Source organism: Trachinotus anak, unplaced genomic scaffold, assembly GCF_046630095.1.
Source record: "Trachinotus anak isolate AG129_WGS33_773 ecotype Australia unplaced genomic scaffold, CSIRO_AGI_Tana_v1 ptg000020l, whole genome shotgun sequence".
NCBI classification, from domain to species: Eukaryota; Metazoa; Chordata; class Actinopteri; order Carangiformes; family Carangidae; genus Trachinotus; species Trachinotus anak.
Window position 1 is genome coordinate 2870562 of NW_027273871.1, and position 248145 is coordinate 3118706.

General features: G+C 40.0%; 6 protein-coding genes across 12 annotated transcripts; 2 read left to right on the plus strand and 4 right to left on the minus strand.

Annotated features, from left to right (window-relative positions):
* The first annotated feature begins 42092 nt into the window (after positions 1-42092).
* gria4b (glutamate receptor, ionotropic, AMPA 4b) lies at positions 42093-154945 on the plus strand. 5 transcript variants are annotated; one of them, XR_011694587.1, is made up of 16 exons: positions 42093-42522; positions 46872-47030; positions 93166-93405; positions 103342-103526; positions 107221-107274; positions 108435-108593; positions 113145-113312; positions 114705-114809; positions 116804-116914; positions 125562-125768; positions 129776-130149; positions 141716-141914; positions 142895-143142; positions 146056-146170; positions 146861-146975; positions 149313-149450. XR_011694587.1 is itself a non-coding variant. In XM_071506017.1 (16 exons), the coding sequence occupies exons 1-16, from the start codon at positions 42432-42434 to the stop codon at positions 153059-153061; spliced, it is 2718 nt and encodes a 905-aa protein (XP_071362118.1). In that variant the 5' UTR covers positions 42093-42431; the 3' UTR covers positions 153062-154945. The 5 variants fall into 5 exon arrangements, 3 of the variants coding, with proteins under 3 accessions (XP_071362118.1, XP_071362120.1, XP_071362121.1); XM_071506017.1 differs by lacking the exon at positions 146861-146975 and adding an exon at positions 152897-154945; XM_071506019.1 differs by lacking the exon at positions 146056-146170 and adding an exon at positions 152897-154945.
* A 2818-nt stretch (positions 154946-157763) lies between these two features.
* LOC139637363 (14-3-3 protein epsilon) lies at positions 157764-172538 on the minus strand. 2 transcript variants are annotated; one of them, XM_071506026.1, is made up of 7 exons: positions 172305-172538; positions 167945-168144; positions 165470-165576; positions 163593-163799; positions 162521-162657; positions 162013-162067; positions 157764-158912 (listed from the first exon to the last, which is right to left on the minus strand). In XM_071506026.1, exons 1-6 carry the CDS (start codon positions 172366-172368, stop codon positions 162060-162062), a joined length of 723 nt encoding a protein of 240 aa, XP_071362127.1. In that variant the 5' UTR covers positions 172369-172538; the 3' UTR covers positions 157764-158912; positions 162013-162059. The 2 variants fall into 2 exon arrangements, with proteins under 2 accessions (XP_071362127.1, XP_071362126.1); XM_071506025.1 differs by lacking the exon at positions 162013-162067 and having other exon boundaries at positions 172305-172536.
* Positions 172539-173330: 792 nt separating this feature from the next.
* LOC139637361 (adapter molecule crk-like) lies at positions 173331-184009 on the minus strand. The gene is made up of 3 exons (XM_071506023.1): positions 183492-184009; positions 180795-181396; positions 173331-178194 (listed from the first exon to the last, which is right to left on the minus strand). The coding sequence occupies exons 1-3, from the start codon at positions 183709-183711 to the stop codon at positions 178060-178062; spliced, it is 957 nt and encodes a 318-aa protein (XP_071362124.1). The 5' UTR covers positions 183712-184009; the 3' UTR covers positions 173331-178059.
* A 1494-nt stretch (positions 184010-185503) lies between these two features.
* LOC139637360 (smoothelin-like protein 2) lies at positions 185504-197606 on the minus strand. 2 transcript variants are annotated; one of them, XM_071506021.1, is made up of 13 exons: positions 196487-197606; positions 191933-191993; positions 191709-191858; positions 190757-190909; positions 190313-190486; positions 189081-189296; positions 188771-188920; positions 188544-188606; positions 188369-188426; positions 188157-188282; positions 187938-188052; positions 187177-187328; positions 185504-186180 (listed from the first exon to the last, which is right to left on the minus strand). In XM_071506021.1, the coding sequence occupies exons 1-13, from the start codon at positions 196982-196984 to the stop codon at positions 186054-186056; spliced, it is 2043 nt and encodes a 680-aa protein (XP_071362122.1). In that variant the 5' UTR covers positions 196985-197606; the 3' UTR covers positions 185504-186053. The 2 variants fall into 2 exon arrangements, with proteins under 2 accessions (XP_071362122.1, XP_071362123.1); XM_071506022.1 differs by lacking the exon at positions 190313-190486 and having other exon boundaries at positions 196487-197571.
* Positions 197607-198436: 830 nt separating this feature from the next.
* Positions 198437-230652, minus strand: tlcd3a (TLC domain containing 3A). Its single transcript, XM_071506024.1, has 5 exons — positions 230304-230652; positions 222977-223063; positions 217912-218131; positions 210132-210227; positions 198437-207140 (listed from the first exon to the last, which is right to left on the minus strand). Exons 1-5 carry the CDS (start codon positions 230423-230425, stop codon positions 206835-206837), a joined length of 831 nt encoding a protein of 276 aa, XP_071362125.1. The 5' UTR covers positions 230426-230652; the 3' UTR covers positions 198437-206834.
* Positions 230653-239321: 8669 nt separating this feature from the next.
* LOC139637605 (mucin-1-like) lies at positions 239322-243564 on the plus strand. Its single transcript, XM_071506441.1, has 4 exons — positions 239322-239453; positions 239879-240005; positions 241367-241873; positions 242920-243564. Exons 2-4 carry the CDS (start codon positions 239960-239962, stop codon positions 242961-242963), a joined length of 597 nt encoding a protein of 198 aa, XP_071362542.1. The 5' UTR covers positions 239322-239453; positions 239879-239959; the 3' UTR covers positions 242964-243564.
* Positions 243565-248145: the final 4581 nt, after the last annotated feature.

The window sequence follows — 248145 nt, forward strand, 5'->3', positions numbered from 1 at the left end:
TCCTTGAGTCACATCATCTGATGCATCATCACAACCAACATGCTGTGCACCACTTATGGCCCTTTAAAGTTTAAAATGGATCTTTTATGACAACGCCCCTGTCAAGCCAAATCAGCGAAATGTTTCTGAACAACAGTGCAGCGGATCATCCAGAGATTAATCAACATTTTATCAGTGGAGTCTGCTTGATTTTTGCCTGACTTTCATTTACTGAGGCCAAAATATCTGTAAAGCTTTTGCCAAAGAGCCAGATGATCTTCATAAATAGAGCTGATGGGTGATAATGTTCACTCTTTTATGTGCTGTGGAGATTGCTAGCAGACAATAAAACATGAAATTACACCATATCTAAGTGCTATAGTCGGAAATGCTGCCTTTTTATATCTCACCATCTGCCTCCAAATACATTCAACATGAGCTATAATTTTCATGTTAGCTGCACTCTATATTATTAAGATGAGTGTATTTTGATTCAAATTAAGTTTGAAGGCTCAAAGTATTTCTGCCCGGGTCGAACACATCTCGTCTGATAGCCGAATGCTTAATATTTAATATAACACAGCCTGGTGATCTGTGAACACAAACTGTAATATATATGAGCAAACACACACAGCAAGGATTCAGCGGCGCTGCTCTGTGAAGCAGAGGACGTTTGGCTGGATAAGGAGCTGTGGACTACTTGACACCAAGACTCCATATCTGTCTTTCTGCTTCCTTTCCCTTCAGATTGGATTGGGGTGGGTGAAGATGACTGGAGAGTGTGTGCATGGATGAGATGAAGTGTTCATGTTAGAGTGTGTGGCAGTGGAGCAATGAGAAACCATTTATGCTTGAGCCTGTGTCAGTGTCTCTGTATTAGTGGCCAGTATTCTATTTATTTATTTATTTTGTAGCTGTAGAATCACAGCACTTGTCCTGCAAATAGCTGCACAGCCACACAGATGATTGAGATCCAGCCTCATTTTGGATTTTGCTGCATGATTTTTAAATTACATTAAGTCACAGTTTCCATAAATACAGTCTTCAGTTGACAGATTTGACAGATCTATGGCCAAATCTGTCAACTGAAGACTGTATTTATGGAAACTGACTTAATGTAATTTAAAAATCATGCAGCAAAATCCAAAATGAGGCTGGATCTCAGACAATTCATGAATAGACATATGGTACATTTCAATTCTTAACCTGTCAAGTTTCCATGTTTATGCAGCAGCCATATTTGATTGACCAGTACATCATTATCAGCATCTATTTGTTAGCACTATGGCCCTTTTTCTGCTGTCCCAAACCAAATAACAGCGAGTCTACATCAATGTTATGTTGCTGCCTACGCATCTATTAAACTAATGTAGACATTTCATATTATCATGCAGACATCAAAAGCACAAAGTTTACGATGTGTTTAGGAACCTTGTCTAGTCTAGAGACGTGTTCATTTGATTGTAGAGTTGTGCCTTTGCTTTATTTATTTTATTTTTAACTTAAAAATGTGGGGAATGGGCTTGGGAGTAAGGTACGGTAACAAAAAGTTGTGATAGCTCCTGTTTCCGTGGGACAAAGGGAAGTTTGTCCTGAAGCTTGCTGCTACACCTTAAAGAAGGCTGCTTCATTCAACTGTAAGTGTGACTACAGACAGAGTCGCAGGGTCCAGTCTGAGAAAGACACCTTCATGGTCTGTGAGTCCTGTGTAATCCTCTGTGTTGTTTGCTACCATATTATTTTCATATTTTCTGGTGTGCAGTGAATCTTGGGATAGGTAAGACATACATTGGTTGGAGGCTTTGTTGCCCAGGAAAAGAAAGCTTTGAAATGGGACAGTCTAGTCAAGCCCCTGTGATGCAATTGTCCTCAAATGCAGCCTCTGAATTGGGACACAGCTATTATACAACTGCTTTCATAGGCTGAGTGGAAGCGTTTGTGTGTAACAGTGGTGGAGTTTCCCTTTAATGTGGCTGTTGAACTGAACTGACTTTTTAAGTTATAATAGGTGTTAATGGACAGTGGTGTCTCCAAGTGTGATTTATGACTGATTTATTGACCAGTGCACATTTTGAATTATAAAAATAGACTTTATAGCCAACAAGTCATGGTGAATCAGCTTTTCTCATTCCCTTGCAAGCACTGCTCTGCCCACTCTGGCGCCCAGACAGTGATAATGGAGAGGACTGTCCAAACTGCCCAGAGTGGCCTCTCCACAGAACAGACTGATGTCTTTGTGCAGGGTGAGTGGACTCACAAAATGAGACTATGTGGCACTTTGTTAATAAATGACACCTGAATATGCTGCCAAAGACAGATACATTCACATAGAATTCACATTAGTGATAATTAAAAACATTACCAACTGTTATTTTGGAGGACAGTGATTCATGCGGTAACCACATGTGCAGTTAATTTGCTTTGATGGTAATTGTTGTTTTTACTAAAATGATTAAATCAACTGCATATGATAAATTGACTCCCCATAATAATCCCATTAATATGACTGAAGTGTTTAGTCATTGTCAAGCTAGAGGTTTTTGTTTAAAACATAGAAAGAGGAAGAAAAAGAAAACATTTGTTTCCTGTCCAGTCATTAACAAACTGAGGCAAAGCAACAACAGCTGTGATTTGTACACCACATCCATCCATTCACAGCAGCTATGAGCCATTTTCTGTGGAAATTAACCTGCACTGCTACAGGCATTATTTGTCAAGTCAGTTTTTTATATAACCAAAAATCCCAAATTTGCTTCAAAGGGCAACCGAGGAGAGATCCCCCCTCCAGGACACACAGGCAGTAGATGGTGTATGAACACAGTGGAGAAAACAACGATAATATTACAATCTTAAAAAAACAGAATGAGAATATTAAGGTAAATTTAGTTCAAACATATGAAGATTCAGGCAACTTCCTGTCTGCCACAAAGACCTGGAGAGAAGACAGACTATTCATACACACTAGAGAATACAGCACTGAGAGCCAGGGAAGAGACAGACTGACAGACACTGACACACACACACACACACACACACACTGTATTTCCACCTGGTGTTAACATGCTGTCTGTATCTGGATGCATTATCATACCTGCCACTGAGGACAGTAGGTCATGTCCTCTGTGATATTTCAGGGAAATTGGGGGGTTTTAATGATGGGAGAAGTTAACATCCTTCAATTACACACATATTCCACATGTTGAACTATTTTTTTTAAGCTGTTTCTGATATTCTTAATAATAAATGAGCTAAAGTTTTCCCAGTCAAGCTAAAGTTTGACTGGGAAAAAGAAAAAAACTTAATAGAATAGAAAAATAATGTATCATTATTGACCAGAACTACATATCTGTTAGTATAGAGAAGGCTTTGAAACAACATTTAGACAATAATCTAGGAAGATACACTGAATAAATAAAATTTTGTGTCAACTTGTGATCTCTTCCTCTCACATTGCATTTGTCTATGAATTGTGAAGATTTTCACCACTTCTCGCATAGTTTCATATAAATAATCTCTGGAGATCTGAATTATAAAGGGTCAGGAAAGATTGTTGTGTTGCAGTTACATGGTAATTTAGTCTAAAAAGATCTTCACTCTTGGTTAAGGTGAAGGAATCATATACTATGATTTTTCTACTTGGATTTATATTCATTGTATGTGTTTATTTTCCTATTCGAGTCATTAATAAAAGAGATGTGTCATGATTCCTTAATATTGTGTTTCCTAATTGCATTCAGGCTTTTTGTATGAGCATATCTTCTACATTAATTCAGCTGCTAACTAGGCTAATTTAGCATAATAATAAATCAGCATAATCAGATACATATATTTATACTCTTTGTCCATAACATGATTGATTGTGGCATTGTTTACATCTCTTTATACCGTCGTAAATCAAATATGCCGTCTGTGTGAGGAAAGCCGAAGCCACGGCTCGGCCTGTCTGTCTGGTTTTAACTGGTGGATCTAATTGTGTAAACACACACACAGACTAATGCATATTACCCTTGCTTTCACAACATGCACAAAGTCAAATTGCTAAAAGGCGGGTGCTGTTTGGAGGACACCCAAACAGCTCGAGCAGCTCGCAGACACACAGCCATACAGAAACAAATACGATATTTCAGCCAGTTTGACATAGTGGGTAGAGAGGAGGAAGGATTGGACCGTATGCCACACTTTATAGGCTCTGTTCAGTAGCTGTTGTCATGGAGGATCAAAGCATTCGCCATTGCGCTCCCTTCCAGTGAGATTTCAGTGCTGTGCAACTCTCGGCTCAGCTAAGAGATTAGGCCAGCCTTGAATTTAAAGGGGTGGGGGTGAATTTTAGCCTACAGGGGGTGGCATGTTTCTATTTATGGCATGAGCTGCATAAACTCAAGCTTGGTGTCTTGCAGGCATTCACTGGAGTCTTGGCCCTGTTTTTGAAAGAAATACTGCAGTAACAATTATGCATGGGCGAAACATTAGCTCTTTGCATGTATTTTACCTCCCCAGCATGTGTTTGTTTCATATATTCAGCATTATGACAGAAAAAGAAATTATTTTCCAGGAATAATGACACGGACAGTTACATACTAAGCGCTTTTTTTTTCTTGTCAGATTCCCAAAACTATTTTTAGATCTATGGGAGCGTATCTGAAAAGCATAGTATGTGAAGACATCTCTTCTCCGTGCGTATCCATGCCTAACCCTTTATAATTAATGGGAACCATGCTGTGTTTGTGTCTTTGACTGTCATCTTGTGTGAAACGCAGGTGTCACTGAGATCATCCGGGCCCGAGGCCTGGTGTCACATCCACCAATCATACCAGGGCTAAGTGCAGATCGACCAATTACACACCAGCTGTGCACACAGGGGGATGGGGGGGCAGTAAAAGAGGTTGTAGATGACAGAGAAACATAGAGAGGCAGAAATCTGAACAGAGCAGTTTTGACAGGAATGGCATGTTGCCCATTTTCTATTAATAGTGAAATATGTGAAGTTGAGTGAATGACTGATGCTCGGTCTCCCTTTTAGCCAGTTCTCAACTGGTTCTGGCTTTCCACTTGTCTGGCTCCGACACTGCGATAGCAAAGAAAAAAGACAAATATTCACTCTCTGCTCCCAAACTTTATTAATGTCAACGAGCCACTGAAGCAGGATTTAAATTACATGAAGAAGCTTCAAGTGAAACTTCCATTCTTTTAACACTCTTAATAATATTCATGCATACTTGTATGAAACCTCATCAAAATTTATGTCTTACTTGAATGAGTTCAGGTTAAGGGCTTCCCACAGACCACCAGTGTAGTACTGTTCTTTTATATACATCCTAATGGGGGGGCCATGTTGCATTTATATAGTTTGGAGTCGGTGAAGTTCTTCCAGAGGGCTCAATACAAATTTGTTTTGGAGATATTTCCAGATCTTCAAGGCTGGACTACCAACTGGGCAGAGAGGGCAACTTGCCAGATGCCCCAGACCCTCACATTTTTAATATCATACTTGTTATTTACATTTAATATTTTTCATATCAGATCCACAGTTTAAGCGTTGTTCTCTGAGCTGACGCAGAGAGAAGACCTGGTAAAGCGTTGGACCTAGAAGCAGATGTGTGTGTGGGGGGCTCTAAATAGGCAGTTAAACATGCAATCTAAATGTATGTGTCCATGGGGATTTCAAATAAGTGACCGTATCATACTGAGCTAAATGGAAGAATTTCTTCGATACATGATTTATTTACCAATTTAATCAACCTATTAGTCTAACAGCCAGCAAGTCAGATGAGGCAAAAAGAAAAATAGTTACAGCACATAGAGCACTCCACCCTAAAACCACACTTTGTTATTTCTATGTTTCTATTTGAGTACAGACAAAAAAAAAAAAAAAAAAAAAAAAAAAAGATACAAGGTGTTAATTAGTTTAAGAGGTATTGTTAGCCAGGCTAGAAGTGTAGCTCAAAGCATGGCAGTGTTGGTTTGTCACTTGGTTTGTCACCACTTTGTGTGCTGAAATATCTCAGCAGCTTTTGGATGGTTTGCCACAGAATTTCCAACAGACATTCATGAGCCCCACAGGAGGAGCCCCACTGACTTTGATGATCCCCTGATTTGACCTCTAACGTGTCTTGTCCTGGTCTCTCTTAGATGGATTAACATTATGGATGAATTATTCTAACTTTGGTGAACTCTTCCAGCACCATCTGGTCACAGTTTCTTTTTGTACAATTTATGATATGATAATATAATTGACATTCCCATCATCCTCGGCTGAACTGTGTTTTGTACTACTAAAGGAGTTATATGTAAATTCTGCTATTGCTACATAGCCAACGTTAACATTAACAGCTGTTTACTTACTAGTCACAAACAAAAGCAAAACAAAACCTATTTATATCAGTTCTTTTTTTGTACTGAAGTTAGCATGCTAACCAGCTAGCCCTGGCCCAGTTGGCCCATCTTGTTACTTTCTGATACCGAGTCACTGTAGCGCCCAGTCTGCCCTGGAGACGTAGCTCGTGGAGCGTGTTATAACCTCTTGTCTTGTAGCTAAACGCAATGATGGCTGAAACTCTCGGCAAGACTGGTAAGTAACAGCTGTTAATGCTAAGGGTGACGACAATGTAGCGACTGCAGCACTGAGAAATCTCTTCTTTAAACTAAGATGGTAAACATAGTTACCATTGCTAAACACCAGGATTGTTAACATGTTGTCACCATGGTGCTAAGTATCTCTGTGCCTAATCACAGCCTCACAGTGCAGCTAGCCCTAACCCTAACCCTAACCTTGGACTGTAAGTGTTTTTCTATTGCTGTGTTTTGCTATTTCTGCTGCAGTATGTCCCACTTTTTAAAAATATGTTCTCGGGTTATAATAATTTAACTTTATTACTGAACTTGAGAAGCATTTTCCTCCATTCCTGCATTTCTGTAGTGATTTCTTCAAGTCCTTTTTAAAAATTCATGCAGTTGCCTACCCTCCACCCAATAAATATACACTTAATAAAATGTTAATTAATATTTAATTGGCTCATTGTGCATTATTAAAATCATAATGAGTCAGTTAGGCATTTCTCATCGATAAGACTAATTAACGGTGTTGATTTAGACTTGGAGATATCTCTTTATTTGTTCACTTGACCTGGGTTTGATCTTTCCTAAAGAGCAGCAGTAGATTCAGTAACAGACAGACGGATGAATAATAAACAAGCTGAAAGAGAAACAAACAGAATAAGAGAGACAGACAGACAAGAGAAGAGCGACAGTGTTGGAGTCATTTAAAATAACAAAACAAAGCATTTATAAGGTCCAATTCATTCCATGCCAGTCTTGAATATTTTTAGATTTATACCCATACTTATCCCTTCTGTGATGCAACACTAAATAAACATAATTACGCTGACTATAAAGCAATTAATTAGGCTAATTAATTTCAAATCCGTCCGTGGTGTAAGGGTTAATCAGCTGGCATGAATAAGACAGCCCACGCAGTCCTGTCTGTCTACAGATGAGAAACAGGCACATTGCAGTGGATTTGTCTGTCTTCTCTTCTCTACCTGCTTTCCCTCAGAGAGACACCCTCCCCGATGAGGTGTTTGCTGCTCCGTTGCTCCAAACCAACATCAACAACATCTGCTTCATCGAAACACATTTGAATTTAGGTAGTAATAATTAGGGGTGTGTGACATACCTGTGGTGTTGAAAGTGATGTTTAAGAGAATCTATAAATTATTATTAATTACTGTGTAAAACTCTGTAAAAAATCACAGATTTTAAAAATTAAGAAGGATACAGAAGACTACAATAATTAAGATGAATTTAAAAGTTGTTTATTTTTTTTCTAAATGAGACAGGCCTAATAGACCTTCCACTTTCTTGTAATAAATCCAGCAAAACAGTTAATATTTGTGTTTATGTTACAGCTGCAATATTTAATATTATGGATGATGATGAGACCAAGAAACAGATAAAAACAGTGAATGTTGAATTTCATTTCATCAAATGGGCAGAAACATGATTTTAAATAAATGCATCTGTTGCTTTGTGTCGGCTGGATGTGTACATAGGCATTTGTTTGCTAAAGATTCACCAAAGCAGCTTTATGAGGTCACTGTATGTCAGTACTGTGTTTACAGGTTGTTCTACTTGTGGCCAAAAAATCAATAAATTCTGGTTCAACAACCCTGTCCTCCAAATTTTCATTAGTTTTAAACAGTGCTGTTGAATTTAGTAGCTTTAAATGAGCGAAAGTTTTTTCCATCAGTCTAAACAAATTATTAGTATTCCATTTCTGACATATACATATTTTAAAAACTATGAATTAATTTTACTTCTTCAACTAAATTGGATTTGGGTAGTTTTCAACTCATGGTCCATGTGTTCTGAATATAATGTTTTATCAGTCTATTGTCCTCATTTCATATCTTTCTGCTAAAACAAACCTTCAGTCACGGTGATGAAAAGTGATGAAAAGTAAACCCAGACTGAAGTACGGCACTTGGTCTCTTCATTTTCTCTGAATTGAGGGCTACTGCGAACAAGAGGCTTCTACATAAGAAGTCAGAGAGAGGTGTCTTTAATCTGTGATGTCAGATTGATAAACTGTAGAGTACGGCTCCACTAAAAGTCAAGGTAGGTCGGACAAACATCGATTCTGAGGGACATCTTGAATCTCCAGCTATTGTATCACTAACGGAGTGAGTGGAGGAGGTTTCTGTCTGCTGGAGTGGATAGTGTGCTGGCAAAAGACCTACCCTTCAATGTCACTGCAATAATTTTAAAAATAAGAGCGGGTCAGTCAAGAGTCTGGCCCTGAGCCAGAGAACAGTGCTGGAAATGAGAAAATGATGCACAGCCTTTTGGCCCGTTGCCACATTTCAGTAGTCGCAGGTTTTGCTTTGTTTCACACTCTTGTATAATCTCTATAGTTGAATTATCAGTCCTCCAAAAAGCATGGACATGCAGAGCCAATCAGGATGGCCTGTCCAGGCAGTGCTTAGTGCTGGGACCAGCTGGAGTAAGTGTTTCAGTAAAACTGGGTGTTTTTCTTCTCAAATCCTGTCACACCAGTGCGGCTTTCTCCTAAAGACTGGTCCAATGACTAAAGGGTGAAGTGTCACAACAGATTCAGATTGAAATTAGCCGGTGCAGGGGGCTGCGTTGGTGGGGACGTGTTGCTGAAAGTACCAGTGAGAAGATGAAATAAAGTCCAGTTTGAGTAACAGATTAATGCATTTTTAAGGCTTATGAGATGTCAAAACACTGCACAGCACTTTTTGACACTCACAGATGATGATACTTCAGTAGTACAACTTGTGTTGACTCCACATGAAAGGAAGTGAGTGCTGGATTTTTAGAGGTGAGCGCCAAAACTAGATGCTGATGTGATTATGACTGGCCCTGGCTCCTTTTGACTATTAGTGCTGATCTGCATGTGTCAGCTATGCTGACATCATATGATGATAAGGATATTTGTGGAGCAGGTTACTGAATATAGATGACCTGTTGTACAGATAGTGGTCTGCGGTCAGTCAGCTGGAGCAAAAACCCAGTGGACCTTGGTGGCTTTTCTGTTGCACAGCTTGATGTTGCAGCATGTTGTGTCCCAGGGTGGCACAGTGGTTAGCACTGTCACCTCGCAGCAAGAGGGTTCTGTGTTTGAACCTGCTGGGTGACTGAAGCCCTTCTGTGTGCAGTTTGCATGTTCTCTCTGTGCCTGCACTGGTTTCCTCAGGGTTCCTCCCACAGTCTACAGACATGCAGGTCAGGTTGTCTGGCAACTCTAAATCACCTGTGAATGTGAGCATGAATGTCTGTGTGTCTCTGTGTGTCAGCCCTGTGATAGACTGGAGATCTCTCCACTGTGCTCCACACCTCTTGCCCTGTGTCTGCTGGGATTGGCACCAGCCGCCTGTAGCCCTCAAAGGGTAAGCAGTATAGTTAATGGATGGATATTGTGTCGCAGCAGCAGGTGTCAGGATTCATCTGAGAAGCCTGTGTGAAATAAGATTTTTACAAGTAGCAACAACCATCTATGGCTCCTGATGACTGAGGAGAGATGATTTGTTATTAAGTGGCCTCCCACAAGGTTGTACTATTTTTTTTTGTGCAGTTTTTCTCACTGTCATCTACTTAGAGAGCTTGGGAACCATCATTAATGTTAGCCTGTTAAACCCAGTGAGACACTAGTGTGATACTGTATAAGTCTATACAAATAGACTTGAGCTCTCACCTCTCATCCTGTTCTATTTTTAATTCTTAAATAGATGGAGCACTTGTACAGTGTGTAGCACTAAACATGCTTTTTGCCGTTAGTTTACATTTTGATTACATTGTTCAAGTGGCAGTCTCGAACAATTCAGTCTTGCTACACGCTGCCTGTGTTGCATATGCACTGTCTACCTCGCTGAATTGCTGCAGCTCACACACCATTGTGTGTGTCTTCACCACCAGTGTGTCTTGCTTAACCTTGGATAATGGTCATCAATAATCGAACGATTTCTTTTCACCATAAACCTCATTAACCTTATTTATGCTCCTTCAGAGCAAGACACACACACACACACACATACTTGTACTTCTATCTTTGTGAGGACACTCATTGACATAATGCTTACCCTAACCTTAACCATCACAACTGAGTGCCTAACCTTAACCCTGACCCTAACCTTAACCTAAACCTAATTCTAACCATAACTCTAAAACCAAGTCTTAACCCTCAAAATGTGATTTGAAGGTGTCTCAAAAAGTGAGGACCGGCCAAAATGTCCTCACTTTCCCAAAATGTCCTCACTTTGTTAGTAAAATACTTTATTTGGTCCTTACTATGTAGCAAGTACAAGTACACACACACACACACACACACACACACACACACACACACACTTGCCCTTCACCTGTTAAATTATTGACATCATGCAATTATTGACTACATTTGGTTTCTGCTTTTTTTCTCTGTGGTACATGTGGCCTCCACTGCCTCCACATGCAGTTGCAAAAATGGTTAAATATAATAATAATATAATATTTATCTATTTTTTGTGACATACTCTCAATTAAGCCCAGGCATTGACTCTTTCGTGAAGGGGATCAGTAATATGTAATGTCGCTGGTATGATGTCACGACTATCACGACATCTTCTCTCAGTCTATTTTTGCTAGGAACTGTGTTTGCTGTGTCACACATGAAAAATAGGTGAGGCGTCTGTTAACATGGGCACTGAAATGACCAATAATAATAATCATAACCAATTCGTTTTGCAACCACCATGCACACATAACGCAGTGCTAACCTCATTGACAAACAAACTGCATTTCCTGTGAACTACTTCATAATAAAAGTCAATTCATGCTTCACCAGTTAAATGCTTTAAATGTGAAGCTGCAGCAGTAGGAACTGTTCAGTTTGCATCAGCAGCAACTTAATTCAACAATTTTTTTATGGGAATATCTCCTCAGACAGCCAGTTCATAATACTGCAAAATATATAAATGTTGCAATACTTTCATCAGTAGGCCATAGGCTCAGTCACCATTGTGTCTCCTCATTCAGCGATAGATCGTGACTTTAAGACACACTTATTTAAATGAAAATCTCTGAAATTGTCACTTTTAACTTTAGTCCCAAAAGATCAAATAATAAAATAACATCTTATTATCCTGTCAGCACAAGATAACATGTTGATATAAGACACATATAATCTTTCGGAGCTCTGGGGCTCTCTATGCACTTATTGTGAGTTGTTTGGACAAAAGCATCTTCACAAGGGTTGATGAACCAGGCAAATACACTGCAAATTTTCAAGGTGCAGATACATAAAGATGACTGGTGGAGAATGTAGTGCCTCGGTAGGAGGCACAGGCTGTGATCATAGTTACAGTATTTACTATTGTTGTTTTTAACCATTACTGTTTGCAGTTTAATTATAGAGCTGTCTCAACTGTGGACAAGACAATGGTAGTGTGAAACGTGAGACCTGCGATTAGAAAAGCTTCTTATAAAGACCATTTAATTAGAATTACATTGCAGGGAAATAGTCTGGGCTTCAGTTTATTTCCTGTCAGCTACTGATATTTGTGCTGTAGAAAGTGCTGCAGGAAATAAATAATCCATTTAAAATGTTCACTTCAAATGTATGAAATGGTCTGTTTGGCATTGCAGGGCCTACCAGAGACACAACCACAACCATGGACATTTCTCCTGCACATTTTTTTCACTTGTACTCTGAAAAGTGCCATTAGTCAATATTATCCAAACAGCCAAACACAAATAGTCAAAACTGCATTTGAATAATTAAATAAAGCGACATTATTTTTCCTCTGCATTAGGAATCCAATGCCTGTCTGCTGTTGTTTGGTGCTCAGCAGTGTGCAGCTCAGCTCCGCATAATAGGACTAACAAGTCTAATAAACCTAAACTGGAAATGTAATGCGAAACAATTCATCATGCAATGCAGCCAGCCTGTCACACAATGTAATCTATTGACCACAGCAGTGTCGTACTTGATTCTTTTAGGAAACACATTGAATAATGATACCTCCTTCTGTGTTAGTGTGGAACTGGCAGATATGCTTCATACTATTCTCTTGTGAAATAGATATATTCAAAGATGCACTGTCACGTATAGTAAGCTCATAGAACAGCCTGCTTATGCTGGCAAATATATTTATGGTGTCAGATTTATGGTATAACGGCCATCTTTCAAAAGGACAGCTTCACCATGATTGGACTTTTTGTTCATTTGCATCACTTTAGATGCAGAAGGTGGAAAAAAAAGTCACATCATCATCTGCTACAGGAGTCCTACAATAAATTACAAAGATTATAATATCTTTGTAAAAATATTATTTCAACACCGGCTTTCAGCCTTATTTGTTAACTGAATTGCATTATATTGTAAGGTGCTCCTGTTATTTTGTAGAGCAACAAAGTAGATTTTCAATATAGACAACCAGGATGACACCATTGTAGACTGTACACATTAATGAAGAATATGGCAACTTCCATGTGCCACCCTCAGATAGGACCTGAGTCACAGGACTTCGTCCTCACCTTGAAGACCTGGAAGGAGGACAGAGCACACAAACATACAAGAGGCAAAACTAAGTCCATCATTTACTTGTGTGGAAGAAGGAAATAAAACACACAGAGGGTGAGGAAAACAAGGAAGAGGCAGAAAATCCTAAAGGATGAAGAGCCAGTTCCAAAACATCTGGACTGAGGTACCAACAGCCTCAGGAAGAGAGGTTCCAGGACAGCTGATGGTCCAGCACAAAGCATCTAAGTGAAAAGAGATGACAAGGGGGAGAAAAAGGGAGAGAGAGAGAGAGAGAGAGACAGAGAGAGAGGCACGCAGCTTGGAGGCTTATGTGCTTGAGGAAATAAACAAGCAGAGGGTTAGAGAGATGCCGTGGTTTTCATAAAGTTTACAATAATCTTATCTGCAGGACAACATGGACCCTACTGTACATACTAGGTTTAATGGACTCACTGAGACTGAGAATGACCCACCGGCAGGAGAATGGTGACAGATACCAGGCCTTAAATAATCAATGAATAGGCCAATAACTGGAGGTTAAGGCATAAAGATGAGTTTTAAATTTGGATGTAAATGCCTCAGTGGAGTCAGACAGTCTGATGTCAGAGGGGAGGTTGGGAGCACGATAGGAAAAGACCCTGCTGCCTGCTGACTTCTTTAGGCTGGACAGCAACAGCCGGGCCGGCCCTACAAACATGAACATCCGTGACTGAGTGACTGAGTTACAACATTGGTTGTCCAGCTGAGTTTTGGAGTTTCCTCATTGGTTGTTGCCCTTTCAACATGAATAGAGTAGAAGACAAGAATTGCCAGTATTGCCCCACAAGCATGAGGTTGGGCGTTCCCTCCGCAGACTCACCTCTTTATGCCTCTCATTCATCAACTTGGAAGTGGCTGCTCATTAACATGGGCTGCATTTCAGTCCGACTTGCTCTGTTGTCTTACACCAGAAACAGAAAACCGTGTACATGGAAAAAAAGCTTATTTTGGCTGGAATAAAATAATGTATATATGAGCACAGAGAGTTAGGAGTGAAGGAAACAGATAGAAATCATAGCAAAAGCTACAAAAATAAGTAGCCCTACACCTCTTATAACCATTGGTGCTCTGTCCTCAGCTCACATCACGGCTTTTTCCGCTTTGTCTTCCCTTCAGGTTCTTCATGTTCTCCTGAAGCACAATCGAGCCTCTGGTGATGTAGCTGCGTGATAGAGCTGAGGAATTAGAAATGAGCCTAAAGAAAAAGAGAGTGGGGCAGGTGGAGGGGAGAGAGAAAGAGAGAGAGAGGGAGACGCCTCTGATGAAAACCCAGTGACAGCAGCTTTAATCACAAGAGCGCAGGCATTTGTTCTGTCAGCAGGAAAGACAGCGTCACAGGGGAAGTGTGTATTCAATATGAAGCTGATATGAGTGTTCCTGCCTCTGTGGAGAAAAGTGTGAATAGTATTAAGGTTAGAAACTCTGCAATGAATGGCAGAAGAGACACATACACACACACATGCAGTACCTGGACATACCTGAGGATTCGCCTCATCAGCGTTTCAGTGGATGAGCCCACACAGGTGGACCTCCTGTCTCTCCACTTCCCTCCCCATCCTCCCCCTGCTGCTTCTAGTGAGTTTGGCACAATTGGTAGCAATCATTCACACCTGGTGGAAGGTACTGATGGATGCAGGTCTACCTCATGGGCTCCCCGGCGCTCTGACACACAGAAAAAAAGCAGGGGGAAAGAAATAAGTGTGGAGCCTTGTCTTGTGTGGTCGTATATCTCTGTTATACATCACTGCGGCTGGCTTTGATTCAGCTGTGAAGATTAAGATAAGTGTTAGGTTAGAGCCATACATCTGTTTGATGATGTGTGGCACACACTGGCTTTAAATAATAATTGGGTAAGAGTAAGTGATACAAGAATAGACTGAGGTCCTGTTAGCATTTAAAGGACCAGGAGTGTAGGATTTTGGGAGATGTACAGTATTGGCAGAAATGGAATATAATAATCATAAGTATGTTTTTATTATTGTATAATCACCTGAAACTAAGACATGTTATGATTTTGTTAGCTTAGAACAAGCCCTTCAAAACTACATAGAGAGCTGGTCATTTGCCAAGGAGCCCGCCATTAGGGCTGAACAATGAATCAAAATATTATCAAAATCTCAAGGGCTGCAATTTGGTTTTTTTTCCTTTTTTTTCTTTGCTAAAGGTAAAATATGTCACAACATATCATAAATGAAGCACTGTGGTGCCACAGAGATGCCACGACCTACGCCTGTAAATCATATTCGCCAGACCTAAAGGAATGTACTTGTTTGGTACAACACCCAAGAGAAAATGATGTCATCATCATTTTTATATATATTTTTTTCAGTGAAACATTAATGCAAAAATGACCATTTCAACTGAAATTGTATCACAATTGCGATATCTGCCAAAATCATTGCAACATGACTTCTTAGTTTTTGTTTTGTTTTGTTTTTTTTTTTTTTTTTTTGCATATTGTTTAGACCTAACTGCCATGTTTCTACGGTAGAAAATAATTGGGGGGAAAAAGCTAAACATTTTTGCCTGTGTCAAACTGTTCCTACTTATGTCCCCTGATGTGTTGGACCACTGACATTGGCAGTACACTGATGTACTTTTTTTTGTACTCCCTTTTTAGAATAATGTAATTCATAACGAATTAATTTTTTATGTACCTTTCATATTTAATTAATGGATTTTGCAAAAACTGCTGACTGAAGGGTAGAAGAGTAATGACGCCAATGCTAATATCAATCAAATTGAAATCAATGTTTACATGTAAACAGTGTTGATCTCCAGCCACAATGAAAAAACAGAAACTCTTGTTCTTCTGTTTTATTCATCACTTTCATCAGCTCGTAAGGATACCGCTTTATATTCTCTTTGATCTAAGTGGGTAAAGCTCTGTGCAGATGCACTTAGACTGTCAGTCAAAGCACTGTTTTATAGTCATTTGACATCATAAACAGAAAGACATGTCACAGACTGAACGAGTTGGAGTAAACTTGGCCTTCAAGTTGGACTCTGAAAGATGACAACCATATGTCAGTGTTTTTGAAAAGCTTCCAGTGGAAGGAAAATAAATAAATATCCACTGATAGTGTGAGACCAGTGCCAGGGTGGGTATTTGGCTGACATTATTTTTTTTTTTTTCACATTTTTGGTTTAGATCAGTGACATTTGGTGGAATTGTGACAAGTATATGTGGTGTGGATAGTTTACAGGTGAAAAATAAACTAATGGCAAAACCGTCTAGAATTACCTTAAGCATATTGTATCTTTACCACCTTGTCTTCCATTTCCATCTTAATAATATCAATAATAACAATAATAATAATCATAGTAGAAAATATTGCAGAGTGGATCACACTGCCCATGTCATATAATGTTCAAATGACACCAATCACACACACCTGTCGCGTCATGTAGGAAGAAGCGGCGATTGTAAGCTACAATAGTTGGGAGGGTCTTGTGTCGGAAGTGAATGTGAGTAAAATTGCTGTTTCGCAGGAGAATTTGCACAAGCTGAAGCTGAGAAATAGGACAGTCGTGTTCACTGACAAGCTGACATGCATCAACGCTCCACCTCTATATGGACTTACATAGTAACCAGTGGGTACAGCTGTTTTGATTTGCCTCCTGTGCTGCTTGTATGAGTTCCCCTTAATTGTTTTAGAAATGAGAGTTAGACTTCACAGCATGTTAGCAGCTCTGTGAGGCTTTTTCAGCCAGCATGTTTGATCCATGCCGTACCTGGCACTAGATGAAATGTATCTCCAAGTTGTCCGTACAAAATTTTATTTAATCCACACTTAATCCAAAATCACAAATGTCAACCTTGCAATTGCACACCTATAAAGCCTGCACTAAGTTTGGCGCAAATCCATCTGAAATATTATACTGAAGAGGTGAAAATCTTGACCTGTGGCACCCATGAATATTTATACCAGATCTGATGGCGATCCACACAATAATGCTGAGTGAATACTGCAGACGTGACGAAATAATGAATTGGAGCGACCCGCTGACAGAACGATGTTTCTGTCTGTACACCCCCGCTGCTTGCATGGTTGAAAAATGCTCACATTTAATGATGAGCATCAGCAGCAAATTGGTTAGATTGCTTGTTTGTGTTGCAGTGTTAAATGTATAACTCCATGACACTGGGAAAGGTGGTAGCATACAAACCAAGGTTAACCAATTTACAGAAGTCGCTTAGATTTTATAGGTCAGATTCTCTACAGTACATAATGACTCATGCTCTGTGAGTCACACACAGGGAAACAGCTGATAATGGTGGCTTTCATTCTTTCCAGCCCACCTCTGCCAGTCGCAGCATATGGCAGAGGAGCTTACAGAGGAGTGCAAAAGGCTGGAGTTCATAGCTATGGATTATTCTCACTAATGGTTAAGACCTTCTGCAGTGGCAGCAGCCAAGCGCATTGCAGGGACTCCACATTTTATATTCATGAGAGGAGCGAAAGATGGGGAAAAAAAGAATGAGGGAAAGAATGACAGTGGGGAAAAAAAAGAATTAGAGAGAAGACAGAGCAGGAAGGACCCACCACCCCCCATTCATGCTTCAAAGAGCCTCCAGTTGCCATAGAAAGTGAGGCTATCAGCAGTGGGTGGGGTTGGGTGGGGGGGTGCGCATCAATGTACCAGCAGATCAGTGAACAGCCGTTGGATCTTGTGTATGTTTAAGAAGTGGGAGGATGTGTCTGAGGTGGAGCTTGGGGCTTTTGGTGAGAGGGGATTTGCAGGGTTTCCAATTCTACCAATCAATACGACCCTAAACAAAAGCTGCATTCATGTTTTAGAAATGATGACTAAATTCAAAAGCAACTGTTCATGCCTTCAAGCTCACTTGAATTTGAATGTTGCTGTGGACTTCGATTGCTCCAGGTTATTTACATCTACACCACACATGGAGGCGAGTTGGATGATTCATTCCAGTAATAAAAGTAATTCCAGCCTCAAAATTTAGTGTCAACATGAACATGGTTAGACATCAAGTTAGTGCAGTGGGGGGGGGGGGGGGTAGCAAAAGCATAGTAATGTCAAAGCATCCACATTGCAGCACGAGAACCTGATGCCAGTTCCTATTTAACTATTGTAGCTTAGCTTTCATGAAAGTTTTAGCCTGGACAGCTGCAGACAAAGACTAAGTATAAATATAAATGATGTGTACACACAAAAACCATGCATACACCATTTCCCGCACATGAATTGGTATTTACGAACACAGAATGTGCAGTGTGACTGTGCACACCTCACACATTCCTTTGACCGTATGTACACATGGTTTTTAGAGCGAGACAAGTGAAATGAAATTGCAAAATAAAGAGGAGACACAGGATTTAACGACTTCATGAAGCTCTTCATTATTGTTTTACACAGCAAAAACAGAGATAATTGTGTTTGTGTGCTCAATGTTTCCTTTAGCATTGTTTAATATTATGTCTTCATTATTTAGTGTAAAGCATTCTGTAAACTGTTTCCATACTATTTTAAATATCTGCTAATCACAGTTTAGGACGCCTGTCTGGTGCCCAATTAAGACGTCATATGACAACAAATGAAGTTAAGAGTAAAACAGGACTTTACAGTTGGAGTTATTGTACTAAAGTTTACTGATGAGCTCCAGTTTGTAATCCGACTGACAATTGGTGAAATTGCGTTTGTTTTTTGTCATTCTTTTCTGTGCTGTGCCTGATAACTTGTGGCATAGACAGTGTTTGTGTTTGCAAACTGATGGATTAAGGGATTGTCTTCATCCATTTATGGCTAATTGTGTGAGTGGGAACGAGGCTTGTGCACGAGCGCCCAATTTCTCAAAGAGTGAGATTTATAAAATGGAATCCTTTCAGGATTTGTGCGTACACATATTTTTAGTCATGAATCTACAGAGAGTTTTATGCGTCTGGCTCCTGGTGTCACAACAACATTAAAGGTCAGTAATTAGGCTACGTCAGACCGGGCAAAACTGAAGGGAGAGTGACCCTTCACCAGTTTGCACCTGTCACATTTTGTTGTCATGGTGCCTTTGAATAACTTTAAACTGAATTAATTTGTACCTTCAATTTCCCATAATCCTCTGTGATCGAAATCACAGAGGATCTCATCTGGTGTTTCAGAACGTAACTCAGAAGACCTTGCATCTCTGAGATAACAAGTTTAATAACAAGTACTGCAGAAGTAAAGTTGAAAATAGGAAATTAAATGTCTAGAGTGAGGGGGTACATCAAGGAGGAAAAGTCATATCTATCAGATTGAATGCAACATGAGTGTTGTGTATCCTTCCTGCCACCTCTCCACTCTTCTTTTCATGTCTCTCATAATGTTAAAACTCAGGCTCTTATTCATTTCAGTGTGGCCACAACAGAGGGCTGTGGCAAAAAAACAGTGTTGGATCAAAAAGTAGTTGAACCTCACTCAGCTTTTGTCACAACAGGATGTAAAAGTGTGGGAAGATGCTGCATTGGCCGATTAAATGCATGTAAGTGGTACTGGTTGTGGGTTAAGTTGCAACTCGCGATGCTCGTGTGAGTGTACAACAGATGATAAAATGATTGTGATAACTCAGATCTGTAAAATCCTTAGTCATAGTTTTATAGACTGCTGTGCAGTGTATGACTCATGGTTATATCCCAGATAGCAAGACGCATCTGGCCTTTACTTGGACCACCTGCTTGGGTTTCTTCTGGCCCAGTATACAGCCAGTTCCCAGCCCAAGTCTGGCCCATGGAGAATGCTTTTTCTACATCTGGACCAATTCTGGTGCACACAAAGAAAATTTTCTGGTTGTCAGCCAACACCAGAGGATGACAGCCAGAATCTACCCAGATGTGGGCCAGACTCGGCCCATAGACCCAATTATATACTGGGCCAGAGGATTCATTTTGCTATCTGGAAGATTAGAGTCTATTGTTTCATCAGTATCCAAAGCAATAAGTCCTCGTCAACTCAGCCCTTTCTGTGTTTATTTCTGCCTTTTCTTTCTGAATACCTGGTAAAAAGTTAGATAACTGCCTGTCCTGGAAGACCAACCTCAGATTTTGGGGTTGACGTTGCCCTGGAGCCTTTAGTAGACGAGCATGTGCAGGTCGGTGCAGATAAAGGCTGCAGCGCTGTGCAAAACAAATGAATTTCACTGCAGCAAATGTCATGTGTGTGAGAGGAGGCCAACCTGGTTGAGAGCTAACTATAAGTCTGTTTGTGTGTGTGTGTGTGTGTGTGTGTGTGTGTATTATGGGAGGGTTGGCGGCAAGAAAAGAATATTTATCATAAAACACCAGGACTGTTCCCTACTTACAACACAGAGTAATCCAGCCTGGAGCAGCCACCAAGATTACAAATAACACACAGCAACACACAGACATTCACATACTGCTTCACCCATTCTCTCTCTCTCACTCACACACACACACACACACACACACACACACATGCATACAATTGCACAAATACATGTGTACACCATCCTGGGGGTATGAAAGGGTAGTGTTGTTGCAATGGGCTCCACTTGGCCTGCACAGTAAAAGATGGCTGGTGGCTGTGGGAAACTGTCAGCCTGACGCTAAAGGAAAATACAAATGTAGCTAATATAGCTGCACTGTTCCTGCTGCAGCGTAACTGTAAAATATGTTCTCTTCCGTGCACTAATTGATTTCTGCTCTTGCTGTGTGGCCTGCAGGGGTAAACAGGGTTTAGTCTTTTGAGTTCATTGTGCCAGTGGGTACATTAGAATGGCTCAGATCAATAACAGAATTAATATCTACGAGCATTTTTTTTTTTTTTTTTTTATTAGAGGTACTGTATTACTCATCTTCCTCCTGCAGGAGCCTCTGAACTCAGCCCATCCTCACTGACAGCGGCCAGAGTTTTTATAGAAGTCATGAGGGATTATACCGTAGGAGGTGCATGTCAAATTGTTATTGCAGAGGAAAAGAACCACATGCTGCAAGACTGTTTGTCTCCACTGGCTCCATTAAAATCATTGAATGTTCTCAGCGGGCGTTCTCCTGTATCAACCAGGGACACTCCTGAAAGATTAAAAACAGAGTGCTTATTCATCTTTTCTGAGAGCCTAATGTTATTTAGGTTTGATGGAAGATGGTCCCTTTGCAATGAAATGCTTGACAAGCAGAATTCACCTGTACAGCTGATGTGTTAAAGCTCAAATACAGGACCTTTAAGGAATCTCAAATTAAATGAACATGGTGTCGACAAGCTCTGTGCTCAATTACTGTCTGGCAACTAAGCTAGTCAGATTTCCTCCCATAGCAGCCATATGAGTCACTTGATCTGTCTGTGTATGTCCATCATGATCTTAATTCAAGACCTATACAGTATCTTTTTCCAGACCTTACAGCGACTGAGCCAACCTCAAAGGGCTCATGAAGACTCAGAGATACAGTCGAAAGCTCCAGAATAGGCTAGTAAACTGATCTTGAGTTAGGGCTGTTGTTCCCAAGGTCAAGAGTGAACTTTTACGCTCAAGATTAGTCAATTAATTTATCAGTTGATGGACAGAAAAAAAAAAAAGAAAAGAAAAACTATTTTGGAAACTATTGTTAAACGGTTCATTTTTAACCAATGATGCCAATGATTCACCAGTTCCAGCTTTGCAAACGTCTGGATCTGATGCTTTTCTGGGTCATATACTGACATATACAACCCAGTCATGGACTGTTGGTCATAATAAAGAAAAAAAAGTCTCATTATTGCATGAAGGTGATTCCCTCTGTAACACCATGAGAGTCGTGCTTCTTGGGGTTGTATTATCCTTGTAAAGTTTCCCTTATGGGCAGCTTTATTCATTTGCCTTTATTGCCAATTATTCAATATGCATTATGGGAATTCCCAAATGGAATAAACAAAGCACCCATACGCAAAAAATGCTTTTCCAGCTGTCTTGTTGAAACAAAATTTGTTGGTTCAGTTCAGTTGTGGGACCGTGAGCAACTGGAAAAAGGTCGTTGTTGTAAAAGACTAAAGCATAAAACTGCATTCACACCTTACGGGAGTGTACAATTTATATATGTACATATATATTTTAAGTTCTGCATGTATTGTATTTTTATTTTGCAACCATCACAGGCTTAGAGTCCCAAATCTTAATGTTGTTAAACAAAGGACTGGGGAGTTTTTTCCATGGATGCACAAATAACATGAAGGCCTTGAAGGCTTCTTCAAGTGGTCACAAAGTAATTTTTGTGATGAAAACCTTCCGGCTGGGTTTATTTGAGGTTTGTCCTCGCTGACCCCAGTGCACAGGATAATTCAGGATAGCTGTGATTCAACAGGAGCATCTAGGAACACAGGGTTGTTTTTACAACACAAAAGCATAAATGAAGTGTAATTCGAATGATATTTACTGAAGGTTGGTCAGTATTTCCAGGTTCTCTCTCTTCAGCAGTAGCTGTGAAGCAGCTTCATGTTGTTCCTGAAATAATCTACTATACTATATCTGCTGTTGTAGCCGCCTGTGGCGACTTTTTGTCCATTATAAATGACGAATCCGGTCATTTAGCCAAATGCTCTGAAACATGTACCTTCGAATAACTCAGCTCTCTTGTGGTCCAGTGGCGGAACTACTGACGGTGCAGCAGGGGCCCATCGCACTTACGCTTTTGAGTCTTTTATATTTTTATTGCCCTTATTGAAATTTTCCAAAACTGCATTTTTTATGTAAAATAAATATTATTTCTACTCACCGCTGTAATCTGGTTACTTTCTTCTCAAAGGTTATGAAGTAAAGCATGCTGGGTAATCCGGATTTGTCCAATGAGCTTGCTCCCTGTCATTTCTAATAACTTGCATGACTGGATGTCTTTTTCACAGAAGACAAACATTTGCACCCGGGCCAATCACAATTATGCTATGCTACCGTTGTGGTTGTAGTATCATAGCAGGCACCAACAAAGAAATCAGACAACGTTATTATAGTGAGAAAAAGTCTTTACAAGGAGGAGGTTGTGGTGAATGAATCAATCAAGAGAGCGTCAGACTTTAATATGGGAGACTGCTTTTTGTTTCCTGTATCCATCTGCGTCAACATGACAATGAAGCTCCATAACCTCAACTAAGTACTTATTTAACCCAAACCCTGATCTATGACTGACCCTGACTAAGTCGGTTTTATAACCAAACATTTTCACATCATTACATGGATGTTTATTTATTTTTATTCTTTTATTTTAAGGGTTTTTGAACTCTCAGACAAATGACATTGTTCGGCTGATGAAGGCGTCAGGTCAGTAAACACTCCTTGGTGTTGTTCTGGAGTTAGTGTCTCAACAGCCTATTTTGTTGTTTGGTTTGGAGAACTTGATTTGGAAATCTGCGATGGACTAGATGGAGGAGGAGACACTGACTGGGGGTGACCGTCTGCTGCTGAGGTAGAAATCGCTGTTCCCCTGTGAGCCATCCTGTGAGTCAGACCTTGCCTCAGTGAGCTTTCTCAGGGGTAGCTGCAGGGCCTCATATCCCCTCTGTCTTTTCTTGTTGCTTTCATTTTCTTCACCCCCCCCTCCTCCCTCTGTCTTGCCTGCTCTGGCGCTGGGCCTGCTTATTGTCTGGGACTAGCACAGTCAAATCACCCTCTACCCTTAACTCTTGCCTTATTTTCCCCCCACTTACCGCCTGGCTGTGGAAATCAATAACATGCTGTCTCAAGACCTCAGCCATTTAATGTGACATTTGATCCAGTCGTGGGTTATTTATGTGGAGGAGATACAAATGAATTCTTTCTTGCCCCCCCTCCGCCTCCCTCTGTTCTGCTCTTCGCCCCCCCCCCCCCCCCCTTTGCTCTGGAGGTAAAGCCGTCTCCAGTGGAAGTGTGCTTATGTAAGCCTCCTTGATACACCATGTAGTAATGCCCACAGGACCCCATTTGAAGCGATTGGTGATGCTACCAAGTCATTGCCTGAGCCGTGGTCTAGATCTCCATTCCAGGTTGCATGACTAATATATTGCATGACTAGTCACATGCATCCTGCTCCGTATACAAAGTAAGGCAATTGGCAATTTAAATGGGGCCTCACACAGTTATGGTGTCCCTGTTAGTTAAGATTAAGTCACCACCATTTTGTAATGTGCTTGACTCAGCTGGGGTTACGATGATGCCAGATTGTGCATGCTCTGGTTTGTGATGCTTATTATTTCATACAGGACAGGGGGAATTATATTAGACAAAACTTTAACCTTTGCTTCTTTATCCTCCACATGACCTATAACAACACAATAATGATATGAGAGGAGCGAGATCTCTGGGTCACAAATTATGCGTCTTCACCGAACACTGGAAAATGTCTTATTGCATAAACTGGGTTATAAGAAATATATGCGCATCTGATATGACGTTTTCTCCTGTTTTTGTCGGAGGAAAACATTCAGGTTAAGGGAAGGTTAATGCAGCTAAAGGCATTTGGTTAAGATCAAGAGAAAAAGACTCAAATTTATCAAAGATCTCAGGCTAGAACATCAGTCACACAAAAGTTGGTGCTATATTTAGGCCAAGGACACAAGCATTCTTTTTAAGATGTGAAATGACTTTCAGCCAATATATAATAGAGGGCTCCAGAGGTGTTGCCAAGAGATGGCATTTAAAAGAGAAACAGCGTGTGGCAGGAGAGATGTCTTGGGAACACTTGATGACAATAAATTTTATTAAAAGTGAATCATTTTTGTGACGGTGTGCAGAGCAGGACACTCTGCTGTTCTTGCAGAGTCCGAGCTCCCCGCAACATCACACTTTAGAGCAACTGGGGAAAAAAGCAGCTTTGCAGCAGCGATCATTCTGTCACATTAATCAAATATATCTTTGATCTCTCAAACAAAGCCTCTGAATGTCTCAAGCTTCTCAATGAGAGCTGACGAAGCTTTTATTTGAACGCAATGAATGTTACCTGTTTAATGGTGGTAAAGGATCATCTGTAAAAGCAACGGCCAATGACTCCTTTTCCCACAACTGCTGCTGCTTCAGCTTCGGGTTTTGTGTTTTTTTATTTAATTTTAGCAGGGCTATAATATTTGACAGATGTGCTCATATTGTTCAGCATATTCCCCACAAATAACTTTTACCACTACCTGTACAGGGCACATACTCAAAGCTAACAAGAGGTGTAGTTGAAAGAGGAATAGGACAGTATGTTTCACAGAGATGCCACAGCTGGTTTTCAACAGCCTTGCTGCATGTGAAATATTGCACATAAAACATGCTAATGAGGCGTTGTTCCAGATAGTTTGAGATAATGTGAGTTGAAGCCTACTTTGATACAGCTGAATCAAATTCCTGCTGTTATAAATTGTATACATTCAATGAAGCCACTGCAGTGACAGGAGGTAGAGCAGGTCCTGCACTAATAGGGAGGTCAGTGGGTCGAGTCCCAGCTCCTTCAGTATTTTGAAGTGTCCTTGGGCAAAATACTGAACTCCAAACTCCGATCTGTTATTTGTGGGCATATGGTAGAAAAGTGCTGTGTGAATGGGTGAATGTGGTTTTGTAAAGTGCTTTGCGTGGTTAATAAGACAAAAGCACATATTGGTCTTAAGTGCAGTCCATTTACTTGCTAGTGTTTACTTAAAGTCTATATACAAATTGGAAAATTCATAAACATCATAATAAGATTTCAGCAATCTCATCATGTTTTTGCATATGTAACCTGTACTATTTTGATCAGTTATAGTTATTAACTCGATTAATGTGACAGAATGATCTCTGTTGCAAAGCTGCATTTTTTTCCGCACTTCGCACCAGTCAAAACAAACTGTTATTATGATTTATACTTCGGTGCAAAGAGCGATGTCACACTCTCTCTTAGGAGTTGTCCTTCTCCTCACTGAACTTAAGTGTAGGAATCTTTGTAAGTGACATAAATCTACTCAGACTTTATACTATTTTGAGTCTCAGGTTAACTTTCAGTGTGATTCATGGGAGGGATTCTGAGATCTTTGATAAATATGGGCTGTCATGTCTGCTTCCTAATGAATGACAATGATAAACTTCTTAAACTTAGAATGAGGTAAAAAACATCCAAATATGAAAAAAAAGAAAAAAGGAGCGAAATTTAGAAAACCTGTCTAATAAGAATATACACTCTGAAGCCAGCTCACAGCACCTTAGATGTTTTGTTGTTTTACAATTTTGAATCACACTGGAATAATTAAACAGAAACACCTCTTTAAAGTCAGTAGAAAAACTAATCTCAATACATAAACAACAAATATATGTGGAACAAAACGCTCCAGGCTGACAGCAGGGATAAAAACATGTTCGGTGGTGCTGGGTTTGTGTCAGCCTAATGAGTCAGTGCCAGAAAAGAATGACTTTATAGTCAGCAAAAACTATTGTTTTTTATTTCTCCCAAGACCCAATCCTAAGTAAATTTGGTCAAAGCAATTGAAAATACCTCAAAGTAGTGGAATAGATACATTTTTAATGAAGGTTTCTCCAGTGGAAATTGAATTTCATGCAGGGAGTAATCACTACTGCTGTTGCACATGTTCAGCAACAAAAGATGGTTTGTGTAGCACTTAATGTATTTCAGATTTCATGTAAGACTAACAGTGTTTACCTCTCCCTAACTGTGTCTGACTGATGAGGATTAACGTGCTGGAAGTAATTTTTTTTAATCAGCCTTTCATTTGTTCCCTCTGCTATCTGCTGTCACCTGAAACTCTAAAAGCTTTTTCTGCTGTTTGCAGCAGAGAAGCTCCCGCCCCCTAATTTTCCTATAAAGTTTCCTTGAACTTTATCATGATGGCACAAAGTGTAAAATCCTGTGAAGCGGCCACCTTTAAGTGCAGTGTTTTCCAAAGGTTGGCAGTATATTTGTGGCAAGGGTTTCTGTTGATGTTGTGTAGTTGTATGTAGTTGCTACATGCAGTACTTTCCCAAGCTGACATCTGATTATTTTTAGCCACACTAGCTTTAGAGAAAGCATTAACAGGAGGTCCCACAAGCTCTGGATAAATTGCCATGAAATTTGTTGCAGATGTCCTCACACCCCCCAGAGGATGAATCCTAATGACTTTGGTGATTCCCTGACTTCTCCTCTACTCCCAGTTGAGTGAAATGTCTTGACCACTGTGGATGGATTTGCATGTCATTTGGGACAAACATTCATGTTTCCCCACTCAGGATAACTTCGGCCCTGGTTAGTGCCATCACCAGGTCATAATTTCAAGATGTCCAGTACTTTGGTTTATGATGAAATACCTGCAAAAACTAATGTCATCAGCCCCAGCTGTACTTTTCGTTGAGCACTAATTAGCAACTCATAGTTAACTGATTTAGCTTTGCACGCTAATTCACGCTCATGACGGACACATTTCAAAAGGGATCAACAATGATATAGCACAAGTAGAGATATGATCTTTTTTTATTCCACGTGTCTCTTTTGCTAAAACCTGGCTACGTTTCCCACAATGCAGCTCAGTTGATAAAAGTTTGCAAATTGGCAGCATCAAACAGAGACAAGGATTGGGTTAAAGAAGTCTGTTAACCCCACACCCCCAAATTTTAAAGTAGTACAAACGTAGTCTTCAGACCCAACTGACACTGACTAAAGTGACCTCATTTTAGTGATTTATCAGACTTTGCACAGCTTCCTCTCGAACTACAAAGTGCCTTATACAAAATTTAATATATATGCCCTTGTAAACAGACTGTGAAACTGGTGCCGTGCCCCTTTAAGTACTGCCCCACAAAGCTGCTAATCCGGCTGTAGACTCTCAGTCTTATCATTAAAAGATTTTGATGTGTTTTCTTTTCTTCTGACTAATGAATCAGACATTACATTGTGATGGATATTGAATGATTTTGAGTTTCAGAGGTTTGCCATTGTCATCCGGGTTTCTCCTGGCAGCAGGAAGCAGACACAGGTGTCGAATTTTGTTTTCTAAATCTTTATGATGGCACCAGTCTGACAGACTCTTATATCAGTCTTATCTTTTACAACTCACATACACAGGCAGACATTTGAGAGAGAGAGTAAATAATAAACACAAAAATGCAAAACAATTTGTTTTGTAATCCTATTTGTGATTGTCCGTCAAATAAACTATATAAATGAGAAATGCTGCTACATGTCGCACAGGCCCAGGAGTGTATCATTCAATTACTAAACCATAATACGTGCCACCTTCTGATGAATCGATATCATAAACTCAGCAGAACATCTAACTCTGTGTAGATAGTAGAGAACAGGACTGCTCTTGTAATCTTCACATAATGGATAATACTATTTGCTAAGAAATATGACACCTCGTACAACACAGAACAAAATGAAAAATATATATTTTCCATGAGCTTCTCACACTCACTTAATTTGTACCTTTGTTATCAAGTACGTTAGTTCAAGTGGTTTTTACACTGATATGGATACCCTGTAAAGCCAAAGCTAAAAATTACCTGAAGTTATATTTGATGAAAATTCAAGGCGACATGACTTCAGTCAAACTTTTACAAACAGGAAAAAAAAATCCTTACAGTGTCGACTTGGACATTACTAGCAAATAACCATTTTGACAAGAAAGTGATGAACAATTATTTACAAAAGCATTATCAAGAAAAAAAATCCAAAATATCCCTGTAGAAGGATCCTGTTACACAACTTGCACCGTGTTTGACTCAGACAGAACAAACCCAGAACGACCTAAGAGGGAAAAAGTCATTTGGGTTTTGTTAGAGAAGTAAGTGTCTTTGTTCTTGCAGGTTTTGCTCCTCCACTTCAAAGCTGACCTGGGGAGATTAACTGAATCTAATTTTGTAAAGGTCAAGCAGTGGTTGCTAACACTTTTAAGGCCTTTATCTTGTAATTTAAACGTCCTATAAAGTATATTTATGTAAAATATGTTTTTTAGGAACTGCAGTACAATACCCAATTGTAGTGACTGTAGCATTATTATCCTTATTTATCCCATTATTTCAAGGTAACACATGAGGGTCATAACAGTATTATTGGTAATCCATTTTTCTTCGTAGACTTGCTCCTGCTTTAAAATCTTTGGGTTAGTTTCATAGGTGGCTGTAGAGTGTAGCTAGGTGGGTGTTATCCTCACCAAGATGTTTGAGATACAAAATCCTTTGGCTGCAGTTTCTCATATTATCCAGTTGGTTCAGTCCATTCGCAGCTCCATTTGTCACAGAAACCTTAGTTTAGTTAGTTCAAGTTATTCACGTTGCATAAGATGCATTTACCTCAACTAAAAACCGGTGACTTAGTTGTACCAGCAGCGTGATATAAATGGATTGTTTCATGATCAAATGACCTTGTCAAGAGCAACCAGAGATTAGTGAAAATGAGGAATGGAGGCAGGCATGAGGAGCAGGGGGAGACCAGACACTGCTGACAGTCGTACTGTAGCTCCTCCAGTTCACTCCTGGCAGTGCTGTTAGCGACGGTCGCCAGCTGGCAGCCAGAGGAGCGACCACAATAAAATTCCACAGCTAGGACAAGAGCTTCATTCACAGCCGGTATGAGCAGTACACCTGGCTGCATTGTTCTGTGACCAAAGCTGCAGCTTCGGCATTTCCTGCAGTGCATGTGTGTGTTCCCATTCTTTTCTTTAGTTCCTCTGGTATTCTGCCTGTAATTATTTCAGTGTTCTGAATTTTCCAAAGCTGGCTGTCTCTACCTTCTGCCTGCGCTTAGGTCTTATCCTATAAATACAGGTGCTATATATCTGTAAAATACAATGACTGATCCATTTTTTATGCTTCTGTTATTTCTGCTCAGCACATTCAATGACCTCTGTGTATGATAATGTGCTCTTCAGATAAATGTGTCTTGTCATTTGCCTTGCCTCTCAACATAACATTATCTAGCTGTGAAAAATTCTTTTTTGTTTTTAAATTAAATTCAAGAACAGCTGCATTATTGTTAGTGTGTGGCACTGCTGAATCATAAGAAGTGTTTGTAGTAGTCTTATGATACTTGAATTAATTTAAATACCAACTGCAGCCTTGTTCATTCATGTATTTATTACAAATTCCACTAACATTCAATTACAACCAGCAAGAGGAAGAAAAAATCTGTTTATGGTTTTATATTTGAACATTAAAACAGAGTTTGAATCTCTTTTCAAAACCAGGATTTTAATATAATTAAAAACATCATCTTTGATGTCAGATCCATTCAAAAGATCTTATCATTGTAATGTCTTATATTAGGCTCTCATCATACTGACACAACAGTTTTAAATAAATAGCTGATACACTGTGTAACTCCTCTACAAGTGACAAACATTTGATTTAACAGGGGTCAATAAAAGACAGCCTCCATTTCCTCCTAGATGAAAGGAAAATTAAGCGTCTAATCACGTTTACTCTATAAGAAGTTAAAGTTAATGTTTTGATTATATCCACTTGTCCTGCTGCCTCCTCTTACAGCAGAATAACACTGTGATATTGAACATGCTTAAACTGAGAGCTGTAATACAGATATAAAGTGTCTGAAGTTCCACAGAGACTGGCAGGCGGTTTTGTTGAAAGGATACTTCACAGTGGAGAAGAGAGCTGGTGGAAAAGTGATTTTTTTTTTCTTACTCATCTCATTTTTTTGCCTTTCCTTTCTTTGTCACTCTTCAATCCTGGAGTTTGTCAAAAGCATTTGTATATTTTTCAATCCAACTGTGTCCAGAGCTGGAAATTGAATTCTCCAGTCCTCTGAAAGGAGGTGGATCAATTCTGTTGAGCTGCAAACTTTTTTTTTTTTTTTTAAATACACATATACCTAAGTGTGCACATACACACACACACACACACACATTGAAAGTGACACTGTGTGTATGGGATTCCCTAACAGCGGTTGAACAACACTCTCCCTCACCCCTGATGTGAGCAGGAAAAACCAACTGCAGGCTTCCCATCTGTTCAACTCCAGTGTTATGGCAGAGATCCATCACACACACACACACACACACACACACACACACACACACACACACACACACACACACACACACACACACACACACAGACCTCATTCATAAAGTCGGTCAGACTTAGACCCTCATCCACTAGGAGCAGGAGCAGAGTGTGAGGAACAGTAGCAGCAGTGTCAGCAAAGCTAGTTTTAATAAACTTTGCCTTTCAGATCCATTGACCAGTCATTCTGCTGTGCAGACATACACGATTTTGTATGTGTAACATACAAAAGCAGCAAATTTAGACACTTAACATTTTGCTTCGTCAGTGACAGATATAGCGCTGCATGGCTGTACTTTTAACTTTTATAAACATTGTACATGCCATGGACACTGTTCTTTTCTTGGTTCCACTGTGTGAACTCTTCAGGCCTGTCTAAAGTGGCTGAATTTCAAACAGTCAAATAAAATTGCAAAGGGAAAACATAGTGTTTACAGTGTTTCTGAGAGACTGTTTCATGTGGTTTCAGATGAGTGACAGGAGTGTAATGTAACACTGCACAGATACAGGAACACAGTTTCTCCTCTGAAAATCAATTCCACTCACAACGTTCAACGCTACCACAAGGTTTATATCCATCCAGTGTATAGAGTAAAGCCTATATACTGACAGGCGTTTAAACTGACAGGTGTTTTGATTACCTTGTCCATCCCATTCATATCTACGAGGGCAGGCTAAATAACAGAAACACCTCCCTGTTTCTCATGAAGGAGGATTTCTCGTAGAGCTGTTGGATTAGACTGCATTAGTGTCAGCTAGGTGTTCCTAATAAATTGACAACCATAGTTACCACATACAAACACACACGACAAGAGAAGAGAAACAAAACAAACAAACAACAAAAAAAGACATTCAAACAGTTAAAATCAATCTGGGAAACAACTCCAGACACATGGATGGGTAATGTGTTTGACAAAACACAAGGCAATAAAAACTCCTTAAAGTCCTAACACAGACAACATCCAGCAGTGATGAATAATCATAGGGCCTGTTAATGGTCTTCTATGTTGTTAAAAAGCTTAACCACAGCCAGCACAAAGGATCCTCTCTGTTTTCTGATGAACACTAAAACAACTATTTAGTCCACTGAAGAGCATAAAATGGTCCTCAATTCTGTTCTTGTTTTGTTTTGTGAAATCACCTGTAAGGAGTCTGGAGGTGAGCCAATGATAGAGCTAAGAAAGGACACAAGCTTTGATGCTCTGGATAAAAAAAAAAAAAAAGACTTGGTGAAAGAACAATTTAGACTGAGCCTTTTTTAGGACAATGTTGCCATTATTAGTTTGTTATCTTAGCATACACTCGAATATCTGTAAGAATGGACAATCTTCACTTCTTCACCATCAATAAAAACAGGAGTAACTTTCTCCCTTTTCTTCCTAAAATCAATTACTTTTAAATGATAATTAAGGGAGACGCCCACCTCTCTGTGAGCATCATCATTGCCCAGCAAAGGTGACATACGTTTGGTTTCTCCACAATAAAGGTACTTTGGATGATCATCATCTGGTCCAGTTGATTCTATTAGTTTTTTAACTTAAATGTGCAACTTCAGTACAAATAGAGGAGCTTGAGTTCTGCATGGAAAGGACTGAACTCATTTTGTGATGCACTCAACTGTGCACTTTTGGGGGCCAGCACCACACCTACCATACCCACTACCCAGTTCACACCCAGTTCACACCCAGTTCACCCCCCCCCCCCCCCCCCCATTCTATTTTTACCATTTATTTGTCCTTGTCTGATCGCTCTTTTTAGTTCTTCTGTGCAGCTTTAATTAGTGTTTTATCCCTATGGTGAAAGCTGCTTTCTTTTTGTTAATAGCATTCTTTACTTCTTAGGCAACCTAAGACTTATTATTAGAGAAAACCTTAATAGTACTCATGTACTATGCCAAGTATAATATATAAGTAATGGTATAATTTTGAGCTCTTTGTACTTTACGTGAGTATTTCCATTTTCTGCAACTGTATACTTATCAATTAGAGGTAAATATTCTATTTACTCACTTCATTACTCACTTCATACTTTTAGTTACTAGTTACTTTGCAGAATCAGATTAATAATGCAATATATTAGGAGAAAATAAATTATGATGATGAAGATTTAAGATAAGACGTTATTGATCTCTTGGGGGAAATTCACAAGCGCCACAGCAACTCATGAGTAATTAGTATTAGCCCAGCTTTATCAGCTGCAACATTAAAGTGATCTGTACATGAATGCATCAGTTACCATAATTCAATAATATAAGATAGGCCATATCATTCTGAAGCTATAGCAGCACTTTAGGTAGCCTTAATATTCACAAGGAGTTTACAGTTTGTAACACACTATAATGTAGCTGGAAGCAGGTGGCGTTTATTAACGTACAGTGTTATTCACATGATAAAGTCGTGATTAACCCTGTGAAATGACGCAAAGGAGCAAAATCAGCCGCAGCGACGGAGAAGACGCTGCTGGTGCGTTCGCGGCCGCAGGATGGCAGAGCTCTGTCCTTAGCCCACATGTTGACGTTCACACGGTTCACACCTGGGCCAAGCCTGGAAGTTAGTGACCGACACAAAGAAATGCACAGTAATGCAATAAAATCAAGGATGGTGTCATGGTTAAGATGAAGATTTCCTGAACTAATCACTGATTTACTGCACCGCTCAGCTATGTGACCCTGATTAAACGCACCTGCGGTATCAGCAGGTGCAGGCTGGGTCTAGCTGAAAGCTAAACGCTAAAATGCTCCGGTGGATCCTGAAGCTGTGACTGTTCTCCCTGTTGGGACTGCAGCTCTTTCAGCTCAGTGTGTGAAGACTTTGAGGAGAGACTCCGTGGACTTGGATTTATTTTACACTGAGGCGGGTTATGGAAGACGAGACTCCCAGAAGGACGTTCAGACAGGTGAGTACAACAACAGATCTCTGACTGTTGTAACGCACTGTACAGAGAACATCAGCAGGTTATCTGCGCTTCACTGTGTAAAAACTTGCTTTTTAAAATATATTTGTTAAACATCTCTGCTGTCTGCCTCAGCGCTGCTTTATTCTGCTATTTTATTCTATATTGCTACATAAAGTCTATGGACTCTGGTGTCGTACTTTTAAGTTATTCTTTGTGTGTAATTGTCTGAGTTTTGTGCTGGTTAATTGTGTTAAGGCCATGGAGAAGAGGCTGTTTGTCAGTGCTTATCAGTCCTAGATGGGGAATTTATTGCTGGTTTGGACGTCAGGGCTCTAACAGACTTACTTTTCTAACTTACTATTTAGTTTTATCTGAGTATTTCCTTACAAAAGTAATTTCACTGCACAAGTGTTTTGTTTTAAGTTGTGTTTTGTTAGCTATAAGACCTGAGATCAAAAGCCCATATTTAGTCATTTGCATCCTTTTTGTTTTTTGTCAAGTTTTAGTTGACTGGACATTTTTTCTCATCTTATTAAAAAAAAATACATACATGTTTTTAGTTTAGTTTTATACTTTTTTTTTTTTTTTCATCAGAAAATTAGCTGACTGAATGAAAATGTTGTGTCTGGTTCAGTCCAGACAAATACTGAGCATTTCAGTAAAACCTGAGCAGACTGCCCTCAAATAAGATTTCATCTGACTGATTTAAGGCTAAAAGAAAATTAAAATGAAAAATAAGCCACAAGATGACAGGTTGAGGTATGATTAAGATTCCAGCTACACAGAGGGAGTCTGATGTTAATATATCCAGACCTGACAGAGGCTAAAACAATGAAATCTGGAAAGATGCAACAACAGCAAATCCAATGCAGTCCAGCTCACTATGTCATTGCTATGATAGAAAACCCTATGTAATCAAAACCCTTCAACCCTGCAATACTATCCACAATTGTGATGTTCAGATTGTCAGTATTGTACCAGACTCTTACAATTGTACAGTATATGTTTACATTAAATAAAGATTTAAAAAAAATAATATTTGTAGTCTCTTCCCATACAACACAAGCTAAATATTAGACTGGTCAACAGACTTTAAACAAGCCCATAACAAACCTTCTACATAATATGCTGTGCATTTTAATAACCAGTAATTCTCACGAATAGACATTTAGCTGAATGGACCCATTTAAGATTGACAAGACCTAACAATCTAATGTGTATGGGAATTATGTTGTGTGTGTTTAAAACAAACTTGTCTTAAGCAGAAGCTTAGCAAACATAGCTGGCTGGGCTGCAAACAATCTAGCAATGTCCAGTTGTTTTGAATGCTTGATATGTAATAACCCTCCAGAAGAACATATAAGCATTTCCTAATCTGGTGCGCCTAAAAATAAATGTGTTGTTTTGATGGATAAAGTTCTGTTTTGTTTAGACACAAACAACTTTGGTTGTGGTTAGAGAAAGATTCTGATTTGGGTTAAAATAGCTTCTTGGTTAAGGTTAGAGAACGAGCGTGGTTGTTGTTAAAGGAAAGTAATGCTGAGGGTTGGTAGGAAATGGGAGGTGAACAACTGTCTCCAGTGTCTGATGTTTTGTTGTGCCATCCATCCATCCATCCATCCATCCATCCATCCATCCATCTGTCCGTCCATCCATCCATCCATCCATCTGTCCGTCCATCCATCCATCCATCCATCCAGACCACCTCCCCCAGCTGACTTTGTCTCTTTCACAATGTCACACGACTTCGTCTTTTGTTTCTAATCATAATTCATTAATTATATGAATTAAAATTTTTCCTACATAATTCATATAAAAACAATATGAATTATGTAGAAAATCATAATTCCTACAGCCATGTTGTTGTAGTCCCCATCAAAAACTAGCTTAGACCTTCAAGCGGCTTTTGGTTTGTGTGGACTTGCACTGGTTAAAGTAAAAAAATTGCAACTTAGGAAAAACACTAAAACCTCACATGCTGTACCAGAACTTCTGCAAACTCGACATGTGCTGGTCGTTAGTAGGTCTCACACTGCTTTCTGTGAGACTTTACACCTTTGTTTAACATCTCTTGATGTGTGACACTGAGAGCAAATGTCTCACCATTAAAACAATGAGGTATGAGACCAACCTATCATTGTTGAAAGGAAGAAAAAAACAGCCAGTGAGACTGATGCAAATGCCTGACATACATCACGCTGATGTCTCATCTATATGATGTTGTCTTGTGCTAGAAAAACTGGCTCACAATAAATTGGATAATGGAGCTGGAGCAGTGTGATATATAATGCTGGAGAGAGATTGCACTGATGTATATTTAAAAGCACAGAGTTGTGGTTGTGATTGCAGAGGGTTTATCATAGTGTTGTCTTTAACGGGTGTGAGGTATGCTCTCTTATGTTCTCTCTGCAGTGTTATACTGTTACTTTGAGTCATATTAACATCCACCATTTATAATATAACAAAGTGTTTTACATATATTGATGTTTTCATGTGCATCAGTCATCTTGGTATAGCGAGAAAATCATTATGTAGAAACTTGAACCTTACTGGGGATGGGTAATCATTTCACATATCATGATGTCGGCTTATATTTTTGTTAAATGTATTATATTTAATCAGTGCAGGCCTTCAAAAAGCTGCCCTGACAGCTGCATTACGACTCGACACAATCATGAGTCTGGCAAACCAACAGAAGCAGACAGGATGTTCAGTTTAACTCAAGCAAGTTTCAAGTCTAAAAGGAAATTGTTTCAAGGGCTCAGTCTTTAGAAGGTTCTGTTTTATCAACATGAATATAACTTGTTCTTGATCACTACGTCCTGGGTTTTGCAACCTGCGTGATGGTTGCAGTACCTTTGTTCTTTCAAGCATAGACAGCCCTTACAATTGGATAAAATACACAACATGAACTTGACTATCTAATTTGCACTTGAAAGATCTCTTGTTGCGGAGGGAGCACAAGAAAAACTTTAGAAAACATTTAATGAAATGTATTATTGCCTAGAGGTGTTTTCCATTCATTATCCACCTTCACAGTGATGGAGAACTGGTCAGTTAGGATGTTTGAAGACTCCAGGGTGGTCATTATATTTATTTTTGTATTTTGTTATTTCTCTGCATAAGAGAGACTGAGTGCCTCTATGCCTCTTGCATTGCATGTCACAGCGTGCCACCAAGTTGAATGTACTCGAATTGGAAATTTCAAAATTTCAAGTAGTAGAAGGCAGTGGAACAGATGGAGGACTTACGGAAACATCATTTCCATTTGTTTTGATTCAGAGAAGGCAAATGCATCAGGGAAGCAGTAGCAGTAAGTAATAACAAGAGGCAACAGAGTTTATAGGAAATGTGTTCTCAAATCTCAAGAAACTATGAACACTGAAAACACCACTGCAGTGAGCTGGAGGCTCCCTCCACTCTGCCTCTGTGTACTTGTCCGTGTTATTCAGTGAGGTTTTCCACCTGTGGTACTCACAAAGGCTACTGTTTGTTTCCATTTGTTTTGAGTTTTGTGTTGGCTTTCTGAAAAAAATAGTAAAAATGTATGTATTCACTTAACAAATAAACCCTCTCATGCAGGAATAAACAATGCAACAAACATTTGTCCAGCCTGAAGAAAATTTGCAGCACATGTTCCAAGTTGGGTTAAAACAGTCAAACTAATAAGTGGATAAATAAGATTCAGGATGAAAAAAAACAACATCGGCAAGTGTGGTTCCATTGTCCACGTAAAGAAACCTATACCACAACCTCATCAAGAATGTGTTTGTGTCTATATATAAAATGTTTACATTATAATTGATATATGTATATATGTTAAAATATACTGCAGTTACAGTATGTGCTTTAAATGACCGACCATGACTCCAACTTGGTGCTCGCCCCACAAACATGAAAGTAATATCTCATCTCTTCCTTGGACAGAACACAAAGAAAAGAGTATTTCTCACAATGTTGAACTTCCTTTAAATATATTTATGTGTTTCTGAATTTAGCAAATCAAAATGTCCTGCAGAATTCAGTCAATTGCTGTTCGAGAGTAATTCAGTCAAAAGCAGTCAGCACCATGGACAGCTCCACACATGAACACAGTTGATCGGCGCTCCACAAAACTCTTTCATCTCTTTGGATTTAGGGCTGAAATAAAAAGAAATCAGTTTCAGTTGTTTCGATATAGTAACATAATTACGTTTCCTAAATTTAACAGGAATAGTTACGCAGTCCCAGAGATTTACAGTAGTTTTCCATATTTAATACATTTCCAGAAATATGTCCACATTAATTGAGAAATCCCTGTTATATTGGGTTTTGTGTTCAGGTTGGCTCATGACAATAAACACTAAGATTATGAAAAGTGTGCAGACATTTAAAATCCACTGTAGATGAACTGACGTCTGAGACTTTCTGCTACGTTTTATTTTACCACCTCGAACTGAGATACAAACAGTATTGCCCCTATTGCTCATCATCCTTAAGTGATACTAAAGCAAATATTTTCAAAGAGATTTACATATGATGCAAATTTCAAGAACTACAATTAGGATACACGTGATCTGCCAGTCCATGGAGGACTATTGCTTTTTGCAGATCTGGTGCACAGTGAGAGACTATTTTCTGCTTCAAAGCAGCAAAACTTGAGGAAAAGCATAACTCAACTCAAAGCACCGGGTGGTGATGCTATTAGCAGAAATTATATGGACTATATCCTGCATTGATAATGACTTCATGAGAAAGTATTGATGGACCAATAAGTGTATTCACTAGAAACAAATCAGTTTTCATATCAGCATTTTCTCAAGTGGTTTAAGTAAAATGAATCTTTTAATGAATCTATTGATCTCAGTGAGGAAATCAGATCTTTGCAGCCCCAGATACAATAGAATACAGTGTGGAAGGTCACTCTTGACGAAGGGAATTAGGGCTGTTAACTAATTATTATTTTACTATTAATTAATCATATATATATATATATATATATATATATATATATATATATATATATATAATATAGTTTAAAAAACCAAGAAATATTCAGTTTTCAGTATCGTGTATGTAAATGTGTCAGTAAATACTGACATTTGAGAAGTTTTGCTTCATCAGTAAATGGCTCAGGTGACATAAGTATGGTGGGTGGGTGCGTGGGTTTATCGGTCATATTTTTTTACAGAAACACCATCTTGGGGAATTGGATAAATGGGAGCATTGTCCAGAATTGCAACCTGTAAAAATAGCTTCTTGGTAAAGGTTAGTGAACGATCATGTTTGTTGTTAAAGGGCAGAAATGCTGACAGTTGGTAGGAAATGGGAAGTGAACAATTGTCTCCAGTGTCCGGTGTCATGTTGTCCCATCTGTCCGTCCTTCCATCCGTCCAGCCTGACCTCTTCCCTACTTCCTACTTCCTCCTGCCATGTTGTGGCAGTGCCCATCAAAAACTAGCTTACACCTTAGAGGGCAGCTTTTGTTTGTGTGTAGTTACACTGGTTCAAGACAAAAAATTTGAAGTTAGGAAAAAAACTAAGATCTCATAACAGTTTTGCTTTCTGTGGCAAGGTTTCTTCTAATTGGATTCAGGACTGGGTGTTTGAACTTCCATTAATATTATTCAGGACAGCAAAGAACAATGCACTTGTCTTGTCACAGACTGAATTAAGCTGTTTTTATTTCTTTTAATGGATGAATTTTTGTGGATCTTCTCCTTTGAAGTTATGTTTTTCAGATTTTTAACACGCTGTAATGCTGCAGCTTTGGTGAACCCAGCCTTCTTCACATTGACAAACCAAAATCAACTTCCTGTACTGCTTCCAGCAGTGTCTCACATATAATTACTAATTTTCAAGTGGGTCTACCTGAGGCTACTACAAACTTCAAAATCAGCAGAACTTGAGCTGTCTGCAGCTCCACTATCTACTGCTGTTCTTATTTAACTGCGTCACCCCAAGGAGACTAGCCTACACTTCCTTAATGTCTCATAACACTGGTTTTCATGTCACCTTAGAGGATGCAGACAAAACTTCTAAATGACTTTTATTTTACTTAAATATCTTTAGACAAACTGAAGCAGTCCTACTGAAAAAAAATGATCCATCGTTTCATCAAAGTAATAAAGCTTCAGTTCACCAAACTATTAGCTGAAAGGGAGCATGGGTGCTGGTGGAGCTTTCTGAGTTTCAACAGGGTCATTAGGCACATCTCCCTTTTTAATGATTAGCAGCATGTTAGAACAGTTCAGAACAAGGTAGATCACTGCAGAGGTATTAACTTATTGGACCGTACTTACTTGGATTGTCAAAACATCCATAAAGTTTTTACTGCCTCCCTCCGTGTCTTCCCTGACCCTCCCTGTGTGCTTATCATTTGTGTGGCTGGTCTCAGCAGATAAATCCAAAGCTGAATTTCCTCCCCGGTCCATACTTGGAGCCAGTGCTGGTCTGGCTTTATTGAGATGGAGAGGAGAGCTCTATGGGCTGCTTGAGTCAAAGCTGATTTTTCTTCTCCTTGATGTGTGAGTAACTTGATGGCTACATAATTTTACATGTCAGTTTTCATTAGTGACTGGCTACAAAAGACATGATAACGCTAGCTAACTTGCTGTTACTGATATTAAGAATGAGTTTGGCAAATGTTGCTATTGCTAGCTGGCTAATGGTTGGGTTGGATTGTATTTTTTTATTTTTTATTTTTTTGGCTCTTGTATACTCAGGGTAACTTTATTCAGTTGTGCTCTTATTTTGAAATAAAAGCAAATTGATGAGCATTCAAATGGCTGGTAGGGTGCTAATCATGTAATTGTACTCAGTGGTTAGCATCGCAGTATGGCTGCACTTTTACTGAAACTGCCAGTTTGTTTATTTAGAGCAGGGCAACCTCATTAAACATGCTGATAAGGAAACCATCTAAAGTGAAATAATTGATCTTATATAGTTTACCTGTTATTTATAAAACAGGCAAAATGAACAGATTGTTTCAATTAACTAGTATGATTGAATATTTCATTTCTCATATCATTTTAGTTTTTAAATAGTTAAAAGTGTTTAGTTCTTCATACAATTTTCAATTACCTCATCAAAGTAATGTAACTGATTACTTTTCATTACCATTAATTTAGTCTGTTGGTGCCCTGTAGAAATTTCACAACCTAATGATCCCTCCAAGTTCATATGTTATGAAAACACAGTGCTGCTCAGTGCTGTTCCTGCGCGGCCAAAAGATGCAGAGCAACAGAATGAATGTTATTTTCTACATATTAGCATTTTACTTAAAACAATGTGACCTTTTTGTAATCGCCAGCATTTTGATTAGTATCTTCACAGTTGGTACAAGCAGGAGAAATTACCACAGATGGTTTCAGTCTACCTTTCAAGATTTGGGATTTGGGTTGGAAATCACTGTGGAGTTTTCTTCTTCGTCAGCATCTAGTGGCCATTAGAGAAACTGCAGGTTAAGACACAATAGCCCTCAGGGCAAATCCTTGTGGCTGACTTGCTAATGATACATTAATGTCTCATGTATCTTACTAGAACACTTTGACACTGAGAACTATTGCTGCTGCAGGGAACATTTGTCAAACCTTTTTATGCCAACAAAAATGATGCTGCTGTCCAATGTTGAGACAACTGTGCCTCGAAAGCCTTTCACAAACCTTTTTGTGCATCTCCCTCCTAAGTTTAACAATTTATCACATGTGAAGCTATCAATCAGGGCTGTGCTCTTTATTACTTACTGGGTTATTGGTTCGGTGGCATGTAACCCAGAGACAAGAGGCACCCTGCCATTATAGTGAAAACTGAGAATGAATAACCCTGTGTGGAGCCATTTAGTCCTGCAAAAGAAAGCGATGTCTGGCGAAATAAAAGCAGCAGAGTTTATAAAAGACCAACACCATAGAAAGGTTTTACCTAGTTCATTATTTCCTATTAATTGGGGCAGTTTGTGCATTTCAAAAGGCACCTTACAGCACATTAAAGGCGGTATAAAGAACCAGCTACACATGAGGAGAACATGAGATCAGGGGTTAAGACGTTTATCTTCTGCAAGGGGAGCTATCTGTAATAACTGGGGGGAAATTTCCTGTCAGCCATCAAGTCGTGGCATCGGTATATATATACATTTTTTTTTCATATGAGCGGTTGTGGAAGTTTTGGTGTTAAACGAGCTGCGGGGACTTCTCCGCGGCTCGGTGCTGAGCGGACCGACTGACGCCCCTCCTGCCTGCCCCGCTCGGGTAAAAGGCGCATGTGTGTTATTGCTGTGATGTGAGTTGAGCCGCATCCAGACGCACTGGCCGCCGCTGGCTCCCCCCCACCCCCCACCCCCTCTCCTCCTCATCTTGGTGGTGTGTGGTGTTGTGCGCAAAATCTCCAGCGCCGGACGGACGGACGCAGTTTGACGGCACAAACGAGCGGCACTGCGGGGGGATATCCAAGAAAAAGCCATCAGAAGCAGACATGGATATTTAACGGGCATTTATACGGTTTTTTATTTTTTACCTCTTTGTTTTTTCACCCTGTGATGTTGCTTTTGCCCCGGGGGTGTTAATTAAACCTGCTCGATGTCTCTCATCAGTTTATAACCGAAACAAAATGAGGATTTCTTCCCGCGACTGGTTTCTGTTGATGTTCTCGGGCTTTTGGGGACTGACGATGGGAGCTTTCCCGAGCAGCGTTCAGATCGGTGAGTGTGAGCCTACATGTTAATTCTGAGCAGAAAATGAATCATGTGGATGAATCTGTGGACGGTCCTGTCTGCTGCCTCTGTCCTGCCACCCCAACACCTCAGCACTACTCAAAGTGGAAATTGTTGATTCCCTCCGCGGTCTTTTTTTTTTTTTTTTGTTGTTTTATTTTGCTTCTCGTCTAAAATAATTACACACAGACAGGATTCTTTCCTCTGTTGATGCTGTTCATGTTTAACACACACACACACACACACACACACACACGCACCTAATGCGCTTTGTATCTGCAGGCTAGAGTGTGTATCCCAGTGCACTCCGCCACTGCAGCAGATCAGAGCAGCAAAGTGTGTGTATTCCCTATGCAGGCTGCCTGTGCATTGACTGCCGTTAACACTCTGGCAGACCCGGGTCCTGGCGCTGCAATAAAGCTCTTCCACGGTCCCACAGGCCTTTACAACATCACTGTTTCCTCTTCTCCAGCTGCACACCTTTTTTTCTCTCTTTTAAACATCTCCATGTTTGCATTTAACAAACTTAAAAATGTTTGTCATGGGAGGAGATAAAGGTGATGGATTTCTGGTTCATTTCACTGCTGTAGCAGGCAGATTGACCCGCATGATTTAATGGCAGGGAATGAAAAGAGGGGCAAGCAGTGACCTCCAGTTGTTGATCATCACAACCCTCCCAAAGAAATCAATTATCAGAAAAGCAGTCATTCACGCCTTTTCCTGTAAAAACCACCTCACAAATGAATCGTGTTTTTGTCTTGACAGCCTGGAGAATGTGTTAAAACTGTTTTTCTGGGATTAGATATTTTGCTCAGACTGACTTTTTTTTGTGGGTTTACCCTCTACTGCATCCCTGCTTGTAGCGGACTTGACGCACATCAGAATCAGTCAGGCTGATGAAAAATGACAAGCTGTTCAAATGATTCTCCTTGTCCTTTTATATCAACGTGATACTCGAATTCCCGGCACCCCTCCAGGGAGGTCAGAGGCCAGGGTCTGTTACAGAACAGCACCCCTGGAAGTGAGGACGCTTGAGCTGTGTGGGGGGTTTAAAGCTGCATCTGTGGAACTGCTGTGACATCATTGACAGACATTCAAGTGATATTTTGCTGCTGAATTAGGCAAAAAAAAAAAAAAAAAACTGGTGTGGAAGCGTTTTTGCTCATGATTCCTCATGATTAGAACCACTTCTCGTTATCGTAACAGAATTACTGCCAATGAGAACAAACACTGTTGATGTACTTCTTGTGTTGTCTTATTTCCTATCTCAGCCTTGTAAACCACCTTGAGTGTAAAAATCCACAGTCAATGTGTCCTGACACACAAGATTTCATTTAATAGTTTCGAGCAGCTTCAACAGCTTTTCTACAATCAGCTGTTATCTGTTCCGGATAATTGTCACTGAAAAATCAACACTTATTATCGCTGGGAAATGATGTGTTCACATGCATGCATCACAGAAACGAGTGCACCGACACAGTCATTGCAAACATGCTCTGCAATCTGCAACAAATTAATTCGGACACTAGAGATACATGAGAAGACTGATTCTGAGAATTATATTTGCTTGCACTGATTTCTTTTGGTGGGGCTGCAGCCTATGTCAACATACATTACATGCAGGGTGTTGGAGGCGGGCGTCTTAGACAGGAAGTCAATCCACAAAATAAAAAGGAGAAAAAATATGTACAAAAATAATTAAAAGGGCAGAAAGTCTAGATTCGATATGTTTGCAAAGCACATACCTTTAAATCCACCTTCAAAGTGAATCAGGTTTTTGAAAGTTGATATTCCAAGCCACATTAAAAGGTTTTTCAGAGTTCTGTAAGGATTTACACGTTCTGTCTGAAGGATCCTGGAGCTCTTGTCACTTCTGAAGAAGATCCTAACGTTATCTGAGCTGCCTGCCTCAGTGTGTGTGGATGTAACGCTCTTAAGACCGTGACTCTGCAGAGGTTATTCACTGAGGTTAAACTGGCGTTGCCATATTCTCAGACATACCGGGAAGAGTTTTGTTTTTGACAAACCATATGGTGTTATTGTCTTTCTTGCATTAGGGAAAGTCATAGCTGAATAAACGCAGCTAAGATTTTATCCTTGTGATCGGCAGTGAAGATAAGTTTTCAAATCTGAAATATGTGAAGGGTATTCCTTCTGACTGGGAGCCAAGATGTACAAACTGTTCACACCTTTATTTGTAAATCACACTTCCTGTGAGCATTTGGTAGCAAGTGTGAGTCAATGGGGCATGAAACCATCACACTAGAAATGATATGTAAATCAAAACAGCTCCAATGCTTTATCTTTACCAGAGCCATGGATGGGATTTATAAAGGCATAAAATATTCTGAAGTTTACCTTTTTTAAAGAGGTCGGCCATGAAAAGAACACACTGGCATTTTGCTTTAAATGACATTTACACAGTCTCATCCCAAGAATTATGGCCTTAAGTTAGATTTTGAAATGTGAAACAAACTGAGTCTAACTTAAAACACCACTGACATTTGAACAACCATGAACAGCTTAGTCAAGATCTTTGTAAATGAGCAAGGCCGTAATGAAAAAGAAAGGGGGTGGGGGGGAAGAAACCAAGAGCAAAGTCATATATGATATGTTTGATAGTGGAGCTACTGTCGATTCAGCAGGGAATCTGATGAATATTATATCACTTTTTTCTGCTCGCATTAATATGAAACAAAGGTGATTCACATGTTAAACAGGCTGTGCCACAAAGCCTAGAGGTGCTTAAAGAGCCATGACTTGCTATATTGCAGCATTAAGGTTGAATTGTCAGCAATAGGATATTGGCAAAGTGATTTACCACACCAATATTGGCTTTTCATTACGTTTCATATATTGTCCAGTCAGTTGTGTCTACTATGATGGAGATTCCTCTGTGACCAAACCCTCTGAAATGGTCTGTGAAGCGCTAATGAGCTTTAGGTGGACACATAAGAAAAACGGCATTAATTGTTTGTTCAAAGGCTGAATACAACCTTTGTTTACCTGTCAACGACCTTGGTTTCTTTTAACGATGACCACAGTCCTTCACAAACCTTAACCAGGTAGTTTTTAAGCATGTAGGGATTGCAGTGTCACTTGGTTCAGACTGAAATTCCTCAGCAGCTACTGGATGATTTGCAGTGAAATGTGGTGCACACATTCATGGTACCCAGAGGATGCCTCCTACTGACTGTGATCAGCTGACCTTTCCTCTAGCACCATCTCTAGGTTGACATTTTTAATTCAGAGTGAAATGTCTCCACATCTGTTGGATGGACTGCTATGACATTTCCTCCAGATGTCGATGCCCCCCTCAGGTTTAACTGCAATGACTTTAGCAATCTCACCTCTTTTCATTTAGAGCCATTGTCAGGTCAGAATTTCAAAGTAATGACATTCCCACCAGCCTCAGCTGTTTAGTGCTAATTATCAAAGATTAGCAATGTTAACACGGTGAGTGGAGAAGTTAAGAATGATAAACATTTACATTAGCAGGGTTAGCATTGTCATTATGAGCATGTTAGCATTCTGACGTAAGCATTTAGCTCAAAACACCACTATGCCTCTTCGAACTACTAGTGTGGGCTTAGACTCTTTGTCTTGTTTTACCTCAAATCACAATCTTTCATGCCTAAATCTATCCATACCTACACCAGAGCAGTAGCAGATCAAGAACCAGTCACATAAATAATTATTTTAATTAGTGTGGAAACGTATTCATATATCTGTCATAACATATTATAAATTTAAGCTTGACTTTTTTTGGTTTTGCTTTGACAGTGTTGTCACATAATCACAGAACTTTGGTCATGTGATAAGAAGTGATGACACAGTAAAGGGTACGGAAAAAGCAATGACATATTTTCCTTCTTGATTCAGTTCTACTCCTCCAATCAGGGCCCTTGAGGAGGCTCCAGGTGGCCCTCAGCAGGGGAGTAGCTGCTGAATCTGGCTGTGATTTGGAGTCTGAAATCCTCCCCTACAGATCATGTATAAGAATCACATTTGTGATGAGTTTCATTCTCATGACTATTTTCTTCAAGTAACTGAACAAGCATTTTACCCACCTGGCAAAAGAAAACAGGGACTCTAATGCACATGTGTTTGACAACCCCTCAATCTCAGAATCTTATCTGTGTTTAGACTTTTGGACATTTGCAGATGGTGGAGACTGCCACTTGTTTCATGTCTCTGTGCAAGTCAGGAGTAACTGAACTGTGTGTGCTGAGGTTAAACGTGGTTGAGAGAGAGTGGATTCTTCTCTGGTGCCTTTTTCCACTCTATATGCTCCTCATCAGACTTGTGTTTGTGCCCCCCCCCCTTCCTCTGTTCAGGCGGTCTGTTCATCAGAAACACTGATCAGGAGTACACGGCCTTTCGTTTGGCAATCTTCCTGCACAACACCAGCCCGAACGCCTCGGAAGCCCCGTTCAACCTGGTGCCTCACGTGGACAACATCGAGACGGCCAACAGCTTTGCCGTCACCAATGCCTGTAAGTCGCTGTCTTAATTTTGTGTTCATGTGCTTGATTTTGTTTTTTTTTATTACAGTAAACCAGGAAAATTGGGTTTCCTCTACAACAAAGTGTAGGATGTGATTTAAACAAACAACCATGTGTTACAACTGGGGTCGTAATTTAAACATCCAATCAGCAAATAATACAACTATACTTACCAAGTGAAAGATATAGTTCATCATTTTATTTGTAGCAGGAAGCTGTAGATGGGATGAAGTTACAACATGTAACTTCCTTTAAAACCACATTTACATTTCTGTTTGTTCATGGATAAAACAATAAGATGTAGGTAGGTGTATTTTTCAACTTTGGAGAGAGCCACTGTAGCTGTTTCTACTTGCTTCCAGCCTTTTAAGCTAAGCTAGGCTAACCTTATCCTGACTTCATCTTTGTACATAACACAGGTATAGGACTGAGATCAATCCTCTCATTTCATTCTCAGAAAGAAAGCAAATAAGCTTTTCCCCCCAACACCAACATATTTTGCTTATTACCCTTATCACATGTGGTTTCATATGTGGTTGTCAGATGTTTAACATGTGAAATCACAACCTCACATGTGAACTGAAACACTATACATGTGAAATGTTTCAGTTCACATGTTAAATATTGAATTTCACATGTGCTTTTTTTTCTGTGATCTGGGATGTGTCAACAATATTAAAATAAGGGCAAGAAAGACAAGTCGTCACACAGGTTGTAAACAAGCACCCAGGTGAGTCAAACCTATTTGGAAGAGAAAACATAGGCAAAAATTATTGTTGTAAACATCCATAATGGTTTACAAACCAACTTCCTGGTTCAGCTTTGACTCACTGTATTTACCACTGTTGTATGTACACACTGTTCCTGTGCAATGGGGGAACACTTCTGCTGTAGTCATCAGCGGTTTAGATAATCTGATTAAACTGTTGGCTTGTTTGATGCTTGTGTATCTTGCCATGTTGGGTTTGGATGTTGTTGTGTCCTCAGATCTCAGCAATTACATTTGTGAGTCCAGTGCTATTATAACTAATAGAAATAATGCCTCAAAGTTGTAACAGGAATTATCCTTTAAAGCTGCATGTTCTCTGGCTATAATATGATAAATAACAACATCAGCAGTCAGGATTAGTGCCAGTAGACATAGTAATGGTGTAAATGCTAATAAGGTTCAATTATAGTGATATAATGGGTGTCATCCAAAAATGACACATAGATGACACACATTTTGGTTGTGTTCTCATTCTGCCACTAAAACAGGTTAGTGTGTGTGTGTCTGTGTGTGAACGCACAGTACATGTATATGTGTGTGTGACGTGTCAGTACAGCTGTGTCAGTGAGTTTCTGCTGGTTCACATTTGATCTGAGCAAAGCTGCACACGCTGAGGGCGACAGCAGCTGCACACACACACACACACACATACAAACAACAATCATGCACATTGCTATGGTAAGATCTCCTAATAGTAGTAGGCAGTGATTTTTAGTGATGGTCCCTGGGGAAATGTCCTCTTTCTTTCCTTCTTTCTTGCTGTCTGATTCTGTGTGTGTGTGTGTGTGTGTGTGTGTGTGTGTGTGTGTGTGTGTGTGTGTGTGTGTGTGTGTGTGTGTGTGTGTGTGTGCGCAGCGTGTGGGGGTTCCCGCAAAGACCATAAAACACAGCAGCCTGATGTCTTGTACTATCTATGGTGTGATCTGGTGTTAGAAAAATCAATGGCTAAATTAAGCAGAGAACGAAGTGCTGTTATGTTTGCTTGGTAATCGTGTGTGTGTGTGTGTGTGTGTGAGAGAGATGACCAGAGAAAGATTGTCAGAGATATTTTCTCATTCTGTGATCCCATTTGGAGAGTTGGCATTTTGAAGAGTCTTCTCTTGCATTTCAATTTCTCCAATATTCCCCTTTTAAATTTACTGTTGACCCTCAAATTACACCAGTGGTTACCAAAGTAACACTTTGGCAAATAAGCACCATTAAAAGACATTAACAGTTTCTATTTGCAGTGTACCCATGGATGTACAGACAACTATCAATGGATTAATGTGATAATGAATAAAACTTAAAAACATGATGATTCTTAGGAAAGTTCTGTTCTTAGAGTTATAAGGAATGTGTTTTTTTTATGATTTCTAAGTAGATTTATAGATGTTATACACAGTGGTTTATTTATACATAATAATATCAAAGTATAGCATAATGGACACAGAATCTAAAAATATGTATATCTAGTTGGTTTCGTCAGTTATGGCTCCAAGAAGGATTATGAATTTTTACCCATTCAACTCCCACTGACAGTTTGAAAACCTCTGATTTGCAATGACAGCACTGCATATGCTTATCATCCGTCTGATTGTTCTAGCACATAATTCAAGATGTATTACAGTTATTTGACATCTTGTGCAATTTTCTACCCCCACAAAAAAAGTCTAGTTTTCTTCTTCAATATTACACAGTATATTCATTTCTGTAGTGGCATCATTGAAACCATGCTGATGTAAGCATTCAGCTCAAATGCTTTTCTAACTAAAACCACTGTATCTAAGGTTTAGTGACCTCTAAGATTAAATTACAGTAGATGAAACTGTATTGATCTCTGCGGGGGAAATGAGCAGCAGATAGAAAAATAGAAAAGTAGGTTATGAGCACAAGAATGGAATAAGAGATGTGCAATTAAAACTAATATTATATAAATGCATGCATAAATATACAGCGGATAGTTGCAACATATTTAAAGTGGATTGCAGGATAGAGCATGAATATTAATATGGTCTTAGTTTAGTACGTTTGATTATTTAGGAAAGACCTTTGCAGTACATGAGGATAATGATCCAGATCGAAACTACTTCGAGGTGCGTGAGTATTTTTTATGAGCTACCTATAAAATGCCAATAATTTTCACATAAGTAACAACTCTGTTATAATAAGGGCTGTAAAATCTGATGTATCTTTGTTTTAATGATCCCTCCATATTTACTTGTTTTACTTGCAAGGTTGCACCATCCTTTAAACAGGCGTTTTGTGTCAGCCGGTCAATACAGACGCTGAGATGAGGCAGTGAGACAGGAAACCACAGTTAGAAGAGCTCTCAGTGACCAGTGCAATAGAATGAGGGCTATCCAGTGGTCGTGGCACGGGTGGGTGTAAACTGTGTATTTCCAGGAACAGAAGAAACTATGGGATTTTTCACCTCTAGTCTAATGGCTGCACGGTCACAGGAAGTGAGTCTGCAGCCCATTGATTGGCCAAGCCAAATCAGAGCAGAATTACATGAGCCAATCAATGGCTCTGATAGCTCAGGGCCAGCGGGAAATCTGAGATCGAAACGCATTGCTTGTTTTCACCTCCCGTTTTACATTTCTGTCTTTTTTTTTTTTTTTTTTTTTTTCCTCTTTTCCTTCTCAGCCCCTGTTTGGTTACATTATCAAAGGCCCTGAGATAATGGTTATAAATAGGCAGTATTACTATGTGACGTTTAAGGGCATGGTGTACATTTGGGAAGGGGAGATGAGAGACGGAGCTAATTTGTGAGGAGCGATTAGGCCATTCAACGTGTGTGCGCGCCGCTGTCAGGGAGGCTGACGGGGATAATTGGTGGGAAGACGAGGACAAATGTTGTTCTATGTTCCCACTGTCATTGATAATCATTCTATGGACCCTCTGATAAATTCAGCTGTGCATGTTTGATTAACAGTGCAGCCGTTAATTATTCACAGTGGGGTTACTGGTGTTACTGGGATCTAAATCTTCCAATAGAAACTTATCTTGCTGGTCATCTCACAACTTTCAAAGGTCCTTCAGTTAGAAGTCGACGCAGCAATATCATGTATCATTCTCAAGTTAATTGTGACACCTCGGTGTAATTACCATTAACAAATGAGACAACGGTCAAGACATTTGTTAGTCCCTGTTTCTCAGCGGTGGTGCTCAGTGTTTCCTGCAGGCTGAGAATTTATTTGTGGTGCTCAGCTCTTCAGGGGAAATTGGGCTTCTGCCAATAAATGGACTTTTGAGGATTATTTGTCTCTCACAAAAGAAATGGTCCAAGATTTATAAACGCATTAACACGTTTCATTATAAGACAATAACAGGATCCTTGAATATTATATTTTACTCAATATTTTGCTCAGTTTTTCCAAAAAAGTCAATTTTGTTAAAGGAGTTAAATCACTATGTGTAGAATTACCATGTGATCTACCACAGTTCCCTTTTTTTGATACTAGCATAGGGGTCGTCAATGTCATATTTTAAACTGTAGACATAGGATATGGCTGGTGATATTCTATATTTTTGTTATTAAGAACAAATCACATGAAAAGACCAAAAATGAACTGGCTCTGCCTGTGTATCCAAAGGCTGATGTGTTTAATTCCACAGAGCTCCATGGCTACTACTGAAAACACATCAATGTTCCCTCATTACTGTGAGCCTGGGCACTGTAGTAATTTACTTTGTAGCAATCTCACATGCTCTGACCTGCTGCAGGAAATACTCACCAGAGCACCGCGAGTATCAATCCACAGCTGAAAATAGTCCCCAACAAATACAGTTCAGTCCAGTTGAGTATGTAGTTAAAAACTACCAGTGCCCCTCTGTTTCAGGAGGTTACTGAGCCTTTTTCAAATCTAAAACTAAATATTTGCAAGCTGTTTATTCTTTAGTTTTATTTTCTGTAGGAACCGATGGAGTTGGGCTAAGTTGGTTTCAGTCCCATTGTAATAACACTTCTTCCTTTTACAAGTGTAAGTACTAATATGCACTTTTCATGACTCCATTTGTTTATTGACAAATTTTACTTATTTGCATGTAGTTAATTTTAGTTTTTTTAAAACTCTATTAGTGTATTAATTGTGTACTTGTGAGGGGTCAATTTGTTCCTTTATTTAATGTATGAGTTTTTGTTTGTTTTTGTTTTTTTCAGAGTGAGACCTGCCTGCACACTGGTTGCAGATTTCAGTCTCTTTGTGCTGGTATTAGGCAAGAAAATCCCTGTCTCTCACATGTGAGGAAGGCCTGAAAGTAAAGTGCCAAAGCAACAGACTGCCTGGTTCATTATGAAACACTGAGCCAGCTTGACAATGATTTCATGGATCTCTGCCTTGCTGTCAAGGTGCCATTGCCGGTGATGTGCTGAAGTTCAGGACGGTCAGAGTGACTGTGTTGGAGTGTGCAAGTCCTTGAGCTTGAACGGCTTCTAAAACATTTGTCCCCTGGATGTGAGGATTTGTCCTTCGGGGATTCAGAGTGAAAGTCAGTCAGAACATCCAGGTGATTGTGCACAAGCACGGAGTGATCAACAGTGTTTGAGGAACTTTAACATTGGTACTCGTGCAGTACTTCAGAATTTGGTATATCCTGTGTATTTCAGTACGATCCAGCTGATACACTGAGAATATTTTACCTTTAACCAGACTTTGCAGGATAATTCTCTAATCTCAGATTCTCCACGCTGAAGTGGAACCAAAGTGAAGAGAATACGTGACGGGAATAATTGAGAGGAGAAGTCGTCTTTCTTGACGACAGGTTTAGACTCCGCCCACTGGATTTAACTGAGAGGGACAGTTCATATTGTCATGACTTATGAGCTGAACCACATTCAGTGACCTGCAGGCTAACCTCATTGTTCAGCACCCTTCTTAAAATGCACACAAAGACCTACAATAGATACATACATGTTTGTCTCATATCCCCAAATTATACCTTTAAAGTTTTAACTGTGATGTTCTGACTGACTTAATGTACAGCAGTTACATTATTGACTTTCATTTACATTAGTTTTTGATATTGTGAAGAAAAAAAAATTGTGTTTTGAAATTTTGAAAAACTATTTTTTCCAGTTCTTTTTCCAGTTTTCTGAACTTTCAACCACATCTCTCAGTCTTTACCCAGTGAACAGAGCTGAGGCTCAGGTGTAGATGACACCTGACCCACAGCTCCTCAAGTATGGTCCTTGGGGTCAGATGTGTATGAGATGTCACCTTGATCTTTCTCTAGTCATCAGTGAAAAAGATGAGTTTGTGGAATTAAAGGAAAAACTACAGTTTATTACAAATTGGTTTAATTTTCATTGGTCTGTTCATTGGTTCTCTGAGTAATAACAACATGCACTTCAGGCATGCGTGTCGAATTTTCATAAAAAGCCTTTATTACTTACATGGCTTGTTCGTGACTGGTTTTGTCCTGTGCAGAGCACTGCACTATCTCTCTGACAGTAATAACTTCTGATTTACCAAAGAAATTGCTGAGATGTTGGGATTTGAAGAGATTTCTAAAAATGGGTCCAGTGGGGCAACAAACACGAGTGGTAATCACACAGGATGTGAACAAACCTCCTGGTAGCCACCGTCTGATGTCGACATCCATCACAGCTGAGACACTGACGTCTCGGTTCATCTTATCTGCTGTGGTTTTCTGAGCAGTGGGGGACAGTTAACATTTACGGTCATTCTTTTGTGTTTTTGCCTATTGGACCTGTTTTAAGTGATGTGACATTCAGAGAGCTTAGTAATTGTACTGTGGAAAATGTGAATGCTAAGAAACTTCTACAATGCTGAGATCATTCGAACCAATGACCTGCAGTGGACACGTGGATGATTTCAGTGTCGTTTGTTTTCAAATTCCTTGATGAGACAAAATCAGACAGTATATTCCTCCTATAAGTTGAAAAGACAATGTGGAGACGGTTGGATGGAAGAGTTGAGTGAACTGAGAAGGAAACATGATTTTTTTTTTTCTCTTTTTTTTTTTTTTTTGATGTAGCAAACGGCAGAATGATTAAAGGGTTGGAAATAGGATATTGAATAAATTCACCTCTGAGCGATGGACAAAGGGTTTCAGAGAGCTGTGTGTAATCGAGGTTCACAGTCTGAAGGAAAGTGAGTATTAGATCTCCTTCCCTTCATTACAAACTCCAAATTAAATAAAGATTTAGACGGACCCTAACCACTATCATGTAGAAAATAAAATGAAAACTAATCAATATGGCTCTGAGCAGCTGCAGACCTCTCAGCAGCGGTGTGTGTGTGTGTGTGTGTGTGTGTGTGTGTGTGTGTGTTACCTTTTCATCTGCAGTTCATTCATCCAGCTGATCTTCAGTGTCTGTTTCGTGGTAGCCCCTTAACCACGCAGCCAAACAAAGGTTGAAAAAGGAGTGTGGGGGTGGAATGGGTTAATTTGACCTCCTACATGCTGCCCCTGCCTTCGCCCTCATTGAAACAGTGACATCTTAATCTGCATTGAGTCATTTATATTCAGCATGGCACTCTGACTCACTCCAGATCCAGATAGCGAGCAGCCCGTGCTCCTATATGCACTCATGCTGCATAGGAGACTCTGCATTTCCTCTGCTGCTCACACATGAACATATGCCTCCCTTGTCTGTCCTTGAGTATGAAAAAGCTCTCTCATTTGAGCTTTAGGCGTGCCCGCATGTTTGTGTCTGTGGGCATGCACGCAAAATAATCCAGCTGTGCTGCATGTTAGCCCTGTTTAAGTCTATTATCTTTTCCTCCATGGGCTCCTTTCAGAGGGGCTGTAGAGCTGCCCTTTAAATGGCTGCCTGTGCCCCTCATTTGTCTGAGGATTCTTCTGAAGCGGGGGAGAAAATATACAAGCCTTTTGGCGATGCATACTCGTACGTGTGCGTAATGGCTGGTGTTAGGAGAAAAAGGATGGAAATGGAGAGAAAGAGGGGGAGGGGGCTGCTAATGAGAGATTAATGTGGCGAAGCAGGGAGGAAGATGGAGGATGGAGGGGTGAGGAGATGTGGGGGGTAAAAGGACAAGGAGGTGATGGTGGGGAAAAAAAGGGATTTTTACAAGAAAGGATTTATTAGCCTAGTAAAAGGTAATGTCTGAGCCATTTTCACTTCTTTGCAAGGTAAAATATGACTTCTCCTCATTCTGCTTTATTAGCATTTATAACCTGTTCCTGGAACGTGTGATAGTGCAATGTTAGTCATAGGTAGCTAAATTTAATCAAGACATTGTGATGAAAAGTGACCTCTGCATCACAGTTCATGTGGTGGGCAAAACCAAAGAACATCCAACGAAAGAGTCGACTTTGCAGTCAGAGACTCGGCGCAGTCCTCTGCCCTTCACATCACAGCCGACCAGGGTGGCTTGACCAGTAGAAGCAATGAAATACACCATTTATTCATGGAGTCAATTACCAGACCTTTTCCTTTATTGCATGAAAAAAACTGTTAATATCACAAGGTGGAAATGTAGATAGATTTATTTTCTTTGATGTATAAAACAAAATGTGCGAAAAGTATCCACGCTTAGAAGTATTTATCATGTGTATGACTCATTCAGCATTCCTGATAACATAATTGAACAAGCTGAAGTGCACCAAGACAGCTCGAGTTGTCTTTTTTTTTTTTTTCTTGACACTGCACATACCCCACGAGTCCTTAATTGAAAAGGAAGCTTTTATCTTTCACTCACAGCACAGAAGTGATGCGTCAAGTGTACAACTAACTGCAGAGAATCTTAAATGTAGTTTATCTGTTGATTCCGTCTGTGTTCCTCATTCCACTTTGTCTCCTCACCTCCCTGCACCTCCCTCTCCCCCTGATCTGGGCACTGGTTATGTAAGTGGCCCCCTGAGGTGTGTTTATGCATATGCATGTGTGTGTCAGTGGAGGTCGCACAGGTTGAGGAAGACCTCTGAGGAGAGAACTTGCACTGAGCAACAGTGTTAAAACACAAAGTGACCCTTTTATTCATGCAGCTGATGCTCATCTGTAGGGCAGCAGCTTGAGTTACATATTTAAGGAAAGAAACAGCAGAGAGAAAAAGACAGAAATATCAATTACCAAATTGCACGTCAAACACTCCCCTTCTATATTTAGTACAAGACACCTGAATTGTTCTATTGTTTGCACATTGAAAGACAGCTGAAGTGTGTCAGCAGGCCCTGCACATTCTGCAGCCTCTGTCATTTGTGGGGAATTATTGGACATTTAGAAGCCATCAGGGGTGTGAAGCAGCCTCACCACCTTCTTACTCAATTAGAAATCTATTTTTGGATACGAGCATGTTCTGATGGATTTTCTCCAAACTAGGACAGGAAGTCATGCCAGTTACTTTGTGTGAATCATTTAGAGATTTTCTTTTCAAATTTCAGCTTCTTTGAGCTCCCATTTGATTTTTAATGCATCACTGCAGAGGGAAATAAAGGCACAGAAAACAGCACTGGGTAAATATTTATGATAAGTAAACAAGTCCCTAATTTCTCATAAAGTAAACTTTTTTTGTCATTTTGGGACAGATTGTCCAGTGGGTAATATGGATTTATTTGCTTTATGATTATATATAAAAAATGAATTTGAATTGTGGAACCAGATTTTGTATGTAGAGCTCTGGAGAAGAGATAAGTTATTTTGAGCTTTTATCTATTTTATTTTGTGACAAAACCTGTTTCAGTACTGTAGCTTCATATTCGTTGTCTTATGAGTCCCTGTTGGTTGGACAATCTCGTCGTCACAACCTTGCCTTAACCTGATTTAAAACAGTTTGTCCATGTCCATGAAGAGTGAGGAGACGGCTGTGTCTTTTTGTGCAGATAATTCTTACACAACCCCTGCTAAGAATTTATTGATGCCTACTGATTGCCTGGACACTCACATAAAACTAGTCAATCAAAAGCAGGGTATGGTGAAGTACACTGGTCAGAAAGTCCCACTTTCTGCCTCTATATAATGTCACTATAACTAAGAGTTGGACGACCCAATATCCTGAGGATATTGTTATTCCTAAACTCATGGGCAAGACCAAAAGGGTTGCTTATGCTCAAAATAAACTGCACCACCCACCTGTGGTGCAGTAGTTTGCTCTGTCACCTCACAGCAAGAAGGTTCTGGGTTCAAACCTTCCATCAATTCGTCCTTTCTCCCTGCGCCTGTGTGGGTTTCCTCTGGGTGGGTTTCCTCTCCCATGTTTTTCTGTCTAAAAAAAATCGCCTGTAGGTGCAATGGTTATTTGTCTCTATATGTCAGCCCTGTGATGCACCAGCAACTTGTCCAGTACCCCGTCCTCACCCAATGTCAGCTGGAATTGGCTCCAGCCTCGCGCAACCCTATAAGGATAAGCGGTATGGTTAATTCATGAATTAACGTTGGTCGACCTTGTCTGAAATCAAATGCCCATAGCTGTTGTTCAGGGCCACGCTCAAAGGTGGAGGGAAAAGCCAGTCGGCATAGAGATGCACACTGTTTAAATCTGAGGATAACATGCTGTATAGACATAGACATATAGTGTTGCACTTAGTTGTTCACATGAAAAAAAGACAAATAGTTGGCTCATTTCTCAACTCACTGATCTATCACAGCCTGAAATGGGAGTGAATGTCAGAGAGGGTGCTGTTTAATTCAGAAAGGTGTGGGGGGAAGGAAGTTTCAGATGCTATTGGACCATTTCACAAGCAGTTCTGATGAAACATGCTGACATCTTAGGTTTGTTGTGAGACTGGACCTCCCATTATCATGAAATATGTACCTTGTGTGTGTGAGCATGTGTGTACTGATGGTGGTGCCAGAGGAGAGGTTTTCACAGAGGTAATGGTTCATCCTCTGGGGAGGAGGAATGCGCCGAATAAAGTTAATCGCAACCTTAAAGCTTCTGTGTCCAAGTGAAACATTTGACCTGATTGTGGTGTTACAGGAAAGGCCAAAGGTCAAGGTAATAATAAGGATTCATCCTTTGAGTGTGACTTTGAATTTAAATATAAACCCAGCTGTTATGCACTAATGCATCGGTCTAAAGGGAGGTGTGACCTAAAGATGGTGCAAGAAGGAAGGTCAAGAGGTCACTGAAAATAAACATTTGAACCAAAGTCCAATGGATTCTGGTGAACAGATCAAACAGAAAATACTTGATATAATGCATATGATGCAGTTTGATTTATTACATATTTTTTATACAGTCGATCAACATTGCACTACAGGAATTCACCTGAACACACCCTGGTCAGATTCCCTGAGCTTCCCACTGTTCTGATGCCCACTTTAAGACATCATTAAAAGTACAGGATATTGGCAGGATAGGACGGCTCAAAAGCTTCTGTGCAAAAACTACAGCAGCTCATGTCGACCTTCAAACAACCGAATGAGTCATCTGCTAATATCAACATTGTTCATGCAACATTAACGCTAATGACAGCCTAACGGATTGAAGTGAACTGCTTTGCGAGACAGAGATGCTCAGAATATTTTAAGAGACTGACAGAGACGGAGTGGGAGGGAAATAACAGTAGGTCTGCTCTCAGATCACAGTGGATGAGTCGTGTGAAATCACAGATGGGTTTTAACAGGAACACACTCTGGCCAGGGGAGTTGTTCTCACATGCTGGAGGATGCTGTTACAGCTCGCACACATACTCATACGTACTGCATGCATGAGCTACTATCACATTTTTTAAATGACAGGAAGTAGCTGCAACACTGCCATCCTCAGATTTCAAGCTGCCAGAGATTCCTTTGGTATGGAGATCAGGTGACGAGCCTCGTGTTTAGCTGTGAAAACCTTCATGTTGAAAGGACTGAGAGGAGGCTGAAATCAATAAAGATGCATGTAAGCAGTCTCGTAATTATGTTATTGAATGGACATTTTGCCCTCACCTCTGCATTTTTATTTGTATCTTATTCTGAATAGTTTATTCTATTACAAATGACAAATTGAATTCATGAGATATAAACCAAACATTCCTCATTTGTGGGGTTTTGCTGCGACAGCTTGACCTGGTCTGGTATGAGCAGTAGATTACAAACTTTAATTACAAAAGTGAAACAAAACACAAAATCATCATCATAATCAACATCATAGAACCTCACAAGGAGACATGTTGTTTCCTGCCGGTGGTTCCAGTCCACTGGCTTTAGTCAGATCATCTTATGATGATGTCTTTAAAGCTGCACTAATCAATATATTTTATTTGAAACCAATCAATACAGAAATTTTGAGGTTGATACGCGAATGAGATATTCTGAGAGTTAAAAAAAAAAAAATAAAGAGCAGATATGTCTGGCTTGGTGGATATTTTGGTTGCAATTCTTCAAAAAACCAATAAAAGATATTCTTATCAAACATATATGTTCATGTGAAAGAAAGAATATTGGCTGATATATCTGCCTGGTCGATTGATCTGTCTGTCTTTGGTTTGGTTTGGTATTGGATGACATGACATTGTGAACAGACATTCGGGGTCCCCAGAGGATCAGTTGAAATCACGTCACTCCCATCAGCCTCAGCTGTAGTTTCCATTTACAAATTGGTTAATGTCAGCATGATAACATGCTAAACCAGGATGATAAACATTCTATGTGCTAAATATGTTAGCATTGTCATTGTGGCTATATTAACATCTGTTTTCAGCTAAACAAGTTAAAGTTGGCGACAACTTGGTGAACATAGTGAAGTCAGATATTTCCTTATGAGTTGATAGCGACCAAAAGCAGAGTGGATATTGGACTTGAGGCCAGTTCATGGTTTTGCCTGCCTGCGGACTGTCGCGCCTGTGTGGACCTTAACTTGGGTAGATAACAAAATTTACGCCACACAGACCCACGCAGACCCTTGCAGGACCATGGAGGCAAAAGGCATGAATGGGCTTTATGTTATTTTACTCCAAATAAATGCTAATGCTGCTCAGTGTCTCCAGGATGTGCAAATAGACAACTGCTTGCTAATATATTTTCTCTAAAACTTGTAAATATGCTGGAAGATGATGTGTTTTCATCTTGTCCAAAAAGTAATAATGGAATAATGCAGCCTAACAGCAACATGCTGGTTTACAGTGGCAGTTTCCATTTATCACACGAAAAAGAGCTCATTCGGGTTATTTTTCTCAGTTTTTACCTAAATTACTACAACATGTGTCAAAAACAGATGTTATTATTAAGTGTGATTTTAGAATTAGCTTTTCCTATTTGTTTCATCTGCACTGCATGCACTTGATGTCTCTAAAAAGTTAATCATAACAAATATGTTATGGAAATGAGTAGTAAAGCTGTGATGACTCAGCACAGTTTCATGCAGTATTTTTCACTCAGTGTTAATGAGGTAATTCGCCATCATCAGCGCAATGTCAGTAACGTGCTGTGAACACTGAAGACAAATGAGTTACATGTCTGTTGCTTTAATGAGTAGGTGTGTCCAAACAATTAGCAGGTCTGCTGTAATGGTCATTATATTTCCAGTGTGAGTTGAGGTGCTTTGATGGAGAAACCCTTGGAGGACTTTGTTCATTAGCTACTGTGTTCATTAGTTTGAGGTCAAATGGTCAAACTCCCACTGAACGGCCCCGGGAGGGAATGGATCCTGACCTGACGTTCCCCTGGCACACAGCTATGACCTCCTCACCTTTAACCCCGCCTCCTCAAAAATAAAAATGGAGGGGAGCCAGATGGTGTCTCTTCATCATTTTTATAGCTATAACTGCATAGATTGGGTTAACAGTTGACCCATAATCACTCAGCCGAGTCTCAGCAGGATTGGAAATGTTGAAAACAAAACCAGGATCCTAATCAGATTGTGACATTTTGATGATACATGTGTAAAATCTAACTTGGATCAATGTATAAAGTTAAAATCAGGGAAGAAAAGAGTCTTGCTGGATGCTCCTGGTGTTCGTCCTACTTTTGTTTCCCATGTTGGAAATGTCTTTTCTTAGCTTTGATAAACAGCTGCAGTAAGTGATCTGGGTTCCTCCATCATTTTCAGTGGTAAATTATTCCACAGATAACACATAACTTCTGTTAGCCAGCATTTGTAAATGCTGAAACACTCATCCAGAATATCTCTAATTAAAAATATAACACAGCTATTAAACAATGAGTGTGATTTTGCAGCATTTATGTATGTCCTTGTTTTCTTTGTGTTTGCAGTGCTTTTCTTGGTGAATGCACTCTTGTTTTTTATTTATTTTCTTTTTTTTCTAAATGTAGCACATATATTGTCAAATGGTGAAGGTCTTTTTTTGCAATAAGCTTCCATTGTTTTCAATATACAAAAAAGTAACTTTATTTAATCAGGTAGTCTCAGTGAGATAGAGATTTCTTTTTATCATCAGACAACCACACAACCATCATGAAAGAGCAACAGATGTAAAGCCAGACATAAAAGCCTCATAAAAGACATTAGATAGTAAAATTTTAAATCTCCAAAGGGAATGAGGAATCATGCTTTTACCACTGTTAATTACCAAAGAAAAGAAGGCAGCTTTAAATTTTCATCCCTTTTTAAAATTTTTTTTTTTTATAAATGTATTTGTAGTTGGTTTTAACCTTTGTTGTGTAACCTTTGGGGCTTTTTTTTTAGTTTTCTTGAAACAAGTGTTTTGTCCATTTTTAATTAAAAGTTGTGACAATTTTTAAAGCATATTTTAAATTAAGTATTTTTCACACCCACCTTCTCTAGATGCAGTCTTCTTCTTCCTATCTTTAGTTGGCACAAGTTCCTGCCACCAACTGTTGATCAGTGTAATTAGTGTGAAATTGGTGGCACTGATGTGTATTGCGTCGTCCACATGCTCAAAAGGTTTGTTTTGTGCGTGTGCATCCTTGTATGAAACAAACAAAACAGGGACCTGCTCATGAAAAACATTTCTCCATGGTCTTACTTGTGGTCAAAAATTAATACCTGCAGGACTGCATCCGTGGTGTAACACGTCTCACCAGCCATGTTATATCAATCAGCATTGATTCTGTGAAACAGCTGGACAACTACGTGTCTATAGGCAGACATACAATCAGCGATGAAATACAGGACCCACCTCAGCAATTACCACACTCTCTCACACACACACACACACACACACACACACACACACACACACACACACACACACACACACTGACCTTTCACCCTGTGCCACTACTGCTTCGTATAATGATGAAACTATTATTAGAGCAGATCATTACTAGTTACCAGTTCTTTGCAAGGCATTCACCCTCTGTGTGTGTGTGTGTGTGTGTGTGTGTGTGTGTGTGTGTGCACGCTCTAGCTGCTTGTTGGGTGGCCTCACCATTTCAACTCTCTCCAGCAGGCTACCAGAGAAGAGGCCGTGATTGCAACATGATTGGCCAATTATTGCACTTTTATCACACCAGATACACCCACTCATTGGTCGGCAGTCGCAGGGAGGGAGTGGATGAGCTGATTCAGAGAAGTTGGGCATTTCTGCTGCTGTATTTGGTAGCTTAATGGGGTTGATAACTGCGATTGAGCTCGGGATGCTCACTGTTTGGTCGCTGAAGAAAAAGGAAACAAAACAGGCAGCTGCTTCGGCTAAGACAGGAAGCTGCTGCTGCTGTGGCAATGTTCAAATCGTAAATACACAATGAACTTGTCAGTGTGTAACCGTCTCCTTCTTTGCACAAACCAAATTATTGGGGATTGTGAAGAAAAAATACTGATCAAACTACTTGTTTACTTCATCAGCTTCCAACAGTCAAAATTATGCAACAGACTTGGACACAATTGTTTGAGGTTAATAACTCCATAGTTACCATAGTTACCACTGGTGTGTCAACCTTGTCTCCTAAGAATTAGATTATCATATCAGCAAAATGTTCACTGCTAATGAATCTCATTTGCTGTCCAACAGTACATGCTCCTGGTAACTAAAGCATGGTTAAAGTTTTGTTAGTTATGTTTAGGTGCCTGGAAGCAGGAAAAGCTCTAATCCACTGTGTGTGAAACAGTCAGGGATGTGTCCCATGGAAAAACTATAGTGGCTGTTGTACTGTCCTTTATCGACGGTGGGGGATTTAACCCAGTGTATAAAACATCCCCACCGTCTCGTCCCAGACACACTTAAAGTGAGATTTCCATGTCTTTTTTGATAATAAAGCAGGTCTAGGTTCTTTTTTAATACGGAGAAAGTATCAAATCCTCAGTCCACAGAGAAATGCACACAGCCTGTATTCAGAAACTGAGCCTAAAAACGAGCTGTCAGGACTTTTGTAACTTTGTGATATCACAACAAAGCAGTCACCACCCACAACCATGCTCAAAGCCCAGCCCACCTGGACCCACCATCTAACCTTGCAGGATTTAGTTTATCTGAGTGTTTAACTGAGATGTAAAACTACAATGAGGTGGTTTTTGGTACTTAAAACCACAAATATATCTTCTTATGGATATCAACACTTCAAATTAAACACTAGAAAAGTGTAAAACATGGGACTTTTAAAAACAAAGATTTATAAAAGCATTAGTGTAGAAACAGGGCAAGACAGGGCAAAGGAATGATTGTTAGATATTGAAAAAAGTAAATACTATCTTGAATCACGAGACAGAACCTGTTGATTTTGTTCAGTATTTAGCCCAAACCACAACTGTTCCTGAACCTTACCCAGATTTCATAGTAGCAATAAACCGTATATTTTGGAGGAGGCGATGATGATGTGCTTGAAAATCGTTAGATGCTTGTCATAAGGAAACAGTTAAATCGTCTGCCGCATGTGCTTTAGCTGAGACTGTCCACTGTATTTTACATTTTTAGCTGTTTGTTTGCAACAGTTACTTTTTATTTTTGAGCTTGGAGGAGGAAGTGTTCCTTGTGGAGGGCTATATATAGCTACATGCAAACTACGCTTCATCCCCAATTAGAAATGGCTCACCCTCCACTGTGTGTGCAAAACAGAGCGGTAGTTTTGAGACAGACCCTGGGATATTGTCAAGGTCAGAAGATCTACGCTCCAGAGATGTAAACTGATCACACAAATGAATGTTTCTTGCTTTTAAAGAATGAATAACATCTGAATAAAGCATGATTATATTCTGTTAGCGGTAGCGCTAGCATTAGCTGTGGTAGAAGCAGGAGCGGCATTAGTCGTAGCTGCAAGCAATCTGCTCTAAATAAAGCTTTTTTTTCCAGCTGTAATGTTGCTTTTGGTTCTTCTAAGCATAAAGATAAAATAAGAAGAGCATGCAGGACTGATTAGATTTTTTAGCAAGGCTCTGTTTTGCATTCCTCTGTCTCTGTACACATGGATGCACATTCACACAGCTGATGTAAGGGCTCATTTTCTGAGACAGCTTGTAGTGGATTTGGAGAGTGAGCGGGGAAGCGGCTTGTTTATGTGATGCCCTTGACATTTCTCAGCTCCTCACTTCAGCTCAGTCAGAGAATCAAAACTCGCATTATTGAACGGAGGTCCTGCAGCCCACCCACCCCCCTCCCCCCTTTGCCCTGCCGCACCCTGGCTGTGATAATGAATTGTCCTTGAATCCTGACTGGGGATCTTAAACCCCCCTCCTCTCCACTCAGAGAAATTCGCTGACTTGCCTGATCCTGTGGGAACAGACTCCATGATGATGTACATTAATGGCCCAGAGAGAAAAGACATTTCCATATGACACCGCATGACTGGGCCCAATGTGATGTTTGATTGTGAAAGAGAAACAAAAGAAAGAGATGGAGGTGAAAATGAAGAGGGGGTTAGGGGATAAGGGAAAGGATGGAGGGAGAGAGAGCAAGACAGGAGAAGGAGTGGGAGAAGGGAATAGCATGGCAATGATTTGACATATTATTGGCTGAAAATGCAGATGACTGCAGAGAAAAGAAAAGACGGAAAGAAAGAGGATCCTTTAAAAGCAGAGTAAAGGCGTTCCGGGTTTTCATGACTTGGTAGGACAAGTTAAAAACAACCAGGTCCCTACTTTACTATGATATTACTGGGATAAGTTGTTTTGAGAATTCAGACTTGGTTGTCATCTGTCAGGAAGAACAAGGTGAGAAACACTTTTGTTATGCAACACTGACATTTAAAATTTTCAAGAAGGTAGTGTGAAAAGATGCCACTGCAGTGCAGACAGCTGGGTTTGGATTTAACAGTAAATCATCTCTCTGTGCTGGGTCTACCACTTCCATCAGTGCAGGTATTAAATATGAAAAACACTACACTGCTTTTGCTGTGTGCTAGCGGAAGGATTGTGTACTAATATAACTTGAAGGGAATGGATGGCAGAAACCATTTCTCACTGACAGTGTATCTGTTTGAAAGCCAGCCAAGCTTAAAACAGACCAGTTTGAGACATCAGCCCAAAAACCTTTTCAAATCAGCAGAGGATGGTGCACAGTGGGGTGACGACAACAAGGCCATTGTGTGTTTTATAATGTTATGAGGTTTCAGTGGAAAGACCTCATAGAAAGATATAAAGTTATTATCCTGAGTGTTTTAGCATCACCTGTGATTAATGAGATGAAACCGTATAAAAGCTTTTTATATCACAATTACAGTGACTAAAATGATCACAGTTATCAGTTTTATCATGGTATTGTTAAAATGTGCTGAAAATGTTTAAAATGTAGGCTAATAGTACACAAACTGAAATAATTTCCCAAAGATTCATAATCACAATAAGATAATTAGCAGCACATCTTTACACATCTCAAAACTCAATTTTAAAAACCATGTTCATCAGGAACTGGAACAACAACATATTGATCAGAATGATTTGTGCATCTTTATACACCAAAGCCAAACAAACCATTGGCTCAGAGGGTTCATGGAACCATCTTATTTTAACTTAGGAAGCAACTCTGTCTCCCGGAAATTACTTTTGTATACACTATCACTAAATTGTTTTCCCAATTTAGTTCTGATGACAAACATAATGGCTGGCTGGATTAACTTTTTATTAACTGCAGTTGAGTTGCCAGGAGGTGGTCAGGGTGGAAGGTGGGCATACAAAATGCATGACCATGGTTTAGTTTAGGCAACAAAAGCACTTGGGTTAAGGTTAGGGAAAGATCATGGTTTTGGTTAAATGTAAATAAACATGTTGTTTCTGACATCACTGTGAACCTTTTCTCTATTAAACCTGAACAAGTGTTGTGAGCTCTGCAACATAACCATAAAAAAAGTTTAATAATGCTGCAGTTACTGGGAGTGGATGTTGTACTGCAAGATTGGATATTTTTGTAGAAAAAAATAAGCAAGATTTCCTCAGAATGATGATAGGAAACATAATGTGGCTGTGCAGTTCTGCAGTAATTCTTTCTGTGGTTTCTCTCACCCTCTTGCTCCCTCTCTATGTACGTCATCATTTTATGTCTCTCCCTGAGCTCCTTTGCCCCATTTTTCTATCTTTTGGACAAACACACATTCACACGCGCACACACACAGATACACACACTCACCCATCATTCACACCACTCCATGCATCCAGGCCTCCTCCCAGTGTTATTTCCTGTCTCCGTGGGGAGCTGAGGGTGGGTTAATGAGGCAGACAGGCCAGATGATGCTCCTCCTGGTGAAGAACATCCAAAGTTCCTTAAACCTGCATTATACAAGAGCCGTGTCTAACGTGAGATAAAAGCAGTTTGAAGCTGTGTATATGAATGTTTGTGTCTTTTTCAGCTTAAAATACTTGTTTTTGTATTTCTCTGTGTCTCTTCTACAATCTCACTATTTACATCTACATACACTTTGAAATTTGGTTAGCCTGGAAGCTATTGTCACATTGTTGTGCATCATCACTACACTTACATAGGCTTTTAAAACAAAGTGGTAAGCATTGAGTTAAACTGAAAGCAAACACAGATAGTCCCCTGGAAATCCCTGTAGCTTTTGTAGCATACTTGATAGCAGTTGTAAAGCAATTAGCCACAACTGCAGTATCTCTTTATCTCATAGAGTCAGTCAGTGAATGTGTGCCTTCCCTGGTCTGCAATTAGAAAAACCTGCAGACAAGATCTTCTCCTCTTTAACTTTGCTTCAAGTCGAGCATGTGCACAAGCTGGTTTGGATGTGAGCCACTGTGCATGAATGTGGCATCTAATACATGTTCATGTCAGAATTACGAGATTCTGTCTTGTAAAAAGTCAAAGCTTGTTAATGTGCAGTATTTCTAACCTTCATTCACTTAACCAACTCTGTCATACAACTATCCTGGCTTGACGAAGTTGTTAACATGGGAATTATTTATTTATGGTTACTTTATTGAGATAAAAAACATGTATTTTACAATAGAGAGGATAGCAGCCATACAAACAACATATTGAAAACATATTGGAATATAGCATAAAAGCTCAATTACCACATATACAACATGACAGCCATTTGAACTCAATGGCTTCTTAAGGAAAACAACAACAATTCTCATTCACCACATTCTTAATGATGACTTTAAAATGTGAATAGATATGAATAGAATAGAAAATGCAGTTTTTCCCAGATCAGTGAAAACAATAAAAAGCAACCACCCAGAGGAACATAGCTGATAGCTGCCCAAGCTGAGGCAAAAGTGGGTAAATTGTTAAGTTTAGGGTTATATACACAGCACCTGTGCATATAAAAATACACAGGTGCTGTTGTCTGCAAGTAGTTAATAAAGAGTGAATCTGTCCCTTATTGTCCGGTCATATGAGGTGAATGCAGCATATGTTCACCAACATACAACAGCACCAGGAATTTACAGAGCAATACTCTTTTTATTTTTTGGTCAGACTCAAGAACAAGTGTTTGAGTTATTTTCTCTTAAGTACAGTTTTTCCAAAAGCTGAAGGAAGCTCTCCTCTAGATGTGATTAGTAAAATGTTACATGATCAATAGTCACAATGAACAATGATATAAGAAAAAGACCCAGTTTTCCCTTTAACCAAGTTATCCTCCATTTATGTTCTCACTTTAACATGCTGATGTTTAGCTGGTGTAATGTTTACCATGTTCACTGCCTTAATTTAGTGTGTTAGCACTAAACCAATGCTAATGTAGCTAAAAACAGTATTGGTCTTCCTTAAGTTCCCCCTGGAATACTGTGTGTGCCAGAGTGTGTTTCTGTGTAATATGTCTAACCAGTCTTTGAGGGTAAATGCAGCAAACCCCAAAGATGTGCATCCTCGCTGGATGGTTTAGACAGACGTTGGTGTGTGTTCGGGCGACTGACTGAAAGATAATAGGCACAAAAACACAGCAGAGCAGGAGGAGGTGGAGAGAGAGTGAGTGTGAGTAGGAAGTGTATTCAGGGGATAGAGGAGGTGGGGGGAGAGATTTTCTGATGCAGTTTGACACTAGCCTAATATAAAATGTAAACACATACACCTGCACACACACAGGGCTTCTCATTGATGTGGATCGGTAGCAAAGGGGGAATAGAGTTGTGTTGATACTGCACAAAACTACAGAGCTCGATGCTGGACCAGATCCAGTCAGGTGTTCTACTCCCTTGCAGTGTCTGTTTATTCCAAGACCTTAAGAAAAATGTCGAAACTTTAATGATCTCTGCAGGGAGATCGATTGTTACAGCTGCAAAGTAAAAACAGGACAGAGTGTTGGAATTAAAGTTTGAAAAGTCAGAGACAATGGAAGCAAATGTTTTATTGCAAAATGTGTTTACATTTACAAGTGGATACTGTTTTACTATTAGTTTTCAGTTGTACAGAAAGCTCAGTTTTGGATATATGCATTATTAATGAGGGACCTCCCAAGCCAATCCATTGGATCAGGTTCAGAACCGATCAAGGCACTTTAATTTGATCCGTGTCGGTAAGATCCTGATCCATTCTCAATCCTTTGTTTGTTGTCCATGCCCCGGGTACACCAGCTGTCAGAACGGCAAGAGAGTGAACAGCAGAGCTCAACAAACAAACAAACAAACAAACAGCAGCCAGCAGTTTTAATTAATGATACCCACACTGACAGCAAGCTCACCCACTGACACTTACAACAGACTGGATTTCAGTGGCAGTTTTTGAGGGTGCGTCACACCTTTGACGGGCTGCTGTTAGTTGGAAACTGCACCTGAACTTCAATAAAATGTTCATGCTGGAGACGCAGAAACACTGTTCTGCCAAAACACTTCCCCTCTCCACAGATAATCCGAAACACAACAGGACACTGTACGATGTAGACAACAACCAAAGGAAAGCTTCCTGTAATCTTTGCAGTAAGAAATATGAATTAGACCGTGTGTTGTGTTGTTCTCACCGGCCAAGTCACCATCTGTTTCATCCTCAGTCAGTGGTAAACCTCCGGGATGTTTTCCATCCTCTGTCCTACTGTGTCCTCTCATTTTGGATTCATTCTTCAAACACACTTGACAGACAAAAGAAAAAAAACTTTGAGAGATCATCTCTTCTGTGTTCATTGTTATCCCTGTACTGTAGCTCTGCTGTGACAGGAAGTTGAGAGGTTTTCTACAAAACACACAAAGCTTTGATCTGGATTTGAGGATCCTGATTGGAAGTTTCAAAATGAAGCTAATAATGTTAAGTAAGAGGTCTAGAGGGGAGCATGAAGTCAGAACAGTCTTAAGGTAACATTTTGACTTGAATCTTAATCAAACAACACAAAGGGACCAAAGAAATTAATATTTTAAATCACTCTAAATGGCTTTTAATTGTCAGGGTGACTTTTATTTTGAAATGATCCCCTAATTCATTCAGTTGCATTGTCATAAATGTTAATTTTCATAACACAAAAACCGAAAGCGGGCATATTAAACAAGTGATGAAGCTGTTAGTTAAACAGGATCTTTTTAGGCATAATTAATGGTTTACTCACTAGAGCTTATGGAAAATTTTACCCCTTGTTCTCAGTTGAATTAAAAACCTGTGTGTGGAGCAGAAATTACAGGCAGCTAAATCATAGTGACAAAATAATACAATGTAGCAACCCAGCAGTGCGGCATATTTGTTTGTGTCACATATTAAATACTGTAGGTTCCCTGTTGTGACATGGCAAAGCCTCATGGGAAATGAAAGTAAAATAAAAGTCTGGATAGAGCAGCAGTGGAAATGTAAATGTAGTGTTTTACATACCTGATGTTTGTGGCATGGTAAGAAATTGGCAATACATTAATTTGATACTCCGTGAGGTTGCACTTAGGCACAGTGATGCTTTGAGCTAAGTGCTAATTTGCATTAAACGCAAAGTACAGCTGACTGAAGGGAAAGTCATTAGTTTTACAAGTATTTTGTCACAGACTAAATTAACCCTAACCCTCCATTTGGTGATCAAGAGGACATTCTCCTCATCCTCTGGGGACCATGAATGTCAGTAGAAAATTCATTGCAATAAATCCACTGTTTGTTGGAATATTTTAGTCTGGACCAACGTGGTGAATCAACCAACACAGATTCCTGTCCTCAGAGCTGTGCTGCCAGCATGGCTACAAATGATAAATACACACATAGATATGAATCTCAGTTCACTCAGTTTTCCAGTGCTTCCAGATGAAAAATCCTGAATCCTTTCATTTTTGTTTATTTTCTGACATGAATTGACCTTTACATCTTAATGAATATCAGCTTAAACACAAGCTACTGGCAGACATTGGTCTTCATTCAACCTGGTCTGAGCTCTGCAGTGAAAACATACAAGCTCTGCAGAACATCAGTTTCAATGCAGTGTGAGCTGCTTCTGTTCATCTGTGAGGCAAAAGGAGCAAGGGAGTAGTGGGGGGAGTGAGAGGATAAATCCTGAGCCCAAATGGTGTTGATAACGCTTGTTACCGGCTGTAATGAGGTCAGAGTCGCCACTGTCTGGCTCAGATGGAGATTTATACAGAAATGAAGAGGTCCAGCTGTCTTCCACTGCACATACCAATAAAGACAGATCTACTAGAGTTGCTTGGAGCATGAAGGGTGACGGGCATGATGGAGAATGTAGGCGGTCTGATACAGAAGTGAGACAAACATGCAGAGGTATTGATATTGCACAGTGAGTTAAATGAGGTACAGTGACCCATTGTTTTTGCAGATTGGCCGTCCAGCAGCTAACTGTGCTTTCACATTGTGAGCAATTTAAATACTGTGTCACTCTTTTCTCGACCATCAGTGGCTGGTGGGAGAAGCAAATCACATACTTTTCCTAGGAGGATAAAATGTTGAATATCAAGATGGTCATGGGATAGCTGAAGCCAAAAGGGTTCCTCCTCTGGAGACCATTAAGGTTCTCAACAGTCTATTATAGTTTTTAGTATTTTTTTTATAATAAATAATAAATAATAACAAACTTTAATTTTGTAGTGCTTTTCTAAACCCATGTTACAAAGTGCCGGTAACACGCAGGTCATATAAGGCAACAATTAAAAACAAGCAATCAGAAATACAATGAAAATTAAATGGTCTTAGCATCAGTGCAAATAGACCAAAGGCAGTGTCAGCTGCAAGAGGGTGACCAGTGAAAATCAATAAAACCAAAAAATAAAAGTAGTCAATAAAATTAAATAAAATCGGGAAAGGCTCTACAAGAAATATGTGCAGCTAGAAATGTTGGTGTAGGAGCAGTGTGAGGTTTCTTTGATGCTGACGTCACAAAGAGCCAATTTACAGATTACACAGGCTTTAGCAGTTCAGGAAATCCAGCTATGTCTGTATTTACATCCACTTTCTATGCTTTTTATTCACTTGTCTCAGTGCCTCTGTGTATAGAGCAAAGCCTTTTGTTAAAGTTGAAACATTTTCAAGTCTTTGCCTGACCACCTTGAGCAGCTAACGGTATATTTTACTTTTGGACTCTAAGTGGATCATGACTGTTGGTCATGACAGTCTTGACTGTGCTGGAGGGTCATTAGCTCCCCTTTGGTTACTGCACTTTAGCTCAGGGTCACCAAGCTGCAGGTGGGCATCGGGCAATTTTGTGGAACTGGATTATTTTTGTGAGAGTGAAGTGCCAAATTCTTTCCCAAATGAAATACCACCGCAGCGCCCCAATCATCTGACGTATGAATCTCTCCGTCTGGGCCAGCAGGGAGGCCTCTTGGAAGTGGAAAGCAATTAAACACACAGGCTGAACCAATTCACTGCACTGAGCTTTACTGAAGTGTAACAGCAGCAGAAGGAGGAGAGAGACCAAAGGCCCAGAGTTTCCCACCACCATGTCATCTCTTCTCCACAGTGAGAAAGAGACTACATTTAGTAGCAGAACAAATACAGAGCGAAGAAAGGGATGGGCTGCTGGGAACAGACGCTTTCACAGTAACCTGGGAGGAGAGAAAGCTGCAGAAGAAGGGAGACAGAGGATAGAAAACACTGGGGATAACAGATGGAGTTTGCAGGTATATACAGTATCTGCTTTGGAACTGAGCCAAGTTTTCCCCGTGAGGATAGAAGGTGACATTTTACCAGATATCTCATCCATGGGTACAAAGTAAAGTCTTCTGTGAGACTGGCCAACTGCGAGTTATTGGTACAGCTCCCAACTTTATCTCAGTGCAATGTGGTGGACCCGACAAGATCCTTGACACTGCCCTGTCTCTGCACTAACAATGCATATAGCTGAAAATGCCTCTGCAGCAGAACGTGTTTTCTCCAACCTTGAAAACATCCAGTTAAAACCCACTCAGCAGTGCTGCTGTCTACTGCCAGGTTAACCTGCAGCACCTCATGGCACAGTGTACATGGATGTCGTTACTTTCTGTGTTCATTTCGTCAAATGGCTAAATTGGTCAACATCCTGCATTAGTGGGTGTAAACTATCCATCATGATGTTCATACATTTTCAATTAAACCACAATAAACAAACTGATGTTACTTTCTGTGTCCGCGTTGCCACAAGGATCTTTGCCAATTTTGTGATCTCTGCTGTTCATAAACCTCAGTGTGACCGCCAGTGCTCAACCCAAAATTTATGGCTGGGGCTGTCCTGACTGTCCTCACATGTGACGACACATCCACCCATTGATTACCCAGTGCAGGATAGACCAAACTGTGCCTGTCTGCTGTCCACATCCGCATTTTGGAGTATCTCAGGCCCTGATATCATTTCCTATACGGGTGTATTACTCTCTGTGCGACCATGGTAAATGTAGTGACGATACTTTTCATCACAAATTGAGTGGGTGATAAAATCCCTGGACCAGTGAAACTCTCCTTTATTTGTTCACCTACAAATATGTTTAAAGTCTGTGGGCTCCAAATTCTTCTAAAACTTTTTAAAAATAAAAGCAGCTGTGGAACATGTATAGTAGCAAAGCATTGTGAAATGTCTTTTCTTGGTATCCTAACCTTGAAAATAATAGCATATTGAATTCCTAGCTTAGACATATAGTGACCATGCTGTAAATAAAGGAAGAACATAAGAAATAGACTTGGGAAATAATAAATTCTTTTAAAGTAGGATTTGTGGTTCAGTCAGTAATAAGTATTTTCAACACTTAACACTAAAAAGAAAAAAAATATAAATATGTAAGACTTTCTGAACACAGGCCAGCTTCTCGTTTTCAAGGTGAGAGCCGATGCTTTGATTGTGCAGCGATTTGGACTGAGGAAACAATTCATGTTGTGTCGTGAGGCGTGTAAATGCAACACGGGGTCTGGGTTATTCATGGTCTGAGTTTTAATAATGCATGGTGTTTAACTTTACATTCGCTGCATATTTCACAACAATAACTGTGGAAGTGAGATGGAGCTGTATGTGTGTGAGTGTGAGAGAGAGAGAGAACACTTGCAGCTTGACAGTTGTCTGTTTAAACCCCAGGAAGTGCTGGTGGGAAAGAAAAGTCTTCTCTCTTTCAACAATTACTCTTAAAGACCTGGTAACAGTGTTGTGTCTTTTATGTGTGTGCGTGTGTGTGAGTGAGAGAGAGAGAGAGAGAGAGAGAGAGAGAGAGAGAGAGAGAGAGAGAGATTGGGTGTCCACGCTCCTCTGAGCATCCAGATGGTGTTTGCCAGTGATGCAGCTTTAAGCTTCAACCTTCAATCCTTCATCACACAACATCACATACTGTAAACCCTCCTCCACACACACACACACACACACACACACACTCCCCGCTGGGTCTTTTCGGTGCTCCCTGTTGGTGCAGCCCAACACAGAAGCGTCGTGTTCAGGCATGACTCTCTCCTCATTAACCCTCCCATCTGGTTGCAAGTTGTGGCCGTGTTTTAAATGGAAGCATGCTCTCCCTGCACCGTCACTCAATCACCACTTTCTCCCTCTCCTTCTCATTCACACCGGTTCTCGCTCAGCCTCTTCCTCTCCCTGGTTCTCTTTTAACCTCTCAGGTTTGTACATGTCAGAGGGTCAGACTGAAGATTAAAGCTGATTGTTGACATTTCATTCAGTATCAGAGATGGTCCAGTCACTGACTTTCATTTCTTACATGACGCAGTCGCCTTAAATGAGTAATAATTAGTGGTTTTGGACCAAACAGTTGTGGGGACTCCCTGAGAGGAAGTGCCCACACATACCCTTGAGGGCTTTTTGTGTTTGCATTCACATCGCCTATAGGAACAGTAGCAGGCAGCTGGTATATTAACGTCACAGAAGATGGAGGACGCCGTGGGCGGAGCAGTGTGTTTGCTGTTGGTCATGGGTTTGGTGATGAATGAGTTGGAAACGAGACATGCAAGCAGTTATGAGCTGTTGTTTACACAGTTAATGTTTTACTCTGGTTTTCAAAAATGGCGGTTGCTACGATTGTTCTCAGGTCTCGCAGTGTAGATGTAATAAAACACATTTGGGGGAGGAGGGGTGTCTTAAAATGCCTTTTTGCCATGCTAGTATCAGAGTCCGCTGCTTTGATGTGGACTGAAATATCTCAACATGTCCGCCTCATAACTCATCTAGCACGATCAACAAATCATAATTTTAATTTGTCCAGTACTTTGTTTATGACCTGCAAAACTAATGACTACCCCACCCACCTCAGCTGGTCTACTAGGTGCTGTTTGTTTGCATGTTATTATTCGGAGCCCAGGAAGAAAAGCTGCTGTGGTAAAGTAAATGATGAGGAACCAATTAAAGATGTAAACACACAAACTTTAGTTTGTTACTAATTTGCATTCTATCAGAGTTGGATGTTAGCCTGTAAACACAGTAAACTAAGGTACTGAACATGTAACATTACCTGCTAAACATGTTATTAATGTCATTGTGTTTTTATGGAAAGTGAAGCACCTTCCTCAGCTTTCTGTGTATCTTTAGCTCACAGCTCCATTTGTTTGTTTGTTTTGTGTTTTCTGTATTTTTCCTCCATCTTTCTCATCATGTCTGTATTTAAGCTCTGTGTCCTCCATGCACACACTCAGCATTTATTAATGTGGCCGTGTATGTGTGTGAGAACTGTGCTGGTAAGCCTGAAGGTCATTGTTGGTTTCTGTCGTCTTTTTCATCCACCCTCTGACCTTCTGTGTTCACCACCCAGGGGTGAAAGCGTTTCATTACTGAATTAATTACTTTTTGTGCACTTTCACTTTTTTATTTATTTTTTTATTTTTTTAATGACTTTCTGTTTTATGCTCTGTGTTTGTTGTGGTGTTTCAGCTGTTGTATGTGGAATGTGGATTTGTACTACAAACAGGCTTTCTACTTTTTAGATATTTTTTCTTTTTTTGTTGTTTTCTTTTTTGATTTTTATCAGAAGTCTTAGGTTGGGGGGGAATGTTTCCCCTCAGAGGAAATGAGTAAAATTCAAACTCTCAATTGCAGTTTTCACAGTCTCTTTGATATATGCTGATATAAAAAATAGGGAATGGGAAAAGATAGGATTGCATTATGTAGTACAAGCATACACTTAACACTCAGCTAGCTGCTGGCTGCTATTGTTGTCATTGAGATGATGACCTTGTTACTGGAGTGTGTTTTCTTTTACGTCCTATTTTTTATTAGCTGTAATGTAAATCCACAAGCACCCTCCACTGATTTCTATACTTCAATAAAATATACAGAATTTACATAAAGCAGTTGCAGAATTTTCTCCTTTTTTTCTGGTTTTGATAAAAGGCGGCAGGGAGATTGGTGCTCCTCCCAGCATTCCTTGGCAATCCAAATGACGCTTACTTTAAGTTGTAAATAACTGCCCTCCTCCTCCTCCCTCTCCCATGCCTTTGCTGGGTAATTCTGCAAATATATTGTGTGCTTTTTGATATTTTTCTGCTTGTCTGAGCTGCTTTCAGCGCCTTCTAAAAATAGGACAAATATCTCTACAGTGGTTAGTGCAAGGTAGCGGCAGGACAGAACATGTCAGCTGCGTGACAGCAGTGCTGGGACAGGGCCACGTTCCTACCAATGTAGATGAAACGTGTCTATATATCACGTATGTATCATGTTGATTTGCATCTCGAAGGCACTGGTCTATAGTATCTTGATAATTACACTGTTACACACCTGCGCAATGTAATATGAACTAATACAACAGCCCTGAAGCAAATCTTTGTGAAGATTTGAATGTTCTGTTTTTGACATTGTGTCAATCAGGTGTAAATTTATTTCTATACCATTTTTTAAGGCTGTACTTAGTGATGGTTTTGTCCTAAGTGTTGTCTCTAATATTTGGAGCTCTTCACAGTTGCAGGGCTTTTAGGTCAATAATAAGTGGGATGTTTTTAAAGTTGCATTAATTGATTTAAATCTCTTTGGCCACTTGGTGCAGTGGAACAAGTTAAAAACATCTGACATACTATCACTGTATAAACTGAACAGATTAGCAAACAATGGTCCATTTTCACACCCACTTACAGAGCAATGTTATGATTTATTGGGAGTCATGTTTCTGACCACATAAAGATTACAAGTCTAATATTCACTGTTTTTTCTCCACCAACTCCTGAGAAAAAGTATCTAGCTACTGAGCTACAAAACACTCCGATACACTCACCAGCTAGTTACTAACTTCGTCTGTCCACCTTTTGGTGCTGGGCAGGATGTGTACACTGGGTTTCTGAAAAGCTCTTTGGCTTTAAACAGCAGTCTCCAGCACAGGTTCAGAGCGACACATCTCACATTATATATGGTCATTTGATCCATCGTTAATATATGAGGATATTGATCGGTGTAGGTTTAAAGTTTTGGCCACCACCATCAATCCTAAAAAGCAGAATACAGATGGGAACAAGGTTGATTCAGAAAGTGTTGGACAGAGCCAATAACATAGTGATAATTTAACTATTCTTAGAGCTTTGCCAGCAGTGTGGCTAAAAGTATAAAAAAAGAGCATAATATTAGAAAAAAAGGCCTCATGCCTGGGTGACCATGACTGTGCTCTGCCAACTCCATTGTAGTCGACGCACTAGATTATGATATTTCAATGTGCAAAGATGAAATTAGATAAAAGTCATTAACTGTCCAAAACAGAAAGTGCTCATTCCCTGGGGAGCATGGATGTGCTCAGCAGAATTCACAGACGTCCTGAACATTCGTTTTCCAGATACCTTTTTCATTAAGAAATGTGTTGATCAAGGGGAAATTTTGAACTGATGGAGACAAGGTTAATGTGTTATCCTCTGAGCACTGACCACGAATATCTACACCTCATTTCATGGCGGTCTGTAGCAGTCCTTGAGATATCTGTTTCTTCTCCAAAGTGTTGGACGGACAGAGAGATAAAAAGATTGAATGTTGGAAGGACGTCACCTCTGCCCTGCCGCGAGCAAGATAAAAATGAATTCATCAACACAATCCTGCTCTTTCTTGTTGCCGTCTGAAATGAAGGCTCGTCTAATTCTTTAAAAAAAAAAAACGAGCGACCTGGATTAACACGACTAATACCGTCATGAATGGAAGTAGGAAGTGTGATGTAATTGAAATACAGAGAGTGAGGAGGAAGGTTGAATCATGTAGGGAGATGGGGTATAAAGCTGCAGTCTTGGGGGGAGGTAATGCCTGCGTCTCGATTCTGGTCTGTTATGGCTACTGAGATATCACTCTCTGTACTGCCCTCTCTCTATGTCCTGTCCTCTTTTTGCCCTGAACCTTTTCATCCTCGTGTCCCTCCTTCTCCTGACTCATAGCTTTAATTTACAAACACACACACTGCACGCTATGAATATTCATCTGTTTGTTTGCCTGAATCCTATTCTCTCACTGTTTACTCCATTGCTCTTAAGACAGAGCTTGAGGAAGTCCTGATATATATGTGTGTGTAAGTGTGTGTGTGTCTGTGTGTGTCTGTGTGTCTGTGTGCATGTTCACAGTGAGTTCCATGCATCTCTGAGGATGAGCGGATCTGACAGCATCAGCCGAAAAAGAACTGTTGTCCTCAGACCAAGAATCTCCCAGCTCTGCTAGTGTGTATATGCGCGCACGCGTGTTGGTGTGTGTGTTTGTCTCCCTCCATGTCTGTGTGTGTGAGTGTGGGCGGATACGCTGTCTCAAAAATCAGTGAGGCAAAGTGTTTCCTTAACCAGTGTGCTTCCTCTTTCTGAACGCCCTTCCCCATGATGTCTTAGTGTGTGCGCGCACATGTGTGTCCGCTCATGGGTGCACTTCTATGACCTAAAACAGATCCTATTTATGATAATATTCCTCTGTGGGTAGCCATTCAGGGCCCTACGGTGCAGCTCCAAGCTGGGCCCTGGGACTGACAGCAGACCAGCAGCCACCTGACTGATTGGGGCAGGGGGAGGCCTCGTGGTGCAGCTCTTCCCCCAGGCTCAGGCTGTGCTTTCTGACCATCCAGTGAGTCATAAACCATTAGCTAACATGTTAGCAGAGCCCCATCCTCCACCACTGGATCCCATGACAACACATAAGACCCTATAATATCTTATACTTTACATTATATGTATATGGCACTCACCACTTCCCATACACGCAACCTTAAAGTTAAAACTATTGTGTTGTTTTCTTTATTAAAATGCCCACGTTATAAAAGAGTATTTATATTCAATTAGTATGAAAAAAATTATAGTTGCAGCAGCATTACATGCAAATGGACTCATAGTCCCTGCTGCACCCTGCATGCTCATACATTAACACTCTCACGCACACATACAGTATACACACATGGCACCTGGTGCCAACTGTTGTGTCTGGCTGTGCCCATGCTTTGTCCTTGTTTATGACAGCTGCTCTGCACTTCACTCAGCTACTTTTCCTCATTGTTCCCTTTGTCAATACGTCTCATGACATTTCTGCATCTTCAGGTGTTGATGTGTAACATAGCTGATGCTGCATTCAAGGGTTACGGCGGAGCATCGGCAGCGTAGTGGAAGTAAATGTGCTTGGGACATTTTGAGCATGAGTGGATACATGATTCAGCAAATACACATCCAGTTTTAGAAATGTTTTCTTATTGTTTGATGGTCTGACATGGCTGAATTAGAATTCAGCATTTTATGTGCAAGGTCAAGGGGAAGAAGAATTATAACAAGACTACAAATCTACAGCTGAGCTACTGGCTCTGCGGTACTTACATTTCTGTAACACTAACATGCTCATGTTCAGCAAGTCATGTTTATCACCATCTGCTTACATTTGCTAATTAGCACCAAACACAAACAGAAGATTTGGAAAAATTGAACCTTTGACCTAATGATGGCGCTCGCTGAGAAGATGGGGAATCACCTAAGGTCCTTAAAGGGGACATGGATGCTGATACCACATTTCATGGCAATCTGTTATGCCTTTCAGTCTGACCCACAAATGTCAACTTGCTGTTGGCGGCAGATGAAAAGTCAGGGTATCAAATCAAAAGGATTCATCACCTGGGAGCTGTTAATGTCCAAACGAATTCTGTGCTAATCTATCCAGTAGATGTTGAGATATTTCACTGCATAGTTGGACATTTTGACCTGCTGGTGGCAGTAGATGAAAAGTCCTTTGGAGATCCCAAAAGTTTTTGTCAAATTTCATGGCAGTCAGTTGAATATTTGTCAAATGGTCAGCTGTGGGCTACAGTCTGAGACAACATTCACTGGATTACTCTGAAACTGAAGAAAACAAGTGCTAAAAACTATAATTATTCTGATTTCTGAAACAAATTTATGAAAGTTTAGTCATGATGGACATAGAGACAATGATATTTTTAAAATCAGCGTGACTCACATCCCAAGAATATGTGCAACACATCTGTGTGTGCTGAGTTATGACTCAGAGATGGACTACAAACGCAACATCTCATGCCTCTCCTTCTGTGACCCCCTTCGTCTCGGGGGGTGTGCCTCCCAGTTTTGAAAACCTCTGGACCGTAGATGTCCCATAATGAACTTTCTGTAACTGCTGACATTTCAAAGAATGAAGATGCGATTTAATACCAACGGCATGAATCACGCCATGAATGAAATTAACCATTTTCTCTCATTTTTTGAAGCCATTTTACATGAAAACACACAGTAAAACAACATGATTTTCACCATTTATAACAGAGGAGTTTCTATTTGCTTATATTGTTCAACATAGAACAATATGGAACAATGAAATTTTGAGAAATGTATCATTTCATTCTGAAAGTATTGATTTTTTTAATGTATTTGTGGACGAACCTGACCACTATATCAGCCAAGTCACTTGTGGAGCAGAGAAATGTCAGCTGCTGTAAATCAGCCTGTACAGATATGAAGCGGCAGCGGTGGTGATCGTCAGGGGAGCTATACTGCAGCTTATTGGTTTTCTCGCTGATATGCTCACATGAGTGTGTGTTTGGGTGCAGTGGGAGAGCGTGGCTTCCAGCTTCATGTGAGGCCTGGGCCCATTAAGGCTGATAAGGCCTTATAGAAAAAGCCCCCATATTTCAAATCATAATAACATTGGGTTCACGTTTATAGAGAAGAAATAAAAGCTGGGTGGGACATCTTCAGGTGAGGAAGAAGGCTGTAAATAAATAAGAAACACCTTCCTTTATATACACTATTTCCTCCTGTTTTATTCTATTCCCGGGGCTCCATACTGTTGGAGGTTATGAGAAAGGGAACGACAAACTAATGAAATATATAAATCAAGACTAAACAGTCAGACCTGCTGGAGTAGAGTGGTAGAAAAAAAAGAAAAAAGTGGACTCCACTGCTCAGAACAGTAAACAATGACCTTTAATGATGGATGAATCTACCAGTATCATTCATGGGCAGAGTAGCTACTGTTAAATTGACGAATATCCAAATATGAATAATTTTTTCTCACTTAGCTCGACTTAACTGTGGGAAAGATGACCAAAATTACAAAAAGAAGTCATAATAAACCAGAATTATTAAAGTTTAAGTTATAATCCTTAAAATTGTGTCTGTTGTGATACTAATACTTGATATAGTTTTTATTGCTAGTGGTGGAGTCTGCCATCAAATTGCCTAATGCACATTGCTAATGCAAACCCAACATTTTCTACTACTGCTAGTTCACATTAAAATCATTCAACTGGCAAAATACTGGATGACCTTTATTGTGAAGCAGCACAGGAATCCCAGTGTACTAACCAAGGTCATTGCTGACAGAAAAAGAGAGGGGGGACACACCCTGTGCACATACACTGAAAATATCAATGCCATACTGTGGACGATGTAATGTGAAATAAGTCCACATCTCTGCGTTAAAGATTTGATGCTTTAGCTAAAAGTAGTTGACATTCATAGTTTTATATGAATTTCCCTTTAGGTGAAAGAACCCAGGTGAAGATATTAATTTGTGTGTGAGTGTGTCTGAGAGACACCAGCTAACCAGTTTTTCACACTTTTTCAATATTTGGCTGCCATCTGTCTATCAAACTCTCTTCCTCTGAAAAAAACAGGCTGCATAGTTAATTTCATTAAATTGAAATTTCCCACACTCTCCAACACTCAGCACCTCCGCAGCGTTACCAGTGTCGGTCTTCTGTCCAGAAAATAAAAAGTTGTGGTGGTTATGATAACACAGCGGTCAGACGGGTTATTAACAAACCCTCAGGTTAGTCAAACTTCTTTGGCAGAGAAAACAAAGGGAACAGTAGAATTATTACCTAAACTGTCTCTTACACTTCATTAAGTAGGCAGTTGTGGAGCAGGCAATAGAAAAAGTGGTACAGATATTGTTATTGATTTCCTTTCACATTTAAGTGAACATGAAATATATAGAGTTCATATTCTGCCAGAACACTGCCAGGGTTGGCACAAGCCAAAAACAGAAGAGGCCAGAGCACCAGACCATTTTACATTCCTCTGCACACTTGGTCATCCTCTATTTTTCTTTTTTTTTTTGCCTGGAATGTTTGTCTGTGTGTTGTATCCCCATTTCTGCAAGACATTGTGTTTGTTGTAATCATCCCTGTTGTGATTTGATGACCAATCACAATCGACAGCAACATCTGACAATAGCTTGGATATAGTTTTGGCGCCTGAGCAGAGCCTAAATTTAGTCGTTGGAACTCATCCCCAGAGCGAGCTGGGGAAATCTGGCTGTATGTTATGTTTCAGTGCACTTCCTGCTGTTAAAGAAGCCTCTATGATATCAAAGATCTGATTCGCAGAAGGTGTTACGACATGTCACAGTAGGAGAAGCACGGGTTTAAATAATAAAATTAATGACGGCTGAACAACATTTTGCTGCTTTGGTTTCAGAGTCCTGGTATTTCTCCTGCTGGCTCACTGTCACACTGTCACAGCTCACTGCAACACCTGAATCAAACAGAGCCATTGAATCAACAGAGCCTAATGTCATTAGTAACACCGGTGCTGGTTCTCCTATGACTAATCAATGTCTTCTCTGAAACAGCTTTATGGCCACAAATGATGTTATGCGGTGTCATTTAGTGCCGATGCTCAGCTGCCCAATTTCATCTCGCACCTCGCAAGGAATGCATTTTACTCTGCAGCCTCTCTTTCACCAGCAGTTTTTCCTCCACGAGAGCAAGAAAAATCTCAGCGGGAAGTCTGAGCGGTTTGATTGGCTGTTATCTCCCAATAACTTTCCCTCACTCTCTCCCTCTGCCTCTCTCCCGTCCCCACCCACCTCCCCCGGTTAGCTCATGTTTTATGGATGCTAAGTGGTAAAGGATTTACGAGGAGTTTAGTTCACTCATCCCTTGGTGCTTGCACTTTAAATATTCACAGTTTGCAGCGTTTTGTGCCTCTTGGCAATACCTCTGAGGATCTCTGCTACATTATTAGCTGTTATGTTTGTTGCTTTTTGATGATTTTTGATTTGGAAATCTAATGCGTGTTTTACCCCTCTTTCATAAAAGTATAGCTAGTATATAGGGGGCTATGGGCCAGGTGGCTGCTGTATGGCTGACTTACAGTCACAGCTGTATTTTACCCATCTGTCATGTGCTTTTTCCCACAGGGGCAACAGCTTAGGTAGCAGGACTCCACTGGCTGCAGCGTGCACTTACTGTGATTGTGTAGCTCCAGTTCAGTTTATGATTGTGTGATTTTATGTGTGTCACCAATATTTAGTAACATTCTGCCAATACCTTGGGCCAGTAGCCTCTGATATGATGGCTATGATGCAGTTTGTTTGATTACATTTATTTACTGCAGGGTTGTAATGAGCCTTCCTGAATAGATTCCACACATAAATATATTTTGCTGTTTATTTTCTTGCTCTAACTTTCCTTAAGGTTTTTTATCTGAATGTAAAAGGTTTGTCCTTCTTGGTAGGCCCAAGAAAATAAAAGTTGTTTTTCAGTGTATAATGACAAGATTTAAAAGATAAAATTCTGGTGGATGTGACACCCTGGGTTTAACCAGCCTTCTCTTTGTACATGCACACAAGGCTACCTCTTCTTCTCTTAGTATTCAACCTCGGGCCACCTGATTTTATGACAGGGTGGAGGGAAATGGATGAGGAGGAAGAGGAGGAGGAGGAGGAGGAGTGTGTAAATGATGTGCAGAGCAGAGCTTCATCTCCCCTCCTGCCCTGCACCACCACTCTTTAACCCACGGCATGGTGGGAGACAAAGTCAAGCAGACAGAATACAGCACTGCACAGTGCATGTGTGTGTTCATGTGTACGTGCATGTGTGTGTTCGTGAGACTTGGTCTGTCAGTGGCATTCATGCATTATGTGGAAATGTGCTGCAATGATGTCCAGTGGGGGTCTCTCTCTCTCTCTCTCTCTCTCTCTCTCTCTCTCTCGTCTCTCTCGTTGTGTGTGTGTGTGTGTGTGTGTGTGTGTGTGTGTGTGTGTCATGCCAAAGGAAAAGTCGTAAGCACAAATGCATATATGCATGCAACATGCACTTGAATGCACCCAAGCACATGGCACAGATGCCTTATTCAATCTGACACACACACAGGAAATAAGGCAGCAGTGTGCTGTAAGGTGCCAGGTTTAACTGAATAACAGCAGGAGGCAGGGAGATGTGATAAGTATGTCTCATACACAGTGCTGTTTTTTTAGTGTTTCCACTTTTATGTACTGTACATGTCTGTGTTTTTGCTGTCTGTCACCTGGTGGTGCAACAGAGTGCTGCTTTAGTCCATAGCACAGTTACAGCACAGTTACTGTTCTTGTTTTGTCTCCACAAAGGAGGTTATGCTCTCTGTTCCATTAAGTCCGGGAAGGAAGATGTTTGCTGGAAAGTTATGCAATGGACCATGGAATAAGAATAGATCTAGTTACACATCCAGGAAATGTTTGAAGGAAACTGTGAAATACACGTCTGTATTTAAATGAAGATAAAGATGCAGATTAGAAACATTTTACATTAATAAAACAACAAATTCAGCAGATTGTGCAGCTTTGATTTTAGTGCATTCTTGTAGGGTTTCACACCAGCGATGGCCCATAGGCTGTAGGAAATCATGGTGGGGTCATGTCACATTAGCCACAGCAAGCAGGTGCACGGATGGAAAAATGCTGACATGTATGCTCATAATGAAAATGTTACACGCTGATGTTCAACAGGTAACGTCCACCATAGTCATCATCTTTTGTTGCTCTACTTTATGAACAGAGCATTATAAACTTGTGTCATATACTATGTGGATTAAGCAGAGACTTTTATTTTGAAGGGTAGACCTGCACATTAACATTTCAGGTGTCACATTTCCTCATGCTTTGTAAAATCTTGCTACTACAGTCTCTTCTTGGGGTTAATGTGTCTTTATACTAAATGGAACAGACAGGGAATATTCTGTGTAAAAGTATGGAAGCCTTTATTTTATAGTGTATATATGTTGCACATGTTTTCTGGGATTTCTCCCATTTATGCAAGAGAGACCCTATGAAACAGAGACAGTCCCAATAGAATTTGCTTATTAGCACTGAAAACAAAGCTTAGGCTGATAGGGTTTTAGTTGCTGATGCAGGTATTTTGTCATAAATATTTTTTTTTGTTTTATTTAATTATGGATTCTGACTCATCCTCTTGAAATAATGAATGTATTAAATTTTGTGGCAACCCATCCAGTAGTTGATATGCTATTTCAGTCTGGAACAGGGGTGGACTAACAAACGATCTAACTGTATCATCCCTTGATGTAGGAAAGTACTTTTTCAGATGAACTCTTGCCACTGTTTTAATAAATCATCATGTATAGTTCATCTTTTGTCCGGTGGATTTTCAAACTCTGAATTGCTCACGATGTCTTCATGTCATTGAGTCATTTGCCAGATCTGTCCACTGAGTGTTAACACTGGACCACCACCTATTTGAAGGTAATAAAGATACAAGTTGGTTACTTTAACTGCCATAATTCACCTCTTGTTATGAGGCAGTTTTACTGTTGTGGGTCAATTGCAGTGATGTTGATTCTCCACTTTGACCTGTCTGTCGTCCAGCTGACACAGTGAGTACCCATTCAACCAAGTAATTAAACCTTTAAATAAACGGCTGCTGAGCTCAATGAAACCACTGTATTGTGTCTGACAGTAGCTGTGTCAGTGGAGGTGTTGAACAGAGAGAGGGAATTGAGCGATTGCTCGCTGCTGTGATCCTGTTCAAAATGGCTGCCTGCCCGGCTTGAGCTCTGTGTACGGTCTGCAAAATAGTAATGCTTTCTTTTCATCCGGACTGCTCAGACAAGAGACCCGTATTGATTTGTACTTCACTGAAACTATTACAGACACAAAGGGGGCTTCATTCCTGTCCTCTCCATGCTTTTTCATGAAAGACCTCCACTCATGTTGCTTGCCTCTTTTGTGAGTCGATGAAGATGTCTCACTACAATCACACGCACTTAAAGAGCTGGTGATGATAGAAAATACCGTCATAAATGGCTTGTCGCAGTAATTCCAGTTACCACTTCATACTTGAAAGGTTTTCAACACATTTGCTGTTGCTGGAAAATGTCCTTTTGACACTTTGAAACACTGCTATTTCAAGAGTTTAAACAGTCGGCGTCAACGTTATTTCGGTTCATTTATGGAAGTGGAAAAACCTCACAAACTACATCATAGTTACCCAAAGTAGGAAACTTCCCAGTTGATGGCTCATATTAGCGCAATGTGCTATCAAAGTTTCTCCCACTGTTTGGGAAAATCAATGTAAAGACAAAATGTGAATTTTCTTTTTACCATTCCTAAAACCATTTATTACATATATAGACAATTGTTAGCACATTTCTACCTTTATGTTGCCATAAATCTGATATGTATAAATATGGTTCTTTATATATGTAGCTGTTCTTTGTAGCAACTTTAACCATAGCATTAGCATAGCAAATATTTATAGACAATACTTCAATGGCAAGAGATATATCAATAGGCATCCATATCATTCATACTCACAATAAGACAACACAACCCCTATGACGCACAACAACCAACACCAACTCAAAACCTATCCAATCCACTCAATAGCTCTATTTAATAATTTCATTTCTGTCCCTTTCCTTTCTTCAGGAAAACAAAACAAGAAAATTCTTATAAACAAGGAACTCATAGTGCTATTACTATTGCTTCTGTAAACAAATACAAAATTAACTTTTTTTAAAAACATATTGTACCTTTTTGTGTTAAGAAATTTGGTTGTGTGTGTGTGAGTGTGTGTGTGTAAGCCGTATACTTAGGACTGTTTATCAGTCTCTGTTCCACCTGTTCCCTGAATGTAAGAGATTTAAACAGGTTGTATTACAGACAAGTGACTTGAGATGCAAAGAGTTTGCCATAACTCAAAATCAGTGGACTGGCTCCCCCGGCAGTGAGCACTGGATGCTTCTGCTCTAAAACAAGTGGTAAATAATGGAGGTTTGTTCTGTGCAGCTGAGATCGATATATTGACGAGGCAAAGGTCGGGGGCAGTCATCATCAAACTACCCTGTGCTGTGGGTGGGGCCTGACACCTGGGGGACCGAGGGAAAAGTGTGTCACTGGCACTAGACCGTGTCCAACCGTCCACTGATTTACACAGAGCACTGATGACAAGGCAGTTTAGCTGCCCCAAAGTCCTGCTGGTCAATGGGAGCAGATTAGGAAAGCTTATCTTACCTTAGCGTAGCTTAGCATAGCTCAGATCAGCTCGGAGGGCTGAGTTTCCCATGATTCAGAGAGAAGATGCACTTCAGCCAAATTCACTCACATGAGGTTTATTTTTGCTTGAAGTGATGTGAGTTGATTTCAGACAAGTGTTATGTAAAATGACAGGAGAGCTTCTGTTGCATTGCTCTGTTAGTGTGTCACACGCAGAATGTCTGGCCCATTGATCAGAATGAGCTGCAGTGAGTGTGTGTGCGCTCTGACCTGTTTGTGCAGTGGAGTGTGAGGCCAGCGGATGCTGTTTCAGGGTCACTGCTGGTGTGGGACTAAATGGACCAGTCCAGGAGGCCAGCCTGTCACTAGTGGCCGCCCACTCACTGTCAGTACTACTGCTGTCACATCACGACTAGGTCATACAGAGCAAACTCTGTTTGATAAAGCTTGACTCTGATGGATTGCTACCATTGGTCTGTGCTGTCTCTTTGCACTGGAGCAATCCTGCTCTGGATTTTCTGTGAAGCTGTGCGTCTTGAAACACATGTGGGAGACGTCACATCTCAGACTGAGGACAAGACAATTTGACATTTTTGTAAAAATGTTTCCTTATTTTTTCTTTTTTACGGCACAAAATGAGATGTCTTGTTTTCCTGCACAGTCCCAGAAGCTACAAACATCAGCATTAGATAGCCGAATGATATGACTAGTTAATGAATTATAAACTGAGTTAAATATTTAAAAGAGCTGAGTATTTTTTACCATTAGATCCAGTCGGTTTCACATATTTAATTATGTATTTCACGTTTTCCTGTGCAGTCTTTTCTGCTTTTCTCAACTTTCCAAGTTCTTGTTATGTGTATGATAATATTAAGAGACAGAATAAAACTGCTGAATTCAGTATGAAGAACAACATGACATTGTATAACCTCACTTACTCGAGTGCTCTTACTTTAATCCCCTGTATTTTGGAGAAACTCTCCTTCAGTCTAGTGAAGAGTTTACTTTCGTTGTACTACCTCTGTCAATAAAATGAATTGACACAGACAGTCGTTTGAAGTCTGCGTCTAATGGGGACGCTCTGAAAGTCATAAAGTCTGTATTTGCCTCTCATTGGTTTTAATGAATGCTGGAAGTTTGTTTGTTAACTTGGACATAGAACAGTCACTTGAAACACTCCGTGTCATTGATATCGTGACTGACTGAACATGCAAAATTCATGTGTTAACACTGCATTTTTTGTCCACTTACAACACTGACATATCACATCATACTGTAAAGAAAATGTGCTAGCAAACAACATTTGATACATCCAGCACACACAAAGCAAAGTTCTTCCTCATTTGGAGTCGTGTTTCTGGCCAAATGACAATCGTCAGACAAATATTTACGACCCTTATAGCTCATTTTTGATCTCGACTGACTCCTGAGGGAAACATCTGGCTCCTTAGCAGAAAAACCTTCCCATGCTACTAACTTCGTCCACTGTCAGGTGTGTAGGAACAAGGTTGATGACAGAGGGGAGATTGCACCAAAATAATAAAGTTTGTGAGCCTTAAAGTCAAAACAATGAGTTGAAAGACACTAAAAGGGGGATATTGAATAGTGTAGCTTTAAACACAATTCAAACATGGCATCCTGTTCACTCCACAGGCAGCTGCTCATACAGGACATATGCCCTTACATTTTTTTATTTTCTTATTTTCCTGGTCAACAATATATAAATGACACCAACACAATATGTCTTTATATGTGATAAATTATATTGCACTTCAAGGCTCAAAGTGAGATAATTAAAGAATTATTTTTCATGGGTGACAGGAAATTTTCCTCATGGATATACAGGCCTTTCTTTTGTAAAAGATTTGTATTTTGAAATGTCTTTCTGGGCCAGAGGTGATCATGTGATCCAGATTCGACTTGTCTATGCCTGAATGGCAGCGCAGCGGTGTTTGTATCAGCCTGTCAAGTAATATCTTATGTTCACCTGGCCTCTGCTGTAAAGTGACGTTTTGTGTCTTCACTCGGGGATGTTCGAGTTGTGTGCTAGATTAAATAAGAAGAAACTATGCAGCCTGACAGAGATGTGCGTCCTGCATGCAGACAATAAATTCTTTCTACTTTTGTGTACAGTGACGGTCTGAATGAAAATCCAGAAGGGATCCTTATGTTTGTCATCAGGAAAACTCACTGGTGAGCATGCCTGAAGGAAGCTCTTAGTTCTTTATGGTTTAGATGGATTCCTCCTTCATTGCTGAGGCAATCTGTTTGAATGAAATTGATTACACTCATCATTTGCCATTTGGCATGAACTGTACCTCACTGCTGTGCTGTCCACTGTGCCAGAGACTCTCTGGGCAGAATGGTCTCACTGGCAGCTCCTGAGTGTGTGGACGTGACCTTGAAGCAACCCTATGTTATGATCAGAGTTGGACTGAACTTGTATAGTAATTAAAATGTATGGAGGTGCCACATCTAAAAGGCTGCCTCAGGATTTACCTTATGCTGATGTTTTTGTGGCTAGAAGGTTTTTCTTTTAATTATTCCACACTTCTTACAACCAAGACACTTTTAAGTCTATATTTATGCACTGTGTTGTTGTGGACAAAGACCACGTTTCCTGTGAATTCAGTTGTAAGGAAACATTAACAGCTTTCACAGAGTCTCTATTACTCTTCCCAGGAAGAAGTCCAGACTGAGAGGATGAAAGAGGAGAGAATAATATGCACTAACATTACAAAAAGGGCTCAATAAATTCTCAGCAAATGAATAAATAACCATAATACGTTCATTCTGAAAAAATATTACAACAAAAATATCCATGCATGAACCCATACTTGCAATCTAAAACAAACAGCATTCACAGTGTCTCTTGCATTTATGCTCTGTGGCTGTTTAACACCATGAACAGTCACTAAAATCACCATGCATGGAAATATATTTACTACCATAAAAATTATATATTGCAACACTTCAGAAAGTGTGAAGACGAATAGAAAAAATAACCAGAAATAACCAAAAAGTCTCTGCAGAATCCACATAGGATCTTACAGGAATTTGTAGAATAGCAAAAAGTCCATCTGAGTTTGTTCTGACTTGTGTTGTTGCAATTTACTCCTCCTGGTTATTTCTGTCATATTTGTCCTCTGTCGTACAACATGTTTGTAAATGTGACCACGAGTGTGCTAGAGATGAATGGCGGCAATATTATGATAATCAGTCTCATTGCTGTTGGTTTATTGGTCCTATTTACCTGACTGACTCTGGGCGAGAGTGGCAGCAGATGGATGTTTACCAGGCACATGTGTCCACGAAGCCACTCCACATTTAACTGGATGTGATATGTCATTATGTGAGATGGTAGCATTTAAAGACATGGTAGCAAGTGTTGAAATAAATTATTATTTGTAGTAGTGGTATATAGGCAGATGAGCCTGAACCGTGGTGAAAACAGGCAGTAATTAGAGACGAACACAGCAGGGGGAGACAAAGTTTGAACAAAACTGTCAGGTTTTGATATCAGACCAGCAGGTTTCCTCACATGCATATTGATGTTTTATTACTCAAACTAGTGTTTGTGCATAATAGCTATGTAGCATCTGCAGAGCGGGTGTGGGTTGACACAAGGATTCAGGGAAATGTGTGTGCCTGTGTGTGCTTGTGTGTCTATTGATGTCATCCCATCCCTTGAGGCGACATCAGTGGGCTGTGTGGATTTTCCAACCTCTGGACTCCTTTCTTGGTTGAGTGGACACTCTCTCTACCACGAATCTACTCCTCCCAAGAGCCTTCATGCCTCAGTATGGACACACACACACACACACACACATACATACTTGTACTTCTATCTTTGTGAGGACACTCATTGACATAATGCATTCCCTAGCCCCTTACCCTAACCTTAACCATCACAACTGAGTGCCTAACCCTAACCCTGACCCTGACCTTAACCTAAACCTAATTCTAACCATAACTCTAAAACCAAGTCTTAACCCTCAAAATGTGATTTGAAGGTGTCTCAAAAAGTGAGGACCGGCCAAAATGTCCTCACTTTCCCAAAATGTCCTCACTTTGTTAGTAAAATACTTTTTTTTGGTCCTTACTATGTAGCAAGTACAAGTACACACACACAGTAGATGTTGATCACTGTGTGGTCTTCAGGGAGCAGGTGCGGCCATATGTGCAAAACAACAGCATTTATTTGGGATTTTAATGCAGCATTTTTCTGGTCAAGTACAATTCTCCAGCTCTGTGTACATGGAACATTTGTAGTGACGTCTCCTCTCCCTCACTTTAGTCATGATACAAGGTAAAGCAAACTTCAGCTGTGATATCACAACAAACCCCGCTACAGTACAGTCTTGACTTTCCATCTCTTTCCTGATGCTGCAGGTTACCAGCACCTCCATGTACTTTAATTGTGTGTACAACAGAAGAGGCATGACTTTCTTTCTCTCTGACTGTAGTCTTGTTTGTCTCACTGAGGGAGGAAGCTGCAGGCAGATCAGAAAAGACGCAGACTCTCTCTCTTTCTCTCTCTCTCCCTGTGTCTACAGTAGAGTACTGCACTCTGCATGGAAACAATGGGTTTGTTAGCAAAGCAGCAGCCTTGTTTACTTCCCCGCCCCCATTTTCCTCTAACAACGGGAACATCTTGAGCTTTTCCTTCAGTTTGCCACTCACTCTGATTCTCCCCGTACCCGGAAACTGGCAGAGGTTGCTCATTATCTTCCCTCTCTGTTGTTGTTGTTTCTTTTGTGTGTGTGTGTGTGTGTGTGTGTGTGTGTGTGTGTGTGTGTGTGTGTGTGTGTGTGTGTGTAAAAAGTGGGCAATTATAGTACGGCTCTTGTAGACAGCCAAACCTTTCTATAATGAGGAGATCTCCTTAAGCAGGACACACTGTATGTGTGCACAACACGGCCTGTGTAGACTTTATGCAAATTAAAAGTTTCCATTTAATTCAAAGTATGACCAATAAAACACAATAAATGCAGGTTCAGTTTGCGCTGTTTTGATGTCATGAAGCGGCACGGCACAATGTGTTTTGTTGATGGGGAATACGTCCCCTGGAATGCATCTCCACAACAGAAAGGGGAATGATTCAACGTGCTGCTCAGAAATGTTGGTGCTGTTCCTGCTGCTGTTTAAATGGGGAAAGCGAGCAGCTTTTGAGATGAAAGCGTCAGAGGAAACGGATGCGTTTGGGTTTGATCTCTGTTTACGGCATTCAGCGGTTCTCTTGAAAGGATTTAAAGTGGTAATCAGTGGGATAATGGTTTGTTACGTTGTCTCCAGTCTTGGTGCGAAGCGCTCAATGCTGTGGTGATTTCTGCACTGCATTTCCCAGCAAGACATTGTCATTCAAAACAGCAAGTGGTTTTTTTTTTTTTTTTGTTTTAGTTTTTTTCTCATCATCCGTTCAGGTGCATAACTCAAATGTCATGGCTGTCATTGCTCATATTAACTACCCAGTTCTTCTTCTATTCATCTGAAGCGAAACATCACTTCCTGTGTGCTGGGAATAGTTTCCTGGCAGTGAGCCGAGATTTGTATCATTTAAAAAATGTGTTTCTCAGGAGATGAGCCCTCATTGTGTGTGTTGTTGTTTTGCTTCTACACAATAAAATTATCATGGGAGAAATGTGCTTAATAAAAGATAAGTATACTCATTCACAACCTGACAATGGCCTTGTTGTATCAATATGTGAATACTTGAGTTCAGAATAATAGCTCGTAAAGAACTTATTTTTCAAATAGAAGAGAGAAAAAAAGCAGTAATAACTCTGCAGTTCCTATCAGCTCTACTGAGCGTTTTACTCTCCTTTGGCTCTTTGTTTTGGTTTCCAGCCAATAAACTTAAACAAACTTAATCTGCTCTCATCAACCTCATTTCCAGCTGCAGCAGGCAGCTGTTTTCAGCAGAAAAGCTTTAATAAGCCAACCCTACAATGTTGAGGACCAAACAGCAGTTAGTCACTAGCTTGTGAACATATTGGAGCACTTAATAAACTGGAGGAAAATATAGAAGGAGCAAAACCATTGACTGGTTGGAGTGGAGTAAATTCATTAAATAAATGACTGTAGAGAAATAAAAGGAATTAATTGAATTAACTGTTTTTTATTGTTGTTGTTTTCTGTTGCAGTTTGCTCCCAGTACTCCCGCGGTGTCTTTGCCATCTTTGGCCTGTATGACAAGCGCTCGGTCCACACGTTGACATCCTTCTGCAGTGCCCTGCACATCTCCCTCATCACTCCCAGCTTCCCCACCGAGGGCGAGAGCCAGTTCACCCTGCAGCTCCGGCCATCCATCCGAGGCGCACTCCTGTCCCTCCTCGACCACTACGACTGGAACAAGTTTGTCTTCCTGTACGACACCGACAGGGGTGAGTGATGAGGACAAGCTTTTTGTCTGTGTTTTGGGCACATCTTAAACTGTCTAAAAGTTGAAGATGTGCCAGAATGCGAGTGTACTGCGCTTCAACGTGTGTCGCATCTAAATAACAACCTTTAAAAGTACTGTTCATCGTTGTAAGTGAACACATGTTTTCTTTTTATTTATTCTGACACATACAATACAGGAGTTTTCTGATGCCCCAGTAAACAGGATCTCCTTTTCAAAATTAAAGTTTTCGGATCTCATACTGCAATTTTTAAAGTTTGGTTAGATTTAGGCCCAGTCAGCTTAGTAAAGGTTAACAAACATTGTGGTTTGTTACAATAATAGGTTTGGTTAAGGTTAGGAAATAAGCATTGTCTTGGTTAAAAGAAACCAATTTTTTCCAAAGCAGAAGGACTGCGATCTCTAAAGTCAGACATTTTGTTGACCCATCCATCCACCCAACCTCTCCATCACTCAGCTTCCTTGCCCTGAGGATAAGAGTCATAATTACTATGGCCATTAGAGGGCTTGTCACTTGTTGGTAAACTTATGAAATGAGTGATGCACTTGATTTTCGTGGGGCGACTGCCTCTTTTGTTGTGTAATATGCACAAAAATGAGATGTCTCTGGGTTGTTTTACATGGCAAAGATATTCAAGTGTGATAATTTGCAGAATTTTGTGCTGTGTTTTTGTAATAAATGTAATTTTAAGGAATTCATGATGTCCCAAGTTTCAAAATAAGACTCCTCCCTAAAGAGGCATAAATACATATCTCAGATCTGTATCAGGAAGGTATTTAGTATATCCAAGTTCTCAGTCATATTTGGTACAATTTTGCCCCCTGTGTGAGGTGTGAAGGGCTATGCTTGTAAAATAATGGTTTTCTATACACAACATGTCATGGCCAGCAAGTAATCAGTCTTGGAGTGTAACTGCTGTTACAAGTGTGGTGGATATTGTTGGATCTCTCAATCAGTCTCTCTTTCCCTGGCTCGACCTGAGGAAGAGCACCATTTACAGTATTTGTCTCACCTTTTATATTTCTCACTCTTGAGTTTTCTGTATGTTTTTCTCTGTTTTTTTCTTCCCTTTTTTTTTTCTTTCGCCCACCCAAGCTTTGCCTCTTGAAGGTTTGTTCTTTTCCACCCCCAACCCTCCTCATGTCACATTTCCATTACAAGACAGAATGGATATGGGCTACTGCTTGGATCACATCTCCACATCTCACTTTCATACATTTTCCAGAAGGTGGTCATGGGTTTCATTCTTTCTCTCTGCTGCCGTGGGGACTGCAGTGAATGTTTGAGCAGATTGGATGTATAGGGGCTGCAGAGTGAGGGCTGTATCAGTATGGCGTCCATTCAGAACAACTCATTCCCTGCCTCCTTCTCTCTTATCTCAGGTCGTACATGCTTGACTGGATAAAAAGCCTCCTCCCCTCTCAGCAAAACCAGCTTGTATCTGATAAATTGTTCCCCCAAAAAAGCACAACAAAGGTTTCTGCCTGTAAGACTAAGCTGCCATGCAGATGGGCTGACAATGCGCAACCTCACCGCCTCAATCTGGCATCAAAACTGATTCTAGATCAGCATTAGGAATACAGATGATCTTATGCTGTGTGATATTTCAACACTTTAGTCTCTTGCCTTCTGATTTGAAACAGACTGAAACACTGAACACTTTAGATCAGTGGTTCCCAACCTGTGGTCTGGGGCCAACCGGTGGGCCATGAATGTATTGCAAGTGGGCCGATAAATCATTTGCAAAACGGTACAACTTTGGTGAAAAGATGTAATTATAAAAGAAAAACAAACTTAAATATAGTTTTTTTATGATTATACTTTTTTTTGTATTAATACCATGGACTGTATATAAAAATGGATGTAGATCCGGGTCTGGAAAGTGAAGCCAGTGCTGAAGAGCCTTAAACCTGCATTCTATCTAATGACCATCAGGGGGCGACTCCACTGGTTGTTAAAGAAGTCCAATTATATTTGAGTCTAAGGGAAAATAGCCCTATATGTCACTTGATTTATTACCTCAGTAAACATTTTACTAATAAGTTTAGAGTCTCAATCTCTAGTTTCAAGTCTTCTTTAATACAACACGATGTTCATTTTTTAAATTATAATCCCTAGAGGAAAATAAACACCAAAGCAGGGTATGCATGAGGGCATGGCTACTGTGTGATTGACAGACTGTGCCACACACGGCGACCTGACAATCAGGATAGAGTACAGAGCAGGTCAAGTCCACCCCTCACTCCTCCTCAGCGCCATCTTCTTGTCCAAATATTGTTTCCTCTGGTTTCAAAAACCAAGATGGCAACGGCCAAATCACAAACTTGAGGCTTCAAAACAGCCATTCATAAACCAATGGATGATGTCATGGTGAATTGCCACTTGATTAAGACTTAACAATGTAATAAGCCAATGATAGGAATTTTTATGTTGTCGCCGCCAGACCACATTTTATACTTGTTTGCTATCACTCTGATTGTGCGCTAAAGGATGACATATATGACAAGACAGTTGTCTGGCCATAAGGATCTAGCTCTTGTCAAACTGGCTCAGGTCTTTACACCTTCCCATTCCTTCAGCATCCTGCATCATGTTAACTACAAGGACCAACTGTTCATTTACTGTCTAATATATCCCAGTCCTTGACATGTGCCATAGTTACAAGATAATCAGTGTTAATCCCCTCATTTGTTAGTGGTCATAATCTTTCAAAATACAAGTCAACAACATCTTAAAAACAGGAGCAAGAGAATTCAAACATACAAAAACGGAGGCAGTGGTGTTTTGGGATGTGACACATACAAGCCTGTCAGAGTAGATACATTTGTAGAAATAAAAGCATATCAGCTGTTCCATGAGACAGATGACTGATGGATGTCTAAAACTCTGCAGAGATGCTTTGAAAACGATGTCAGTGTATGTTGCCCTTTAGTCTTCACTGTGTTCCTGTCTGAGAGCTTGTGCTGTTGAAGTCCTGGAAAAGAAGAGGGTGAAAAGAAAAATTCAATCTGTAATGATCTGTTCGAAATCAAAGTTTTCAGCATATAAGCACAGCAGGCTTTAGTTTGTCGCCTGGAACAGTGGGTAACAGGTTATTGTTTTTCCCTTTGTCAAAACAAAATAAGAGAAAACAAGTGAGCATTGCTGAAAAAGTAATCACAACACCATCTGTGCATTTCGTTTCTGACATCCAAGATTTATCTGCACCTTCACAACCTCACCTTCATGAATAAAGGTCAAGGGCTTTAATACATAACTTGTTTACTGTTATGTTAACTCATTCATGCGAGGCGGTATAAGATTTTACTAGAGTTTAACTGGCAAAATCTATGTGCACTGAGGCAAAAAGCAGACCAGACAGATAAATAGCAATGGGTAGTGTAGGAGCACTCCTCAAAGTTGTAAATTATAACACTTAATTGTTGTTACCTCTATATGTCCTTTCCCTCAGTGCAGCCATGCAGGTCCCTCCTTCTAATATCATTCAACTCTGCAGTTATATAAATAAGGACATAAACAATCAATATTTCTATGCAAAGTGAACGGGGCAGTGTCGTATCATGGTTTGCAGAGAATACACGTTACTGTTACTCATAGAGATGGATAGGGATCCCATTAATATTTGATGCTGAAAAAGATACGGTGTCATACAAATGTTATCCAGATGAGCCCTAAATGACAAAGTTTATACCTGATATTGATGTGAAGTTGTCATTCTGGAGTCCACGGTGTGAAATACTGCTGAACTGTGCTCCAGACTGCAGCATCTCGCTGGATTTGATTTTTGTCTGAGCAACAGCCCCAGTGAGAGCTCTGTCCATGGTGCTGAAACCAGGCAGCAGCTCATCTTAACTGACTGATCGCTGATGTTCTGGGCTCCGTGGAAGCTGCTGTCATACTAACAGTGGGAAGCACCGGCTGTCAACTGTATGACACACTGAATACAACTTAGCAGCTATCAAAAACATGATCTGCAAGCCAACGGTGCTGTTACCACAGATTGTTGAATGAAATTGAATGATAACATGGAGTACTCAGAGTTGCATGAATAAAAGAGTAATTTTGTTTGTTTTCTTCACTTTAAAGTTTAGCATTTAAAGTAATTTTCAAAGGGAATACATTTTTTGCATTATTCATATTGTAATGCATATTTACAGTAATTTATTGTTTTTGGATATCAGTTATCTGGTCAGTTTTTTTCTCATCCTCCCTCTCCACATTTTTTTTCTTCAAGTCTTATTCATGTCGCGTATAATTTCCTTTCGTGTCCTTTACTCATTCACTTCTCCTACCAGCTTCAGCTGATCAGTTGAAATCTGTTTTGCTGCCTGGTATAGCATGAAAGCAAATCTCTGCACAAGCAAAACCCAGATAAACCTAAAAAATCAAGAGGCCCTCTTCCTGCAACGAGCTAGAAAGGCAGAGTAAAAATGACGAATCACTATTACTTTATGAACTGAGGCACCGCCCTCAGACCTATTCTTTTTTTTTTTGGCTTTGTCGCTGAGTTTTTTACTACACACTATCCAGTAATAGGTAAGCATGGAGGGTTGTGAGTAGGAGTGTTCTCAGTCAGAGGAGATGGACTTGCATATTTAAAAGCCTCAAATATTGTCATGAGGTGTTCTGTCTTTGTGTGTGTGTGCGTGCACGACAGCAGTGCTTTTCAGAAGGCTTTTGGGTGCAGGCTGCAGCACTTTAGCCTGAGGATTTTTTTCACACACAGGACCAGGCATTCATCCAGTATTGACTATAATGTAGAATCAGCCCACGCATGGCTGAGCTCAGTCAATGAGCGCCAGTCTGATTCCCTGCATCAAAGCACCAGAGATACAAGGGCCTGGATACTGTAGCTGTGTGTGTGCGTGCGTGCATCTGCGTGGTTGTCGTGAGTGCTTTTCCCATTAGCTTTCCTAGATTTCTCATAAATACACACACAGTCACACAGAGGAAAAAGAAATAAAAGGTAATAGATTAAAATACAAAAAGAATCCAGGAAATGCTTTAAAAGAGAGAGTCAAAGGAGAGGAGGAACAAGGAAAGAAGGGTAGAATACAAAAAATGAGTTACATAATGAATCCAGGAAATGTTTTTAAGAGGAGATGAGGACACAAGAGGAGAGGAGAGAAAATGGAGGGGCAGAAACAAGGAGGGGAGAGGGGATATAAGGAACGGAGAGGGGTGGAAAAGAAAGAAGGGCAAGGACGGTATGAGGAAAAAATAAAGGAGGAAATGGTGTAGAGGAGAGGAAACAAGAGGAGAAGAGAGGAAATGAGAGGAGCAGAGTCTAAGGAGAAGGAAAGGAAAAGAAGGGAGAGGAAAAAGTGGGAGAAGAGGAAAAGAGGAGAGAAAATAAGGAAGAAGAAATGGAAAAGAGAGGAAAGGAAACAAGTGGAGAGCAGGAAAGGACAGGAAGGGAGAGGAAAGGAGAGGAGGAAATGAGAGGAAAGGAATGAGATGAGATGAAGGGAAGAGAAAACAAGATCAGTAAATGAGGAAAAGAAAAGAAGAAATACGAGAAGAGATGAGAAAAGGAGTGAAGGGATAAGAGGAAGAGTCAAGGAGAAATGAGAGGAGAAAACAAGAGGAGAGGAGATTAAATGAGAGGAGAGGAAAGGAAAGGAGGAGGAGAAATGAGAACATGAAAAATGAGGAGAGGAGTCAAAGAGGAAGTGAAAATAAGAGCAGAGAGCAGGAAACAGGATGATCTCTCTCCAGCAGACGGACTGGTAGCAGCAGTTGGTACAGGCTGTGATGAATGGCTCTTTTTAAAAGCATAAGTCTCTCTGTGTGCTCTCTGGAGAGGAAGAGGTGAAAGGAAAGGAGCGGTGGAGGCTCAGCAGTCAGACTCTGACAATGTGTATCGCAGTGGAGGGTAAAGACGGGACAACAGGGAGGGACAGATAAAGAGGAGGCAGGAGCTGCACACATGAGCCCAGATGTGCACTCACTTTCCTCTCCACATGCTGCAGCTGCTTCCATCTAGTGTCCGGCTCTGCTCCAATCAGCACAACATGCGTTAGCGTCAGTCTGCACACTGGCCTGTAGCTGTGTCTTTGATGCTGATGCTTATTGCGGCTGGCTGCTGCTCCGCATACGGCCCCGAGGCTACACATTTATCAGCTGGTAATCAGCTGGCCCTTTGCACGCTTTGCTTGCCTCGGCAGCCGCCGCTGCAGCTTCCTGTCCATACACTGTGTAGACCAGGCAGCACAATAGGACATGATGGAGTATCAACATCATCATTGTTACTCACTGTACATGCAACTTAATGCAGCTGCTGATTTACATCTGGCAGGACGGTGTGAATTTTGGCTCCTGATTTTGGTATAGTTTAAGTTTTAGTCTCTGGATAGACATTAGTTGTATTTCACTTTGAAATATAATATATGTGATAAAATAAAAAGGTTTTTTTTTGATGGATAACATTAAGAACGCAGAGGCTAAAGTATATTTACCAATCCACATTTTTTGAATGTAATAACTGTCAGATGTGTTGAAGTGCGACTCTGTGCCAGTTAGCTAAACATGGTTCCTTATCTGTGATCCAACATCAACACCCAGAAATTCATGCCAGGCTTTTTGAATTTTGTGATAAGATCACAAACAGTGAGTAAGGCTCCTAGTCTCCATTTCACATGTGTGACATGATGCGGAGGAGTCTGTCTTCACTGACTGAAGGATCTACTGTGTGTGTTTTAGTCATATTTTAGTGGTTTGATTAGTTTTAGGTTAAGTCAGGGGATGACTGACAGTCTGACACAGTAACTTGTGTTAGACAGTGAGATTTTGCCAAACTCCCACCACAGGATAGGCTTCAATGAGTAATAGTTTAATTAGACTCTTATTTATAATTATGTTTGGGTTTAATCTGCAATACAAGAACAATGCTGCTCCTTTATTTAATAATTTTTTTAGCATTATAAAATGTATGTAACCATCACACATACAAGTTTCAACAAATCAGATGGAAATATTAATTGTCAGCTGAAGGTAGTAATCAGGAATTTTAGCATCAGCATTAACATACACTACGTAGCCACAGTTAATAACAACTGTCAGTGACAATCATTGTTGCTGCCAACAAAATCCACAGTTGTCAGCTACAAATTCGAAGCCTGCTTTTTTTGAGTTAAATAGTTTCAGAAATGACAATGACAATTTCAAGTGACAATCTTTCACTGCCATTATTATAAACAGATTATTGTCTATGCAAGAATGAGAAGTTTGACAGGCTAAACAATAGTAACTACAGGGGAGGGGCTACGTGACGTGATGTTATATTGTTAATGCAATTTCTGACTTTTTGCAACAAATGAATTAATTGCATCATTGAGACTCCTCATAATAAAGTATTACTCTACTACTCTGGGATAAGAATGTATGATATACTGTATATATAGAGTTCAAATCAAAACCAAAAGGATGGCAGGACACCACTGTAATGACATAATGTATGGTTAAACACCATAGCACATTAACAGTGAGCTGAAACAGCTGCTCATTTGTAGTTGAAGCAGCTTCAGTCAATACAGTCAATACGTGCAAAGTAGCTGCAGCTACCACAGGGAGTCGTTTTTACCCTGTCTGCAGATCCCCACCCTGCACACAGACCGTCCTTTTCATTATGTTGTATTTGTCAGGGACCATCTGCAAAAGCTTAAAGCTTATTCTCAAGCAATAAGAGGAGACACTTTGAATCAGATTTAGGCACCAGCTACTATCAGTGTGCAGTCCCTGGGCAGGAAACGCAAACACTGCAAAGTAAATGTTAAGATAAGGAAATAAAGCATGCTCACACCTGGAGAACTGAAGACACTGAGTGTCTGGAAAGGAGGCCGAGTCGTTTTTCTGTTTGGTGAAAGCAGGGTAGTCTCAGTTTTTAGTTGTGGTTCTGATATCAGTTAATAATAATGAATTATGAAGTTGAAAAAGCTTTTGGGAACGACTGTAGTGGTCTGGACCATATGGGAAGGTCTGGCTTCTTCCTGTAGGAGTAACTGAAGGCTTCCTGAGGTGATACAGTACAGGCTTGTGTGCTGAGTGTGTGTGTGGTTTTTTTTTTTCCACTTGTGCGTCGCCTCAACTAGCAGTCCCTCCTGGCACCGACATCCCTCTAATGGGGTGCAAGGGGCTGGGGAGGGGATCGTTGAGGTGGAGAGGGAGCCGGGTTGCCAGAGCACAGGTTAATCCACTAATTGGGAGCAAAGGGAGACGGGTTGCCAGATTGTGATGGCCACCAGGAGGGGCCGTTTAAGGGGGACATCTGTTCCTGCTGGAGAACAGCCGCCCTCACAGCTCCCTAGTTTCCTCTCTGACACTCATCTTCTTTATACACAAACCTGACAGAGGGGGCCATCCCCCTCCCCCCTGTAGAGTCGAGTGGCACATCCAACTCATGGAGATGAGCCTGTTTTTCCCCAACTGGACCAAAAGCCAGGATGCGGTTGGAAAAGAATAAAAGCTTTAGAGGAGTTTGTTGAGTGCAGTTCCTTTACAATGGCAGAGAGTTTGTCTTGCCAGGCGTGTTGTGTCAACTGACGCCAGTTTGCTATTTAAACCAGCAATTATGAGCAGTGTGTTTTGCCCGATGTGCCATGTTTCAGCCAGGACAATATGAGCCTCAGTATAACCAGCAAACATATTCAGGAGCTGTTACACTGACAATGAAACACATACTATTATTATTACTGTTATTATGACAATAGAAAATGGTTGGATCATTTGAAGCTGGATTAAAAAACACAGTGATAACCCTGGTATACATGCAACAGTTTTCTCTTTCATTCATCTGAGTGTAGTAGTTTATTTCATTATGAAAATGTTTTAGAATTAAATGATAAAGGTGATAAAGGTGAGTTATTGGCCACTGGAGCAATGATATGGTGAGTAAGTTTCACTTGTGTCTTGTTTCCAGAGTATGGTAAGAAGACTCATATATACATACACAAACATGCAGGAGAGGCAAGCTATACATTACTGCCACTGGTTTCACTCAGTTCCACTGATGTACAGTTGGTGGTGTTAATGCACAAAGGAAAATAGCAATGTGACAGCAAAGGGTGGGGAAGAAAATGCAAGTTCCAAAATATTTTCAAATGAATTGTTTTCTGATGAAGAAAATGCATTATTCACATTATTAAGCCTCGAAGAGACACACGATAAATACTGACATATTCTCTTTGTAAGAAAGCTCCAGGGTACTGTAAAAAAAATCTGAAACTAAACAGAGATGTGCAAGAAGAAATACTTTTTATTCCTTACTTGTTTGTTGGCATTAGGTTAAACTCCACCAAACTTTATTGGTATCTGTCATCTTGTTTTTTGTGATAATTGCAAACAAACAAATAGGACTAAACAAACACTAATACCAGACAAAAATGTTCTTAATTGTTAATTGTCTTCAGTGACAACTTTTTTATTATCTTCAATGCCAACAATGTCATTCTTTCTTTCTTCAATATTTGAAGATAATGGCCACTTTATGGTGAAGGAAAGATTTTGTTTATGGAAAATAAACTATAGTCAAGGTTTAGTTGTGATTGAGCAACTAAAACACTTATTTAAGGTAAAAGAAAAGTCACAGTTATGGATGTGAAAGTCATCTATCCATTGCTCCAACCTCCATAACCTTACTTGCTGCCTCACTCTACTTCCTGCATTGACATTGACTGTAAATTGTTTGTTGTGGAACTGACCAATACCAGTAATTACCTCTGTTGTTAATACAGGTAATTATTGGTCAATTTTTCTTCAATTTTCAGTTCCATCCACCGCATTCATTTAGAAAATTGCCATGTCATCTGTTTGTTTATGTTGACAAAGTGGAGAGTGCCAAAGACAAAACTAAGTATGCACAGATAATGGTCAGTCCTTCAGTCCTTGACGTGTCCTCTCCTGTGTGTCTGCCTGTAACAGGATACGCCATCCTGCAGGCCATCATGGAGAAGGCGGGACAGAACAACTGGCAGGTCAGCGCCATCTGCGTCGAGAACTTCAACGACGCCAACTACCGACGACTGTTGGAGGATCTGGACCGGAGACAGGAGAAGAAGTTTGTGATCGACCTCGAGGCCGAAAGACTGCAGAACATGCTGGAACAGGTGATGCTACCATGACATCTGCATTTAATTGTTCTTTTCTTCAAAAGAAAACCTGATTATTAAGATCTGATGCGGAAGAGTGTTGAAGCCTGCTGTTCATTCAAACATCTACTAGCTGCTGAGGCACATTAGCTGCTGCTCTTGTAATGCTGTGCTGCTTCCCAAAGCTATCGGACCAACAAACATGCAAGTCTTAATATTGACGTTGGATGCTGCTGATGAAACATTGAAGATTTCAGCTTTAACAGTGTGTGAACATAGCATCAACATAGAAGCGCCAAAGTGGCACCGTAATGACTGTTGCCTTCTACACAACCAGTGACAGCTGAGTGGACTTCACACGGTCGTTTCAGGCAGAAACATCCTCATAAAGTAGATTTGTGTTGGCTGATCTGGGTTTTGGCTTCATTGGTTTGTTAGCTCGCCAACGAAGCAGGCCCATAAAAATCCTGCTAATATGTGTCAGCTATTCAACATATGGAGTGCTGATGGTAATGGTGTTTAATGGTCGATTGCATACGACTGAGACAATTTAGCAATGAAGTGAAAACTGTAAATTTCCACTACAGCTGGCTGGCAAAAGGCAAATCACCTGAGATATTAAAGGAATACTATGGATTATTATAACTTGCGTCTTATTTTGAAGGGTCTTGCCATTGGTTCTATTAGTGCTTATTTTGACAGGTCTTGCCATTGGTTCTATCAGTGCTAATATCACTGTGGTCATCAAAGTAATTACTGAGTTGTTAAAAATTGTCCAGTTGAGCAACAAGTGAGCAGTGAAATGATCATACATGTTGTTTTTAGTTAGAAAACTGTTTACCTGTTAAATACAAGTGGGGTCTTATTTTTGTGGTTTTGTCCATTCTTCCTGTTGGTTATGATGAGACCTACATTACCGAATTTATTCCTGTTCTCTGAGATGCAGGATCCCAGAAACTAAACTTCTGCAAAAAACACAAGTTAGTTCTTCACACACTCACTCAATGTTTGTTTCACTCTGGGTTTTTTTGAATGTTTGTGCTAATTAGAAAGTTTTGAACTTGAAAACAGTCTGTTCTGATCTCCGGTGGTGTTATTTGGCATAAACACACTCAGAATATGTTGTGCGTCTTCCTCCTCCTCCTCATCCTGCTCCTCTTCATCCCTCCATCTTTCCCTGGAGCTACTGGTGTCTCTGTAATTGTTCAATTATTCAGGAAATCTCCACTCTGACATCTGTCAGAGTTCTAACAATTTGCGTTGCAGATGTGTGTGTGTGTGTGTGTGTGTGTGTGTGTTCAAATCTCTTTGCCCCACAGAGCAGCAGACATCCCACTCCATCCTCGCTTGATGCAAGTACACAGCAGAACATCTCTCAAGTAGATGTGATGGACTCTGTCAGATTTAAAGCTTGTGGGATGACACACTGTTTTGTGCAGCATTGGTCAGAAATACTGCCAAAGACGTAAACATCTATTTTATCCAGTATTCATTCCAACTGTCTCCCTGTTCGTATTTATACGGTGCCAAATTACTCAGATCCAGGACAAATTATTCTGATCCAGGACAAAGATTTGAATTCATTACTGAGTTTCATTAGCTGCTTATCAACAGCACCATCAGAACATATCAAGGCTCATAAGCAACCAGATGTTACTTTGGATGTCAGAGCATGAAATCACTGAATGCAAACCTGTTTCATTTACAGATGGAAATGTAATTAGCTGACAGCTAATTTGCAAGTTGTGCAAACTGTGTCATAGCTGCAAATTAACAAAGGAATAAAAGGCTTAAAGTCCAGGAGAGCTTAAAGTGAACTGAATTTCACCAAAAGTGTCTGTTAAGCTTGCATTACATATATGTGTCAGCAATTCATCATAGTAATAAGTCAATTTTACTTTCAAGGACCAATGTGTAAGATTTAGTGGCATCTAGTGGTGAGGTTGCAGATTGCAACCAACTGAATCCCTCTACCCTCCCTCTTTAGGAGAACCTGCATTGGCCTTCAGGTAATGTAAAAACACAAAAGACCCTCTCTAGAGCCAGCGTGTGGTTTGTCCACTCTGGGCTGCTGTAGGAACATTGCAGTGCAACATGGGTGGCTCCATGGAGGAGGACCTGCTCCCTGTGTCGATATGAAGGGCTCATTCTACGCCAACTAAAACACAAAGAGTCTTAGTTTCAGGCAATTCCACACTAGTGAAAATATAATATAATGAATATTATATTCAATTTCTGCCAATAGATCCCCCTGAATCCTACACACTGGTCTTTTAAAGCCACAGTGGCAGGCTGAATTGAATGTCATCACATTATCGAAAGGCTGCAGCAGCACAGGGTTAAATATGCATGTCTTATTCTGCCTTACAGAGCACCGTAATTAATGTATCACTTAAAAAAACAAAATGAGTTCATTAATCCATGAAGCACTGTGAAAGAGCCAGTTTGAAGTTGCTGAGGAGATTCTTCTCATATCGGATCAGTCTATTAAAAGGGGTTCTCCCCTCGCAGTGCAGGGGAAAAGAGATGAAGAAGAAGAAAAAAAAAACAAACGGAAAAATTCTGGCACAACCACAATAATGATCAGACCAACACTCTCTCCTTTAATTTTTAATTTTCATCCACGCCAGCTGCATGGAATTAAACGAGCCTCATTCAACGCTTGTGCACTGCTGGATATTATAAAAACAGGCAGCAGAGTCTCTATCTGATAATATTTATTTGGTGATTGTCAGTGAGAAGCAGGGTGCAGGTGTCCCTCGCACCTGCTCTGGGAATTTTATTAAGGCTTCAACAAAAGATTTAAAATCCTCACTCACTTTTCCTGTTTGTGATTAAATCTTTCAGCTGTCCTCTGCGTCTTTTTCCGTAAAGGTCCTGTCATGTCTGAATAAAACAGAATGTTTACACACCTACGGTACGTTTGATTTACAAAAAGACATGATACAACAGACAGATGAAGACAGCGATGTTACTTATTCATTCCATGACTGAAAAGCGCTCATGTAAGTGAATTTTGTGGATTTTAAAACCTAAACCCAGCAGCAGAATTAAAAATAAACCATCCGTACTCCCCCACAGACTCTGAATAAGTTTGATTGGAGCAGCAGTTCCTATGACAACTGTTGGGTAAACCAACTCTTTAATATAAGCTAATTAATTTGCAGCCTCTCATTGGTGGATGCTGATATGTAAAGCTCCACAATGTGATTCAGATTGATGTAACAATGTATTTTCATGTTTTAAGCAGCTGTGAGTGTTCACTGACAGAAAAGTTTCCCAATCTGATGCTCAGGTCTTCACTTCAGTGATGCTGTTGGGGAAATGATATCAATCAAAGCTTTTCTTTTTAGGATTGATTATTATTAACTGGATGTCCAGTGGGATTTCCCAGCAGATGTCAGCTTTCAAAATCAGTTTATGTCACCGTGATGCAGCTCTGTGGTCGTACTTGCGTGTGTGTGTTGTGTAGGAGTGTCGAGAAGCATTGTCATGTCTGTGAAAGCGTGAAGTGTTTACCTCCTCCCTGAGACACTGACATGACTGCCTGTTCATTTGTTTAGACGTCCGATCTTCTACGGATTGAACCCGACGGTCCTGCTGTGTTGGGACGCACGCACTCGCCTGCCACATGCATCATTTAAAGTAATTAACGTGTGCTATGCTGTAATCCAGTCAGATTAACGTTGAGCTGTGCTCCGCCTCCTCGCAGATCGTCAGCGTCGGGAAACACGTCAAAGGCTACCATTACATCATGGCCAACCTGGTGAGGGGAAAATCACACTTCCTCATATTGTTTGTCTGCTTCTTTCTGTCTTCTCATCTCTCTTGCCTTCACAGACCTTTGTTCAAACAATGTGTTTTTGATCTGTAGACCGTGTCCCAGTGTCTTTGAAGGTCTGGCTGTGGGAGCAGACTACACTTACTACAAGTATTTACTTAGTGGGCCTCCCAGCCAACAGTGGCATCCCTGTGTGGAGGCTAGGAAAGGATGTAATAACTAGAAATCTATAAGCTACAGAATACAGAGTACGGGATACTAAAGTTAGAATTTAAACAGCACTGCAACATTTCATCTTTAAAGCCATCTGTCTGAAATAATAGGGTGTGAATTTCCCTCCATGAAGGTAATTTCAAGTCATGCAATTTCAAAAACCTGATATTTTCCTTCTGCTTCACAACTTCAGATATAAAATTTGAGCGTGTAAGTTTCCAGTAGCTGATCAAAAACATCTCTCTGTTAGATGAAAGACTGACAGAACTTACATATTAAAGTGCTTTGTTTATTGTTACTTCAGTTTCTCTGAGCATTAAAATGAAAATGTAAAGACCTACAAGCATGATTTTGTGACATCACAACTAGTTTTGGAAACCAGTCATGGTCCAATGTGTAATTGTTGATTGTGTGTGATATGAGAAATTGAAATCTCCAGCACATACACAAAGAATGGAAATGGGAGACATCAGCCTGTGAATTTTAACCATTAAACTTTTTTTGTGGAAAAATCTAATTGTTATTTCAAGCAGAGTATTTTTAGATGTGCTAAAACAGGAATTCAGCAGTGGCCGAATTTCCTAGTTTTAAATTATAGTGAACTTGATATCTTTGGGATTCATCAGTTGGACAAATCAAGCAGTTTGAGTGCTACTTTGGGCTCTATTAAATTGTGATGGACATGCTTCCCATGTTTTGTTATGTTTCATAAATTAATTAATTAAATGAGAAAATAAATGGAAGATCAGGATCTGCACATATTTTGCATTAATTATCAATGTCATCTATTTTCAGGAACCTGATCAGGAAAATGTTTATTACACAATCAGGAGCTTGCACTCATTAAAAGATGACTTCGTTATACATTCTATAACTTCTATCCATCTCTGGACTCAGACCATGACCACCCTCTCCTCTTGTTGTCCCTGAAGGGTTTTAAGGACATCAACCTGGAGCGCTTCATGCATGGTGGAGCCAACGTGACGGGCTTCCAGCTGGTCGACTTCAGCAACCCTATGGTCATCAAACTGATGCAGCGCTGGAACAAGCTGGATCAGAGGGAGTATCCTGGCTCGGACGCCCCACCCAAGGTATGTCCTACTGTGATCTGGTACTTGAGCTGTGTGCAAGGATCCTTCTGAAAACTCATAGGTGGTGGATTCAGAGGAGCTGGCAAGCTGTCACAAAATAAAATCATATATATATATATATATATATATATATATATATATATATATATATATATATATATATATATATATATAAGCCAAAAAAAAAAAAAAGATTTTACAAAGGATTAGTCCCTTCTCATATCAAAAAAAGTTGGTGTTCAGAAACCTACTGTGAAGTCTGAGGTGTGAGATTTCAAGCAAGTTTCAAATGTTTGCAGTTTGATTTTCAGACTGTGGTGAAATGAACTGAATCCAACAGCTACCTGTGGCTGTGTCACCAAACAACTATGGCTCATTAGATCCCCTGGTAAAGTAAATTAGTAGCTGGATGCTCCAACATTTCCTCCAGTTTTCTCCAAGGACAAAACTGAAATTTTTTTGGTGCAAAGGAAGAGAAGTCAGTGCTCAATGAAAAGTAAGAATCAAGCTAGAAACCTTATCCTCGATTCAGATCTGAATTTCAGCCATCACATTGAGTCAATAACAAAATCAGCCTCCTATTGCAAGGCTCAAAGACTTGATGTCAAAACTGCATCTAGAGAAACTCATACATGGATTTATATCTCTCAGGTTGGACTACCTCAATGGGCTGTTTACAGGTCTGTCTGAGACGGCAGTCAGACAGCTTCAGCCAAACCGAAATGCTGCTGCCAGGGTTGTAACAAGAACCATAAAAAATCTCAGCACATAAGTCAAGTTCTCAGATCACTTCATTGGTCAACAGCCTCTAAAAGAATTAACTTTAAAATCCTACAACTGGTCCATAAATCACTGCACGGCTTAGGTCCAAATTACTCATCTGATTTGCTCAACCAGTATGAAGACCGCTCAGGTCGGCTGGTGCAGGATTACTGGTTGTTCCTATGGCCTTTGGCCGCTATGCTGCTTATTATTGTTATTATCTATAATTTTTTCATCTGTGGGCTTTGATTGTTTTAATTTCCACTTGCTTGCTTTTGCTTGCACTCTGTAAAGCACTTATAAAATGTGTTTTACAAATAAATTTGCCATATGTTTGAGTATTTGTGAGTGCAAGCAGTAAATTTCATGCTATTTATAAGTAGAAGGCTAAAACATGCAAAACCGTGCTCCTTTAATCATACCTTTGGGGTGACTGAGAAAATATAAGTAGGTACAGAGCAGATAAAGTAAAGAGTGTATGAATATATTGCAGCGTGTTTGCAAGGTGTGCAAAACAACACTGAGACAGAAAAACAGAGAAATATACTTGACGCAACAACTAATAAATGGCAGCTATGAAAGAAGGTGTTCATGAGCATATACGTATAAGGAGCAGCAATCTGCTCCACTTTGTCCACCACTGTCGTACACAGCGATGTGACAGACTGACCCACTTTACATTCTTTTCAGCCACGCAGATTGCAAATGGCACTGGGGCAAGAAGGCATCACGCCATGGCGGTCAGCAAACCACCTCCCCTCCAGCAAATCTGTGTCCAACAAAGATTTCTATTTTAAAATCCAGATGCGGTGGAGTGGAAACGGTGTGTCAAGGAGACAGAGAGTGTGTGTGTGTGTGTGTGTGTGTGTGTGTGTGTGTGTGGGGTATGTGTGTCTGATGGTTCAGGGTGGTTCAAATCAAAAGTTTACACCACTGCGATATCACATGATATTGTGTGTGTGTGTGTGTGTGTGTGTGTGTGTGTGTGTGTGTGTGTGAGTGTGCACGTTTGATAAATTGCTCTCTCACCTGGAAATCCACTCACACTAAATTACTCTGCTCCCCACTAAGTTTGTCCACAGCCTGATGTATTAACATGGCCACTGAGTTAGGTCTTCTTCTGGCATGTTTACTCACTTTGCAAAGACAAATGTGATGCAGCGTGTTTACACGGTCCAAGAATCAGCAGGAAGTGACCTCATAAGAGATTCCTCAGAGTCCTGGAGATATTAGACTTGACATCTGCTATTATCATGTAATCTGTATCTGGATACGTTATGTGGATAATAACATCTGATCTGGTCTTTGCATTTACACTTGATATTAATAAGTGCTCTTATTATCTTCTTTATGCCTGTATCATGATTGGCTGTCAATATGCAAACTGGGAAGGTGGAGCTGATAGACTTTTCAAAAAATATTCCCAAATTGTTAGGGGCACTTTCAAAGGACAATTTGACGTACAAAGTGAGAGTCACATAGCAGTAACCTCGCCAACTAGGCTAATTTTTCTTATGATATATGAAGGCAATAAATCCTGGGGAAAAGCTCACTAGTACAAGTGCTAGCTCAGCTTCCCCCCACAGTCACATGTCCCTGATCTTGCACTTTGTAGTGGCGCCTCAAGAGTCTTTCAAAACCACGTTGCACTTATTTTTCCTTTGCTATGGAAAGTGTCATCTTGTACCTTTTTAATGAGAGGCTTGAGATAGCAAGAAGAGCCCAAGGAAGGTAACCTTTAACCGTTTTCAAACATCTGCATTTGATACCAAATACAGATCATGATCATGATTAGAAGATTCATTAAAAGTAAAATCCTGTGTTTTTTTGCTCCATCATGACAGTTGGCTCAGATAAACACTGACTTAACAACATTGATCAGTTCAGAGAGCAAGAGCCCCCTTTAAACTTTATGAAAACTTTCAGTCCTACAAAAATTCACCTCAAACATTTGTCTTTGAGTCTAATCTAAACCAGAACTGTACTGCAGTCAGAAAAGTGAAATTACTGCAGCCTCGGTGCCAGGGCTGCCTTCATGCTAACACTGCAAAAGCAGAAGCAGCAGTTGTAGCCACGCCCTGGTTGAAAGCAGCTTCAAGACTGATGAAACTCTGCCTTGCAGGCTACTACACTTGAATATCAACCACATTGTGGAGGCACAGAGTGGGAGGAAGCTAGGGGGCGTGGCATTGTGGTAAGCTACCAGGACTGATTTCATCAGTTGGGGGGCAGACACGTTTTAGCCCATGCAGGTCAAAGTACCTTTAAGTCATTAGCAGATGTACCGGGATCAGTGGTTACATCTATCAGCCAACAGTCTGCTCAACCTCAGTTTTAACCTCTAAAATCAGCATGTGGAGTTTGGCTCCTGATCTCTGATCATTGCCCACATCTTTGGTCTGGTGTTGTGCTCATCAACATGTTGTTTTTCCTGGTTTGGGGAAACAATCAACCAATCAGAGCTGAGTAAGCAGGATTAAGAGAGGTAATGTCACCTTGCTGCTTTGTTAGCTAACTAGATATTTAGCTGAATTTATGGAAAGTAGCGACAGAAAAATGGCAATGAGTGTGAATGAGACTGAAGCAGCAGTGCAGGTTGTTGTAAGTCGACTTGCAGAACAAATAACAAGTCTTAAAATTGGGATATTTCTGCTACATGCTGATTCAAGAAACAAACGGGTTTCATGTCTGACTCATGTCATATGAGCATCACTCTGCTCTGAGGCTCGTGGAAAGAATGACTCCACCACCGGCCCATGTTTGTGTCCCCGGCAGCTTTGAGCTGATCGCAGTGAAGATGGTCCTGATTGTTAGTTAGTTTATCACGCACCTCCATTGTTTGTGTGTACGTGTGTGTTACTTCAGGCAGCTTGTCAAAGAGTAACCGGGGGATAGAGTGCAGCAGTCTCCGTAGAGAGCCATAATGTCACAGAGAGTAGTGGGCTAATGAATAGGATTCACCCCCGGCCGGAGGCAAAGTTAATGAACTCCTGCTAGCTGGGATAATTAATGCCAGACTGCTACCCGGCTGGACAAAACACTCGCCTTTTTCCTTTCTTTTTCCCCGCCCGCTCTCCATCTTGCTGCCTCTTCGTCATTCACTCAATTAGTTTTCCGCAGTGCCAGAGGTGAGTTTTAGGGAAATATATGGCTCATGAGGGAGAGAAGGATTTTTGTAGATGCAAATAATCAGAGGCAACACGGAGTCTTCAGGTCAAAGACAGATTAGGGGAAATTGGGAGGCTTACACTGTGGGGAATATGCGCTTCTCCTCTCGCCCGATCCTCCTTTCCATTCCCAGAAAATAATGAGCAGAGTGAAACTGCTGCGTCTCTGCAACAGCTAGACCATTACAGCGTTACAGCTTGGCCCTGCAGAAACTCAGCGTGCTCTCAGAGGCAGCCTTGCGCAGATTGTTTTTAAAGAGATCTGACCAGCAAATATTACAGAACATTCCTCCTGTCCAGCTAAATCAGCATTTAATTGGCCTCATACCTTTTTTTTTTTCTTCATGTTCCCCCAGTGCTGTATATATCCAAAACAGACAGAACAGCAGGGCGGGCTCCAGGTTGCAAAGACTGTAATTTACAAATCACATGCTCCATCCCTACTGGGCTTTGATTTCCTTTTTATAAATGTAATAGGCCTGAGTTGAACCATAACTCCTCCTGTGGTGTTTTTATGTGATGCTAAGTTGTTTTTTTTAGCTGAGGAACCATGTAAATAACCCAGCTGTGCTCACAGATAGTAACATCTGCATCCCTGATACACCCACTCTTCGTCCCCCAGTACACCTCAGCGTTGACATATGACGGGGTGATGGTGATGGCCGAGGCCTTCAGGAACCTGCGCAGGCAGAAGGTGGACATTTCCAGACGGGGGAACGCCGGCGACTGTCTCGCCAACCCCGCCGCCCCATGGAACCAGGGCATCGACATGGAACGCACTCTGAAACAGGTCAGTGAGAGGAGGAGGAGGAGGAGGAAGAGCAGAGGGGAGGGGAGGGGGGGGAGGTTTACAAAGAGATGCAGGGTGTTTGGGAACTGGCTTCAGACTGCTGAAGGATAAGACATCCAACGCTGATGTAATCTCAACCTCTCCTTTTAGAGACAAACACTGGAGATTTCACAGCTTCCTTTCTTTTTCTTCTCTTGCAAAAGAGAGAACTCCAGAAGAAAAACATGGTGTGCATTTTCTTGAAATAGTTGCAGCACATAGTTCCAACATAAAACCACAAATTATCCATTTTAGGTTTCTGTTTGAGAACAGACAACAGTAAATGAAATATAACCTGGTCGTTTTATTTTTTGAACGTTGGCCTGAGCTGGACGAGCTGTTTCTCCCACTCCCAGTATTTGTGCTAAAATATGTCTTCTTAATGCAGACATGAGACTGCCAATTATCTCCTCTCAAGCTAGATTTATAGTTGACACAAGGGGTTAATAAGAATCCCAACCCAGTTATAGTTCAGCATTAGATTGAGAGCGACGCCACAGCTTCAGATATTTGTATCAAACACAATCAGGCCGTATCGTGCTTTAATTTAAATCCCCTCATCCTCTGTATCCTCCCCGATGGAGTGACAGTTGTTTCATTACTGAATACAGGGTTGTTCTGTGCAGCTGCTGCATTTACTTCCTCTCATTCAGTAATAGAGGGCAGGGGTCGCAGTGAAGCAAAAGGTTTGATTTGTTATCTTCTTCTTTTCAATAACACACACCCAACAGTCTTTTTTTTTTTTCAACTTGCTTCATGTTGTATTCACTCTGATCTTACACGATCTCCACGGGCATCAGAAAACACAAGCAGGCACAGGCCCCGTTATGGCACCTCTGCAGCCTCTGTAGCCCCGACGTGTAGTTAGATTAATGAAGAGGTGTGTGTCAGCCATGGTGGAGATGCAGAAACTGTTGACGTAGCTTCTAAGTACGGCACAACCTCTTAACTCAGTAGTTTTAATGAAGCTGCACTCTGTGGAGAAGAGAGTATTTCCCAAAATGTTCAACTTTTTTGTAATTCCCTCAAAACGGTTGTTTCAAGTGTTAAATGAGCTTCTCGCTCCTCAGTGTTACACCACAGTGATCTCCATCTACTGCTTGTGGTTTTGATCAGGAGGGAGGAAACTGTTAAGTGTCATCTGCTTATTTGCTCATTTCCTTAACTTCATAGATGATATTGATCACATAAATTGTCACGGTGATGGTGACATTCTTTATCGTCGTATTGATCTGCTTTTTTCTTTCCTGTGATGAGCTGTTGACCTTCGTGCACTCTGTATAACACATGCAGACTATTTGCCTGTTTTCGTCAACAGTTTCATTTCATCTCCGCGTTCTCCTCTGTGTGCAGGTCCGGCTGCAGGGATTAACAGGTAATGTCCAGTTTGACCACTATGGCCGCAGGGTCAACTACACTATGGACGTGTTTGAACTGAAGAATAATGGACCCAGACGGGTAAAACATCACACCACACTGCTTTCATTTGTTTTGTCATGCATGAATATTTGTCAGGAACACTGTGTGTTTTAGCTCCCACAATACATTCTGTGTATAGTTTGAGACATGTGCAGACTGCTGTCATGTGAAGTGTCTTGGGGCTGTGACTGTAGAGTTTCTAGTGTGGCATTTTCTATTATCATAAGGAGGCTTCCATCTCTGCTGCTGATATGACAGGATGGATGTCTGAAGATGAAATTCAGGGAAAATGGGGGGGAAGAAAGGGCGAGAGAGAGAGAGAGAGAGAGAGAGAGAGACTTGTGAGAGTGATCGCAAGAGGGTGAAATGAAATGGAGAACAATCAAGGTAGAGGAGGAGGAGGAGGTGGGGGTGAAGAAGCAGAGAAGAGTTCCCATCAATCAAAAGCTGCTTTGGCCCGTCCTCCTGCTTGCAGTGCAGGTCCTCTCAGGACACGGTGCGTGTGTGTGCATGTGTGTGTGCATGTGTGCGTGTGTGTTTGGGTCACAGCCTCTCTCCGACATTTTACATGTTCCTCAATCATCCCAATGCCACAGCACACGGAAGATATCAGCCAATCAGAACTCCCCCTGTTCCCTTCTGGCTCGCCACCAGCAGCTGCCAACCAGCAGCCAGCCAGCTGGCTTGCTCAGCGTCTCCACTCTTGCTGACTTATAGCTGCTTATGGTTGCTGTCAAAGCTCATGTCTGTAATCAGATCAATACATCAGTTTGACACAGTATTAGTTTTGCAGATATGTATCAGCTTTTTAAGTCATGTATCAGGCGGCCGGTGGTGGGCACCTCCTCTTCTCAACGTCCTTTTGTTAGAAGATTTTCATGTTGTGACCACAACAGATCACGTCTGTCAGTTCCAGTCAGTCAGCGTGACCCTGAAGGACTCGTGGAAGACATCAGTGATGTCAGCTCAGCGTGAAACAGCTTTAGACAAAAAGAAGCAGCACAGCATCGATCTTGCATGAGACCTGGCGATAAAACATATCTCTTACTGTCTTTGAACACACCACGATGTGATGATGCTGGTATTTATAGAACTGATACAATTTTATTGACTAAATTGATAAAAACAGTCAATTTGTGTTAACATTCTTGTAAATAGTTGATAAAATGATCTGCGATCTACCTGCTAGCTTTAGCTTTAGCCAGAGCTTTCAACTGCATTTCACAGGCTTCATCCTTGGATAGCGCTTGTGCACCTTTTACGAAGCCATCGTCATGACAACAGAGCGCATTCCATCTGCTGGCAAAGACCATAAGACGTGGTTTAAACTTCAGAAAACAAGCTATTGAAATCTATTGACCTTGAGTTGGATTTATTTTTTAGATTAGATTAGATTCTGTTTAAAAACGTTTTGAGATTTTGAGAGTAAAGGTCTGATGTTTTTAGAATAATGTTGTGTAATGTTATGACAATAAAGCTGCAATTTAGAGGGGGAAAAAGTCAAAATATTAGGAGAAATATATATATAAGAATTGATCAAGCCTAATCCTAAACCTTTTCAGATCTACCAAACTAACTAGTTTTCTACTCTGGGGTATCTGATTATTTTCTTTTGCCACAGTATTAATGACATATTTTCTCATTACATATTATTTGTTCTCCTTATATAATGACTTGCAACTTTATTCTTCTCAAAATTAGGACTTTTTTCTCAAAACATTATGGCTTCTTTCATTCAAGTTCATTCTTGACCTTGGGAGTCTCATGTTTTCTGGTGCTTTCATCAGTGTATGGAGCTCGCTCACCTGTCAACAGGTGACCAAAGTGATGAGCAGAGTTATTACATGACAGATATTATCCCCTTTGGTCACATGATTAAACCACTTCTCTTTCATGATATGTGTCAAAACCCAGAGATACTCAGAGTCTTTCGTCCTTACTGACTCTCTGTTGTGCTTACACAGTATATTAGCTCACACACATGAACACAAGCCCACTGTGGTATAGATACACATATTTTCTTTTCCCTGCAGATTGGTTACTGGAACGACGCAGACAAACTGGTGCTGATCCAGGACTCTCCACTGCTTCCAAATGACACTTCTGGCATGGAGAACCGCACAGTTGTAGTTACGACCATCATGGTAAGAGACCGGCATGCGCTTGCCAACACACACACACACACACACACACACACACACACTCTGAGGCATGCACTCATATTCTTTACAATTTGTAATGCCAGGAGACGTTATTATGTGGGGCTGCTGCAGACGACACTGAACATAATAGCTGAGGGATATGCAGAGTCAGGAGCCTGAGCTTCAGTGGCTACACATCTCACATCCTGCCGCTAACATCAAACCCTGCATTCAAATCTCCGACCCCGGCCAGCCCCGACAGGAAAGTGTGGGGGGGTCAGCTGCACCACCTTTTCCTTGTTAAGTGCTTCAGCTTTTTCTGAGGCTCTTTACAAGTATTTCAACATTATTAGCAATTATTTGAACCTTGTGTTCTTGGGTAACTTCTTTTGTTCGATGCTGTATTTTAACATTGATGCAGGCGTACTTTTTTTATTAATGAAGGTGGAATGATGAAAATGCATATTTCAGTGAAATGCCCAGAATTTAACACTTTTACTCCCCTTGAAGGCCCTAATGTCGTGTGCTATGACTGACTAAAATGCAGGGATCACAAGCTTTGTTACAAAAGTACATTTTCAGTGAAGGAACCCTGAAGGAAATGGGAATTATTTTTATGACTCCAATAGAAACATCAATAAAACATCATGCAACTCCAGGTCTAAATACCGTCACTTAGATTTTCTTTTATTGCACCAATAAACATCTCAAAAAGCAGCCAGACAGCTCCACCACCAGCTGCCGTCACTGAGGCTTGATGAAAGAGTTCATAACAGCTACAAAGCCAATCAGAGCATTTTTTTTACACATGATAGAAATGAATGGCCTTTGCATGGCATGTGAATCTCTGGCTGTAACAGTGACTCTGACATGGCTGACGTGAGTAAAAGCAGCCAGATGTTGAGCGTACATGTAGCAAGCTGAGTGGAGGAGGAGGGAAGGAGGTGGGAATGGAGAGTCACAGCTCAGCACAATCCTCCCTCTTTTCAGCCCCTGATGAGGAACCCCATTTTAAGAAACTGAGCCCCCCAGTTGGACGCAAGCAGGATATGAAAGCCCTTAATGGCAGAGTGATGGACACAACAGCCCGAGCCAAAATGAAGCCCTAAAGACACTGGGCGACAGGAGAGACACGGCAACTATGTTAATGGACGCCCCGTTCAGAAATGTGAACAAGAAACGGAGCTGCTCAGAGCCATAATGGAGCCCCCTCGAGAGGAAAATGAAATGCAAATCGAGGTCTTTTTCTTTTTTTCCCCCCTTTTTTTTTTTTAAGGACGGTGCTTTGTGGACGGACACCCATTGAGGCTCAAATGGGTCCCCAACTCCTAACAGCACAGAGTCTGTTTACAAGCAGAAACAAGCTCCCACTACACCTGTTTGTGTGTTTGCTGGATTCATGCATTGTCATGCCCCCGTGTGTTTGTGTGGCCGATCACAGCTTGAATTCCATCCTGAATCTGAAGTTGTAATTTTTGCAAAGCTCCATGGACCCTCGAGCTAAAAAAAAAAAAAGTGAGGCGTTACCAGTATACATTATGTCTGACTGAATTACTGTTTGCTCTAAATCTGTCACTTTCTCCGAGTACCTGCTCTACCCTGCAGTACATTGCACACCCAGAGGGCTTCCTGTGAGCCTTAAAACTGCTTAAAAAGACTAATGCGCCCATAATCATCCCAGTTCATATCCATCATGCTTTTATGCAGCATGATATTATAGTTACATTGTGACGGCTGCCTTTCACTCGCGCTTTTAATGTTTGCTCGCTGTGTTCGTGAGAGTAATGTTTGTTTAGCATGAACTTAATGAAGTGTCACAGTGTTATATTACAGCCAGGCTGCCTCTGTGTCTTAGGAGCTTGTAAGGAGCACTTCAGCATGCTGGGAAATTTCCTCGTCAGTCATCAAACATAGGCTACTTGCCTCCTGGTTTCAGTGTTTAATAAAGCTAGGCTAATTATATCTCAGACCTGTGTTAGCTCTGTGTGCACAGCAGTGAAATCTATCACTTTTGTCACCTGACTGTAGTTTTAAAGGCAGATCTGCTGCGTAACGTTGTCAAAGCTCACCATGCGGCTTCTCTTAACTTGAACTTTAAAGAAGCTTTTGAGGCGAAAAAGAAAAAGTGGAAATGATATTGTTATTGATTTTCTTTCATGTTTATGTGAACATTAGATATAAGTTTAAGTGCAGACAGACAAGCCAGCAGGACCAGGACAATCTGTGTGGTTGCCCTAAAGAGCCTCAAACCACCTCAGTTTTTTTTCTAGGGGGTGCCTCACTGTCTGCATTGCCAGATTTTTTTTCCCTTGAATCCTGTTTTCCCTCAACTGTTTAGCTGTTTGATGCTTTCCCAGTTCTACCAGATGCCAGACATTTGTTTTGTTTTTTTTTAATTATTCTAGAGATCTGCACAGGGCCTACAACCGAGACCAGAACCAGGCCAGTACACATGACTTTCAGACCCGACCTAACTGAACCCAGCTGGTACTGGATTTCATAGGCTATTTTATTTTGGTTATTTTGGTTATTTCTTCCATGCCTGCTTTGGAAAGGCTTTCTCACAAATAAAAAATAACTAACGTGACAATAGTAATAGACTAACACAAGATATGAACTGGTGGCCCATCAACACAGAACATATATCAGCCTTTCCATTTATCAGCTGAGCTTTTTTCCAATATGGACCAGATGTTATACATAAAATGTCTTTCCCATCTGAACTTGACAACAGTCCAAACAGTTTTAATCCTGAGCAGAGCTACAGGCACCATCTGGAAGAGGAGGAGGTGGAGGATTGGCAGAGACAGAAAGAAACATTTGAAAATAATCCAACCTTAGCACGAGCCTAGCACAGCACACAACCCGATGTAAGGACCAATCACAGCAGCAATACCAGCAACACCTGAAACTTACTGGAACTTGCATTTAGCAGATATTTAGTTTCAGGATCTCATCTCTAAAGTGGGCTGAGAGAAGTGGAAACAAAAGCAGAACCTGTGACAACAGATGCACATTTTGTTTTAAGTCATGTTTCAGTAGGCTACACGTTTACTTCTAAAAAAGTGTAAGTTTTCCTTCAATGTAAGAAAGACTCATTCTGCTGTGCCAAGCTGGACTGGGCTCATCACTGCCTCCTGCTGTGGCCTGTGGCTTAGTGCTTGCCAGGAGCTTCTGCAGCTTGTTAGCTCTCTGTAATTGTTGCACGTCTAGCAGACGCTGCTGGCTTTTATTTTCAACATTGTGGTCAGTTAGATGATGATGTTTCTAAATGGGGCTAAAGGTAACTGACTGTTTCAGAGCCCTACATTTGGTGGCAAATTCGTTTACTAAGGCCATTTACATTCACATTAATAATCAATCTACACCAATGGCATGATCTTCTTTTATCTGTTGGGTTTTATTTTGTTTGTAGGTGTTTCAGGCTGCTCACAAATAACTGATCTCTATGATGTCTCTGGCTATAGCTGCCTGGAAGTTGAGTTCCCATAGCCAAGGACAAAGTTTGACTGTCATCATTTTGGCAGGACAAGGCTGAAAGCTTTGACGAATGTGCTTTGGCTTTAACTCCTCCATTGCACTTTAAACCTGGCACACCATCAATTTACCGGAGGCTAAGAGGTACAGACAAGGTCCTGCTGTGATTATGTTTTTGATTGGCATTGTCCAACGAAATCTGGGGGAGGACATGTTTGGATTTTATGGACAGGGACCACTTTGATACTGAAAACTCCTCCTGATGATGCAACTGCAGCACGTTGGGAACACGTGGGGCCTTATGCAAGAAGCAAGATTCATAAACATTAAGTAGATAAAAGTCTTTCGCAGGTGAACTTCAGGTGTAAACACTCGATAGTGTAACATCATCTATAATGGAGTGTATTCTCTTGTCCGTCTTTATGACTGTCACATTGAATGCGCCCCAGTCAAGCACTGCTTTGCTTTAGGAAGATGTTTTTTGCATCTAATTTAATGTCAAACTGTCCCTCCTTTGTTTCTGTCACTTTAAGGCTCTCTGACGACACTGTGGAAGGGTTCAGATAGTATTTTTATATGTGACCTTAAACCTCCAGTAAAACTGCTAAATATGTTTACGTCAACTGCTCTCAGTCCTTGGAGTCCTTTAACCTCCAAGTTCTTCTTTTTACTCTTGGGTGACATTTTTGTGAATGACAACTGCCGACAAATGGAGGAGGACAGGACGCCGTGTGTAGTTAAGGCTTTCATCAAGTTGAAACAATACAAAAAACGTTTACAGGGAACCGTTGAGTAAACCTAAAAAAAAAAAATAAGTGAGAGAGGTAAAATTCGCTGGTAAAAATTACATTCAAAAAAAGAGACACAAAACATAGCACTTATTCTTTGGAAACAAACAAAAAAAAAAAAAGAAGCAGTTGAGTTGTTTTTCATTCATAGGACTTCATTTCAAAATGGTTTGTTCTTTGATTTTCAATTTTGTTGCAGCAGGTACAAGTGTACAGTTAGTATCTGAGGTTGAGGCTCAGCCAGAACAAAAGAGGCTTTCACTGAAACACCATGGTGATTTAAAACCCTCGACAAGGCCGTGGTGTCCCACTGCAGCAGCCAGTCGAGTGCACTTCATCTAAAAACAAAAAAGTGGACATTTGCAAATGTTTGTTTTTTCCATAGGTGCTTTAAATGTTCTACCCTTTTTCAATGTCGCACAACCACATTAAACTCAAAGTCAAATAAAAATGAGATTAGTGCCTCAAGTGGCTGCTGATGAATGAGACCCAGAACTGAGTCATTTACTGAGAGGAACTAATGTGTGTTTGCTTCCTAAAATGTTTTGTGCTCAACTGATTGTACAATATGGGCCATCATGTTGCTGCTTATCACTGCTCGTATTCAAACACAATGTGCAACAGATTGTTTATCTTTCAGAACGCACAAAACAAACACATGCACACAAAACCAAACAGGCAGATTTTACACAGTATGTATGTGTGTGTATGTTCGTATGGATTTAGTGGGCCCTGTAGTGTGTGTGTGTGTGTGTGTGTGTGTGTGTGTGTGTGTGTGTGTGTGTGTGTGTGTGTGTGTGTGTGTGCTTTTAATGGCATGTTTAATTAGTCTCATTAGGCAGTGAGTGAAGCAGTGTGGTTGTGATTATTGACCAGCCTGTCAGCCATGCTGGCCTTTGCTGCGAAGACCTCTGCAGCACTGCTCTCCTCTTGTGCCAGAAACACAGACTGAATCCTTTATCTCTGCCACTTCTCCTCCTCCTCCTCCTCCTCCTGCTCCTCCTCCTCCTGTGGCCGCCAGCTCTGTCATACACCCTGCTATCTTAAATCACGCAGATTATGGATGCTTTCTCTTTGATATGCATCCAAAACATCTGTGAAAATCAACTGGCGAATGAAGTTTCCATCAGTAAATCATGAATTCTGTTTTCCAGCTGATGTAAAAAGTTTAGAGTAGCCACTTGGAAAAAAACATGGCAGTGTTTTACCTGAAGTGAATCTCAAAAGACACATTTATCTTTGATTATAGCATCTTTAAAATTAAGCCTTATGTCTTTTGTGATACCACCACTGAAGGTCACCAGAAGCAGGAATTTTCAACGCACAGTGTTAGCAAATGTAGGACAAATTAGGAAGGAAAGATGTAATTTGTCATTAATCATAGGGAAAGGAGGGACTTCCTTAAAAAGTTCCATTTATTATTGGAAACATTATTGATCGATAATTGTTGAACTGTATGTTTAGTTAGAGACACATATTTTCTATTTAAACTAAGACTAAAGGTCTCTAAGTTAGGCCAGCAAATAACTAGAGTTGTGTCACAGAAAGTGTCAGTGTCAGTATTTTCCCTACAATTTGCACCAAATGATAGAGTTCTTTCTTAGAAATAGTTCCTAAATGATGGACCCACAAAATAAGGCAGAGTTTTTATGTGATTGTAGCATCATTCAAATTATTCCAAAAGCCTCTGTTTTTGTTTGTAGAAAAAAAGACAATTTAAGGAGAAGTTAGTCAAATCTATATGTAGCTTTCAGCCCATTTTCAAAGCCTACATGAACACTTTATTTTACAGGTGCCTAATTTCTCAATAATTTCCCAGGAAGTGTCCTGGAAAGTACTTTTTACTAATTATAATGAAAACTGGAATTTCTTTGAAAGAAAAGCCGCATTTAAACCCCAGTAATATTCGTTAATTAATCTGTTATTTGTTTATCATTGGAAACGTATTTCTTGACAAACAGTATGTTGTTTCAAGTTCAAGTGACTAAAAGACTCTACAGTAAATTTGACTTGAGATTCACTGGAATGAATTGGAAGTGAACCAACACTGTCTGTATTTTCCATACAGTTGGTACCAAATTACACAGTTATTTCCAGGAAACTTCTTGGAAATGATTAGTATGACGGATTCTTTATAGTTGATGGCAAATGTAAATTTTTGTATTCAACAATTTTGTAATAAGCTTATCAAATAATTTTAATTAATGCAGGAATGCACCTCAAGTGAAGAGGATAGTTTTGTGTTATGTGTATTATGATTTTATCAGCATGTTTGTGTAAGAGCAGTTGTGAAGCATATTTCAGGATACGAATGTCTCATTCTGACATGAACCTGCTAAACTGTGCCGTCATTACGTTGTACAGTAACACTTTCTTGTGCCGCGGGCTCAGCTGAGCATTTGCATGCTCTCCCTGCTGAGGAGTCTTTGGTTTACCTTGCTTTGGCCTGGGGCAATGTCAAGCAAACACATCTTAAGAATAAATTGCTCCTGTTCTCAACATGCAGTAGGCTGCCTTCCATGACTAAAGTAATTTGTTTGGAAATGTAAGCGCAGACACCAGATGAGGTTTACATTTAGATCACCTTCCGAGCAACAGCGAATCTAATGATCTATAACCCACCACTGGGTACAGTGTAGACTGATGCATCCCCCCCGATTACTTTAAGAGTTCGAGTCGAGTCAGGCTTGTTTTAGGTATTAAGTCATTCAATCTGACTGCAGCTCATTTCTCTCTTCCCTTTAGCTTTATGTCTGCCTCCGTTTCTGCTGAGTCATACTTTCCTTCCTTCTCTTTGAGTCTGTGTGCATCATGCATCCACGGTAACACTTAGATTATTTTTTTTCCTGCCTAAATTCCGGTCTGCGCTGTGCGTATGCAGCAGGAGGCTGTCACTATGATTACGCATGTGTTCCTTATGGGTTGTACAACACTAAATTACCTTGAGGAAAGAAATGCATCTCCCAGCAGGTGGGATCAAGTCAGTTTAAAGTCAGTAGATTTAAAGCTGCATTACACAGTTTTTTTACTTGGATAGACCCAAGTATTCGTTGGAAATTGAGGGAAGTTTGAAGTTGCTAAGGGTAAGGATTTATTTCAGTGTCCAGTTTCCATTTTCTGCAGATAATACAACAGTGTGGATGGACCTGAAGTCTCCCAGTTTAATTGTTAATACAAATGGTGACCAACTATCTTATAAAATCTGTGATTATTTGATTAAAAAGTCAAGAATACAAACCTGTGAAAATGAAAACCAAAGCAGCAAAAAATTAACTACGATTCCCAAGGTGCATCTCTGTAAATAATATACAATCACAGAGCTTAAAGTTCTGTTATGAATGCAGCTAACGATCTGATAATAGTCTTTTGGAAGAACTCAGAAGCTAAGGCACTCTATTTTCTTCCAAACTGTATTGACAAAGCGTTTTGAGTTTGCTTTGCCTCTAATTCAAGCCTCTAAGTGGCTTCTTCATTGCAAAAGCAGCTGAGGCTCCTGGGTATTGTAGTATTTAGAGCCATCCACCATGATTTCTCAGAAACAATTGTTGTTAGTCATTTCGTAAACATGTTAGTATTGAAAGTCCTGTTGTTCAGCGTTGAGTAATGTTGAATTTATGAAGAATGTTGAATTTGAAGTAAACATACCTCATTTGGACTAAAATGGAAAACGTTTTATACTCCGAATTAGTGATTGCATCTTTTTTAGGCAACTGGCTGCATCATATTAGTCAGTGGTGATGCTGTACTTTAAATTAATTTTTATTTTAATTGTTTTGGACATTTTGAATATTTGGTGCAGCTTTGAAATGTAATTTTTATTTTTATCACTTTATGATAAATAATGTTTCCCATGTGCAGCACTGAAGAAAACCCACTTCATGAACTGAAAATGAAAATGTCTGCGGAGTTTTCTTGTTAAAAAAAACACAGTTACCCAAACGCATCATGTGTATCTTTGAGGCCTAATAAAAATGTCAAATGCATTTCCTGCCTTATGAAATATTTAAAGCCCACATTGTTTACATCCATGTTTGCTAGCTACCAGTACTCTCCTGCCATATTTCTATGTTTCTAGGGATGTTACTGCCACCAAATCTTGATCAATTAAGTTGCATGAATGTATATTGCATCACAGGCATGTTGGCATATGTGATACAAACAAAATGGGGGCCCACTCATCAAAACATTGCTCCACAGCCCTCCTAGTGGTCAAAAGCTACACAGAGTACCTTTAACTTCAACCCTGGTTGGTATCATTGAGCTGCAGTTCCCGTTTGTCATTCTGTTTGTCTGTCGCTGTGTTGATGAGTCATTGTGCGAGCCCTCCATGTCTGTGTGTCTGTCTGTCTGATGGTTTGGTTCACTGGTTATGGTCCCTTGTGTAGGAGGGTCCCTATGTGATGCTTAAGAAGAACTGGGAGATGTACGAGGGCAACGACCAGTACGAGGGATACTGCGTGGACCTGGCCTCAGAGATCGCCAAACACATCGGCATCAAGTACAAGATCTCCATCGTCCCCGATGGAAAGTACGGCGCCAGGGACCCAGAGACGAAGATCTGGAACGGCATGGTCGGGGAGCTGGTGTACGGGGTAAGAACTTTTGTGTTCACTCTTTGAATGACAGGAAGAGGTTCTTTTCCCAACTCCTTGAAGCACTATTTTGGACTGAAATTAGCTTTTCATCTACCCTGACTCATCACATTCAAACTAATTTTATGCTGTCAGTAAGATCCACGGTGGTATTTAGAGACAATACCATGTCTTCTTCTAATCTGTTGGTACTAACAATACAATTATACAGCAACTTGGCCTATGACTGAAAAACTGCTTTTAAGCTCTTAAAGCTAAAAATGGCTGAAATTAGTCATCCAAGTCAAATTAATTCGCTAACACTGTGTAAGCACAGAGTCCATAAAAGCAAGATATATTCAGTAGAACAATTTGTTCCCTATTTGTTATCTTCATGACCATATGACAATAAATAGCTTAAAATATTTTTTAAATAAGGGTTAATTAAATATATATATTTTAAAATTATAGATATATATATACATTTAAATTAGGTATCGTTAAAAATAAAATATATATTTAAATTAGGTCAGACACACAAATGATAGCTGTGGCCAGCTCAAACTAAATGAAGGCTTGGTTCAAAAAACAAAACACTGATGGAGGAAAATTGTACTGTGCTCTAGTAGCTCAGTAGCAATTAAAGCATAATGTAAATTCCACAGCATTAATTCCATCTGTGCGACAACAGTCATGTCACACTTACCACTCTGCTCTTTATTAGCCATGCTAGTAGCACAGCTCTGGTGGCAGCACAACAACTGAATGGATTAATTTCTTTCTTATGTATCTATGATTTTGAATCTCTGCAGCTCAGCGTGTGGAGCCGGGCTGCAACGCCAGGTCCCATTCACAATAAACAGCAACCCATCACTCTTACAGTGTTTGAGTCTCTATGTTTGAATGGCCCATTAGTGTTGTTTGATTGCCGTTAAACGACCATCAATGAAACTCAACACTTCCTGGAGATGTTTCAAATTAAAAGCACTAGTAGGAACTGGTACTTAAAGCCATTGTAAGGCTGTTAATGGGAAATATCTGGTGAGTTGAGTTTATTCAGAGTATCTTAGCTGAAAAACTCTAATGTAAGAAATGGAAATAATAAATTAATAAAACAAGTATTGTATACTGAAAATAGTATTTCTGTCAGAGAAGACAGATACATACATAAAAAATACATTATGTACATTATTTAGAATTTATCAAGGCAACAGGTAAACATAGAGGAAGTGTTGTGTTTGCTTCAATTGAAAATGAAAACTGAAACAGATCAGGAAACAAGAAGACTTCTTATTAAAATATAATGAAATGTAAGACTCTTTTTGTGCAATTAAGATAAATAACCAGCCACTGATCATATGATAAGTTAAAATGATTCCATAATATATGAAACACTCTTTTAATGTGCAGAAAATATAACCTTTTAACGAAGGTTTTGCTGGACAAGAGGCCTCTGAGTATTTCTTGATCTGCAGAGTTCGACTTAATCATCTGAAGCACTGCTGTATTGTGCTGTTTGTTGTGTAGATAATTAAACCCACCTGAAATGAAATTGTAAACAGGCTAGCAGTCTCTGGTGGTATTAATTCAAGCAGGAAGAGAGGAATTAGTGTAGCATTAGAGCCGAGCTTTAGGAGGGGTTAAAGTGGAGAAGTGTGGGTGTGGAGCTTGTTACAGAATCTGTGAGGTGATGGTTGGATTTGGAGTGAGGTGTCTCTCTGCTGCTGACCTCAACGTGCGATCAAACAGGATGCAAGAATGTGGTATGGGATGATGTTGGGATTTCAGAGCCTATAAAGGCATCAAAGTGAAGAAAGAGCAGCATATTTGGGAATAGAAACATGTAGAATACCATTAAAAGTGAAGGTTTTTGTCACTTACACTGAATTAAATTTGGATTTAGATTCAGTTAAAGTTTAATTCAGTCAATAAAAAGATATTCTACTCTGTATCTCTGTCAGTGACCATAATGCAATAGCTATTTAACCTTCATCCAGTTTGTGAAAGCTTTTAAGTATGTTTTCCCCAGAAAACATTTTTTATTCTGCAGGAAATGATCACTTTAAAATGTACAATATTTTAGATAGAAAGAGACTAGAAAAACATTTTCCTAGTCCATTTTTGTGATGAGGTAAGTGGCATTTTTCTCACCTGAACCTCTCTGGTGCTGCAGTGACTCACTGTGAGGTTGACTGCAGCGTGGAGAGCCACAGTTCGGGATGTGTCAGGACTGATCAAGCAGCACAATGCACTTTTGGTGTAAAGACTGACCAGGCTGGTCAAACACACAGGAACAAAAAGTGCAGCTGTACTCTTTGCTATTTTTGTCTCTATAACAAGCACTGTGAGCACAAACACTTCCTGTTCAAAAGCTTCGCTGACTGGGAGACCTGCCTGGCAAAATTACTTAATATAAATCCCTTCACTTGAAAACTTAAGTGCAGATGTCACCATAATTTTGGACTTTAACCCTTTCATTTCCAGAGCAGAAATGCTGTTTTTGTACCTCTTGAATTTTTGAGCTTCTCAAAGTCTCTAATCAGCTTTAAATGTGGATGTATTGCACATTTTATTTTTCAAGATAACTAGGGGTGTTTGAAAAAGAGTAGAAGCAAAGTAGAGGTTTCTGGCACAACTTCATTTACCTCTAAGGATGAAGGAAGAAGTCTAAAGAGGTAAAAACTTCCGCAACATTTGCAGTGTACAGAAGAACTTGATTAGTTATTATTCAGCTTGTGGCCCCCGATGAAGGCCAGAAGCCAAAACACATCAGTCTAATAATTACGCTCTTCTGTGTACTACAAGATGCTGGAGTTTTGACCTGAATCTTCCACATTATTGCATGAGGTTTACTTGAAGGGAGTGTGAAGGGTTGAGAGTAAAACCAAGAACAAGATGTGGGGTAAAGATGCATGGTGGGAGCAGAAGAGAGAACGATTTCAGATTCAGTGGAAGGTCGTCACAAGTATAGTAATACCAAAATGTGTGTGAGTTTGTGTTTTTGAAATTATATGCAGTGCACTAGTGTGTATAGCCAGTAGTGCACTATAGAGTGTGTGATTGGGGGCACAGGGGAAGCTGGTTGGTTTTTCTTCAGTGTTCATGGGAACGTCTGAGGACATGGAAGCTGTCAGCACTTTCCCGACTAAGACTTTGCTCAGAGACCATTCATTTCTTCCCGGCTCTCCCTGAAAAGCTCTGCACTACCACAAAAGCCCTGCCTCCATTTAACCTGCCATGTATTTTAGCACACACTAAATGCCCCGAGGCTGTCATCTTAGTGCATTTTGCTGAGGATGAAAGAACTTAAATCTCTTTCATTTTCTTTCCGTCGTCCCTGTTTTCTCCTTTCCTGCCTCCTTAAGTGTCGTATGGTCGTAATGAAACTTTAAATTCTTGCTGATATTAAGCCCTTTGCTCCCAAGCCAGGCAGACAAGGTCACACAAGTGTTGCTAAGTCACTAACTTTAATCTGGTTTGTGGATTTTCAGCAAGCCAGTGTGCATTTTTTCCCACAGCTGCAGACCTCAGAGGTGGCTGTATCCCATCTTTGCCTTCCTGTGCTGTAAGCATATTTCTGTGACACATTATTTTATCCTCCCTGCTGATTCCCCCAGAGTTTCAGCTAAGCCTCTCAGCATTAGAGAGGGTTTCAGAATTTCTTTTTCAATTTCTTCTCTTTCCCCCTCTGTCTTAACTTGATCACTCTGAGATGTATTCAGCCTCCGTCTAAGCTCGATCGCTCAGAGATTTGTTCAGTCAAGGGAGAAATTCAGATAAAATGACACGAGCTGAAGAAGAAGAAATAGGGTAATTGTTGTTGTTTTGTTTTCCGACGGATGGCTAGCTGTTGGCTTTTGGGATGTCATATCTGTGACTAAGTGATGGTTGATTGTTGCATGGCACGGCTCGGAGAGATGATCCATTATTTGCATTTGTTTATCTGTCATCATTTGGGATTTAGAACTGCTCTCAAAGAGGCTCATTCAGGTGGCTAATCAAATCCCTCTTCATCCAAATCCCCACAGAAAGCGGAAATCGCTGTGGCCCCTTTGACTATCACGTTGGTCCGGGAGGAGGTGATCGATTTCTCCAAGCCCTTCATGTCGCTGGGCATTTCCATCATGATCAAGAAGCCCCAGAAATCCAAACCAGGGGTGTTCTCCTTCCTGGACCCGTTGGCCTACGAGATCTGGATGTGCATCGTGTTTGCCTATATCGGCGTGAGCGTGGTGCTCTTCCTGGTCAGCCGCTTCAGCCCGTACGAATGGCACACCGAGGAGCCCGAAGAGGGCACCGACGGTCCGCCAAGTGACCAGCCCCCCAATGAGTTTGGTATCTTCAACTCCCTCTGGTTCTCCCTGGGCGCCTTCATGCAGCAGGGCTGTGACATCTCCCCCAGGTAAGCCGGACTTTCATTCAACTGTCAGAGAAGTTGACTCAGTATTTGTCTCACTGATATTTCTTTAGCTCTTTTCTGCTCCGGCTGGGGACACATTACATGACCTGCAGGCCAGTTATAATCAGAATGTGCCATCACGTCTGATTGGATTGACTCTGTGTTAGTTCAGAGACAATATTACAGATGACATTCAGAACTCAAATCCCTCGCCTGCCAATCCGGTTTAGACCTTCATCATTATTTCAGACACAAAATGAAGACAAAAAATATCGACAAGAAAGTCTTGACACCCTCCTGTGATGAACATTAGCCAGTGACATTGAAGAGGAAAGAAAAACATCACAAATTAGCATGTCTTGATGTTGTTAATCATGTTAAATTGTCACTGGCACCAAAAACCAGTAGTCTGTAATTTTCAAATTGAGCTAATTGTAAAGTGAGTACACATAAATAATCCTCAACTGACATATATTGTGACGAGTGTGGTTTTTGATATTTTTCCCAGTCCAAACAGTTGTGTAGTGTGCCCTTAGCTTGAGTCATAACACATTACATTCACATTAAAGCCAAAGTTTCCATTAAAAACCATGGAGATCCTCCAGTTCTTACCCAATATGACTTTTCCTGTTGACTCTAATAATGCTCAACATCTGAACCAGGATTATGGTCTATAATATATTTACATTATAACCACTTAACAGCCTGATCTGGAAGAACTACTTTATTGACTTTATTCATTATATTAAGTTGATGTTCTAAGTTATGAAAACCTCATAACTTAGAAATCGACAAACATGAACTTAAGTGTCGACACAATTTAGGATTGAATTATGTAGTCTTGTGTTGGGTATATATGTGACTCTGAATGAAAATAAAAATGCTCTGTGTTTAAAACAATAGTTCAGCCTTTTGGAAAATATTCTTATCTCTGTTCTGTTTGAGCCCTTTTGAGAATGAGATGAGAAGATTGATATAAATCTCAAGTTTGGAGCTAAAATCAGACACTGATAGCAAAGCTTGTTACCACTGCTAGCAAAGACACTATTAGCTTACTAAAGCTTAGCAAAGACTGGAAGAACTGTGAAACTGTTAACCTCTGTCCAAAGTTCAAAAAATGTAAACACCTGTAAAGCTCACACAGTGTATCTCATTAGTTTAATCTGACTATCAGAAATATAAGTTTACGTCTTATTTGTCTGTCCACCAAGTACTTGAGGACATTTTACACTGTCACTCTGCCTGTTGTTAACCAAGACATTGTTTCAGGATGCAATCCCCCTAAAACCTCAAACTGTTATGTTTAGGTCTCTGTTTGTGTATGGATTAAACAAGACTAAAAGTCTGCAGCCATGATTGTGACTCTGTAAGCCAGTACAGTGGTGCACTGAGTTGAATACTAATGTGAGCAAGCTAACATGCTCACTATGACAATGCAAAATGCTGAGGTTTAGCAGGTATAATGTTTAGCATGTTCACCATCCAAGAAATGCAAGTTTTGCATCATGTAAGTATGCTAACATTTGCTAATCAGCACTAAACACAGCAGTGGCTGATGGGAACATCATTAGTTTTCCAAGTGTTTGTTCATAAACCAGTGTTGGACAACAGTACACCACTAAACGTATTACAGTTCATCCTGAGGGAGATATGAATGTCTGAACCAAATATTGTGCTATATTTCACAAAAAAACACCAATGTCAAACCTCACATTAGCTCATGAAGAAAAGTCATGGGATCATCAGAGTCATTGGGATTCATCATCTGGGAACCATGACTTTCAAGGCAATCCATCCAACAGTTGTTGAGATATTTTTGATGTTGGTTGGTGCTTATTTGAACTTTGACCAATCGGTTTCCCTTTGTTTCCAGTAACTAAACATCCCAGCTCCAGCTCTATGTAGCCCACAGACATCAGATTGATATCAGTCTCTCCATCTCTGAAAGCTGAACTATTCCTTCAAACTACAACTAACAAAACAAAACAAAAAAACACTTATTTAGTTTCTTTCATCCACTGCTACAGTGAACTTCATTTTACTAATTGTAGATTTGTATTATTTAAGTAAGTTACTGCACATTCTGCTGTATATTTGCATTGGGACTGTGGTGTAATATAAAGGTTTTAATTATCAGGTATTATGTTCTGTGTTGCAAGCAACTGTCTGCTGCTCACGCTGTGTATGTCTGTACATGCACAGTGGCATCGCACTCGTTATGTGTTATGTGGTGTGTTTGTGCAAGAGAGAAAGAGAGTGTGTGTCTCTGCTCGTATTGATTTTTTTGTCTCTCTCTGTCTCTTCTCCAGCCATATTGTTATTCACTGTCTGACTTGCATACACTGTGTCGTCTGCTTGTAAGGGAATTGAGTTGTCTCGATGTCCGTCAGCTTCAGCAGTTGTGGCCTTGCACTTGTGCGTCTGTGTATTTGAGCTCCAGTTACATTAGCGACCATGGTTCTGTCTGCTCCATGGTATGAAACCTGTGTGATTCATTAAGAACACACTGTCAAGGTGTTGTCTTTCACCGTCCCCGTGACTTCTCCTACCTTTGTCCAAATTACGAGATCCAAAAAAAGTGTCCCTTGGGCTTCGGACCAGCCGACTGGAGTCCATGAAGCGTGGCGTACTTTGGTGGAAGGGTGGAGAATTGGGGCTTGTACAGTTTATTGTTTGGCCATGTTCCTCTCCAGCCTTTACGGGCTGGTCGTCTTTGTTTTTGCAATCATAGATCAGGCTTCGTGTCCATCATCACACAGTGACATTCTCTTCACGGACATCTACTGAAACCTATAGACTGGTAAAGTAAAGTTGTCTTTAAAGCCTGTCTTAGCTGTTTGAATGGCTTTGTCAAGCTTAAAGTTCCAGCTGATGGATTGTTTGGGTTATTTAAAGGTGCTGCTAACTTAGCTCCTATAGTTATTTTAAGTCTTTTATATAATACTTCTTTTATCTGCTTTAAGCCCTTATGGATCTTATGCTGTAATAGAGTTGGTAAGATTTTAGAAGATGAAAGGAGGACCAAACCAGCCTGTATCTTTCAGCCTCCCCCACACCAGAGGAGAACAGAGACACACACAAGATGGCGGATCCTGAGGTACATTAGAGCGCCTTCGAAATTATAGCCCGGCCTCACGTAAGCAACCTATAGAGGAGACTATAGTGGCCCTGTGACTGTAATTAAGCGCACTCATTTAAGGAGTACACTCGCTTTGTTCACATGTGTGCAGACCACCCCAACCCACCGCCATAACCATTTCCGCCTGTGTACTGCAGATAAGGACTTGAGAGCCGCACAACAATGTCGGCATCAGAATGAAAAGTCTACATTTCAACCCTCTCTGTCTCTGGCTGTGGTCCCCGCTGCATTCCACCTGTCACCGCTAATCCCATGGGCCTCTCCCAATCCATCAGCACAGAGCCCCGGAGCTCAGGAGCGCTTCCACTCCAGTTTAGCCTGACAGGGCAACATGCAAATCCCTTCACACAGGGGAGATTAGACGGCACGGAGGGAGTGACAAGGGCAGAGGTGAACGGGACGTATTGGGCGCGAGAGCCGCAGTGCTCACTCATGGGTTACAGTCAGGAGATGGGTGGACACCGGAAACTCAGTTTGCCTGCAGCACAGTCTGTGAAACTTTTGATATTCAACATGTTTGTCCACCACAAATGGATTACATAAGAATACAAATATAGATAATGTCAGGTGTTTGGTAGCCTTACTGGAGCATAAGGTTACAAGATGGTTTGTTTTGGTGGATTTGGTCACATCTGTGGTGTTTGGTGGTCACATCATTTAAGTTTTCATTGAGGAAATCCCATTTAAAAGCAACACAGGTAGTTTGGGAGAAACCGGGCCTCATCCAAGAAAATTTTCATATTCTTTTCTTTTTTTCTGTGAGGTCTCAAGTCAGACTTACCAAACCTTCTCAACTGCACAAACCTGTCGTAAACCTGATAAATGTCACCTGTTCACGAGGAGGTCAATGTTCATACAGTTTGATCATTAGCATAATCAGCACCCCTCAAATAAGGCTACCTGTTAAACTCCTTTTGGGGCCAAGTGTCTGAACAATTTAATCAGCCAAAGGTAGAGGAGATTTCAACACATTTCCTTAAAAAGGGCCATTGTCCTGTCTCACAGAAATTCACCGGAAACAAAAAACAGGCACATCTGCACAGCTACAAGGCTAGCAAGGTTAGACTTTAAACAGGAAGGTTTCCAGCATCTTGCTGAAAGATAATCCAGTTGTAGAACAACATGAGCGAGTGGCTTCAAAAAAGCAAAAGTTCAAAATAAATAAATAAATAAAATAATGATGATGATGATAAATAATAATGCCTCTACAGCTTGTTAGCCATCAGCTAAAGTCAGAGTGGTAAAAAAGGAAGCCAACAAATCTGCATTAGCGGATAAATCAAACATCAGCAAAGACAGATCCTTACTGAATAAATAACACTGGGTTTTGTAGAGCTTCTTAGCAGGAAACAGAAAGCAGTGAGAGTGACTGGGTTGCTGAAACTCAGCTCTCCATAGGTTTATCACTACAAGCAGACTCTTTCACACATTTTTATAGTAAAACTATTGCTTATAGCCTCTTAAACACTGTGTGAGAACAAGACTATAAGCAACCACTGGTGGGCTAAAGTGAAAGACAATTATGTGTCCATCCAGCTCCTTACTTTTTTACTTTTACTTTCCACTGTACTAGTTCAATGTACTAGATGTAGCTGTAACCCCCCTCATGTGATTCTGTCCACTTTGAGAAATGTAATTCTCCCATGTTTCATGTAGACTGTAATTGTAGACTTTTTTTTTTTTCTTCTCATTTCATGACACAGCTCCGACAGGAAAGGCAGAGGTTGAAATAGCACAGAACGTCTTGCTCTCTCTTCTCTTTCTCTTAATAAGGGTTAATACCCCCTTCTGCTCCCTCAAGGCAGCCCATAATAATTAATTCAGTGATTAATATCCCAGTCCCCGATGGTAATGTCTCCGTGGAAACAGGGGAAGAGGGGAGCTCAAATGAAATGGTGACATGATAGTCTTTTTAATTGACTACAAATCCCAGATGAATAGAACTTAAGTTATTCTGGTGTTTTCTCCTGAGACTTCAGGACGTCGCATCACAGTCAGGAAATATCAATGGAAACGCAGGTGTAATTGGTCGTGGCTGCACCAGGTGTTTTCAGTCACTTCCGTCTCATCGTCTCAGATGGATTATCTTTGTCTCTTCCGCTGAGTCATAGTTGCCACATCTCTGGCGAGCTAATGAGGATGCTGTGATTGGCTTGATTAGTCCTGATTAGCTCTGAATACGTGCACACTGATGGCAAATTTCCTGATGGCTGCAAATGAAGCGTAACTTTTAATTTCAGTGGTGAATTTAGGCCAACAAAAGCTGCGTTTGAAAAGGAGAGATGACTTTCAAGTGGCCTATCTGCAAGATTCCCATTATTCTATTAATTCAGTGCCAATTAGCTTCGTTATCCAGCTGACACACTGCTGCTCTGCTGCATCGCTTATTGCTTATGTCAGCAGGGCTTGTCCTTCCTCACACTTGGTTGATTTGTCGCACTGTTCTTACAAATTATGGGCACCGCTAGAGGCTCCGCCCGCCTCTGTGTACAGTCGTAGTCTGTAGCTTCAAAGTCAAGTACCAAGTTAATCTTTCCTGCCTTGATACTGTGGTGTTAAGTGCTTAATGAGGTGGCTTTCATCAAAAACATCTCCAGTTCCCACTTAAACATTTATTTGTGTAGCCTTTATAAGCAGTGGTTCAAACTTCCTGCTTGTGATCCTTTAATGCTTGGAATGCTTATACGGGTTTTGGTGAAGAAGACAAGAAGAAAACAAAGATTAGAGAAAAGACTTATAATTAAACATAATGTTTCTGTAGCATTATTTCTTTTTTTTTCATTTCCTAAGCTAGAGATCATTTTGAAAACTCCACTCTCAGTGTAAAGGTCCCAACAGCTTTCTGTAAATTTTGATCTGTTAAAAGTTTTGTTCATGAAAATATTTTACATTAACAAGATAAAGTAGCACACACTGCTTGTCTCAAGACTCCTGGTGACCATATGGTTTATAGGACTCATTAGGGGCTGCAAATAATGTGTTGTTGTGCTGGACTTTTATTTATTTCAACCTCAGAAGGAACCAGGCCTTTGTTAGAAACAACCTTATATTAGAGGCATGCCTTTTTTCCTATTTCCCCCTTTTTTTAAGTATATTGTACTATCCATTTTAATAGGAAATGATGTCAGACTTTGGACCCCATCATATTTCACATTAAAAGCTTTCCAGTGACTCAAAGATAAGCCCCCATTTTCTGGTTGGCTTTTAAAGTCAAAAGTCTGCAGGAGGTGCTGTTTCACTGCCAGTAGCTTAACAGCGATCGAAAGAAACAAAGTAATGTGGAATAATTTGTTAAAGAAAACATTAAGTCATCTGTAAATGAACATTACACTGAAATTACCATGTGTGCAACTGCAGTGCAGGTAATTCCACCCGAGTCATTGGTTTTTAGCCAACCTAGCAACAATGCCTTTATTTGAGTATTTACAGTGATTTACAGAGATTTCAAATCCTATGTCTGAGGTGAGGAGGGAGACTGATGACAGGACATGGAGACAGAGGTAGAGAGGAGGATCTGCAGTGACAGTTTGTCTGCTATGAATAAGTCAAATAGTGTGGTCGCCCTAGGTGTCACCCTGGGAGCAGACTGGCACCTCCTCATTTATTTAGGCTCTGCTCAAGGTCAGAACTGTCTGCCCCTCTCTCCACATCTTCCACTCCATCACCTCCTCCACTTCATGTTGTCGTCTCTGCCACAATTTCTTTTCTCTCTCTGTCCCACAAACATTCCTCAAATCCTGTGGAGAACCTACACACATACTCTGCACCAAATCATCTCTGACAGCAGCTTTTTATTTCTGCGTATTTCTTTTTTTTTTTTTTCTTTTCACATCAAAGGAAACAAAAGAGGGGAAGCAGGGAATGAAAGCTGTGCACTTTAAAGTTTGTTACCTCACATCACAGTGCGTCAGACGGTTTGCTGACTGGTCAGTGGTACTAACGTGGACCTCATTCTATTCAATCCTGAGATGAGATTTTCTTTGCTTTCATCTTGCTTTTTGTCCTTGAAATTTCATTTAAGCTCCCGAAGCATATTTTCCCTTTAAATGCCCCTTTTATTCAGAATGAGAAAACAAACATTATTCCACAGCGTGACAGTATCTCATACACACAGTATACAGTCTGTAATATTCCATATGCTGCTTGTTCCAATGCCTCTTTGAAGCTAGAGTATGTGACGCATGCACTGTGTGAAATATTCAAACCCAAGCCACCTTTTTTTCTGGCTGCACAGTTGCATCTGATGGAAACCGTAGATGTCTTGGGCATCATTTTTACACATTTTCCCATAATTCACCACTGCATACTTGTAAACTTTAGACCAGCACTTGAAATAAAGTTCAGTGGCATGAACCAACATGTGGCCACACAATAAGAAAAGATCCTTGATTTTTTTTTATTTATTTTTTTTTAGGTAAATGAAGAGGTTACATTGCTGAACGACACACTGAGATTTCAGTGTAGCTCAGTTTTGTTCAGTTCTTGTGGAGGTTAATTACATTAATAGCTGCAGATCAGAAATGCCACCTAGCCAACATGCACACTACGCAAGTCATTTTCCATTTCTCCTGCTCCATTTAATAAATACAAATTAATTTAACATAAGCAAGTTAACCAGTAGGGTAGAAGTGCTGACTAATTGCTGCATAATTACTGAAATTATTCGTGTTTTTTGGTCTACATTTAGTATTCTTTATACCCTGAGGCTTCCTGGACTGCTGCAGAGAATCCCATTCCCCCAAACACTGGGGCCAATTTCTGTTTTGTTTCCACTTTATTTCCTCTAATACTTTCCCCGTCTGGTTTTCTTGTTTCCTCCACTTGTGGGAAAACTCAGCTCATATATCATTACAGTCAAGTCCTGCAGTGAAACATTTTTCGATTTTCTTCTTCTTTTTCCTTTTTTATTGTGCAAAAACACTAGTAAGGACCACTGGACCAGGCACTGAACACTTGGATTAGCACATATATTAGTAAAAATGCAAATGATTCCTCATAAGCGTCAGAGTTAAAAACATTTACTGACCTTAATCTCTCCTGTGCTTACAAACTTTTCTCTTTAAGGTTGAGGTTTAAGTTTTTAGTTTTCTGACTGCTTCATATGACGTCAGTGCACAGTGTAAAGTCGTAAAAATGATGATGGTTTTGGGCATTAAGCAACCAAAGGAAGCAGGTAACTTTTTAACCACCTCAGGGGGCCCTCAGGGTCGTTTCAGGTTCACTGTGTGGCAGTTAGTGTGTAATTGCAATTTTGTTTTATAATACTGCACAGACCACTAAAAGTAAGCCAAAGTGATAGGAGCCTTATTTCTTTATTGGGATCCTCATTAGCTTCCACACAGTGGTCGCTAGTCTTCCCGGGGTCCACACACAAAAACAGCACCTAAAACAAACCATATATTAAAATTGCACTATATCAATAAAGAAGAAAAAAACTAAACAAGCCAAGCACAGGTAATTATGAAAATAATTCTATATGTAAAACAATAAACATTAATAACTTGCAATGAAAACAAAATCAAGATTGTCACAAATACACATTAACAAGAAGAAAATAAAAAAACAATCAAATTAAGTGCAGTAGAGTTAGCAAGAACATTCCTTCTCCCAAATACAATACATTTTGCTTTGACAATATTTAATATTATTTTATTCATTCTCACCCATTTAGTAATACTATGCAACTCAACGTGTAGTTTCTGTCTGTGCTCCGGTGAAATTATTAAGGATAATTCTGTGATATTCAGTATTTTTTATTGTCCACAAGGTCTTGAAAGCCATCAATGAACTGGTCTTAGTATCAAGTGTGTGTGTATCCAAAGACAGAGCTGACAGAGTTTATTCCTCTGTGCCACAGAGCTCCATTTCCTCCAAAAACTATTCAAAAATACATCAATCAGCCTCTTGCACACTGTAGTTTATTTTGAGTCAATTCCACATACACCGTCCAGCTGCTGTAAATACTCACTACAGTCAATGTATTACAACATAACTTTGAAGCCCTGGATTAAAGACTTTATTATCTCAGCTTATATTGGGCTTGCATGGGGCATGTCCCTCAATAAATCTGTACCTAATTGGGCTATGACAAATTTATTACTGATCACGAACTAATACTTACACAAGGTGCAGACAGTGGGAGGTCAGAAGGTGCCCACAGATTTTAAATTTAACAAAAGAAAATATGCAGTGTGAACGGAAGGAAACCGGACATATGAAATATGCAGATCATATTTTCAGATCATATTTTGATCTCAAAGGAATTACACAAACAAACAATAATAACAATCTACAAAATACAGTACAGTAGAAAACAATACAATATGGCATAACGATTTTGTGAAGACAGAGGTACAGGCTGAAGCCACAGATTATTGAACCCCCCCCTTCAAATAGTCATCAGACAACATTTTGGCCCTGAAATTAGTCAAATAATCTCAATTAAAAATCAAAAATAAATAAGTTATTTCACACATATTATTGGTGATGGATGAAAATCAAACATATTTACTTTGTAGAAGTCAAATAATTAATCCGCAGTGAGTCTACCCCATATTACCATACCATTACCATTACGTGGAATCCATTAGTGTTGCATATTGCCATCATCAATTCAAGGTTAATAGAGTAAGAAAAACACACAGGAGATACTGATGTGGCCTGAAAATTACACTCCCCCTGCTAAGCCTCTCCCACCCACCACCCCGTCTCCCCCCATCCCCTCTGTTTACTGCAGGCTCATCAAGACGCAGCAGTGTGTCACTGTGGATCAGAGTCAGTGGTATCAGCCAGGAAACACACAGCTCAGAGGGTTGGAAGGATGGCAAAGAGACACTCCTCCTCTGGTCCCATTATTTCACTCCCACAATCCACTGCTGCTCACATCGAAAAAAGAATGAAAGGGAAAGATGCAGACGGTCTGATAGAGAGACAGAAGGGATTTCGGCAGGTAGGAAAAGGAAATAAGCCAGGCAAGAAGAGAGAGGGAATGGGACCCATCCACACATCTTATCACGCACAGCCCTCCACCTCTTTAGTCATTATTTTACAGTTAAATTCTCTGTGCTCAAAAGCCACAGAAATACTCTCCGTCTTCTCAAGAAGAGGGAAAATAGAGTGTGGGGAGAGAAAGAGAGGGAAGTCATTTGTATTCAAATCCAGAGCTAATACGTCAAGTAAGTCTATTTCATGGGCAAGGCTTGCTGTGTGTGTGTGTGGAGGAGACATGCACTACTGCAGCTCCTCTCTATTGGAAGTTGCCTCAGCCGCCACAGGCACTTTCATCAGCACAGACCGAGAAAACAAAGGTTTCCTCAGTGATTCTTTGCTTAGGGTGACGGTTCTGCGTAAGAACTGCGTTGGCAGAACCCTGTGATTTGTTGAAATGCGGTGAAGTACGCTAAATGTTCTGAAGAGCTCCAGGTAATCGGGGTTCTTTCAGGTGTCGTTGTTGTTGAGCTTTATCATATGTGGAGTCAATTTAGAGAAAGAAAGCGACCACCCTTTTTGTAAACTGTATACATGCATGCACATTACAGGACACTGAGAACAAAGTACCCCATGTGTATCTGGAACAATGGAGTATGGCCAGATTTCAATGAGACACTGGAAATACCAGCCAGGAAAACACTGACTGTTGCAGATGCCCCTCTCCTCCCCTCCTCACATCCCCATCTCTCTCTCTCTCTCTCCATCTGACAAGGAGGCCTGAGGGTTTTGTATCCTCTGCTGTTTGATTTGCACCGAGGGGAGATCTTGTTTGTTCTCCTCAATGCAGCATTTATGGTTTAAGATTCTCCTCACGACCTTCCACTGCTCCTGAGCAGCAAGCTATCTGTCTCCCCCGAGCGAACAAACAAGAAAAGAACAGTGCCCTCGCCACGCCGGCCGCGGGGACCTGCAGCTCTTTTCATCCCACCAATAAACAAAAAGAGGGGCAGGGGGAAGGGGGGGTTGGGAATAAGGGACAGGAGCAGTGTACCTCTTCTGTAGCATAGCTGGTCAACACAAGCATGTAGGATTTTTTTTTTCATGAAGCAATCTGCACTAATGAAGGGTAAATACAGCTATGGTGGGTTTGAGTGTTGTCAGAGCTCCACCTTGTGGTGACAATCAGCATTTTTTTTTTGGTGTCCACATTGGTGGCAAGTCTCTCCATGCTTTACTCAGTCATATTCCATCCTGATTGTCTACTCTCTCACTAGATTTTCCAACACTGACTGTTGTCTCTGTTTTTTATCCCACTCTCCTCTCCTCTTTTTCCTAATTTTACCTTGTACACAACCCCAATGACCATTTTTTTCTACTTTCTGCCACTTCCTTTCTTTCGTTCTTTCCTTTACTTGTCCATCCGTCTGCCTTCTAATCCTCCCAAACTGCCCCCTCAATACCCCTCCTCTTCCTTCCACCTCCCTTTTTTACCTCTCCAAGATCGTTGTCGGGACGAATCGTGGGAGGAGTGTGGTGGTTCTTTACTCTCATCATCATCTCATCTTACACGGCTAATCTGGCTGCCTTCCTCACTGTTGAGAGGATGGTTTCCCCCATTGAGAGTGCGGAGGATCTGGCCAAGCAGACCGACATCGCCTACGGCACTTTGGACTCTGGCTCAACCAAAGAGTTCTTCAGGGTGAGTTGGTGTTACTGGGGGTAATGGTCTACTCTCAGACAGGTAGGGGAAAGACTGCCCAGGTTCAAGTCTCAGCAGAACCCTACCCCCTGCAGACTTGAAAGGTGGTAAGTTCTGTCCTTCATGTAGAACAACAACTGTGGGCAGCTTGAATTCATGTCGGTCACAACATATTCCAATAGAAAAACAGTACAAACACTTGTACAATAGGTTCTTTAGAATACAGTAAAAAGTACTACTTCTTTCTAAGGCCAACATAAAGGCACAGAAGCAGTGGTCCAAACCTATGCATGGACAGCAGGAAGGTGGATCCTGTGGTAGAAGTGGTTTAAGAGGTTTGTATTTCTTCCCACAATTAAGACTTTTCACCATTAGAACCCAGTGCAACCAAGATTAATTCAAACCAACCATCTACAAACTACAAGCAGCCACCTTTCAAGCCTATAGGGCCTGAGTATTTCTTACTCAAAAGGTTTTGGGTGGAATGTATGTGCCTATTCACCCAAATGGCAATTACATTGTCCAATTTTCATTCGAACTTCTTTCTACTTGCTGTTTGATGTAAATTCTCTAATTCCATTCACCTCCTTTTTATAAGGATTGAGACATCTCAAATATAGATATGGCAAAACTTGGACAAATAAAACCAAAACTGTCTTAATGATTAAATACAACTAGGGGCATGTGAGAAAATTTGCTAATGTTATTTGGGTGAATTTTAGCCAACCTGACTCTTTAAGAGATCGCATACCCATCATGCAGAATTTCAGGTTTCTCACCAAAAATGGTAAGTTATAGAGACAGTAGAAATTGTTCCTTGGCTTTGGTAAGATTAAACTGGTAAAATGAATCCTAGTAAATGCCAACGTATGAACTGATGCTCCATGTTGTCTGTACTTGGTGTTGTATGCAGATATGCTTTTTTCCAACTCTCACACCACATCTACTTCTGAACCTCCAACCCCCTCAAAACCCCACAGCGATCAAAGATTGCCGTCTACGAGAAGATGTGGGGATACATGAAATCAGCCGAGCCCACAGTCTTCACCAAGACCACGGCCGAGGGCGTAGCTCGGGTCCGCAAGTCCAAAGGGAAATACGCCTTCCTCTTGGAGTCCACTATGAATGAGTACACAGAGCAGCGCAAGCCCTGCGACACAATGAAAGTGGGAGGCAACTTGGACTCCAAAGGCTACGGAGTAGCCACACCCAAGGGTTCACAGTTAAGGTGGGTGGAATAGTGTAACAATATGTTCTACGTGTTGTTATGGTATTCCACCTTCCCTGGTGTGCCGCCTTTTCTATCTCTATCTGTCTCCACTTACTGCTTGGTGTGGGTGGGTGGGGCAGTTTACTTGTTTGTTTTAGGGCAGAACTAGTGGCTTTTCTGACATCCGTGTTTGTTGCATGCATGTGGGGGTCATTGTGATGATGCAGGGGTGGTTTTGTTTAATTTGTTGTTACTTTACAGCTCTCCACACCAGGTAAATCTATGTGCTTGTGCTTGCTGTTTGAGCAAAGATGTTGGAATGGCATGCTCGAGGCTCTGGTAAACCTAACTCCTCTGAAAATGTCTTATTTAGAAAAAGCAGTGTAAGATTATCTGCATTTTCATGTGGAAATGTAATTAGTTTGTGATATTAAGCTAATGCTACTCCAGCTTTCCTTCACAGTTGACTGGTTCTTTCTTTTCAACCAAGTGACTGAAGTAGTGTTTTGGGAGCCATTTGAATGCTCAGCCCTGGGTAACTCTGCCAGACTTTGTCACTGCCTCCCGCACATAGTGGAATTTACAGACCTGCCAGAGAATACAGTGTCATTACTGTGGGGAGTTGCACTTTCAATCCGCACTCTCATCGATCAAAGCCTGCAGGCAAGGTCTCACTGAAGGGAATGGACAAATATACTAAAGGCAAAACTGCACAGACGTGCGTATGTATGTGCAAACCAGTAGATAACAGCGCCATGGTTGCTTGAACTTTCATGTATTCCTGTGGAGGTACACAAACACTGTTGCACATTACATAAGAACTGTGCTGTATCATTGATCATTTGTTATTGGAGAATGCTATATGCTATATAGAAGTTATAGCCAAACATCAAGGTTTTTTATCTTTTGTAAATAGTTACCAGAAAAGTAATTTGTTCCAAAAGCAGCCAACTCCTCACAGCCAGTAAATCAAACCCTGTTAGTTGTTTTCTGTAAATTCCTCTGCCCATGCCGAGCCTGAAGTCGAGCAGAGCAGCTACTGGTTTGTTTCACAGCCAAGCTGGTGCCAGTTTTCAGCCACTGCTTTGACCAGGAAGAGTTCCTGACAGATCACGGTAGTCCCTTCCTCCGGGCCTCCATCTTGTTGTTTTGGGGATTATCATCTTCTGTCAGTCACTTGTCCAGATATCAGCGAGGAAACACACCAGCAACATCAAGAGCAGGCAACATGGTTGGTCAAGACTGTTATTTCACATGGCTCCGCAAAACGGCATCATCAGCTTAAACTGAAATATCAGCTGTGTTGCTTTGTGTTTCTGATCCATCTCCATTACTGACTGTTTTTTTAATTATTATTATTTCTCATAATGATACAAATAAATTAAAAGGATCAAAATTCACGCTGAGGCAAATCTCTCTCTCTCTCTCCACTATCGTCAGACATCACTACAGCAGCCTTCAATAGAACCCATGAAATTAAGATGCACACTTATTTTAAACAGCTTTTCATAGACATTTAATGCAAGTCAATCATGATTTTCCAGAACAGCTTAATGCTCAGAAATCCTATGAGCCTTGAATTGGCTGACATACATACACTATATACATGTGTAAAACAGGTCCAAATTATTTGGAGGTGTCTGTTTTTAAAACTGCTGGCTGAGGTCGTTATTTTGGGACTGACTGTGTGTGATTGCCAACAGTTTGTGTTTAAATTGGTCAAATTCTGTGCCAAAAGAAGACTCAGTTTAAAATATTAAAGTATAGAATATAAGTATAATTAATTAAGTATCCCATATTTTTTAAATTCTTGTTAAGGTAGAAAAATATTTTGTAAGGGTTTGAAATCTTCCATATTCATACTTGTGTAGAATTTAATCAAAATGCCACAATAAAATCAATTCAGTGTATTGTCTTCTTATAACCAGTGGTTCCCAAACTTTTTGGTTTGACTTTTTAAAGTGAAGCAATGTTTAATCGACCATTAGTCAAAAATATTAGTGTCAAAATTGTGTAGAACTTTACCTGATTGTGGCGCTAGAGGTAAATGTGTTTGATCACCAAAATCAGTAGGATTCATTGTCTGGGAACCATGAATGTCAGATCTAAATTTCACTGGCTAATTAAAAACTTTGGTGGTGTGACATTTAAAAGTCAGGATCACCAAAGTCTTTAGGAATCATCTTCTGGGGACTATGAATGTCTGTTCATTGAATTTCATGGCAATCTACTTCATATTTGTTGACACTGCCTTTTTAAAAAGCCACACCGCGACCCCTCTTTCAACCCCTCCAATTTTCTTGCAAGCCCATGGGTCCTCAGTTCCAAGTTGGGAAGACTTTTTTAAACAAATAGTATCAAGTGATCATTGACTAAAGCCCGCTCCCCTAAATTACTGTTGCTACATCTGTCAAGATTTCTATCCAAGCACAATACATAATTAAGTCAAAATCTGCACAATTTTTGAAGCAGAGGGTCCCTAACTGTGTATTTTCTTGGTTTAATTAACAAATTTGGCTAGCTGAATTTATCCGCTCTAGCTACTCATCTAGTACAAGCTAATGCTAACACTAAAACCATGTAAACTCCATCTCCAGCTAATGTTTGGATTTTGCAAGCGGATTCATTTTAAAATGAGAATCCTGTAAAAGGTTTTTAAATATTTAAATGATAACTACAAACATACACTACATACAACAATTATATCAAATTACTTGTACATAGGACAGCACATCAAAGGAGAGAGACTTGTGTTCAGTGCGTGTTTGGTCTTGGGATGGGTTGTAACAGTTTAGAGCATTAATGCACTTTTCCACCCTTGTCCCTCTCTTACTGCTACTTCTCCCTTCCCTCCCCTCCCTTCTCTTCCTTCCCTCCTAAATTGGACAGCATACTCACCCCTCTCACCAAATATGTTTTATCGTTTTCAAGAAGTGCAGTTAACCTGGCAGTGTTAAAACTCAATGAGCAAGGCCTGTTGGACAAATTGAAAAACAAGTGGTGGTACGACAAAGGAGAGTGTGGCAGCGGAGGCGGTGGCGAGAAGGTTAGCCACTATGTCGCTATGCCCATGTGACCTTAATGCGGGTAAAAGAGAAATGTGTTTTGCTGGTAACAGGGGCATCTGCCGGGTCGATGCTCATAACAGGACGCAGCTGGCTAGGAAAATGGCATTTTTTAATCCTGAGAGGAGAGCGAGTACTGTCGAAGCAAAAATATTTGCTGTACTGCTTATGTAGCTATAGTAGAGACTTAAAAGTGAAAAGGTCATAGTTTGGCCTTTGGCGTCATTAGTGCCCTGTTTAAACTAAATATAGAACATGATAGGAGTGCCATCTTTGGTGTTTAAGCGTACTACTGAGCATAAAGTACATTTCTGAGCCAATAGTTTTGGGTTGACAGTACCAGCCTTCTTGCTTTTTGTCATAAAGGTCCCGGCAGTATGTGCCTGTTCCAGAAAAGCGATGCAGCCGGGGCCCCGTGCATATATGTCTGTTAGCTCTGCCCTTTCCCCTTAACATCTCCCAATAGACCCAACCCCGCAAACAACTATCACGACCAATGAGCAAAGAGACATGTAGCATAAGTGGGGCCCCTTCCCGGCTTCGTCACTTTGAGAGTACTGAGTTGCTCTTGTTGGGCTTCTTCTGATTGAATAACATAAAATAACATGTCCTATGATGTTATTTATGTTATTTTCCCCACCCCACCCTTCCCCGCCCCTCGTGATTTGAAGAACGCCTGTAAACCTTGCCGTATTGAAACTGAGTGAAGCAGGAGTCTTAGACAAACTGAAAAACAAATGGTGGTACGATAAAGGGGAGTGTGGACCCAAGGACTCGGGAAGTAAGGTCAGTCTCCACCAGCCCGGGAGCCTCCCCTCCTCTCTTTGTCTCTATGCACACTTCTATAACGCTGGCAGTACTGTTCTGTTATTACAGCAGGCTGGCTGAAATGATGCACACACATAATACTTTGAGAAAGAGCGAGTGAGAGACATGCAGGTAGAAACTTAAGGCGTAGCCTGAGGGATACAGCATGACAGAAACAAGGCATGGCGCAGCGCTAACAGTTTTACAGCAGCTAAGCTATGTGTTGCAACTGCAGATGAAGGCTCACACTCACATTGGTTGTCACCTAAGATAGTCCCAGGGCATGTTCATACGTTACTGTATGTCACACTAGATGTCATTTCTACTGTATGCCTCAGCTGTAGCAGCACACTGACTGAAGACTGATCCACGTTGCTGATGCACTGGAGCATGGAGAGAGAGCTGCCACATTTTAAAACAAAGCAGCATGTACCGTCCACATCAGTCATGTCCTCTTAATCAGATCCTTAAGCACAGGACACACACGCTATCACCTGCAAATGAGACTAAGCATGACAGACAGTCGTTTGTGTCGAGGTAATAAGTTGAATACCCCTCAAGGATGTAGGTGATTTATTGGAAGGAGATAAATGGTAGGGAGGAGCAAGAGTCAGAGCTCAGGGAGATCATCTGCATACATTTAAATAAAACGGGGTTAAAAGGTGAATGTCAGAGCTGAGGGGCAGAGCAGCCTGTTGAAACATGGAGGAAAATTAAAGGGCCAGTTCTTTCAAAATACAAAACCCATATTTCTTTATTACCCCTGGTTGTATTTAGCCATGCAGACAGTTTTAATTACCTTCCTTAAATATCAACTGCTGCATCTCTTTTTAGGAACAGTGTCATTGATGCTTTGGATAATCCACAGAGCATGCTGTCAGCAGTTTTTGTTGGGACGAAAGTGTTTTACAGTGTGCGATTTCGGGTTGTCTGAGATGAAAGTGAGTCATGAGAAAAATGTGGTAAAATCTGATGGTTCCTTGATTAGGTTGGGAGACATTTCTGCAGCTGGAGCTTTGGTGACCAAAGACAGCCTATGGCAATGACATTGACAATATCAATGCAATTTGGGCCCGAACTCACAGTGCTGCCACAACACAATGTCGACAAACCAACCAATCACAATATAATACAGTGTACAATACAATACACTGTCCAGCACTCCACTTCATTGGCACTGTTTTCGAAAAAAGTTGAGAAAAAAAAAGCTCAAACACAACTTGAATTACCACCTTGTGGTTATATATGTCTCCGCCACTCAAACTAGTTTCAGATTACATCATATAAAATATTAACCATTTGTGTGAAAGTTTGTCGTAATTCTTGAGTGAAGAAGGTAATAGCTAAAGCGATGCAGCCGGGGAAGTTCTAATCAGTTCATCCTTAAGTCCCAAGTAAGGACTTCATCCTTAAGTCCCAGTGAATGTTTGTTCCAAATTTGAAGTTTTGTCAAGGCGTTGCTCAGATATTGTGTACATGAAAATGGGACAGATGGAAAAACAACCCAAAAACAAAACACGTAAAAGGCATAAAAATTAAGAAGGCAAAAGGAAAAAGACTTGTGGCCACTATGACCAAAGCTTGTTTATTATTTTGCTACATTTTTATTTATTTTTTTCTACTTACACTATAACACAATGATTCAGCATGTGTTCATTGCACAGGGTGTTTTGAATTGATACCATGCAGTGTTTTATTAGACCCATCTCACACAATGTGACATAAAATAAACCTGTAAATTTGACAGTAGTTGTGCCATTAGATAAAAGCACAGTGTGCTCAGTGGATTATTCAGAGTAAGAGGGACATTGTTTCTGGACCACAAATGAAATTGGCTCCATATTGGTGCATAGGTGCATATTGCAAAACTATCTGCATGTCTAGCTGCTCTGGGCTTAAGTGAGAAAATAATGTTTTTTGTAGTTTATTTGAACTGACCCTTTAATGCAGAGAGGTGACTGATTTCTCTGTGACGCTTCCTAAAATATTCCATGCAGGATAAGAAGATAGCTGGAGATTATTTTTGCTAGCATGGCTGCATGCAGCTGTGCACCAGTAGACTTAGAGGTAGAGTAGTAAAAAGTGAAGTGCTGTGTGAGTGTGATCAAGTGTGTGTGTGTGTGTGTGTGTGTGTGTGTGTGTGTGTGTGTGTGCGTGTGCGTGTGCGTGCATGCATGATGTGAAGTTGATGTGAGGATTTTTCCATATTGACCTGTTATTTGTGTATAAATGTTGCATGATTGTATACACTTGTTGCTGCCTCTGCTAAAACTAGTGTTGACTTATTGTGTTTGTTCCTTTCCCCGCCGGCTGCAGGACAAGTCGTCCCAGGCCCTCAGCCTGAGCAACGTGGCGGGGGTCTTCTACATCCTCGTCGGGGGTCTGGGCCTGGCCATGCTGGTGGCCCTCATCGAATTCTGCTACAAGTCGCGCAACGAGGCCAAGAGAATGAAGGTGGAGACCCAGTCCCAGTCACAGTCCCAACACCCCCATTACCACCACCCCCACCACCACTGCTACCCCTGCCAGACAGGCAGTCCCCGCCACAGCCCCGAGCCTAGCCAGAGCCAAAGCCAGAGTCCGAGGCCCAGCCCCAGCATCCACAACTTAGCCGAGTTTAGCGAGGTTTTCAATGGGTATGGCAGCGATGGGGAAGCTGATAAGATGTAGTTGGGGTTTTCGTAGAAGGTCCGCCCAAGCCTTTGCTCCCCCCTCACTAGCTCCCTGCACAGAGACTGTAAGTGAAACCTATCATATCCCTGCGCTAGCTTTGCCATGCTGAGTGACTGTCGTGACCAGTGGCAAAATGCTTCCCACTTCTCTGTCTTATCTGCTCACTATGTGGTCATGTGACGTCCTGGTCTTCGTTCGAGCTTTTTCTCAATGTGACAGGAAGCAATGAGTCATCCTCAGACACGACGTCGCCTCTACTGCTTCGCAGCTTGTGTGGCTGCAGACGTTGGCCCTCATTTATCGAGCGGGCATACAGTGTGACCCGTTTTCCTGCCAAAATCAAAAATGTATTACTCATTCTAAACCTAGTGGTGAGATAATATTCATGTGTGACATTCACATAAATTAAATAATGTTGGAAATGAATAATAAATGCCATGATTGATCACCCATATCAAAATTACAAATTTGATTAGAAATTGTAATGTTTTTGAGTCAGTGAGTATAAAATGTGCAAATAAAAATGCAAGTTATGGTAGTTCAATTGGCATAGAAATCATGAGAACAATCTTTCTCACCTTAGCACATTTGGCTGAGTGGAAATTATTAGTAGTCGACATGCTGCTCCAGATCTGACAAAAATGTGTTAATCTTAAGCTGTGGTGCTTTTCCACTGGACTGTAAGTGTATTAACAGGTAGGAAAGGCATGTTAAATGAGGACCAATGTCTTACTTGTACACACACGTCTACTCTTGTGAGGACATTTCATCAAATTGCAAAACATTCGTCCATCCAATGTCTATTCTTACGCTCTGAAGCTTGTTTTCTCATCAAAAGTTCACACCCACATGCACACACACACACACGCAAATCTGAATAGTACATGCTGTGGCTCAGGGCCATTACTGTCTCATGTCTGTCAGTTACAGTAGAACATCAATGTACAACCACAGAACAAATTTAATGAGAAACCAGCTCTGAGCACACAGGAAGCCCTAAATTACAAAGCCACATTTAAACACTATACATTGATGTAAGTCTGGAGTAAACATAACCAATGAATCCCTCGAGCTGAACTGATATTGATGTGAGCTGTTCTCTGCGGATATTTCCCCCAGGTCCTTGACCACTAGACTTTCAGATCTCTTTTCTCACTTGGTGTATATCTGTCCAACGTGGTTATGTGTCCCCCATCAGCACTTCAGCACGAACTCTTCATTAGCTTGACTGTTGCTTAGTCAGCTTCCCTGTCCCACTGCCTGCAACTATCACTCACTGTGTAATAATTCTGTCGCCAGTGGATTTACATGTAGTATGGGGCTGGCTTGATACTGTAGTGAATGGCTATGAAAGGTGTTTTCTGACTCTGCTGTATATATTTATATTTAAATGTACAGTTGTACTGTATTGTGAGACTTTTCTACCTGTTGTCTTTATATGAAGCAGATTGGAGTTTTAGTTCCACTTGGGTTTCTCAGAGACAGAAGTAATGAACACATTAGCTAACAAACCTGAGTAGCAATGCTGGTCAAAATATCAATGTTATATATTTGGAAGTTTATCAGACTATTTAATATAACTACATAACACAGCCAGATTACATGTTTCAGTTTGTAGATAAACTGTTGGGCTTTTCTTTCTCTAATCTCTTCAGGCACTTCTGCCCTGTCACTAGCATTAGCCCCCAAACAACCAAATTACAAGTGAGAAGTAATTTAACAACAAATTTAACAGAAAACTAGACTTTATTACAACATGGGCTTTATTTTCCTAGCAGTGTCAGCACTATTGTTTATGATAATATTGTACTCACTAAAATCTGCTGATAAAATAGCAACATTAAGCCCCACCCACTGTGATTGGAGATGAATGTTGTGTATTTTGCCACGGACAATGTGACTCCATCTCAAAAAAGAAAATACTATTTTGCACTTGCTCAGAAATGATAGGGCCCTTGTATTTAGTTTTGGCAGGTGTATAATGCCCTCTGCTGGACAACACTGAGATGCAACACACCTAACCACCTTGAAACAACACAGTAAATGCATAAATAAGGAGGAAAAAAATAACATTGTGTATTGTATTTCACTTCATTTCTGTGTTTGAATTTAAAAAAAAAATCCTCCCTATACGTAAATGCTGTGACAATATACTGTAAATAGGTCCAATGGGGAACAAACCTATGCAGCCACAAGCCAACAGTTCATCTACATCTACACTACACTTTATTTGGAGCTTTAACCCAGAGTGGTTGCATTCAATGCTGCCAATAATCTAGAGCTAAAACTTAAAAATAATTTAACAGATTAGACTTGTTTTGTTTGCTTCACTTCAAAGGCTCATACCCACTGAGTTTGCAGTTCCTTCAGTTTGTTTTTTCTAAGCTAAACAATCACGTCACCTCTCAGATGCACTGCAGTACCTGCATCAGTAAGTGAAGGCGTCACTGACAGCTCATTGCTGGTTCTTCAGTTCAGTTGTACTTTCACTCTGTTCCTGCTTCAGCTTGTTTTGTTTAGCTCAGCACCAACATAACACTATAACAGTTTATTAAGGTTATTGTTTTTGTTATTGATCGAGGTGTTTAAAGTTAATAGCTCAGCAGTCACATTACGATTGTTAATGTGGCTTTTATTAACCACTTTCCACCTTAAGCACTGCTAAAAGCACTGCTAAAGATGATGATTCAGTAGAGTTAGTTCAGTTTGAAGATTCAGAAATAACAATTTCTTCGTACATGTACAGAACACATCTGTCTTACAGTTTGACTTTGTTCTCTCTTCCGGATTAGTTTGACCAACCTAAGGTTTGTTTGAAAGCTGTCTGAATGCTCGTCTATCTCACCCCGCCTGACTTCTTAGCAGTGCCCCCTATTTCAGCAATTGTTTATGTGAGTTCTATGTTATCCTAAGTGACAGAGATTATGGTCAGAGATTTACATAATTGCAGGAACAGTAACATAAGATATTGTCTGTTAGGGCCTCAAAAACTTGTTATTCCAGGATGTTAGCTTTTTAAAGATTTGACAATTCTGAATCAAAACATCAACCCTATTAAAATGATTGCCCTGTCACTATCAGAAACAGGTTCTGATTTTAAATTAATTTATTAATTCCTAAATATCAAAGCACCTTTGGCATGAACACGTCCTAAAACTCCAATCTGCATATTTCTCTAACTTTCACCTGCTCCCAACACAAACCTGTCTCTTCATTTTCCTCCTCAGCTAACATTTACTGAAGCCATGAGGAACAAGGCTCGTCTGTCCATCACAGGCAGCGTTGGGGAGAACGGACGGGTGCTGACGCCAGACTGTCCCAAGGCCGTTCACACCGGGCCCCCCCTCCGCCAGAGCTCCGGCCTTGCCCTGGTCTCCTCTGAGCTCCCGTGAAAACCAAAAACCTCTCAAGTGCCTTATTCCAATAACAACAGAAACAAACATTAATCACACCGCCCACACAACAACCACAAACTAACCACGAAGAAACAGGATTCACACACACAACAGGTCACCTCCAGTGGGCGAGACGGGACCGACAGAGGAGCCAACAACCAATCCCACTGTTGGAGGTTAAGACTTGTTGTGGGCTCGTTGATTTCTCTCTGAAGTCTGTGGAAACCAGAGGCAGAACAATCTGGATTTTTTTTTTTTTTTTTTTTTTTTTTTAAAACTGTGTGGCCACGCGGAAGCTTTTGTTTTTGAATCAAAGGGTCATGGGAATCCACTGGAGCTGCTTACCCTTTACATCTCCAGTGACGTAAGAGGAAAAGCAGGGGAGAAAATGAAAAATATCATGATATATGATAAAGATGAAGACCAGAAAACTGTAAACTTGAAACTCAAAACTGTGCATTTTTTTTTCCCTTTTTTTTTTTTGGATTGCTGTGAATTGGCAAAAACTGAACCACAATCAAGATTGTTTTCAAACTGAACAGTATTTGCTACACAAACATGAACAGCATTCAAGAGACAGCAATCTCACTAGATATCAACAAGTGACACTGGAAGAGTTGTAGCCCGGTGCCGTGAAGATGTGACAGAAAAAATATTTGTATTCATAATAACAAAAATGAAAAATCTATTGATATTGAATATACGAGCAAACATAGAAAACTGTGAAAATAAGTAAATATGTATATTCCATGAAAAACAAGATGAAAAATCTAGCTGTACATAGGGACGACTGTGTAACATGCTTGCTTTTTAAACAGATGTACATAGCAGATACTGTAGTGGACAGACAGACAGTTGTTTTTTGTAAATCATCTTTAAAATTTTATTCATCGCAATAATGAAAAAGATGATGCCACTTGAAGGAGGAGACATGTGGAAGGCAGTGTTAAAATTAGTTACATGTTGAATACATAACTGTATTATATAGGAACATTCAAACTCTAAATGTGAAGAGGTATCGACTGCCCAAATATTCTGATACCTGTTACATAACAAATTAATAAATATATTCAACAATGAATGTTAACTAGCTCCACCCCCAATCCTTAAACCACAACCCTCACTGTGCAGACGTAGACCCAGAGAGTTGCTCATGAGTAGAGCTTTATAAATCAATTTCTGCCGTCAGAATATAACTATTTTTTTCATTCTTTGATCTATTTTTTGTACTGAGAAATGAAAAAGAAACTGTCTGTCTCCTGGTTTTAAATGTCGACAGTCAAGTACTATCTGGGTAGATCTTTTAGACCATTACGTGTGTGGAGACATGAGTCGAGGCGATGATGGGGGAAACTGAAAAATGCCATTTCTCATTTCTCACTATATGTTTATTTGAAGTGTTTATAATATTTCCAGTAAGACGTCAAACCTGAGCTGATGAAGCCACTGTTTGTATGTTGAACAATGAGTAGAGCCCTTCCTTATTGAAACACTGTGGATCCTCCAGGGAGGCTGGACACGCTGTAGCAGAAATGTATTTGCTCCGGTGTCACTGACAGAAGTGTCCTCGTCTCTTCTGGAAAAATGGACGGACAATCTGCAATAGGACACAAGACGCCACATCTTCAGCAACACCAGCCAACAATGGTGCTGGTAAATGTATCGTTTATTCCCAGTTCTCATCCAGTTCATTTCCTTACACATGTCGTGGCTGGTCAGGGAAGTCTGCAGCAGAGAAAAACCAGCTGACATATTTCAGGTCATGCTTTTTCGTCCTGCCACCTGTCTTTAGAGCTGAAGTGTAATATGGCGTCTTATTTTGGTTCAATTGTACAACTTTATTTTGATCTTTTTTAAGTAAAAACTAAATTCAAATTGCAATGTGCAGTTTCATTATTTGACATACAGATAAAAGACACGCATTTATGCCCTTCTACCAAAACATATTCACTATTTGACGGCCTTCAGAGGATGATTTTAGATTTTGCCACCCCTTGACCAAGACTGAATTACAAGCCTGGTAACTTCTCCAGGGCCCCAAAAGCCTCAGATTGTGAGTGTTACAATTAGTTTTTAGCAGGTTCATCAATCATAACTTTATTTTGAAACATGGGAATATGAACAATCTGACCCTCAAGGAATAGCTCAATGTAAATATTCTTTATTTGCCTTTTTTCTCACAGGAAGTCACTGCTCCTGGCCAGAAGGTAGTCCAGCACATAACCTCCTGCAAAACTATAAATCGTCTTTACAATTTTATTTTTTATGTTAGTGATGTTTAGAGGTGCTGGTAGGCAGATTTTCTTTCTACCATTGGACAGGCTGTTTCCCCCTTTCCAAACTATATGTTAAGCTAAGCTACCTGACAAATATAAGAGGGGTATCTTATCATTTCACTCTGCAAGAAAGCAAGTAAGTGTTTATGAAAAATAATTTGTGGCTTAATTTTGTTTAATCAAGGGAATAATCAATTTTTCTATGTTTGTTTTGTTGTTTTTACCCTGCTCAAGCAGCTTAGTGTGGTCAAGCCTTACCTCCATCAAAATATCTCCTTAAAATGAAATAAAATGTATTGAGTGTGCTAATTCTTCACATAGGATTATAATCGATCTCATAATCTATTAGTCATATTAGCTGGATGACCCTCAGCCTTGTTTCAGTAAAGTATGGTTATGTATATTAGCTAAACTGTGGCCAGAGGTGATAATTACAGGAGTGGATTTTCCTTCATTTCCCAAGATTCTCTTGAGCCAGGTGCTTTGAAGACGTCATCAGCAGGTGACCTGACCTGGGGGCCGAGGAACAGGACAACAAACATGTCTCCTGCCGAGGTACGATGAGTTTACTTCTTGTTTTATTTTCGTGATAAAACCATTAAATGTTTGTCTGCGATGTTCCAGAACTTAAGCGAAATCAGAGAAGACTCAGCAGTCAGGGAACTGAAACGACAATGTCGATTACACAAGTTAAAGCTAAAGTTTGCTAGCATTGGTTAGCATTAGCCACAATAAGCAGCGCCGAGTTTGAAAAGTGGCTAATGGTCATAACAGACCAAGAAAGACTGTAGCAGCAAAACTCCTGAGTGTCCTGAACTGGTCAAGAGTGTGTTTTATCGACTGAGGACACACAGAAGAACATGTAGATGAATAAAGGGAATTTTCCAATAAAGAGAGGTGGAAAGTACCAAAAAGTTCAGTTCAAAGTACAGTTTGAGGTACTTGTACTTTGAGTATTTCCATTTCATGCTAATTACCTCACAATTCAGAACAATATATTGTACTATTTATTCAACTACATTTATTTGACAGTTTTTCACAGTTCCTTTAAAAACACAGGATAAGATTATCCAGTATATTGTAGGTTCGCAACCCTTTCTTTTCCTTACCAACAAAGAAAAAAAAAATCTGTGTAATTTTGTGTATTACAGTGTTTTTTCTTCTTCCGTTAATCCTCTATCAACCCCTCAGATTTAATAATGTTAATTCTTCTCAAACCAACAAAATGTTGCTTTAGTGGACAGGTTTAGATTTTTTTCAAGTCTATCTTGAAACAATGCAAAGAGGGAATTTCTTACCAAAAATAACATAAACTTTGGAAGCATTTTGGAGAGGTTAAAAGAGCAGTAACTGATAAGAAAAAAAATGTCATAAATTAACTTATTTCTAAATAAATCAATCTTGTGATCATATACAAACATTGAGGAAATGTTTCGGGTTTAGCTTGACCTGCGATTTCTTTCAAGAACAAACAGAATAAAATGTAGATATTTACAAAAAGTAAAATTTAGAAAAATTCCAATAAAGAGAGGTGGAAAGTAACAAAAAAGTATATAGGTACAGTTTTGAGGTACTTGTACTTTCAGTATTTTAATTTCATGTTAAATACCTAATATATTATACTTTTGCCTCGACATTTATTGAAGTTTTTGTTATAGGTTGTAATATGTACAATATGTTGTTTTTTTTTTTACCAGTTCCTTTATAAAACATAGGATAATCTTATAGAACAACATATTGTAGGTTTGCATATATTATACTTATATTATACATTACACTTTCTACTCTACTACATTTACTTTACAGCTATTTTTTTTTTTTTAACCTTTTATTTCCCTTACAAAAAAAAAAATCTGTGTAGTTTTGTTTATTACAATTCTTTACAACCCCACAAAATCTTGCTTTAATGGACAGGTTTAGATTTTTTAAAGTCTCTTTTGGTTCCTTTAAAAACCATAGGATAACCTTGCAACCTTTTCTATCCCTTACAATAAAAAAACTGTAGTTTTGTGTATAATTATTCTTCTTTCCTCATCCATTAATCATTTAACGACCCCTCTGATTTATTTTGTGACCCTTTGGAGGAGACAGACCCCTGCAGGTTGATAACAACTACTAAACCTTTTTTTTTCAGTTAAAATATTAGGTAAGCTTGTAATATTTCTTTACTTTTACTTGAGTAGTTTTTAATGCATAACTTTAACTTTTGGATATTTTTACACTGTTGAATGTGTACTTTTTAAGTTAAGGATCTGAGTACTTCTTCCACCTCTACAAATAAAAGTATTAGAAACAAATGCTGAATCACTGCCTTCAAAATCAAGTAGGAATCTTTCTCCTGCTACTATCCAGCACTGCCCTCTAGTGATGTGTCAAATCAAACCACGTAGAGACCATTGAAATGAAAAAAAAACATGTCACGCTTGTTATTTTAACATTTTTCGACTTGAAGTTTAATGTTAATTCCATGCTGTGTTTCAGTAAGAATACAGATGGTACTTGTGGCTCCGGTGAGAATATCCAGTAGTACAAATCAGATTCACGTTACACATACTGAACAGAAGGAAGAGAGGAAATGAGAGGAAAGAGACAGAGTCGAGACGAGGAAACCTGAAGAGTCAGGGGGAGTAAAGATACAGCAGGCCTCTATTTCCCAAACTTTTTTATATATAGTGCCAATGCAAAACTGCATTACATTACAATCAAGAGTGTTGAACATTCCCCTCCCACGCACACACATACGAACATTTTGTCTGCTAAAAAGCCATTACCTAACTATCTGCCATTAGCAAAAGCGCTACAGCCTCGCAGCACAATACTTGGTCCAAGAGTGGACAAGAATAGAGGTCAGAGTGATGCTTGGAGAAGGGGGACATTCTGCTGTTTGTCATTAAAAAAAAAAAAGTCTACTGATGTCTTGAAGGAGCAGGTTTGGTAACCACAAAGTAAACAGGGCACTTAGTTCTTCCTAAAAGCTTTAACACATCCCTTTTAAACCTTCCATCACCACTTTATTTCCCTAAATTTGCAAAATGAAATTTTTCAAAAACTGACTGGACAGAAGCATGGACATTGTATTGTTCATTAACACACATTCACAGGAAAAAAGTTGAACAGCAAAGTATCGTCTTTAAATAAACTCTTGCATATGTGTGTTACAAATACAGGCAAGCGTACTTGGCAACAGATGATACAGCAAAGTAAAGCAAAATAAAAACAGTAAAAGAGGACATGAACCTTAAAGGGTACAGACTTGCAAAAGGAGTCATCAAAAAAAGAAAAAGGTAAAACCTGGGGAGTGGAAATGAAGACCCGAGTGGGTCCTGAGGGGACTGGGAGATGACGTGCATACGAGGAGAAAAGGTGAGACAGATGGGTAGAAATGGAGGAAAAGGTAGAGAAAGAGTGTGGGCTGCAGTATAAACCCAGTTGAAAACTGTGGCTGGGGACAGGAGCTAGTGCTGGGAGGAGAGAAATAAGGGAGGAGGAAGAGGAGGGTTTGTCTTTTGTTGTTCAGTCTCACTGGGCCTCGTCCTCCGCATCTTGCAGTGCTTCTTTGTTCTGTTCTTCACCTGAGATAAAGACAAAAACATGGAACAGTCATGGAGGTTGTTGTTATCTTTCCACGCTTGATAAGCAGCAGCTAAATGAACAGATGGGCCAGGAAAACCTCAACCCCGCTGGTTCGATCAGGAATGAGATCCTAATTTTACATGAACAAGCAGTAAAGACCACGATATTCTCACCTCTAGTCCCAAATAAACTCCAAAAGCACTACACTTCCCATAATGCAACTTGATAACACTCACATTTGTCAAAGTCCATGCCCCCAGTTTATAACACAGGCTTCATGTTATTAATTTGTGGTCTCCAATATCCATGATGGTCACAACTTACTGTTGAAAAAGTCTCTTTAAAGTCTGAACCCAAACTATCTGTTATAAATATCCTGAAGAGTTGCTTTAGGGTCGACTTTAACATTACACATTTCAGTCTCTTTGTTTCTATGGTCCCAGTTAAACCATAGACACACTGATGGCTGAAACAAGGTAGTGCTGAGTATAAGTGTGCTGCTGAAAAAAAGGTGGTGAAAAAATGTGGAATGACAAAAAGATTTCAGCTGTAAAAACAAAAAACAATTACTTTTTCCATTTTAATGAAACTTAAATCCCAATCTTTTCGATAACAAGTGTAACATAACACTGATTTGTCATTTGTGGTAGCAGTTACTGTTTACACGTTATTTGTAGTTCTGCAACTAATGTTTATTTTCTTTATTGATTTTGATTAAATCGATTAATTGTTTGATCTATAAAATGTCAAAAAATAGTCAGTTTCCTAAAACTCAACATGACAATTTCACAGTTTTTCCTCTTGTCTCACCAACAGTCTAGAAAGGTCTTAGATAAAGAAAAGCACGAGGAGACTGTTTGGTGGCTTCGCTTGATAATTTCCATCAATGGCTTATTGTCAAAATTATTGTGATTAATTTTCTGTTGACTGACAAATTGTTTCAACTTGAACTGTTTGTCTACAACATGCAATAGGTGTTTTAGAGACAGTGATCATTTCACAAAGGTTTGTGAGATTGTGCACATGTAGCATTTCCTACAGCTTACTGATCCCAACCTTTTTTTGTAAACTACAAATGAAGTATAATCAAAAGATTCATGCAGGCTAACAACTACTCAAAAAAACAGGAGGAGAATGTAGACTGGCACATTTTTGAGAGTTGTCCAAATTTAGCTTCCTGTCACCAGAAAACAGTAAAATATATAATATCCTGTACATTAGCTGCAGAAAATTGTGCAGTATCAGTATATAGTTTTTGTATAAAGTGCAGAATTGGCAAAGGGATGACAGCCTTGCTGAATTAAGTCTGTACCCAGAGGAAGGCACTGACAGGCTTTCTATTTCAAACATTAAGAAGATAATATTCTCCTCTCTCAGCCACAGCATATGCGTTTTTTCTTTAAAAATCACTAAGCATGTATTTAATGCAGTAAGGGAAAGATGTGCACTGGCATATGAAGATTTATGCTAATTTCAAAAAGTGAGTCAGAGATTTATCTTTTAGAAATTATTGGGATCAGCTCAGAAATGTGTTGAACAATGAGTCGTGCTGAAAATAACCTCACTGTTTATAAGTACACTGCAGTGTTTACCCTGACTGTGTCAACATGCAGGCCTGTGACCGTGAGTTAATTTACAGTGTCTTCTAAACAAGCTGTGATCAGATTTACTAAGGGGCTAAAATGCCTTGTGAACCTGTACAACTGGTTGCTTGGAAAGGTTACCATAGAGACAGCACAGCCATCCGTGTAATGAAGAACTAAGAGGCACAAATAACAAAGGCTCGAGAATCCATCATGATTAAAATAGAAACCGTAACAGTGCTCATTAGCGCCACAGCAAACTGGGATGTGAGAAAGCCACAGGAGACGGAGCAGCAGCCTCGCATGCTGTTACCGCAGTTTGTCCGTTATATCACACTTCAGTAAGCTGCGTTCACAGGTTCCCAAACTCGGCCTCATCCAGGCATCATCTGCTCCGATGCCCCGGAGGACTGTGTTCAGTGATAGTGACGTGCACGGTGAAGGAGCAGGGTGTCCGCAAGTTCTGTTCTTTTTAAGGCTTTAAAAGAATCATACAGACATCTGTAAATAAATGAAAACTAAAGATCCAGTCTTGGAACTTTAATGTTGAACAGATCAATCCATCTGGTGTAGACAGGGATGGTAAATGTTTAACAAAATGATGCAGTATTGTTATTCTGTTTTTTTTTGTTTTTTTTTTTTAAAAAGGTAGGCTTTAATAAACACCACTTCCTACAAGCCCAAGAGCACCAAGTGGCACCAGAAGGCGGCCAGTCAAGTGTCAATCTACGAAAATTGTGAGGGAAAGGTGACGAGTGTAACAGAGTTGCAAAGTATAAAGAAGAAAGATAACTCTGAGACGCTGTTACACAACAAACATGGACGAACCAGCTTAAGCTTTACAAATTGTGAAAGAGGTCTCACAACGATAAAGGAACAACAGGTTCTTGGTTTAAACATCTACATTCTGACATGTTAAAATAAGAGATAGTGGCCTTTTTGATAACTTGAGAAGGACGAGTGTTGGTGTTGAACAGTACAAAGTGAATACACTGTATTCTGTAATGTGCAACAAACTGAAACAGCAACAGGCTTGCTGTCAGGTAACGTGCTTCATGAGTGCTTTGTGCATTCAAGTCAGCAATTTAATGAATTGATATTCACTGGATGATGAGGTAGAAATAATATTTTCACTGTTATTTTTACTTAAGCTTCTACACCGTCTGCAGCTGCAGCAAAGGCCTCCAGTGAGATCCAAACGGCGTCACCACAAAAGGAAAAATAATAATAAAATGCTAAGAAACAACATCCCTGTCCCAGTGAGAAGTAAACAAGCTTGCAACTTTTACCGACTTGTGGACACCCTGAAGACTCAGACACAGAGCACTCAAGTTCCACGAGTGTAGAAAAAGGTGGAAAGGGAAACAATACAAGTCGACACATTAGTTCTGTAATGCTTCAGAGGCTGGTATTTGTGCTGTGAGGACGTTAGTGAGGGACAGCAGAGTGGTAAGAGCCACGAGTGATCGCTTGAGGTAGGGGGGAAAACAAGCCCAAGACAGGAGGGATGACTTACAAAATACACTTCTATAATGGAGGAAGAGGGAAGGAAGAGGACTGTCCTTAAGAATCTACAGAGGAACGAGGGAGAGGAGAGAAGTTAGAGCAGTGTGTGAGCACTGAGCGTGAGGAAGAAGAGAGGGAGGGGTACTTCTGATTTCAGAGGAACCACTGAGCTGAGAGGAAAGGTTAGAGAACATGTTAGATGGTTATTCTGTTTTCTAGATGCTGTTTGAGTGTATTAGCCTAAGCACTTTAAAAAGTTTTTCTGAAACCTTCTTGGCAAACTTTAACACACTCATTCATTACTCCTAGACGTGTATCTCAGAGGCTGCAACCAAGGGCCATTAGGGGATTTGTAGGAACAAAACAGCTTTAAAAATACAAGAAAATCAGTCAAAAAGCCAGTAATGGTGATGACAGTAGGGAGCCAATCATCAGACAGCATCACCCAGAAAAGAGGTTGAGATCAGTTATAACACTAGCAGACTAATGTCCTGAGAAGAAAGGAGTGGCTCTCTCACCATCTCCCTGCACATCTGAGGTCCATAGTGTCAAGTTGTCACGTAGCAACTGCATGATAAGTGTTGAGTCCTTATAGCTTTCCTCGCTCAGCGTGTCCAGTTCTGCGATGGCATTGTCAAACGCTTCCTTTGCCAGCCTATCAGCAGAGAGGATGCAAGACAACAAGGTCACACATGCATACAGGTGGATATACAGTATGTTATACACAAATAAATGAAACATGTAAAGGCAGGGGGAGCAGTGGGAGTGTACTGGTCTACAGTGAGCTTCACCATGTACAGTGTCTGTTTCTGTTACCAACTAGGGGTTGGTAACTGTTTCTGAGTTCCTGAGAATCCTTTAACTACAACAGTGTGCGACAGCTGAAATGCACACTCCTAGTGTCTTTTCATGTGGGATTTGAACCACAGCAGAAAGGAGAAGATGATAAAACATGTGGATTGAAGAAAAAAGGGTCACAGTCCTTTGCTTTCAGACGGGTGATGTTCATTGTTTCTTCTTTGCTTAAAACATCTTGTGTTCATGACAGTAAATGCTCAGGTCAGAAAACCAAAACAAGGGGCCCAGAAAAGGCTGCAGAACTGAGTAATAATCCACAGCACAATGAGTGACTTCTTTCATATGACACACTGTGATTTCATTCTGATGATTCAATATAGTTTCTATAACTTTTTATCTACTCATCATTGTAAATGAGAGCTTTACCCTCAATGATTTTCAACTTTAAAAAGACATAATATTCATCAAGCCAAAGCAACACTTAACCTCCATGATTCAAACTAATTGGCATGTCAAACAACAACAAAAAAAAAAATCACCAAGGGAGGCACTGCATGCACTACATTTTTGTCAGTTAAGTGATGATTGACTAATTTCTTTTTTTGGCTTTCCACAATATTTAAACCCATATATGGTGTCTGCTTGGATAGAAATAGAAGACACTTTTCACACTTCCCTCTCGGGCAAATCAATGTGTTAAATAGAACAATAAGTAATGAAGTTTAAGAGAAATCACCCTCTTTAAAATCAAACGTACTCGTAAAAAAGACAATGTTAAATATTTATGCTTACCTGCAAGCACGGTCTGGCGAGTTGAGGATTTCATAATAGAAAACTGAAAAGTTAAGGGCCAGTCCCAGACGAATGGGGTGCGTTGGAGGGAGTTCGATCATAGCGATGTCGCTAGCAGCTTTGTACGCTACCAAACTGTTCTCTGCTGCCTCCTTCCTGTCATTGCCTGTGGCGAACTCTGCCAGGTACCTGTGGTAATCTCCCTTCCTGAGCAGGAGGAAACAACACAGTCAGACTGACATCTGCTTTCATGCACGTGCATTACAAAACACACAGAGTCCAGAGCACCGATTGGTAAAACCACATCTTATAAATGTACAAATGCATTAACAAACCAGCGGTGTTGAAATTAAATGTACTGTACTGCACAGTTTGGGACAAAAACAGTGCGATCCAGAAGTTTGAGTGGTCTCAGTTACACGCCTACCATAAACAAAGCCATGACACTGAACAGGGCTTTAAATATTAATATGGTTTCATACTGAGTCTCCAAACAAAGAGCTGTTGGTTTTCATCATTCATTAAAATGTATATTAATGCTTGGCTGACAGCTAAATATTATTTGCAACTGATACACACAGAAGTTTTACATCATTCACTGATGCTCCAAAGTTTACTGAACTACTTTAATCATTATGGTCTGTAATTTACCAAATACAGAATAAATTATTATGGTCATATTTGCATTATTGTTGCTCCTGCTGGTGTTTTAACTATAAAAGAAAAAATATATATAATTGTTCATAATGATAAGTAGCCAGTGCTAAAATGTTTTCAGAGCCAAAAAGGGATTTTTAAAAAAAGGAATTATACAGGCTGGAGAGATTTTTACAAACTCATTTTCAACACAATCAATGCTAAGCAGCTGAAGAGACTAATCCACTTGAATAGTTTATCAACCTAACATCCTCATAAGATACATCAGCATCTACAGCCTTGATAGTGCTGAGCCAAGTGAATAAATAACCCTGCTGAGGTTAGAGGAAGTGCCGTCAAAAGAATCAGTTTCTAGACAACTTTTACAGTAAACCAAAACTGTCCTGTTTACAACTGAATCCACAGTTTGAACTTCATGTGATTGGAAGAGCTTCTGTCAGAGGAGGCAGCCAAATGAGATGCAGTAGAAAATGGTGGGTAAAATATCTCGGATTATGTTGTTTCATGTCTTCGAAAGTTGGTGAAGCGCTGAATCGTCTGTTTATTTATGTAAGAGAGGTACTGTTTCATGCACAGGCATGATATCTTTCGTGGCTTCACGCTGTGTGGTAGAGTTTCATTTTCCAGGGGGACAATGCGCCTCTAAACGCACCTAAGCTCTGCCACATTTATGTGAAGGCGAGGACGAGCAAAGAGTGCTGGCTCACATGGTTTTCTCTCCTCAGACACACACCTCAACTTCACTGAACCTTTTATGAAACATTTTAAAATGGGACGAGGCTCTAGGCTGCTCTAAATAGGATGAAATACTGAGGATTCTCAGATTCTGCTTAAAACCTGCACAATTAGTATCAGAGTGCAAACTGTGATTAAAAATTTAAAAAAGAGCTACTTGACTTTGGGTGAAATACTTCTGTAAATGTACTCATAAAACATGACACACAAAAGTCAGTTCAGCTAAAATCTCCATCCAGAAACTGTTTTTAGTTCATGTTCAACAATCAGGTAGCTCAGCAAAGAACAACTATTAGTTAGGAACTTAGGAACCTCTGTACTGCAAACTGAACACGAAGTAGCTTGAGTAGACGCGTCCTTAAAATAGTTAATCACCAGGAAATTAGTGTTGCATTGTAAGGCGTTAACTCTCAGCTTTAAAGTGTGTGCACAGCATGAAGGCACTCAGTGCAACAAAACTACACACACAGTTACTGGATACATACATTTTGTAGTAGAAAACCTTAGATTCTCCCGTGGTTGCGGCTAAGATGAGGTGCTTGTCCAGTACATCCAGAATGTCGTTGCAGATTGATTTCAGCTCTTTTTCAACCTGCAGACCAAAACACACACAAATACAACTGTCAACAGTCTGTGTGGTCACATAAACTATTACAGGTTCTGGATTCAAATCAACCTTAAATATTAAAAGGAGGATTCTGTTACAGTTCATTCAGCTGAGGTTCAATTCAGTCGAGTCTAGACTGGCAGTAAACATAAATTCTGACTGCCACCACAGCAGTAATTGTTAGAGGAGGGCGAGAGAGAAACACAGGACAGCTTTTAGGGCAGTCCTCATGGAAGCATTTGTCACTGAGAAGCCAACTGGGTGTATTGTGCCTCAGTTTCAGGGTCAGTGTCAGCCATCCAAGTCTGACATTTTTAACATCAATATAAGGGAACATGTCCTTGTAAATAATACAGCCTTTTCCTTGGACACTGCTTTTACCCAGTGGAAGTTGGGCAGAGAGTCGAGAAATTGAATTTTCATTGGTTGGTACATTTATATATACTTAAAATACAGCAATATCAATTAGTTCAAGACAAATCAAATATACACTGGCATGTCCTGCCTCTAATAAATAGCCTGCTCCCACCTGCTGGGCTTTAATATGTGAGCAGGCCGTTAGCTGTACAAGTGGAAGCATTACAACTTTAAACAGCGCTACACTTTGAGTATGGTGTAATAAAATTTAACTTGCTTAAGTCGTGCAGGTGGTGACTGACACATGTTTTACCCTCGAGGCTTACGAGATCATTTCAACTGAACTAATGCTAATATCGACTGATACACACTTGCTGCCCTCGACACTTCCCATACACATTGAACTGCAGCCATTACTCTAAAGAATACTGAACAGACCTCGAGCTCCGACCGCATTCGTTCACGTACCAGAGTCAGACAGTAGACTCAGTGCCTGTTAGCCTGTGGATATTACTCCTGATTCTTGCTGCCTTTGGAGACATTCACTGCTGCCGTTTGGTTAAGTTACACAACTTTTAGTGATCATAAGTGTTAATAATTGTTCTGATGTAAACACTTGTTGAGTTAGAAGATTTTCTGAATTAATTGCATCAGCTTCAATTATGAGGGGATGATAAAGCATGTTTTACTTCACCTCGATACCAGAATTTCATGTTAGTGTGCCCTGCACTCTGTGGCCTGAAAGGTGCCTAACACCCAATACTCAAATTTCTCAGTAAATGTAGAGATCAAAACCAGTAGACAACAGGGGGAAAAATAACACTATAACATCCCAGCATTAATTTTAACACATCCTCATCCTGCCAGACGATATCAGAATTTCAGACTGTTACACGCATTACTGTATGGATGATTTTATATTATTTGTATTTTATATCATGTTGCCACAACTGAAGCTGCAACTTAAGAAGATGTAACAAATAGAGGTAGAGGCTCAGGTTTCACTTTGTTCAGGCAGCACATTCATGATGACAAAGATTTTCTCAGTCAAAGACAGTCACATAATGCCAACGTCTGGTGTAAGTACAGTGACATAAACACAGATTTCACGCACTGGAGCATGGATGAAATAAATTATCCCACATCAAGTCATATAAAATCTCCCCACCCTCCTCACAGAGTTATTGGAGGGTTGCTGTGCCTCAGTAGTGCTGCCAGTGACAGAAGTTTCTCTGCAGCAAAAATAAAACAGATGATTTAAAGCTGATTCATGGTTGGTGCCTGCCTCATTATTTCACTCAGACAAGTGTTTCTGGGCTGTGAAATCTCACCATTTCCTCTCAAAGTGGAGCAGTTAGTGGAGGAGAGCTTAAAAAGTCCTGCCACAGAGGGTAAAGCCTCTCTGGCATTGTGCCTATAGATATGGAAATTAGATTATCCAAGAGTGCACGAACTCCACTTACCTTCATGAAATAACAAAGCAGGTAGGAACTTCAACTCAGCTGAGCTTTAATCAACTGCGTATTTCAAGGATTGTATGTAATATGGGCCTTTGTTGGCTTTAAAAGCCAGAGATGCATGAAGGGCTAACAGTGACTACGTTTGCCCCACCCTCCCACCAAAGACAGCTGCAACCATGACGGTATACTTTAGTGAGATTCACAAAAAAATGTAATGTTGCAATCTGTCGCTGACTGCCATTCACAGCTTTTAGGTTCTTAAAAGATGGAATAAACATGTCAAAAACAATGCTTGAAGACAATCTACATTTCGCCCTCATTTATCTAATGTTTGGGCCGAGGTTTGGCTCCGAAAAAGCGTTCTTAGATTGTTTTCAATGAAAGAAACATGTTCAAATGTTAAATCAGCATCTGATTTTTTTCCTATTTTTTTATGGCTGAAAAACCTAAAAAGATATGATCTTACTCTTCTTACAATTGGTGAACTTGAACAGTTAGTATATTTGGGTTTAAAACAAATGTCAACAATGTCTGACCGTTTTTCTGTATTCTCGGATCATCTTTAGTTTGTCTTCTCCGCCTTTGTTTTCTTCTTTCTGTTCGAGGCTGCTGATTATCCTCCAGGAGGCTCTTCTGGCTCCGATCACGTTCTTATACGCTACTGAGAGCAGATTCCTCTCCTCCACTGTCAGCTCCACGTCCATACTCGCCACCTTCTTCATCGACTCCACCATTTCTGTGAAAAAAACAAAAACAAATGACATCAGGAATGGGCTTCTCGAGTTCCCCTGCACAAGTTGTTGCAAAAACCCTGAATGCTGTGTGTTAACAAACTTTGATTTCTATAACATCAGGTTATAGTTATTTTATAATAACTATTTGTTCTTCACGGAACAGAATATGAAGGAAAATAACATTTTTACCATTGTCATTGTAAATGATTTTCTCTGTATTCAACATACTCAAATTCAGTTTCTCTTCTGTGAGCAAAAGAAAGAAGAAAAAAAATACAAGACTCCTCTCACAGCCATGTCTCACAGACAATTAGTGGTATTGTCAGGGTTGTTTAATGGCAGCAATTAAGTCCTTGCAATTAGAGCCTTACCAAAAACGGGCATGTCCGATACTATTATCTACTGGCAGCTTATCAGAGATCCAGAGTAACAGGGATACGTTTCTGGGAAGAAATGCTGCTATTGAATTTTTAAGTCATTTTTTATGCTCTGAACACCACAGACAAAAATCAATTTACCTCCATTGTACTGGGGGGAGAAAATATGATACTGTAATTTGGGTAAATATCCATAACTCTCTTCCATAAGAACCATAACAATTTGTTGGGGGAGGGGGGCACATACACTGATTTTCTTAATTGAAAAGGAGGACATCCTCCTTCCATTACCAAAGTTAAAGCCACATTGCAGAGCCTTGAAAGATTTCTGTCATCCTCAGTATTTTATTAATGGAATGCCTGGGATGCTGCCCAAGTCTGTACCCCCTAATGCAAAGTCACTACCTGTGGATGGCTGTGGTGGCACGCTGGGCCAGGACAATGAACTGGAGGGCTGAGCGAGATCAAATGTGATTTGTCATTTTAATACTTTTAAATTTCACATCTTCAAGGTGATTCGATGTGACATGGTGTGATAAATTAATATAGAATCCAGGGATGAAAGGGCAATGAAAACGATTTTACACTCGGCTCCGAAGCAGCCAGTAGTCAGCACAACATGCCGTTTCCCCAGGGGAGTGATATAAAACAGACACAATACGGAGCCTCTTTCACCAAATCACATGGTACAGCTCAAGGAGGGCGTGCAGGAACATAAACACTAAAAAGAATTAAACTGGTTCTGCAATTGTCAGTCATATAATTTACATCATTTCTAGACTAACCTGAGAATATAAGAAACAATATATTATGCTATTATTTTGAAAATGAAAATGGAAAGACAATCTGTGGGATGACATGATGTCTAATACAGTTGGCAGCATCACGTGCAGTAGGAAAATGAAAGAAAGAAAAAAAAAGCCATCTTTAAAATGGTGGTTAAAACAAAAGCCTGGCTCAAGCTGCAGACGGGTCACACCTCCCAAGCTCAGCACGGCAGCCTGGGGGTAAGAGCAGTCTGCCAGTCATTTGGCTTTTAACTTCACAGACAGGGTGTTATCTGTTGCAGCCAATAGCAGGGTTCTACGCAGCATGTTGGCGAAACCTGATACGCGATGGTTTCAAGCCAGGAGGAGCACTATGCTGCTTTGATCACTTTACCCTCCAGCCTGGCCTGCACTCCAATAAACCCAATGAACTCTCTGTGCTTTTTCAACACTTTCTCTGCATTTTAAGCTGCTACAGACCCAATAAACTGATCACAGTCATTCCAAAGATTAAATCTGTCCCCTGTGACGCATCCTCTATAGGAATAACGAGGGGCGTAACATGAAAGAATAATCTCCTGCCAGACTTGAATCAGTGATGCTGCAGTTACGTAGTAGACTACTCATCCTAGACCACAGGACACCTGATCGCCCCCCCTTGCTCTTTTTAATCTTGATTTTTGTGGGTACTCTTTGGAGAGAGGCACATAAGCTCAGTGGTAAGACTTGGTACAATTAACACTGGGAGCCGCAGCACAGCTCAAACACAATGAAGCCCTGTCCAGTAGACATTAGGGGTAAGGGTTTTACAGCTCCATAGCACAATAGGACCATCCTCGAGCTTGAAAGGGTTGTTGATGAATAACAAATTATTTAACTAATATTTACCAAGCTGCTGTATAAAATAAAAAAAAAAACTAGGTTATTTTCTGCATTGTTCAGAAGACAAATGGAGCTGTGAGAACACACTGTTGACCATTATTCACACAACTTTTTTTTAAACTGTCAGCACCTCTTTCCATCAGGGGAGAGGCTGCGGCACAAAGGGAAAGCAGTCACTGTGGATAAGACACGATGCCAGACTGACGGTCCAGACTGAGTAGAGCCCTCTCTGAAGCTGGCGGAAGTTACGGGTTTTTTTTCAGATTTCTTCAGAGGTTATTTTATCTGATGTAGATCAAGTACTGAAGAATGACTAATGAGAGAATGAAAGCAGGCAGGCTACAAACCTTCACTGCCAGTTAGCTTACAGGCTGTTAGTGTGGAAATGATTATTGAATTAATAGTAGGTAATCAACAGATAATTATCACAATCATCTAGTAATTATGTCAGTAAGAATACAAAACAACTGCTGATTGCATTTTCAAAACAAGCCTAACAGTTCAGTGATTTTGACTGTTAAGTAAAAACTTGGCTTCTCTCGACTAATGGATATTTATTATTCTTTAAATGTTATAAAACATTTAGACTAACTGGACCAGAGAGAGAAAGAGAGAGAGAGATCACTGATATTCAAATTCTGCTTCAGATTTTTTTTTGGCACTGTTGCTGATCTTGCTCACACCCTATTAAAGATATTTTTCATCAGTACTCCATCGGGAGCATACTTGTGTGCACGCTTGATGTGTGTTCTGGGCGTAAACTGACACAATACGATGTGCGGTCAGAGTCTTGCTGCATCAAGTTGTTCAAAGAAGGATCTGGATTTGTTAGCATTCAACCATTCAAGCATACATGTGTTGACCCCTGCAGCTTTCCATATGTGGGCTCCTCTATCATAAAAACAGGCAAGGCAGTCTTTGATATGATTCAAATGGAGCTGTCAATCATCAGGAAAAGCAATTTGGCTATTATTTTGATATTCGATATATAGTTTCAGTCATTTTTCAAGCAAACGGCAACAGTTTTTTTCCTAAATATCTTTGGATTTTAGGCTGTTGGTCAGAAAAAAAACACCAATAATAAGGCCTTTGTGTGCCGTGGCAAGGAACAAGAGTTGAACAGGTAAGCCAACTACACTGTTTACTATTAGAGAACAGCTCAATAAACTTTGCTTTGATCTTAAGACTTCCAGTCAACTGACCGAGAGCTGAAGCCAAGAGCTGGCTTCAGTTGAACTTCTGGTCCAGATTGTTCAGCCACCAATCACATTGTAGCAATACCCACTACCCCGCCTACCCATGTACACTGTTGGTGTTGCACCTATCAATCAATTGACCACGCAGTCGCATTTAAAAGCCGCAGGACTATAAACTTAGGTGAACTTCTTAACCATTTACAGCTTCAAACCTGAATTCTGCCATGTTCATCTTTATTGAATTCAACTGGCAAAAGGAAGACCTGTGACGACTTGTTTAACAGCAGTGTCACTCTGATATCCAGCATGCAACCTACACCAACTTTATAAAATGTTTGTTTTTGTTTTTTTCCAATGGCTAGATGGCTGGTATGGTCACCTCTTACCAAAACCACATGCAATTAGCATCAACAGTTGTATAGTTTTTCAGACAAATTATTGCTGCATGTTGTAGCACATAAGATGCTTTGTCAGTGGATACTAGCAATTCACAGAGGGCGCAAGTCATGTTTGATGGGGTGGGGACTTTTGCAGTACCGCTGTATTTTTGAATGGGAGTTTGGCGTGACGCGTGTCGGGGCTGAAGAAAGGCTAGCCAGCTAGTTAGCAATTTAGATAGCCTGCTAACTAGCGCTAGCAAGGGGGACTAGCTTAGCTCACCACGTAATGTGAGTGGTAACCAGACACCGAAGCAACCAACAAAGCACCTTGTGTGTTTTTTTTTCCCCATGAAGCAAAGCGTTCTTTTCATTTGTGCCCAACATAATTAATTAAAAAACGTCTAAATGGTTCATTCTGCTGGAGAAATCTCCGCCATTTTGTCTTCTCTCACCCAACAAATCCATGTGAACTGCTTTACCTGCCGTCTCCAAGCCCCCTGCGCAGGGAGACTGAGGGGGGAGAGGGGGCCAGGCTGACCGTTATCTATGAAGAGCCTTACCGTCATATCTCTCCGCTTGTTCGGCGAGTTTCGCCTGGTATACTAAGTTCTCTCTATCCGCCATGCTGCTCGGGTGTCGGGGCTGTTCGTAGCGTCCCGGTGGAAAGGGAATATTGTCGGCTGCTCGGCGATTCCTGGTGGTGGATCAGCAACAGCACCGTCGCTCCGCTGAATCGAAGACCCACCGGTGGCACTGGCGTAAAGATGGCGTCGCTGCTCCATCCGGGAAACCCACGCAGCAGTCTACATCTACGCCTACACCCCGATGCCAAGTCCCGAAATAAATCATTCATCGACATCACCCCACCAAACTCAGTTCAAACACCACAAAATCCAGTCTAAGAAACTTCTTAATAGATATAACATCTCAATAATTCAGTTCTCTTGATTCGTTTTGAGCAACCCTCCCATTCGGCATAAATAAAGCATAAATAAGAAGTTGTTTTTTTTTTTTTAAATAAAACATTTTAATTTATTGTAATCTCATAGTCACGCTTACCCTCTTTAAAAAAAATGCTACATCACTACATCATTAAGCAAAGTTAGGTTAAAATCACTTTCAGTCATTTTATGTGATAAATTAGTTGCTAATGTTACATACCTGAGTGTTCATTTCTTAGTTTAACACAAAATATTTTCAGGGTTATTTAAAATTTTTGTTAATGATATTGTAGAGTTTAATTATACCTTCAATATTTCCCCCTTCTAAGGGGATATTATTAAAATGCAAATTACAAGTCTCCAAATAAAAATCCTTCAAGAGTCTTCTAGTTTTTAAATAACTTCCAAACAAATAATCTCCCAACAAATACAGCCAACGACTAATCACTATGGTGCACTACAGTATAGTAATTGCTCATAGTAATGTACAATATATGATAAAATGGGAATGTAGAAGAATTCAACCACATGGTCGACCCACCCAGTAACACAAACTTAGCTCCAACTTAGTCTTAAAAACCTGTATTAAATGTAATTAAATGGAAATACTTCACACCTATGTAGACAGAAATGTAAAGCCCAAACTGACAATTTGGTATATTTTTATTGACTACGTATATTAACACAATGCTACAGAAAATAAAAAGGCAAATTTTATCTTCAAATAATATATTTTCATAACATTTTGACGTTTGTACAATCTCCTTTTTTTTTTAAATGCTATTTTTGCTCTTTCCGGTCCTCTTCAAAGTCTGCGTGAAATGGCACAATACAAAAATATTTGATCAAAGCAACATAAAAAGATTATTTGGCATTTTGAGTCTTGAGCTGTGAAGGAGATAAGGTGCATATTGTAAATTCATCAGTGGTATCTTCTAAAAAAAACATTTAAGTATTCATTGGACTTTGCTGAGTTACAATAATGTGACTATGAAATGAGAATTTTCTCTTAAAGGAAACAGTTAGTGGGAGTTCAGTGACACTGTCTGAATGAAACAATTAACAATTTGCATGAAGGCATTACAACAAATTGAAAAATCTAGGGGTACCATTACAGAATGGACAGAACAGCCTGTGAAACACAATCGCTTCTTTCCATTCAAAGAAATAATGGAGGGAATGTGGCAGAAGCTACAACCACCACTGACACATTATCTTGTTTTTTTTTAAATATCCAACTGATGTAAAATCATATCAATCAAAAAAAACTATACCTGACAACTGACATCACATTTTTCATTTTCAATTTAGATTTTTCTAAATTAGTCATTTCAAATTATACAATAGATAATTTGAAATTCCTAAAACAGATTCTTTACACATTAACCTCAATGATGCCGTGTTTGGGGTTTGATTTTGTTTTTAATGTTCTGCTTCCCCCAAACCACTAACATACCACAATTGCAGCAGTGCACTTTATAGCCATTTCACTGTTGTCACTAACAGTCATTTAGTGTTACCTGGCCACCTATATATGTAAGCTGTGCTAGCAGTGAATAATGTAGTTAGTTAACTACTAACAGATCAACTGAAATATTTTTTCTGAGCTCAAATATTTTACCTTAAAGAAACATGCAATATGAGCATTTGAACTATAGCAGGTGTTTATTCATACATACTTGGGGCTGCATATGAGCCACAGGTGTGGCTCAAAGATTTTAATAAACATATCATGTTAAAAAAAAAAAATGTAGCGTACAAAAAATAATTTCTTTAAATTTGAGCCTCAAATACAAAACAAATTAAGGGAACATTTCACAATTTAAAAAAAAACACTGTAAACTCAAGACTACATTTTAGGACATCTGGGGTCAGATGCATAAAAATTCAGTGTAGATCTAAGACTAACTTTCTATGCTTGTACAAATACAGAAGTATGGATATGCATTCTTTTATATCTGTTTTATAAATCTAAGTTATTGTGAAACATTGTGCACATACATACACATCCTTGACCAACTGTTTGCAAATCAACACCTCTATCTGTTCTACATAACTTAAGGCATGGCACTGAAAAGAGCAGTAACACACTGAACATCAGTTGTAAAGTTCTTCACCAACACACAGGCTCATGTGCCTTTGATTCCATCTATAATATAGGCACAGTGGGTGGTTAGGCCTGTTTGTTTTTTTAGATTTTCTGCTCCTTAAGATTGCCATGCATGTTCCTTGTAATAAATATGTGTGTGAAATGATACATGAAAGATTTTTGTGTGTAGGCATCGGTTATACATCTGACCCCAGGACTTGGTTGGACTTGTGATTTGGGAAGCAAACATCAAATCTATTTATGTGAGTGCTCTGGAAACAATTTGGCTCCATGTTATTCATTTTTAACACAACAGAATCAAAACTGAGTGACTGAGCCTTCAGGATTCAGGTCAGTTCCTACTAAACCCCTCATCTTTTCCAAACCATGAGACATGAGGTAGAGAGGATGTAAGTCAGCAGATCCTCTCCAGTGACTGACAAAAAACAACTTCTACACGTAGCTGGGGTTTGTCACTCACCATGTTCCTACTGTAGTTAAGCATTGCCAGCATACAAGAAACATTCACTGCATTTATGCATCGTTGGAAAGATGATACACAAGTTTCTGACTTGGGAAGACCAAAGTGCGACCGAATTTTAGTCCCGTTAATATGTGAATAATAAGACTGACCACAGGATGCATTTTTCTCTCAAAAACAGTGTTATTGTCACTGGTAACAGCGTTTCATCAGTGTCACGGCCAGTTACCACATTCTAAAAACCATTTCCAAGCCACCTTATCAGTGTTCACTAGCTTACACAGGCTAACACAGGAGATAATTTAAAAAAGGACAACCCCGCTTTTGAGAAGAAGGTCTGACAGCACATTCTAAAATAGATGGAAAATGACATTTAGGTGAGAAACAGACCATTTTATGATTTATTTTCATATTGACATAATGCTCTGTGGGTCTGTGTGTGTTTAAAAAAAGCTTCACGTGTAATCATAGCTTGTGTTTTCAATGTTGAAAAAGCTGATGAGACACAATAAACCTACAAGTGTCAATCACAGCACCTTGGTGGCACAAGAAAAGACAAAGTGACATATTCTCTGTTTTACAAGTACATTAAAAAAAATGCAAAAGCACTAGTGTTAGGGTGGATTTTTTTTTCTTAAAAACATTTGCAACTAATAATGTCATAAAAAACCCTGCTGGAAGACAAAAATAAAATCCCTCAACCTTCCTCATCTCATCTTCTAAAACAGCCTCGGGGGATCGGTACGTCCGTCCTCTGCGACAGGGTGATTATTTTGTTCTTTCACACTGCTGCATTCAAAGTCAACCATGTTGGTGCTGAATAGTGTTGTATAAGAGAAACATAAAATAAAAGGCAGTCTCTGGTAACAAAAGGTAAAAGAAAATCAAATGTAAGGGAAAAAAATAGTTTACAGTATTTAGCAATGTAAGGGGTGTGTGTGTATATATATAGTCAATTTTATCATAATATTTTCCACTTTTAGTACAAAAAAAGAGGACTTGGTTTGTAGTGTGGGTAGTATGTAATATGTTGGTCAAGTCGTCTTTGCAAGGACTGTTCTCCACGAGACGGAGCCTCCAGGAAAAGTCTTTGATCGTTTCGCTCTGAGGTTCACAGTCTACAAAAACTCACTGATTCATGATTCTGTGAGAGAAGCCGAGTGTTTTGTCTCCCGTGTGGAATCGATTTTTTTCCCTTCTGTGTATGAATGAAACGCAGTGGGTGGGGATACACAGATATGGCAGCAGGGGAAGAGCAGGCTGGCTCTGCTGTGTATGTGCAGTGCAGATTTCAATACTGGGCTGGAGGTGTGTAAACTAGGGTTTGACTGATATCGGTTACTGGTGCCTAACACTGCTGAGTGAACTACTCTGTATGAAAGTCACTTTCTGTTAATATTCAAACTCTTTCATTTCAACAATTTGCATTAGTTTTCCACTAAATGTCTGCCTCTGATATCTAACTGGTCTGAAAGTCGCTGTTACACCTTTAGTTTGGTTCATTTGGTCCACACAAAAAAACAAGAGATACATTATTGCCATGTAGTTATAAATCCTTCTATTTCCTGTTCACATGACTTATTATAAACAAGCAAAAATCTGTAAACATTTAATGATATGGACTGACAGGTAACTCACTGATTGGACAGTTTCAGTGACTCAGCCTGGATCATCAGAGCCGCAGCATTTTACTGAGCCATATGTGTTTAACCTGATTTAGTGACGCCAAGTGCTCATGGTGAAATAAATGGTTATAGGAATCATTAGTCGAGACTGCAACTGAACCATGTGTGTAATAAATAATGCCTAGCAGGTAGAAACAAGACAAAATAGAACTGTCTTGTGCTATAACATTACAGGGGGACAGTTACATGTCATTGACCCTTTAATGAGGAACAGCTAAAATACATGGAGCAGGACAGAAGCACAGTACACCTCTGATTTTTTAATCAGGGAAGACCCCTGTACTCATGCACCATGGTCAGAGTAATTATATAGATCATTTGGATGGATTTAATAGTAGTTTAGCTTTGGAATTCATTGAGCAATATCTAATCTCATAAAATCCTGCATCGGGATCCTTGCATTCACACCACAAACAATCCGCACCAGAGTTAATTTGGACGTGAACAGCAGCCCTGCTTTTCAGATGGTCACCAACCAGGTTAGGTGTGAAAGCACCCAACAACAATGCCGCACATCTGTGCCAAACATTATACAAAGAGTAGAAAAAAACTGCCTTCAAGTTATTGGAAGTTGTTGGCTTGTTTTCTCTTTTGACTTAGCTAGGTTACCATTTACCCTGTTTCTGATCATGGAGCTAAGCTAGGCTAAACCCACCTCTGTCTGCAGTGGATGCACTGGAGATGAAACTGATAATTGATCTTCCCATGTGGTTCTGGGTAAGGCAACACACACATTATGAGTTCCATAAAAGTTTAACACCAATAAATACTAAACCACTACATGTCTACTTCATGGAAATATTTCATTTAAGGTGTTGGAGAATTTTTATGAGGCTGTAGGAAGGAGGAAGGCAACACTAGTAGTAGGTAACGCTAATATAGGCATACCGATATCAGTCTGACCTTAGTGTAAACTCGTAGTATGAAAGACATCCATCAAAATGACATTAGGCAAGATCACCCAACACGTCTTGTGTTGGCTGGGTCAGGAGCTCCTGATCGGTTTAGCTCATAGGTTCATATGCTGTGTGCTTGTATAAATATTTCTTTCTTTCTTTCCGAGCATGACGAAATGGACAAAAGAGAAGGGGTGTGCGCAGGTGATGATGCGTGTGTTTCTCAGCTCTCGTCGTCAGGATGGTGTTGTTCCAACAGTCGAACGTGGGTGAAGGGAAAGTGGCCTCGTTTGCCCTTGCACTCGCCCTCCCACTGGCCGTTCACGTTGATCTTGGTCACTTTTACCATGTCTCCCACCTGTCAAGTGACAAAAAAAAAGGATAAAGGAAAGGGAAGTAAATCACATGAACGCATTTTCTCTTTTCACTCCGTGGTAACTAGCAGAATCAGTTCATGCAAATTGAACCTATCAATACAAGCTCAATGTCTGACTCATTACTAATTATGAGGCCTGCAGAAAGAAAGGTATTGACAGAATTGACTGACCCATCTTCATTTTTACAACTGCATATCCTAGTTAAACTGACATACAAGAACAGTATGGCACTGGTTGGTTTTTCTGCAGAACTGATCAGTATTACAGAGTCATTTGAAACCCTTCAATATAAATTCATATTTTATCCCATTCGGCATTTCAGGAAACTAGCCCTGAGTCTTGAAGCCTGCCAGACGTTCAGTTCTTCATGTTGCTATTACACCTCTGCCAGTGCTACAATTGCTGTTTTGTTTCGCCTCATTCCTCTAGCCTGACACTGTGTTCATGACGGCCAGTTTCTGTTTGGGAGGGGGAGGCTCAATCAGTTTTAAATAGGATGCTAAGAAACATGCTGATTTATGAATTGTTGCTTCACTAAGTCAACGTAATCTGTAAAACTGCGTCTCTATTTTTCACATTTTTCTGTCGCTACTTTTCACAAATATAGCTGAATAGCACTCTGACATCCACATTTTCAATCCCACCTACAAAGCTGCGGTTGGTCAACTGTTTCCTCCAACCAGGAGAAACATCCGTCAATAAAGGGCAAAACACCACAACTATTTGAATTGTTGAATAGATCTGAGATAAAGGAGTTAATTCAGAAGCCTGGAGGAGGCTACAGCAGCTTTAGCCCGGACATTATGTTGTATTTTACATTTTATTTGCCTCATTTTATTGGTAAGTCAAGTCTTACTTGCAGTGCCTGCTTTACATTGATTGGTAGAGTTAGGGTCTGCCCGATGTAGTGGTTAACTGTGTTAGAAACTAATACCAGGTGAGGGAGATATACAGAGAAAGTAAATAACAGAAAATGGAAGAACCCACAGCAGGGTGTAATTCCAGGTTACAAACTGTGCCGCAGACAAGACACTTCAAGAAAGGTTTCATTTCAAATTAACACTCTCAGATGTAAATTACTGATTAATGGCAGCGAGAGCACTAAGTATAGCACTGTGAATCTCAACTACACAGCCTACACTTTGGCAGACCTCACAAATATACTGTGACCCACTTTAACAACAGCAGAGGTTCATAAACACAGTGCAATGTCATCTAGTCTGCTCCATCTCACACAGCCGCAGACATACAAACTGTCTTCCACCCTTGTTAAATCAAACAAAATGGTGGCATCTGCGTTTCCTGAGAAGAGACAAATAAACGGGGCTGCACAGGGAGCACCCTGAGTCTCAACAACCGACAGTAGAGGAATTTAAAAGGTGGCTCTGAATGCGTGCTGGTTTGGCACCAACTTTCACCAAAGGTAGATTAGGTGTACAAAATACAAGTTATCAAGGTAACACAAACTACTGATTACATTTAATTTAGCAGTTAATTTATTTAATGAAATTCAACTTTAGCTTGCTGCAGTTTGAGAGTTTAAAGCAGCCCCACTCTTCGTATCACATGATGGAAACAAGTCTGCAGAACTAGTATGCATGAATATGAGAAAAAACTACAAAAACTACACCATCACAACCACCACCGATATGACCCAGTACTCCTCTAGTGTCGTGGCTAATCACTAGCTAGCTAACAATTGTTAGCTAATTGAGTTGAAACAATTAATTATATATTCAATAAGCTAATCAAAAAGAAAATAATTAGCAACTATTTTAATAATCACTTTAATTACACTTTAAACTGATTGGTTTGAAGAGACGAGACATTTGAAGACGTTAACTTGGACTCTTGGAAACTGTGATAGACGTTTCTCTCAATATTTTGATATTTCACAGACTATATTCACAGAGTAATTTATCAAGAAAATAATGATCAGAAATATCCATCATGAAAATGATTGTTAGCTGCAGCCATAGCTGGGATAACCTGTATAAAAACCCTCCTTCTTTAGCAGCTATAATCCACAGAGTCAATGCTGTAAATTAGCAGCACAGGCTCATTAAGCATCAGTTTGTTGACAGTGAGGTGGTTATGGTAAACAGTGCGTGTGATGCAGAGACACGGTGAGTTACTTCAGCGAAATTTTATCAAACTGTCTTTTTTAACCTCCACTTCTGCTTGTATGATATTTGCTAATCTGAACAAACACTTTCTTTATCTGCTCCAAGAAAACAACTAAAACCAATGTGCCTCGTCTCTCCAGTAGTAATGAATGTTACATTCACATTAATCCAATGGGCCACAATGTGTACATAAAGAAGGGCCATTGTAAAGGATCTGTGTCTGTCTTTCTCTATAAAGCCATCCCACTGTGAGTGTCTTCATGTGCGCTGTCAGCTTGCATTTGTAAAGATACTTTGTGTGTATGCTCACATGCATGAGTAAGCCATTAACAATCAGGACAATCATGGCTGCCTCAGCTGAGACCCACAAAAAAAAGAAAACAGAGAGGCAAAAGAGGTTAATAGTGAATAGAAGGACAGCCTTGGAGAAAATGAATGGTGGGTGGTATTGCTACCTCCAGAGCAAGCGCCGTCTTGTCATAGGCGTTGGGCACCCTCTTCTGAATGGCTCGGGCATACACAGGCCCGTTCTGTAGGTTGGGAAGCTGAGTGTTGACTACTGGCTGAGCGTACTGGCCTGGGTCTGCCGGAGGGTTGGGCGGTGTGGCCCCTGTTCCGTCTGCGTTGCCCGCTACCCCTCCAATTTGCCCCCCCTGTCCAGCCCCCACAACAGGGGGACCCAGGCCAGCAGCAGTGGGCGAGGCAGGCCGGAACTTCTCCACGTAGGGCACGGGGATCATTCCGGCTCGACCCTCCTGGTTCGCAGCGTTCCACCACTGCTCCTCAGGCTTCTCCAGCACACGCAGAACGTCACCCTTACGGAAGGGGAGGTCCTCCTCATCGTTGCCAGGGAAGTCAAACAGTGCCCGGACAAACTCTGCCTCCTCAGGCTGCTGTGGGACACCAGCTGAGGAGCTGATGAAACCTGTGTGCTTGGCCTTGCTTACGGGCTCTATAAGTGTAGTGGTGTCCAGGTAGTGGATCTTATAAAACTCCAGCAGGGCCGGCAGTGCCTCAAACTCCTGATCCCCAATCCGAAATCGGGGAGGAACCAAACCTGGCAGAGGAAGGGGTGATTTTGTGAGTTTGTTGAAGGTAAAACATAAAAACAAACCAATTAACAAAATACTAATATGGACAGATAAAGATGGTCCATGATTACTGGCAGCACTGACCAGCTCGCCCTGACTTTGTATTCATATTATTCTCTTCAGGATTTTCTCATATGAACCCCTACCACCTGCTGAAAATACTTGGGTTGGTTTAGGTGTGGGGTGCCACCCAGATTCGGACATTACAGGGACTTCATACTAGGAAGCTGGCAGGGTTCAGACATTTGATTTCTCACATATAACTCCAGGTAATGTCTAGATGACTTCAGGGTTGCAGTGCTTGTGTGAAAGCATTATTTAAGTCCAATCATATCCCATTGGAAGGGTAACTTTAAGTGCAGGTACTTTTCATTTGAGGACATCTCACCCAAATACACATCATGCACGTAAAAAATGTCCATGATTCAGAATAATTTTGATATCCCAGAATAGGTGAGGAGCTCATTATGGAAACCCAACTGATGGGTCACCTACTTTCTCACAATAGGGGGATCATGAGGCTCCTAGTGACCCTGCCCACATCCACACAACAGTCCAAAACAAATTGTAATTCTTCGGGTTATTCAATTATAAATACAATAACCAGCCAAAAGTGCCATAAAGCAGTCCTGTGGAACAATTTGCAGTGTTGTCCAGAGATATTTAAGAGAAAAGTACCTCACTATAAACAATAAATCTAATTATATGCAGTAGGTTGATCCTATTACAATGCATTGGCATTGGTCCATATCATTCTGAGAGGTGTTTTACATGTCAGTTTGAGTGGATGTTCCGGTTTAAGCAGAGAAAAGCTGTTATATACAAACAGGTATAGTCACTGACAAACTCACGTCTCTGCTTTATTTGTGTAAAATTTAGTCCCAGACTTCATTCTTATTCAAAAAAACTGCACTAAAACTGATCTCACTTTGGTACTATTCCCACAAATCAGCCACTTACTTACCCATTTATGTAACTTACTGTTACATAAGTCATTTTTCATACTGCCATAATACAACTGTCATAATGGCCCACAATTGTTAGTTTACAAGGTTGACAAAGATCAAAATTAGACAATACTAAGGAAGCCCAGAAAGGACAAGAATTGCGCAAGAGCAATAACGAACTACAAGCACAGCAGCAGACCTGTAACCAGGGCTATGTATGTGCAGCAGGGCAGGATCACAGACATTCCTGAGACGCCAATCTGACCAGTCATCCTCCAGTTGTGACAGCCCAGCCTGCCCAGTCCCATTCAATATCTGCAGCAGCAGCAGCAGCGGCGGCGGCGGCGGCAGCCCAACCCACCCCCCTACCGCTGGCCGCTGAGATACCGTCCCGCTGCCTAAACATGGACAAAACACCGCCTCAACCCTCAGTCAGGAAAAATAAATTAATGGTCTCAAGTATGGTGGCTGAATAAATTAAGTCTGATTGGTTGTTGACAGCTAGCTAGCTAAACTGCAAAGTTTCGCCAAACTCCATTCAAAAAGTACTCCACCTCACTCTACTTGGCTAATGCACGATTTGTTACACTATAACTCAAGACCTTTGCATTGTCAGGTTCAACTGATATATCTGATAAAAGACGATTATCCTCTATAAAGCAAACCACATATACTTGAAGTCAAAAGTGTCAGCACTTTAGATAGACCCCTATTTTACCCACAGTAGCTAGGCAGTTAGCAACACCATCCAAAATAGACCGCGGTGGTGGCGAGCAGTGCAAAGCACATGTTTAAGTTTTCGTTTCTGTTCAAGTGAATATAGATTATTATATTATTCATATGCTGACATTAAGTGTACACTCCGATGAGACAGAAATTATTTAATTGTGCGATAAAGGGCATGCATACTCGAAGATTTAGTAAAATCACTTTAATTTGGACATTTCGTAATGGGAGTTTGGCGTGGCTTGACGAGCGAGTGGGACGCAGAGGGGCTAAATCCAAGTTATCCAGAATTAAAATGAAAATACGTATTGCAACGCTAGTTTCGGGTGAACATGGGGGTGTGAGTTCAGTGAAGCAGCAAGCTATATGACACATAATTCAACATTACCTGAGCCAGATTGCCGGTTGTTACTGACGCTGTTGATTATATAATGGGACACTTTGGAGTTCTCTGAAACGGACAGCACGTAGTCACCAGGGCTGGTTATTGAGTCTCTCACCAGGAAAACACCATGTCTCTGTCCCTGTAAAAGAGAAACCGCCTCCTGGCGACTCAGCCGTCCCCAGTACCAGCTAGCACGGTCTTCAGCATCAAAATTACCGGCCATGGCTGTGAAATCCTGTCCGAGGCTTGAGGCCTTTCCCCTTCGCCTCTCCCTATCCGCAACTCATACAAAAACTTTAGTTGACTAACGCCGCCGCTGAAAAAACTGTATAACACCAAGACTTTAGCAACTTTCACCAAAGAATGTCAAGGAGTTTAAGTTGACCGAGTTAATGTTGCACCACAAACCCAAAATGTCTACTGCTTGAACGTTAAAATGATAGAAATGTTCAAAAGTAATGTGCAACAAGAAACTCCGGGACTGAAATGGCGGATCTGGGGAAATGTTGACCTCATCTACCGGAAGGGATGCCTGGTCAATGGGAAGCGCTGCATTCACGCCCCTTAGAAAACACCGTTAATACGACTACACGACTCTAATATTTCTTTTAAATAACAAAACTTTTTACTGCTACCTCCATTGTTTATTGAGCAATCTCGTACACCCTTAGTTTACTCTGTGTAAATATTTAAACCCAAATGAATGGCTCAGAACAATGCGGTAGCTTACACCGCACACAGTATGTTCTAATTAGTTTGAAGCCGTGAACGCACCACAATTAAACTTTTCTGCAGATTTTGGCTGCTCCAAATCACTTTTTAACATGCAGTTTTTATGGGTATATCATTTTTTTTGTTTCTATTTTTATTTTATTATTCTACAAAACTTTTTTTTCTTCCCTTTTCCCAATAAAATTAATAAAACAAAGTAAAACCCAAACCCAAAACGCAACAACGAGATCTCCAAATGACCTCTGGCATAGTCAATCCTACAGTTTACTATAAGGTAATGTTTACAACTGGCGTGAACGTTAACAATACCAAGTTTCTGTCGGTATTTTCAGTTCTCTCACTGACTGAATTATTGCACCATTTAAGCACATCTGAGTGTCGGGGTGAATAGATTCTACCAGTAGATGGCAATGTACACTCAGTCTACATTCAATGAATCTTTTTCTAACACTGTTTGAAGGAAAACTTACATTTTTCAAAAAGCGTTGTTTGCCATTGTGACCAAAAACCATCATCATGGGCTTTTACAACTGAGTGTGTAATTAATATGGACCCCTGGATATTTATACGAACAAAACCCCCAAAATATTCAATAAAATATAATATTAAACTGAGAAAAGCAGGAGATTGAAAACATCATTTTTGGCATAACCCTTAAAAAAATACTTAAACAATTAATCAGTTGTCAAAATAGATCCTGAATATTTTTTTATTGACTAATTGATAATCAGCTTTAATGTTAATATCTCTCATTGTGCTCATGTGGACCCCACATGAAGAAAGAACTCTCCACTAGATTCGGATATCAGAGAACAAGAATGACAAAAAGTAATTCTTGACCTTGAAGACAGTAGTTTGACAGAAAAAAATATTGACTGAAGGTCCACTTACACATTTTTTCATAGCTTTCAACTGCATGTCATGGTCATCCTCAGTTCACTATGGCACTTCAGTGATGTGATGACAACTAAGAGCTATGTTTTGTTGTCCTTAATTGTGTAATCGTGTAAACATTTATGGTGTAAAAATACCTGAAATCCCTGGTGGTGTCATGCCGAGTGCCGTCACTGACAGGAGCCAACACCAATAAATTCATATCTGTCTGAGTGACTGAGTGAGCTGAGTTTGGCATCCGAGGTTTATATCTTGTGCCACTGGAAAACATGACACTCCTTCATGCACATTGTTCATATTGAAGTTATTTACAGTATTACACTCCATGTTCTGAACACATTTGTCTTTGCTGTGCTGTCTGATAGAAATGATGAAAAATAAAAATAAAATAAATATTAGAAAATAGCTTTATTTTGCCACAAGAGTCAAAAGGCAAGATTTCAGTTTATTGTTACTGGCTCATCTCTAACTCTCTGATTCGTAACATCACTCATGTTCCCGAATGCTGATCGATCAACAGCAGTTGTTACAAACTATTATCACTTCTCAAATGTGTTTCCTTTTATTATGGCTTTGTTATTGATGAATTACACAAAACCGCCTTTGTAAATACAGCAACATTAGAGCCACACACATCACAAAACATGTCATAAGACACTGCATTTTAGGAATCAGTAGTCCGCTATGAATGCTAAAGGAAATAGGGGAAACTGGTAAACACACACATACAGTATAAAACTGATCAAATGTGATTTGGCAGAGAAAACTATTTGACAAACTCTTCTGTCATTGTTCAAGTGATTAGAACGACAGTGGTTTCCTGTTAGTTTGCTTGTCAGAGGCTGGGTTTGGGCTCAACATTAAGTCAGCACATTTAAAGTGTTCACAACACACTGTGGTTCAAAACATCTAGATTTTCTCATCTACTCTGATACAGAGTTATTCAAACTTTTTCAGGTGGTTGTAGAGCGACTGGACGTATGTAAACACACACATGGGGTCTGGCTTGTCCCCCATCTCCAACATGTCCTCCACCTCGATCAGACGGAGACAGTCAGCCTGCTCCCTGAAACATGAAAGTATAATATGGTAGCAAAGATGAATAAGATATAAAGTAATGTAAGAGATTTATCTATTTCTGAATAGACTACTACTACTACTCTACTGAATGTCTGCTCTGTCTCTGAAGAATATACTGAAGCTATTTTTAAGTGTTGCTATTACTACATAGCCAACAATAGCATTAACTGCTATTTACTACGTACAGCAGTGCTACTACTTCAGAGCAGACTGAACGCTACAGTGACTCGGTATTGGAAAGGGATGAGACAGGCCAATCAGACAGGAGCTAGCTGGTTAAAACGCTAACTAGAAGAAAAGAAGTGATAGAAAAAGAAGTAAAATAAGAGGGTTGCTTTCCACCTCTGGAGACAGCTCGACTGAAGGAATAAAGTTTTATTCTGAACTCGCAAAGGAAGTATACAGCTGTTAATGCTAATGATGGCTATGTTGCAATAGCAAAACTTACAAGTAGCTACTTTAAGACTAAATTCCTTTAATTAATGACATTCCCATCAGCTTCAGCAGGACTTTGTGTTAATGGTTAATTAGCAAATGTAAGTATGCTAACACGCTAAACAGGAATGAACAACATGGTACAACATTATACCTGTTAGACGTCAACTATAAACATGTTAGCATGCTGATGTTAGCATTTGGCTTAAAGTACCTCTTTCCCTAAGTATAGCCTCACAGAGGAGGAACTCAACAAATTCATGACTCTTTTTCATGCTGGTTCTATGAAGTGATGACTCAAATATATTTTTGATAATGGTTGATTTGTTGTTGCTTTTAGCCATCCTGTATTATCATCCAGTTCAGGTTTTGCACCCATTGCCTTTGATATTCAGTTTCTCAAATTTTATGCTCAACATTTTTCATCACAATACTTAGAACTACCAGTCAACTAAAAATTGTGGTACCTTTTGTAAATATCAATTACTTCAGCGTAATCAAAGTACACACGCTCACTGCCTCACTCAGTCCATTCTAGCCTGCTTACTCTGCAGTGGTGAAAGCCAGCTGTAAATTGTGTTTGCGGTTTGCAGGGTCCAGTGTGTTGTAATCAAACTCCAGTGGGAAGAAAGAGTGAACCAGCGCACAGAAAGCCATCCCATCACTCCAGCTGGACGAGAAGTTCTGAATGTCTATGTTCTGAGAAAAAGACGATACGGGCATCACAGTTAACACATAGAATAAGATGGTGCCACATTCACGCATTGTCTTTTCATTGCTTTATTCAGTTGGGACAGTTTTAAAGTGTTCACTCCTGAGGCAATTGCTGGCAAATGATCACAGCCCTTTCTGCTACAAAGCGTAGCCCCTTAGACCACAAACTGATGGGTTGTAGCAAATGAAGCTATACTGTGCAAATTTCCATTTTTCCCCCTGAAAATGCATATATTTATATTTTATAATTAAAAACTTCAATGACAACTGGGCAAACTCCACTGGCTGTAATCGGAAGCTCCAGGACAGCGAGTAAAAGCAGCTGTCAACACTTTGAACATCAGCTTGTTAGTCAACATGGACGAGAAGTGCTCCAATAACATGATCATGTGATATCATCAAAAGCTCCGGAAACAGCTAGAAAACAGGTGAGACAGGTTTCTCAACTTTTGAGAATCATTCTGTTCATCTTTAAGAACCTCAAAAGAATATTGATTTGTGAATGTACATTACAACATAACTGATTCAAGAGCATTTTAGTTATTAGGGGAGATGTGGCAGAAGAGGAATAACCTGTACATCCTATTGTCATACCTGATAGCCAATGGTTTTTGAGCGGCACCACTCCAAGAGAATTTGTTTTATACCACTGGCACTGGACACTCCAAAACTCTGAGAGCGCTTCAGTTTAGGCTTGGAGTCCTTTGGTCTGTTCAAGAGAAATACAGCTCAATGTATCACAAAAATGTCATTAATCTCTAGGACTGAAGATATGGATTAAGATGAAATGGAAAATATTTCAAATACACTTACTTGGTCGGCTCTGAGTTCATCCTTTCAAAGAGAGCCCGTTTGGCCTGAGCCCCATTGGAGCGTGGAAGCGTTTGTGATTTCATTAAATCCTGCTTGAACTCAACCCCCACTGGCTTGTTCGCTTTCCTGTGGAGAAACACAGCATCCGTCAAACTATAGTAAACACGAAGTTAATTTAATGTTCTAAAACAGGATTCGTGGTCATGACTTACTTGTCCAAATTAGGTGAGAAACCAGATTTTATGATTGATTTGGAGGGAAGTAATTTTTCTGCAAAACAAAGAAAATCTAAATATGCAATCACAAAATTAAAGCCTCTACTTGCAAGGTAGACTTTGCTATAGCCTTTGCTATAAACAAGTCAAATAAGGCTTTGCTTTATTTTACCTGCAGACTGAGGAAAGCTAACACTTCTCTTCAGACTGGGACTTGGTGTCTTGAGAACTGGCACTGGATTGATGAGGTGAGACAAAAAACAAAGACCAAATTATTGGAGATTATGAGAAAACTGAAAATAAAAAAATATGTATTAACAAATGAAAGAAAACAGAAACTGAAAAATACCCATGACCCTTATTTTAGAGTCTGATCCTAGCACCAGTGGTGGAACTCACCCCGCTTAAAGGGATATTCCCCAGGTTTTACTGTAGGGTCCTGTGATGCTGAAATACTTGAAGACTGAGCTGGTATAGCTGATAATGAAGACTCTGTGTTGGGTTTGCTCATGGCAGACAGAGGCAAGTGTGGCTTGGCTTCGCTGACATCTAATGAAAGGAGAAATAAAGCACATAACGCTAATTTTCCCAGTGCTTCTACTCAGTGGGAAAAAAACACTGTGCATACACGAATGAACTACTTACAACTACTTTGATTATCCTATTCCACATTTTAAGACAACTGACCTGAAAAACAGGCAAAACTCACCACGTCTAAATGGATATTCGCTTTGTTTTATTGTCGGAGATTCTGGTACTGAAGGATTCGGTGCAGAAGCAGGACTCTGATCAGATTTAGATGGAGCAGAAGTCTCAGAGCTGCTTTTGGTTACAGCTGTGAGGGGAAGATGGGGCAAAGCCTGAGATCCAGAGCCTGACTGCTCCCGGGGTGCCTGGGACCTCAGCTCCTTTGCTCCAGATGTACCTGCACAAGTGAAGATGGGACAAAATAATAACTGGAAAGAATCAGGAACAAATAATGTGGTGATGTGGCAGGTGAAATATATTACTGACAAGTAAAAATGTAAGGACTTACAGAAGCTGAAGCTTCATTTTGAGCCTAAATAATGAATGAAGTTAGTGTCATTTTTTTGTTTAAAAGGTGTGAAACCTGAGACCTGAGAGGGTTTGAGGTGTCAGTTGAAGTGTATGCACTGTAAGCAGTGGCAGCTCTGAACAAAAGGAGTAAAAAGAAAAACCTGAAATGAAAAACTAGTAAAGGCTAAAATAATTTTAAAGTAGTTGCCCACCCTAGTCTAGATGTTCTATAGTGACTCTATAGTCTCTATAATGCCAGGGCTTCATAGGTCATTGCTGGGGCATTGTTATGTGGTTGTTATACATTTGCCAAGGTATGTCCTGTTCCATTTGGATGATATTGTGTTCCTAGGTGGTTGTTACAGTGTGTAGAGTGGATGCTAGGGTGCTGCTGGGAGATAAGGACTTCTGGTTGGTTGTTCCCTGGATGTTGCTAAGTAACTGCTTGAATGTTTAGGGCATTACGAGGTGGTTATGCTATGGTGGTGTGATGATAGGGTGTTACTAGTTGGTTGATTAGTGGTCCCTAAAGCATTGCTAGGTGGTTGCTGGGGTGATAAGCATTATTGCTCATATGTTATGATAATAAGAGTGTGAAGGGTGGTAGTTATGTGACTGTAGCCTGCCTCTGCAAGAAACCTAATAATGGGGAGAAGCTGCATCATCTAAATTAGGCTCTTTATTACTATGGGTAAAGACATGACTGCAGACAGAAACACACTCAAGCCTCTGGCCTTTATTAATTACCAATGTGCAGACAGATACAAGGTCCAATTCTACATGAAATAAAAAAAAAAAAAACATGTTTTCAGAGGAGTTCCAGGGATCAAATCCTATGAATGCATGTCAATAGTCTGTAGTGTCTGTACACAATAGCATAAAGTAAAGGACCCACTAACTGACCTCTTATAAAAGAATATTCCCCAGCTTCCCCTATTGGAGGCTCTGCTGCAGAGTGGTTGGCTGCTTTAGGCACCAATGCTGGTGACTGAGCAGATTTGGTGGTAAGCAGACCCTCAGGACTGGCTTTGGTTGTCATGGCAGTGACAGGATGATGGGGCTTGGGTTCATTAGTATCTGTAAAAGAGAGATTCTGAATAAAGAGTGACGGAAATGGAATGGATGGTTGAAATCACTCAGACACAGAGAATTGTGTCCATTAATGTCTGATTATGCATCTCCATGGAGAGCTCCCAGCTGGGATGACATATAACAGAAAGAGGTGCATGAAGGAGCAATTAAAAATTTGGAGAATTTAATTTGGTTAGACCAGTAAAGCAGATTCTGTGCTTCAGTAAATGGTGCTTCAAGAAATGGAGCGATACAATGATTACATTTTCCACCCACCACATTTAGCTGAAGATTCCACTGATTTTACTGGAGTTTCTTTTGCGGCTTTGGCCACTGAAGCAGGAGGAACAGATGGAGCTTCAGAGCTGGCTTTCGTCATTGCAGTGAGGGGGAGATGGGGTTTGGTCAGAAGACCTGAATCTTCCTGATCTGAAAGAGAAAAGTTGGATTTAGTTCTTCACTCGATCAAATGACCAACATATTAACATATTATTGAACACTACATATATAATGATAAATCATTGCAGGTACAAACAATTTTAACATGCATCATAATTATAACTGAATATAATAAAACTAATGAAAATATGTAATAATAAGAACAACCTCACACAGTTCTAATGTAACCGTTAAATAAATTAGAGATTATTCATTTCAAAGTTGTATTTTGATCTTATATTGTATGATATGGGCCAACCACTACTGATTGTGAATCTACATCCTCATGTCCAGGGCTGATGATGATGACATGACGGTTACAAAAACAAATTCCTAGCAGATCTAATTACACTGGCCTGTCAGAATTGATTTTGAATTCCTCTGGTTTTTGATTCTGAATTTTACAAATATTGTAAAAGAACTATACAAGAATTACTATATTGTGGATATTATTTTCATCATTGTCTTCCTGGAATATTGTGGACGGTTTTTTGTGCACCCTACCAGAGAAAAGACTGAATACTCGATATGTGTAATTTTAAGTATCTCTTACCTAGCTTTCCTTACTAAATTTTGGTAAAGTTGTCTGCATGTGTGTATTTATGTATTCATTTATGTGTGTATGCAGGTTGTTTTATGCCTGAAAGTCATATGCTTTGTTTATTTCATCTTTGTATTCTCTGATTTTGACTGGTGCTACATAAATAACCGTTATTATCATTTATTATTATTAAGATGAATCCATCCAACGAACAAGTTCTTAGTGTAGTGTGAAGTCCAATCAACTGACCAGGCATTTTGGATGCTTCCACTGTAGACTGAAGAGAGTTAGATATGGCAGAAGGCTCTGGGCTTGGTTTTGTCACAGCACTGAGAGGCTGGTAGGAGTGGGGAACAGCCTCAGCAGTTTGGGCTGCATCAGAGTCCACTGATGAACTTTCTGTGAAAACATAACCTAACGTGAGATCAGCTTGTCGGGTCACCTGTGTGACACTTTTCAGATGATCTGCTTACCTTGCTTGCCATTCTCCTGTGCAGTTGTGGCAGCATTTTTCTCTCCTTTTGCATCAGTGCCCTGCTTAGTAAAGAGAAGAATTTCAAAACATGTAATTTAACATGGTCAACAGCGTCTTTTTTATGGATTAAACTAGGACATACACAAACTGGTACAGTCACTCATAGCATTGAAGGAATAGACCACACTAATGGAGGACTAATGTGATAACGAAACATTATTATCCACCCAAAGAGGAAGATTATTAATTTAAGTATTTTAATAGTGAATTGAAGAGCTTTGAAAATAAGAAGTGCTTACTCCTCTTTGCCTTATCAGCTTTTTGATGTTGTCAAAATACATAATTCAGAACAGATTCTTCTGAGCTGCTCCTTGGAGTCATGTCAAAGTGGAAAAATATTGAAATTCAGTGTCTAAAACTTCAGTGTATAACCTCCTTTAATTTGGACTGTACTGGAATTGGCTCTGATGGGGGCAGTCAGGCGTAACCAGCACATCAGCTTTGCTTCATTTGGCTGTCTTGGTAATGGCATAACCTTGAACATGGTGGTGGGTGATGCAAATTTAAAGTGAAAGTGGGAGGGGGTGGGATTGTGGGTGGGGGGGTGTAGAGGGGGTGATCAACCCATAACGTGTTAGTTTTAAAAAGAAGAATAAAACTCTAAAACACTGAATGAAGAATTGTGTAAAGATTTACACTTCCTTTGTTAGACATTCCCCCAGGAAGGTAAATGAGTTATGCAACACTTGCAGCTGACTGTCTGTTTGTACGTTTGCCTTAGCAACACCACTCAATGGGGTTTTTTTTGCCCACAACAAACAAAGAGAGTTCTTTTGTCTTTCAGACGACGCGGTGGAGCTAAAAATAATTTTTAATTTTATCATTCATGTTAAATCTGTCTGCCTGTGTGTGTGTGTGTGTGTGTGTGTGCTAACTTCTCTCCATGTGTGATCCTCAGCTGTCAACAGCTGAAAGCTTCTCATTTAATGTCAGCTGTGGCCAACAAACCCATGTTCCCACTGAGAGGCTATTTTAGATTTTGCAATCAGCCCCTTTGCAAGAGTTTCCGCTCCACTCCTCTTACACCCCAATATAGCACCAAATGGATGCTTTGGAAATCAGAGAGTTAGCCTGAGCGGTTCAAACAGTGCCTAAGTTTATCAGCCCGAAGCTTTGGCCTTTGTTTGCCCCCTCTCCCTGCCCCCTCAGCCTTTTGCTTTCCAGAGACACGCAGTGGTCTGGCAGCCGCACAATAAAGCCATTGCAGCCAGTCCGTCAACTCATCGTCAGGAGGGAGATTAACACCACAGTGATCTGTGGGCTCCACAGGAGCTGCTGTAGGATATCACAGTCTGACCCTGTTAATCCCTTCAACCCCTGGCTGGGTTTACCTCCATGTCACTTTGACTCCTTAGAAACATGCAAACATAGTGACAAACACACAAACACAGGCTACATCATTTGAGAAAAAGACAAAAAAAAAATTCAAATCAGCCATGAGAAATTATACTAATTGTTAAAGTGACAATGAAACATTTTACCATTGTTTTTTTTAGATATGAATATCCCCTGACATATACTTCATGGCAAGGGTGTATATGTACATAAATAAATTTAAAAAACACACCTGTGAATCAGGCAAACACACTTGGTGCCTCTCTTTAAAGTTGCACTAATCAATATTTATATATTTACAATGAGTTGAAAGGCCTTGTGTAAGGAGGAAAGAGTTGCTTGTTGCAACAAACCCACAGCTCTCTGCAGCTTTCCTCAGGTCTACACAGCGTTTGAGCATCTTTAATCAACTTTCAGCCCCTTTACCGTTTATAGTTCAGTCCAGTCTCACTGCTCTCATCAGTCCTTAGCAAAAAAGCTTAGAACCCACTGAACACTTCCTGACGAACACCAGATGGTGAAGCCTGATATTTCCTCCAGGATTTGGTGGAGAGCAAAATAAAGTGCTAAAAGGACAGCGTATTTTGGACTTCTTGGATTTTGATTTGGACACAAAAACACACCTCAAAATAACTGCTAATGCTGCTTTATCTCTGCTATATGCATAAATAGGTAACTGTTTGCTAACATATTAGCCATATCAAATGTTATATGGTGAAATGGAGCAGGACCAGCTGTTGACTCAGATTTTCTGGAGCTGAATCTAGTGAACATTAGGGATACTACATCTTTAAGGCATTTGGAACTGGCCTCAGTGTGGTGGAAACATGATACAAGAAAGTTATTAAATGGGGATAATGTCACAGTTTTTGGACAAACTTTCCTCAAAGACATTGATGGTGTAGCACTGATTTTCATATATTAAAAAACACTGAAATGGTTATGTGTATAATAAACAGAGGGGGGAAGAGAGGGGTATATTCCAGTCTTGCCTCAATCCTTGTTGTTGATTGTTGATTTTTGGAAAGCTAGAAAATTGTTGGACACAGCACGCTTCCGATTTAGGCCTGCTATTCCTAGATGTGAGGAAGAAAGATGGACTCAGCAGGATGATGTCAAATTTGAAAGTGATAGAGCAAGGTACTAACTGATCCAACAGGGGGCTATCTTAGTACTGGAGTGGGGTGGGGGATGAACAGTTTTACGTCAGATTGGGGGGCTGACGGGTGGGAAAAGACCAGGTGATTTCAGCAGAGAGGAATGTCCGCAGGGTGTGTTACGAGGACAGCTGGTTGCCCCTCTCAGGGCGTGAGCGGGGGTATTATTGACGGGGATGTAGATGCAATTCAACTTTCCATTAGGAGATTTGAGAGCTGGACTGGCTGGGAAGCAAGATTCCTGAGCGGTTTGGGGACCGAGATTTATTTTTATACCTGTCTTCAGAGTTTGCCCGTGGGTTACGTCACAAAAAAGCAAACAATTTGTGTACTGTCGACACTGTTAGAAGAACGTAGAGTAGTGTACTGTAGTCGTTTGTCAAGCAGTCTACTACATCTCTGGCTGTGAGCTCTTAAGCTCGGTTACAAAGTTGAAGCACTTAATTTATTGATTATGGATTAATAATTTAGACTTCCATTCTTTGCATCTGTCTCCATTTCCATTCATGTGTGCAAACAGTGTGTTTTTAAGGTAAAGAAGGAAAGTTAAGTTAGTATAGAGCATGCAGAGGCCCTGAAGAGCTGCAGCTCAGTCCCAAATCATAGACCCAAAAATACTTGTGCCCTTTGGAGGACTTGCTCATATAAATGCGGGTCATGAGCAGAAGAGGGCTGCGATGGGGGGTAGGGAATGTGTGTTTGTCGTGGTGAGGCAGTTTTTAAAATTCGTCACTGTAAGGATATATAACAGTATAGTATCATTTTCATGGTTAATAATACTAGATGTTATTATTATTGTCTCCAGTTGAAAATAATTCGTGATATCTAATTATACTAATGGTAGGTGATGCAGAGCCTATAAGGCACTGCTTATACCACTGCTCCTCAGATAAATGAGTGATGTCAGAGGTTAAATATAAATTAGAAAAACATACCACACAGCATTCAGATTCTGGTTCAGATCCTCTCCACAAATTCAAATCCTGATCCTTATCCATCCTCTCACAGAGAGGTTAGGATAGATCATGTAGGCTTAGTTGATAAGCATCTCTGATCTTTTGAAAGGTTACTTTTAACATGCACAGAAAACAGCAGCTTTCCTCACACTAACAAGGACATATAAGTATGCAGTCATTAATACATATATGTCCATTTAGGTCGAAGAATGTACGACCGTGTTCCAGTGAACTGGGTGGTTTCTAGGTTGATGATGCAATGATCTCTAGTGACATTTGGAAGGATCATACGGGGCATTCACACATTGTTTGAACATCTGGCAGGGACACAAGGTGCGTGCAAAGTATGAGTTTGCAAGGCTAAGAGCAATGTACCAAGGGAAGGATGATGTACAGGGCCAGGTGTTCCTGTTACAAGCCAAACGCTTACATGTATAACAGTAAGCTCCCCCAAAACATAATGACATAGTTGCTCAGGTTCCTTGGCGTGACAGTGTGCTGTAACACTGGCTGCGTTTAGAAAGACATTAGCACAGTAGCAGGTTCATTTCAATGAGGCCACTGCGTTAATTTAACAAGGGTGCAGAGGGCTCAGGCAACAAAAAAACCCAATCAAGGGCCAATTCGCTGTGCTAGCCATATGCAAGGATACATTTCATTCCTGGTATATTCAATTTTTAATGTGTTATGTAGTTGTATTATGTATCTCACACGTTTTATGATGGATTGTCACTGTGATACGTTTACAGGGTTGTAAAGTCACAGTATAATCAACCACTGTGCAGTTTTATGGCATCTGATAAGTCTTCGAATTCATGAATCTGTCAAAGGAGGGAGTTAGAGTTGAGCTAAGACCAGGTGCATATAAGCTGTTTATTCTTCGTTGACCAGCTTTACCACACTACATGAAGTTTAGTACTGATATCACAAGCGTACTTATCTAATAATGCTGCCTACTTCTTTTGCTGCAATCCAGTGGTAGGTTGTAACCTTTTTTTATCCTGTAGACTGTATTATCTGTGGAAAAACACAAATAGTACTCACGTTAATCTCAGCATGTCTCTTTGCTCTCCATGGAGGAGGGACTGGGGCGTTGCTGGGAGCAGCAGCAGCAGCCTGGCTTGATCCTCCACTTGACCCAGATGGTCCAGAGATTGGGGATGTGGACTGACTTAAAAGGCAGTCCCTCTTCTCTTCCTTGGACTGTATCTGTACGTGTCCATTCTCTATACTTTCCTCCCTGTTCTTCCTTGTCACTTCAGCAGGACTCTTCCCAACTTTTACCCCTGCAAGACCCTCCACCAGATGGCTGAGGGCCTCCAGCTTTGCCCTGAGCTGCAGGTTCTCCTCCTGCAGCCTGGTCACCGCCTCAGCCAAGGGTCCATTGGAAACGCACAGCTCCTCGACCCTCTGTTCTATACGCTGCTTGAAAGCGCTTACGTCCACGTGTACCTCCCTTACGGCAGCTTGCAAGGTGGCCTTGAACTCGACAAGAGCCTCACTTACCATGGCCTCCTGAACACCTTCTGTAGCAGTATCCATGGCTTTTTTAGCGACCCTCACCACCCCTAGGTTTCAGGTCAAGTGAGTGATGGGGTGGTTGGTGTGGAGCTCAGAAACCAAACCTTTCTACTTGTCTTGTTTTTCACCTCCTCACTTCGCTCTCTGCTTCACGGCCTTTAAAATAATTTTGAGTACTTCACCAAAAATGTTGTTGTCTCTACTCACTCGTTCCAGCTAAAGCTATTTCAGAGATATCTATGCTGTTCCATGCCAGTTTTCCAGGCTAGTTGAAGATGCAAATGGTTTTTAAAGGATGACCAGGGTTGCAGCATTCCTCCGCAGCAGCACATTTAAGTCCCATCAAGTTCCATGGAAGACTTCTCTCAACGTGTGTATTCTCTTACTCTCTTCTCTCATCTGGTCATAGCAAGAGCTGTTGTTATTTATAAGTCATGGAAAACTCAAAACGTCATCTTGGGAAAAGAGATTACGTACTGCACGGGCAGATCAGGTTCTCGGTGTGCGCAGGGCCTGAGGAATGATCAAACTATCCTTTCCAAAGGATCCGGTGGGAAGTGGTAGCGCATCTACTATGCGTTTCCTAGACGTTTACCCCTGCTGCCCCTGCTCAGTGTGTTGTCTGAGCTATCTGTGTCTCCCATGCTTGGGAGCAACAGGTTCGCCTCTGTATTTTGGGACATAAAGGGGGCGTGAAAAGATCAAATGGGGAGGAGGAGCCAGGATTATTCAAATAGTTTTGTCTCTCTGCTCCTGATAAATCTGGATGACGTCACAGTAGAGAGGGTGAGTGCAGTTTCCTTTAGATCTCGTGGTTACAACACGTCACATTCAAAGTGAACTGATGAACACAATAGTGATCAGTAATAGGCTAATGTCAGGTATTTATTAATATCTCCAGTAATGTTGGAAACATGGAGTCAGAATGTTAAAACTAAAATAAACGTGATAATCATTTTGTGTATTTGTTCTGTATTTACTAAATCACTATTTGTTTCTTTTTTAACTTCACTTTTTTTTGTCCTTTTTCACGTTTTCTTAAGTTGCAGAGCCTCAAGTTCTCCACTGTCCATTGCATTCAAATATGTGTAGATAGGTATTTTCCTGCTCTTAACAGTTGAGAATAACTTCACCGTTGTGTTCAGTGAGTTCAAACTGTAGACACGGAAGCATATATTACTTTTATAGGCATTTCATAAATAGTTTATAACATATTACAATATATTTTTAAGTAGACGTAAAGACATTTTAAGTGTTAAATAATGTTCAGTATTTGTCAACAATTATAACTTCTCCTATGAATTATTATTGTTTTACTATATTGTCATTCATCACCAGCTTCCACTTATGTTGTTGTTGAAAAATACATGAATCACCAATAAATTAATAATAATAAATCTGCTTACAGCTACATGTTACTATTTAGGCAAAATGTTACAAAAATGTAAAGAAATAAACAGCTCTGAAACGTGATAAAAGAGCACAGTTTGGTTTATTCCATCCACAGATTTTAGCATCATAATTCATCTTACACTTGCAACCTGTTTCTGTAAAGAGTGACCGATAAACACATCAAATGGGTCTGTGGAATGACTTTCACTCCACCACTGCCCAAGTGTGCGTGTAGAAAAGCAGCCCAGCCTCAGTCAGCTTGAGTCAGCAGTGCCTCTGAGTGGCCATGACTTCACATTACAACTGAATGAAGCCCTACAGGCGCCACAGTTGCACATGGACACTGAACATATGCAAACAATAATTTAAAAAGTGGACCCGCTAAGCATGTGAGAAGAAAATCTTTTTTTTTAAAAATAATTTAGAAAAATAAATGATGTCAGTTGTCTCAGAATTGTTGCTCTGTGGTTTCTTAAACATAAATTTTTTTTCAAATTTCTCAACAAGAAAACAAATATGCATGTTTCCTCAAAGGTCAAACAAAACAAAACAGAGACTTGTTCAGAACAGTCTATCAAATCAAATTTATTGAATTTTAAAGGGGTGCTCTGAATTCACAAGTTGCAGCTACAGTACATAACTCCTCTTACATCAATAGTTTTGTGTTATTTCAAAAAAAAAAAAAAAAATTGTCCAGTCTCTTTTCAGATAGGAAAGTTCCTCAAGAAAATGTCACGCTACAAAAAAGACAGATGCATCAAATATATATGTATGAAAAATTAGAATGCTATCAAAAATAATGTGGGGCAGGAAGTGTTAAAGGTTGTGAAGGTGCTGCATTTAAGTCAGTTACACACCCATAGCAAAAAGGTGACTAATATGAACAGCAGGTCAATGCTAAAATCCAAATCTCTGAAACATAATATCCAAACAGATGAAAGGTCTAAAAGTAACACAGCAAACATATTCAAGACTACAGTATTTCTATGCTTTAAAGGGTTTCATCCTCAAATAATGCATAGAAAAACAACATTATGGGAAATGCTCAATAATTTGAAAATAGATTAAAATGCTACCATATATGACAAAATATTAATGTAAAGGCTTTAATTTCAACAGAATTAAATGACGCTTTATTCTCATTCTTGCAGTAAATGCATAGCAATCTTTCAAATAGTTTCAACTGGTTAAAGTATGAACAATATGACTTTCAAAACAAACAACAAGACTTTTGTGGATCATTGCTGTGAACACCAAAATGACTGAAAGTGTAATTCTCCTCAAGGACATGATGATCATGATGATGATAATAATAAACACGATAAATACAGCCACAACCTGTAAACACTGCCTGCCAGCTTGGCTCTTTCACACTGAGATTTGTGGGTATCACAAATAGATTTTTCACAAGGCACTGGAGACCAAATTTGGTTCACCGTCCACAGATCAAAATCAATCCCAGCAACACAGTTTCTGCAGCGCTTCACTCACTTTTTGTGCATTTCATTAGTCTAATGCCGCATTCACATCACATCAGAAGAAACCTAACAAAAGTTAAAGCCTCATTTTTAGTTTCAGAGGATGTTATCATGCAAATATCATGTAGTCTGATCCCAGTATAAGATACTCTCCATCCAGCAGCTTGTATTTATATCCAACATGACATGAAAATGGCATTAGACCACAATTTATTTTTCTTGAACCATTCTATATCTTTGTCCAGAGATGAGGAACCAACCCTGCAGGGATATGTGACAATATAAAGCAGCAAAATTATACAAGAAGTGTCACGGTGACAGAAGAGACCCCATGCACTGTTATCAATCTCCATTCACATCTCAACAATCCAAATGACAGAAATGTGCATTAGCGTCATACCGTTTAGCATTACTGGTTTGTTATTTTTGTATGTAAAATGACAGATGTGCCTTTGTCAACTTGACCTTTAAATCATGGGAAATAGACACCAAAACTAGCCATTGCTTTTTCCATGGTTATCATAATTGTGCGATTTGCAGCACCTCTTAAAGATGTATCCCATTTACCCTCAGATGAGATGGAGCCGAGTCACTCATATTTTTAGACGTAAAAAAATAAAATAAAATTGTGATAAAAGTAGTGTTATGCACTACAAAGAGAGTTTTACATTTTAACAATGCAGCATTATTGGTTAAAACTCCAAGCCAGGCCCTGCCTTGTTTATATTCTTCTTCTGTTCTCATATAAAGTTTCTTCAATCTGGATTTTTGCTAAGTTGTTAGCATCCAACAACATCTCCCATCTGTCTCACACACATGATGGCTGTCAAAACCTAAATGGGAGCTGAACTTAATGAAAGCTAACAAATCAATGTTTGTGTTATCTTTACTCTAAATGACAAGATGCTCAGATTTTACCAGCGGATGCCAATTTACCTCAGAATATAAACAAACACAGGAAAATGTTCAGCTTTTAAAACACTGGTTAAAGAAACCCTCTGTGGGAAAACATAGCAATGACCACAAGCTAGCCCCAAGTAATTTCAGTACTACTGGCCTCAATGTAGTGTAGGTCTATGCTAACGTGTTAGCATGGGGCTAACTAGTGTGTGATAAGGTCCTGGCTTTGAGTCAATTACCACTCAACCTATGTTAAGTGTTAGCATGGAGCGAACCCTTAAAATAATGTTAGCAAGAAGCCGACTATTGCTCAACATAGTGAAGGCACATGCTAAATAGCGTTAGCATGGTGCAACAGAGCCAGTGTTGTGCATGGGTTAATTGTGGTGTCCATGTTCTCATTCAAGAGGTGGCACATTATTAAATTATATCCTTTCATACAAAGCCAAGGAATAGGAATCACATTTGATGAGACCAGAAAGAAAATCAGTAAAATCATTATGATTCACAACTAATGTGCTAAAATCACAAAGTAAAATGTCACTACCCCATACAGTATACTGAAATGCACTCTATGTATAGGTTGAATGTTAGTGGAGAATGGACTAAACGCCTGATTAGTCTGTGTTTGCTCCACTACATCCTCAGAGGAAACATCCATCACATCCCCACCATGTTGGTCAGTCTCTGGGATCCAAGACAGAGGATAAGACCGGAGGGTAGTAGTGTTTTTGAGTGAGAAGTGGGTCACGTAGCTATTAAGACAAATCATCTACAGCGTGTCTAAACTACTGAAAATCAAATGGATCTCTCTTCATATATCACTACAGTCACTATGATCAACTAAAGTGCCTGACAGTCTTTGGTTTACCAACCCGCGGGAGTTGAAGTATCACAAGCCATGTCAGAAAGCATAAATAGAAGAAAAATCTATAAGGAAAAAATGCTTAAAAAAACACATATAGTAAAGAATCAGCATATCATTCTAGATGTGACCATCTTCAGCCTGCCTCACAGTTCATCATCTTACAATAATCCTCTATACACACACACAACAGCTTTATCAAACTTCATCAAACCCTGAGCAAAGAAGTTGAACTTAAGACCTTCTATATTAAGAATCTATTGAGTGACAAAGAATATACCTGTTAAGATATGTGTTCTCTGCGTGCCGCGAAGCTTTCATGATTCTTTCCTGGGATCCTCTGATTCAGGATCAGACGCCGTTTATGTGCGACGTGATTTTATGATCAGACTCCCAGCAACTGAACTAATGTGGCTCATCATCTAGCAGCTACGAAACTAAAAAACTAAACACTGTAGTCAGATCAATGGTGCAAACTTGCTGTTTATGTCCGGTCAGATGAATTCATTAGATATAGTTTTTTGTTTTGTTTTTTTTAATTAAAAATCAGGTGTTGGCCAGTCGACATCAGCAGTCGATTTGAGTATTAGATTCCAAAAAAAATGATTCATTAATGTTTATTATCATTATTATTATTTGAATTTGAACACAAAGATTGTTTGGGAAAAAAAAGGAATAACTTTATTGAATAAAAATGTGAAGGTTAAAAATAAGAAAATGTAACTGAAAATAGTGGAATGTCATATTCTATATCTACTCCATGATTTCAAAGCTAAACCTAGAGACAGCTATTAAAATATTAATGGTCCAGCTCACTGAACTTCAGATTTCATCCACATAACTATAAAATGGACCTGTCAAAATAAGAGTCCTGGGCAAAAGTGAGTTTAAACTGACCCTTTGAAAGCCTAAAAAGCAACTCTAGTTAAAATGAAGAGGGGGCAATTTCTGCAAAGCTCACACTGTCACAACAGACCACTACACCTCAAAAAGTTTTGTGTCATCAAAAGGCTTTTCAACCCAAGATAAAACCATGAAATTCTGTGGGAAAGACTGTTGTACCAAACTATTTTAGGTAGTAAAATTGTCATATTTTAATAATCCTTAATATCAGCCATCAATCTATTCAGTATCCCAACCATTCAGAAAGCCAAAGCATGAAAACAAGGCCATATGTCAGTTTGTACAGTGTGTGCGGTGGAGGGTGAGGTCATGGCGGGTGAAAACTGAGATGTGTATCTGAAGGCAGCAGACTGAATGAGAGACATGCACAGTTTTAATATGACATGCCCACCTAGTCCTACTAATCCCCACTGTCCCTGCCTGTGAACTGCTGAGTGGACAAGCAGATAATCCTGACGACAGATGGCAGCAGAGCAGAGGGAGGGCTCGCTCTGCTCTGCTATTGCTCTCAGCAATTTTCTATTACTGCAGAGCACATCAGCAAAGAGACTGGGAGTTCAAAGGAGGAGGATGGATCAATATGGACAGAAGGATGGATGGCGGAGGCTGGAAGGGAGGGAGCAGGTGGAAAGATGGCGATAGGTAACATACAATAAAAAGAAATGAGCTGCAGCTTTTAATTTTAAATGAAAAACTAAAAACCACTGGTTTTGACTGCAGTTAGAGTGGAGACTTTTAAAGTGGATGTAAGAGGCAGAGGATGGTAAAAAAAAAAAAAACACAGAGTGAAAGTGCTGAAAGCAGAACAAAGAGCCTGGGATGTTTCCAGTAACAGTGGCCTAGTCAATCACACACAAAAGAGGCCTGCACTCCCATGGGCACCAGCCAAATCAGACAAACAAGCCCATCATTCAGCAGCTCGTCTCTCCTTACTCCCTCTTCCTCATGCTGTTGGTCAGCAAACAGACTGTCTGTCTGCGAACAACAAGACTCATCACCTTTTCCATCCAATGCTGTTCCCACAAGACGTGGCTGCCAATGTATTTGCCATAGAAGAGTGTAGAAAACTAACACCAACAACCCCAACAAGAGGGCACAGTACCACTACAGAACCCACAATGCAACAGAGGCTCCCGGTCCTCTCAGCAGTTTTAATGCTTCAAAGTTTAAACTTTGAAATATTTGAGACTTAAAAGAGCCCTCAGGTTACTGTGCTGTCATTTTTTATTAGAAATTCCACCTATAATTTGAATATGGAGGAAACAGATGTAAATATTTGGTCTGTTATGATCTGTCAGAATCCAAAGATCACAGAATACTAGGAAAGGTCAACCTTGTACACCAACTAAAATGAACTGTCACTTTGACGTCATTGGCGTCATCTAGGCATTTGTTCCCTTGGTTACCTTGGTTACCTAAACCTTACAAAAGAAACAACATGAGCTGAAGTTGAATTCAAAAGCACCCTCAGGGGATTTGCTTCTACAAGCCTTACTTGGTCAGGTATGACCTGTAGTTTACAGCAGCTGATGTTTTCTGCTGACTACTACTGTGACACTATGTTTTAGTATTCACAGTGATCACACTGACTGCTGTTCAGCAGAAGTTACATAGGGGAGGAAGAAACCAGCAATTTATGACACAAAACCATCTGAGAAAGGAGACTGTGGAAACATTTTGGGCTTGAAACCAAACATACGAAAAGATCACGTGTAAAAAGGTTTTAAGAAATGCTACTGCGATAACATTACCAGTTCTACAGTGTAGTTTAGAATGAAGCTAGGAGGGTTGCATTTAAGGGATTTTCGTGTGAACTGTGTTTACACTTGATTTTTTGAAAAAGTGACAGCCTTATCAACTCAGCATCCAAACAGCAGAACTCCTGTGAAGGTGTCGGTGTACGCTGCAAAAACTGTCTATCATCATGAATTCACTCTGTTCCTTTTTCAGCATTTCATTAACTTGAATCAATCAAAGCACAGGTGAGGTAAATTTGAAAGGCAAGGAACCTTTTTTTTTTTTTTTTTTTTTAAAACTTCCAACTCGACTGAAATGCAAAATTTGCAGTGTGGAGTCCCAGTAGAAATGTATAGTGAACGGAAATGTAGGGTCCCAACATAACATACTGAGGCGTGGATCAATTAGATATGGCTTGATATTAGTGTTGTATAGATGCACTGCAGCCTCTTTTGCATAGATTGAATTGGCTGGACATAAAAAAGGCCATTAATGCATTCTCAATCAGTTAGTTCAGTATAAAGCTTAAATGACCAAGAATATTATCCAAGGAGCTAAATAACTCCAGGGTGTAGATGGTGTATGACAGAAAACCCTGCAGAATAATATCCTCTAGTTATTATTTGATATGTGAAGTGAATGGTTTTAGGATAAATGTCTTGTGTGAATCTTGTGTGAATCAAACAAAAAAATTGCTTTGCATGATAAAAATGATCCTCTCAGTTCTAGTTATGATATCTGGATATAGGTTTTAAAACTTTGTGATGTAATTAAAACATGGTGTAAATGTCTAAAAACGTGACGTATACACAGCTCTGTGTGAACACCTGATACACAAGTGCATATAAATCTCTGGAGCCTAAGGGAAACTAAACAGCTACCTAATGTCATTTTGTCATGTTTTAAGTGTGTTACAGATCAGTTTCAGGAACAATCTCTCCTGATATCCTCGGTTTTTGTGGCTAATTGCTCAGAAATGTCAATCCTCTCTATTAGTTTGCCCTGGTGAGCCACTGCTCACCGTATTGCTCTGACCGTGGCCCTGAGTTCGCCCCACATTAGGCACTCCCACACCCCCCCTCCCCCCTCCTCTCTGTGGTCTGACTGACTTTTCACATGAGAAAAAACAAATCTTCAATGGCCATTGACATTTGACCGGAAGCGACTGCCAAAGACACTGTTGTCCCAAGATGCTCTGCGTCAGCTCTGGCTGTCAACGTGGTAGTGTTTCTATGGCAGCTGGAACGCTCCCGTGTCACCTAAACAAAGACTGAGGATTCAAAAACGAAATCTCTCAGTAGCAAGAGACCCGACTTACACCCTGCTCTGCAGAAGTGGGTAAAAAGCCTCACATATTCACACAATACAGATTAACACAGCAGAAACTCACAACCTGAACTTCACCAATCTTTGCACTCAGGTGTAGGTGAGTCCAAATATACAATATCTTGTCTCAGGGGGCCATATCTTGTTTGGTGCCTGCTCTGTATTTTTCTAGAGGTGATTCCTTTGAGGGCGAGACGAAACTTTGCAGTATCCAGCATGGATATGTTTTCCTGAATAATGACTTAATTTGATAAAAATGAAGAATGGTTCCCTCAGCAAAGACAATCTCTCGATGATGCCACTATCCTCCAGCTCCAACAACGGAGCACGCTGACAAACTGAAATCCTGAAAACCTTGAGTGAACATGGGTGCAGTGGTAATTCATGTGCATGCAGAGCTAGCTCCCTGATGAAGGGGATGGCTACTGGAAACAACCAGGACCATAAATCTGTGCTGGGTGTTACAGTGAGGAATGTGGGATTTATGTTGCAGGTTTGCATGCTGTATGTGAAACTACAAACAGAAATGAACAGGGCTGGAGAGTCTGAACCTTAACATTACATCACATTTATGGGTAGCTATTTTTATTTCTCAGATGTGGACGAGGTGATTTGTTTTCCTCACATTTTTATCCAGCTAATACTGCCTGAAATTGCACCCACTGTTATTTCTAATCCTTCTCCTCAGTCTGATTAGTCAATGGATGAGAGAGGAAACGCAGCATTACAGAAAAACCATAAAATTAAATACAACCTGTTCTAACAGCCACTCACACGCGCGCGCGCACACACACACACACACACATACTGTAACAGACCTTCCAAATCAGCAGAGGCTGTAAACACAGTAGGAGTAAGAGATAAGATATTGTCTGTCCTTGGAAGCTCCTCTTCAGTCTCTGGTGCTTTTATTCCACATTTCACTCTCAGTGAAGCAAACATGACCTTTCTTCGGTGTTGAAGGTGTAGACAGACGCAAGGTAGCACTTCAACAAGATCCAGGCCAAAGCCAAATCCAAAAACACCCAAATCATCAAACTTCAGTAGTAGAATTAGATCGGTGGAGAGGTCCACGTAGGCAGCAGATTTGTAACAGAGGAATAAAGTGTGTGGAAAATGCCCAGGAGCTGTGGGACAAGAGCAGGCAGTCCTGGTGTACTACAGTACAATGGTGGGGTTTGAAATGTGTTAAGTCAAACTAGTGCCTTTGCAGAAGTAGTTGCGTTAGTAGCTGAATGTGCGGCTTGAGCGAGCAAACGTGAACTGGATATCAATCATCCTTAGAATAGTCAGTGACGGCGGCCGTAGGAGACGCGTCAGGGCTGCGGCTACGCTTGTACAGACGGTAGCCCTTTCGGCAGAGTAGGACAAACCAGTAGACCTGCGGTGCCAGGATGCAGGAGTTGCCCAGGTTGGTGGACAGCGGCAGATGGAAGGGCACGCTGTAGAGCGGGATGCCGTAGTGGTGGCCGTACATCCAGTACATGTAGGGGAAGAGGGCGATGCGGCACATAAAGAAGGTTAACAGAACCATACCGCCATTGGCCTTGTGCAGCCAGCAGTCCTGGAGGCTGAGCTGGTGGGGGAGAGAAGAATAAGAGGGAGGGATGGAGAGAGGATGGAGGGATGAAGAGAAGTAGCACTAAAAGACACAGAAATACAAATCACATTTTCCAAGTTCTAATCTTGTTTCCTTTAAAATTTGCTGTTGAAACTACGAGTCAAAGATAAGGGTTGGACTCTGGGTCTGCATCTTGGGATGCTCCTGTCAGTCAAACAGTCTGTCGGTCACTTGGTCAGCGGTGAAATATTCTGCTCATGAAACCCAGAACAGACATTCAAGGTCCCCAGAGGACAAAAACGAATGACTTTGGAGATCTCCTGACTTTTCATCTATCACTGCCAACAGGTTCAGATTTACACTTGTCTAAGACTTAAATTAAATGACAAGATCCTTCAAACACTAATGACTAGCATGGTTACGCAGCATGCAAACATACTAAAGGCCTGGTCACACGGGCATTTTAAAAAGTTCTTGTGTCAACTTTGGTCAATGTTGTCATGCAAATTTGCAACACTGATCAACAGCAAAGCGTCTTGACAAAGTTGGTGTACTGATGACTCACAAACAGTTGTAGACTCATTTTGGTGTGTCACTTTCTGGTGTTTTCAGACTTTAACATTAGCATGTTTACAGTACACACTAAATGCTATATGCTAACATTAGCATGCTAAGATGTTAAAGATTATGTACATGTTAATTGGCTGAACCTGAGCCAAAGTGCAGCCTGATAATATCATTTAACAGTTTTTCATTAGTTCATGTTTATTAGATTATATTGGTACATTGTAATAAAAAGAAAACGTGAAATCTACATTTCTGGGCTTCACCATTCATGACAAAGATCTTCTTATATTTGATGTGAAAGACTGGGAGAACTCCTGCCTACACAGCAGAGATCAATAGGAATCAACACTGCTGTTGAAAGGAGTGAAATGTCTGGCAGACTTTGTGTTGGTGCTGATTGAGTCCAAAGGAGGGCAGCGTTTTTAAAGACAGAGAGGAGCTGTGGAGCTTCGCTCTGCTCTTTTTCTCTGCTGACACCAGATGTCAGCAAAGACCTGAGAGCACACGGTCCACTGATTTTACAGTAAAGCTTCTATTCTTAGATTACTGCTTTGCTAAGACACACAACCTTTGACTAAACAACACATATGTGCTTGTCTAGGTATAAGATGTAATGGCCACTGTACAGATGGAACTAATGAAGACATTAATTCCAGTAGATGGGTTCGAAGCCAGCAAGAGTGAACAGTGCTTCTACTGACTAGTGGGTTTTTTTTTTTCCTGGCGTGAGCCATGCACGTTAATTATTGATGGTACAGTGACAAGCTACATCCCAAATGAAATGCAGATACTCAGGTTTTTCATGATGCAAGGCACTGCTTATCACCTGAGCAAAAAAAAACAACGATGAAGGATTTTTTGTGCCGAGTCAGAGAGATCTAACACTCAAGTTCCCATCAGATAAACACATACAGTATGTGTGAAATATACACACAACAGTATTTCAGATAGCCTTTTTGTATTTCTGCCTTTTTGTATTCAAAAAATATACCTACAGAACTGAGGCCTTTATTTATATCATGACTGGTACTGATTATGTATTTGCATATGTAGTTCAACCCATTCAGTTAAGACATTTGTAGTAGTCTGCCTGTGCTTTGCACTCAAGCACTCACAAATTCATTTGCATATATCCCATATTTGAGGTCTTTTTAACCAAGGTTTGTTTTGTGCAGGTTACTCTAGTTAGAACAGCATATACAGTACACCCACTGTGGTACACATTTCCTGCATTGCTTTAATAATAATGCTGCCACAATGCACAGAGAGCAACACTTTCTTGTGATAGATGTTACATTTGAGTAGGTGTTAGCATGAAGCAATGATGGAAATGATGGAACCAATGATGTACCAGGGCCACATGAAGGATGTTGATGTCTCTTATTAATCAGTAGCTTCACTAAGTTTCCTCCTTAGTTACTGTTGCTACACTTGTCAAACTTTCCATTCTTACATGGCACATAAGCAGTTTAACAATTATATAACGGTGGCAGATTTATTGCTCAAAATTCATTGGTCCTTGGTTTCAGACAAAAGCGGACAAAAGCAGATTCTCATTTCCAGCCTTAATGTCATGAAATCAGCTGTAGCTACATGAGTTAAATGAAAGCTCCCAGTGAAGATCTATCTAGTTTTTAGTATTGAAAGTATTAGTAAATATGGAAGATCAGATTGCAGCTGGAATAACAAGGCAAAGGTGTGATTTATGCTTTTTTGTTCATCTTTTTGAAAAGTAAATGCCACAACACTTCACTTGTAACATTACAAGAAAGAAGTCTTTTAGGTTGAGGGCAAATCAATGTTTGGTAAATGTAAAGGTATCTAGGATAACAAGTCTAGCTGGGGTAGTAGTGAAAACTTCCCCAAATAAAGCAGGACAGAGCTGCTAACGTTAGCCTACACTATGATGAAGTAGTATCCATGACTGGTTTCTGCACAGTGGGGAAACACCACAGTGGTAGCCATGAACAGGGTTTTATTAGTGTAACCTGTATCCAACAAACTAATGTTGTTCATGATACTCATTGCCTGTAGTTACTGCAGGTAGGTGGTAAGGCAGACATGCTTCTGTTAGGGCAGACAAACGCATGGTTAAATCTGTTCCCCACACTTCTGCTCTCATGTTTTTGATTTTGGAGAGACTAGAAAAAGACATGCACACTGTTTTGACAGGTGGAGACATTCAAAGCTCATCAGGCCTTCTCTGCCTGATTATGGTTGCTGAGCCATGATTGGAAAATTGCTGCTCGTTTAGTAAACAATTCACCAAATCGGCTGTGTGGTAGCCGAACTGTCTGACAAAGTCATGATATTTCTACTGTCATTCCAATCTTATAATGTTTACTCTCCACATTCTCAAAACCTTCAGCTGTGAAGATTTTAAATGCAGAGACACAGAAGACATGTATGACTTGAATGCACATGTATGTGCTGTCTCACCTGAATAAGTATCTTCCCCAGGGAGACAAAGGGCGTGCTGAGCTCTGTCAGAAACAAGCAGCCGATGAAGAAATCCCCCTGGTCCTTTCTGAAGAACTGAGGAACAGACAAACAGAGCACACAGGGTGAGCAAACAAACATAAGCATGGAAACAAACACAGCTGACATTCAAGGACAATGTCTGGAAAAGTCTGGACCTGGAACAGTAAAAGAGGCTTCAAAAGACTTTTATTATTATTTATTAAAGACTCATTAAATACATGTTTATCTATAAAACTGAGCAAAAACCTAAATATTTCATCAAAAGTATAAATTGTTTCCTCTAATATTTTATTCTATACATTCAATAATGAAGGTGCAAAAACTCTCCACTCAAACCCAGACTTCAGGCTGCTAAATGTTTGAGAAAATAAACATAGCATAACCTGAATCAAAGCTTTCCTTTAAAAGCTAGTATGTACATAGTGTGTTGGTTAATAGAGAGGATGGCGGTGTGGATCTGTTGTGACAGGATCTGGACGGCCTCTCTTCAGTTATCAATCAACAGCTGCACTTTAGAGGTTTGGTGCACCTGACAGAAACTAGAGTTACTGCCTCCGTGACTAGTTTCAGATTCAACCCTGTTTATCTAGAGTCACATAAAATATTAACCGTTTGTGTGAATTTTTGTCATCATTGCTGTGTGAAGCCTTGCGTAATGGCTAAAAGGTGTTTTGTGAGGTCAGGCTTACTGTGACCTTCAACCACCGAAGTCTTATCAGTTCGTCCTTGAGTCCAAGTGAATATTTGTGCCAAATTGCAGAAGGTCTGCCAAGGTGTTAGTGAGATATCGTGTCAATGAGAATGGGACGGATGGAAGGACATACTGATGGACAAACAACCCAAAAACAATATAAAAAACCAACATATAAAAGTACGCATATAATATAAAAAGGACGAAAGTTCAAGAAATAGGACAATAGAAAGCAATATAACAAATAAATAGCAATAATACAATAAGGGGGCTGTCTCAAGGTACTGTAGTACAGTAGTACAGTACAGTAGTTTTTGTTCAGTAAACCTAAGAGCCAGATTTGTCCTATAAAGGAGGAGGAGGTCAGAAATACATTGGGGTGTGTAAGCCAGGATGTTGGATGGGCACAAACATGGAGACCAGGATTCTCCTCTGATCTCCTACCAACGGTCTACAACTGCATTCCTATTCAGAGGCTGGATGCTCCTACACAGCCCACGAAAGTTGTGGCTTTGCGAACCTGAAAGCCACAATGAACCTGCTCCTCCTCACTGCAAATGACTGCAAAGAGACCTAAACGAACGGTGCATTTAGGCTGTTCTGAAGAGACTAATCACCAGGACGTTTAAAGAAGTCAGTGTAAACACCAGTGATAAGATGAAGCAACTTTAATGACACCCCAGTTTATAGTTTGAGGTTTAATGTTTCACCTAAACACATGATGGACAACTAGCAAATACTATGCCAGGTTAATAGCACATATAATCATCAATGTTGTATTTATTTATTATTATTACCACCATTATAACCATTACCATGATTACCAAAATGTAGTGTTTATGCTGGAACAACAATTTTTACTGTCTGCAATAGCTTTGTTATTGGTCCAATTCGAGTGATATATTTATATTTTGCGATAACCACAAACATACAAATACAAAAAAACCTAACCAGGTCACGTGACCGTCTTTGCCAACTTTATGAGTGGAGGAGGATCTGAACACAACGAACAATTAACTGTAGTATTGAAGTCTACAAAGAATATCTCAGCTTTATGCTCAGGAACGGAGCAAAAGACTGACGCATCAGGAAAAGCCTGTGTTAGGGTCCATTATGATCATCTGGTCTGGAAATGCAGATTTTGGAGAATTAAGATCCATTCTGGCAACCTCGCTTGATCAACACCAATCCTGGGAATTTGGCTGAGAACATCCTTGTTTAACATTAAAACACTGGTCCATGCTAATACGTTTTTTTTTTTTTAAATACCCTCAAGAGTCAACTGAGGTTTGGTAATCTCTTTAGCAGGATGAAAATACAAATATGTACTGTCCTCTACTTTAGCAGGTGCATCCACGCACACTGACTTATTGAGGACGTTTCAATTGTAAATGAGATTTAGGTGGATTCATTTTAAGACCGACACCCTGGGGCTGTTGAGTAAAATGTTTTAGCTGATATTTGTAAGATAATCTCCATGTTTTTTTTTGTACAATGCCACAACCACAAAGGCAGACATCTCACTCTGCCACAACTTAAAGAAGCAGTGGGGTGGGGTGGAGGAGGGAGTGATGTCCTGTACATAAGTAATGAATGAAGCTTTCAAATATTGACCAGTGGCACAGTGCTGTGTGGTTAGAGAGGCCATCCTAGAATAGGTGAGTCAGTCTAGATGGATAAAGAGACTCCAAATAAAAGACAAGCACTGTCTGGTAGCCTAGCTTGCTGCGTGCTGATGATGAATAAAGCATGAGAAGCTCTAGATGTGGCCTTGCCATCTGCCCATGAAAGAATGACTGAGACCACAGCAGGGAACATTACACCACGCCTAACAAACTACCTGGCTACCTCACCCCGACCCCACCTGCTGCAGGTGTGTATGTGTTACCTTCATACTACTGTATGTTTATATGTGTTTGAGATGCTTAAACTTTACCCTGCCCTTATTTTTCCTCTCCTACACATATTAATCATCAACATACAGTGCTGAAAACCCTCTGCCCGCCTCCACAGTTTTCCACCTAAACCCTTTTACTGCAATGTAAGATATGTCTGATAAAGAGTCTAATAATTTACATGAGTTGTGAGCTGGAACACACTATTCTCATGCAAACCTCCAACTTTCCTGCAGCCACTCAGAACAATAGGTGTATTTGTAGTTGAATGTGTCTGATGTTGAGCATCTGTCCAAGAATTTGTTTGAATTGTCTACAACAAACAGCAGCATTTGCAAATTAGATAAATTTACAAGAAAATCAAGTTAAGAGAATCATGGTTCGCCACTGGCTTTAAGGCGACATGAACATAAAAACACAACACACTGTCCACCTCTAAACAAACAGCAATCTGGACTGGATGTCAATGCAACACCTTGCACCATCATTAAAAACATGTGCATAGAGCTTAAAATGTAATGAGCAGGTGGTGACAGCAAACAAATTATTAGGTCCAGCTTCTTGCCAGCCACACCTCAATTACTCCACCAGCTCCCTCTGGCACACCCTGAGGTATTCCCAGTTCAGATGTGATCACGTAATCACGTAGGTGTTCTTGGTCTGCTTTGAGTTGTTCTCTGGCTGTACTTGCTCACAATATCTACACGAGTTGGCCACCAGAAAGCATCCTGATCTGACTGGTTCAGGATCAGTCGTTCCACTCTGAGCTCCTCATCTTATATCTGAAGGTGAGCTCAAAAAACCTGGTGAAGGCCACAGTGCGGACGTCATGATACCAGAATTTTGGTTGTTGGCACCAATACCACTGAAATTCTACAATTCTTGATATCAAATTTGATACCACAGCAAATAACAGACTAAACTTTAATGACAGTAACCTTCTAATGTGAGCACATAGCTCACCTTGTGAGCTGTCGGAATGTTAGCATAAACAAGCTAACGTTAACGCTGTATGGAGCTGAGTGTATGCCACAATTCACAAATGAGAACGAAACACTAACATTTCAGGACATTTACATTTTGGCAACATGTTGTTAATATAAAGTTAACAACTGAAACTCTCACACCCTGAATGCATGTGTACACATCTGGATTTCTGCTTTGAGCTGCTTAGATAAGTTTGAGGTGTTTCCTCCTGTGGCACTGTTTGCATACTGGCTTTTGTCCCTGATGTTCCACGCTTAATGCAAAATATCTCCAGACACCACTCACAGTGTATTTTTGCTTTTTTCTCACAGGTTGTGGCGGACATGTTGCTGCACCTGCACTTGCTCCACGTGTTATTATCGTTTACTGTGCCCGTCTTCTTCCCGTTTTTTGTTAAGCCAGGATGTTTGTAGGGTTATTATACTGCCCTTGTCAGTCCCAGAGGAATCACATCTCCAGTACCTACGACAGCTACAGTACCTTCAGTACCTGCAGTACAGTAGAAAAACAAGTACCGTCACATTTTCAGAATTTTAGTATTGAAATGGTACCGAAGTATTGGTTCTCGTGACATCACCAGGCCACAGTGGTGTTTGTTTGGTCCCAGGGTTGTACGATTCGACTGATTCTCTCCTGATCGCAGAGTATTTCCCACAGCATCACAGAGTATCTGATACCATTACAAATTTAAAATGTAAAAATTGACCTGGCGGCCCGACAAGACCGCATCAATGTAAATTAAAGCAGACACCAATAATTTCATAATGACAGTCAAAAAAACCCCAAAAAACTGTATGTAATGTGGACTGGTCACATATGGTCGGTCATAGTGACTAAGCAGTGATCTGCTTAATAAGGTCAGTATCCATGTATATCTGCCAACCTTCTGTGTTATTATCAACCTACCTCTTTATGCTGATACAAACAGGACTTTTTACAGCAGAGATATTGACTTTTCAAATCAGAAGAAGAGCAGATGGAAGCAACATCGTTAACAAAGGCTCAGTTTAGGTGAGCCAGTGACTGAGCATGTACAAGACCTGGACCCTTAAACTGGCATATCTAAGTGGAAATTGGATATAAAATCATGTTATTAATAACAGCTGTGCTTTTCCTACTAAAACATGCCCAAATATCTACTGTGAAAAAAGCTAACCGTTAACAGTAACCAACTCATCTACATCATCTACACCTCAACGTTCGGGCTCTCTCTCCTCCTACATGTCACTGTCCTCCAACAGCTTGCTGGATAAGTCTACGGGCTCATGTATTACCCTGGCAAGCCAGAGTGGCATAAAGCTGATGAGTGAGAGAACAAGAGGAGAAACAGAGGGGGGGGTGGTGAGTTTAGAGAAAAGACGGGATGACTGCAGCTGGAGCTGAATAATGTAGGGTAATGTGATCTCATATTGCCACTGCAAACAAAAGGCTGGGTTTCCACTGCACCTGGCCTCCTAACCTGGGATACTACTTGAAAAGAAGAGTGGCCATGTTACATACTTCTGTTAACTCTAGGCCATATAAATATTGTAATTACCATGTTGAAAGCAGTCTGCAGCAAGCCCCTCAATAACCTCATTCTAGTTTGTGATATATATATAGGACATCATAGTAAGTCATTAATCAGAACAGGGAGCCCTTCTACAACCCTCCTCATGTGCTTTTACATGAATTCACTTCACTACCGCTCATCATGTGTTACAGTGAACTCAGGTTTAACAGTTCAGTGGGCTTTCAATTTGCAGGTCATACCTGCTCTAAAAGTCATTGTGGTCCACAGTGCAACTCTTCCTTTGTTGGCCACTTCCTCCACTTAATAACTAACTGCATGTCCATCCATTCAAAATCATTTTTTCAGAGCTTTGATGCTTTCATGTTCATTAAGAGCTTCTTGACATTCCACTGACCCTTGTATCTCAGCAGAAAACAACCTCCACCCTTCAGTCTCTCTTCCTGTCCATTCTTATTCCATTCTAAGTCCCTTTACAATAAAGGACATAAAAGAAAACAATACAGAATAATTTGTTACTGTTTGTTCAAAGAAACTAATCAATAGCTTACTGTTCTCTTTCCTTTCCTGCTATTTACTCCTCTGAGGCCTGAGCACTTGTTATTCCTTTGAGCTGATGGAGTTGGACTCTATCATTTCCTCCCATGGACCACAAAGTAAATTAGTGAAGGAGTCGTGGTTAGCACTAGGATTTATTTCAAAAAATGTGTAATGGCTCATCAGTGTCATTCAACTCTGTAATGACCAAGTGCATTAAAGCTGGGGTATGCTCAAAAAGCATACCCCAGGTACGGGGGTTTCAGACCCTACTTGCTGCCTTTATTCAGCCAGTAACTCACCAATGTAATTTCTATTCAGTGACAATGATGATTCAGCACAATTAATCAAAATATAATCAAAATCACAACGTGGCCAAGTGCAATATCCAAATCGCAGGAGCTGCATTTTTTTGGATGACAGTAAAATGTGTCACAACTTCTGTTGTGTATTTTTAGCACCATAAGCGTCGAGATGCCCCGGCCTACCAATCATATTCTCCAGATGTAAGGGAACGGGATTGTTTGCTACAAGCCCCAACAAAAATCACATCACCATTTTAAAAAAATTTAAATTAAATTGAAATGGACAAATTATCATTCCAACTGAAATTGTGACGGATATTCTAATCGCAACATCTGCTTCTATAATAACTTCTAATTAGTAGAATCTCTGAGCTACAAGCAGTTTTGAACCATGTGTACTCACTGTTGTTGAGATGATGTGGTTAGCAGCAGTGTATAGCAACCTTGAAGTATTGTGTACACATAATACTGTGGTGAGATGATTGATGTTTTGAGGACCAGGTGTATTAACATGCACTTCATGTTTTGTATATTTGACATTACTTCAAACCACTTTCTAAAGCATAACATTCATTTTATTGTGATGTAGTGTATTTCCCAGAGACATGAAAATTACTTGATGGACGATCCATGACAGTGAGCTCTGTGTCTACTTTTTGTTGCTACTTAAATAATCATGAGGAGATAATGCAGTTTAAAGCAAGGGCTAATTTTAAAGCAATAGGCTGCATTATAGCAAATACAGTGACGTATTACTGGCAGTGGACACTATCCAAAGAACACATGATATTTTTTGATGACAAGCAACTTACAACTCTCTTCAGGTTCATTTTTATACTGTACGGAAATAAACACAAACCGATGGCATATTCAAAAATCATAAAGATCACAATAGTATCCTTGAGAATGGTCAGGAGTAATGTCATGTATAATGTGAATAGCATCTTTTCCCAATTCATTTCCCCACCTGCCACTGTTGTGTGGACTAGGTTTATGGGTAACGGAGCAGAGTATATCAAGATGACTAGTGGAGGAAACATTGGAGAGACTCAGCCACATGTTTGAGCCTCAGTCAGACCCAGACTCTGGAGTTTTTGAAGAGTTTGTTGTGATCAAAATCGACTGGAAAACGTATCAGACAGATTAATGCTGTTAATTGGTTAGCTTGTTTGTTAGCTTGTAACTGCCAGTGGCTGGCACAGTGTTAGTGGCTGTGCTAATGCAAAGTCTTGCTCTCTGTTCTGACAAGGTTTCAGGTTTATTTTGCCTGGCCCCACCCCCGTCCCCACAAGTTTATGGGACTGGTACCTTAGGTTTGTGATGTATGAAACCCTGGCTGAACCCGTTTTTATGAGCCTATCAAGGTGGAAATACACAGTCATTGTGTTGACTGCCTATTTTGCTCATGATATGCCTTGTATTATATAAAAAAAACATCATATGAACATCTTAACAAGGTTAAAAACGTGATTTTCATCAGCAGGTTAACAAAGTAGGGAAATATCAGCTTTTTTAAAATTTACATCAATACAATATGAGCCCCAGCAATTAATATAACTTATAACTGCCCTAATATAACCCCTTAAATAATTTACATTCACAAAAACACTGAACTGCAACCCAATGAGATCCATGACAGTTGTTGTAAACAGCCAGTAATCCCACGTTGTAGATGAAGATTGTGACCTGAACCCATTGGTTTTAGCTCCAGCACTGTGTGAGAGTGGTTCCTGCCAATTCAGCGAGCCAGAGATCGATCACTAGCTCACTCACTGGCTGTATTCATTCAGTTTTCACCTCAGCTTTTACTCACCAGTGTGACAGGCAGCAGGATGGTGAGCAGGGCAATGTGGTGCAGCACCAGCAGGAACTCTTTGCGGACGAAGGAGTTGATGGTCCTCAGTGAATGCTGCTTGTAGTCCTCGTGCCCTTTGACATGGAAGCGGTAGTAGTGACTGAGGTACATGGCGAAGATGTCGTACGTCATGTAGGGCACACCGTACCAGATAACAAAGTACGTGGCCAGCCAGTGCCTGAAGAAGAAAAAATAAAATATATGTAAATACTCTACATCCGTACGATCATGTAATTTCTACAACAAGCTGAGTCTGAACCACCCATTTGTTTAGATGAAAACCAATTACACAAATTTAACAGCCCTATGACAAAACCAGAGACGATAATGTAAAAATATATTCCACAAGCAATAAGGAATGCCAGTATGCTTACATGTTTGCAATGGCAATGTTAACATGATGTTTTGCAGGTAAATATTCATTATGTGGACCATTTCAGTTTAGTGTATTGTCCTGCTGACATTTGTTAGAGAGTAAAGCTGCAGCTGTTAAGGATATCACCAGCTTTGAAGGTATTTTGGCATAAACCAAAGTGTTATAAAAATGTCTAACCTGGTCTGATGAGGGCACTATGGTAAAAGTCAAACCAAAGTTAATAAACTTTGAAGTTAATAAAGTAAATCAACTGAAGCAACATGAATGTCTGCACCATACTTCATTCACTCTATCCATCAGTAGCTGAGACAATTCACTTGATATCACAAATGCCAATCTCATGGTGGAGCAAAAGGAAAAGTCACCAAAGCAAGGTTCATTCTCTGGGGACAATGAATGCCTGTACAAAATTTCATGGAAATCCATCAAATCCTTGTCAAGATATTTCAGTTTAGACCAAAATAGTAAACCAATCATCTGACCGACTGACTGACTGAATGACCAACACTGTCACTCCTGCAGTTATGCTGCCATCAATCCAACAATCCAACCATCCAACCCAGAGTTGTTCCTGAGATACACTGGCATCAAGCATGTTGGAGCACCAAGAAATAGAGGGAACATTAATCCCTTTTTTCCCTCCAAAGAGAGGTTTTACATCTTTACCCTATAAACCTTTGACGCCAAGGTCTAAATCAAGAACATGAGGTGAAATACATCTTATAAAAGAAGGTTTTATGGTATAACGTCTTATTGTCTCTTATACTAAATTATGAAGTAAGTATCTATCTATCTATCTATCTATCTATCTATCTATCTATCTATCTATCTATCTATCTATCTATCGGATTGATTTACTTTTGGTTCAGTTTGTATCTGTTGTTGTGATAATCATTTTTACCATTTCAACCTGATTGTACCTAAATAAATTTGTGGTTGGGAGTCCTTGCGCAGGCATTACTTTCATAAATGCTTTTTCCTAGTATCCTTGCACCTGCATGTCATGTGAGCATGATTATGATCCTTCTAAGCAAGCCGAATTTACCATCTCACAGCCAATGATGAGTTCAGGTTATATCTATATTACCATTACATTTACATTCACTTTGTGCCAGTAGGCTCTGGTGGAAAGGTTCAGCAGAAGTAAACACACACAGACATTTATTTAACATTAAGTCTTCCCTCTCTCACACAAGCTTGCAAGGCCATAGGGAGGCTTATGTAAGTACAGTATAATAAAAAGCTTGGATGGCTGCAGCACGCTAATGAGCACCTATTACAGTGATGGTTAATTATGTGGACAGAATGGAGTAAAGCTGTAGGGCAGAGCTGAGCTACTGACCTCTGACCTCTCATTGGGTTCTTAAAGTCAGTGGATGGAGATTAGGTTCAGTAAGCCACAACAAACAGCTCAGGGAGGACTGAAGGCAACATGACTAAACTCTGTAGTGTATGTACTTGCTGTGTTGAGGTCAATTGAGACTACAAAGGGACTGTTTTTAGAAGCAGACAAAGAGAAACACTCCTCCCTGTACAAATATATATACAGATGAATACACATCCTATACACTTCCCCTGTGCTCTGTGCTGCACCTTTCAACCGATCAGACTACTGTTTTGGAATAAGGTCAAGGTACATTGAAGTCTAGAGGAGCCATTGAGCAAGGCAGGAATGTTATAAAAATGATCTGTGCATTTGGCTAGACTGATATATTGTACAGGATACAGCATGTGCAGTTTTATGTTTTCAAATAGTACTATAGGGATAAGCGAAATATCACTGTGATATTTCTGCCGGATTTATGAGGTTACACTGTTTTAGGGATAGTTCCAGTTTGTTTCAACTTTGGCTTTGTTTTTTGTAGCTTTACACATTGTGTCCATTGGTGACAATGAGACTGTACTCTCCCATGGTATTTCTGAGAACTGGGTACACAGTGATATCACTAAAACAAAGCAAGAAACATGAGCCATCAGATGATCAGGGAAGTTATGAATAAGCCAACAATTTATCCAGATTACCTAACCTACTTTATGAAGAGGTAAAACCAAAACTAAGGGTTTGACTGGTAAATCAATCAAGCTTGAATACAGAGACCAATGTTATCTTATCATAAATATATCAGTATCAGCATATTTGTTGGCTGGGAAGAAACCAAAGATTTCAGTGTAGTCATGCTAAGGATACTGTGCGTTTCAGGTAATATAGAAACAATGACACAGTTTGGTTTATTTTCAACAGTAAAATGTTCTGCTCAGTAAATATGTTGGTCAAACTCTTTAAAAACTATTCTAAGGATTCCATTTAAAAAATGCTTATGTGTAAAAAAAAAAAAACAATATATGGCCTTTCACATTTTATTTAACTCAGCTGGACTCTAATTAGTGCACCCACAATGAAGGTTGGCAAATATCCATTACTGCACAGGAACACTGAGCACTCCCAACTACAGAAAGTAAGCTGGGTCAAATTTGAACCAGGGGGTTTGTCTGTAGACTGATGTTGTTTAGATGTTGGGATGTTGCTGCATTCCCAGATCAATTACCTTGCTGAGTACAATGTTATTAGAACTGATAGGAATGGCGGCCAGACGGTTGTAGAGAAGTTCGTAATGCATCCGCTTTTTGTGACACTGGGTACTGGTCACTTTAAATGTTCCTTGAACACACAATCAACCTTAAACATGGTGTATTCTACAGTGTCAGGATGAAGGCTACGCTATAAAACTCTGCTACCGTTTCCTCAGTACTGGGGGTTTTTCCACTGCAAAACCTTTCAAAAGTTACTGCTACAGATGCAATGCAAGCTAAATGAAGTGACAGATTGTGATAGAGTATTAGAGTATTCATGGTCTGACTATGGAGCATGTGTCTGATAAGCTCCAGGCCGTGTGCACGTCACAGGACAGCACAACTGAGCAGCGCTCTGGAGGATTTAAGCCCTGTGGGTGAAGGGGAGCGGTGGCAGAGATTAGCAGCCTGAAACTGGGCCTGCCCGGGTCTGGCAGCTGACTCAGTAGGATTAATAGGCTAGCATTAGCCTAGTGTCACACTTTCCTAAACCGCATGGGAAGGCTAATGCTATGCTAACACTAACTTGCTGCCAGGTGGCTGATCTGAAGGTGGGCAGAAACATGTGAAGCTTACCATCTCCAAGTTTTTAAAAAACTGTATCATGTCTTGTAAACATCAATCTTAGCTACAGTGAAGCAAGATGAGAGGATGCAGCACAATACTAGCAGATTATTTTCCACGATCCGTGTGATGTGCTTCCACGCTCCCGGTAGCTTGTTAAAGCTACCATTGTTTAAAGTGGTGGAGTAGAAAACAACAACTGTGTCACCTGGTTCTATCTCCTGGGCATCAGAGATCATATGTTCAACCTTTCTCAACTTCACCATGACAATGAATGACATCTTGTGATGTTTGAATTCTTTGATCTTATGGATCAAACTTTTAGCACAGTCCTGCAGGTACTGGTGACACTAGGAGAGTGTACTGATTGAGCGGGAAATCCATATTAGGGCTGCAATCATTAGTCAAAGGTCGATTATGAAAATTTGTCAACGCTTAATTTTACCGTTGACGCATCGTTCTATAAGCAACCTCAAAGGATTTTGATAACGTTGTCTTGGAGGAAAGTCTTGTTTAAAACACCATCTCTGTCTACACCGAGCAAATGTTCAATAACTGCAGTGCACTACAGGAAGTGCTGGGGTCAGAAGGCTCAATTGTCTACACCAACTGCATTCTGAATGTGTAGCAACGAAGAAGAACGAATGAAAGATGGTGCAACCAAGTGTGAAGTGAAGGCGAGGCCCAGACTTTCGAAAGCGTGGGAACATTTTAGTGAAAGTAAAACAACAAAACAGGTCTTATGCAGACACTGCAGAGCAGAGCTGGTGTATCGTGGCAGCGCGACGGTGATGCATGAGCACCTCAAACGCAAGCACCCTGCAGCCGCGACGCCTAACATTACTCCGGATGGGTACATTTTACCAAGGAGCTATTTATAGTTTTTGTTTACCTTTCGCAAAAGAAGGTCTCAAGGATGACAACTAATGCTATATGATGTCAGCTAACATGTTAGGCTGTGTTCACACTTGGTGAAGCTGAGCAGAGCGCTTTTTCAGTTAGAAAAAAGCTGAAAGTGTTTTTACAAAAACAAAACAAAAAACAGCCGAGTGGGCCTTTTACTGCTATGACAACGTGAGCTTATTTAGAAGTAATGTAGGCTAACATGCTAACTTAGTTTTTCTAATGAAGAAATTAAACACACACACATTGAACTAAAACTTTGAGACACGTCTAGTTTTACTCCACAAATAAATATGGTGTTACAGTTAAGCTTTCATATCTTATAACTCACTGTGCTGTAAATCAATCTACTTAGTTTTCCTGACCGCTACAAGAAGAGTTAACTGCATTGGGTCTGAGTGAAGAGATGCCCTGCACTGGAGCCCATAATAGGAGCCGTGCCCACAGGAAGCACAGATGGTGGGTGTGACTGAAATAATCATTGACTAATCAACTAATCAAATCAGATTAGTCAACTACCAAAATAATCGTTGGTTGCAGCCCTAATCTGTATATGTTAACACTAGAAAGTAGAAGTTCACGAAGGCGATTGATGAAATGGAGTCTAACCTGTCGTTAATGACGTTGCCCCCGCATGATGACACAACGATGACTCCAGCTGTGGTCGCCATGATGGCATGGATGGAGGACACCAGTCTGAGAAAGAGACAGACACATAAAAAGATTGAGAAAGAAAGACAGGTTGTGTAAAGTGAATGAACCGATACACTGATGAACATTCATTAATCACACTCTGATTGGCTACAGTACATTTATGATGTATGTTTTTAACCATGCTAGCAGTGTGGCCCTAGGGATAGTCGGTCTGTCAGTCCACCACTTATGTTCATTTATGGTCTGTTGTGGCACAGTTGATTATTGCCAAAAACAGACTGCAGCTCCTGTGATTTGGATACTGCACTTGGCCATATTGCGATTTCAACAATATTTCGATTAATTGTTCAGCCCTAGTTATATCACCATTTAAAACAGGGTAACATTTGGTGGCAGGGTAACTCCGGGATACAACATTTTAACCTACTAAGTAACAGCTTAGACACCTGATATTAAATGATTGCAAATTAGGCACTTGTGTTGGTATTTGGTAAAACTGACACACTAGTCCAGCCCCAGAAATCACATTTGATTTGTAGGCCTGTTGATTGGCAGATCTATGAGCAGGGTGATAAGATGAATCTAGGTCAAGTTTTAAAAAAGTGTCCCTTCAGGTGAGCTACCCAAGCAGATCTACAAGTTCAGTGTACCATCACAGGATTAGCACTGCTTGGCTTTGGCTTTCCTCGTCTATAAACAGACCTGTGACATAGGAGAACTTGGTACATCTCTATTTGAAGTGCCACTATGTGAGATGGCGTAAGACATACATAACATTCACACATCTATCTTAAGAGTGTACTCACAAGTTATGAACCTCTGAGAGTTGGTCAATAACAACTTTACATTGAGTGCTACAATTTGAATGTTTAAAACCTTAATTTATTAAAATGTGTTGAATGTTCACTCTACAGGCAGAAAGATGCTGGGTTTTTTTCCCTAATGGCTCAACAGAGGTTTTATTTTTTGTCCCTTATAAACAGGATGCTGGATTATGTCACCAATTTGTTCAAACTATGAATGGCTGCTTTTGCTCAGACAAGCTCTCTCCCTGGCTGTTCTCCAGCTTGGCAGCACTGACAGTAAGCTGCTTTGAAATCAGAAAACATGTAATTTATTCCCCAGGCACTTGCATCAGCCGTAATAGACAGTCGCCCATTTAATACATGACTGTGTTTCAGTATCATTTAAAAACTTTATGTTTCAACTTTTTTGATTTACATCTCCAACTACTCATCACCACCTACAGCAATGACTTGAGACTAACACAGGTTACCTGCATCTGGTGGGACAATTACTCAGCCCTTGCTCATGATGGATGGGAGGACTGTGTGGGCTAAAAAGAAAACTAACTTCCAATTTAAGCATTTTCTTGTGATCTGCAGGCCTGGTGTGGGATTAAAAGTGTACTAGGACAGAAATGCACAAGTTTGGGCTGAGGACTATCAATTCATTTTGCCACAAGAAGTCAATCATATCTGCATAAACACCTAGTATTTTATTCTTCTGTAGTGCACTCTTGGAAATACACTCTTAACTTAGAGTTACGAATTTCTTTAAATTGTCCCCAGAGACTTTCCTCCAAGGCCACCATCAGCCCAACAACAATGATCACATTTACAGGGGGCTTTATGCTCACCACAAATGAGGATGAATCCTTTCAATTTTTGGCACTCTATAAACTTTAGTTGCTCAACCTTCACACACAATACCTTATAATGCAATAGATTTAGATTAAATTCACTCAGCACATTCATGCACCCAAAGGCATAAAACCACATGATTTTACGGATTGTTCTTCTACAGCTGCTGTAAGGATCTGGAAATAGCAACACTGTCAGTATGCTGTTTGTCAGCCCAGTTTTCATTTTTGGGTGCAGTGCAAGCTAGAGGCCATCATGAATCCAAAATTTTAGACCTACTCCAAAATGTACCAGTGGAAAATCTTTTCTAATATGACAAACAGAAGACAAACAGAAGACCCCAAAAACAGAGACCCAGTCGGAAAGCGACCAGGAGTCAGATGGTCAGAATCGATTTCAAAGAGACTTGTGAATAATTGCACCTGATCTAAAACGCAGGCGACCCACACAGACCTTCTTAGCTAGGGAACACCAAAACTGTTGAAACAGCATGAAACTCCATCAATTAACAAGCAGCTTCAGTCAAAAAGAGCCACATTTCTCCTGCACTTAACAGTTCACAGTGTCTGTCTGCCCCAAATTTTTTTCCAAATGTGATTCTGACACACCATATGATTGGGAATAATAGCAAGTCCCCGTCTAGCCAGACAGGTATGAGACATATTATTACAAAGATCCAAGCCAATGCAGCTGGATGCTACAGAGGTCTGATTAAAATGAATATCATCTGGACCCAGTCTGACTCAGTTAAGCCTCAGTTACTAGGAACCAAAAAGACCACCAGTGCAAGCAAAGCTTTAGACTTCAAGCCCTGTTGTAAATACTGGCTAATTTTACAAGGCCAATAAAAGCTGCTTTCTTTCTCTTTTTAAGGAATTATAGTGTGCTGCAAATGGCAAGCTTGAGAAACAAAGAGTGTATTTGTGCGGTTTCCTGCTTGAACCTGCTGTCACCTCACACCAATATCCATGGGAATGCGGCCATGACACCAGCATCGGCAAGGCAACGGACCATTCAGCCACGTGACCAGCAACTAGAAAACCACAGGCCTAAGCTGGAAAATGCTAACTGGCCTCTCTCTCTCTCTCTCTCTCTCTCTCTCCTTCACCTACACACTCTACCCCTGCCCCAAACACACACACATTTTACCCCCACGCCTCGCTGCCTGCTAGGACTGTATGGTCACATACTCTGTCACAAGACCCAGATTTTACACAGCCCATTCATTGTGTGTCCGCCAGTAACCCCCTCTCTCTCTGCTGGTAAAAGGTTGAGGTTGACGGGGTTAGGAGCGTGCGGAGGGAAAGAAGGGAAGAACGCCTTGCTGCCTTGTTCGGCAATGTTGTCTTTTCTTTCCTGCTGTGTCAGGCTGGTGAGCAACCTCAGCTTCCCTTTCACTACAACCTAGTCTTCCTACTGACTGTTTCCTTAAACACACACCACTTGTTCTTTCATGTTATGTCACACACAGTGTCTGACAGTCAGGAGTGGTGTGTTTTTTTTCTTTTGCTTTTTCTACTCCTTCAGTAAATGAGCGACTTAATCTGTAGTTCCAATGGCGCTGCAGCATTGCGAAAGAAAAAGTGACAAGAGAGGCAAAAAAAGCAAAGAGAGTAAACTGCATTTTCATGGCAAGAATGGTCCTACACATAGATGCAATGTTCCTTAACCAGTCTGGTAGGATTGAATAACAGTTAATCAATCAGACAATCTACAAGAATGATCTTACTACTTTGGTTATCAATTTATTGTTTCAATACCAGCTGGCTCCAGCTTTAAAATGTTAATGTAATCATTATAAACATACAGACAAACAGACAAAGAAGTAATTTGGGCTTTTACAAGCTTTGAGCTGCACTTTTCCGCAATTTCCTGTCCTTTTATAATCGAAGTTAAGTGGTTAATATGAGACAAATAACCACCAACGTTTCTGGAGAAAAGGATCAGTTCTGTGAAACCTAGGGAATTTTTTTCCTATCAATTAATCTGCAGATTATCTTTTTCATTCTTATAATTTCTTCATCATTTGCAAATGTCTTGTTTTGTCTGCCCAACAATGCAAAACCAAAAGATATTTCATTTCGATCACATATGACCAAGAAAAGCATCAAATCTTCAAATTTGAGAAGATGGAACAAGCAAATGTTTTACGGTTTTTCCTAAAATAATTATTCCATTCTCAAAACAGCTGCTGATTGATTTTCTGTCAGTCAACTAACTCATTTATCATGGCTGCTACAGTTTAATCTATTAAAAGGTGTGTCCTCCCCCGTCTATATATACACATTACAGTACTACAATACAATGTCATGTAACTTAATTTCCCAAAATGTAAGAGTTAACTGTTATCTTACTGTGTTCTTAGTAATAAAGATTTATATCAACTTAATTTGCTTGGCTGATTGGTCATTTAAAGCTCATTGTATGTGTAAAATGTGTATCAAAGGCTGCACGTTGAGAAAGGCATTAGGAGCACTACCGCTGTACGAAACTTAAAGGACATAAAGTAACTGTGGCCATGAGCCTCTTAAGCTAAGAGTGTGTGGGTAATGTTGAGCATTATAATCCCCTCTGAAGTCAATAGGCTAAGGTTGCACCTGGTACTATATGAGATCCTTTTAGTTCATGTTATATTAGTGTTAACCAGACATCACTGCGTTTATTTCCTATTTCTTGTTTTTTGGGGGGTTTTTTCGTGTTAAATTCTGATGTTTCAGCACTGTCTAGCACTTCCTAGACATCACATGTCAGGAGAGTAATGTTTATTGCTGCTGAAACTCACTATCCACTTCTTTCTTCCCTGTACAAGTACAGTACAGGGAAGTTCTCCCTGTGCAGACTGAGCTGATAGGACAGTGCCTCATTTGCAAAGACTAGATCACCAGTGTGTATTAACAAGCTGTGATAGAGTAGCAAAGCATGCTAACTTCCAACCCTAGGTATGCTATCATGCTAGCACAAAGTTAGCAGCAAAGTGCACTTGAGGCTGACAGAGTACAACTTAGGATGTTGAAAGTCTCTGATGTTCTACAATGACACTAAATAATTAGACCTGAAACTATTAATCCAACGAATCCATTGGTCAAATATTAATCAGCAACTATTTTTTCAAACACAAATGCTAAATATTGCCTCTTTACTTCTTAATTTAGAGAACTTGCTGATTATTTTTATTTTATTTGGGCTTTGGACTGTTGGTCACACATGAAACCACAAGCCATTAAGACAAAAAAGTAAAAGGCAGATTAACTGGTAATGCAAATAATCACTAGTAGCAACGCTACAGATGATGAACCCATGCACCGTGGTCTTTCCTTCAGCACGACTCTCACACCAATATTTAGATTATTTTGCCCCATGAATGGTGACAATAGCAAAGTTGTTTCCCTACGTTTCCCCCCTTCAACATGTGTGTTATGAGCATTACACTCTCACAGTTCACCTTAGTGATGTAAAAACTGTTACAAATAAGGAGAAAAGTCTCTCGGCTGCCTTTCAACAGCTGTTTGTGTGTACATTATCTTTCTCTGTATTATATCTGTGTGTATGTTTTGTCCGTGTACTGGCGGAAAACATCAGCTTCACTTCACTGATAAAGCCCACCATGATACTGCACATCAGCACAACCTGAGTGGATGACAAACTCCAAACTGACACTATGGAAGCCTTTGAAGAGAATGATGTATCTCATCAAAATAAACCCAATAAGTTGTGAACACAGTGTTTTGAAAAAAGTGGGAATTAGACAAGTAGAGAAAATGGAAGCTCATGAACATCACCGACTTTGGTCACAATGTGTTGGGCCGTTACGCATCTCAGTGGATCTGGAGTTGACTGGAATGACAACAACTTGAGGTACAGTATATATAACAACCAAGTAGTAGTGTTGTATGTAACCTGTTTAATCTGTCAATGATAACACTTATGATGTGTACCTTATACCCTATACCTTAAATGTCATTAGCAAAAGCAGCCTCAAATAAAGGGATATGTTATACATTTTACACAGCTGTAACAGTTTATGCATTAAACTACAAAACACTGGTTCTGGTGGGAGCTTTCCATGCTTTGTTTTCACACAGAAAACAAAGCTAATTTATATAAGTGAATCTGCACTGAGCTGCAAATCTGTGTGAGTTTAAAATCTTCGATCATCCCGGCACTTTATGAATCTGCTACAGAAAGGTATGCAGAGACAAGGAAAAAGGAAGCGAGACTGGATGTAAAAATGATGCGGACATACAGACACAGTCAGTGCGTCAGATGCTAGCTAACTTACAGCTAATGTACAGTTGGTAAAATGGCCGTTTGACATGCATTGTCTGTTATGGGTCACGATTTACATTTAACTGGAGACAGACGGGCATGCAAAACTGATCGTTATCATCAGACAAATAGGGGTTTCTTTTACTTGGGCAAGGTGGTAGAGGTCAGATGAAGCACATATTAATTGATTATTTTTGTGAGAAAATAAAACTGTACAGCGACTGATTAGATTCAGGAAATGTCCAGAATTACAGTGGCATTTTTTGTAAACAAGAAACCTTGTGAGGCCGCACACAAGCATGATCCAAGCCTGGGATCTGTGTGGCAAAGCAGATACAGTAGTTGTTAGAGGCTGGTTTAGTGGTGGGGAACAAGCAGCGTGACATCCCCTGAGGCAGAGACGCCTGTAAGAACAACATTTTCCATTAGATGAGCATTAGTAAATTAGTGGAAGCGTTGTTCAAGAGTAGGGTTCACTGTTTTCCAGTGCATAGCTAACTCAGCAGTCGGCTCAGACCGAAGCTCAGAGGAGGATTAACAAGAGTGACAGCGTACAAATGAGCATTGAACTGAGCTGTGCACATGTGAGCAAGTCACAGTGAGCCCCCCCCCCCCCCCCCACATACACACACACACACACAAATTAGTTATTACTATTTTGCAGCTCAATAACCTAAGATATAAAGTTACTGTAGAAGCTGCAGTGAAGTAGTAGTAGTAGTAATTTTTGTTCACTGATTTTTAATAACACATGGCTCAAGCCCCAAGTTTATTCACCTCTGACAAAAATGTCACTTCCTATGTGGAGCAGTGAGGAGTCCCCTGCTGAATGCAAGCTCACAACGATGTCAGATTGAGGCTCAGATTACTTCCAGGATGTGAATCATGAAAACATACATGACCTTTCGAGCACTCACACTCACATTATAAGACAAAACTAATTTAACACACACACACACACACAGATAAAACTGCATTTCCTGTATTATGTTCATCTGCACTTGGTATTTTTTTAGTCTTCAGTCCATCACAATTGCATTCCTATATTCTTACAGGCACCCATAGTTTTGCACATCTACCTTGTAAAGGTTATTTGGGGATAGCTGTGCATATTTTACATCAAAAAACACCAAAAAAAATCAAAATAATTTTTAGGTGATGAAACATCAACTACGGAACATAAAAACACTGGCAATTCATTATAAATAATAGTCACCGTAATGCATTAAAAAAAAAAAACACAAGCTAACTGAATGAGCGGTATGTCACTAGCTTCATGCCACTAAACTAGCTTGGATGCTACATATACGCGAAGTATTAGCTGTTATTTGGTTGAGTAAATGTTATGTAAGTGATGAATTAAGCCCGTTTACCTCTCGCTGACCAGCACCACGTCGGCATCGCTCCAGTGTTTAAACACACACGGCAGGATCCTCCTGAAGGCGAAGAACAGACCGGGGAAAACTACGGCGCCACAAGCTAAAACTTGCAACATCCTGCCTGTATTTTCCTGTAAAGCTGCCTGGAGACCGGACTCTCTCCCCCCCTCCGCGACTTTTTTCCCGTTCACAAGCGGTGCTGGGGCATTTTCATGCGGCCGGGGTTCGGTGGTTTTCACCGGGAACAGTCCACCATCCAAACACACACACACACACACTCACACACACACACTCACTCTCCGCTGAGGCTCGGCAGCAGCAGCAGCACCACTGTCGAGCTCAAGGCAAGAAAACACACGGAACTTCCTGTGGCGACTACCAGATTAAAAGTCTTGACCCGGCGCCTTGGCAAAACAGCGAAAATAACAAATGCTTTTATTTTGAAAGTCATTCATTCATTCATTCATAATATCAATTTGAATAACTACATAGCTACAAAACACGTAGTGAACTAAGCACATTAACTGACTGATTGATGATTTATAGGCCTAATCCTTTTTAATTGATTGAAAATGTTGAACTAAAAAAATACCTTGGCATATAGTATATTACCTGTATATCATCTGTATTCCATCATGTATATGTACACACACACACAAATACTACTTCAATACAATACAATACAATTCACATCTGTCAAAGTACTGGAGTACTTGTTTTCAAAAAATATTCACTTTTTTTGTATGACAACACATCATTGTATTGTTTCACAGTCATTTACACAACCTAATGACTCTGAAACAACATACTGAATGACTGACTGACTGTAGATCTGTAGCTTGTAGAATATGATACAAAGACCATAGAAATGGACATAAAAACACAAGTGAATCAACCAAAGGACGGCCACTGTCGTTTTCGTATTTCTTTCTCTGATGAAGTTTGTGGTAAACGCAGCAAACATTTAAAATGAAAGTAATCTTTCTGTATTTCTAAAATGTCAGACATGACTGACAGTGTAGGAGTCGGTCACATAAGATCTATAGAAAGCATTAATATTAAGCTTGACAGAACCAACATGAAGCAGAGTTGTTTGTAGCTTTCTCCTAGTCCACTACATGAAAAATAAGTATTTGTGTCAACACCTCTGCCTTTTAATAATTAACATCCAGTTGGTCAGCATCATAAAAACAATGCCTAAACACTTGCATGAAGTGTACAGTGTACCGCTGAACGGCTTCTTCACGAACATAACATAATCCAGTATTAACCACAGTATTAAAATGAAGACAAGCTGTGCTGACCATGTGAATCATCTCCTTAACAGTTGCAGGCTCCACGTCACTGCGGTATCTGAATGCAAATCTTTGATGCAAGCCACGTTTTCCATCATGACCATAAATGTAATAGAACACACACCTAAATGAACTCATCTCTAACCTTTGCCAGACCTCAACTCAACCGTCTCTCATGTATTACCCGTCTAAAACCTAAACATATCAGGGCCAGATTAACTACCACACAGTGGCAATTATATCCTGCCCAGAGCCCCAGAAACCATAGTACTGTGGAATATTACTTGACCTCAGGTTTGCAATGCAACAATTAGTTTGTGGTCATTTGATTAACCTCAAATCTAAAAGCATGCACCTTGTATGAAGAGTAGAGGCTGAGCTTTAAAGCTACATTTTGATGAATCCCTGCTAAAGGTGCAAGAACCTTCTTTTGCTACCGGGGACAGAAAAACTCCACAACAAGCTGTGAGACACAAGCTACAGGTGATGTTGTCAAATACCTTGTTTTGTCTGACAAACAAACATGTAGAAAAAAACATATGACATAGAAACTGGAACCAGGGAATGGTTTGCATTTTTTTCAAAAATAGCAGAACTGGTTATCAAACTAGCTGGTCAAAGTATTGATTCATTGACTAGTAGTTTTAGATCTAGTGTTTTTAGCTATCAGACCACTTCTTTACCCACTTTTTGTTTTGTTAAACGATACACATCTAGGAATGGGTTTGCAGAATAAGGAAGATCTTGTATCTTTGATGGCCAGTGTTGAACTGCCATGTACACCAGTGACTGTGAAGTATAAAGGGCTATTTTTAGGTGTTTTGAGGAAGGTCTTGATATAATCCAAGTCACAACACAAGTCTTTCAAGCCTCTGAATGCTTCCATTAGTGGTGGATTTGAACATAAATGTTTGTTTCTTGTTACTGGGACGCTATTGTCATATTCTTATCTCACAACAAGTGCATTTACTCAGAATTAAACATTAAATTGTAAAGTGATGGAACAAACTATAAGTATCCCCAGTGACTAAATTGTGCAATTATATTATTATAAAAAAACAAACAAACAAAACAAACACACACGGTGAGCTCTGTTGCTGAGTGAATCACTGATTACATCTTCAGCCAGCCGCTATTAAAGCCTAAAGTTTCTCTGATCAGTGCTCAGTCTGACTTTCTTAAAAGTTTTGGCTGATTCAAATTGTAAAGGTATGACCTTAGTTCATCAAAGATGTAAGTGCTCTTTTTGTTCTTGCAGTGACCACTACAGCTTCCATTTGACTGTGGCTGGAAAAAGGAACATCTGTTTGCTTTCAAGAAACAAAATTCAGAGGTCAAAGATTTTGAAAGAAAATTAAAACAGTTGTACCACACACGGCTACTGTTAAGTTTCATTATCAGTATGAACCAGAGTTCAATTTCTATTTTCAGTAAACTGATATCACCACTTTTATGTGTCCTGAAGGTGTGGCGAGTACAAAAATCAAACTGCAACGATAACTCTGACAATCCCGTATGATGTCAGAATGTCAGGCGTTATCCAAGGTCATCACCATTTCACACTGATTTTAAAGTATTCAAAGAACAATAGATTCACCAAATCAGAAAATCACAGTCTGTATCATCACTAATTCAGAATTGTTGGATTATACCAATACTACATCAGACCAGACACAAGCCATTTTAAGCTAAGCCTCTGATTTGTTGTCTTGTGTGAATAAAATACATCATTTAGGCTGTTTATTAAAAAAAAGAAAGTACAGGCTGGTCTTAGCACATGTACTCTATACAGACTCTGTGCTGTTTTGCAAGGAAGGTTTGGTGGCTTTTGTACTCTACACCAAAATAAAACCTACTGCCATGTCATAAGCATTAATCATAACCATAAACAGTTGCAGGCTCCACATCACTGCGGTATCTGAATGCAAATCTTTGATGCAAGCCACGTTTTCCATCATGACCATAAATGTAATAGAACACACACCTAAATGTTCTCATCTCTAACCTTTGCCAGACCTCAACTCAACCGTCTCTCATGTATTACCCGTCTAAAACCTAAACATATCAGGGCCAGATTAACTAGCTATGGAGCTGCGGGCCCCTACGACCCTTTTCTACCACTCTGTGCATTGTGTATCAACATTTCAACCAGAACAATGCATACAGCACACAGTGGCAATTATATCCTGCCCAGAGCCCCAGAAACCATAGTACTGTGGAATATTACTTGACCTCAGGTTTGCAATGCAACAATTAGTTTGTGGTCATTTGATTAACCTCAAATCTAAAAGCATGCACCTTGTATGAAGAGTAGAGGCTGAGCTTTAAAGCTACATTTTGATGAATCCCTGCTAAAGGTGCAAGAACCTTCTTTTGCCCACTTCTTTACCCACTTTTTGTTTTGTTAAACGATACACATCTAGGAATGGGTTTGCAGAATAAGGAAGATCTTGTATCTTTGATGGCCAGTGTTGAACTGCCATGTACACCAGTGATTGTGAAGTATAAAGGGCTATTTTTAGGTGTTTTGAGGAAGGTCTTGATATAATCCAAGTCACAACACAAGTCTTTCAAGCCTCTGAATGCTTCCATTAGTGATGGAACAAACTATAAGTATCCCCAGTGACTAAATTGTGCAATTATATTATTATAAAAACATTTTTAAAACACACACGGTGAGCTCTGTTGCTGAGTGAATCACTGATTACATCTTCAGCCAGCCGCTATTAAAGTCTAAAGTTTCTCTGATCAGTGCTCAGTCTGACTTTCTTAAAAGTTTTGGCTGATTCAAATGGTAAAGGTATGACCTTAGTTCATCAAAGATGTAAGTGCTCTTATTGTTCTTGCAGTGACCACTACAGCTTCCATTTGACTGTGGCTGGAAAAAGGAACATCTGTTTGCTTTCAAGAAACAAAATTCAGAGGTCAAAGATTTTGAAAGAAAATTAAAACAGTTGTACCACACATGGCTACTGTTAAGTTTCATTATCAGTATGAACCAGAGTTCAATTTCTATTTTCAGTAAACTGATATCACCACTACCACTTTTATGGGTCCTGAAGGTGTGGCGAGTACAAAAATCAAACTGCAACGATAACTCTGACAATCCCGTATGATGTCAGAATGTCAGGCGTTATCCAAGGTCATCACCATTTCACACTGATTTTAAAGTATTCAAAGAACAATAGATTCACCAAATCAGCCATGTCATAAGCATTAAACCATTAAACCTATAAAAATTCAGTGTAATATCAGTTTCAGTCATAACTGAAATGAGCAAACCATGTCCAGACATCTGTGGCAGATACTACTTGATATTAACGTTGCAGTCATTGAAAACTGAGGCACCATCTTCAGTTGAAGGGAAATAAACAAACCACATTAATCAGTCTTATAATCAGAAATAGTTAACTCTTCGTACAGGGATCTCTGCCTCTGTTTTGAATACACTTGGAATACACAAGACCACGACTTGGCAATGAATGAGGATTCCTTTATAGCCAAATGTCCATGAGTAACAAGTGACAAATAAGGCATTAATAATTAAAGAGGCCAGAATCAAATGGATGAATAATGTTGATCTTTGAATGATAAAATGAAAAGATCACTTAAGTTTGGCGATAGTGAACCGAAGTATATGGATCAGGATGACAAGAGATTCGCCGCAATGCAAGAGGATTAATAAACTTCCTAAAATGGACCCAATGTTCTGGTAGTAACTTCACTCGCGGCTCTCCCTGTAAAGTGACTGTCCCTGGGACACAGGGGTTGCAGAGCAATGAGGGTCAGATAGTGAGCCTCTCAGCTGGTCTGGTAACCTTGTGGTTGAAGTCACATAGGCTCTGCTAGACTCACATTCCTTAACTAGACTCGGTGAATACTTATGAAAGTATTTTCGTTGGCATGAGGACAAAACTGAAACACTATGAAAGTGAGACTTACAAAAGTACACACACACAAAAAAAAAAAACAACCTAGGCTCATTTGGTTTGGTTTGCTAAAGATCAAAATGTGCACAGCTTAACATATTGTAGGAATACCAGCATAGACAAGGTCAAATAAGATGGAGAAATGGTTCAGTGAGCAGTTACAAGAAAATCTTGAAGGACAAAACAAAAAAAAAAAAAAAAAAAAAAATTAAGTGAGAAAAAAATGTGCCATAAGTGCTGCAGAACACAGGGCAATCAGGTCTTTTTATCAACCAGCAGGTCTGGGCCCACACAACGGGCAGACAACCGGCCTTTTGCACCTGAGTTGTAAAACATTCCCAATGAACATCCACTCCTTTGTTCGTCGAAATGGGGCAGGGGCTGATCTGATCTGGAACCTCAATTCCAATCAATTCAACTGCGGTTTTACATGCAAAGATCACATGCTTCAGCTCATCACCACAGTCAATCAACAGTGATTCTAAACATAAATCATATGCACCAGTGTGTTACATAGAGTGCACTGCACTGCTAATAGATGGACAGGAGTTGTGTGTGTGTGTGTGTGTGTGTGAGAGAGAGAAAGAGAGAGAGAGAGAGACAGACTGCAGAGCATTACATGTTTAATTAGTGAAAGGTTTGTTGAATGAAGACTTTGTTACAGGGACACTTCATCTTGTCTGTTCCTTCCCTTCATTTGAGAATCACAGCCAGGATGAGCCCATGTCAGAACATCGGCCTTTCCGGGTTTGAGTAAGGTGGTTCCTTGCCTGGTAAATATTTATTCTGACACTTGAGAAGGCTATCTCACCCACCATTATTTCTTAGTAGAATTCAAGGAAGGGAAAGTGTCCTCACTGCACATCATACACACTCCCTAATGTCAAAAAAATTTACCATTGCTGCTTTTATTGTACATGTTACTGTTGGGCTCTCTTGAACATCACTTGTACTTACAGACACAAAAACCATTAAAAATTAAAAACACACAGGCAGTAGAGCACAAATAACAAAATAGCTGCAGCAATTATCATTCATATAAGAGTACAAAGTCTATATGATATGTACTAGTCAGGTTTAGAGCTAACCATATCAATGAAACCTTTAACCGAGTAATCATTCATCCCCATATCAACCAACCCTGTTTGGGTTGGGTTGGCAAATCATGGATGATTATTATTGATCCATTAATTTGTAAGTGGTACTGTAATGTTGGAGTTAGTTGAGGTGGAGCCAATTTTACTATGTCTTATACCACTGGTTGGTTAAAGCTATGATAATGTTGATCTATTTTTATAAACTAATCATATGTTTTGTATGTAACATAAAACATATCTGGCAAAACAAATCAGTGGTATATAAATACACTATTTAGGAGAGAGGGCTGAGTTTGAGTTTGAGTTTGTCTTGGCCTCACTGCTCTCTTTGACACAGCTGATCATGGTATTTTGACTCAGGCTGTTCATAAAAGGTTGTCTTCCTGTGTGAAAAATATTTCCACTGGTAGCTTTAAATCTAGCTTTAAAATACATTTTTCTCAGGGGTTCCTCAAGAATCAGTCCCTGGATGTTTTCTTTTTATTTTTACCTCTTCTGCTTGGAAACTTTATAAGTAAAGATAGTAACTGCTAGTTTGATGACACATAGATGACACACATGTTCCTCTCCTCAAGTTATCTCAGTCCCATAAACCAGCTTGTAAACTGAACTGCATATCTAAGACACAATTTTATTAAAATACATTAAAAAAGGATAAACAGGTTGTACTACTGTGACCATCTTTGCTCGATGGTTTGCTGGAAAAAACAAGTGAAACATACTGTAACACTCAAGTACTTAGATCACATCAGCTGCTCCCATTACAATAAAGAAATAAAATCTTCTAATAGTCTATAAAGCACTTAATGGTTTGCCTCCCCAGTACATTTGCCCCACACATGCCCTGCTGCCAACTATAATACAATCCAATCATGACAAATCATCTATTCAGTGGTTTTTAAAACTGAAGAAAAAAGATCCAATCTGGTGAGGAAGCTTTTCGGTTCTTTGGCCCTGTTCTGTGGAACAGAGAGATGAATTCACATCCACATTCAAAACCACATTGTATTTTCTTCATTTTCATATATTTTATTCATTGCATTTTTTATGCATTATTTGTATTATTATTTGTAAAGCATTATTTGGAATTAAATATATAAGTAAAAACCTTTCCTGGCCTGACACAACTGTCCTATTCTCCTGTACTCACAACTCAGAAAAACCACAGCTCAACCAGGCCACAATGACTTTTTCACTTCAGGTACGACTATTGTACTACAGTATAAAGATCATATTAAGAAAACCTCGGTCAGAGAGGACAGTGTCTGTTTTACCACCAGAGCCAGCTATTTTCAAATCTTCCCAAAGGGAGCTTTTGGGGGAACTCCACTGATTTTACACCATAAAATGTCTGTTTCCAGGCCTTCAGGAGGACTGCATGTGTGGAAAAAAGTTGTACAAAGTCTTTGTGGGTACAGAGGAAGCTGCATGATGTCCGATAAAATGACTCAAATGAAATGACTTCAGGCAGTGCTGGATGGGGCTGAAGACAGTTGCTCCTGATGTTTGCTTGAGGCTAGCGGCTTGAAGCTACATTAGCCACCTACAAGCATAACACAGCCGAATATCCAACTGAGTGTGTCACGTCAGTGAAATGCTACATCTCATTTGTTCAATTTACACAAAAACCAAAGTAAAAAAAGAAAAATCATCATTTTATGAGGGTTCTGTGACACAGACTATTTCTTGTATGGGACCAGTAACTTCCTGTTTCACAAATACAGTTTACACAGTCATGTCAACAGTGTTTCCTTTATATTCATCATCAATGGAGAAAATACTTGATGGGCTGCAGGGGATTTTTTTTTTTGTTGTTGTTGCAGGTTGGTCCCTGTGAAAAATTGGCAGCTACGTCTCTTCCACACTGTATCCATGTAAATGACATGCTGCTGTGCCATGGTGACAGTGTGTTTTCATCTACGGACTGCTGGACAGCCCACCAAGCAGAGCAAACTGAGGCACATTCAAACAGTAACCATTTTTTCCCCCGTCTGTGTTGCCTCTTACATCAGTCTTTATGGTACAGCTACTAATGCTTGTTGGCCAGATTAACAAAATCTGCAGAAACTAAAGAAAACAGAGCAAACAACTGGAAGAAGAGAGAAATTCACTCAGTAAGTGTTTCTATTATCTAAGACCTTGTATGTTGAATATTGTTATTCTCTGTTTTTGGAATGTAACAAACTTTAGCGAGTTGTTGGTAACGTTTTATAGACAGACTTTTGGCTGACCCGACCATCAAGCCAAAGTTCATTTGTTAATTTTTCTCACAAGGACAGTCTGAGTTTTTTGGGGTTTTTTTGTTATTATTTTTTCTGGCTTTTTAGATCTTTATTTATAGGTACAGTGAGACAGATAGGAAGGTTGGGGAAAGAGGGGGCATGACATGAAGCAAAGGGCTGTGGGTCGGATTCGAACCTCGGGCCGCTGCAGTTAGGACTAAGCCTTAATGGTATGTGCTCGACCAGGTGAGCCACGCAGTCAATGAGGTTATTATCGTTTGCCTGTACTACATAACTTTATGGCAGATATATCAAAATGCTACAACCAAAGAGGGAGGAAATGTACCAACTACTGAAGGCGCAGCAATAAGCGAACCATAAAAAACAAATATAGCCCTGTTTAAAGCATTAATAAACCTATAAAATCAATACATGCATTGTCTTCCTGACTAATGTGTCACCACACTCACAGGCACACACATATAGATGGGAGGGCGAAAGATGATAGGGTGGTGTGATAACGGGGATAATAAAAGCAGGTGTCAGAGAATATCCTCCAGTCTTTTGGGAAAGGAGAAAGTCATCATTGACAGTCTCTCAGGTGAGTGAGTTCTTACTTTCTTACAGTACAGAAAGTAATCTTTCTACTTTGCAGATAAATCATTATCTGAAAAACTAAGTATTTTTAGATTAATATATGTGTGTGTGTGTGTGTTTTATCTGAACAGTGATATATTTGATTTCATTCTCCAAACAGCAATAATTTTTCTGATAATTCTGGGTCTGACAAAAATGTTGTAAACTCTATTCATCACGTAGATTTTACTTGCTACGAAGTTTTCAAACATGACGACGCAGCAGTGGGTATAATGAACGTGGTGTGCAGACTAAGAATATATTTCCTGTTTGTGACTGAGGGCAGTTAGATAAGGTTGGATGTGGCAGAGAGGAACCACTAAAATATTACTTGTGTGCTTGCACAGAAATGAACTCTGTCTGTCTGTATGTTTGCTTTTGTTTTTTCAGGACAGCTCACTATTCAAAGAGCAACTTTCAAGCAGTGATTTATTCCCTGTTTTTGTGAGACTGACACGTAACTCTGGGACAATGCCAGTGAATCTTTCCGTACTGACTCTTTGCCTTCTTGGCGCAGGTAAAAACAATATCCATGTTTACTATACTTCAAAAAATCCTGGTACCACTTTCTAGTAAGGTTCCCTAAACAAAGCCGCAACTAATGGCTTCAATATTGCCAATGGTTAATAAATGATTACATATACAAGCAATTATTAAGAACAGATTTGTTGCTGAGTTGACCTTCTGTCTGACCTCCTGCTTTCTATTTGAAAAGGATTTTTTTAACCTAAAACACATATATCAATGCTATGATGTTGTTAAAAAAGGATTTTATGTCTTATTAAGTTTTGGTTAGCCTTGTGGGTTTAGACGACAAAAAGCTGGTAATTTAAGCACAAGAGTGAGTTTTAGAGTGACACATTTTAGTAAGTTGTAACATGTCATAAAAATCTACGTGACATCCTAAAGTGAGGTATGTTGAAGTATGAAGTATGTTCTCTGTAATAAACTGAGAGGAGAAAATGGAAAATAAATGTGTGGAGATTAATAGAACAGGGAACATTAGAATCTTTAACACCATAAACTCAGTTTTAATGCCTATTTTATGACAAAGAACTTCCTGTTTTGCGAATGAGATTTTATCCTTTATCAAAGGTTGATATCTTACCCATGACTTTTTATTGGCTTTAACAATACCAAACCCTAACCTCTACCGAACCCAGATCTTACCTGTTACACATAGCTAACGGCTAACTGTTACATTTAGGATATATTTAGGGTGATTCATTTCATTTGGCACCAGACAAATCCATTTCATGGTGTTGGTACATGATTTTATGGTGAAGGAATATAATAAATGACTGGAGGAATGTAATAAAGAAATATCATATGATACACAACACGTTTACAACTTGGTGTTATATTTCAAGGCAACAAGAGAAATTAGAAGAGTGGGTGTCTGGACCAGTGTTGCAGCATTTCCTAATGGTTGATGATAGATGGGGAAGATTGACAGAGGTCATAGCTTCAGTCATAAATGTTGATAGTGTTTGTTAAAAGGGTTGGTTATAGTCATTGTCAGGCTTTTTTAATGGAACTATTGAGTCAAAGATTGGGTTTATTATCTTTGACGTTGCCCTATTATTAATATAGAGCATGCAGTTCTTGCGTGTGTTGATTTTGATTTACAAAAGCACTTGTGTCAACATCAGCAAACATTTTGATATTTTATGGATGACCAGAAACAGCACTAAAAACCAGTAGAAAGGTTTTACAGAATAAAAGTTGAGATGAGAGTCAGTGCTTGTGTATAGCTTCTACCTGCATTTTTTAGAATATAGATTTCAATATTTTAAAAGTTTAAAGTAAATATTTATGTGGAACATTTTAATCATTCTTCTTCAACCCTTTCCTGTCTTTTTGCTTTTGCTGATACAGTAGCTTTGTCTAGAGTGCAAACAGCTTCACTTCCAGCAAGGTTTACAAATCCTCCCCAGGCCAGGACAGAAGGAACAAGTAATGTACCCGCCACAACTGGTGCACCAGGCGCTACCACTTCTGGTGCACCAGGCGCTACCACTTCTGGTGCACCAGGCCCTACCACAACTGGTGCACCAGGCCCTACCACAACTGGTTCACCAGGCCCTACCACAACTGGTGCACCAGGCCCTACCACAACTGGTTCACCAGGCCCTACCACAACTGGTGCACCAGGCCCTACCACAACTGGTTCACCAGGCGCTACCACAACTGGTGCACCAGGCCCTACCACAACTGGTGCACCAGGCCCTACCACAACTGGTTCACCAGGCTCTACCACAACTAACCAAATCACTTCAACTGCACCAAGCAACGTTACTACAGAAGTCGCTGGGTCATCAGGGCTTTCGTCTGGTGCCATAGCTGGTATTACCATTGGCTCTATAGCTGGTGTGGCTGCACTGGGTGAGTACCATACACAAGCACAGCCACTACTTAACACCTAATTTCTGCTTCCTCAATAACATATTTTCCTGTTGACCATTAACAAGGATACCGTGATATTGGGCACCATCAGAACAAGAGATGTTTTCAAGGCACTGGCTCTCCTTGTTGTTCTTGAGCATTTGAATCAATGCAAAACTCTCTAATCAAATCAAGCTATCAAGAGGTGCACACTAACTGGGACTGTAGCAGGAGTAGTTGGAGAGCAGTCTCTGGAAGCCTATTCTTACTAAGAAAAAAAAAATCTTTCAAAAAGTTACAAAGAAAATAGTAATAAAAAATAAAAAATACTCAGAATCATTACGTATCAAAGTCAAAATGATTAGTCAAACTTACTAGCATCATTATTTAGAGACAGTAAGATTAAAAGATACTAAGTCAAAATAATTGACGTCATATAGTGTTTACTAGAATCCATAATTTTTACTATGACACAGTATGTCAAAACTCAGTATCTGATTATTTTGAGTAAGTCAAATGTTTGTTTCAGTATTTCTTAATTTTGATTAAACACAAGCTTTTTTATATTTACCTTTCCTAACTTTTTTCTTTTCTTGGTAGTAATGGGCTTCTGTACAAATCAGCTATCCATCTGTGGAAGTTGCAAGCAAACGTATGCAAACTGGTAGCACCAAGTAGTATTGCAAGGAAACTTACACAAATTTACAATTGCAATAACTTGCATGTTCATAAACCACTGAAGGGGTAGTAAGCTCTAATTCTAACTATGTTTTGAGTATGTAGCCTATTCACACTTAAAGAAGATGAAGCATTAAAAGCCGTTTTTTGAATGTGGTACTGATGTAGAAATTTGTCATCAAAATGCAACATACATCATAGAAATGGAGGAGCTTCTGACATTTGGTGAAGGTGAACAAGGATGAAAAGGCTCTAGCTTGGATAATGTGAAGTTCTGTCTAAAGTACATGACTTAACAGTCCATACTGTAACTGCTTCAAACTCCTGTTTAAGATGATGAACACTGAAAAGCATCTGTCTTGTTTCAGGTGGTGGTGTCTTTGGTTTGCTGAAGTACACTGGGAAGCTGTGAGACCAGTTCTTGCCAAACACCAATTTAAACGGTTAAGGACCGTAAGCTCAACATTTACCATCCTAAGCTCAAACAGATTCACCTCTGACCCTGTTAACTAGACAATGAAGAGGTCCTATTGTCTGAAAGGCCCACTAAATTAATATAGAAGATGGGCCAAAAGGAAGACATAAAAAGTAAATTTGACTACTTTGCTCTTTTTATTGTCTGGTTTTAGGTCAGGACATAATCCTTAGTTGATCATGAAAATATTTTCTATTGTCATAGAAAATGTATTTTACAATAATTTATGTTTTTAGTTTTGTCAGATAAAGTATACAAAGCACTTTTAGTTTGAAATGTAATGGAAAGTCCTTGTCTATGGAATTATAGGCAATTGCAGGGAGTGTTTGATTTTTAAAAACTAATTCTAATGTCTTTCACATCTGATATGTTTGGTCTTTTGGCTGTTTATAAAGTGAATTCTGAATTCTTGGCATTCTTAAAAATTATGACACTGTTTTCTTATTATCAACTGGTCTTTTGAGCCCAAGTCATGTATATCTATAGAGAAAAAGCTCTGAAATCACTATGTTCATTTAATAAACTATTTTTCACCTTTTTTCTCTTAACTGCCGTTTGTGACCAGCTAATACTTTATAATGTAACAATAGCCCAAGATCTCGGACTAAAGTCCAGGTGTTGATTATATAAGTAGACTAGCCTACTTCCTGGCATACCTGACTTGTTTGTTCATTTTATGAGTGTACTGAAGTTACAGTGTAGTGTGTGCATAGGACATGACAAAGAACAAAGATTATATGATTATTAAGAAAATTTTCACCTAATTTTAGACAAACTGGTCTCAGCTCAGTGCTTCAATTTGATGTTAGTAAAGACTGAGCAAAAAAATTATTTCTTGAAAACACTTGTAAAGATTGTCTAAAATCAAGTGAGAAGGGCAACTACTGCTGTCGGAAGTAGTCAAAATGTAACTTTATTCAAGTGCAACCCGGTACGTTATCTCCTTGAGCTGATAATGTATGTCGATGGACGCGTACTAAAGGGCTGTAAAACGACTGGAAATAATCGAACATTGACCTCTGCCTTTATAAAGCCTTACTGTAACGTGATAACTTTCTGAGCAAAAACTACTTTCAGAAACAATAAAAGTTACTACCAACATGGTAGGTGTACATGGTTTGCTTACTCACCTTTGAGTGGGAAGAACAACATCTCTTTTGACTTTGGGTGTTCATTGGAGAGTGATCCCGGTCATGTTGGCTTGACTCAGGGAACGGAGGCACAGACAGGAAGTTCTAACGCCTTTGCCAGGAAATGAGGAATACACCTTCATTTGTTGTGTAAGCTTAGCTTAGCTTAGCCCAAAAACTGCAAATAGCCTGGTTCCTCTGGTGGAAACAAATTCTGCTGACTAGTAGCTCCCAGTTAACATGTTGTTTGTTTAATCTGAACAAAACTTTAAGTATAAAAAATATAAATATAGAAATAAGTATAAAAAACAGACTCACATGCCACGTTTATGTTATATCACTTATATCACAGCAGCTGGGTGGGAAAAAAACTATTCCTGACAGCCTGTGACTTCTAGTTTTTAGATTGAGATATCAGGACAGCATAGATGATATCTCCCACTCGAACTACAAGTGGGAGAGAGAAAAAGAACTACAGACGTGTCAACGAAGTGTTGGCAGAAGCTGCAAGCGCACCGCTACATTCAAGATAAGGTCATGGGAGCTATACACTGTATGAGATTAGCACTGGGGCTAACCACCTTGGAACAATGTGCAGCAGTCCTACATTTTAATGTTGGTACATGTAGACTTCCAGCAGAATTAGCATTTACTGACTGTAACTATCTAAAGTCTGATTCTGAGCAGGTAGTGTACAGTGGGTTTATCACAGCTTAGTTGCTGAAAATATCTGGTGCTGCTAGAAACAGGGTTGATGAGGCAGGTATAAGACTGAACTGAATGATGCTCCATAGCCCCGGTCCAAGTCACATTACACATAGTTGTGGCTCCTTCTTCATATAAAATTGATTAGTGGAGCTTACAGCATGTGAGAAAACATTTAATAGCTCTAATATTGGATGTTGAGTTAATCTTCAACATGCAGTGTGACTTTATTAGGGGTAATAATCAATGTGTCAGAGACTGGCGTGTAATATAACTCATTATGTGACGACTGATATAAACCAATGGCAGGGGAGAAGTGAAATACAAGTTGCAAGTAAGACTCATTTGAGATTTTGGGCATGATATACTGGTAAAAAACTTTAATTTCTGCTATTATTTTTGGTAATTAGAGGAAATCCACTGACCAAGTTATATTATTTATGACTAAATAAACCTATGTTAATCTAAAGTTGGTATTGGTGATTGTTCTGTGGCATGTCAATGAATAATATTTGAAAAAAACCTACTAATTTTTATTATATAACATCTACTAAAGACAAAAGTATGTTTTCTTAAAGTGAGGTCATCATTGGGCCAAACTCCTGTGATGTCAGGGGCTTCACATTAAAGTGGACTTTAGCCCACAGGAGGCCATCAGGGTTTTATGGTATGGTCATTAGCTTTGGAAGTGTCAACATCAGGAGCGCTTGGTAAGAACACTGAAAACAACACTGCTCCCATGCAGGCAAATTACTGTTTATACCCTGAGCTGTGTGATCAGGCCATATGGTGTGCATGGGAACCAGAGGGTGTGTGTGTGTGTGTTGGGGGAGGGGAATGTCTTATCTGTTTGTGTTTGCAAAGATGAAGATTCATGTTTTTTTTAAATTAGAGTTACATAATTCTGTATTATAGTACAGGTTATTTTGTTTGACTCTCAAGGAACTACATTAATAATAACCCATATAATCAATATAATAAATTAACCCCATCATCTTCGTATACACTTGTGTATATACAATTTTTTTTTTGTCTCCAAAGAGAGTATTTCTTCAGAAATCCACAATTTTAAGTTTTACTTGGTAGCACAATGACTAATTTTAACTGTGTTAACTGAGTTATATGTTCATACTTGCAAGATGAAACTTTCCATTTTCCCTCCATCTAGAAATGTAAAGTAATTCGGATTGGAATAATAACTTGTATCTGATATGTTATTTCCACAAAAATACATGTGCTCTCGCTCATACATGTCCCTCATTGAAAAATCTAGAATCTATGAATAGGCAAATGACCTGCAGTTTAAAATGAAAACTAAGTCTCTGTGTATGTGCACATATGAAGTTTTCGGATCACATTTGCATATCAGACCAAAAATTAGCTTCCAAATGAGTTGTGATGTCACAAATTATAGTTTTACATACATGTGTTAAACTCAGCTTTAAGGTGAGCACAGAGAAAGTTTCCTCTTCAGCATATTAATGTGAAAAAACTTTCTGATATCAAATTCTACACATACATCATTCTGCACAGTGAAGGTCAAACACTGAAGAGTGAAGGGAGACTTTAAACAACATAGAGCTCAGATAGAAAATAGTGAATCAACTGTGAACACTAGTGCTACAGCTTTGAAGCAAAAGGTAAATTAAGTTAAAAAAAATAAAAAGATTTTACCTGCCGACAAATTTGAAATTGTGTTATGGAGTCACAGGTTGATTTATGTCAATTGGGTTTGACTCGTCATTTCCAGTTAGTAAAATATGATAAAACATGAATTTCTTGTACATAAACTGCAAAAATAAGATTTGTCAACATTATTATAAATTATATATCATTAATATTATCAAGCACGTTTTTTTGGACAGAGGCCTCATTAATATTTGTTTAGACATTTTACTAAAAACCAAAAATGTCAACAGTAGATGAAAAGTCAGGGAAATTTCATATATCCAATTGTTGTCGTGATATCGTCATCGTCAGCCATTTTTCCCCTATGGTTTGTATAGGTTACACTATGTGACCCAACCATGGGAGCGCACACGGAGTGCTGAGGTCACACTGGGGCTAGGGTAAACCTTAAAAGGCTTGTTCATTATCCAGCTAACTTTTATAAGCTTGGACATTAGCAAGTATTAGCTGAAGGCGTTGTGCTGACAACAGCTCCACAGAAATTTCAAACCATGTGCAAACAGTTCCACAATCAATCAATCAATCAATCAATCAATCAATCAATCAGTCAAACAAGATGCAAACCACACACTCACAACCAGGCTGATGTGGCTTTGATCCCACTGACATCATGACATCTGAACTATCCCAGTGCTGTGGGAGAGGCTCAGTTAGTGTTACAGCTGCAGTGACACTCAGCCTCTCCTCCGATAACTTTATCTTTTCTCCTCACAATCTGGCCTCGTCACAAACAGATCATCTGTCTCAGCCCCGGAAACCTTATCACACGGACACACACACAGACACTCTTTCTTTTCCCTCAGGCGTTAACAAGCTCAGCGGCTCAAGAATAAGAGTTCACCCAGAGAGAAGAGAGAGGAAACATGGGGGAGGTGTCCACAGGAAACCTTTGGCTCTGGGTTAAACTAATGTATTGGTTTTATGGGACGTGGTTATTGAGTTTGTTGAATATCAGACATTATAACTAGGAGGTTTCTTTCTGCCCTCACCTTTCTGAAAACCAAACAGAATATGTTTCTGAGAGAAAGTTTGTCTGATGAGGCAACAATTTACATTAGTTTCAGAAGAGAGTGACCGCTTTCACTCAAACTATCAGCATTGTGAAATCCTCACGTTTACACACAGATACACACAAACCTCATGACCACTGTACACAGCTCCCTCTAGTGGTGCAGTGTGAAACAAACCGCTCTGTCAGATGGCCTTGTTTTCTGTTGGTCAGAGGTGCATCTGACGTAAATCCAGTCTGACCATAATCTGCTCATTTAGACAATTGCCTGCCTGTATGCAATTTTGGTAATAGCCCTGAAACATATTACAAGCCTAATAGGTGATCAATACACAATATTGATCTATCTGTCTATCTATGTTCAAGGAGTCACTAGTAACGATGGATGCACAGAAAATTATCACCAACTCTGCATTTTCGCTCAGCTTCACAGAGCTTTTTAGTCTGTTTTAGCTCATTGTTTTAGTTTTATGGCCTGAATCTCGAATCTTCTAGCCCAGGACCAAATGGCAGACAGTCAAAGTTACTAGCTAGTAAAAATTGTGGAAAATGAGGACAGACATGTGACTTTAACGAATGCTAACGT

Coding starts and splice junctions, on each gene's coding strand:
- LOC139637363 (XM_071506025.1), bottom strand. CDS start 172,368: ATGGCGGATAGAGAGAACTTAGTATACCAGGCGAAACTCGCCGAACAA. Junction 163,800..165,469: donor AAGGTTTTCTACTACAAAAT/GTATGTATCCAG, acceptor CCTCCTGCTCAG/GAAGGGAGATTACCACAGGT. Junction 162,658..163,592: donor TCGCCAGACCGTGCTTGCAG/GTAAGCATAAAT, acceptor CTCTGCTGATAG/GCTGGCAAAGGAAGCGTTTG.
- LOC139637605 (XM_071506441.1), top strand. CDS start 239,960: ATGCCAGTGAATCTTTCCGTACTGACTCTTTGCCTTCTTGGCGCAG. Junction 240,006..241,366: donor TCTTTGCCTTCTTGGCGCAG/GTAAAAACAATA, acceptor TTGCTGATACAG/TAGCTTTGTCTAGAGTGCAA. Junction 241,874..242,919: donor AGCTGGTGTGGCTGCACTGG/GTGAGTACCATA, acceptor GTCTTGTTTCAG/GTGGTGGTGTCTTTGGTTTG.
- LOC139637360 (XM_071506021.1), bottom strand. CDS start 196,984: ATGGATACTGCTACAGAAGGTGTTCAGGAGGCCATGGTAAGTGAGGCT. Junction 191,859..191,932: donor ACAGGAGAATGGCAAGCAAG/GTAAGCAGATCA, acceptor ATGTTTTCACAG/AAAGTTCATCAGTGGACTCT. Junction 188,921..189,080: donor CGAATATCCATTTAGACGTG/GTGAGTTTTGCC, acceptor TCCTTTCATTAG/ATGTCAGCGAAGCCAAGCCA.
- tlcd3a (XM_071506024.1), bottom strand. CDS start 230,425: ATGTTGCAAGTTTTAGCTTGTGGCGCCGTAGTTTTCCCCGGTCTGTTC. Junction 210,228..217,911: donor TCCTGCTGCCTGTCACACTG/GTGAGTAAAAGC, acceptor TCTGTTCCTCAG/TTCTTCAGAAAGGACCAGGG. Junction 207,141..210,131: donor TGGGGAAGATACTTATTCAG/GTGAGACAGCAC, acceptor CTCCCCCACCAG/CTCAGCCTCCAGGACTGCTG.
- LOC139637361 (XM_071506023.1), bottom strand. CDS start 183,711: ATGGCCGGTAATTTTGATGCTGAAGACCGTGCTAGCTGGTACTGGGGA. Junction 181,397..183,491: donor CAACCGGCAATCTGGCTCAG/GTAATGTTGAAT, acceptor TTCCTCTGCCAG/GTTTGGTTCCTCCCCGATTT. Junction 178,195..180,794: donor AGACGGCGCTTGCTCTGGAG/GTAGCAATACCA, acceptor GTCACTTGACAG/GTGGGAGACATGGTAAAAGT.
- gria4b (XM_071506017.1), top strand. CDS start 42,432: ATGAGGATTTCTTCCCGCGACTGGTTTCTGTTGATGTTCTCGGGCTTT. Junction 125,769..129,775: donor TCGGGGAGCTGGTGTACGGG/GTAAGAACTTTT, acceptor AAATCCCCACAG/AAAGCGGAAATCGCTGTGGC. Junction 130,150..141,715: donor GGCTGTGACATCTCCCCCAG/GTAAGCCGGACT, acceptor TACCTCTCCAAG/ATCGTTGTCGGGACGAATCG.